Source organism: Cnephaeus nilssonii (genome assembly GCF_951640355.1).
Source record: "Cnephaeus nilssonii genome assembly, chromosome: 8".
In the NCBI taxonomy this organism is placed as follows: domain Eukaryota; kingdom Metazoa; phylum Chordata; class Mammalia; order Chiroptera; family Vespertilionidae; genus Cnephaeus; species Cnephaeus nilssonii.
The window spans coordinates 102,120,658-102,398,155 of NC_137079.1; the positions used below are offsets into that span (position 1 = coordinate 102,120,658).

The 277,498-nt window shown below is 41.3% G+C and overlaps 5 protein-coding genes across 25 annotated transcripts in view; 4 read left to right on the top strand and 1 right to left on the bottom strand.

Annotated features, from left to right (window-relative positions):
* The first annotated feature begins 26,252 nt into the window (after nt 1-26,252).
* SUPT20H (SPT20 homolog, SAGA complex component) lies at nt 26,253-79,535 on the top strand. Of its 7 annotated transcripts, none has more exons than XM_079778752.1 (26): nt 26,253-26,546; nt 28,500-28,591; nt 31,488-31,520; nt 32,917-32,975; nt 33,246-33,312; nt 39,264-39,393; nt 41,148-41,251; nt 43,705-43,821; nt 43,938-43,991; nt 47,720-47,859; nt 49,557-49,713; nt 49,810-49,866; nt 58,954-59,025; nt 63,158-63,309; nt 64,114-64,140; nt 64,712-64,744; nt 65,549-65,666; nt 66,424-66,523; nt 66,654-66,812; nt 68,500-68,806; nt 69,316-69,470; nt 73,296-73,351; nt 75,446-75,571; nt 76,891-76,996; nt 78,219-78,322; nt 79,046-79,535. In XM_079778752.1, exons 2-26 carry the CDS (start codon nt 28,589-28,591, stop codon nt 79,181-79,183), a joined length of 2,574 nt encoding a protein of 857 aa, XP_079634878.1. In that variant the 5' UTR covers nt 26,253-26,546; nt 28,500-28,588; the 3' UTR covers nt 79,184-79,535. The 7 variants fall into 7 exon arrangements, with proteins under 7 accessions (XP_079634878.1, XP_079634879.1, XP_079634876.1 ...); XM_079778750.1 differs by having other exon boundaries at nt 26,254-26,546; nt 31,485-31,520; XM_079778755.1 differs by having other exon boundaries at nt 26,254-26,546; nt 31,485-31,520; nt 39,267-39,393; nt 68,737-68,806.
* Nucleotides 79,526-86,799, bottom strand: EXOSC8 (exosome component 8). The gene is made up of 11 exons (XM_079778767.1): nt 86,703-86,799; nt 85,368-85,404; nt 85,072-85,135; nt 84,396-84,469; nt 82,650-82,695; nt 81,691-81,796; nt 81,566-81,611; nt 80,595-80,691; nt 80,193-80,313; nt 79,994-80,100; nt 79,526-79,663 (listed from the first exon to the last, which is right to left on the bottom strand). The coding sequence occupies exons 1-11, from the start codon at nt 86,717-86,719 to the stop codon at nt 79,548-79,550; spliced, it is 831 nt and encodes a 276-aa protein (XP_079634893.1). The 5' UTR covers nt 86,720-86,799; the 3' UTR covers nt 79,526-79,547.
* Nucleotides 85,465-175,126, top strand: ALG5 (ALG5 dolichyl-phosphate beta-glucosyltransferase). Of its 3 annotated transcripts, none has more exons than XM_079778765.1 (10): nt 85,465-86,600; nt 93,052-93,223; nt 94,805-94,851; nt 96,015-96,083; nt 101,251-101,343; nt 106,660-106,773; nt 140,764-140,823; nt 157,670-157,821; nt 173,034-173,119; nt 174,924-175,126. In XM_079778765.1, the coding sequence occupies exons 2-10, from the start codon at nt 93,085-93,087 to the stop codon at nt 175,037-175,039; spliced, it is 876 nt and encodes a 291-aa protein (XP_079634891.1). In that variant the 5' UTR covers nt 85,465-86,600; nt 93,052-93,084; the 3' UTR covers nt 175,040-175,126. The 3 variants fall into 3 exon arrangements, with proteins under 3 accessions (XP_079634891.1, XP_079634889.1, XP_079634890.1); XM_079778763.1 differs by lacking the exon at nt 85,465-86,600 and adding an exon at nt 87,913-88,042; XM_079778764.1 differs by lacking the exons at nt 85,465-86,600; nt 101,251-101,343 and adding an exon at nt 87,913-88,042.
* On the top strand, nt 101,360-103,871 carry LOC307104119 (cytochrome c-like). Its single transcript, XM_079778789.1, has one exon. It carries the CDS (start codon nt 101,679-101,681, stop codon nt 101,991-101,993), a length of 315 nt encoding a protein of 104 aa, XP_079634915.1. The 5' UTR covers nt 101,360-101,678; the 3' UTR covers nt 101,994-103,871.
* Nucleotides 175,127-222,474: 47,348 nt separating the features above from the next.
* Nucleotides 222,475-277,498, top strand: part of FAM168B (family with sequence similarity 168 member B) — a 153,280-nt gene continuing 98,256 nt past the window's right edge. For 2 of the 13 annotated variants that reach the window (XM_079778771.1, XM_079778776.1), the window contains exons 1-2: nt 222,475-222,674; nt 258,188-258,268. In XM_079778771.1, the coding sequence (XP_079634897.1) occupies nt 258,199-258,268 (70 nt within the window). In that variant the 5' untranslated portion in view covers nt 222,475-222,674; nt 258,188-258,198. Of the gene's footprint in view, nt 222,675-222,755; nt 222,853-222,932; nt 222,953-222,984; nt 223,201-258,187; nt 258,269-268,623; nt 268,757-277,498 lie in introns of those variants that run through there. The other 11 variants (XR_013813859.1, XM_079778775.1, XM_079778779.1 and 8 more) reach the window with 9 other exon arrangements.

Below are 277,498 nucleotides of genomic sequence, written 5' to 3' on the forward strand. Positions count from 1 at the left end.
TTAGAACATTTCACCCCAAAACTAAAGAATATACATTCTTCTCCAGTGCTCACAGAACATTTTCAAAGATAGACCACATATTAGGACACAGGCAAAGTCTCTTCAAATTCAAGAAGATACAAATCATTACAAGTATCTTTTCAGACCATAATGGCATAAAACTAGGAATCAACTACAATAAAAACAATGAAAAAAATCAAACACTTAGAGGCTAAATAGCATGCTATTAAACAATGATTGGGTTACCAAACAGATCAAAGAAGAAATTAAAAGTATCCTGGAAACAAATGACAATGAAAACACAACAATTAAAAATCTATGGGACACAATAAAAGCAGTCCTGAGAGGGAAGTTCATAGCTCTACAGGCCTACCTCATAAAACAAGAAAAACTGGTAATAAATTATCTAACCTTGCAACTTAAAGAATTAGAAAGAGAGCAACAAGAAAAGCTCACAATAACCAGAAGGAAGGAGATAATAAAGATCAGAGCAGAAATAAATGACATAGAGACCAAAAAATACAATACATAAATCAATGAAACCAAGAGCTCATTCTTTGAAAGGATAAACAAGATTGATGAACCTCTAGCCAAGCTCACCAAGAAACAAAGCGCGAGGGCCCAAATAAACAAAATCAGAAATGAAAGAGGTGATGTAACAACTGAACCCACAGATATACAAAGGATTGTAAAAAATGCTATGAACAACTCTATTCCAACAAACTGGACAACCTCCATGAAATGTACACATTCCTAGAAAAATACAAGCTTCCAAAACTCAACCAGGAAGATTCAAAAAACCTAAATAGGCCGATAACTACTGATGAAATTGAAACAGTAATCAAAAAGCTTCCAGCTATAAAAAGACCTGGACCAGATGGCTTCACAGGGGAGTTTTACCGAACATTCAAAGAAGAACTAAAACCAATCCTTCTCAGACTATTATAAAATATTCAAGATGAAGGCACACTTCCAAACTCTTTCTTTGAAGCAAGCATTACCCCAATCCCAAAACCAGATAAAGACACCACAAAGAAAGAGAATTACAGGCCAATATCCCTGATGAACATAGATGCTAAAATCCTCAACAAAATTCTAGCAAACCTGATCCAGCATTGCATTAGAAAGATCATACACCATGACCAAGTGGGATTTATTCCCGGAATGCAAGGCTGGTACAATATCCACAAATCAATAAATGTGATACATCACATTAACAAAGTGAGAGACAAAAATCACATAATCATATCAAATTGCAGAAAAGGCATTTTGACAATATCCAAAAACCTTTTCTGATAAAAATGCTCAGCAAAGTGGAAATAGAGGAATCATACCTCAACATGATAAAAGCCTTATATGACAAACCTACAGCCAACATCATACTCAATGGGCAAAAACTAAAACCATTTCCACTAAGAACAGGAACAAGACAGGGATGCCCGCTTTCACCACTCCTGTTCAACATAGTACTGGAAGTGCTAGCCACAGCAATCAGACAAGAAGAAGAAATAAAGGGCATCCAAATTGGAATACAAGAAGTAAAAATGCCATTATTCTCAGATGACATGATACTGGTAATATAAAACCATAAAGACGACATCAAAAAATTATTAGACTTAATAAATGAATTTGGCAATGTAGCAGGATACAAAATTAACACCATGAAATCTATGGCATTTCATAAACCAACAGTGAACTTACAGAAAGAGAGATTAAGAAGACAATCCCATTTACCATGGCACCCCCAAAAAATAAGATACCTAGGAATAACCTTAACTAAGGAGGTAAAAGACCTCTACTCAAAAAACTACAGGATATTGAAAAAAGAGATAGAGGAAGACATAAATAGATGGAAGAGCACCATGTTCATGGATTGGTAGAATCAAAATCATTAAAAATGTCCATAATACCCAAAGCAATCTATAGATTCAATGCACTCCCCATATAAAGAACATTATAACCTGAGGAACCAACGGCATATTTCACAAACCTAGAAAGAACTCTCCAAAAATTCATCTGGGGAAAAAAAAAAAGACCTCGAATAGCTGCAGCAATCCTGAGAAAGAAGAGCAATATAAGAGGGATATCAATACCAGATATCAAGCTGTATTACAAAGCCACTGTTCTCAAAACAGCCTGGTGCTGGCACAAGAACAGACATATAGATCAATGGAATAGAGAACCCAGATATCGACCCAAAACACTATGCTCAATTAATATTTGACAAAGGAGGCAAAAACATACAATGGAGTCAAGACAGTCTCTTCAATAAATGGTGTTGGGAGAATTGGACAGATACATGCAAAAAAATTAAACTAGACCACCAACTTACACCAAACACAAAAATACACTCTAATGGATAAAGAATTTAAATGTAAGATGGGAAACCATAAAAATACTAGAGGAATCCACAGGCAGCAAAATCTCAGACATTTGACGAAGCAATATATTCACCGATACAGCTCCTAGGGCAATAGAAACTAAAGAGAAAATAAACAAATAGGACTACATCAAAATAAAAAGCTTCTGCACAGCAAAAGAAACCAACAAAACAATAAGAAAGCCCACTGCATGGGAGAACATATTTGCCAATGTTATCTCCTATAAGGGTTTAATCTCCAACATTTACAGGGAATTCATACAACTTAAGAAAAGGAAGATAAACAACCCAATCAAAAAATGGGCAATGGACCTAAATAGATACTTTTTGAAAGAAGACATAAGGAAGGCCAAGAGGCATATGAAAACATGCTCAAAGTCACTAATCATCCGAGAGATGCAAATCAAAATGACAATGCGGTACCATCTCACACCTGTCAGAATGGCTATCATCAACAAATCAACAAACGACAAGTGCTGGAGAGGATGTGGAGAAAAAGGAACCTTCGTGCACTACTTGTGGGAATGCAGACAGGTGCAGCCACTGTGGAGAACAGCATGGAGTTTCCTCAAAAAACTGAAAATGGAACTCCCATTTGACCCAGTGATCCCACTTCTAAGAATATATCCCAAGAAACTGGAAACATCAATGGGAAAGGATATATGCACCCCTATGTTCATAGCAGCACAATTCACCATAGCTAAGATTTGCAAACAGCCTAAGTGCCCATCAGCAGATGAGTGGATTAGAAAACTATGGCACATCTACACAATGGAATACTACGCTGCTTTAAAAAAGAAGGAATTTTTAGCATTTGCAGCAGCCTGGATGGAACTGGAGAGCCTTATGCTAAGTGAAATAAGCCAGTCAGTGAAAGAAAAATACTACATTATCTCACTCATTTATGCATAATAAAGAACATTATAACCTGAGGAACAAAAAGATAGATACAGAGGCAGAGAAGCATCGAACAGACTCAAATTACAGCAGGAAGCCTGGGGAGGAGGCGGAAGTAAGAGGTCAACTGAAGGACTTGTATGCATGCATATAAGCATAACCAATGGTCACAAGACACAGGGGGTGAGGGCATGTATGGGAGTGGGGTTGCGGGGGGCAATAGGGAGATATGGACACATGTAATACCTTAATCAATAAAAAAAAAATTGGGGGAAAAAAGAATACACTGGAAGGAATTTGGAAGACAAGGTAGAAAAAAACACCCAATTAGAGCAGGAAAAAAAGAATTAAAAAGCAGGACAATAGTTTAAGGGAACTTTGGGAAAACGTGAAACATAACAACACTAGCATCATAAGGGAACAAGAAGCAGAAGAAAGTTTTCAGGGACTAGAAAACCTGGTTAAAGAAATAATGATGGAAAAATTCCCCAACCTGGTGAAGGAAAAAGTCACACAAGTTCAGAAAGCACAGCAAGTTCCAATTGAGAAAAACCCAAGGAGATCCACTCCAAGACACATCATAATCAAAATGACTAACATTAGTGAGAAAGAAAGAATCTTAAAAGAAGAGAGAGCCAGAAAATTGCCTGCAAGGGAGTACCCATTAGAATTTCAGCTGATTTCTCAACAGAAACTCTTTAGACCAGAAGGAATTATTCATGAAGTATTCAAAGTAATGAATAATAAGGACCTGAACCCAATACTACTCTATCCAGCAAAGCTATTTTTCAAAATTGAAGGGGAAATAAAGTTTCCCAAACCAAAAATGAAGGCTAAAGGAGTGCATACAACTAACCCAGTGTTGTAGGAAATGTTAACTGCTTTAAGAAGAAGAAATTGAGAGAGAGAGAGAGAGAGAGAGAGAGAGAGAGAGAGAGAGAGAGAGAGAAACATAGTTATTTAAAAATGGCCATAAATAAGTACTTATCGCCGAAACCGGTTTGGCTCAGTGGATAGAGCGTCGGCCTGCGGACTCAAGGGTCCCGGGTTCGATTCCGGTCAAGGGCATGTACCTTGGTTGCGGGCACATCCCCAGTAGGGGGTGTGCAGGAGGCAGCTGATCGATGTTTCTCTCTCATCGATGTTTCTAGCTCTCTATCCCTCTCTCTTCCTCTCTGTAAAAAATCAATAAAATATATTTTTTTTTAAAATAAGTACTTATCAATAATTACCTTAAATGTAAGTGGGTTAAATGCTCCAAACAAAAGACATAGAGTAGCTGAATGGATAAGAAAACATGACCCAAATATATGCTATCTACAAGACACACACCTCAGAACAAAAGATTCACAGACTGAAAGTGAAGGGATAGAAAACAATTTTCCATGCAAATGAAAGTGAAAATAAAGCAGGGGTAGCAATACATATATATGGCAAAATAGACTTCAAAGCAAAGGTCCTAACAAGATTCAAAGAAGGCCACTATATAATATTAAAGGTATCAATAAAACAAGAGGATGTAATCCTGGTAAAAATATATGGACAAAAATAAGAGTATCCAAATATATAAAAAAGCTCTTGGAGCACTTTAAGAGAGAGATCAACAGCAATACAATTATAGTAGAGGATCTTTTTTTTTTTTTTTTACATTTTATTTTTATTTTTTTATTTATTTATTTTTATTTTATTTTTTTCCAATTTTTTTAATAAGGTATTATATGAGTACATATCTTACCATTGCCCCCCCACACCCCACTCCCATATATGCCCCCACCCCCCAGAGTTTTGCATCCATTGGTTATGCTTATATGCATGTATACAAGTCCTTTGATTGATCTCTTATCTCCCCCACCTCTCCCTAACCTTCCCCTTGTAATTTGACAGTCTGTTTGATGGTTTACTGTCTCTGTATCTATCTTTTTGTTCAAGTTTATAATGTTCTTTATTATCCATAAATGACTGAGATCATGTGGTATTTTTCTTTCATTGACTGACTTATTTCACTTAACATAATGTTCTCCAATTCCTCCCAGGTTGCTGCAAATGATGAGAATTCCTTCTTTTTATGGCAGCATAGTATTCCATTGTGTAGATGTACCACAGTTTTCTGATCCAGTCATCTGCTGACGGGCACCTAGGCTGTTTCCAAATCTTAGCTATGGTGAATTGTGCTGCTATGAACATAGGGATGCATATATCCTTTCTAATTGGTGTTTCTAGTTTCTTTGGATATATTCCCAGGAGTGGGATTACTGGGTCAAATGGGAGTTCCATTTTCAGTTTTTTGAGGAAACTCCATACTGTTCTCCACAGTGGCTGCACCAGTCTGCATTCCCACCAGCAGTGCACGAGGGTTCCTTTTTCTCCGCATCCTCGCCAACACTTGTCGTTTGTTGATGATAGCCATTCTGACAGGTGTGAGATGGTACCGCATTGTTGTTTTGATTTGCATCTCTCGGATAATTAGTGACGTTGAGCATGTTTTCATGTGTCTTTTGGCCTTCCTTCTGTCTTCTTTTGAAAAGATTCTATTTAGGTCTGTTGCCCATTTTTTTATTGGATCATTTATCTTCCTTTTATTAAGTTGTATAAGCTGCCTGTAGATGTTGGAGATTAAACCTTTATCAGTGATGCCATTTGCAAATATGTTCTCCCATGCAGTGGGCCTTCTTGTTGTTTTGTTGATGGTTTCTTTTGCTGTGAAAAAGCTTTTTATTTTGATGTAGTCCCATTTGTTAATTTTCTCTTTAGCTTCCATTGCACTAGGGGCAGTGTCAGTGAAGAATTTCTTTTGGCATATGTCTGAGATTTTGCTGCCTGTGGATTGCTCTAGTATTTTTATGGTTTCCCATCTTATGTTTAAGTCCTGTATCCATTTTGAGTTTATTTTTGTGTATGGCGTAAGTTGGTGATCAAGCTTCATTTTTTTGCATGTATCTGCCCAATTTTCCCAACACCATTTATTGAAGAGACTGTCTTTATTCCATTGTATGTTCATGCCTCCTTTGGCAAATATTAATTGAGCATAGTGGTTTGGGTCAATATCTGGATTCTCTATTCTGTTCCATTGATCTATATGTCTGTTCTTGTGCCAGTACCAGGCTGTTTTGAGAACAGTGGCTTTGTAATACACCTTGAAATCTGGTATTGAGATCCCTCCTACTTTATTCTTCTTTCTCAGGATTGCTGTGGCTATTCGGGGTCTTTTTTTATTCCAGATGAATTTTTGGAGAGTTCTTTCAAGGTCTGTGAAATATGCCGTTGGTATTTTAATGGGGAGTGCATTGAATCTATAGATTGCTTTGGGTAGTATGGACATTTTAATGATGTTGATTCTACCAATCCATGAACATGGTATGTTCTTCCATCTGTTTATGTCTTCCTCTATCTCTTTTTTCAGTGTCCTGTAGTTTTCCGTGTATAGGTCTTTTACCTCCTTAGTTAAGTTTATTCCTAGGTATCTTAATTTTTTTGGTGCGATGGTAAATTGTGGGGAACGGGCTGTAAGCTGACACGGTCCTTGCACCTGTAGGGGCTAGCAAGGCTGGCACCTACCCGCACAGATTTCCCAGGCCTGTTTGGATGGCAACTAATCAGTATAACGAGAGCAGCCCCTGCCTACAGAGCTTTCCCAGGGTTTGTTTATATGACTGCTATCAGTAGGATAAGAGCTACTTTCATGGCTTACCAAGAAATATGTATCCAACTAGTGAGATTTATTGTAACAAGAAACCTGTCCTTCAACTTATCCCTCCAGTAGTGATTTTAGAGAAACAAAGAATGTTTTCCTTGTGAGTGATTCTCTGCTTAGTGTCTTATGTATAAAAAGCACTGTATTACTAATAAAAGTTGCCAGAGCTTCTCGAGAGTTCTGGACTTCCTGACCCCGCTGTTGTTTCTCTTGCTTTTATTTCTCTTATTCTTTTTATTTCTCAATTCCCACCTCCCTACCTCAGCCTGGTTCAATCGTCAGGCTGGAGCTGACAGTAAATGGGATTGCCTTTTTAGTCTCTCTGTCTGTAAGTTCACTATTGGTGTATAGAAAGGCCATAGATTTCTTGGCGTTAATTTTGTATCCTGCTACATTGCCGAATTCATTTATTAAGTCTATTAGTTTTTTGACGGAGTCTTTCGGATTTTTTATGTACAATATCATGTCGTCTGCAAATAAAGACAGCTTTACTTGTTCTTTTCCAATTTGGATGCCTTTTATTTCTTCTTCTTGTCTAATTGCAATGGCTAATACTTCCAGTACTATGTCAAACAGGAGTGGTGAGAGTGGGCATCCCTGTCTTGTTCCTGTTCTTAGGGGAAATGTTTATAGTTTTTGTCCATTGAGTATGATGTTTGCTGTGGGTTTATCATATATAGCTTTTATTATGTTGAGGTATGAGCCATCTATTCCCACCTTGTTGAGAGTTTTTATCAAGAAAGGGTGTTGGATTTTGTCAAATGCTTTTTCTGCATCAATTGATATGACTATGTGATTTTTATCTTTCAATTTGTTTATGTGATGTATCACGTTTATTGATTTGCGGATATTGTACCATCCTTGCATTCCTGGGATAAATCCTACTTGGTCATGGTGTATGATCTTTCTGATGTACTGCTGGAGCCGATTTGCTAGAATTTTGTTGAGGATTTTGGCATCTATGTTCATGAGGGATATTTGTCTGTAATTCTCTTTCATTGTGTTGTCTTTATCTGGTTTTGGTATTAGGGTGATGCTGGCTTCATAGAAGGAGCTTGGAAGTGTTCCTTCCACTTGAATTTTTTGGAATAGTCTGAGGAGGATAGGTTTTAGTTCTTCCTTGAATGTTTGGTAAAACTCTCCTGTGAAGCCATCAGGCCCAGGGCTTTTGTTTGCCGGAAGCTTTTTGATGACTGCTTCAATTTCGTCCATAGTTATTGGCCTATTGAGCTGTTTAGATTCTTCTTGATTGATTTTTGGAAGGTTATATTTTTCTAGGAATATGTCCATTTCCTCCAGGTTGTCCAGTTTGTTGGAATAGAGTTGTTCGTAGTATTTTGTAACAATCCTTTGTATCTCAGCGGGGTCTGTTGTTATTTCACCTCTTTCATTTCTGATTTTGTTTATTTGGGTCCTCTCTCTTTGCTTCTTGGTGAGCCTGGCTAGAGGTTCATCAATCTTGTTTATCCTTTCAAAGAACCAGCTCTTGGTTTTGTTGATCTTTTGTATTGTTTCTTTGGTCTCTATGTCATTTATCTCCGCTCTGATCTTTGTTATTTCCTTCCTTCTGGTTACACTGGGCTTTTCTTGCTGCTCTTTTTCTAGCTCTTTGAGTTGTAGGGTTAAGTAATTTATTACCATTGTTTCTTGTTTTTTGCAATAGGCTTGTAGAGCTATGAACTTCCCTCTCAAGACTGCTTTTGCTGTGTCCCATAGATTTTGGATTGTTGTGTTTTCATTGTCATTTGTTGCCATGATGTTTTTTATTTCTTCCTTGATCTCTCTGGTGACCCAGTCCTTGTTTAATAGCATGCTGTTTAGTCTCCATGTGTTTGATTTCTTTGGATTGTATTTATTGTAGTTGATTTCCAGTTTTATGCCACTGTGATCTGAGAAGATGCTTGATATAATTTCTATCTTCTTGAATTTGAAGAGACTTTGCCTGTGACCCAGCATATGGTCTATCTTTGAAAATGACCCATGTGCACTTGAGAAGAATGTATATTCTGTGGCTTTGGGGTGAAATGTTCTGAAGATGTTAATTAATTCCATCTGGTCTAGTGAGTCATTTAGGATTGATGTTTCTTTGCTGATTTTTTGTTTAGAGGATTTGTCCAGTGGTGATAGTGGGGTATTAAAGTCTCCTACTATGATTGTATTGCTATTAATCTCTCCCTTGATATCCTCCAGGAGTTTTTTTATGTATTTGGGTGCTCCTATATTGGGAGCGTATATGTTTACCAGAATTATTTCTTCTTGTTGGATTTCTCCCTTTAGTATTATGAAGTGGCCTTCCTTATCTCTTGTTATGGCATTTACTTTGAGGTCTATTTTGTCAGATATAAGTATTGCTACCCCAGCTTTTTTTTCATTTCCATTTGCCTGAAAGATATTTTTCCATCCCTTCACTTTCAATCTGTGTGAGTCTTGTTCTGAGGTGGGTCTCTTGTAGACAGCATATATATGGGTCGTGTTTTTTTATCCATTCAGCTACTCGATGTCTTTTGATTGGAGCATTTAGTCCGTTTACATTTAAAGTTATTACTGAAAGGTATTTCTTTGTAGTCATATCTATTTTTGTGTCTGTATTCCTTCTTACCTGTTTATTTCTTCTTTTTACATTATTCCCTTTAGCAATTCTTGCATTGCTGGTTTGGTGGTGATAAACTCCCTGAGGCTTTTTTTGTCTGCAAAGCTCCTGATTTCCCCTTCAATCTTGATTGATAGTCTTGCTGGATATAGTATTCTTGGCTTCAGTCCTTTGCTTTGCAACACTTTGTATACCTCCTTCCATTCACTTCTAGCTTGTTGTGTTTCTGTTGAGTAATCATTTGACAATCTGATGGGTGTTCCTTTGTAGGTAACTCTCTGTCTCTCTCTTGCCGCCTTTAGGATTCTCTCTTTATCATTTATATTTGCCATTGAAATTATGACATGTCTTGGTGTGGGTCTTTTGGGGTTGATCCTGCTTGGGACTCTCTGTACTTGCGTAACTTTTATCTTTCCCATATCCGGGAAGTTTTCTGTCATTATTTCTTCGAATAGATTTTCTAATCCCTGCTGCTCTTCTTGTCCTTCTGGCAGCCCTATTATACGCATGTTACTTCGTTTCATGTTGTCCCAAAGCTCCCTTAGGCTTTCCTCCTGCTTTTTAATTTTTTTCTCCAATTGCTGTTCAGCTTGAGCTTGTTTCTGTACCTGATCTTCTAACTCACTAATTCGGTCCTCTGCTTCTTGTAGTCTACTGTTGAAACTTTCCATGGTGTTTTTGATTGTAGCTATATCACTTTTCATTTCTTCCTGATTCTTGCATAAGTTGTTGATTTTCTCATCCATCCGATGTATAAATTCCATGACCATTACTCTGAACTCCTTTTCGGTCATGTTGCAAGCTTCATTTTCACTAATTTCCTTTCTTGGCGACTCCACATTTTCTTTCCTCTGTGAGTTATTTCGTTTCCCCATTCTGGCTATTACCAGAAAGCTCAAGCTTCTGTTTGCGTGGACCTGGGCCGTGTGCTGTGGGGACTTCGCTCCACCTGAGTTTCACTGAAGTGCTCTGACACTAGGACGTGTGGCTGCCTTTGGTTGGTGGGAACCAGACTTGCCCAGGATCAGTGTCCCCAGTGTTCCGTGTGGTCTCGTGTGCACATTTAGAATCAGGGGCCCTGTCTGCACCACACTGTTGGTATGTGCCGAGAATGAGATCCATAGCATGTGCCAGGAGTCAGAGTTTCCCTGTGTCTGCACCAAGACTCGAGTGTCAAAGTCTCTGTTGCCTTGTGCGGTTTCTCGTTGAGAATCAGGGTCCCTGTGTGTGCACGCACCAACAATTGGGGTCGCTGGCTCTTAGTGTGAATGCACTGTGAGTCAGGGATCCTAGGCAGCTGTTTCCGGCGTGCCAAATTCCCTGAAGTGGAGCTGCGTACTGTGTGTGCTCTCTCTACAGAGCCAAACCAGCTAGAGCACACATTCTTAGAATCCTGAAGATGAGCTGGCTCAGTGCACTCTCCGAGTCCCGGAGGGGGGGCGGAGTCCGTCCTGCGTGCCAAATTCCCCAAAGGGAAGCCCCTCTGTGCACGCTCTAAGAATCCCCGAAGGGGGAGCTGTGACCCGCGAGCCAAATTCCCCCAAATTCCCCGAAGGGGAGCCCTCTGTGTGCACTGACAGATTTCCCCGACGGGGAGCTGCTTCTGTCCCGCACGCACGCGCGCAAGCGCCAAATTCCCTACGGGGGAGTGCGTCCCTGCGCAAAGCTCGGCAGCTTCTATAGTAGAGGATCTTAACACCCGACTATCATCACTGGAAAAAATTAACAAAGAAATGAAGATCTTAAATGACACACTAGATCAGATGGATTTAATTGACATTTATAGATCATTCAACCCCAAAGCTGCAGAGTATATATACTTCTCAAATGCACATGGGACATTCTCAAAGCTAGACCTCATATTAGGACACAAAATAAGTCTCTACAAGTTCCAGAGAATTAAAATCATATCAAGCATCTTCTTGGGTCACAATGGCATGAAACTAGAAATCAATTACAATGAAACATTCAAACACATAGAAGCTAAATCGCATGTTATTAAACAATGAATGGGTTACTAATGAAATCACGGAAAAAATAAAAAACTTCCTGGATACAAAAGAATGAGCACACAAGACCCCCAAATCTATGGGACAGAGCCAAAGAAGTCCTGAAAGGGATCATAGCATTACAGGCCTAACTCAAGAAGCAAGAAAGGGCTCTAATAAACTATTCAACATTACAACTAAAGGAATTAGAAAAAAAAAACAACCAAAAATATAGAAAACAATAAGAAAAGTCCAGAGTAAGTAGAAGGAAGGAAATAATAAAGATCAGAGCAGAAATAAATGATATAGGAAAGTTGAATCTCGCAGGAGCAGCAGAAAGCCTCTCCTTGACAAAGAGAGACTACCACCACTGCGGGCACTCCCGGGACGGCGGGACCCTAGCACAGAGGGAGCCCACGCCATCTTGAGCAGAGAACAGCCTTACGTAGAAACTCATCAACACCAACAACAAGACAGGCCTTGGAAATGCCCCGCAACCCAGCACCCACTCCAGCCAATATCCTGCTACCCCAGCTGCAGACTCGCGGAACCTGGGACCTCCACCTCCAAAGACACAGCTTTCCGCAGCTGTAAGTGCTACTCCCCCTTCCCAACAGCAGAACCCCTGGTTCCCGCCCATGCGCGCGCACGAACACACACTCATGTGGTCTCATCCCCAGGACACTTCACTCCGGGTTTGAACCTGAGGGTGAGATTCTGTGCAACGGGGGGCCTTGCAGCCCTGCAGTGGAAATTCCTTCTTCCTTCTTCCTGGAGGGTTGCCGACATTAACCCCAGCTGCACACGCACTTGCGCGTTCTCAACCCCCGTCACTTTACTTCGGGTTTGCACCCGAGGTTGTGATTCTGCGCAGACGGGGGCCTGCTCAGTGGAAATTCCAAACTCCCCCAACCCGGAGGGCTGCCCACATTAACCCCAGCTGCCCCCAGCTGTGTGCGTACGCACTCGCGCGCTCTCATCCTCAGGACACTTCACTCCAGGTTTGCACCCGAGGGTGAGATTCTGTGCAGACGGTGGCCCGCGGCCCTGCAGTAGAAATTTCTTCTTCCTTCTTCCTGGAGGGTTGCCAACATTAACCCCAGCTGTGTACGCACTCGCGCGCTCTCATCCCCAGGACACTTCACTCCGGGTTTGCACCTGAGGGTGAGATTCTGTGCAGACGGGGGGCCCGCAACCCCTCTGTGGAAATTCCTTCTTCGTTCTTCCTGGAGGGTTGCCGATATTAACCCCAGCTGCACACGCACTTGCGCGTTCTCAGCCCCAGGTCACTTTGCTCAGGGTTTGCACCCAAGGGTGTGATTCTGCGCAGACGAGGCACGTGGCCCCGCAGTGGAAATTCTGAATTCCCTCTTCCTGGAGGGTTGCCCACATTAACCCCAGCTACTCAACCATAGTGCCAGGACCCCTCGGAGAGTATCAGAGCTCTGCGACCAGAGAGAGCACCTCCACAGATACTAACACACTGAGCCCAACCAACCACAGGGCGCTAGTGGGAGCCACTGTGAGCTCTCCTTGGGAGTGGTCTTGCAGAAGCAGGGGTCGCACGCCCCGCCAGCAGTAGAAGCTTTGAATTCACTTACCGTGGATACCGGCCCACAGGCACCCCAATTACCCGGCTACACTGCCAGGGCCCTTCAGAGCCCTTCAGTGTGCCTCACTGGCAAAAGTACCAAGGGTGCTCCTGTAAAACACTGCTGGGAGTAAACACCTATCCACCACAGGTGCAACAGAAAAAGCTGGGTCTGCTCACCCCACGACTACAGATCTCAAGGCACCACAGCCACGCCTTTCAAAGACGAGATCCCCTGAGCCCCAACACCCCAACAGACGATACCTGGGGGCCACTGTGAGTCCCTGCTGGACATGTGTGATTACAATTAAGAGTGCAAGACAGCAAAAACTGGGACACTCCACTCCATAGCTGCTGACTTCTAGACACCACAGTTGTGCTTCTCAAGCTTGCAGGCCTACATCAACAGAACCCAAGTAGCTCAAGTAGGGAGCTACACTAGATTACCAAGCCCAGGAGAACTGAGAGATTACACTAGTAGCACCATCCCCAAAAGAACCTGGGTAGCAAAGCAAGTGGATCTACAATTAAAACATTACAGGAAAACATGGGGAGAAAAAAAGGAATTTCCCAAAGGGAGGAAATAGAGGAATCACCAGAAAGGGAGTTAAATGAACTTGAGGCTAGCAGCTTAACAGAGAAAGAGTTCAGAGTATTCGTTATAAGGATGTTTAAACGGATGGATGACAAATACACACAACTCAATGAGAACTATAAGGAGCTAAATGAAAATGTCACCAACATGAAAAGAAACCAAGAGGAGATGAAGAACGACATAGCTGCAACAAAGAACACAATGGAAGGCTTAAAGAGTAGAGTAGAAGAGGCTGAGGACCAAATCAGCGAATTAAAAGACAAGGTAGGAAAAAAACACACAAACACAGCAGCAACTGGAAAGAAGACTTAAAAAGCAAGAGGAGAGCCTAAGGGAGCTTCAGGACAACACAAAACGAAACAACCTTCGAATAATAGGGATAAAAGAAGGAGAGGAAGAGAAGCAAGGAATAGAAAACCTGTTAGAAGAAATAATGACAGAAAACTTCCCTGACGTTGGCAAGAAAAAACTATCCAAGTCCAAGAAGTACACAGAGTCCCAAACAAGTTGAACCCCAAAAGACCCACACCAAGACACATCATAATTAAATTGACGAACACCAACGACAAAGCAAGAATCTTAAAGGCTGCCAGAGAGAAACAGAAAGTTACCTACAAAGGATCTCCTATCAGAATATCAACTGATTTCTCAACAGAAACACTCCAGGCCAGAAGGGAATGGAAAGAAATATACAAAGTGATGCAAAGCAAGGGACTGAACCCAAGAATACTATACCCAGCAAGGCTATCATTCAAAATTGAAGGTGGAATCAGAAGCTTCACAGATAAAAAAGGGCTAAGAGAGTTTATCACTACCGAGCCAGCAATGCAAGAAATGCTAAAGGGACTGCTGTAAAAAGAAGAAAGAGAAAGGCAAGAAGAAAAACAAACACTGAGAAAAATATGACAACAAACAGGTACTTATCAATAATAACATTAAATGTAAATGGATTAAATGCACCAATCAAAAGACATAGGGTAGCTGAATGGATAAGAAAACATGACCCATATATTTGCTGTCTACAAGAGACCCAACTTAGAGCAAAGGATTCACACAGACTGAGAGTGAAGGGATGGAAAAACATTTTTCAGGCAAATGGAAATGAGAAAAAAGCTGGGGTTGCGATACTTATATCAGATAAAATAGACCTCAAAGTAAAGACCAAAATAAGAGATAAGGAAGGCCACTACATAATACTAAAGGGAGCAATCCAGCAAGAAGATATAACTCTGGTAAACATATATGCACCCAACGCAGGAGCGCCCAAATACATAAAAAATCTCCTGGAAGATATCAAGGGAGAGATCGACATCAATACAATCATAGTAGGGGACTTTAATACACCACTGACATCAATGGAAAAATCCTCTGGACAAAAAATCAGCAAAGAAACAGCAATTCTAAATGTCACACTAGATTAGATGGACCTAATTAACATTTTCAGAGTATTTCACCCCAAAGCCATGGAATATACGTTCTTCTCAAGTGCACATGGGACATTCTCAAAAATATACCACATATTGTGTAACAAGCAAAGTCTCTCCAAATTCAAAAAGATTGAAATCATATCAAGCATTTTCTCAGACCACAATGGCATAATATTAGAAATAAACTACAATAAAAACATTCCAAAAAATTCAAACACTTGGAAACTGAATAGCATGCTACTAAACAATGATTGGGTTATCAATGAGATCAAAGAAGAAATTAAAAACATCCTGGAGACTAATGACAATAAAAACACAACATTGCAAATCCTATGGGACACAATGAAAGCAGTCCTGAGAGGGAAATGTATAGCTCTACAGGCCTACCTCAAAAAACAAGAAAAAATGGTAATAGATCATCTAACTCAACAACTCAAAGAATTAGAAAGGGAGCAACAAGAAAAGCCCACAGTGAGCAGAAGAAAGGAAATAATAAAGATCACAGCAGAAATGAATGACATAGAGACCAAAAAAAAAAAAAAACAATACACAAGATCAACAAAACCAAGAGCTGGTTCTTTGAAAGGATAAACAAGATTGATGAACCTCTAGCCAGGCTCACCAAGAAGCAAAGAGAGAGGACCCAAATAAACAAAATCAGAAATGAAAGAGGTGAAATAACAACAGACCCCACAGAAATACAAAGGATTGTCAAAAAATACTATGAACAACTCTATTCCAACAAACTAGACAACCTGGAGGAAATGGACACATTCCTAGAAAATCACAACCTTCCAAAACTTACTCAGGAAGAGACTAAAAATCTCAATAGGCTGATAACTATGGAAGAAATTGAAGCAGTCATCAAAAAGATTCCAGCAAACAAAAGCCCGGGGCCAGACGGCTTCACGGGGGAGTTTTACAAAACATTCAAGGGAGAACTAAAACCTATCCTCCTCAGACTATTCCAGAAAATTCAAGAAGAAGGAACACTTCCAAGCTCCTTCTATGAAGCCAGCATCACCCTAATACCAAAACCAGATAAAGATAACACAATGAAAGAGAATTACAGGCCAATATCCCTCATGAACAGAGATGCCAAAATCCTCAACAAAATTCTAGCAAATCGGCTCCAGCAGTACATCAGAAAGATCATACACCACGACCAAGTAGGATTTATCCCTGGGATGCAAGGATGGTACAATATTCGCAAATCAATAAACGTGATACATGACATAAACAAATTAAGACATAAAAACCATATAGTCATATCAATTGATGCAGAAAAAGCATTTGACAAAATCCAACACCCTTTCTTGATAAAACTCTCAGCAAGCTGGGAATAGAAGGATCATACCTCAACATAATAAAAGCCATATATGACAAACCCACAGCCAAAATCATACTCAATGGACAAAAACTAAAACCATTTCCCCTAAGAACAGGAACAAGACAGGGATGCCCACTCTCACCACTCCTGTTCAACATAGTGTTGGAAATACTAGCCATTGCAATCAGACAAGAAGAAGAAGTAAAAGGCATCCAAATTGGAAAAGAAGAAGTAAAACTGTCCTTATTTGCAGATGACATGATACTGTACATAGAAAACCCTAAAGACTCCATCAAAAAATTATTAGACTTAATAAATGAATTCGGAAGAGTAGCTGGATACAAAATAAATGCTAAGAAATCTATGACGTTTCTATACACCAATAATGAACTTACAGAAAGACTAAAAAAGCAATTTCATTTACCATCACACCAAAAAAATTAAGATACATAGGAATAAACTTAACTAAGGAGGTAAAAGACCTATATGCAGAAAACTACACAATAATGAAAAAAGAGATAGAGGAAGACATAAACAGATGGAAGAACATACCATGTTCATGGATTGGTAGAATCAACATCATCAAAATGTCCATACTACCCAAAGCAATCTATAATTTCAATGCACTTCCCATTAAAATACCAAAGTCATACTTCACAGACCTAGAAAGAACTTTTCAAAAATTCATCTGGAATAAAAAAAGACCCCGAATAGCTACAGCAATCCTGAGAAAGAAAAACAAAGTAGGAGGGAACTCAATACCAGATTTCAAGCTATATTACAAAGCCACTGTTCTCAAAACTGCCTGATATTGGCACAAGAACAGACATATAGATCAATGGGATAGAATAGAGAACCCAGAAATCAATCCAAATCACTATGCTAAATTAATATTTGACAAAGGAGGCATGAACATACAATGGAGTCAAGACAGTCTCTTCAATAAATGGTGTTGGGAAAATTGGACAGATACATGCAAAAAAATGAAACTAGACCACCAACTTACACCATACACAAAAATAAACTCAAAATGGATCAAGGACTTAAACATAAGACAGGAAACCATAAAAATACTAGAGGAATCTACAGGCAGAAAAATCTCTGACATATGCCAAAAGAACTTCTTCGCTGATACTGCTCCTAGGGCAATGGAAGCTAAAGAGAAAATAAACAAGTGGGACTACATCAAAATAAAAAGCTTTTGCACAGCAACGGAAACCATCAATAAAACAACAAGAAAGCCCACTGCATGGGAGAACATGTTTGCCAATGATGTCAACGATAGGGGTTTAATCTCCAACATTTACAGGGAATTCATGCAGCTTAACAAAAAGAAGATAAACAACCCAATCAAAAAATGGGCAACTGATCTAAATAGACATTTTTCGAACGAAGACAGAAGGAAGGCCAAGAGACATATGAAAACCTGCTCTAAATCACTAATCATTAGAGAGATGCAAATCAAAACAACAATGCGGTACCATCTCACACCTGTCAGAATGGCCATTATCAACAAGTCAACAAATGACAAGTGCTGGAGAGGATGTGGAGAAAAAGGAACCCTTGTGCACTGCTGGTGGGAATGCAGAGTGGTGCAGCCACTGTGGAGAACAGTATGGAGTTTCCTTAAAAAACTAAAAATAGAACTCCCATTTGACCCAGTGATCCCACTTCTAGGAATATATCCCAAGAAACTGGAAACATCAATGGGAAAGATATATGCACCCCTATGTTCAGATCAGCACAATTCACCATAGCTAAGATTTGGAAACAGCCTAAGTGCCCATCAGCAGATGACTGGATTAAAAAACTGTGGTACATCTACACAATGGAATACTACGCTGCGGTAAAAAGGAAGGAGCTCTTACCATTTGCAACAATATGAATGGAGATGGAGAACATTATGCTTAGTGAAATAAGCCAGGAAGAGAAAGATAAATATCACATGATCTCACTCATTTGTGGAATATAATGAACAACATAAACTGATGGGGGAAAAATAGATCCAGAAACAGAGAAACATCAATCAGCACGTCAAACCTCAGGGAAAAAATTGTGAGGGAACCAGAAACCCAAGAATGCCTGAGAACGCCTTTCTAGCCACGCTAGCAATCATCAGATGTATGGTAATTTTACCTGGGATAAGAGGGTAAGTATTTTGGTCTTATGCTCCTGACCCTTCATGGGTAAGACCCCTTACGTGGGCTGATCCCCTGACTAATGTAGTTACCAATAATACCAAACACCTTGGTCATCCATGAGGTCCATGGGTGGGGCAAGAAAGTATAAATACACAGGGATCTCCACCCAGCTTTCCTTTTGTATGACACAAAATCAAAACAATGCCCCTTTGTGTGTAAAATTAAAGAGAGGTTTCTGGCTTGTGTGGACACCAAAGAAAGGGTGTCACTACTATCACTACTTGCCCCCGGTAGAGGTGCAGAAAATGTAACTAAGACCTTGTCTATATAAAAAGAAATGAACAGCCAGTTTGAAAGGGAATTGCCATGGACTAGAACAAAGAATATCCTTACATGATATTATTCTACACTGTCATTAAAATTTTTTCCCAGATTTGGATCACCCCCAGTACTTATAAAAGTTCCTCGCACACTTGGGGATAAAAAAAAATCATCTGTTTGGTGCTTGGAAACAAACTTAACACATCTCTTGATACTTTAGAATTATAACAGCATAATATACAATTACCCCAAGCAAACTTACAAACTAATTCTTTGAATGTCTGGCAGCAATTTAAAAAGGACATGTAAGGATTTAATCCTTTTCATTGTGTAGAGGGCCTCCTGGTGTGGGGAAGTGGGTTTACGATATCTAAATCCAGCCTACCACCTGGGAAGGCACCTGAGCATTCTATATTGGTCCCTCTTACCCTTTAGGCCAAGAGAGACCCTCTTCTCACAATTCAGTTGCTCACAGCTGTTGCATGAGCTCTCTGTTCATGTCGAAGTTGAAGTCTCGTGATGACTGGTAACATGGATCTGTCTCTCACCCAGCGGGGCGAACTGAGCCCTCCTGGAGAAGAAACCCGGGTTCCACAAGATATGTGATCAGTGCTGGGGCCCTGCCAGCAGGCGAGGGGATCCCAAGGCAGGTGCTGGGCATGGAGGCCATGGGGGCATAGGCTACCAAGGAGACTAAACTGAACCTCACGTCACACTGCTTGGCCCCGCAGGATGGCTGGTTAGCCAGAGACGGGTAAGATTCCTCAAAGAAGGAACAACCTAAGACAGTCACAATCGCAGAGGGGCCATCAGGAGAGAATTTGGGGATCAACAGAAGTTGGGCACAGACCCTCACCCCCCCAACATTGCAGGGGCCTGAACCCTAGCCCCTTCTGAGGGAGGTCTCCTGCCCCTATGGCTGTTCGTGCTTCCCATGCCCAGCTCAGATCAGGACACAGGTAACTGACAGAGACTTGGCCGACAGCAGCTGCCCTCGCACTCCAACAAGAATTGTTTGAGTTGTCTTGTGCCCATGGTGTGGGGAAAGTGGGCTTACGATATCTAAATCCAGCCTACCACCAGGAATGCTCAGGACCTACTCAAGAAGGCAAATAATCCCTTCCACTAATATTTACAGGGTAAAATAAGATTGTTGTTAGAGTAATAAATTTGACAGTAAAATAGTAGTCAAGTTTTCAGGCAAATTTAAATTGGCTAGTTGAAACAAGCAAATATTCTAGAAAAATTAATTGTACTGGACAAAAAGGTGTTCCTAAAGTGTTAACTAAAATTTTTATTGGTACTTCATCTCATGATAAAATTGTGCACCATGTAATGAAGCTAAAACAGTAATATTATAGTGCAAAAAATTAAAATTTAAAAGCCATCAAGACTACATTATAAAATTTTCAAAAGCCTCCTAACATTTAAATCAAAAAAGGAGGGGATAGTAGAAGAATATCATGTAAGGAAAAATACCCTGTAAGTAAATTACATCTAGAAAATTAATACTTTAGAAAATTAATTGTAAGGCTAAAAGCAAGACACCCATGAAAAACACACAAGTTGTCAAAACAAGCTAGAGGAAAATTATTTGGGCAAAAAATGCAATAGGATCCCAAGTCAAATTTATAGAAAATATTCCTTTATTAACTTTTGGTCGAGAATATGTTTATATAATAATAATCTACACCAATAAAAGAGAAAGATGCAAATTGACCATACCTTCGCAACGCCCACCAGCCAATCAGGAGTGAGTATGCAAATTAACACAACAATGATGATGGGTTAATTTGCATATGCAGGCCCCAAGGGGCTGGGAGTGGGGTGGGATGCTTGCATTGTCACGATGGTGATGACGCAGGCGTTCCACACTGCCCCAACAGCTTCGGGCCTCTGGGCAGTGTGGGAAGATGAAATGGCGGCTCTGGGCAGGAGCGAAGGTAGAAAGGTGGCTCCAGGCCCTAAGCAAAGGCAGTTCTGGCAGCCAGGGGAAAGAAGGCCCATTTTTGCACAAATCTTCGTGCATTCAGCATCTAGTAATAATAATAATAGTGATAAATTTCCCCTTTCTTTAATCTACCTATCTATACATTCATCTATTTTTGGAAAAGGAGAATAGAGTAGGGAGCAGATAGGCCTGAGTTTGGTGAGTGGAATTAATTAATGTATTAGTAGAAGAAGAGAACAACCTAGGACAGTGATGGCGAACCTATGACATGTGTGTCAGCACTGACACGTGTAGCCATTTCTGATGACACGCGGGCGCTGAGTCGGCCGCATGCCGAGGATGAAACATTTGTTGCTCCTGAGGATGAAACATTTGCGAAATAAAGTTTTTTCTTCAAAGTGACACACTACTCGAGTTATGCTCAGTTTTTTGGCGAAGTTTGACACACCAAGCTCAAAAGGTTGCCCATCACTGACCTAGGAGATGAAACACAAAACCATAAAATAAAAAACAAAAACAAATGAATAATGAACAATCAAACAAACAACAATAAGAAAAAAATTGGCTAGCGAAAAAAAGAGAAAGAGAAGGGTGCATGAACTTGGAGCAGGGGAGAGGAAATTAGATATATGAGTAAGCCAACAGAGACTACTATAAAGCAATGCATCAATAGAACAGATAGACAATATCAATTTTTAACAAGGAGTAAAAAGAAAGGAGAGAGAAAACTAAAGCAGGAACATGAGAAGAGAAACAGGATGAAAAAGTGGGTGGTGAGGAAGAAAGGGTTGGCATAAAGGAAAAAATGAGAGTAAAATAATGATAAAAAATAAAAATAATAAAATAAAAATAGAGTGTAGAACACTAATCTAAAAATAATCATATATATATATATAAAAGCCTAAGTGACTGGCTGACCAGCCAACAATCTAGTAGCTATGATGCACACCGACCACCAGGGGGCAGATGCTCAATGCAGGAGCTGCCAAGCGACAACTTTGCAGAGTGCCCTCTCACACTCTGGGATCCCTCTTGAGATGTTGGACTGCTGGCCTCAGGCCAATCCCCATAGGCCAGGCCAAAGGACCACACCAGTGCACAAATCTGTGCACTGGGTCTCTAGTAATAATAATACTAAAAAATAAAAATAATAATAAAATGAAGAAAAAAATTTAGTTTCTTAAGTAAAATATTTTTAAAAAGTGAAGTAGTATAGTTTGCTTGTTTCAGCTGAGTATTTAATGTCCCATGGGGGCTGGTTTAAGACCCCTCTCCACTCTTCTGTCTGCCACATCTCAGCTTCCTGTTATTTAGTCAGCACCGTGTTGAAGCTCCCAGAGATCTACTGCTCCTCTGTGTCAGATGCCACTGCCTTGGTTTCAGCCAGCCGGGACCAATCTGAACATTTTGTTTTTTGCCTGCTTTCAGTCATATTTACACAAGCGTCTATTTTGACATGCCTCTAGGTGGCAGTGATTCTGTATTAGTTTCCTGGACAAAATGGCCCCTCAACCCAGTCCTGGAGGGCTCCCTGGGGGTATTTCAAACCTTTGTTTCCCTACTGAGCTCAAGGCTGGGTGTAGCTGTGCTGCTAGGAGGGGCTTATCTTCAGGAGAAAAATGTCTGTTCAGGATGGGAGGGATCAGACTGTCCCAGACCTGGCTTCCTGATCGCCTCTCCCTATTTTGTTCCCCAGCTTCCACAAAACCACATTCCCCTGCACTGCAGCCTAGGCGAGTGTTTGTAATTGAAAGATTTTGGGTTTAGCAGGTAAAAGCAAGGAAAATATAAAGACAGAGCAACCGCACCACTGTGCATCTCCTCCCCCCGCACCCCCCCCAACCCCCCAGCACTGCACGGCTGGTGAAGAACACCAGGCTGCCTTTCTGTGCATAGCCTCCCATGGCTGTCGGCTTAGATCTAGAGTCCCCGACTGCCAGCAGCCCTTTTGACACCCTTCCACGGTCGTGCGCTACTGGTGTCCACATGGATGTGGACTTGGTGCAGTGCAGTCTCCCTCTGACACTATATTCCCAGCTGTGCATGTTTCTCCCTCCAGCCCGGATCCCCGATCCCACCTCTCTCCAGGCGACCTCTGGTCTTTCTATCCACGGATTGTCTCTCCAACTGGGTTTAATTTGCCAATTCCGGGTGGATATTATTCGATTCAGGTGTTTCTCCTATTTGTTCTGAGAAGGCACTGGACCTTTCCGCCTATTAGGCTGCCATTTTGTCTCCCTCTAGACAAACTTTTTAGGAGCCCACAGCCCAGAAGGCTGGAGTCTCGGTGTCCGTGGGTTCGCAGCCAGCAGGTGGTCCCTGGGCGATGCGGCTGTAGGGTCCCAGGAGGTATCCGAGGTCTCCCCGGGAGGGAGGTGAGGGTTGGCTCCCAGTCACAGCCACCCTCCCCTTTAAGATGGCACGTTCTCTGCAGCAGAGCCAGCTGCCCTGGGAGAGATTGCAGTGGTAGTAGAGGTTGCCTGGCTAGGGTAGCCTGGTCCGCCAGTCCTCAACAGTCCTGTGGAATATAACTGTCCCTCACTCACATGTACACACACACCCTACACATCCATGCACTCCCCTTTCGCTCTCTCACTCACTCACACTCTCTCACTGCTGTCCTATTGGGCACCATCTCCCATCTCCCTCTAGTTTTCTTTAATAGAATATACACAAAAGAATTGACACACTCACACACAAATGTTCATAGCAGCACTATTCACAACAGCTCAAAAGTGTAAACAATCCATATGTCCATGAATGGATAGATGAATAAAATTGTGGTATATACATATAGTGGAAATACATATTAGCCATAAAAATGAATGAAATACTGATACGTGCTACATGGTTGATGAATCTGTAAAACATTATGCTGAAACACAAAAAGGTCACATATTTCATTTATGTGAACTATCCAGATTAGGTAAATCCATAGAGTCTGAAAGGAATTGGTATTTGCTGGGGCCTGGAAGAGGAAAGAAAAGAAAATTACTGTTTAATGGGGATGATAAAAATAATTTAGAACTAGATAGAGTTGATAGTTGTGCAACATTGTGAATGTACTAAATGCTACTGAATTGTAAAGTTCAAAATGTTTCATTTTACGTTCTGTGGATTTCACTTCAATAACATCTTTAAAAATTTTATAACCCAACAACCAAAGTTATTTAAAGGTGCAGAATTACAGATATTGCAATGTGTGCTTGTTATTACGTTTCTGAATTTTAAAAACTGTTCGGTGAGGGTTCCCCCCCCCCCCCCACATTAAATTCATTGCCTCTTGATATACTATCAAAGGCTACACGGCTTGGACTAGGAAATGTAAGAATCATATCATTCCCTTTCCATTGGATGGACTGGGCAAGCTAGTCCCAAGTTTTTTCACCTTGGAAATTCTACAGGGCACCCTACACCTCAATAACAGCCACATCCTACTGTTATAGGACAATGAAAAGCTAGCAAAGTTCCAGGACTGTGGATATTTCTCTCTTTTCTGCATCCAGCATGGCTAGAGAGTGATCCGGTTCCTGAGTAGGGGCTGCAGGGAATTGAGAAAATGAATGAAAGAGACAGACACAGAGATAGAAGGAAAAAGCTGAGGCCAGGTGGGACCACTGTCCTCTGACAGGGACAGGGACCCTGAGCCAATACAGCATGTTTATTTTATACAGCAAAAAACAGGAAGTTTTACTAAAAGTCAGGACAAAGGAGATTATGTGCATTCTTGGGTGGGCCCGAGTCATATTCATTCTTGGTGCTTGGCTGGATTTAAATAACAAAACCCACCCCCTGGCACCTGGGCTGAAGGTCAAGCCGACAACACTCCTGCCTCTGGCAAAGCGTGTTTCCAGGACGTGGCTTTGCCAATGATGCTGGATTCAGCTGACAATAATTAAAGAAATGCCCATGTGCCTTCCCAGGAGCTCTCTACACAGGACAATTGGTATAGGGAAACTGAGGCAGGAAAATTAAACAAAGCCAAAAAGTTTTGCAGGCTGCTTGTTGCAGGACTTTATCTTAAGGACAAAGTGTTAAAACCTCTCTTCACAGAAGAATGCAGAAGAGAAGGGAAAGGGGAAGGAGAGGAGGAGGAATCTTAATGCAACTAGAGAATACGTAATTTTTTTTTTTAATCCTCACTGGAGGATATTTTTTCCATTGATTTTTAGAGAGAGTGGAAGGGACGGAGGGAAGGGGGGGGGAGAGAGAGAGAGAGAGAGAGAGAGAGAGAGAGAGAGAGAGAGAGAGAGAAACATCAATGTGAGAGAGCCACATTGATTGGTTGCCTCCTGAATGCGTCCTGACCTGGGCCTGGTATCAAACCTGCAACTCAGGCGCATGCTTTGATCAGGATTGAGCATGGGACGCTTCTGTGCACCCGGCCAACACTGTAATCATTAAGCAACATCAGTCAGGGTGAAACATGGTAATTTAAATCACCCTAAAACCAACAAAGACAGAGAGAGGAGGGCGAAGGGGGAGGAGTGCAGTCTTTTCTCATGCCGCGGTTTAAACAGAGAAGCCAACACTCTGGAGATTTAATTGCCAGGTGCTTTAATTGGTAAAGCCATAACAAAGAAAAGGGGAGACCTTCAGAGTTCATCTGTATCATGATATCTAACAGGGGAATTTAAAAAAAACAAACAAACAGGGAATATAGTAAATAATATTATAATTAGGTGTGGTGCTGGATGGGTGCAGGATTTATTGGGATGATCACATAGTAAATTGTGTAATATCTGGTCATTGGGGTGTACAAAAAATAACAAAGTTTAAATTATTTTTAAAAGCCTTATAGACACAGGGTATATAAGGCAGAAACCCCACCCCACTCGCTCTTCAGAGGGGCTTATAGCCCATCTGCACTGCATAAGCCAGATTTGCTTGCCTCATTTCTTTAATAAATGTGCATGCTTTAATTTTTAAAAGTAAATTCACTTTAAAACAACACAATCAGGACCTCTCCTTTAAATTCATTCATAGGCGCAGGACAAGAACTGAGGTGACTCGTGGGACTGCCAGATAACCTCTCCGAAGTCTGTGAAAGGTGCCTGTACCACTACCGCACCTTACGGACCGGGAGGCCAGGGCTGCAGGGCTTGGAATCGGGAGGAGCCAGGTCGGGGGGGTTCGGGGGGTGGAAGGTGGGGCTGTTAACCAACCCCTGGCACCCACGCCCCCCGGCACCCACGCCCCCCGGCACCCACGCCCCCCGGCACCCACGCCCCCCGGCAACCGCGCCGGTCCTCCAGCTCCACCTCCTCCTTTCGCTGTCGCCAGCGCCCGCCCCTCAGCGGCCGGACGGAAACGGAGGCGCCGGAACAGGCCGGGACCGCGCCCACAGAGGGCGTGCGCCGGGGCGGCCGAGAGCGAATCCCCTCGCGAGTCCCAGCCGGGCGGCGGTCCGCACTAGCGGAGGGCCGAGGCCTGCGGGGAAATCGCGCGAGAGCCGGCGGCCGAGGTCAGAGGTGCGCGAGCCGCTTCCGGCGTTACGTCCTTTGCGGAGGCCGGAGAGGAAGACGGTGGGCCCGGAGACTCGGGCCCGGCTGAGCCCGCGCCGTCGCGGCGGCCGCCTCCGTTGGCCTGCACGGTCCACGAAGCACGCTCTTCATTTCAGTTTGACTCTGGGTTCCAGTCACAGGTATGAAGCGCAGTCACGCCGCGGCGCTGCTCGGGGGCGGGCTTCTTGGTGTCCATGTTGAATCCAGGCCGCTCCTTCTCCTCCGAGTTGCGGCGTATTGCGGGAAAGCCTAAGTTGTTACCAAAGCTGGAGCCGTTGGAGGAAGCTCGGGTCCGTCACAGAAGGCCATGGACTCGATTGCGATGTGACAACTGTGTTAATGGCTGGTTCTCGCCATGGCTACCGGAGTTCAGAAACGATCTCGGGGAATAACTGCCCCCGGCAGCCATCCCCCGGAGCCACCATATTTCTCTGAATACAATACATCAAATATAAAATGTTTAGCAAGATTTTCCAAGTTAAATTAAGTACAGTACGGTGGTTTAATAACCATGATGTAAACTTGCAGCAAAATTAAGAAAAAATTATGTTAACCTGAGCAGAATCGGGTCTTTATTTTAAATGCTTGGCTTTTAAAAATCTAAAAACAGGTGCTGGGTTGACTGGTCTGAAGGTTGTAAGGTTTAGTAGAAAGAATCTAAAATTAAAGTTGATAGTGATCTGAATTCCACTAGTGTGACCGTGGGAAAGTCGCTGGTTCTGAGTGCCTTACTCTGTGAAGACGACGGTGACAGTGGTTTTCTCAGACTTCTAGTATGTGTATCCAGCATAAAGTAAGAATGTTTGGTGTGTAAGTGATAGTAATTGGTTTTTGTCTGTAATACTTAAATAATTTAAAGTCACTAAGCCTTCTTCACCCCTTTCCCCCAGTTTATGGACAAGAGATCTAATTTTACACTTGATGTTAGCCAAAAGGCTGAGAAGCTATTAGAGATCTAATTTTAAAGCCATTACGTTTGCCTGTATGTATAGTATTTAATCTTTAGATTCACTGGTCAAATTTTTCATCTTGACTTGAATTCGTATTAAATCTCCTATGAACTCTTGAAGAGGAGGATTAATGTCTTAATCATTTTTAATGATTATTCCTAATTTGGGTCGTTTTTTCCCTCCATCTCCTTGCGTCCCTCCACCCCCCCCCCCCCCCCCCCCCCCCACACACACACACACACACCTTTTAATAAACCTAAACTGGCAAAACCTAAGCTTTGGGTTCACCAAAACAAGCCAAACGAATTTTACATGGAAAATACTATTTTCTGTTATTTGCAGATATGCTTTTAGTTCGCCTGTATAGACAGACAGACACGGGTTACAAGGAATTAGGTAAAGAATTCGATTAAAAATAAGCCTTATTCATTTGGCATCACTTACAGAGTAGACATACACCATCTCTGCTTGAGGCAGAGAGGCTGCAGTGGGCTGGCTTTAACTGACAGCACCTTTGAATCACTTGGGGAGTTCCAAAAATGTTGATCCCGGGGCCCTACTCCAGACCAGTTAATGAAACTCACTGGAGGGTGATACATGGGTATTCCATTTTTTAAAGCTCCCGAGATTACTGTGTTTGGCAGTCAGTATGAGAACCCTTGTGTTCGAGAAATGAGATTCTTCAGAAGTGTATCCAGTGTGCTTGAGGGACTGCAGCTGCATCTGGAAAATGTAGCCTAGGGTATTTGGGGGAATTGTCAGCAGATATGATGAAGTGTATGATTTGTAAAGTGAACTGTAGAGCAATCAAGGCCAGTGGGAAGGTGGTTACTAGTAATCCAGAGGAACCAATGAGACCAGTAACAATGAACTTTTGTTCTTTTCTCTCCTGGATGTTAAATATTTTTGAAGAAAGTGAGTAATCATTTTAACTTGCAAACTGTATTTTGCCCTACCTAGTTAAAAGTGTACTTTTCAACAGTGAATGGATAGATTGTGGCACATGAATTTCATTATTGCTGATTATTAAAAAGTATGTTAGAAAAACATACATCTCAAATAATTTTTCTTATTACTTACTAAATTATATCATTTCTCTTATTAGCTTTATGTTAATATGGGGGTTTGTTTTTGCTTTTACAGTGCTATAAGATTTATCTTAAAGGCATGGTTTTCACCCTACTTCATCAACGCAGTTAAATTTACATTTTGGACCCCTATTTTATACCACAATGGTAAGCTACAGCTCAGTATGTTATTTATGTTTTAGATTATTCTATTTCTTTATCTCCATAAAAATATCTGTATTATAGATACAGAAATCCTCTTGCAATCTGTTCAAGTTCTCTAACTGGGAAATTACTTAGTAATTACATGCAAAATTTTCTCCACAAAATAGGGGGCTCATCTCTCAATTCTCTGTTAAAATTATTATATCCAGGTTATACAGATAATCCACCTGTCTTTATCTTTATAAAACATTAAATAATATGTACTTCTATTTATCATAGTCCAAATCATTGGCAAGGAGGATGGGTATAAGTATGATAGTTTTGGGGGCGTCTCATATTTTAAAGTTTCTCTTAATTTAGATTTAAATTTTTTTTTAAACAAATGTAATGTGCTTACTTTAAATAACATTTAAAACATCAGTTTTAGTCTTCTAATGGCACATTTCTGTTCACTGACTTACAGTCACTAAACATACGTAGGGCTGGGCATTTAACTTTTGTAACTAAAAATTAAAGACAAAGGGGGAAAAATACTTTCTAATGTTTTAAAGAAGTAGCAACATTTGACAGTACGAGAATAAATGAACACTGACCACCATGTTGAATTAGCCTCAGAAAACATTTGTCTCCCTTCTCCTTTGGGATCTTGCCTCTCTACCCCTGCTCTATTAGAGACAAGTAGAGCAGTTGCAGCGAGGTTCACCCCTTGCTTTATATTTTGTATTAGCTAATCATTTCTTAAGTATTTGAAGAAGGTAATATATAAATGATGCTTGTATTTACATATGTAGGTATATCTCACTAAATTTTTTGAGGTTTTGATTTCAGAAGTGAAATATTTACTTGAGAAGATTTACTATTTTAAATTGTCTTAGAGGGTATATTTGACTATGTTTATTATAATTCTTATATATAAACTTTAAGGTTTTATAGCCAAATAATTGAAAGAACCTTATGTATCTGTCAAGTGTATATATCCAGAATGATGTTTTTGTGCTTAAAAATGCATTATACTCAAGAATGTCATCTTGCCCAGTTTTGTTGGGAATTTGACCCTCATAAGATTTTTTAAATAAATTGTGAAACATTTATTTCAGCTGAATCTTTTAAAAGTATATATTTCACTTATTACACTTTAGGTGTTTGATAATGTGGATTGTTTTTTATTGCAGTCTAAATTAAAAGGCCAGCTATTTTTGTAATCATCTGATTTCTTCATCCTTAGGACTAGGGCGGCAGGATCACTTAAACCTTTCCATGATTTCCAAAGTCTGGCAATATTTATTCTTCCCTTTACCTTTTTGGGTTTTGGTGGATGCTGAGAGGTTTTACCCCATGCAACTTGGTAGATTGAATTGTTGGAGTCTACAAAATAAAAGAGAAATTTTTAGATCCTTGTAAATAAAAAAAATGAAAGTTCTGTGCCCCTTAGTCATTAAAAATGACTGTCATTGTGAATGAAAAATACAATAACCCTGTGCGGTACCCAAACCACAAAACTAGGAATAGAAAACACTGGCGGTATATTTGCTTAATTTTGTTTAAAACCTAGTACTTTTTATTTTTTTGTGTCCTTACAAAAGAAACTTTACAGATAGGAAAAATAGAAATTATTTTCTCATTTCTCCCTCTTACCTTAAAATAAGGGTCTCCAAATAACAGATGAAGGATGGGAACCTACTAGTAGATCTTAAATTGTACATGTACTAATAATACTATATTTTATCAACTCTAAGATGCATTCATTCTCTTTTACATTTTAATATTACTGAATTGAAGATGAATCTACAATCAGTGACATCTTAAAACTGATAGCACATTTTTCTTAATGCTACCTACATTAATGATGTGTGCTTATAGTTGATGTTATCTTAAAGTCGTTGAAACATGATAATTAGCCATTATTTAATTGCATTCTACTAGGCACTAACCTAAAAACATGTTAAAGAATCTCTGCCTTAATATATTGGGACTTTCTAAGTTGATGATAGGTATCAATATAATAAGCACCCCCAATTTTCAGGATTCTTAGAAGATTAGGAGAGTTTAGTCTTTGCTTTACTTGAATTGTATACTTGATGTCCAATATATTTTACTGAATGGTGCTCTTAGAATGTTGAAGAAGCTAAAGTTTATAAAATGGTAGTAGTTACTATCTCCAGCCCATTACCCTGTATCAGTCTCATGCCCTGGCCAAAGAAAGCTATTTTAGCATTTCTTATCTAATTTGTTGTCATAATCAGGTGCCTAAGACTGCCATATTTTTTTCTTTATAATATACTAGAGGCCCGGAGCACAACTTCTTGCACGGCAGGGGTCACTCGGCCTGGCTGGCAATCGGGGCTGATCAGGGCCGCGAGAGTTGGCTGGCAATCGGGGAAGTTGGCAGGGGTCACTCGGCCTGGCTGGCAATCGGGGCTGATCAGGGCCGCGAGAGTTGGCTGGCTGGGGGAAGGGACTGCGGGAGGTTGGCCGGCCAGCCCAGTTGGGGCCATTGGGGCCCTGGGAGGTTGGCCTGCTGGGAGGAAAGGCTGCAGGAGGTTAACCAGCTGGCTTGATCAGGGCCAGCCAGCTGGCCAGGGGGAGGGACCACGAGAGTTTGGCTGTGGGAGTGCACTGACCACCAGGGGGCAGCTTCTGTGTTGAGCTTCTGCCCCCTGGTGGTCAGTGCACGTCATAGTGACTGGTCAACTGGTTTGGTTGTTTGGTCGCTTAGGCTTTTACATATATAGATATTGAGCATACAATGGGGGGTGTGGAGGAGAGAAAAGGAAATATATTAGACTTATTTTAGAAAATTAAACTTAAGCATTTAATTACAAATGTTACATGTATATTAAATTGCTTTTTGTGAAAATAGCTAATATTACCAAATACACTATTTACTTTTTTACAGCAGCAAGCTTTAGAACTAGCTTTGGATCGTTCAGAGGTAAGGCGTCACTAAGTTATATATTGAAATAGTATTGACATTAATTGACAAAACTCAGTTTTAAGAGATTTTGTTCTGATTGTCAGAGGAATACATTAATATTTTAGGGCAAGTATGCAAATAATTTTGCTGTAAATATATATAAATACTGGGCAATGTTTGAATCAACTGTTACTTTAAGTTCTCAGTTAATAATGCTGTAGAATAAAAATTAAATAGTACTTCAGTTTAACTATTATTTAAATGGACAGAATTTCTAAAATCATGTTTTCCTATTTTGACAAGTTTTCTTATTGCTCAGTTGAAGGGGGAAATAGCCAAAAAATTAAGTCCTTGTAATTGGATATGCTCTGCATATTCTAAACAACCATAAAATATACTGAGAATATTTCTGAGTTGTGAAGTCACATTTGCTTATAGCAATGAAATACTGTGCTAAATTTTAGTGCAGTTTAAATTTCACTTATCTATAACACTAGAGACCCAGTGTATGAAATTCATGCATGGGAGGGGCAGTCCCTCAGCCTGGCCTGCACCCTCTCCAATCCGGGATCCCTCGGGAGATGTCCAACTGCCTTTCGCAATCCAGGACCACTGGCTCCTAACCGATTGCCTGCCTGCCTGATCGCCCCTAACCATCTCTGCTTGTCTGACTACTCCTAACATCCTCTGCCTCGTCCCGCACCTGGGACCCAGGATTCCCTCCTCTGGCCGGTCACAGGCACCCAGAACCCGGGCTTCCCTCCCTCTGGCTGGCCGCAGGCACCCAGGACCCGGGCCAGCTTCGCCCGGGCCGGCCTCAGCCGCAGGGGACTGTGGGGTGGGTGGCTTGTCCCTCTCCCAGGGCACAGGCGCTGGCGCCTGGGACCAAGGGGTGGGTGGCTTGTCCCTCTCCCGGGCCACAAGCCCAGCCACTGGCGACTAGGACCGTGGGGCGTGCGGCTTGTCCCTTTCCTGGGCCACAGCCTGGCTGGTCCCCATTCCTCTCTTGCGAACTCATTTGTGCCTGGCTGGTCCCCATTCCTCTCTCATGAGCTCATTTATGCCTGGCTGGTCCCCATTCCTCTCTTGTGAGCTCATTTGTGCCTGGCTGGTCCCCATTCCTCTCTTGTGAACTCATTTGTGCCTGGCTAGTCCCCATTCCTCTCTCCCCAGTGTTGAGTGTCTGAGCCATTACTAACAGCATGAGGGTGTGATGACCATTTGCATATTAGCTCTTTGTTATATAGGATATTTAGAAGTTAAATTGTTTTTCTTATAACATATAATTTAATAGGACTCAGAGACTTGAGTGACTGAATAGCCTTTTTAGGCTTACATGTGTTTTAAACATACTTAAAACAGAGTTCATTCACTAAGTAAAAGGCAAGCTATTTCATAAACTTTTCTTTTTCAGTATGTCATTGAAAGTGCCCGACAGAGACCTCCTAAAAGGAAATACTTATCTACTGGACGGTATGAATACTTCATTAATTAATGACTTTAGATTCATTGAAATATGATGAGAGCCACCATTTACTGCATTCTAAATAGGCACTACTAGAGATGTTATATTATAGGTACTTGGCATATATTAAAACTTTCTTAGTTTATATTAGCCATGTCCACTTCACCTCCAATCTTAATGAATTTGGGGTGGGGGGGAATGAGAAAATTTGTTAACATTTATTTTACAGTGATTATTATATTCACATTATTTTTTATATTATCTTTATTAAATTTTAGAAAATCTGTATTTCAAAAACTTTATGACTTATATATTGAAGAATGTGAAAAAGAGCCTGAGGTTAAGGTAAGTACACATTTTATATATTGGTACGGCTTTTGAAATGTAGAGGGTAAAAAAATGTACAGGAAGAGGGTAATTTGAAAGAGTTACATTTGAAGCAGATATTTATATTTTTGTGAATGACCTAACATCTTTTTCCGCCAAATTCTAGCCAGTTTTACAGCTGACCCAGGGCTCCGGCTACAAAGTAGAGATCACATGCTTAGGTAGGAGATGGGAACAGTGTTTACTGAGTAACAGAATATCCCATTAGTAAATCAGAAGAAGTATACTAATATTAGAGACCCGGACTGCTGGATCCCAACCTTTCACCTGCCTGCCTGATTGCCCCAGCCTGATCACCCCATAAGCACTCCCTGGCCAGGCTGATCGATGCCTAACTGCTCCCTTGCCAGCCTGATTGCCCCTAACTGCCCTCCCCTGCCGGCCTTGTTGCCCCCAACTGCCCTCCCCTGCAGGCCGAGTCCCCCCCAACTGCCCTTCTTGCAGTCCTGGTCACCCCCAACTACCCTCCCCTGCAGGCCTGGTCGCCCCCAACTGCCCTCCCCTGCTGGCCCGGTCACCCCTAACTGCCCTCGCCTGCCAGCCTGGTCACCCCTAACTGCTATCCCCTGCTGGACTGGTTCCCCCCAACTGCTTTCCCCTGCAGGCCTGGTCCCTCCCATCTGCCCTCCCCTGCAGGCCTGGTCCCCCCCTAACTGCCCTCCCCTACAGGCCCGGTTGCCCTTAACTATTCTCCCCTGCTGGCCTGGTTCCCCCAACTGTCCTCCCCTGCAGGCCTGGTTTCTCCCAACTGCCCTCCCTTGCAGGCCTGGTCCCTTCCAACTGCCTTTCCCTGCCGGCCATCTTGTGTCCACATTGGGGCGGCCATCTTTGACCACATGGGGGAGGCCATCTTGTGTGTTGGAGTGACGTTCAATTCGCATATTACTCTTTTATTAGATAGAATATTGTGTAGGGTAAAAGTAGGTTTACAGTTTTAAGTAAGTGAAACAGTTTATTCTTTTTTATAAATTTCTTTAATATATTTTTTTTATTGATTTCAGAGAGGAAGGGAGAGGGAGAGAGAGAGATAGAAACATCAATGATGACAGGGAATCATTGATTGGCTGCCTCTTGCACATCCCCCACTGGGGATCGAGCCCTTGACCAGAATCGAACCCGGGACCCTTCAGTCTGCAGGCCGACACTCTATCCACTGAGCCAAACCAGCTAGGGCCAGAGTTCAATCTTATACATTACTAGTAGCCCATTTGCAGGAAGAATCCTGCAAGCAGCCGCTGTGGCCGTGTGCGCTGCTGCTGCAGCCGCCATTGTGGCCCCCACGCCTGCACCCGTGCGCCGCTGCCACCCGCCCTGCTCCACCCGGGCTTTCCCTCTGGCAGCCACCTTGCTTTCCGCTTTTCCTCCCTCTTCCTTCTAAGTTGTCTTCAGTCTTCACTCCTCCCTCAGCATATGCAAATTAACCGCCATCTTTGTTGGGTAATTTGCATACTTGCCCTGATTGGCTGGTGGGCGTGGCTTTGGCTGGCGGGCGTGGCTTGGTCGTAGCGAAGGTGCGGTCAATTTGCATATTACTATTTTATTAGGTAGGATTACTTACTAACTGTATTATTTTCCATATGAACAACTGTAAATCTATTGCCCTACCCTGTGTATTCTTTTTATATGTATATGTATATGTATATATATATGTATATGTATATATTTTTTATTGATATCATAGAGGAAGGGAGAGAGAGAGAAACATCAATGATGAGAGCGAATCATTGATCAGCTGCCTCCTGCACCCCCCTTACTGGGGATCATGCCCTACTGCAGATGTGCCCTTGACTGGAATCAAACCTGGGACCCTTCAGTCCGTAGGTCGACATTCTATCCACTGAGCCAAACGGGTTAGGGCCCACCCTGTGTATTCTTTGTTTCTTTTCCCTTCTGAGAAAGTATTTGTAGACTGAAGATAGGAGGAAAGTAACCTGTTTTCTTCATGGTGATTTGTACTGGAAAGTTAAAGCTAATATAGGGCATGTAGGAAAATCAGTTGTGGTAAAAAAGGTGAATTTGGTCACAAAATTAGTTCATGGCCAGGTTAAATTAAATTTTTTTTTATTTAACATAAAAATATGGGCAGTTGAAATGTAATAAAAATTGATTTCCTGATATTTATTGTGCTATTAAGTTATAAGGACCTTAAAGGGCTCTTTGAGCTTCTGTTATCTGTCCTTAATTTAAAAATGAATATCATTTTACCATTTAGGTTAAAAAAAAATCAGTGGAGCCCTAACCGGTTTGGCTCAGTGGATAGAGTGTCAGCCTGCAGACTGAAGGGTCCTAGGTTCAGTTCCAGTCAAGGTCATGTGCCTTGGTTGTGGGCACATCCCCAGTGGAAGGTGTGCAGGAGGCAGCTGATCAATATTTCTCTCTCATTGATGTTTTTAACTCTCTGTCCCTCTCCCTTCCTCTCTGGAAAAAAATCAATAAAAATAAATTTTTTTAAAAATCAGTGGAATTCCTGTAGTGCCTAATCTTTGAAATCTTAACATGAGGAGAAAAATGATGGTTAAACTAAAAATAAATCTTACAGTAAGTTTTGCGTAAGTTTTATTGCGGTATAATTGATGTATAATAAATTTCACATCCTATCTAATAAAGAGGGAATATGCTAATTACTGCCATGCCCTCAAAGATGGCGGCGCCCACAGCCAATAAGGAGGGAATATGCTAATTGACTGCCATGCCCTCAAAGATGGCAGTGCCCACAGCCAATAAGGGGGAATATGCTCATTGACTGCCACGCCCTCAAAGATGGCGGTGCCCAGTCCCCTCATACCCCCTGGGGCGGCAGGCATGCGGCAAGTCCGGGCCGGCCTTCAGGCGGGCCCAGCCTTGCCCCGCGCCTGCCTCCGGAGTCCCCCATTCCCCTTAGCCCCCCAGCTGCCCAGGGCTGGCCTGAGGCGCAGGCAAACCTCGGATGGTGGCTGCCCAGCCGCCCAGGGCCATCTGAGGCTCAGGTAATTAGGGCAGACCGAGGCTTGCGCTGCCGGCAGTGGCAGCAGCAGAGGTGTGATGGGGTGTCGCCTTCCCCTGATCGCTGGTCACCTCCTGCCCCTGAGGGCTCCCAGACTGTGAGAGGGGGCAGGCTGGGCTGAGGGACGCCCCCTCCAGTGCATGAATTGTCATGCACCGGGCCTCTAGTTAATAATAAAATAATAAAAAGATATATTTTGTAATTTTGACATGTATACACCCATAAAACTCTCACAATAATCAATTTAATGAACTTTATCTTCATCTCAGAGACAGAACTAAGATAGGACAGATATATTAAGATTCTATATTAGATACGTGGGGAGGGGTTTGGGATGGGAATGGGGGGATGAGAACAATTATGTGATACCATAATCAATAAAGAAATTTTAAATAATAAATAAATAAAAATAAAAATCCTATCTAATAAAGGAGTAATGTGCAAATTAACTGTCACTCTGCAACAAAAATGGCGGCTCCCATAGCCACAAGATGGCGGCGCCCAGTCCTCTCAGCCCCGCCGGAGTCCCCCAGTCTCAGGGAGGGTTGCCGCTGAGAGGATGCAGAGTAAGTGGCCTGGTGAAATGCTGCCCAGAGGCCCTCCTGACCCTTTATAAAAAACAAAAACAAATTCACTCCCCACGGCCTGCTCCCCTGCCAGCAGCGGCAGCCTGGGCTGGGGTCTCAGCCTGGGAGGGGCACACACCCCCAGGGCGCAATCCCCTGCCAGCTGCAGCAGCCTGGGTTCTCCACCATTGCGTCACACCACCCAGGCAGATATGGAAGAATCTTAAATGTTTCTTTTTAAAAAAATACATTTTATTGATTTTTTACAGAGAGGAAGGGAAAGGGATAGAGAGCTAGAAACATCTATGAGAGAGAAACATATATCAGCAGCCTCCTGCACACTCCCCACTGGGTATGTGCCCCCAACCAAGGTACATGCCCTTGACTGGAATCGAACCTGGGACCCTTGAGTCTGCAGGCCAATGCTCCATCCACCTAGCCAAACTAGTTAGGGCTGTCCAATATGTTAAAGAAAAAACCCTATCTAATAAAGAGGGAATTATGTAAGGGAGAGCATTTGGGGGTGACTGGGTTGTCAGGGGAGGGCAGTTGGGGACGATTGGGCTGGCAGGGGAGCAGTTAGGCATCGATCAGGATGGCAGGGGAGTGGTTAGGGGGTGATCAGGCTGGCAGGCAGAAGCAGTTAGGGGTAATCAGGCAGGCAGGTGAGCAGTTGGGAGCCAGCAGTCCTGGATTGTGAAAGGGATCCCAGATTGGGATGAGGGACACCCCCCCCTAAACCCCCAGTGCACGAATTTCATGCACCGGGCCTCTAGTAAAAATTATAAAAGAAACAAAAAAAGATTATGTATTAGGAATGGCAACCATTGTCCACCAGGCAAATCTGGCTTACTGTGTATTTCGTAAATAAAGTTGTATTGGAATCCAGCCACACCTATTGGCTTATAATATCTTTTCTATGGCTGATTTTACAATGCAACGACAGACCTGAGCAACACAGACCATATGGCCCACAAGCCTGAAGATACTAGCTTGTCCTTTAAGAAATTTTCTGTCCTCTGATCTGTATGTTCACTCCAGAACTACATGGGAACCAACTTGTTTTTAAATTTGGGGGGGGGGGGGGGAAGGAGGGGGAGAGAGAGAGAGAGAGAGAGAGAAGGATCAATTGCTTTCCACACACATCCTGACTGGTGATTGAATCTGCAATGTGACCTGCCTGGAAATCAAACCCAGCATGGGATGCCGCTCCAACCAACTTGTTATCTTGAAGAATATGCATATTGTCAAAATGTATCTAACTATTCTGTCTAATGTCAGATTGTGAGGTTTTTTCATCATTTGAAAAGACTTTAAAATTTTAGTATCTTTAGTAGTATTTTATTTTATATCAAAGTGGTTAAAAGTTATTTTGCCACTTTTTCAAATTTGAAAATGCAGTATTTTGAGACTATGGTAACAACAGATCAAGAATTGTAATTACTTTCTGCATATGACTCTATACATTTTTAATATGTGATACTCAAAACATGTTTTTTGAGATCATGTAAAAATGAATATTCTATTGACTGATATCTTTCACAAATAAGATTTCATGACAGGAATTGTTTATCTGTAATTGGGCTTTATTTTAAGTCATGTACATTTCTAAAATAATGGATTTTGAAATATGTGTATTATATTTTCTAATGGATTTTTCCTTTGCTTTTAAAAATTTTTAATTTTAATTTTTTTTAGAGAGAGAAGTTTCGGGGGAGAGAGAGAGAAACATTGATTTGTTGTTCCACTTATTTATGCATTCATCGGTTGATTATTGTATGCACTTAAACCAGGATCAAACCCGCAACCTTAGTGTATTGGGACAATTCTCTAACCAACTGAGCTATCTGGCCAGGTCTCTGATGGATTTCTCTCTAACAAAATGGTTTCTAAGGAGTAGTCAAAGCAATTTACAGAAAATTGCTTTAATTGCCCACTTCCTCTTAACAATTAGATATTTTTGAGTTTAACATTCAATGTATTTGAGCTGTTGAACTTGTATAAATTTAATTTAGGCCATAAAATATTTAAGAAATGTGCTCCTATAACAGTACGACCAAAGAGAATGCCCCAAATTCTTCATTTGTTTATAATTATTTCACTTTTTTTTTGTTTTTATAGATCACTGTTTTTTCTTTGTGGTACAAATTAATTTACATAAAACAGCAATAGATAATTAAGTTTACATAGATGTTATGTACTTGGCAACTATAATGTTTGTGAATCTTCCCTATGTATTCAGCATCATAATGTGGAATGAGCTCTAAAAGGTTAATTCATGTCTGCTTTTGTTAAATCATAGTAATTTTTTTGGTAAGATTATGCTGGATTGTTTTCATGATCTCTGCCTCTTTTTAAAGCAGAAGTTAAGAAGAAATGTGAACTTGTTAGAGAAGCTTGTCATGCAAGAGACATTGTCGTGCTTAGTGGTCAATCTATACCCAGGAAATGAGGGATATTCTTTGATGCTCAGGGGAAAAAATGGATCAGGTAAGAACCTCCAGAGGGCAGCAGCCACAAAAGTCTCTCTGCCTGGCAGAATATGCTGTCTTTTTTGTTTGTTTTTTTTAATATATTTTTGTTTATTTCAGAGAGGAAGGAAGAGGGAGAGAGAGAGAGATAGAAAAATCAATGAAAGAGAATCATCGATGGGCTGCTTCCTGCATGCCCCTTACTGGGGATTGATCCCACAACCCGGGCATGTACCCTGACCTGGAATTGAACTGTGACCTCCTGGTTCATAGGTCCAATGCTCAACCGCTGAGCCATGCCAGCTGGGCAGATGTGCTGTCCTTTAGAAGGATTTTCTTAACCTGGTAAATGGTCTGTCCTTCAGATAGTGATGACATGATAAAAGAAGACTTTGATCCCAACTTTTCCTCTATATTTCGTTAGAATATTAGAAGTTATCTCTAATGTGATTAATCTTCCTGAAATATGCATTTGAGGAGTGTTTTTTTTGTGGGGGGGGGCGTAGAACTTCAGATTTTATTCTTGGTGCAGTGGAAGCCACTGGAAAGGGTTTATTTTTTCCTATTTTTTTAATTTAATTTAATTTTTTAAAGTATTACATATGTCTCCTTTTTCCCCTGATCGACCCCTCCCTGGCCACTCCCACCCCCCAGGGCAAACCCCCACTACCCCAGTGTCCTTGTCCATTGGGTATGCTAATATGCATGCATGCAACTCCTTTAGTTGATCTCTTACCCCTTCCCTCCCCCTGCCTTCCCTCTGAGGTTGGAAGGTCTGTTCTGTGTTTGAGGATTGTTTTGATTGAGACAGGTCATTGTAGTTTAATTGTAAAAGATGTAATTTAAAAATGTCAAAATTCTTTCATTCAATTGCCGTTAATATTTTAAGATAGTATGAGGTGTTTTAAGTTATGTTTTTCTTCTACATTTTGAATATACTGTGTCTGAAACTTTAAAAATTAAGCAGACTTACTGCCTTTTGAGTAATTTACATATGTTAACATTTTGTTTTTATTTTCATGTGAATTTGAAAATAGAGTTTTAAAATATATATAATCTTAGATTTCACTAAAGAGCCATCACAAATTTTGATATGGTGATAGTATGAGTTATACAAGGAACTCACCTGGTTAAGTGTTGATAATTGTAAAATGTTATACCAAGAGAATTTTGTTCTGTAATGACCATTTTTCAGATTAGGTACCAAATTATCACTGATTTCCAGATTTGATTAAGCAATCTTCAATGACTTTTCAGTTATCAGCCATTGGAATTTTGTCATATTCTAATTATTGTACTGCTGGTCATAATTTGTATTTTGATTATTATGCTAGATGTTTTTCCATGAGATGTTAGGTGTTTTTTTCCTTTCTGATCTAAAATTCTTTTTTCTTTTAAACTATGTTTTTACTGATTTTAGAGAGAGAGGAAGGGAGAAAGATAGAGAGCTAGAAACATCAATCGGTTGCTTCCTGCTCACCCCCACTGGGGATGGAGCCAGCAACCCAACAGGGAATCCAACTGGTGACCTCTTAGTTTTGGTTCAATGCTTAACCACTGAACCATACTGGCCAGGCACCCTGATCTAAAACTCACCCAAGTCTTTTAGCAGTATATAAAGTGATTCTTTTATAAGACATACAAAAAGAAGGCCTTTAGGAGAGCCTTTTGGCTTTATTCTCTTTGGGTTTTTGGGGGGTTTTTTTGAAAACTCATTTAAATTATGCACCCAGCCTCATACTTTTCAGAAACTTTATTTTTTTTTTAATTAAGATTCTGAGACCATTCGACTGCCTTATGAAGAAGGGGAATTGCTTGAATACTTGGATGCGGAAGAATTGCCTCCTATCTTGGTTGATCTCCTAGAAAAATCTCAGGTACAATTTTTTTCTTTTAAACATGTCCTTAGATTTGTCAACTATATTGTTTTATAATAAAGGATATTTATCTGTATCCTCAACAGTGCTTAGAACATGAAATGAAACATTATTGGAAACAATACGAAAATTGGTTTATTGTGGGATATGTATCCTTTAGGCTACACTGAAATGTGTACATTTAGTTGATTCTTTTATAATTGCTATGAAAATTATCTCATCCACAGGAAATCTCCCTTTAACTTCAAGCAATAAATTATGGAAGAAATCACTTATTCCTTTGGCTTCACCCCAGCCATACTCTGTTCTGTACTGAGGAAAAGGAAGCCTTAAGATGAGTGCTAGGAGATGTTTTCTTCCTAGCACTAGTTTACCAGTATCCCCACATCTCTGTCCACACTTTCTGTCTGCCTTCCTGTTAAAATGGATGAAGTAAACTATTCCTAAGGCATCTTCTCCATTTTTTTTCTGGATCCTCCTCCTTTTCAGTGACTTGCTACTATGACCTTTCTTCCTCTCTTCTATCATCTATTTTCCTCTCTCTTTTAGTTAAAAAATACAAGCATATTAGTACTATCTCTTAACTTAAAAAATTCTTTTCTGTTTGCGTCTGAATTGGTCTCTTTGCAAAACTCAGTGCAGATGACTACTTTCTTCTTGAGATAGCTTTCTTTTGGCTTCTGAGACATCACATTTGTGGTTTTCCGCTTTTCTCTGTAATGCTTCAGTCATCTTTGCTGTTAACTCTTCCACCCATAAATATGTTTGATTTTGGGTTCAGTCCTAGGCACTGTATTCTTTAGTAACACTTTCTCCCTGGTTGATCTCAACCAGCTTTATGAGTTTTAAAATGACTTTTAATTTCTTGCTTATCTCTCTCACAGTTACCATTCCAAACACATATTTACTAAGATATGTAATAACTCTTTAACTTAACATGAAAAAACACAACTTTTTATTTTACCTCCCAAACCAGTTCTATTGCCAGTATTTTTAATCTTTAAAGGGTTACCCTACTCTTACCTTTTACACCCAGTTCATGTGCAAATGTCAACTGTATCTTGAAAGTATATGGTCATGACCTGCTATATTTACTTTGCTAAACTTCTGCTTTCATTTTAGAACCTGAGAAATAAATTTTCCAGAGATTAAGCTTATAAAACAAAAACAAAAAGAGGTCTCTGCTTGAAGTTCTGTAGTGTCCTCTCAGTGCACAAAACCCCTGATCTCATTTCCACTCAGTACACTCGAGCCATGTATGCCTTCTTTCCAAACTAAAACCTTAAGCTATTGATCTGCTATTCTTTCTGTTTGGAGTGATGTATTCCACATATCTGGCATTGTTGCGATTCAGATCTCAGCTGAAACATCACTTCTTCAGCGAGGTGTTTATCTCAGCAAACAATCTAAATTAGCCCCTTCCTATTTTATTTCCTTTGTAGCATTCACCACTGTGTAAAATAATTTTTTTAATTTTTTACATGTTTATTACCTGTCTTCCCACACTGAGAACAAGTGTTGTCTTACCACTGTATCCGTGAAGCTTTGTGGATAGTGCCTGGCACATAGTTCATATTGTAGTAACTCAAATACTTGTTAAAAAGCATAATGACGGATAGCATAGAAGTCACAGTACGCACTTAAAATTTTGAATGGGAGAAAAAACAATATTGTGAGTGATTGACAAGTGATAATTATGATGATTTAAGCCATAAAGACTCTTTGGACTTAGAAAAAGGACTAGGAAACTATTTTTAACAGAAGATTATTTTAATTTATAGTTCGCTTTCTTCCTTTTATTAATAAAGACTGTCTGCTGGAAATTTTAGCAAATAATAGCAATTTTATTTATAAGCTGAAACTCATAACAGGGCTGATGGACAATTAATAACTGACAAAATTAGCAAAGTATAATTGAGCCAATTAACAGCAATTTCCATGATCTGTAATCTATATATATAAAATAGAAATATGCTAATTAACCAGGACGCTGTAACAAGTCAACTGGACAGGAGGAGGTTGCGCGCTCAGTGTTGGGGCCGGGGCGGCAGGGCCTCTGTGCACCTGCACTGGGGGAGGGCCTGATCAGCACCGGCCACGGCTGCTTCAAGGACTGGAGAGGGAGGCAGGGCCAGACCGGCAACTTGAGGGTGCGCGGCGCCGTGCGATTTCGAATCGTAGGCTAGGCTCTTACTATAAAATGTAAATACCAAAAGTCAGTCTATAACTAGAAACTATTTAAATTGCTTCTTGGGTCAGAGTAATGAACAGGAAATAGTTCCTTTTAAAGGGTTTATATATGTAGTGGTAAACCCTCTAAGAAAAGCTGTTTAAGGGTATGTGAAGGACCAAAAACATTGCATGAGAGTAAAGAATCCAAAACATTCAATATAAACTCACTTATTTAGGCTTTTGAAAAAAGACATTTACTCAAGTATTTTCACTTAAAACAGGTTAATATTTTTCATTGTGGATGTGTCATAGCAGAAATACGTGACTACAGGCAGTCCAGTAATATGAAATCTCCAGGTTACCAAAGTAAGCACATTCTATTACGTCCAACAATGCAGGTAAGGCATGTTTAAGAAGTATTATTTAGAATTTATTTGAAATTTATTTATTAAATGTCTTCATATGTTTGTATGCCTATACATTAATGTGGTTTTAAATTTTTTGTTTGTTCTAGACTTTAATCTGTGATGTACATTCAATAACAAGTGATAACCATAAATGGACCCAGGTTAGTTGCCTCTATTTAATCCCATACAGGCAAAATAGAGGATAAAACAGCAGTTATCATTAAGTTAAGCAAAGAATACTTTCTGCTCAATTTTATTCATGTGTTAAGTTTGGGATTTCTTTATAAGCTTTAGAAATTAAGGGTCTCTGTGTAGTAATTCCTCAAGGAACTAAAACAGTTTAGTCCCATTTGCTTTAGGACATAGTGAAATAGGGTCAGGTTGACTTCATCTGCCTAATGTAAAAGTTAGTTTTTTAAATCCCTCTCAAAGAAAAGAAAGATGTTTTGTTTGTACAATGGTTACAAATAGATACTGATTTTCTATCATCTAGGATTCTGAAACAGGCTTAGTCTGTTTTTACCATTCATAGTGGGATACTCTTGCTCCTGAGAATAGCCAGTACCCCTCCAGTGCTGGCTCAATATATCCGAAAGGCCCACTCACAGGAATGCTCACTTATTTCTCTGCTGCTGTAGAGAGAAATAGTTACTAAACCAAAGAAAATAGCAATAATTAGAATTATTTAATCTATGAAAATCCTAATATATAATAACCCTGGGTCCAGCACATCTACAACGACCGGGAAGATCGACCAATTGGAAGTCAGTCCTGCAGTCAGCGCTAGGTTGCCATGGCGACCCAGCACTGACTGCTACTGCTGTAGGCATGGTGACCCAGCACTGACTGCTGAGGGGGCTGCGAATCAGGCCCAGAGAGAAGCCTGAAGAGAGGAGCAGGGTCTGATCCGTAGCCTCTGTGGCAGCTGTTGATCAGCACTTGACTCTCTCTTTCTCTCGGGGCATGGTCAGCAGCCTCGCCTCCATTTCTTTCCAGGCCTCCACTGGGGCTGCTGATCAGCCCTGCCTTTCTGATCAGGCCCCGTTGATAGGCCCAGAGAGGCTGACTGGCATAGAAACCGACCAATCAGAACCAAATCTGGGTGAAGTGTGAGGAGACAATGGCTGCCTAGGAGGTGGAGCTTTTGACGCTGACTGGCATAGAAACTGACCAATCAGAACCAAATTGGCCGGCAGAGGAGGGCATTTGGTGGTGAGATCAGGCCTGCAGGGGAAGGCAGTTGGGGGCGAGATCAGGCCAGCAGGGGAGGACAATTGGGGGTAAGATCAGGCCGGGGGGGGAAGGGCCGTTGGGGGCGAGATCAGGTCGGCAGGGGAGGGCATTTGGAGGCGAGATCAGGTCGGCAAGGGAGTGCATTTGGGGGCGAGATCAGGCTGGCAGGGGAGGGCAGTTGGGGGCGAGATCAGGCCCGGGGGGAAGGGCCGTTGGGGGCGAGATTAGGTCGGCAGGGGAGGACAATTGGGGGTGAGATCAGGCCGGCAGGGGAGGGCATTTGGGGCAAGATCAGGCTGGCAGAGGAGGGCAGTTGGGGGCCAGATCAGGCTGGCAGGGGAGGGCAGTTGGGGGCCAGATCAGGCCGGCAGGGGAGGACAATTGGTGAGATCAGGCTGGCAGGGGAGGGCAATTGGAGGCGAGATCAGGCTGGCAGGGGAGGGCAGTTGGGGGCCATCAGGCCGGCAGGGGAGGACAGTTGGGGGTGACCAGGCCAGCAGGGGAGGGCAGCTGGGGGTGAGGTCAGGCTGGCAAGGGAGGGTAATTGGGGATGAGATCAGGCTGGCAGGGAAGGGCAGTTTGGGGCAAGATCAGGTCGGCAGGGGAGGGCAGTTAGGGGCGAGATCAGGCCGGCAGGGGAGGGCAGTTGGGGGTGACCAGGCCAGCAGGGGAGGGCAGTTGGGTGCGATCGGGCCAACAGGAGAGCAGTTAGGTGTTAATCAGGCCGGTAGAGGAGCGGTTAGGGGTGATCAGGCTGGCAGGCAGAAGTGGTTAGGGGCATTCAGGTAGGCAGGCAGGCGAGCGGTTAGGAGCCAGCAGTCCCAGATTGTGAGAGGGATCTCAGATTGGAGAGGGACACCCTCCCCTACCCCCCATGCATGAATTTCATGCACTGGGCCTCTAGTATTATTATAAAGTAAGATTCAGTTTATCAGTAACTATCAAGTGTTATATTTTACTTTGGGGCTATAATCTTTTTGTTTAAAACAAAACATTAAAAACTATTAAAAGAATATTCAAAAACAAACTCATTGGTCACCATTGGAGGTTGTAAGGGCATTAGTTTCTTACTCTGAAAATTGATAAATAAATTGATAAATAAATACTATAGTATATATTCTGCTTTTCTGTATGAATTGTACATTAGATAGCCCAATAGTAACTAAAGGTAATTCTTCTTTAGGACAATTTCAGCTAATAGCTACAAAAGAAATGATAGACTTGAAAATATCATCACTTGGCTATCTTAATGAAGTAGGGAATTTAGACAGCTGAAATTTTCAGATTTGAAAAACCATTAGATTATAGGTTCATAGGAATTTTTATAATGGAGAGATCTGACTAAACCCACTGGTCTAAAAGTGGGATATCATTGTGTACGTCCTGGTGTGATGCCTGAAAAGGTACACAATAATACCAATGAACTCTTGTCTAAAAATATAGAACCTGAATTAAGTCTCTCCTCTATATCTAACACTTATAGAGAATTCAGGAAATAAACAAATGGCAAGATGAAGCAACCAGCCAGATTCAGTTAAAAATGATATTATGAGGAAGGAAGTGGTCAAATCCAACAAATCAGTTGTGTTAGAAAAGAAAAAATGTTATCATTACAGAATAAAAGAAAAATGTTTAAGAGAGAAAAACTAAAATACAATGTGCAGGTCTTATTTGAGTTCAAATTCCAACAAACCAATTAAAAATACATTTTTGAGATAATGGGAAATTTGTAGACTGGATATTAGAAGTTCTTATCAATTACAGTGCACGCTGAAGTGTTATCAAGTGAAATAATAGTGTCAGAAATGTATTTTAAGTTATTCAGCAAAACAAACAAAAACAAAAAAATTTAGAGGGGCAAGTAGTTAAATGAAATTGGGTGTTGGTACATCCTATATACTCTTTGGAATTATGTACGAAGGGTTTACATAGTATTAGTGTAGTCATCTATACATATAAAAGCTAAGCGACTGGACTGGTGGAATGACCAGAACAACTGATCATTATGACATGCACTGTGGCAGCCATCGTCCCCCCCAACCTCCTGTGGCCCCTTCCCTCAGCCAGCCCCGCCCCCAGTCGGCTGCCCCCACCCCAATTGGTGGCAGGGCTGGCTGGCCAACCACCCACGGCCCCTCACCCCAGCCAGCCTGGCCTCAATCCGCCCCCATTGGGGCAGGCTGGCCAGATCCCACCCATGCACGAATTTGTGCACCAGGCTTCTAGTTTTTATTATAATGAAATGAAGTTGAGTATATAATTGGGACTATTATTTCCTAGTTATTAAAAATGCTCTGATCCATCTTGATCACCCTATATGCTTTGTAGAAGAGGATTTTAACTGTTTTGTTCACTACTTTATCCCCCCCTCCTAGAAGAATGCCTAACACATAGTAGGTGTTCAGTAAATATTTGCTAGATTAAGGAAAAGCATCCTTACAATTTGACCACTGTGTACACTGTACTGATTACTGAATTTCCATTAGTAGTTTCATTATGCTGACAAGTTTCTGAAGTTTACCCACTCAATTAGAACTTGAAATAATATATTTTCTGTAATCCTTAGCAGAGTTCAGAGGAATATTTCTAGGTTAAGTGATATGTTTGATTTGAAAATCTTACGTTTGGTACTGACATGTGCTCTTACACATTTCAGGAAGACAAACTTTTGCTTGAGAGCCAACTGATCCTAGCTACAACTGAACCACTGTGTCTAGATCCTTCTATAGCTGTAACATGTACTGCAAATAGATTGCTCTATAACAAGCAAAAGATGAACACACACCCAATGAAACGGTAATTACCTTTGTGGGAAGGTAAACCAAAAGGTGCTCCTAAACAAGTAGCTCTAAATTTTGCTATTTCTGGTACCTTATCTTTCTCAAAGTATGGAAATGCTGTGTATTTGTTTTTTAAGTAGGATTGCTTTGTATTACTTTCTTTGTGTATTATAAGTTTTTTAATACTTTTGGTTTTGTATCGAACTGATGCATTCTTTGTATTTTTTTCAAATATATTTTTATTGATTATATTTATTTCAGAGAGAAAGGGAGAGGGTGAGAGAGATAGAAACATCAATGATGAGAGAGAATTATTGATCAGCTGCCTCCTGCACCCCTCCCACTGGGGATTGAGCCTGCAACCCAGGCAATGTGCCCTGACTGGGAATCGAACCACAACCTCATGGTTCATATGTCAACATTCAGCCACTGAACCATGCTGGTGAGGCTGTAAGTTTAGAGTCTATTCACCAAAAAGATAAAGACATTTATGAGCAGAAAGAATTACTTTTTTATTACTTCGTAATATCCAGTAACCAGTTTAAATTTTGTTAATATTACTTTTAAAGAAACGATAAAAAATTTATTTTGAGATATAGAAAAATATCAGTTTTACAAGTCAGTTTATAACTAACGCCTTTTATAACATAATTTATCTTTAAATGTTTTATTTCTTCTTAATAAAACGAATGCATGTAAATTTGGACTGCAGTTATAGTTGGCTCATCATTAAGTTCTCTTTACATAATTGTTTGAGTTGCCCATTTTGGATCTTCACCAAGTTTGAAGGAGCTTAAAACACCTATACATTTTCTAAATCGTTGACTTACTATTAAAATAAGATGCTGAGGAAATGGTAAGTCTTTGGAAATAATAAGTCTTTGGAAATAATGAAATAAAGCTATATTGGATCTGTCAGAAGCCCTAAAGAGTTTCCTTATATTCTTGTCTACATCTCTTCATGCCCAATGCCATTACCTTGGTCCAGGCCACCATAATCATCATAGCTTCTGTAATAAACTACTTCCTGATTGATTTTCCTGCTTTCACCTCTGATCCCTTCTGATCTATTTGTTATGTAAGCAAGCCAGAGTAATCTTAAAACATCAAATCAGATCATACCACCATTGCCTAAATTTTCCTAAAAGCATTCCATCACTCATACTAAATCTAAACACCTTATCATTGACCTGTAAGGCCTTGTTCTCTGACCTCACTCCTCTGTGGACCCTGATGCACCTATCTTTTCTGTATTTAAAACAAAATAAGTTTGTTTCTATCCAGCACCTTTTAAAATTTTTCTTTCTACTTCAAATACTAATTTCCTAATTTTGTATAGCTGGTTCCTTCTTGTCATTCATGTTTCCTGTCACATTTCATTTCTTCAGTTTTTTTCCTTCTCTAATACTGCCTTTCCTGTCACTTACTGCAGTATCTTCTGATTTTCCGCTACTGTTTATTTCTGTCTGAAATGATTTTACCTGTTTATATCTGAATGTCTATCTTCCACCCTGGACTATCAGCTCCATGGTTGCAGGAATTTGTCTTGTTCATTATTATTTCACTGGTGCCTAGGGACCATGCTTGGCAAGTGGTGGTATTCTACAGATGCTTGTGATTTAATTACATATTTAATGCTTACTTATTTAAACCCATATTTATTTTGAATTTCTTTTATTAGCTTACTTTATTTCAAATCTCTTAATATTTCAGGTGTTTCAAGCGGTATTCCAGGTCCTCTCTGAATCGACAGCAGGATCTGTCTCATTGTCTACCTCCTCCTCAGCTAAAATTACTTGATTTCTTACAAAAAAGAAAGGAAAGGAAAGTAGGTCAGCATTATGACCTCAAAATTTCTAAAGCAGGAAATGTAAGTAATATATTTTTAAATGAATCTTATTGTTATGCCAAAAGCCTTGCCTTATTTTGAATTTTCAGAATATTTATACTGTTTTTAACTTTTCAGTGTGTGGATATGTGGAAACGGAGTCCCTGTAATTTGACTGTACCTTCTGAAGTGGATGTAAGTTCATGAATTTCACTTATATTCATATAAGGTTCCTAAGTTTAACTAATAGTAGCTTATACTTTGGGCAAACGAAGAATCTTACTTTTTTTATTGTTTAAAGTATTACATATAGTAGTACATATACTCCTTTTTCCCCCCATTGACCTTCCACCAGCCTCCCCTACCCCCTGTTGCATGCCCTCATCCCACCCCCCCTCAGTGTCTTGTGTCCATTGGTTGTGCTTATATGCATGCATACAAATCCTTTGGTTGATCTCTTTCCCCCCATCCCCAACACTCCCCAGCCTTCCCACTGTAATTTGACAGTCTCTTTGGTGCTTTACTGCCTCTGTATCTATCTTTTTATACATCAGGTTATAACGTTCTTTATTTTCCATAAATGAGTGAGATCATGTGGTATTTTTCTTTCATTGACTGGCATATTTCACTTAACACAATGCTCTCCAGGTCCATCCATGCTGATGCAAATGGTAAGAATTCCTTCTTTCTTATAGCAGCGTAGTATTCCATTGTGTAGATGTACCATAGTTTTCTAATCCACGAATCTGCTGATGGGCATTTAGGCTGTTTCCAAATCTTAGCTATGGTGAATTGTGCTGCTATGAACATGGGGGTGCATACATTCTTTCTGATTGGTGTTTCTAGTTTCTTGGGATATATTCCTAGAAGGGGGATTACTAGGTCAAATGGGAGTTCCACTTTTAGTTTTTTGAGGAAACTCCATACTGTTCTCCACAGTGGCTGCACCAGTCCGCATTCCCACCAGAAGGGCCCGAGGGTTCCTTTTTCTACGCATCCTTCCAGCACTTGTCGTTTGTTGATGTGTTGATGATTGCCATTCTGACATTTGACAGATGGTACCGAATTGTCATTTTGATTTGCATATCTTGGATAATTAGTGACTTTGAGCATGTTTTCATGTGTCTCTTGGCCTTCCTTCTGTCTTCTTTCGAAAAGATTCTATTTAGGTCCGTTGCCCATTTTTTTATTGGATCATTTATCTTCCTTTTATTAAGTTGTATAAGTTCCCTGTAGATGTTGGAGATTAAACCTCTATCAGTGATAACATTTGCAAATATGTTCTCCCATACAGTGGGCTTTCTTGTTGTTTTGTTGATGGTTTCTTTTGCTGTGAAAAAGCTTTTTATTTTGATGTAGTCCCATTTGTTTATTTTCTCTTTGGCTTCCATTGCCCTAGGAGTGGTATCGGTGAAGAAATTGCTTCGGCATATGTCTGAGAATTCTCTGCCTGTAGATTCCTCTAGCATTTTTATGGTTTCCCATCTTATGTTTAAGTCTTTTATCCATTTTGAGTTTATTTTTGTGTATGGTATAAGTTGGTGATCTAGTTTCATTTTTTCACATGTATCAGTCCAATTTTCCCAACACCATTTATTGAAGAAACTGTCTTGACTCTATTGTATGTTCATGCCTCCTTTGTCAAATATTAATTGACCATAGTGGTTTGGATCGATATCTGGGTTCTCTATTCTATTCCATTGGTCTATATGTCAGTTCTTGTGCCAGTACGAGGATGCTTTGAGAACAGTAGCCTTGTAATACAACTTGAAATCTGGTATTGAGATTCCACCTACTTTGTTCTTCATCTCAGGATTGCTGTGGCTATTCCGGGTCTTTTTTTATTCCAGATGAATTTTTGGAGAGTTCTTTCTAGGTCTGTGAAATAAGCCATTGGTATTTTAATGGGGAGTGCATTGAATCTATACATTGCTTTGGGTAGTATGGACATTTTAATGATGTTGATTCTACCAATCCATGAACATGGTATGTTCTTCCATCTGTTTACATCTTCCTCTATCTCTTTTTTCAGTGTCCTGTACTTTTCCGCGTATAGGTCTTTTACCTCCTTAATTAAGTTTATTCCTAGGTATCTTAATTGTTTTTGTGTGATGGTAAATGGGATTGCTTTTTAAGTCTCTCTTTCTGTACATTTACTATTGGTGTATAGAAATGCCATAGATTTCTTGGCGTTAATTTTGTATCCTGCTACATTCCCAAATTCATTTATTAAGTCTAATAGTTTTTTGATGGCGTCTTTTGGGTTTTTTATGTACAGTATCATGTCATCTGCAAATAAGGACAGCTTTACTTCTTCTTTTCCAATTTGGATGCCTTTTATTTCTTCTTCTTGTCTAATCGCAATGGCTAATACTTCCAGTACTATGTTGAACAGGAGTGATGAGAGTGGGCATCCCTGTCTTGTTCCTGTTCTTAGGGAAAGTGGTTTTAGTTTTTTCCCATTGAGTATGATGTTGGCTGTGGTTTATCATATATCGCTTTTATTATGTTGAGGTATGACCCTTCTATTCCCACTTTGCTATGAGTTTTTATCAAAAAAGGTTGTTGGATTTTGACAAATGCTTTTTCTGCATCAATTGATATGTGATTTTATCTCTCAATTTGTTTATGTAATGTATCATGTTTATTGATTTTCCGATATTGTGCCATCCTTGCATCCCTGGGATAAATCCTACTTGGTCATGGTGTATGATCTTTCTGATGTACTGCTGGAGCCGATTTGCTAGAATTTTGTTGAGGATTTTGGCATCTATGTTCATGAGGGATATTGGCCTGTAATTCTCTTGCATTGTGTTGTCTTTATCTGGTTTTGGTATTAGGGTGATGCTGGCTTCATAGAATGAGCTTGGAAGTGTTGCTTCCTTTTTAATTTTTTGGAACAGTCTGAGGAGGATAGGTTTTAGTTCTTCCTTGAGTGTTTGGTAAAACTCCCCTATGAAGCCATCTGGCCCCGGGCTTTGTTTGCTGGAAGCGTTTTGATGACTGCTTCAATTTCTTCCATAGTTAATGGCCTATTGAGATGTTTAGATTCTTCCAGATTGAGTTTTGGAAGCTTGTATTTTTCTAGTAATATGTCCATTTCCTCCAGGTTGTCCAGTTTGTTGGAATAGAGTTGTTCATAGTATTTTTTAACAATCCTTTGTATTTCTGTGGGGTCTGATGTTATTTCTCCTCTTTCATTTCTGATTTTGTTTATTTGGGTCTTCTCTCTTTGCTTCTTGGTGAGCCTGGCTGGAGGTCCATCAATCTTGTTTATCCTTTCAAAGAACCAGCTTTGATTTTGTTGATCTTTTGTATTGTTTTTTTGGTCTCTATGTCATTTATCTCCACTGTGATCTTTATTATTTCCTTCCTTCTGGTTACACTGGGCTTTTCTTGATGCTCTCTTTCTAACTCTTTGTGTTGTAGGGTTAGGTAATTTATTACCATTGTTTCTTGTTTTTTGCAGTAGGCTTGTAGAGCTATGAACTTCCCTCTCAAGACTGCTTTCGCTGTGTCCCATAGATTTTGGATTGTTGTGTTTTCATTGTCGTTTGTTGCCATGATGTTTTTTTATTTCTTCTTTGATCTCTCCGGTTTTATAGCATGCTAGTTAGTCTCCATGTGTTTGATTTTTTTGGATTGTTTTTATTGTAGTTGATTTCCAGTTTTGTGCCACTGTGATCTCAGAAGATGCTTGATATGATTTCTATCCTCTTGAATTTGAGGAGACTTTGCCTGTGACCCAGTATATGGTCTATCTTTGAAAATGACCCATGTGCACTTGAGAAGAATGTATATTCTGTGGCTTTGTGGTGGAATATTCTGAAGATGTAAATTCTATCTGATTTAGTGAGTCATTTAGGATTGATGTTTCTTTGCTGATTTTTTGTTTAGAGGATTTATGTCCTTCACTTTGAGATCTAAGTTGTCAGATATATGTATTGCTACCCCAGCTTTTTTTTTTCATTTCCATTCGCCTGGAAAACCTTTTTCCATACCTTCACCATCATCAGTCTGTGTGAGTCCTTTGTTCTGAGGTGGGTCTCCTATAGACAGCAGATATATGGGTCACATTTTCTTAGCCACTCAGCTACCCTATGTCTTTCGATTGGGGCATTTAATCCTTTTACATTTAAACTTATTATTGATAGATACTTGTTTGTTGCCATTTTTATTCTTTAACCCTGTGGTCCTTCTTCACTTCCTATTTCTTTTTTTTTTACTGGAGACCCTTTAGTATTTCTTGCATTGCTGATTTGGTGGTAATAAACTCCCTTAGTTCCTTTTTGTCTGTGAAGCTCCTGATTTCACCTTCAATTTTGATTGATAGCCTTGCTGGGTACAGTATTCTTGGATTAAGACCTTTCATTTGCATGACTTTGTATATTTAATTCCATTCTCTCTGGCCTGATGTGTTTCTGTTGAGAAATCAGTTGCTAGTCTGGTGGGGTTTCCTTTGTATGTAACTTTCTGTCTCTCTCTGGCCGCTTTTAAGATTCTTACTATGTTGTTGGTGTTTGCCAATTTAATTATAACGTGCCTTGGCGTCGGTCTTTTGGGTTTCATTTTGCTTGGGACTCTGTGAGCTTCTTGTATTTGTGTGGGTCTTTTCTTCCCTATATTAGGGAAGTTTTCAGTCATTATTTCTTCAAACATGTTTTCTATTCCTTGCAGTTTCCTTTCCATTTGGCACCCCTATTATGTGGATGTTGTTTTGTTTTGTGTTGTCCCAAATTTCCCTTAGGCTCTCCTCCTGCATTTTAATTTTTTTTCCTAGAAGCTGCTCTACTTGGGTATTTTTTTCTACCTTGTCTTCTAGCTCACTGATGCGGTCCTGTGCTTCTTCTAGTCTACTCTTGATGCTTTCTATTGAGTTCTTTACAACAGCGATGTCATTTTTCATTTCTTCTTGGTTCTTCTTCATTTTCTCTTGGTTCTTACACATATTGTCGAATTTGTCTTCCATTCTTTTCATCTACCTTATGATCATTTCTCTGAATTCTTTCTCTGACAGGTTGCTTGCCTCCATTTCATTTACTTCCTTTTCTGGTGATGCCTGCTTTTCTTTCATATGTGGGCTGTTTCTTTGTCTCCTCATGATCTCTCTTCTCCAGGTGTCTGGTTATATAATTCTCTCTTTCCTTTTTGTGAGGGAGTATAGAGCTCCTCTGAATCCGCGTGCTTGCGGCAGTTGGATAGCGGTGTTCTCGGGTTCACAGCTGTTTGGTGGGTGCTGTAGTTGTAGATTCCCCAGACTTTTCAGGCATCCAATAACATCCACTTTCCCCTTCAAGATGGCACGGTCTCCACGTCCAAGCGGGTCGCTCTGGGAGGGAACCCAGCAGCAGTGGGGGCTTTCCGGTCGGGGGAGCCCCGTCCAGCAGTCCTCACAGTCTCCTGGAGTATAGCTGTCCCTCAACTCACCAACAAACACTCCCCGTGTGACCACTCACTCTCCCTTTGTTTTCTCACTCACATAGTCTCTTGCAGTCTGCCTTCCCGTTGGCAGCCATCTTCCTATCCCACCTTACTTTTTAAAAAACAAAATAATGAATTGTTTTTTAAGTAAACTGATCAGTTTTAGAATCTATATTCTTCTTTTACATTTACTTGTGTAATAAGACTGTAATTCCTTAACATAGATCTGTGTTTAAAGCAGGAATAATAACCAAAGAATTTTGAAACGAGGAAAAAGATGATACGTCTATACTAATAAAAGCCTATGTGGTCGTCACGCCCTCATGCCGTGATGCCCTCACGCCGTAACAATCCATCACCAGGAGGCTGTGTGCGCAGTGGGCACGTGCGGGTGGTTGGGCCTGCATGCACAGCAAGGTGTACGCAGGTGGGCGGGGACTTGACGCTGCACCCGCGATGCGGAGGCAGATCCCAGCAGCTCCACGCGGCGATGCCGGGGGTCTGGTAGCTCCACACGATGTAGAGGTGGGGCCCCCGGCTCTGGCCTACCTTTTTGGGGCAATCCATCGAGGAGCTCCGGATGGGTGGGTGGGCCTACCTCTTTGGGGAGATCAATCGCGGGGCTCCCGCACTGTGAGAGAGCACAGGCCAGGCTGGGAACCCCCCTCCACCCCTATTGCAGTGGTCGGCAAACCACGGCTCGCAAGCCACATGCGGCTCTTTGGCCCCTTGAGTGTGGCTCGTCGTTAGAACCACTTCTTCAAAATAGACTCGCCCAGGCTGAAAACCAACTTCTGCGCGTGGGCCACGAAGTTTCAATCGCACTGTACGTGCGCGCCCGCAGGTGGTATTTTGTGGAAGAGCCACACTCAAGGGGCCAAAGAGCCACATGTGGCTCATCAGCCGCAGTTTGCTGACCACTGCCTTAGTGCATGAATTTTGTGTACTGGACCTCTAGTATTATATAACACTAGAGGCCCTTTGCACGAAGAATCGTGCAATAGACCTTCCTTCACCTGGCTACTGGCACCAGTTTTCCTTCCGCCTTCTTTCAGGAGGGGGCTTGGACCCCAGCGGCAGGGGCGGCAGCGTGAGGCGGGAGCTGCCGGACCCCACACCGCCATCCGTGATTGGGGCGCCGCCGCCGGCCCCATCAGTCCCCCATCGGTCCCCCCTCACCGGTGGCCGATCCGCGCCTCTCAATGGCCGGATCGGCCACCCCGAGTCCCGCCCCCCAGCCTTCCGCCGGCCCAATTGTGGGCGTAGCAGAGTGATGGTTATTTGCATATTACCCTTTTATTAGGTAGGATGCATAAAATGCTTCTTTTTGTTTTTAATATTTTATCATAATTTCCTGGTAATGCTTCTTTACTCAAACTGGGTAAATTTAAAAGTTAACGCCGAAACCGGTTTGGCTTAGTGGATAGAGCGTCGGCCTGCGGACTGAAAGGTCCCAGGTTCGATTCCGGTCAAGGGCATGTACCTTGGTTGCGGGCACATCCCCAGTAGGGGGTGTGCAAGAGGCAGCTGATCGATGTTTCTCTCTCATCGATGTTTCTAACTCTCTATGCCTCTCTCTTCCTCTCTGTAAAAAATCAATAAAATTAAAAAAAAAAATTTAACTGTATTAGAGCAGTGGCCAAGATGAGGAACCTTGGGTGGTATTCTTTGCTGATCTATAATATGTACGATCAAAGACAGGAAAGGGATCTGATGTCTCTAGTTATTTTATTTTCCTATTTCTTTCTCCTGCATTTTTTATTTACTCAACTTTTTATAATTGGTTAGTTATTTTAACAGATGTTTCCTCTTCTGCATTATTTCCATGGTAACACATGTACTATTCTTATTATCTACTAGAGGCCTGGTGAATGAAATTTGTGTACTCAGGGGGTGTCCCTCAGCCCGGCCTGTGCCCTCTTGCAGTCTGGGAGCCTTTGGGGGATGTCTGACTGACGGCTGGGGAGCGGGCCTAAACTGGCAGTCAGGCATCCTTAGCACTGCCACGGAGGCGGGAGAAGCTCCTGCCACTGCCGTTGCGCTTGCCAGCCATGAGCCCAGCTTCTGGCTGAGCAGTGCTCTTCCTGTGGGAGAGCACTGACCACCAGGTGGCAGCTCCTCCGTTGAGCATCTGCTCCCTGGTGGTCAGTGTGCAACATAGCAACCAGTCGATTTGCATATTAGCCTTTTATTATATAGGATGATTTTTTTTTAAATAGTGAAAAGCACAAAGCCAAAATCATTAAAAGTAGACTGAATATGTAACTCAATAGAGTTAGCCACATTACCTTTTGGTAATTTATGTACTCCTTTAGGAATGCAGCCTGCGAAAGAGATATTTAGTGTAAATACCAAAGGGTGAAATACAGATTTAGAGGGCAGGCTGAATATCTAAAGCAATGCTTACCAAACTTTAATGTATATATGAATTACCTGGATTGCTGGCAGATTCCAATTTAGCAAGCTTGGGCTCGGGCCTGAAATGCTGCAGTGCTGACAGGCTCTTAGGTTGTGTTGTACTGAGGTCCACAAACCACACCTTGAGTATCAAAGCCCTAATACAAAGTTTCTCAATCTGGCTTAATTAAATGAAGTCGTCCAGGATACCAGTTAAACATATAGATTTCAAGCTTCACTTCATACTTAGTGAACTAAATTAGATCTCCAGTGTAGGGACATGGAAATCCCAATTTTTACCAGTTACCCAGCTGAGTCTAAGTCACTCTTAAGTTCATAGTTAGCCCTAGACAGTTTGACTCAGTGGATAGACAGTTGGACTAAACAGTCCTGGGTTCGATTCTGGTCAGGGGCGTGTACCTCAGTTGCAGGCTCCTCCCTGGCCTGGGCCCTGTATAGGGAGTGTGCAGGAGGCAACCAATGTGTTTCTCTCACATTGATATTTCTGTTTTTCCCTCTCTTTTCCACTCTCTCTAAAAATCAATGGAAAAATATCCTTAGGTGAGGATTAAAAAAACACACAAACAAAATCATGGTTATCAGAAATATGAGAGCATTTGACTTGCACAGACTAGTAGGAAATATGCAATATATATGGCCCCAGTCTGACTAAAAACTGGACAAGGTTCATACAGATTTGATCAACTTTAATGTAACTTCCCTAGTTTCCTTCCAGTTTTGTCCCCACTGTTACATGCTAACTTCTGTTTCATTAAAAATCCAGCCAAAGGAAAAGGTCCTGATCCTAATCACCTCTCAAACATTCTGATTTTCCTAAAGGACAAATGTGATAACAGTTTATGGAATAAAAAGAAGAGGCATTGTCCAAGAAAGCACTGTGTTTATTGTGTTTGTTTAATGGCAAATAATTTGATTCTAATTTTGTTTTATTTTAAAAATCAGTTAGTGTAATATAATATATCAGGAGAGTTTTAAACTAAAGATGAGTAGTCAGTGATATTAGTGACTCAAGAATTCTTGTGCTAAAAAGTATATTGTACTAGAGGCCCAGTGCACAAAATTCGTGCACTCGAGGGGGTGGTGTCCCCTAAGCCCAGCCTGCACCCTCTCATAGTCCGGGATGTCCACTTGCCAATTCAGTCCCGCTCCCCGCGTCATCCTTAGCACTGTCCTCCACCGCTGCTGCGCTCACCAGCTGTGAGCACGGCTTCTGGCTGAGTGGCGCTCTCCCTGTGGGAGCGCACTGACCACCAGGGGGCAGCTCCTGCATTGAGCATCTGCTTCCTGGTGGTCACTGCACATCATAGCAACCGGTTGTTCCACCGTTTGGTTGATTTGCATGTTAGCCTTTTATTATATAGGATTGTTAAGTTACTTAGATTCTTCTCTTTGGTCTTAATACTGATTCCATTATATCTCATGTCTCTTGATTTGATTGCTTAGGTGGAGAAATATGCTAAAGTGGAAAAGTCTATCAAATCTGATGACTCACAACCAACAGTCTGGCCAGCCCATGTAAGTAACCATTATAGTCTTCATTTCTAATGTTCCTAATCTGGGATCTGAATTTATTAAACAAAGTGTGGCTTCCAGTTTAAAAGGCAATTTTAATGCATAACTGCATGTTTACTTTTGCTGCGGTTGCATATTGATAGTTCTGATTTGTTTTGCTTCAAATTAGTAAGTAGTAAATTATTTTAAGTATATTTGTTAAGGAAGTATTCTATGTACATTTCCCTATTTGTAATAATAGTGGGAGAAATGGGTATAATTTATTAAATAAAGTGAATCTGGAAATGCCTTCCTATTGCCAGATCTGTTAGTATGTCATTTATGTCTGATTTTTGTTAATTATGATTGTGCCCACTAGAGAAGGTGTTTGGAGTCTAGGAAAGAAAGGTTTAAAGAGTTTATCTGAGCCAAAGCTGAAGGCCAGATCTAGAAGCAAAATCTCAAAAGATTGAGAAAATACCTTAAGGAATAAGTTTTATAGCTTACTTTAATTATTTTAATCAAAGGGGAAGACAAGAAGGAAGGTTACATGAAAGCCATTGGTGGTAAATTACGGAGGCAGGAGAAAGTAAAGCAGGGAAATCTCTTGAATTGGATAAAAAGTAAAATAGTGGTAAAAAAAATTTTTTTCACTGGTGGCTGCAGGATAGTTAACATTGAACATAACTTGGTTTACAGAGTTATGCAGGTCAAAGATAGGAATGATGTGGTTGTCTTACCCCGGGCCTGCGGTGTTTATCTCTGGAGGTTTGAGGAGATCATTCTGACATTTTAAGTATGTTATCCTAGATGCACAAATGGCTAAGATTTGCTTAAGGCTGTGGTCGGCAAACTGCGGCTCGCGAGCCACATGCGGCTCTTTGGCCCCTTGAGTGTGGCTCTTCCACGAAATACCACAGCCTGGACGAATCTATTTTGAAGAAGTGGCATTAGAAGAAGTTTAAGTTTAAAAAATTTGGCTCTCAAAAGAAATTTCAATCGTTGTACTATTGATATTTGGCTCTGTTGACTAGTGAGTTTGCCGACCACTGGCTTAAGGTAAAGATTATCATAGATAGGTGCTAGGACCCGACTTGCATTATAACGTAATCAGGAGTTTTTATGATCAGAACATCCCATGTGGTTACCTTCACTTATTGAATTTGTCAGGTCTGCCAGGTAGTCCCCCCCCTTTTTAAAAAATTTTATTGATTGATTTGTTGTTGTTAGTGAGAGAGGAATGGGTAGGGAGAGAGAGAGAGAGAAATATTGATGAGAAAGTTACCCTCTATTTCTATTTTTCTAGTGGTTTTTAGAAATCATGAACAGATGTTGAATTTTCTTGTGTGCTTTTCCTGATATCAGCTGATATCTTGAGATTTTTCTTTTAAAAAACACCAAAAATCTTTATTTTTGAGAGCATTATAAATGTCTCCCTTTTCTTCTCCCCATTGCCCGCCTCCACTCGGTTTCCATCCAACCCCAAGCCTTCATCACCTTATTGTATGTCCATAGGTAAAGCATATATGCATATAAATTCTTTAGTCAGTCTCTTCCTGGCTCTACTACCCACTTCCCTCTGAGATTCGTTAGTCCGTTCCATGTTTCCATGCATCTGGTTCTATTTTATTCATTAGTTTATTTTGTTCATTAGATTCCTTGTTCATTTATTTTGATTTTTACATTCAATTGTTGATAGATATGCATTTATTGCTGTTTTACTGATCATATTTTTTATCTCTCCTTCTACTTCTCCTCCTCCTCCTCCTCCTCCTCCTCCTCCTCCTTCTCCCTCCGCCCCCCTCATTCTCCCCCCTTTAACATTTCATATAATACTGATTTAATGCTGATGAACTCCTTTAGCTTTTCCTTATCTGGGAAGCTCTTTATCTGATTTTCAATTCTAAATGATAGTTTTGCTGGGTGGAGTAATCTTGGTCCTTGCTTTTCATCACTTTGAATATTTCTTGCCACACCCTTCTGGCCTGCAAAATTTCTGTTGAGAAACCAGCTGACAGTCTTACAGGTGCTCCCTTGTAGGTAACTAACTGCTTTTCTCTTGCTGCTTTTAAGAGTCTCTCTTTGTCTTTCAACTTTTGCATTTTAATTGTGATGTGTCTTGATGTAGGCTTCTTTGGGTTCATCTGTTTGGGACTCTCTGTGCTTCCTGGACTTGTATATCTATTTCTGTCACCACGTAGGGAAATTTTTCTGTCATTATTTTTTCAAATAGGTTTTCTTGTTCCCTCTCTTCTCCTTCTGGTGCCCTCATGATCCGAGTGTTGGTACCCTTGAAGTTGTCCCAGAGCCTCCTTACACTATGTTCATATTTTTGGATTTTTCTTTTTACTGTTCTAATTGGGTGTGGGTTTTTTTGCTTCCTTATATTCTAAGTTATTGATTTGACTCAGCACCCTCTACTCTACTGTTGAATCCCTGTAAATTATTCTTTATTTCAGTTAATGTATGCTGCATTTCTTGCTGGTCCTTTTTTATGTTGTTGATCTCATTAAGTTCCTTGAATTTCTCATTAAGTTCCTTGAGCATCACTGTAACCATTGTTTTGAAGTCTGTATCTATTAAGTTTTCTTGCTTCCATTTCCTTTAGTTCTTTTTCTGGAGATTTCTTTGATTTGTGACATATTTATTTGTCTCTGCATTTTGGCTGCTTCCCTGTGTTTGTTTCTATGTACTAGGTAGATATGCTATGTCTCCTAGATGTGGTAAGTGTCCTATAGGGCCCAGTGGCTCGGCCTCACCAGTTACCTGAGCTGGGCACCCAAGCAGCACCTCTGTGTGAGCTATGTGCACTGTCATAAGATAGGTGAGCCTTGATTTGTATTGGCATCATTGGGAGGGATTGACCCCCATGCCAATTGGTTGTGCTAATCAGCTGGGACTATAGTTGAAGAGCTGCTCTGCAGGAGCCAAAGAACTTCCCAGATAAGGAAAAGCTAAAGGAGTTCATCATCATCAACCCTATGGAACTGGACTTGGTTCAGTGGGGCTTTGGTGCTCACTGTGTCCACCCTTTCACTGTCAACTCATGAAAGTGGTAGGGTTGTGATCTTGTGTGCTTGAAGTTGACCACCAGTTGCACTGCCTCTGGGGCTTCCCAGGAGGTACAAAGTCAGCCTCTGCCTGTGCCCTGCCTGGGGCCACCCAGTATGAGCTACAAAGTGGTCTGTAGATGGTGCTATTTATGTTGAGTTTGGAGTTGCCCAGGAGAGGCCAAGCTGTGAACTAGGGTGGGCTGTGGCTAATTCAGGGCCTGGGGCCACTTACTAAGAAGTACCTGGGATGCTGATGTCAGCTGCTACTTGTTTGAAAGATTTTAGGAAAATCCAAAGTATGAGGCAGGAGAGGCCAGTTATATGGAAAAGCCACTGGAAATAGCTTGGATGAGCTTGCAAGTAGGGAGGGTGTCTCAGGGAATCACCAGGGTGGGTGAGAAGTGTGAGCCATGTTAAAGGAGATTCAGATATGGCCCAGCATGTCAGCTCTATGGTAGGGAGAGCTCAGCACAGAAACACTGGCCTCTGGCAGCACTTCTGTCTGGGAGAAAGCTGCCCCTCCAGCTTTTGCCCTGATTCCAGACAAGTTAGTTCCTCCCCAGATGTTCCAGGTTCCTTTCAAACTGCTGCTCCAACACTGGAACTCACAGGGAGTAAGTCCAAGTAAGTTTGGAAGTGGGCCCTTTAAGAGGAACTGCCTGGAACTCCCCCCACCTTCATGTCACTCAGTCACAACCCCGGCTCATTTTTACAGCCAGAAGTCATGGGGACTTTTCTTTCCAGTTCTGGAACCCTAGGCTGGGGCCTGATGTGATCCAGTGACCCTGTGTTCCTCAGGAAAACCTCCATGGCCAACATATCCCTCCTGATTTTAAACTGCCACACATGGGTGTGGGACCAGCCAGGTCCACAATTCCGCCCCTCCTACCAGTCTTGATGTGCTTCTTCATTAATTCCCAGCTGTAGGACTTCCGTTCAGCTAGATTTCAGGTGGTTCTGAACGATGATTGTTGTATGTTTTAGTTGTAAATCTCGATGTGGTTGTAGGTGGTGGGGAGTACAGAGTTTACCTATGCCACAATCTTTACTGGATGTCTCTGTAGCCCCCTTTTGTTCATAATGGGATGCTCTATCTTTTTCAGGATGTCAAAGATGATTATGTATTTGAATGTGAAGCTGGTAATCAGAAAACAAAGCTGACCATTTTTCAGTCACTTGGTGATCCACTTTACTATGGTAAAATTCAGCCATGTAAAGAAGATGAAGAGATTGACAGCCAGATGTCTCAATCCCAGTGAGTTCTGTTAAATACTTGTAATTGACAAAAACAATCATCAGAATTTATTTAGCAACTACTGGTAAACTATTAATGAATAAAATTTTCCCCTTGGGGATTCATTTGTTACTTAAATACACTTATTAGATTTGGCTTCCTAAATTTATGAACTACATATATTTAGTACAAGGTACCAGTATTTAGTTTTGTTTTTATTAGTTTTCTATTTTAATCAAGTTGATGATGTTTTGAAAATAAGAAATAACAAAGAGGAGAAAAAAGCAGGGACCAGATCTGTGTTAAATAGTTTATAAAGTCTTTATGTACACAAAATACTAATTGAAACTGCAGCAGAAAGATGGATTTTAAAGAATAACCTCACCAATACCTAAGTAAAAGTCGATGGGAGGAAACAGTAGCAGTCATGAATCCTCCGCTAATTTTTTTTACATTAGCAAAAAAAATTGTTGTATACTAAGTAGAAGGATCTGATATTTTTATTACCTTTATTTTTATTAACCTTCCCCTTAAAGATATATATTGGTCATTTTAAATCAATTTATGAACTTTTCTTAAACACAAGGGAGTAACATATATTCTTATTTTTAAAAATTAGTTAAGAAAGCTACCCAAATAGATTTGACAAGAAGAAAATAATTTTTTTTGCCTTTATATTAGGGAGTTGCTGCAAAAATGCTGCGTGGTTTATTATCTTATTTCTCCATATTCATAAATTATTTGACTAAATAACTATGAAGTTAAAGTTTGAGCTGCATTAACCAGGTTTTTGTTTGTTTGTTTTTTCTACATTTTATATTTCAGCTCCTCCACAGAAGATCATTCAAATTGGTAATTAAAAAAAATAAACTCACTATTAAAATCTGTTAAGAAAACACGTAAATGTCAAACTCTTTAAAGACTTAGTGAATACATTTTTTTCTGAGTTGCCAATCAGCTATCTTTCTTATCTAAAATATATTGTGTTCCTGCTATGTAGACTAGTGACTTCTAAAACCATTGGTTTCGATAATCAGTTGGGACTATAGCTGAAGAGCTGATATAGGTTAAAATGAAAAGAAGGCCTTGCACACAGTTCAGAGAATTTTGTTGTAGAACAGACACTTGCAAAGTTGTATAGCACTTGGTAACTTTCAGCCCAGATTATGTTTTGATACTTAATTTTTGTGGCAAAATAAATCTCCCTTAAATTAAAACAGCCAAATTATTCACAATATTATTTTATTGCATGCCAAACTTTATTGTTCACAATTTTAAATGTATTTTAAATTTTGTTCATATTTTGGTAGATTTTAATTTATCAATTTACTGTCAGTAAAATATGGAAGCCTTCAAAAGTAATTCCAGAACTCCCTAAGAGAACTCTTATCTAATACTTTTCTTTCTTTTTTAAATATTTTAGGTTCATTATAGGATCAAAGACTGATGCTGAAAGGTAAAAATACTAGCATCTTTATTTTTGATCTGGATAGATATGAAAATCTTCCCTCTCAGAAGATAAAGAGTACTTCATTAGGAATCAAAAGTTTGATTTTAGTTATGCCATAGGTTTTACTAGGATTTAAAAAATAGAATTAGGAAAGTAACAATTAAAAGAATAATGTTTAAAATACAGCTTTAGTTTAAATTTAAAAATGTAGACATATCTATGGTAGGTAAGGAAGATACTTTCTATGTAACACTTTAATCAGAATGTTAAGTGAAAGTGGCAATTTTTTTGACTGCTTATTGATTAAAAAATAACCCATGTAATTTCTGTATTTGAAATGAGATACTGAAAGTATATTTTAAGATTGCTAACTTACGTGCAAAAGATTTGGAGCATTAGCTTGTCATTGAAAAGAGTAAAAGAGTACTTTTAACAGAAAGGTAAACTGTCAAATTTTAAAATATATTTTATTGATTTTTTTACAGAGAGGAAGGGAGAGGGATAGAGAGTTAGAAACATCGATGAGAGAGAAACATCGATCAGCTGCCTCCTGCACACCCCCCACTGGGGATGTGCCCGCAACCAAGGTACATGCCCTTGACCGAATCGAACCCAGGACCTTTCAGTCCGCAGGCCGACGCTCTATCCACTGAGCCAAACCGGTCTCGGCTAAACTGTCAAATTTTAATTTTTGTGTTAAGTTGATAGAACTTTTTAATTAATAGTTTTTATTTTCTACATAATAAATTGATGTTTAAAAGAGTTAAGTAATTCTTACCTGTTGTTTTTTTTCTTTTTCTAATATTTTAGGGTAGTTAATCAGTACCAGGAATTGGTCCAGAATGAAGCCAAGTGTCCAGTCAAGATGTTGCACAGCTCCAGTGGCTCAGCCAGCTTGAGTCAGCTTTCTCCAGGGAAAGAAACAGAAGTGTGTGTTTGTTTTCTTTTTCATGCCAAATATTGTGTGTGTTGTTTGTTATTTGTGCCTAATTGTTTCTCAAGTAATCTGAAATATGTTATTTTTTGAGGGATATAGCAATTGTTTCGTTTTAATTGTACTTTTAATTTTTTTTTTTAACTTTTTATAATGAAAATTTTCAAATATACACAAAGGTAGAGCAAAAGGTGTAATGAATCACCTGGCTTCCATATTTATTACTTTTCTGGAAAAGGTAATTTAAGTATTAAGCTTTGTCTCCATCTTACTCCTCTGCCCCTTTCTCACAAACTCTTTCTCCCCACCTGCTTACTCAGAAATTTTTTCTTCATTGTTTATGTATAAGATGACCTTATTTGAAATTTATTCTTCTGTAACATCTGTAATATTCAGTCTATAACCATTGAAAGTACTTTGCAGTTTTAAAATGTTTTTTTTCTGCCCAGCTCAGTGGATAGAGCGTTGGCCTGCAGACTGAAGGGTCCCTGGCTCGATTCCAGTCAAGGGCACATGCCTGGGTTGCAGGCTTGATCCCCAGAAGGGGTGTGCAGGAGGCAGCCAATCCATGATTCTTTCTCATCATTCTTGTTTCTATCTCTCTCTCCCTCTTTCTTCCTCTCTGAAATAAATAAAAATACTTTTAAAAAATAAAATGTTTTTCTTCTGGGAATTATAGTGGCATTAATTTATGAGATATTGATTTGACCTTAATTGTAACAAGTATACTTAATGTCATTGTTTTTTACAGCCTGAGACCGTGTCAGTTCAGTCTTCAGTACTAGGGAAAGGAATAAAACATCGACCTCCACCCATCAAACTTCCCTCAAGCTCAGGAAATAGTTCCACAGGTATTACATTCCTTACTTTTCTGTAATCTAGTGTAAGAAACATCATATGGTCATAACTTGTTTTTAAAATTTTACTCATATTTTGATTTTCACAAAATTTTGAATTACAGGAACCAATTTTATATTCTAGGTAACTATTTTACACCACAACAGGCCAGCAGCTTTCTTAAATCTCCAACTCCTCCTCCTGCTTCTAAGCCACCAAGTCTTTCTCGAAAGTCATCTGTGGATCTCAGTCAAGTTAGCATGCTTTCTCCAGCTGCCCTGTCACCTGCCAGTTCATCACAAAGTGAGTCCTGATTTAAATTCTTACATTAACTCTTCATAAGCTTTAGCATTAGTGTTTCTTAGATAGCTTTTTTTGACCAGTGAAATCTGGATGAACTGTGTACCCAAAATGTATAAGTTTTGATAATCTTGAGGCAAATCTCTTGTTGATTATATATATTATGTGTTTAATATAATTGTATTTGTTTTTCTGTATTTATGTATGCACCTTGTATATACCTTTCTTATAGACTTACAGCCTATACATATCCTTTTAAAAAACTGGTAGTTAGATATGGCAGTAAAATTCCAAAATATTTTTTATTTCATTTTATCCTAGGGTCACTTTACATTTTACATAAACTTTGCAGCTAATATGAAAAAGATGTCATAAGAGTTCTTGTTGCAGTCCTGTCTTTGTATATGTAAGAAGCTAACTATTTCCAAGGTGGTGATACAATAAACTGAAAGCCAATTTTTCTGAAACACTCTACACTCTTATAAATTGTCAGTTAGTAAAACGTGATGATTATAAAGCATTATTCTGAAGATACTAAAATGTAATTTTTAGTACTGAATACTTTTTTTATCATTAAGAGTTATATAAGAATTCTTTGGGGAGAATTTCTTCAAATTAATAAATATCTGAGATATTTCAATCCCAATTTGCAAGAAAGCATTCCAGTTTTTTAGATTTTTTTTATAGGTAATTAAAGTATGCTGAAAGTTTTAGTACATTGCACAGTGATAGGGTGGTCTTCTTCTCATTAGATATAAACATCTTCATCTTGATAGCTCAAAAGGTGTAATTTTTCTGCCTTCTTGTTTTGCACAAAGAAAAATATATCAATTTCCTGAAAGTCTTATTCACACTTCTTATGTTGTGGGTATGAATTATGCTAATCTGCACACAGTTGTTACTTTAAGTAAGGGTTGAGTGACAGCTTCTGGACATTCACATTTCTTTCCTTTCTTTCTGCAGGACATGAAAGCTAAAAAAGAAAACACCTCAAGAGCTTTTGGTTTTACTTTTTTGGTTTTTGTTTTTTTGTTTTGTTTTTTCTTAAAAAGTTGATAAACTGTGCATACTTCATTCACAACAGATTTTCTATACATTCTACAATTAAATAGAAGTACACAGTTACTGTTAATGATGCAGTATTACCTATCAAATATTTGCTTTATTACTCTGTTTTGTAAATTTGCTTGTCAGGATAAACTTGATGTGTTAGGACTTAAACATCTTTATTTAGGTGCCATATATGACTATTAACCATATGTAATTTATTAAGTATGTTCAGAGTTTATCTCAGACTGTTATAGAAAATAAGCAATATTTTTAAATGAAGTCCTAAATTAGTGAAATTGTAAATAACAAAAAATTAATTTGAATTCCTTTTAAACTTTTTAGGCCAAAGGTAGCATATAGGAAAATAACTTAAATGAGTACTGTGGTAGAATACAAATGTGTATTTTTACTGTTACTATAATAACATCTGATGGGATTTTTAGGTGATATACTGCATCCTTAATTGTAATTGAGTGTAGCAACACTCATGTATCATGTGTAGAAATTAACACTTGCAGTTAACTGCTTTAAAAAAAACTGGAACAAATTGTCAGTGCTAAGTAAAATTCCATTAACCTTATTTTTAAAAAGACTGGCCATTTATAACAAACTAGCAATTTTTATTTTTCTCAATGAGCAGGATCTGGAACTCCTAAGCCATCTACTCCTACACCAACCCTTTCATCGACCCCACACCCTCCTGATGCTCAGAGCTCAACTCCTATTGTCCCTTCAACTACCCCTACTCCCCAAGATTCAGGCTTCACCCCTCAGCCCACTTTGTTAACTCAGTTTGCTCAGCAGCAAAGGTCTCTGAGCCAGGCAATGCCTGTAACGACCATTCCTCTTTCCACCATGGTAACATCTATAACTCCAGGAACCACAGCTACCCAGGTCATGGCAAACTCTGCTGGACTTAACTTCATCAATGTAGTGGGCTCTGTTTGGTAAGTCTTCATTGATGCCCTAATTTCTTCAAAAGATAGTCTCACCAATCTGAATGAATTCTCATTTGTGAAATTAAGAATAAATGTCATCTTACTGAAACTGAAAGAGAATACTTTAAATATGGATAGAAGCTATCTCAACAAAGTATGTTTTAATTTTAGATAATACATCTATTTATATGCACTGAGACAATACTATTACATATTGACAGTAGCTTAGATTTTTCTGTTCGTCTTCTGTTACTATCTTTTAATCCCTCGATCAGTGCTTTACTCTTTGAAATTATATTATAACCTTGATAAATATGCAGTATGTGTATTTAATTTTAGCCAACCTTGCTGTAACTTTCTAGTATAAAAAGGAAACAGCCTTGAAATTGATATTTAATATAGAATTATCTAACTGGTTTAATAGTGATGTTGATTTTTTCTTTTTTTAATCTAAGGAATTAAGGCTCTGATTTTTTCTTTTATATTGTACGTTTAATGCTTTGTCTATTCTCCTGTAGTGGAGCTCAGGCTTTGATGAATGGTTCAAACCCTGTGCTGGGCTGTAACACTGGTGCCATCACTACTGCAGGAATAAACCTGAGCGGCCTTCTCCCCTCAGGAGGTCTGCTACCAAATGCATTACCTGGCACAATGCAGGCAGCTTCTCAAGCAGGTCAGAATATATGGGATATAATAATCTCTTTGAAAAATTAAAATACATGCTAATGTAAAAATGTCATTTTAATGCTGTTATTAAAAATATTTAACATAGTCTCATGTTAAAAAGGCTCTTTTTAAAGGAAAGGCTTATGTTGAAAGCCTTTAAAGTTCTGATATTTAAATTAAAAGTCATCTAGCAATCATCTTCTGGAAAGAAACTTGATAGGCCCCATAAATCTTTGCAAATTATATCTTTGTCTTCTACACATTATAATAAATTAACATTGATAGTCTTATTATTATCAGTGTAGTCTTAGACCAAGTAAAAGGAATGTATCTTGAAAATATACATTGTGCAAGAAAGGCGACATAGCGTGGCAGTTAAAAGCCCCCGTTCTGGAGGCAGACTGCCTGAGTTTGAATCCCAGTTGTCTAACTTAACTTTTTGTGTAATCATGGGAAAGTTACCTTTGTGCCTCACTTTTTCATAAATAAAATGTGGATAATAGTAATACCTTATTACCTCTTAATTGTGAGCATTAAGTGAGTATATACAGATGAACTGCTTAAATTATACCTTAGACCTAAGCATTAAAAAATATGCGCTGTCATCAATAGTAGTAATTTTATTATAGTAGTAACTGTTACTACATATACTGGAAAATAGCTATAACAGCTTGTACTATTTTTTAATGCTCCTTAAGAGAATGTAATGTAATATCTTGGTACAATCCAGTTTTCTACTGCTGAGAAAAAATTGAGTAGGAAAAACTTGACATAGTAAGAAAATTAATCAAAAACTTTATATGACTTAAGATGATGATTTTAAACCTTTTTCACCTCATGGCACACATAAACTAATTACTAAAATTTTGCGGCAGGCACACCAAAAAATATATTTTTGCCGATCTGACAAAAAATAGGTATAATTTTGATTTATTTACAAAAAGAAATAATAATAGTAATTACCTACCCTTTTTGCTACAAAGTAACTTTTAAAAAAATCAGATATCTAGCCCTGGGTGGGTTTCTCAGCTGCGTCGTCCCATACATCAAAAAGTTGGGGGTTTGATTCCTGGTCAGGGCACACCCCAGTTGAGGAGCATACAGGAGGCAACCAATTGATGTTTTGCTCTATCTCTAAAAAGTCAATAAAAACATATTCTTCGGTGAGGATTAAAAACAAAATCAGGTGCCTATACTTGTATATAAGGATTTCTGGTACCAAGAATTGACCAATCAGATGCAACCTTATGATGCAACTCTATAATAATGACCTATAGTTATGGTTCAAGACAGAGCATTCACACCAGACGGCTATCGTTGTGTAGGCTGTTGTCATTTATTTAACAATCTAAGCGAAAAGAGGTCCATACCCCTTGCATGTCTTAACCCTTTGCATTTGCTTGCTTTTTTCTCGATTCCTTTATTCTAATGCTAACCGTGTCGAGTCACACTCGACATCCGAGTGCAAAAGGTTAAATATTCTTGCAGCACACCGATTGAAAAATCACTGTCTTAAGAGAGCCCAAAGAATCCTATCTAATAAAAGAGTAATATGCAAATTGACAGTCACTCCAACACACAAGATGGCTGCCCCCATGTGGACACAAGATAGCCGCCACAAGATGTCCAGCAGGGAGGGCAGTTGGGAGGAACCAGGCCTACAAGGGAGGGCAGTTGGCGATCAAGCCTGCAGGGGAGGGCAGTTAGGGTTGACCAGGCCGGCAGAGGAGGGAAGTTGAGGGCGACTGGGCCTGCAGGGAAGGGCAGTTAGGGGGGACCCAGGCCTACAGGGGAGAGCAGTTGGGGGGGAGATCAGGCCTGCAAGGGAGGGCAGTTAGGGGTGACCAGGCCTGCAGGGGAGGGCAGTTGTGGGGGACCAGACCAGCAGGGTAGAACAGGGGCAATGAGGCTGGCAGGGGAGGGCAGTTAGGGGTTACTGGGTCAGCAGGGCAGGGTAGTTGGGGGGGACCAGGCCTGCAGGGGACAGCTGTTAGGGGTTACAGGGTCAGCAGGGGAGGGTAGTTGGGGGGGACCAGGCCTGCAGGGGATGGCAGTTAGGGGTTACCAGGTCAGCAGGGGAGGGTAGTTGGGGGGACCAGGCCAGAAGGGGAGGGCAATTAGGGGTGACCAGGCTGGCAGGGGAGGGCAGTTAGAGGTGACCAGGCCAGCAGGGGAGGGATGTTAGGGGCAATCGGGCTGGCAGGGGAGCAATTAGGCATCAATCAAGCTGGCAGGGGAGTGGTTAGGGGGTGATCAGACTGGCAGGTAGAAGAGGTTAGGGGCAATCAGGAAGGCAGGCAGGCGAGCAATTGAGAGCCAGCAGTCCTGGATTGTAATAGAGGGTGCAGGCTGGGCTAAGGGACACCCCCCCCCCCCCCGCATGCATGAATTTCGTGCACTGGGCCTCTAGTATCATATAAGCATGTTAACATATTTCTGTAATTTCTTAATTTTGACTGATGTTCTTATTTTAATGTGCATAAATGTGCTATAGTAGTGGAAGCATTGGAAATGGAATCAGACGTTGAATTTAGAATGTTCATATTTACATGTAACTTTACCAGTTACACATGGCTTCAGATGCTAACTGTGGGTCCTGAAAGAAGTCAGTTTTTCTTCCTTAGATTCCGTTTCATTTGATGTAAAGTATGAGTAAATTTATCTAACTCTAATAGGTATTTCAGATTAATAAATGAAGTGCCTTTGATAAGCAATAAGCATTATATAGATGTCATTTACCTTTAAAGGGAGTTTTAACAATTCTTTTCATGAGAACTCCTGAAAGTAAAATCAGTGTTATATTTTCATCTGATTATGCTTTTTTTAAGTTTCTTTATACAAAAATTTCCTGCCTCTTACCTTTTTATTATTTACTTATTTATCTGTTTATTTATTTACTTATTTAATCTGAGGCTATTTTTTATTGATTTTAGAGAGAGAGGAATGGAAAGAGAGAGAAACATTGATTAGTTTCCTCCCTTACGTACCCAGACCAGGAATCAAACCTGCAATGCTCCAGCCAACTGAGCTGCCTTGCCAGGGCCTGTCTCTTACCTTTTAAACTAAAATTTGCTTAGCAGACTAGATACATTTTTAATTAGTGTTCAAATTGGCATATATTGTTAGTGAGAAAAGTATACATGTACTTTGAGACTAGGGTCAGAAAATAAAAATCTTACAGTCTAAACTAGATTTTACATTTTTAAAGATGTGTTTAAAATGTAAAGAAAAATGAAGAGGAAGAATATCCAACAGAACTTTTTCAGTTAGTCTACTGAAAAAGTTTGTCAACCCCTGATTAATGATGTGCTCTATGTTGTCACAAAATTAACAGTATTATTTCCTATTAGTTTGACCCTACAAACAAAATTCATTGTACTTTAGTCTTATTCATATTAGCATTCGGACTTTAAAATAATTGCATGGAGCACACTGGTTCTCAGAGATGTAGTTGTTGTGATTATTGTGTACTACGTAGTATATAGCACCTAGGAATGTCAATAGAAGCCAACACCTAAAAATGTGTTTGCATAACTGTGATAGTTTAATTATATTTATGGCCTCTGCATATGTCTAGATTACTTTTTCCAGCTAACAGTCAAAATAGTGATAAGTCTCAGTTTCTCAAATATGGAATAAAATGTACATGTAGTGCTCACATCTTTGATCTCAGTATTGATGGGTATTGTTTTTAAGATCATTTTGAAAGTATAGAAAATCAAATCTAGGCAGAAAGTACTTAAAATGTTATATTTATATATACTAAAGTATAAAGTGTTTTCATGTTTAATAGATTTAATTCCCTGTTATAACCAGGAACTGTATTTAATAGGTGTTCCATTTGGTTTAAAAACTACTTCAAGTCTCAGGCCCTTGAATCTACTTCAGGTAAACCTGAATCACTGCTCTTGATTAAAGTTTTCATACTTTGATATTTTTGTTACAATGTATACCTATATATGTCAGCATTTGAAAATTTGAGATGGTTCAGAATCTTGTGAGGGTATGGTTATAATTGCTACCTTTGCATCGTTGAGAGGATAGGAAGAAAGAATGGGTGTCCTACATATTGCACTTTCATTGACCTCTGTCAAATCAAGAACTGGATTTTTTGATACGGAGAATTGACAACTACAAAGTGAACAGTTGCCTACAATAGCAGTAGTACCTACACTTAAAAAATAATTCCTCTCTCAATAACCATTTGTGTCTACATATATGTAGTACTTTTTGCTTACAAAAGATTTTGTACTTGAATAGAAGATTTAAAAATAGCTTTGTTCTTTTCCTGAGGAGAATTTCTTAGCACAGTGTCAGGCACCTAAGAGTCATTTATTTGGTAAATATTTGTTTGATTACAATTTGTGTCTAATGATGAGGCTTTTCTTATAAATGATATCAATGCCAACATAGACAGCATATAAAGAGAGATCAAAAGTGGAGATTTCGTACACGTTGAGTGTGAACTTAAAATATTTACGGTGTTAGGCTCTAGGTCCTTTGTAAGGTTTGGACTCCAGGATTAAGCTAGGTTGGTAGTTGATAGGATTATCTACAGAGAATTTAGAAAAGGTAGACAAGAATATAAAGATTTAGAGACACAAAATTGGGAAATAACAGTAAAAGACAGATCAAACTAATCTGGTATCCTATATAATAAAAGCCTACTAAGCAAATTGACTGAACAGCAGAACGACTGGTCACTATGACGCGCACTGACCACCAGGGGGCAGATGCTTAACGCAGGAACTGCCCCCCAGCCTGCAGGCCCCAGGCCAGCCAAGGCGGATGCCAGTGGGGGGCCCTCCCGATCACCTCACTGGTCGCCCCACAGATAGGCCCTGATCGCTGGCCAGGCCTAGGGACCCTACCTGTGCACAAATTTCGTGCATCGGGCATCTAGTTCAGAAGTAAATCAGGAAATGTGTTTAGAGCCAAAACATAAAACTTCTTATCCAAGATGCAAACACAGTATTACTATATACAGACTGTAATTACAGAACAAATCATAAATCACATTGGTTTATTCAACTTTCCTACATATTGCTGTTGGAATTTCTGTCAGGGATTAGTCTCAGTGAAAAGAGGAATGGAATTCCTTAATAGAACTGGTAATAAAGAATAACGACAAAGCCACCATAAAAATTAATTTTGCTAAATTTATTATTGAACTGATTGAGGAAGGAACATTTGACCTGTGCTATGCCCAAATTTACTTAACAATAAGCTCTGCTGGGTGTAGAGATTTTTAACTCCATAGATCTCAGAATTCTGTATTTGGTATTTATTTGGACTTTCTCTTAAGGACTTCAAAGTGCTTATAATTTAAACTCCTATAGAATAAAAAAGAAAAATCCTTTGTTTCCTGATTCATTTGGAATTACTAGTTTTAATTTTTAACATGAATTTTTCTGAATACTTCTTTTTAAAACCTTTTTTTAATTTAACTTAATTTAGATTCTGAATGACAAAGCTGGTAATGTCTCCAAACTAAATATGGATATCTAATGCACTTTCTTTTCAGCTTTGGAATTTCTTACTGTATTATATAAGCATCCATGAAGTCATGGGATTTGACAAAGCTAGACAAATTTTGAGAGATGAATTTTCATAAGTATATCTCTGATTTTCAATAGCTTCTTGTTTACTTTCTAATGTACTTAATGCTGTTTTGTATTGAGGTATAAAAAAGTTAAAAGCCATGTGTATATTTGTGTATGTCACTAACTTGAAGCAGAATGATTTATGTTTGGTAGTATTAACATATTTGAGATCCCTTAGTAATAACACTTAAAATTGTTTTCAAATATTTCTTTTTAAGGGCAGAGATCTTGTTTTGCTTTTATTTTTGTTTACCTGTTTCCTCAATCCCTAGTAGAGTACTTGACACATAGTGAATGTTCCAAAAATACTTGCGGAATAAAGAAATTTAAACAATGTGAAATTAATTAATTAATGAGTTCATGTTTAAATTCTTAATAGCTTCCAGGTGGTTCACTAATTTTCAACACTCTGCAGCAGCAGCAGCAGCAGCAGCAGCTCTCTCAATTTACACCCCAACAACCTCAGCAACCCACAACTTCCAGTCCTCAACAGCCAGGGGAGCAGGTATGTGCTTTTCTAGCTTTTCATGTTTTGTATTATAGAATTGTAACTTTATTTTGTACTAGAGGCCCAGTGCACAAATTTGTGCACGGGTGGGGTCCCTTAGCCTGGCCAGTGATTGGGCCAACTGGGGGGGCCGGCCAGGGGGAGGGGCCGTGGGAGGTGGCTGGCCGGTTCCCCCCCCAATCAGGGCTGATGGGGGGTGGCTGGCTGACCAGGGGGAGGGGCCATGGGAGGTTGGCTGTGGGAGCACAATGACCACCAGAGGGCAGCTCCTCTGTTGAGCATCTGCCCCCTGGTGGTCAGTGCACATCATAGCAAGCGGTTGAGCGGCCTTAGCATATCGTTAGCATATTATGTTTTGATTGGTTGAACGGACGACTGAACGACCAGACACCACATTAGGCTTTTATTATATAGGACTAGAGGCCCCGTGCACGAAATTCGTGCACGGGGTTATGTGTGTTCCTCAGCCCAGCCTGCACTGTCTCCAATCTGGGACCCCTCGAGGGATGCCTGACTGCCTGTGTAGGATCGGTGGGATCGGACCTACAGGGCAGTCGGGCATCCCTCTCACAATATAGGACTGCTGGCTCCCAACCGCTCTCCTGCCTGCCTGCCTGATTGCCCCTAACTGGTTCTGCCTGCCAGCCTGATCACCCCCTAACCACTCCCCTGCCAGCCTGATCGATGCCTAACTGCTCCTTTGCTGGCCCGATTGCCCCTAATTGCCCTCCCCTGCTGGCCTGGTCACCCCTAACTGCCCTCCCCTGCAGGCCTGGTCCCCCCCCAACTGCCCTCCCCTGCAGGCCTGGTCCCCCCCAACTGCCCTCCCCTGCAGGCCTGGTCCCCCCCAACTGCCCTCCCCTGCAGGCCTGGTCCTCCAAACTGCCCTCCCTGGCAGGCCTGGTCCCCCCAACTGCTCTCCCCTGCAGGCCTTGTCCCCCCCAACTGTCCCTCTTGCTGGCCTGGTCCCCCCCCCCAACAACAGCCCTCCCCTGCAGGCCTGGATCCCCCCTAAGTTTCTTCCCCTGCAGACCTGATCGCCCCCAACTGCCCTCCCTTGCAGGCCTGGTCCCTCCCAACTGCCCTCCCCTGCTGGCCATTTTGTGGCAGCGATCTTGTGTTGGACAGTTAATTTGCATATTACTATTTTATTAGATAGGATTTGTTCTTGCTAATTCTTCTGAAGTCTTTTCCTTGTTACTGTTTTTATAATTGCTAGTCTAAAATTATTTTTTTGTCCTATAAGGAAAATACTAATTTCTTACCAACACAAATTGTTTTTCTTTTTATACAACTCATGTATGATTTTTATTTAGGGTTCTGAACAAGGCTCAACCAGTCAAGAAAAGGCCTTATCTGCTCAGCATGCTGCTGTTATTAATCTTGCTGGCATAGGAAGTTTTATGCAGTCACAGGCAGCTGGTTGGTATCTTCATGACTTCATATGTTGAGTTTACTGTTTAATCTAGTTGGGATCTCACCTTTTTAAATTATTTTTCCTTCTCTTGCAAGCATTAAGTAGGAAAAAGTATAGATATATTTACTTGTGAACTATTACATCAATTTATTGATAGCCCCCAGAGTTTTTTCCCACTGACAGTTAAAATTTTTTCTCATTCTGGTATCTTGTACTTGCATGAATTAAGATGTAATATCAGTAACATAACTTCTATAAGCTTTTTTTCATTTGTAAAAAAAATGAGATTATACTAAATGACTGCTTACCACTTCCAACAGTAAATGGTGAACCAGTTATGGTGAACCATAATCTTTAATGAAGATTATCTTGTAAATTGAAAATAATAATTACAGAGTTTGAGGATTGAATGAGTGAGGTCATGTCAACATTTTGAATTATCATTGGTGCCTTTATAATCATATACAAGTAACTCCCAGTGTCTGAATTTAGAATAAGCAAAGTCTTACATGTAGAGATTTAGAGCTAGAGAATTTTCTAGTGGAAATTTAATTTTTATAATCCTTTACCCCACAAGATATATATTTTCTAAAGTACTAGTATAATTTAGTGGAAAGAACTCTAGACTGAAAAATCGTAAAAATGGTCCATGCTCCAGACCTGCCACTAATTGCCTTTGAGTCATTTAAACCATCTACACCTGAAATTTCTTCCTTTGAACAGTGAGACTGTTAAACGATTATTGTGGTCCCTCTCAGCTCAAAAAGGAATAATGCACAGGCTCAGTTCACCATCTCTGTTGCTACTAGTACAGTCTGATACTCATTGCAGTCTTTTATTTAAAAGCACTTGTTTACCAGTTATGTCATTATGGTAGCTTGGATTTCTCCCACCCTCTTTCCTACTTTATTAGTTATATTTTAAAGTAACATCCTGTATTTTACATTTTGCAAGAAAGCTTTCTAAATAAAATAGCACTGTTATCAAATTTCAGTGAGATGCATGAAGGTATACAATGCTTAGCACATGTGCACTTCCTTCCCCTTCTGTATCTAGGAGGTGCCCTCAACTAACAGGAGACTAAATTTACTCTGAAATGTCTGTGATTTGATACTGAAGATTAATCATACTGATAACTTTTCTATTTCATTTTCTGTGTTGTCCTTTTCTAACCCTGGTAGCCTTCAAACTTTTGACTGGCCTGCTTTCCCCTTCTCCTCTCTGTAGTGTTGTCTCAGCTTGGCTCTGCCGAGAACAGACCTGAGCAAAGCCTTCCTCAGCAGAGATTCCAGCTCTCCGCTGCCTTTCAACAGCAGCAGCAACAGATACAAGTAATCCAGCAACTTCACTCTGATTACATTTTAGATACTCTGCTCCAAAAGTACCTCAAAAAACCTTAGTTTTATTTTATTGTCTTTTAAGACTATATAGTAATAGACATTTTAGCAAATTTTATTAAGCCTGACATTTTAGCCAGCTTGGAGCACTGAATATATTTTGTACATTTAAGCCATACTTTTCTTGATTTAAAATCTTTCATGAAGTGCTGGTGGCACATTAACATCCATTTTTGTAGTTTGCATTATATTTTGAAATAGACAGTTGTCAATGCCAATGGTTAACTTGTATTGCAGAAAAAGACAAGAATGCCAATGTTCCTATTAGTAAATGTCATACCTGTTTTATAAAAATGCCATTCCATTATCTCAGGAAGTCAGCATATTATAGTTGACTATCTTTATACAGGGTGGTTTACATAGGTATAAACTATCATACAACAAAATGGTAACTGAAGTTGCTGAGTTACTACAATATAGACTGGCAGGGCAAAGTAACATGTATTTTTGAAGTGTACCAAGAACCATTTTAAAAGCCCTCTGCAGGCTTCTGTGCCACTGGTGCTGTTTGATTGTGCATTGTCTGAATGTGGTATAGTCCCCTTTTGTTATCTTAGTGCTCTCTCCCTTTCATTTTTGTTTTCATCACTCTCAGGAAAAGCACCTTTTTATACCTGCTTACATTTAATTGATTTCCCTCCTCTCCCCCTTTTACAGCAGTTGCGATTCTTACAGCATCAAATGGCCATGGCAGCAGCAACAGCACAAACAGCTCAGCTACATCGTCAACGGCATACAGGCAGCCAGTCAAAAAGTAAAATGAAGAGAGGCACACCAACCACTCCAAAATTCTGAGTCTTGCATTATTTTTTTTCTTTTTTAAAAACATAATGAATCAAAAGGATTGAGTTTCTACTTCATTTTTGTTTTTTAAAACATAATCAGTATTTTACATTGTTTGATGTACCAACTTTATACAGAAGCACAACCCTATGATTTTTAAATAAAAACAGGGAAATGCTTTAATAAACCATTAGGGTTCATTTGCTTAAGTCACTGCTTTTTCAAAACTGTTCCACTGTACATAAAACATGTAGAAGTGGCCTAAGAAATACTAGAAATGTCCTTCAGAAAAATGTAGTTTGATATTTATTTAGTATGAAAGATTTGTGCACAGTGTAATAAATACAGTTTTTACAAATATGTTTAGAAAATGTAGTTATTTTGCTTTCATACTCTTAATTACTTCATCCAACAGTTTTTTTACTTCTTTGTGTCTTGTAACTGCTCGGCTTAGACAGTCCTGAAGTTTAGCTCCAGTCAGCCCACTTCCACCTGAAAAATTATTGTACCAAAACTTTTAATATATGCTATTGTACTTTTAATGATCAACATCATGTGAAGTTATAGACCAAAGCTTTCAGTAATGTAAACCAGGGGGTATGGTTAAGATTGCCAAGTTATGTTTTAAGACCTCCAAGTGATTCCAATGCATGGTAAACAACATAAAAAACGTAAGGAATTTGAGGTAACAAACTGTCATTCTAAATTTGCTGCATTAGGTAAACGGTAAATATCCCATATTCCATTTGCCCTACTCCTATGTAAAGAATTTCACATAGAGTTTTCATCCAAATATTTAGGACTGAAGTAGAAGGAACATGCCTGGTTTGTGAAGACAACATAGCTTGCCTTCCTCGTCCATTACTACTGTTAGGGTTCCAGTTGCCAGATGTTCCTCCTCTCCAGTAGGATCCACTATGAGCAGAGTGCTATTTAAAAATTTTTTGAAGTGTAAATTATCAATCCATGAAACATTTTATTTTAGAATATTTAAAACACAATTTTTATACATTTAACTTACTCATCAAAGACCGCAAAGGAGGTAGCAACTGGATGAGTTCTAATGTTCAAATAACTTTTCTTCTTTAAATTAACTTCTGCTAAAGCAGTTTCTTCATTTATAGTAACTTCAGGCAACTGTACTAGAAAGGCAAGTATGTTAGTAAGTATCTCTAGTATAAGTAACAAATATGGCTTTTTCTAAATTCACTTTTGCCTGTTTAACTTTTCCAGAAATAATATTTTAGAAAAAAAAATTAGAACATTAAGATAAATACAGTGTATATAAACATTTTTATTAATTTAAAGACTAAAATGAATGATGGCTCAACCATAACAAAAGCCTAAAAAGATGAGAAAGTTTAACACAACAGAATATTCTGACACAAAAGGAGGAATATTGCCTTTTATTAAGATTGCTTACCATTTTTTAAAGCTGCCAACAAAGCAAATGTACAGGCATCCAAAATATTTCCATCATAGTCAAGGCAAATGAGATCACAGTATAGAACCCAAGCAAGCTAAAATAGAGTTTACACAAAGCAAATTAAAGCCTTCTGATGGGTAGAACATGGGATTTCTTTCAACTTATACACCACAGAACCCTTAAACAAACAAGATAACCTTCAAGGCTCAAAAACTTACAAAAAAAGAAAAACCTTTAATAAACCAAAAAAAAGTGGATATGTTTGGTAAAAGCTGGCTTTTGACTACCAAGCTGACAAGTGACAAACATTTCCATTCCTATTGCTAAGTCAGATGAGGGAAATACTTTTGAAAGTCCCAAATGAAAATCAAAATATACTTTCCCAAAGAAACCTTAATACATCAGATGCTTGGTAGGGCCTGGCTGGTGTTCCTCAGTGGTTAAGCCACAAACCAGGAGGTCACAGTTAGATCCTGGTCATGGCACATGCTGGGATTGCAGTCTCAAAGCCCAGTAGGGGGAATGCAGGAGGCAGCTGATCAATGATTCTCATCATTGATATTTCTATCTCTCCTCCCTTTCTCTCATAAAAAAAAATAAAATACATTTCCCTTAAAAAAAATGCTTAGTAGGTTTTACAAGTAAATATGTAATCAAACAGAAAAATCCTATAGGTTCTAGTCAACTTAGTTCTAAGTTTTCAAATAGTTAGAATTTACAGTGTGGATTCACCTTAAACACATTAGCTAATCAGATACCAGTAATCTGCTATAAAGAAAAAAAAAAATGAATGTTCACGGTAAAAGGGGAAAAGAATTACCTCAGCTTAAGAATAAGACATGTTTTTACTGAACTTCATCTAAAAATAAGACATCTCTATTGAAGGCTACTCTGGTTTTGTTAATTTCCCCGTCTACTCTCCACAAAACACAATTAATAAAAGCTTATAACTTCTCTATTGTTCTTACCTTTCCTGGAGAAATGCATAAGTCCTCTTTTGGAATTATCTGTGAACTGAATGACAAAACAGTAAAAGGAAGGTCAAAACTATCTGAAAATGAATGATAGTAATACTTTATCCCGATTATCTTACTTTTCAATGACATCTGCAATGAACTGGCTAGCTACTTGGGCCTCTTCTCCAGGAGGTCCAGACCGAAATCTCGACGAACACAGAGGTGGTAGATCCACATTAGGAACTGAAAGAAATACTCTGCAACTATGAAATAAACTTCACTTCTGGTTTATGGAAGTATTATATGTAAATCCATTGCAAGGGGACTGTTTCCTTGGATAGCTTTTTCCAAGTGGAAAGGATTATAAGACATCAATTATATTCTTCTTAGTCTTTTTAAGACTGTTAAGCTTGGATAAAATAATACCTGTATTTCTGACTTTTTACCACACAAATACTTATTTTTTTAAAAAGCATTTAAGGTTTAAATCCTTCACAAGTTTTCTTCCTTTCGAAATACCTCAATCTGTCACAGAAGGTAGCCCCTCTACTAATACCTAACTGTTCTGCATTTTAAAAATATTGGTTCCTACCATAAAGAACAAATGGCCCAAGTCAAGAAAAACGATGGCAGAGCGGGCCCTGGCCAGGTGGCTAAGTTGGTTAGAGCATCATCCCATGCACCGAAAGGTTGCGGGTTTGATTCCCCAGTCAGGGCACATACCTAGCTTTCAAATTTGATACCCGGGTGGAGCATGCTGGAGGCAACCAATTGATGTTTCTCACATTTATGTTTCTCAATAAAAACATATCCTTGGGTGAGGATTAAAAAATAAATCACAAAGTCTCCAATTACAGCCTTTTCCTAGGAGATTCTATTTTGGTTAATGACATCTGAATGTATAAACAAATTGAATGAGTTTGAAAAATTACAAAATTCTCTTATGCTATCTTCCAATAGAAAACTTCAGGAATGTCTGCTTCATTCCTCTATATTTCTGATTATGAATAACTTTCTCAACTACTAGGACTTAACTACAATATTTGTATTAAATCTGTTAAAGCATTTCTATTAAAATTACAAAATTATAACTTACCAACATATCCTTTATCAGGGGTATCTGGTGGTGGTGCTGCAAATTCCTATAGAAGCAAACCAATGTTCCCAATTAAAGAAGCTACTTAATAATTGTGAAGAAAGCCTTAGTTATGGAAGGCTCTACCAAAGACCACCAAAATTAAAAAAATATTAATTGGAATTCTCCTCCACCCTCACTTGCACTAATTCAGTAGCTACGAATCTTTAACTTAAACCCCAATGTGATACTGGCACAGCCAGATTTCGGAAATGATGGTAACAAAGGAACTAAGCAAAAGCTCTGGAATCACCTTTCATATGTCAGACCCACACTTTTTGGCTGAGAGACTTTGGGTAAGTTACTTAACCTCTTACCATTCAATTTCCTCATCTGCAAAATGGGAAGTTAATGAGACCTACTTTTAGGGACTGTTAATGAGGGTCAAATGAGATAATGCCATTAAGTCCATAATATAAAACTTGGCAGTTAGTGTTCAAATCTTATTGTTAGATATCACCCCAGCTTTTCCGAGGAAGAATCTGAGCTTATGTGAAGGAAGAGTGCAGTGTAGTCAGTTCTATTTATGAGCCTTATGTTCCTGACAAGTTACTGAACCTCATGTAAAACAGGAAACAGAAATTATACCTCAAAAACTGTTCGGAGGTTTAACTTGATTAATTTTGTAAAGTACCTAATATAAGGTGTCTGAAACATAACAGGTACACAGCACATGGCAGCTATTATTCCCTCAAGATTTTCTTTTGAACAATCTCAATTTTCTACACATTTGCATGGATTAAATACCACCAATGGATAAAAGGATGTCACCAAAAATCTCTTAATCTCTCAAATTATAACCAAATTCTTAAAAATTTAAAGGTGGTCAAATTTTGAAAATTATTTGATTTCAAAACATTTGAACAATACCCATAAATTATAACTCAGTCATTAAACTTGGGTTGTGTTATCTAGATGAAAGCTCTTTGGAAATGAAAAATACTAAAAGCTGACTGCCTAGTCAACAGAATTACTAGAGTATATTACAATTTAATCAGTATCCTATATAATAAAACCCTAATATGCAAATCGACCAAACGACAGAACGACCAGTCGCTATGACGTACACTGACCGAACGGGGACAGCTCCTGCATTGAGAGTCATCCCCCTGAGAGAAGAAGACCAGCGTCGGCGATTGGGGGGGGGGGGGGGGGGGGGAGGGGACAGAGCCAGCCAGCGGGTGGCACCAGGCCGCCAGCCAAGGCGGGTGCCAGTGAGGGCCCCCCAATCACCCTGTCCCCCAGTCACCCCACAAATTGGTCCTGATCGCTGGCCAGGCCTAGGGACACTTCCCTATATATTGGGAACAGTCTCTTAGATTTAAAATTTAAAACTGGCAAGGCTACTCTAACACTGAAAAAGCAGGATGATGCAGCGATGACATGCATGGACGCTGGCTTGCACATTTTGTGGTCAGCTCTGATTCTGACACTTAAAACTGTGTGACAAAGCCAATTAACTTTTCTCTGCTTCAGTTTTTCCACCCATAAGATGGGGAAAATGTTACTACTGCCTCAGAAGGATCATGTTATGTACTACTTTTTATAATCAGGGCAAAAAATGTAGCTGCCCATACAATAGCAAGATGCCTTTCACCTGTATGAAAAGTATGGTCACTGGTGCATGCAGCGTTCCAGATTGCGAGAGGGCCTCTAGTTTGAAGATAATCTGGTAACTCATCTTAGTAAGACATATATTAAACCTACCGCTTTAATTCCACAAATGACTGCAGTATTTCCCAGCTTCACTAGAGCAGAACCATCTGCAGTACTAACTGAACCTGAAAAGATAAGTATTTAAACAAAATGAAAGGGTCCATAAAAAGTGTTTTTGTTTTCTACATGATTTTATATTGTTATATAAGCCAGGTGCTTATGAAATTTATTACTAGCTCAAATTTTTTAAAAGTGGTATAACTACTTAAAACTACTGTTTTAAGAATTATTCACCTGTCCTTGAATTTTGAGTCAATCATTTTTTCATTCAGGCACAGCAGTGAACAGATAAAAAAATCTCTTTACACAAAAATCACTGAAATCCCTTAAACATGGTAGAATTTGGCCAAAATACTGGATCAGAGGCTAAAATTTGGGAATGCCATAAAGGTAAAATTGGAAAATTCCATATTTGCAACAGCAGGTTTAACTAGTTTAAAACATAATGGATCCATGTCTTGGAGGTATGGAAGGAATGGGGAAAAACTCTTTATAGTTACTTTAAAATTGTAAATAAAGAGCATATAAATTGAGAGCATATAAAGTGAGTTTTAAAAAACTTTACAAATAAAAATTCTTTACTAGTATTAAAAAAAACAGGAAAAATTATATTTTCAAAACTGAAGCAACTTCAACATTCTTATTTTAGAACTCAAAATATTCTCACCTATGTTAACAGTTGTGGTTCTGAATTCACCAAGTTCTCTTCCATCAGGACGGCAGTTCTCTTTCTAAATAAATTTATATGAAAGTAAAGCACATCTATGTGTATATTTTACACAGAACCAAGGAAAACACATTAAACCTTGTTAGTTGAAATTACTTTTGAATTTTTTTATACAACTGACATAATTGTTTCAGTTGTACAATGTAACAATGTTCAATATTTGTATATATGACTTTGTCTTTAAAGCATATGATACTATCAAAAGGCATAACATCTACATAACCCCTTTTACTCACCAAAAATCTCCTATAATACTCCAGAGGTTCCACAGTTCTGAAACATATTAAAAATATATGTGAAGTAATGAATCTTAACATAAACCCAGAAACTGGCAACTATCTTAAAAGTGTAGCGAGGCAGAATAAGTCTCCACAACATGTAAGTTTCTTTCATAAATTCTGATGTGTATGTTGCCACATATAACTGTTTATACAGTAGATACTCTTGCTGTAGCAATCACATTATTAATTGCTGTCCTTAACCCTGCCTTAAACAATTACAGTATTGGAGCCCAAAGCCCTTGGGCATCTTTAAGGGGAGTTACTATCACTCTCTCTTGAAGAAGGGATTCTTAGCGAGAATGAAAAAAAGTTACATCTTTATTTTTACTATCCAGTAACTGAATTTAGTATATTCTTCAATTATGACTGTGGGCAATAAACTATTATATTAGCTGTACCTGTGACTTTAACACAACCACAGACACTGAAAGTTTTCATTTTTTTAATAGTTTGTCGAAGGTATGTGTACTAATCGTTATTTTTGAATTACAGGAGTTATAGACTCTCCACTAGATCTTGCTTAAGAAAGTTAACTTTAAAAGCAGGTTTATGTCCAACACTATATCATACACTTGAGATTTTATACAAATAAGTAACTGTTTCGATAAAATCGGTTTCCTTTGGAATCCTATTTATACGCTTGAAAACTTGACTCTAAGAATGAAAATGTATTGGTTTCACCAGAGTGGAACACACACACAAAAAGGCCTATTAAAAAAACTGCCAAACGAGGCACAGTCCTTTTAGGAATAAATGCCTGAAGGAGAATGGAGTGGCATGAGGTTCTGATGGAACTCCTGTCCACAAACCGGGCTGTGCCCTAACCAGGACTCGAACCCTGACCTCCGGGTTCAAAGGTCGATGCTCAATCACTGAGCCAGCCAGCTGGGCCGGATGCAACACTAAAAACACCCACTGTGTCTCCGGGGGCTGCACGCCCCCTGCCGGCCACAGTGCTCCTGGCGCCCTGGGAACTCACCTCGTTGTCAATGACCGGGAGGAGCAAAGGGAGAGCACGCCCCCCGCCCCACGCACCCCGAGGAAGCGGCTACCCCACGCCCACGAGGGCGCTCCCGGCGGGCACTGAACCACGCACACCCGTCCACCTTCCGTCTCACTGGCGGGAGGCGCCCTCTTTCCCTTCCCTACGACCGCCTCCGGTCCCCGCCCGTGGCCTGCTCCCGCGGGGTAAGTGGGGTGGCCTCCAGGTGAGAACACCCCAGCTAACGGTTAAGGGAAGCCACCATCTGCCAGGGAACAAACGTGCGCACGCCAGCCGCCAGCACTCACTTGAACCCGGCCGCCATCTTCTCGCGAGCCTGCGCCTGCGCCTGCGCCTGCGCCTGCGGCCTCCAGGCCGCGCGTCCGCTCCGCCTCCACACTTCCGCCTGGAGCCGAGGGCCCTTCTCCCGGTCGGGAGAGCGGAAGGTGCAGGGAGGGTGGTTACTGACCCGCCTTCCTTTCCGCCGCCGCTTGCCGGAAGCCTTTCGGTTTCTTTGCCTTCTACAGAGTGTGACGAGTCTGCTATTAGATCAGCGGTGAGCGGCTCTCTTTAGAACAGTCGGTAGTTCAAGAGTTTGAGAGGAAACAGTTGATAGCAGATAATACTGTCCTGAGTGTGCAGCATCACTGCAACATTTCTGCGCCTTCCCGCCTTTTCATTCTGCTAGGCCAGTGATGGCGAACCTGTGACACGCGTGTCAGCGCTGACGCGCGGAGCCATTTCTGGTGACACGCGGCCGCATGCCGAGGATGAAACATTTGCTGCTCCTGAGGATAAAACATTTGGGAAATAATGTTTTTTCCTCAAAGTGACACACTACCCGAGTTATGCTCAGTTTTTTGGCGAAGTTTGACACACCAAGCTCAAAAGGTTGCCCATCACTGTGAGCTCCCAGCTCCCGCACCGGAGGTTACGGAAATTTCCCGAAATTTCCTGCGGTTGCACTTGGCAAGTTCCCGCTGGTTTTGTAGGCTGTGCCGGCTCCCGGCCTCCACCTTCCTTCTGGGTAGGGGTGCTGGAATAGAAAGTACAGCCTATTAAATTTGAATGTCAGATAAACCGAGTAATTTCCTGCTCTGAGTGCGCTTCCAGTGGTGTATGTCCGTGGCTGTTACCAAGGGCTGGGGAGCCGGGAAGGTTTTAGAAATGATGGTGATGGTTGCAGAAGATGGTTGTACATTTAAAATGGTTAAAATATTTTTAAAAGTCACCGTTTTAAAAAATTATGACATACCAAAACGTTTAAATGGGTGGGTTATATGGTTTTGCAATTATATTTTAATAAGGCTGTTAAAAAATAACATGTGGTTTATCTGAAATTCAAATTAAGTGGGCAGCCTGTGTTTTCACGTGCGCATTCTGGCCACCCGGCTTTGAAACCCGGCGCCCGGCCAACAACTACTGCGTTGTCCTCGCCTGGCCGCGCGGGGGCGCTGTGGGCGGCGGGGGCCCGGCGCGGCGGCCGCTCTGCGGCGGGAGGCGGGGCTGCGCCGCCGGCTTCCGCGTGCGTGTGCGCTGCCGGCCGGGGCGGCTGCCCGGTGCTCGCAGGATGGCTTCGCTCCCGCTGCAGCTGGCGGGGCTCGGCGCGGTGCTCGGCGCGGCGCTGGCGGCCGCGGCCCTCCTACTGGTGAGAGGCGGGTGGGGACTGACGCGGCCCGGTCCCCGGCGCTTCCGGAGACGAGGCCCAGGCGTCCTCCGCGCTGCGGCTCTGCCGCGCCCTCTTTCCTCATGCTCACCGCAGCCTTTGTCCCAGAATTCCTCTCCTCGGCTCCACGCCCGCTTTCTTCCTGGTTATTTTTACTGTGGCGCTCTGTGCCCTGCGCACTCAGAGCCTTCCACATGGGTTCACCCGGGGACGCGCCCGCCCACTCCTCACGAGCCCCGGTCCCGCACGCTGTGTGCAGCCCGACCTCCCCAGACCCGGGCCGTGTCCTCGGCGGCTCGCCCCGCCCCGCCGGAGGCCTTGGGCCCCTGGGAGGTGAGTGCTCCCTGGGCCCCCCTCTCCGCAGGTGGTTGAGCAAACAGCGGTGACAGCACCAGCGGGAGCCATCGACCACAGACTGAAACCAGTGGGTCCAAAAGACCCACTAGGAACCAGGAACCAAGATAGGCAGGCCTGATGTTAACATCTGTTTGGGGGTCGTTATGTCCCAGAATTAAACACCCTAAATTTGCTGCCTCGAAATGATGCACTACAGTAAGATTCAAACTCACACATATATATTTTTTGCCATTATTTTGGAAACATTGTAAATACTTGCTGATCCACAAGTAGTAGAAAGTGTGCCAAGTGAACTTCTCCCGTGTGATTTGGAATGAGCCTGCTCTCTAGTTAGTTAATGGAGAGGTTTCAGCTTCCTCGACATTCAGATTAGCAGCCAGGAAGGTCTCTGTCATCTGGCCAGAAAGTCTATAAACTCACAGCTTAGAAACAGTTTAGCCAGAGAAAAAGCACTGTATCTTGATTTCTTTGGGGTGATTTGTGTCCAAGTGAGAGAGGAGTCCTCTCCTTTTCTTAGTGGTATATGGAGATTTCGGATTTTTTTCAGGGTTTTGAGCAAGTCAGGTTGTGGGCAGGTTAGGGTTTGACGAAAATCCTAAATTGATCTGCCTCATATTGAATCTGTTACAGATTTACATGTGTACATTACGAGTTTGTACTAGAACTAGTTGACCCACAGCTTGAAGTGATTGTAAGAGCTACCATTTATTGAATACTTACAAAATATTGTAAGTATTCAATAAATTTGATCTTAGAACAACACTGACAAATACTAGCTTTATTTGACTGGTGAGGAAACTGAGGTTAAAGAGCTCATATGCACAAATGTCAAACTGCTCCTGGAACTTTGTTTTTTTAAAATGCCAGACAGAGCGTGTAATTATTACCAAAAAACCCCACAAATCTTGTTTTATCTATCTATATATATAAAAAGCTAAGTGACCAACCATACGTTTGTCCGACCGCCCAACCGACAGCTGGTACATATGACGCCCACTGGCAATTGAAAAATAAATGTTGACTTGCGCATGCACAATACCTATAAAGCTCTTTCTTGTAATTAATTTCCTTTCAATGTGCATGAATCCATGCACTGGGCCACTAATATTTTATATTTATCTCCATCCCCCATACATACTTTCTCCCCACCCACTTCCTTCTGGATTATTTTGAAGCAAATCCAAGACATAATATTTTACCTATAAAGCCTTAGCATTTATCTAAAAAGGTAGGACCCCTTTGAAAATATAATGGCAATAGGATTCTCACAAATTATTTTTTATATTAACCATTGTTTAGTGGTTTTAAATACCCTATCAGTTCCAATGCCTGATGTATGTCTTAGAATAGTCAGTCTTTTCCAGTCACATTCACACACTTAGCACTTCATTGATATGTCTCAAGTCTGTTGATCTATAACAATTTCTCTTCCCTTTTTCCCCCCTTATCCTATCTAATAAAGAGGGAATATGCTAATTTTTAAAAAATATATTTTATTGATTTTTTACAGAGAGGAAGGGAGAGGGATAGAGAGTTAGAAACATCGATGAGAGAGAAACATCGACTAGCTGCCTCCTGCACACTCCCCACTGGGTATGTGCCTGCAACCAAGGTACATTCCCTTGACCGGAATCGAACATGGGACCCTTGAGTCTGCAGGCCGACACTCTATCCACTGAGCCAAACCGGTCAGGGCAGGAATATGCTAATTGACCATCACTCCATCATAAAGATGGCTGCACCCACAGCTGAGGCCAAGTTCCCATAAGAAGCCTTAATGAGCAATCAGCAGGGACCTGAGGCTACGCCCTCCCCCACCCCCGTGGGGCTTGACAGGGGACCTCAGGCCGTGTCCCCCACCCGGCAGGGCTTGACAAGGAACCTCAAGGTGCACCCCCAGTGCTGGGCCGGGGGACCTGAGGCTGCACTCCCCAACCTGGCGGGGCTTGACGGGGGACCTCAGGCCATGCCCCCCACCCAAGGGCTTGACAGGGGATCTCAGGCCATGTCCCCCACCTGGTGGGGCTTGAGGGAGGACCTCAAGGCACGCCCCCCGCCCTGGTCTGGGCTAGGGGACCTCAGGCCACACACCCCCATCCTGGCGCCAGGCCAAGGGACCTGAGGCTATGCCCCCTGCCTGGCAGGGCTTGGCAAGGGTGGGACTGGCTGGGTCTGGATCTAGCCCAGTGGTCGGCAAACTCATTAGTCAAAAGAGCCAAATATCAACAGTACAATGATTGAAATTTCTTTTGAGAGCCAAATTTTTTAAACTTAAAGTATATAGGTATGTACATTGTTATTAACTTAATTAGGGTACGTGGTATTTTGTGGAAGAGCCACACTCAAGGGGCCAAAGAGCCGCATGTGGCTCACAAGTCTCAGTTTGCCGACCACTGATCTAGCCTACTGCGGGGGGGCCAGCCTGGTCTGGGTCTCACGCGATTTTGAGGTGCATGTGGGTGGGCAGGGACTTGACTCTGGGTCCCGTGGAGAGCCCCAGACTCTGACAGGAGGGAGATTTTCAATACATTTTACTAATTTTCTTTCATCTCTGATACTTCTATTATAGAGAAAGGGAAAATAGCAATATTAAATTATTTCCTCTAATTAATCCCCTTTTAATGTGCATAAATTTCCTGCACCGGGTCACTAGTCTTTAATAAGTGGTCATTTTTTCTATAGAATTTCTCACAGTCTGCATTTTACTGACTGACATCATTTTGGTGCCTTTTAATATCTCGCTCTGTCTCCTGAATTTCTTGTAAACTAGTAGCTACATCTAGAGACTTATGAAATGTTTGACTTTTTTAATCAAGAAAAGTGTGTGAGTGATGCTGAATACTTCCTCTTTTATAACATCAAGAGATTTATAATGCGTGATTTCTTTGGTGTTAAGATGTTAGTCTGACCCACCAGTTATAAAATTTGTCATTTACATAAAGGTTTTAGCATTGATGATTACTACCTGAATATATTATTTCGCTGGGAATATACCTAAATTCATTATTTCACTGGCAAAAGTAGAATATTCTAATTTACCATTCCTTCTTCGTATATTACCTAGAAACCAATAATGAAAAATAATTTAATCCTCAGCTACCAGTTAACCTGAAATACTGTTCATATATACAAGGTAAAATAAAAAGCAAGTTTTCAAAATAATGACCTAGTTCCCTGGCATCTTAACAAAGGTGACCAATTAATTTTTTATTTTTAGTGTTCTGAATCCATGATTTAAAATATTTTTCATCTGTTTCAATGGATTTACAACAATTTGAAGCTCAAATCCTCCCATCATAAGGCAATGAGAGCCCCTCAAGTTGGCTACTTTGTCCTTTTTTGCATCGTCCTTATTATCATTGATGTGCTATGCCACCATTGCCCATTTCCTGCCCCAACTTGAACCATACATTCCTCTTAGGACACTGGTTGCTTCTAGTGGGAGATGGAATTTACAAAATACAATCTGGATACCAGAGGTGCAGAGCTATTGCTTGCACTTGGACCCACTAGTCTGGATACTGTCCATGCTTACACCAATCACAAGCATATGCAATTTCAGTGTGTACCCAATGGAACATTATAAATGATTGTCCAATTACAAATGAGTAATATGTAGATTGATTGTTTAGAAATAGAAGGTGTGCCAATAGAAGTAGTATTCCAAAGAATAGCTATTTCAAAGCTAGCTCCTAATCATATGTGTAAGGGAGCTATCTACACTAATAAAAGATAAAGATGCAAATTGACCGTACCTTTGCGACGCCCACCAGCCAATCAGGAGTGAGTGTGCAGATTAACTCAACAAAGATGGGTTAATTTGCATACATAGGCACTGAGCGGCCGGGGCGGGACGCTTGCGTCGTCACCATGGCAATGATGCAGGCGTTCCACACCGCCCCAGCTGCTCCCGGCCTCTGGGCAGCATGGGAAGGCGGAAACGCGGCTCCGGCCGGAGCGAAGCGGTGCCAGCAGCCGGGGAAGAAAGGCCCATTCTTGCACGAGTCTTCGTGCATTGGGCTATAATATTAATAGTGCGTGGCACCTACCAACATTTGATACATATTCTACAAGTTTGATACTTTACTCCAGAAAATACTGTATTTTGAGTTGAAATATGGGGGTAAGTGCCAAGATTCTTAAGCATTATTAGTCCCCACTATGGGGATTGGGAGAATCTTCCCTTCATACCCTGGGTCAGTCTGGTCCTGGATGGGAGGTCTGCCTTCATCCCACATGTCCCAATTGTTATATGAACTTGTCCTCTGTCACATATAGGCTCCAAGTAGGGATGGAACCTCACTATATGTATGTCCAGGATTGGGGGTTTGGCACATCTAAGAGCAGATTGTACTTCTGTAATTTGTTCCCTAATAGATCTGGGATGACAGAACCCTAGGGAATGACAAGTGGGAAGAGACAGTCTCTCTTAAGACATTAATACATTACGCCGTTCTTAAGACTGGTTTGAATTTTGGAGGGAGTCACCTCCAGACCATTGTTAATGGACTAAAAGCTGAGAATAAATATTCCAACCAAGGGGGGGGAAATTACATAAACGATACAGCGTTCGAACATAACAAATGTAAAAAAGGTGAACCTAACAATTTCTTTTTTAACATATCTGCTTTTAGATTTCCTTTGTTGCATTTGTAACTGCTACAGAAATGCCACCTCTTCATCGACATGAAGAAGAGAAGTTCTTCTTAAATGCTAGAGGACAGAAGGAAACTCTACCCAGCATAAGGGACTCACCTACTAAACAGCTTTCTATTGTTGTGCCTTCATACAATGAAGAAAAGCGGTGTAAGCCCTTTTTGATTTTCTGGTAAGGGATGATGATTTGGGAAGAAAGGGAAATTTATAGTATTGCATTTTACTGCCTTTCCCAGAACGTTAGTAGATATGGGCTGTGGTGAGTATCTAATTAGTTGGTAGTTGCAGCTCAGAAGAGGAAAAGAGTATTAGCTGTGAGGCTATGAGCAGCAACATAAAATAGTGAGACTGAAGTGGACTTGAGGAGTAATGAGCAAGATGTGAACAGCGGACAGGTGTTCCAAATGAAAATGGTTAGTGCAGGAAGGTCCCAGAGTAGCTTCTTAGATTATATGGATTTTTTCCAAAAGTAAACTGAGTGTGTTAGAACTTGATAAATCATTTTGCTAGAGTTACTTCTCACCAACACCAGTGAGGTGTTCGAAGACCACCCCCTGAGTCAGTGGAGAAGGACTACTCCCAACCTCGATCCTTGTCTTCTCATATACACTGAGTGGCCAGATTATTATGATCTCTGAATGCATAATAATCTGGCCACTCAGTGTATGTCCTATATAATCCTATATAATAAAAGGCTAATATGCAAATTGTCCCCTCGACTAGGAGCTCGACCAGCAGGCAGGCTGGCCAACCGCCCATGTCCCCTCCCCCTGGCCAGGCTGGCTGCACCCCACCCATGCACGAATTCATGCACCGGGCCTCTAATATATATGTTTACACTGAGTGGCCAGATTATTATGCATTCAGAGATCATTATAATCTGGCCACTCAGTGTAAATGAATTTGTAAGAGAGACCATGATTGCAGTGTGAAAAGCCAATTTATTAAAGCATGCACCTTTATTGAAAAAGCAAAGCAAGCAAACCTATACATCTGGCTCATGAAGCACAGACAGGCTCTCAGCTAATCTGAAGAGCAGTTTGGATGGGGGTCCAAGGTATTATATACCCTCCTTTCTATAGGTTTCAAAATTCCTTTACTGAATATTTTGATACAGATTAATTCGCAAGATTCCCCCCCCCCCTTTTTTTTTAATTGATTTCAGAGAGGAAGGGAGAGGGATAGAGAGATAGAAACATTAATGATGAGAGAGAATCATTGATCCGCTGCCTCCTGCACGCCCCCTACTGGGGATCAAGCCCACAGCCTAGGCATGTGCCCTTGACTGAAAATGAACCTGGGACCCTTCAGTCCGAAGGCCAACCACTCTATCCACTGAGCCAAACCAGCTAGGGTTCAAGGTCCCTTTTTTTTTTTTTTTTTTACTTTGTTGTGGCCTTCCCAGAAATCATGAAAAACACCTGGCAACTTTACCTTGCCAAGCCTTGAGACTGCTGGCTTCTCTGCTTAGGGAGTAAAAGTGCCCTTTTTTCCTATCCCCTTTTCCCCTCCTTTTCTGAATTCTCTCATTGAGGTTTTTAACCGTTTGCTCTCAACTGTCCTTGACTGGGGAAGATAATGACTTGTTAGTTACAAGCTGGCTGCAGATTGCCCACACTGTTTGGCCTTGATTTAACTTTCCTATCTCAGTTTCCCTATTCCTTCTGCCCTGGAATCCTGTAACAATTTCAAAAGCAATTTTTAATGTACCTTTTTTTTTTTTTTTTTAAGTGCCTATAATGATGGATGAAGCTCTGGGCTATCTAGAAGAGAGACAGGTATCATGTTTTCTCTTTTAATATAATGTGTCCAATTAAAATTAGACCAGGTTACCAACTTGTGAATCCCAGGTGAGATCCACTGTGAAAGGCAATGTTGGTTCTGCTGGGGCCATCATTATCACTGGCCCCTGTTCTCAGCTTGTTGCTAGGCAACCCCAGCACGTAGCTCACTACTTCCAGAGGCAGGTAGGTGACCTGAAAGCAAGCTGCAAAGCTGACATTTCCTTTATGTATCCACCTACCTATGTTTTATCTTCTCTTGCCTGATTTTATACATAAAATTGAGTGATAGAGTATCTGCAGACTTTGTATGATAGCACAATGCTGCTTTCACTTCTGTGATTTTTTAATAAATTTATTTGAAAGACACAATTAAGGTGAAATTATTTTGTATTTCTTTATTATTCTTAAGAGTCCCCCCTCATTTATTTTCCTCTTTTTTCCTGCTAAAGAAAAGAAAGATAATATGTGCCACTGTTTTATAGCATCAGCTGTTGTTGGAATCTCCTTGAAGAGTTTAAGAAAACAAGTAAGCTTTGTGGCTGAATTTTTTTTAAAGAAAATTCCTTGTTTTGATTTACTTTAGGTTTGTGTGTGTGTGTGTGGAAAGGGAAGATAGAAGAGTCATCAAAAGAGGAGCTCGTATTATCTACTCAAAAATTAAATTTAAAAGAGAAAGAGAATTGAGGTCTTATTGTAGGTGAGGCTACTATCTCTTCCATTACATGTAATCTTTACACCAGTCACATAGACTAGTTTTTTGTTGTTTTTTTTAATGAGAAAATGGGCCAAAAATGTCAACTTGCCTAAGGTCGTAAGGCTAAGAGGTGCATCCAGATTGGAATCTACACTCTCTGACTTCAAACCTCTTGGGCTTTTTTCTCATACACCTGGTAGCATCTCACAGATGTACTCAGCACCACAAGAACCTCGCTCCTTCACTGACATGTGACAGGAAGAGCAGGATGCTCACAGAGACTTAGTATCCACCCTCTACTCCTACCGAGGGTCTCTCCTGTTTGTTCTGGCCTTTTTATTTTATGTGGTTTATTCACTACTTTATATACACGTTAACACTACAACAATTATTTTTAAATTTTTTTTAGAGTTCTTTATGGCAGTTATGCCAAATTGTGGTATGTTATTGTTGCTTCTTACAGAAACAAGATCCTACTTTTACTTATGAGGTGATAGTAGTTGACGATGGCAGCAAAGACCAGACTTCAAAGGTAAGTAAACTTGCTTTTAGAATTGCCAGTAGCTAGAAAATATGGAATAATTTAGCAGGTGTAAAATCTTAGTTTTGCTCATCAGAGAACCCTCAAGTTTTTTGTTGTTTTTTTAAAAATATATTTTATTGATTTTTTTACAGAGAGGAAGGGAGAAGGAGAGAGAGTTAGAAACATCGATGAGAGAAACATCAATCAGCTGCCTCCTGCACACCCCCCCACTGGGGATGTGCCCACAACCAAGGTACATGCCCTTGACTGGAATCGAACCTGGGACCCTTGCTCTATCCACTGAGCCAAACCGGCTAGGGCAAGAACCCTCAAGTTTTGCTAAATACTTTCCATTGCTATAGTATGGGTAGTAGAAGAAGCAGAGATTTTATTTATGGAAAGCTGGAAACTATATCTACTATTCCACTATTTCATAAAACCAGGGAAGCATTGAAGATCACCAAATGGGAGAGAACATGCACAACAACGGTTCACCTTGGCCTCTGCAGAACCCTCTTTGCCTGTCAATTTATGGTGCCTCTTTTCTTAAGCATGATTCTGTTCTTTATGCTGCACCTTCCCTGACAGAGTCTAATGCAGTCATTTAAATGGGAAGATGCCTTCATATCCCCACTGAGTATCAGATATGTCCTTTGTCATACCCCCATCTAGATTTATCCATAGGAGGTAACAGTGTCTTTGAGTATTATCCCCTCTCATTCCTCCATTCTTAGACCTGTAGCTGCCAGGCCCAGGTCCACCTAGTTTTGCAGTAGTACATTTATTAAATCTTGCCAGTGATCCTGATAAATTACTCTCCAAACATCTATGTGTTTTTATTATTAACTAGAGGCCTGGTGCACGAAAATTCGTGCACTCGGGGGGCGGGATGGTCCCTCAGCCCGGCCTGCAGCCTCTCACAATCCGGGACCCCTCGGTCCCTAGACCTGGCCTGAGATTAGGGCCTATCGGGTCTTTCCTTCCCCGGGCTGCAGGCAGCTGGCCCCACCCCCGCGGCTGCCACTGCTTGCCATCTGTGCAGTGCTGCTCCCCCTCCCCTGCCACCAGTGGCCTCCCTCTGCAGGCAGCAGGCTGGGGTGCAATGGCTTGGCTGGCCTGGGCCTCCCTCCTTCTTTGCTGGGGGGCAGAGCCAGCCCTGCAAGGGGCCGTCTGCCTACCTGATGGTCCCTAACTGCTCGCCTATCTGCCTGATCACCCCTAACCGCTGGTCTGCCTACCTGATCACCCCTAACCACTCTGCCTGCCTGATTGCCCATAACTGCTTGCTTGGGGGCGGGGCCAGCGGGCGAGGGGTTGTCTGCCTACCTGATCTACCCCTAACCACTTGACTGCCTACTTGATCACTCCTAACCGCTGGTCTGCCTACCTGATCACCCCTAACCACTCTGCCTGCCTGCCTGCCTGATTGCCCCTAACCGCTTGCTTGGGGGCGGGGGCAGCACTGCTAGGGGTTGTCTGCCTACCTGATCTCCCCTAACCGCTTGCCTGCCTACCTGATCTCCCCTAATCACTCTGCCTGCCTGCCTGATTGCCCCTAACTGCTTCCTTGGGTGCAGGGCCAGCCCGGCGAGGGGCCATCTGCCTACCTGATCTCCCCTAACCACTCTGCCTGCCTGATCGCCCCTAACCACTTGCTTGGGGCAGGCCAGCCTGGTGAGGGGCCGTCTGCCTACCTGATCTCCCCTAACCCCTCTGCCTGCCTGCCTGATTGCCCCTAACCGTTTGCTTGGGGGCGGGGGCAGCCCTGCTAGGGGTTGTCTGCCTACTTGATCACACCTAACCACTGGCCTGCCAACCTGATCACTCCTAACCACTTGTCTGCCTATCTGATCACCCCTAACCACTGGTCTGCCTACCTGATCACCACTAACTGCTGGTCTGCCTACCTGATCACCCCTAACCCCTCTGCCAGCACTGACTTCCGGTTGGTCAGCCTCCGGTCGTTACTGGTCGTTTCGACCCAGGTTTTTTATATATTAGGATGCTTCACATTTTTTCTTTGATATTTCTTTTTTTCTTTTTTTTTTTTTTTACATGTAGGCAGGATATTTCTATTTTTATAATAAAAGATTCATTTATGGTGCTATTAATATTCTTGTTACATAGCAACATAATGTACCTTATAATAAGTAGACAGGGAAACACCTGTTTACTTGATTTTTCATCAGTAATGATTTTTTGTTAAATACCAAGTATACATGAAGTTCTAGACGCTGGAGGAACCATACAAATATATGAATCCAATCCTTTGTGCAAGAAGCCTTTAGGACAGTTGTGCAACATGCCCATAAATTCTGTAATGCAGGTAAAAAGTGCTGAAAATAAAAAATATTGTAAAGAATTTGAGAGAAAGAGAAGTGACTTTTTTTATTTATTTATTTATTTATTTATTTATTTATTTATTTTTTTTTTTTACAGAGAGGAAGGGAGAGGGATAGAGAGTTAGAAACATCGATGAGAGAAACATCGATCAGCTGCCTCTTGCACACCCCCTACTGGGGATGTGCCCGCAACCAAGGTACATGCCCTTGACCGGAATCGAACCTGGGACTCTTCAGTCTGCAGGCTGACGTTCTATCCACTGAGCCAAACCGGCCAGGGCGAGAAGTGACTTTTGATCTGAACTTTTAAGGATGGTTATGACTAAGAACATGGAGGATAGTATTTTCAGATTGAAAATGTAGTGTAAACAAAGGCATAGAGGCCGGACAGTATTATGGGATCTGCTTTGAATAACGGATGTGAAATGAAAAACATAAACACAGACTATTCCAGAAATTTGTTAATTATATGAAAGGAAGGGCTTAGAAAATAAACATCGATTACTTGCTGAGATGACAGAAGCAGCAGCAGCCCAGCTGAGGAAAAGCAGCTTTTCAATTCTCATATCCTTCATCACAAAATTACCACAGCTCCAAATATCGCATATTCTAAGCAGTAAGAGATAGCCAGGACATTAAGATTTATCTTTGAGTGCCCCTGTCCTTTTTAATTGGAAATAGAAAGCTTTACCAGAAGCCTTATCCTCCAGCAGACCTCCAGTAGACTTCATTAGCCAGAAGTTGGTGACATGACCACCCATACCTGCAAGGAGGACTGGGAAAGTACTTGGCAAAGCAGATTTAGACCAATCATGATTCATTGTCTAGTCCTGTACACACTGTCACTATGTAAGACTGGAGCCATAGTAAGGAAAAAGGCATTGTTTGTTGGGTAGGTAGCTAACAGTGTCTACCACAATGCTGTAATAGGAGTATGTACAAACGACTGTAGCTGCATTTGTTCATTGAGATTAATCAATTCTAGACTATGTGTCAGGCACTAGAAATAGTAAGGTTAGCCTTTAAGTAGCCCACCACCTGTTGGGCAAGGTCTGCAGTTACATTATGTGATGAGTAAAGTAACAGTTAAATGAGAAAATGCCTTTTGAACCTATTATTAGAATTACTTACCTTTTTCCTGGAGGGCAAGGTGAGGATGATCATAGAAGTTAGGAAAAAGACATGGTGTTTGAGCTGCATCTTAAGCTGGCCCAATAGGAGGGCAAAAGCCAGATTAGAATAACTTCACAACTGCCTATGGAAATGAGTGCCAAAAGGAGAGGGTACCGTTGATTAGGCGGTTAAATGGAAAGATGAGAACATTAAGAGATTTAATGTGGAAAAGCAAAGGATATGAGCTGTGCTGCAATGGTTTGAAGACTAAACATGAGGAAGAGATGTAGATAGCAATATATAGATTTATATATATTATAGATTAGGTCACTATTTCAAGACTTCGATTACAAATAAAAGAATACTGACAGTTTCTTGAGATAATAGTGTAATCAAAGGAAAATATTTAGTATGCTGGAGCCTTAAGCATGTTTAAGACTGTGGAGCCAACAGAGAGGAAGAGATTGAAGATCCAGAAGAGGATAAGTTATGGTATGGATATCTGCTGAGAAAGAGAAATTCAAATGAGATTTGAGGGAAATGGTCCAGAATACAAACAACCTCTCTAGGGACTGAGATTGCTTGCTGACAAATAAACAAGTCATTGAACAGTATTGCAGGCTTAGGTCACAAGTGTGTATGTTAGCAAATAGATTTTTTTTTTTTTTCTGGAAGCTCAGTAGCTTAGGTAGAGAAGGTGATATAATAAGGGGACAGCAGCTGCCTGTGCTACTGGTTCCTCTGCAGGGAAGTGAAGTCTAACTTCAGCCTAGTAGGTCAATTCCTGGTGTCGTATTTTGACACCAGGAATTCAACAACTCCCCTGGGCCACCAAAATGCATGGTGGGTATAATCAAGTCACAGGAAGAGGGCAACTGAAATAGCAGTGTTTAGCCACTTGCCTGCCATAAGCATCTATAGACCAACTTTAAAATCATTTTTCGTGAGAATTTTCAACTGAAAATATTCAAGAATACCCGAATTGTAATATATTTATTTTTATAATATTCATTGCAAATTGATTTTTTTAATTAAATTCAAAATATTGTGGCGTGTGGGGATAGTTTCCGTTTTGGACACATGGCAGTTAACTGGTTAAGCCAAAATAAGAAACCCACTTTGTATTACTACTAGAGGCCCTGTGCACAAAATTCGTACACTGATGGGGGGTGTCCCTCAGCCCAGCCTGCACCCTCTCCAATCTGGGACCCCTCGGGGGACATCCCTCTCACAGTCCGGGACTGCTGGCTCACAACCACTCGTCTGCCTGCCTGATTGTCCTTAACCACTTTTGCCTGCCAGCCTGATCAACTCCTAACCACTCCCCTGCCAGCCTGATCGACACCTAACTGCTCCCCTGCCGGCCTGATTGCCCCCAACTGCCCACCCCTGCTGGCCCAGTTGCCCCCAACTGCCCTCCCCTGGCAGCCCGGTCGCCCCTAACTACCCTCCCATGCCAGCCTGGTCACCCCTAACTACCCTCCCCTGCAGGCCTGGTCACCCCCAACTGCCCTCCCCTGCCGGCCCAATAACCCCCAACTGCCCTGCTGGCCTGGTCACCCCTAACTGCCCTCCCCTGCTGGCCATCTTGTGGCGGCCATCTTGTAACCACATTGGTGTGGCCATCTTGTTCAAGGACATGATGGTCAATGTGCATATTACCTCTTTATAGGATTTTGTAATCCAAGTTAATTTTTTCTCACTTTTATGTAATTTGACAGGTAGCTTTTAAATATTGCCAGAAATATGGAAGTGACAAAATACGGGTGATAACTCTGGTGAAGAATCGTGGGAAAGGTGGAGCTATTAAAATGGTAATACATAGTTTCAACATTTTTATCTAAAATATAAAGATATTTTTGCCTTGGCCAGTGTTGTTCAGTGATTAGAGCGTCAGCCCAATTCCCATTCAAGAGCACAAGTTGCAGGTTCGATCCCCAGCCCTGGTTGGGGCACGTGCTGGAGGCAACCAATTGATGTGTCTCTCTCACGTTGATGTGTGTATGTGTCTCTCTCTCTCTTTGTACCTCTCCCCCTTTCTCCTTCCCTCCCTTCCATTCTCTCTAAAAATCAGTGGAGTTAGAGAGTGTGACATCTGGCTTGCAAGTGGGAACCTCTGTGTCGCACACGACTAACAAGTGAGTTAAAAATGGGTGATGTTGAAAAGGGCAAGAAGATTTTTGTTCAGAAGTGTGCCCAGTGCCATACTGTGGAAAAGGGAGGCAAACACAAGCTTGGACCAAATCTCCATGGTCTATTTGGGCGAAAGACAGGTCAGGCCCCTGGATTTTCTTACACAGAAAGAAAGAACAAAGGTCTCACCTGGGGAGAGGCTACACTGATAGAGTATTTGGAGAATCCCAAGAAGTACATCCCTGGAATAAAAATGATTTTTGCTGACATTAAGAAGTGTGCAGAAAGGGCAGACTTGCTAGCTTATCTCAAAGAAGCTACTAATGAGTAATAGTTGGCCACTGCCTTATTTATTACAAATGTCTCATGATTTTTTTTATGTGTACCATATTTAAATTGGTCTCATACACCAAATTCTGATCATGAATGGGTAATAGAGTATTTCTTTGGGGCAGTCGTGATTTATATAAGATTGGCTTGTGGTTAAATGAATATGGTCAACTTTTTGAGCTTTGATGGTAATTTTGGTTCAGCAAGCACTATCACTGCCCTCTTCTAAAAATAGGATTGGACTTGATTCATAATGTTTTTTTCACAGAGGTGGTGAGTGCCATCTCAAAACCTATAGGAGATTGGCTTATATTTAGATTTACATAATTGGTTGTGTTAATATGTTTAAATTCTGAGGAAATCCCTTCACTGTCTCTTAGACCTGCAAGACTTGCCTGTGTTTCAAGCTGTGTTCATTAGTCTGTTAAAAGGCAAGGGCTGCAGATAAACTGCTAGTGACTATTTTATCTTTTTGATCCCAACTATGCCAATTTAATAAAATTCCCTGTATCTAAACTATTGCCTTTTACTGAAGGAAAGACATTTTAGTGTGGTTTATGTAGAATATCAAATAAAGAGTATTTAACACTTCTAAAAAAAAGATCAGTGGAAAAAATATCCTTGCCTGAAGATTTAAAAAATAAATAAAATATAAAGATATTTTGAATAACCTCTTTTGCAGACTGTAGTACATGTGAATTCTACAGCTAGCTAGTCGAATACCAGGGTTTCAAATTAGTGGGAAATTATTTTTAGTAATAACTTTATATGTATAGGTGTATTTGATCAAATCTGAAAATATTTGGTATCTATAACATACTGGGTGATTCAGAAAAATATGTTTATCTTAATCAGAGTTTAAAATGTTACCATTTTTCTATCTCTTGTCTTTGCTAGAGTCATTGGATAATAAGATTACATGGTTTATTTTTTTGTTTGTTTATTTTGCAGTTTACAAAGTGCTCTTGTGTATTAAATTTTACCTATATGAAGGCACTGTGTTAAGCAGGGTGCCATGAACTAAGACCAATCTGATATAGTCTATCCTGATGAAATTGAGTAGTGTAATAGAAAGGGTGATTGTACTTATGAGAGCAAAACAAATGAAGTGCTATAGAAATTCCAAGATAGAAGAGATTACTTTCACCTGAAGCATATCAGGTAGGAATCAAGATATAATAACAAAAAAGCCAAAAGTCAGTTATTTGAAAAAAGTTTCAAATAATAATGCCCTAAATGACTTTTATTTATTTATTTAGCACCTCCCCTAACCCTTCATAAAAGCAGTCTATATAAGTTCAAGGCTTGTTCAACAACTCCACGGTATCATCAGAAATCCAGCTCCTATCTTTTCACTCCCTTTTCTTCATACACACGAGATGATTCCTGGAGCACTATTAATTACATCCACATTCCAGATAGGAGGAAGGACAAAGGGCAGAAGATGCTTGCCAACTGGTTTTCTCCCTTTTAAGGAGCATTCCCAGATGCTCCACCCAATGACTTACTTAAATTTCACTAGCCAGAACATTATCACAGGGCCACCTCTATTTCCAAGGAAGACTAAAAAATGTTTTTACAAACATATTCATTCTTCACTAAATCAAGGTTCCATTAGTAATGAAGAAGGAAAGAAAAGATATTGGGATAAATCAATAACAATTTCAGGCACATGAAGAAAATAGCAGACTTCACAAAGAAGATGTTGGCTGATACCAGACCTCTAATGTGGTGAATTCTGTGAGGAGCCAATGGCTGCCTAGGAGGCGGAGCTTTTGATGCTGACAGGCATAGAAACTGACCAGTCAGAACCAAATCTGGGTGAACTGTGAGGAGCCAATGGCTGCCTAGGAGGCGGAGCTTTTGACACTGACTGGCATAGGAAACCGACCAATCAGAACCAAATTGGCCGGCAGGGGAGGGCAGTTGGGGGTGATCGGGCTGGCAGGGGAGCAGTTAGGTGTTAAGTCAAGCTGGTAGTGGAGTGGTTAGGGGGTGGTCAGGCTGGCAAGCAGAAGCTGTTAGAGGCAATCAGGCAGGTGAGCGGTTAGGAGCCAGCAGTCCCAGATTGTGAGAGGGGTGTCTGACTGCCTGTTTACGGGCCTAAACCGGCAGTCAGACATCCCCGAGGGGTCCCAGATTGGAGAGGGTGCAGGTTGAACTGAGGGACACACCCCCACCCCCCAGTGCATGAATTTCGTGCACCGGTGCATGAAATTCATACACTGTATGTTGATTGAAGCTGGAACCATATTAAATTTGAGATACCAAGTAGTGGTATTCAGAATAACCAGGGAGAGAGGATATGAATGAATTATCCACAAATATCAGATGATAGTCGAAGCCATTAAATTGGCAAGGAAGAGGGAATAAAGAAGGGTCAGGAACTAAGCCTTGGGAAATGAGCCACATAAGGAGGAAGAAAAATCAGTATTCCAAAAGGATTGGAAGTGACTGAATGGCAATGAAGGCCATCAATAGCAGGAGGAAGAGTAGCAAGCATTAAAGAACCCCTCATTACAAAAATGATGAGGCAGCGTTAACATGTTAGAGAGCCAAGGACAGTTTTCCATTAATGACCTCCAGTTCACCTTTATCATGTATCATTGAAATAATCCTTTATTATTTGATTTCCACATTAAACTTATAGTTACAGATTTTGTACCTTGTAATGTTTTTTTCTAAAACTTCATATATGTTGTTCAGGTGTTAAATATAACATTTTTGTTTCTTTTTTTACCCATATACTAATGAATATGATAAACATTACAGACACTAATTAGTGGACCTAGTCCATAGAATAAATGATCAAATTTCTATCTACATTTATGTAAATTTTATCTGCAGTCACACTTTTAAGTGATATCAAAGCTGTATTTTACTATATCAAGTCAAATATATTTGTACTTAAGAAAAAATTAATTCACTAAAGTGCACCATGAAATTAGGAGTTGATGTATATATATATGTGTGTGTATGTATATACACATACATACACACATATATATACATCAACTACTATATATATATATATATATACATACATATATGTAGTTTATTTCTGTGCCATATTTTGCACAAATGACCAATTCAAAATTGAGTGCGTAATTTTGCTAAGTGTTAGCTGCCTAATATAACAATATACACTGAGTGGCCAGATTATTCTGACCACCTGATGTTTGTAGGCAATTAACCGTACACTGCATTGTATGGGACATGGAAGCCAAAGGCCTGTTCGAACACCTTTGCTGTCTGCAATTACCAAGATAAAATGTCTCCAATTCGCACAGGAGCACAAGGATTGGACAGTCGAGCATTGGAAAAAAGTCGTGGTCTGATGAATCACGTTTCCAGTTGCATCATGCAGATGGAAGAGTGAGAATTTCGTGGAAACAGCATGAAAGCATGCATCCCACATGCATGAGTACAACCCTTTAAGGTGGTGGGGGCAGTGTTATGGTTTGGGGTATGTTTTCCTGGCATGATTTGGGCCCTTTAATTCGTGTGGAACAACATCTGAATAGCACAACATACCTAAGTATCGTTGCTGATCAAGTTCATCCTATCATGTTGATGGTGTATCCCAATGGAGATGGCTTCTTCCAACAAGACAATGCACCATGCCACAGTGCTTGTATTGTGCAGGAGTGGTTTCAAGAACATGAGGGAGACTTTACCTTGCTTAGGTGGCCCCCACAATCACCAGATCTCAATCCAATTGAGCATTTGTGGGATGAAGTTAAAAGAGCCATCAGGCAGCTGGTTCCACAACCATCAAATCTCATAGAACTGGACAGTGCTATTCATCAGGCATGGTGTCAGATTCCTCACATCACCTTTCAACATCTCATGGAGTCAGTGCCAAGAAGAACCGTCGCAGTATTGAAGGCAAAAGGTGGCCCAACGAAGTACTGATGGGGTGGTCATAATAATCTGGCCACTCAGTGTATATGGATATAATCACATTTCCTAAATTTTAGTGAAATTCCGTATTTCTTTATTCAATAATTTATTTAAAATACTTTAGATTCAAAATAAAGAATAAAAAATTGTTATGATGCATTGCACAGCAAATTTGTATATATTTGTTTATTCTTCATAAATACTTTTTTTTCAGAGAGGGAGAGAGAGAGAGAAACATCAGTGATGAGAAAGAATCATTGATTGCCTGCCTTCTGCATGCCCTGCTGGGGATCGAGCTGCAACTTGGGCATGTGCCCAGATGGGGAATTGAACTGTGACCTCCTGGTTCATAGGTAGATGCTCAACCACTGAGCCACGCCAGCCGGGCCATAAATATGTTCTTGATATGCTGTGCTAAGTTCCATGATATATAAACAATGCATACATATTATATATGATGACATTTCACATTTTTAATCTATTAATTCAGAATATCTTTGGTTTATCTAAAAGTATTTTCTTAGCTTCTAAAGTATTAGTTGTATGACCTCACAAAGTTTTTAAAACTATGAAATAGGCATTACATACATGTAGGAAGTTCCAATCAATCTAATTAGTTTTAAGTGAACTTTGGCCTCCTCCTATCATTTCATACCTGGTATTTCACCCTTAGGTATTTTAAGTAAAGCTGAACAGACAGGTATTTCATTGAATTTATCCTTAATTTTAAGCAACTTTGTTTTAATTGAAATTTTTAAATACAGGGTGTATTCAGTTCTCGAGGAGAAAAGATCCTTATGGCAGATGCTGATGGAGCAACAAAGTTTCCAGATGTTGAGAAATTAGAAAAGGGACTTAATGATCTACAGCCTTGGCCTGTGAGTATAAGAATCTATATAAAACCCTAATATGCAAATAGACCAAACGGCTGAACAACTGGTTGCTATGACGTGCGCTGACCACAAGGGGGGCATGCGCAGAACATGGTGGGCACCCACAGCAGGCAGTGGAGCACGGAACATGGCGGGTATCGGCTGCAGCAGGATGGTGGAGCAGGTGAGTGGGGGCACCAGACCAAGGCGGGGTGCCGGTCGCTGTCATTGGGGCAAGCCACTGGTGGTTACTGAAAATTGTTTGCTTTCATGCACTGTGGTCCCGCTGGGCGCTCGCACCTGCTGCCAGTGCCGGCCCTGCTCACACTCGCTGTTGGCGCCCAGCACCAGCCCCAATCGCTCGGCACCATCAGCGGGTACGAGTGGTGGCTGCCAGCCCTGATCGCCCCTCAGGGTTTCTCCACCTCCCCCTGTACCTGAGGTGCAATCGGGGCCTGCATCCGCTGCTTGCACCCACTGCCAGTGCTGGCCCCACTTGCACCTGCAGTCTCTGCCAGAGCCTTTGCTTGCACCCACTGCTGTTGCCAGCCCCAATCACTCCACACTATCAGCATTTGCGAGCAGGGCCAGTGCTGTCAGTGCATGGGAGTGGCAGTGGTGGGAGCAGGGCTGCCAGCAGATGGGTCTAGGGGTCGCAGCATGAGGGGCCAGACAGGGGCATGGAAGATGGGCCGAGACCCGCCTCTGTGCCCACCACAGCCTTGCAGCCCACAAATAGACCAAACAGCGAATGACCGGTTGCTGTGACGCATAGTGACCACCAGGGGGCAGACGTTAAATGTAGGAGCTGCCCCTGGTGGTCAGTGCGCTCCCACATAGGGAGCGCGGGTCAGTCAGAAGCCAAGCTCAGAGGCTAATGAGCGCAGCGACGGTGGTGGGAACCTCTCCTGCCTCCGCAGCAGCGCTAAGGATGTCCGACTGACGGCTAAGGCTTGATTCCCATGGGGAACTGTAGTCAGACATCCCCCGAGGGCTCCTGGACTGCGGGAGAGACACCCTCCTCCCCCAAGTACACAAATTGCGTGCACCAAGCCTCTAGTATCGTTTAAAATTTAAACTTTAAATTATATTCAATCAAGGATAAATGGGATCTAAAGTAAAATGAATATGAAGGTTACCTGTAGGTTAAAAAACTCGGAGGTATTTTGGGTGTAAAATTCTTCTGTACAGTCCCACAGAAGAGCTAATTGTTTTGTTATAAACATTCACTGATGTTCTGAGTTTCACTTGACAATTACTTATTTAATATTTTGGCCATCTCTCTATTTTTAATTGCTTAACTCATAAATTGCTTAATTTTAATTGCTTAACTCATTTAATATGTACATATTAAATTAAAAGCATAGACTGAGACTTCCAGCTAAAGATGTGAAATGAATCTTGTTTGTGATAAAGCAAACAAACATGAATAGCAATTAATCATGTGCAAATAAAAGGATCCTAGATGGCTACAGAGTAGGTGGAAGCTACACCTACCTCTCAGGACCAAACGGGAATTACAATTAAATTATAGAACAATCATCTTGGGTGACTGACAAGTAGCTGAAGAAAGCCATATAGCCAAGGTTTTACAGAGGAAACCACATTGAGACTGTTCCAAACAGGTTACCCAGGGTGAGTCACAAGCAGTGTCTGACATTGGCTTGCACCAGAGTTCATTCTAAGATGCCCAAAATCAGTATGCCCAGTGGTCACCTATAGATAAAAACAGAGCAGGATCCAATAAGCTTTACAAGAAGCATATCCAAAGGGCGATATCGGCAGGCACAAAACCCTGGTTAGGTGAATTCCAGTTCTTGTGGTCAACACGTGCACAGCAGCTCACACACTGTGGTTGGGGTTGAGACTCACAGTCAGCCAGGCAGAGGGACAATCTCACGCATGAATGGACAAATAGCAATCAAGACTCAGTTACAAGGAGGGCCTACATAACCCACACATGGGACATTCATGAAGAGCCCGGCTCACGTGATCAAGAAAACTGTACCGATGAGAAACCAAGATGGCGGCATAGGTAAACACCTAACCTGCAGCCTCGCACAACAATTTCAAAAATACAACTAATAGTCAAAACGGACATCATCCAGAACCACAGGAAAGCTGGCTGACTGAAAAGCCCACAACTAGGAGGAAAGAGAAAACCACAAGGAAAATCAGAGGAGCCGTAAAAGCCTGGGGTACGGAGACACGGGCGGAGACACGGGCACGCACGCATGTGGGGAGGACGGAGCCGGAGAGGACGGGGCTGCTGAGTGCCTGGCCGGCGTTCTCTAGCGGGAAGGAGATAAAAGCTCCAGATTGCGCTGAACCCCAGCTCCGACTGCACTGAACCCCAGTTCCGGGCGAGACCCTGGGAAGCCAGGCTCATACTAGGGGAATCTGGGCTGTAAGGCGGAAACTCAGGGGAGCAGCGAAAGGCAGAGCTCCGGAGGCGCGCACGTGAATGCGCGCAGAGGACGGACTGTTGACTGTGCCGCTGAATTGCCCTAGCGGGAATGAGACAAAAGCTCCGGACTGCGCTGAACCCCAGCTCCGACTTCACTGAACCCCAGTTCCGGGCAAGACCCTGAGGACCCAGGCTCATACTGGGGGATTCTGGGCTGTAAGGCGGAAACTCAGGAGCGGCGAAAGGCAGAGCTCCGGAGGCGCGCACGGGAATGCGCGCAGAGGATGGACTGTTGACTGTGCCAATGAATTGCCCTAGCAGGAAGGAGACAAAAGCTCCGGACTGCGCTGAGCCCCAGTTCCGACTGCACTGAAACCCAGTTCTGGGCGAGAATCTGGGAATCCAGATTCATTGGGGGAGAGACTAGACTGTTTGGCAGCGGGTGAAACTCCAGGGCACCTTTCTCTCAGAGGTGCTTGCAGGGAGTACAGAGGGACACTGAGACCCAGGAACCTCATAGGGCAGGGCTGACGGGAAGCCAAGGCTGTAGGCTCCACCCTGTAACTCCGCACCATCCAAGCTGAGCACAGAGGCTTTTACAATTTTGCAAGTCTAGTTGAATAAGGCTGTCTCCCGGCGTAGACACAGCTGATCCTCATAGCCAATTGGCCTGGAGGTCAAATCCTCCCAGTGTACCAACAGCAATCAAGGCTTAACAACACCAAGACTTTGCACTCAGCCCACAAAGGGGGGTATCAAGAGCGACCACCTAGGGAGATTGGGGAAGCTGAGCTACCAGCCCCTATAGGTCACTGACCACACAAAGCCACTCCATCAACACAGGGAGGCAGTCAAAATGTGGAGACACTGAAGCAGGTCACGAATAGAAGAAATGGAGGAAAGTAAACTAATGGACGACACAGTGTTCAGAGCCACATTTATAAGGTTATTCAAGAGTCTTCTAAAAACTGCTGATAAACTTGAAGAGACCTTCAAGGACCTTAATGAGAATACCAAAAAAAATGGAAAAGGACCAGTCAGAAATTATGCATACACTGTCTGAAATAAAGAATATACAGAAACTCAACTGTAGATCACCATACCCCAAGAGTCAAACCAAAGATCTGGAACATGAGGAAGCAAAAACACCCAACCAGAGAGGCGGAAAGTAAGAAGAATCCAAAAGTGTGAGGATAGCGTAAGGAGCCTCTGGGACGACTTTAAGCGTACCAACTTCCGAATTTTTGGGGTGCCAGAAGAAGAGAGAGAGCAAGATACTGAAAACCTATTTGAAGAAATAATGACTGAAAACTTCCCCCACCTGGTGAAAGAAATAGACTTACAGTCCAGGAAGCGCACAGAACCCCAAACAAGAGGAATCCAAAGAGGACCACACCAAGACACATCATAATTAAAATGCAAAGGGCAAAAGACAAAGAGAGAATCTTACAAGCAGCAAGAGAAAAACAGTTAGTTACCTACAAGGGAGCACCCATACGACTGTCAGCTGATTTCTCAACAGAAAGTATGCAGGCCAGACGGGAGAGGCAAGAAATATTCAAAGTGATGAACAGCAAGAACCTACAACCAAGATTACTCTACCCAGCAAAGCTATCATTCAGAATTGAAGGTCAGACAAAGAGCTTCACAGACAAGAAAAAGCTAAAGGAGTTCATCACCACCAAACCAGGATTACATGAAATGCTAAAGGGTATTCTTTAAGAAGAGGAAGAAGAAGAAAAAAAGTAAAGGTAAAAATTATGAACAACAAAAAGACATCAAATACATACCTACCAACAAGTGAATCTAAAAATCAAGTGAATAAAAAAATCTGAAGAACAGAATGGACTGGTGAATATAATAGAATCAGGGACATAGAAAGGGAGGTGACAGACAATTCTCAGGGGGAAGGGGATCTGAGGGGTGCAGGAAGAGATTGGACAAAAATCTTACACCTATGGATGAAGACAGTGGTGGGGGGTAAGGCTATGGGGTGGGGTGGAGAATCAGGTGGAGGGGAGCTAAGGGGGGGAGAGGAACACCTGTAATAATCATCTGAACAATAAAGATTTATAAAAGAAAAGAAAACTGGACCACTGGACCCCACAGAACACCTACTACATAAGGCCACCCCATAAACTCTGGGAAATATAGCAGATCTAATACTAGAAACAAGTACCCAAAATGGCAAGACAAAGAAACATATCTCAAATGAAAGAACAGGAGAAATCTCCAGAAAAAGAGCTAAGTGAAATGGAGGCAAACAATTTATCAGATATAGAATTCAAAGTAATTGTTATAAGGATGCTCAACAGCATGAGAAAGAATATAGAAATCATAAAAAGGACCAGTCAGAAATGAAGAATAAACTGGAAGGAATAAACAGTTGGTTGGATGAAGCAATGGAGCGCAATTTGATGACAGTAGAAAAGAATACCCAATCATAGCAGCAAAAAGAATTTCAAATAATGAGGATACCTTAAGAGACCTTTGGGACAACATGAAGTGTGACAACATCCACATCATAGGGGTACAAGAAGAAAGAGAGAAAGAGAGAGAGAGAGAGAGAAAACAAGTAATTGAGACCTATTTGAAGAAATAATAACTGAAAATTTCCATAACCAGGTGAACTAAAAAGACATAACAAGTCCAGGAGGCAGAGAGTGTCCCAAACAAGATGGGCAAAAGAAACCAGCACCAAGACACATCATAATAAAGATTAAAGACAGAGAATCTTAAAAGCTGTATGAGAAAGAGTGTTAGTTATGTACAAAGGAGCTCCTATTTGAATTGTCAGCTGATTTCTCAACAGAAACATTTCATTACCCAAGGGATTGGCATGAAATATTCAAGTGATGAAAAGCAAGGACCTATAACCAAGACAACTATCAGGCAAGGCTATCATTGAAATTGAAGGACATATAAAGAAGTTCCTTGACAACAAAAAGCTAAAGGAGTCTCTTACCACCAAACCAGTATTACTTGAAATGGTAAAGGGCCTGCTTTAGGAAGTAGGGGGGGAAAAAGGAGGAAATAGTTAAAAGAATAAAATGGCAATAAATACATACCTATTCATAATCAATTTAAATGTAAATGGTTTAAATGCTCCAATTAAAAGATATAAGGTAGCAGAATGGATAAGAAAACAAGACCCATATATATGCTTTCTACAGGAGACACACCTTAGAACAAAAGATACAGACTAAAGCTAAGGGATGGAAAAAGATACTTTGTTCAAATGGAAATTTTAAGTAATTGGGGTAGCAATAAATTTATCTGACAGTAGACTTCAAAACAATATAGTAAAAGACAAAGAAGGGCCGAGACCGGTTTGGCTCAGTGGATAGAGCGTCGGCCTGCAGACTCAAGGGTCCCGGGTTCGATTCCGGTTAGGGGCATGTACCTTGGCTGCGGGCACATCCCCAGTGGGGGGTGTGCAGGAGGCAGCTGATCAATGTTTCTCTCTCATCGATGTTTCTAGCTCTCTCTCCCTCTCTCTTCCTCTCTGTAAAAAAATCAATAAAATATATTTTTTTAAAAGACAAAGAAGGATAGTACAAAATGATAAAAGGAGCAATGCAACAAGAGGATATAACCCTTGTAACATTTATGCGCCCAATGTAAGAGCATCTAAGAATGTAAAGCAAATCTTGATTGAAAGGGAGATAGAAAGTAATACAGTCATAGTAGGGGATTTTAACTCCCCATTGACATCAGTGGATAGATCTTCCAGATAGAAAATTGATAAGGAAACTGCAGCCTTAAATGACATAATAGACCAAATGAATTTAATTGATATCTTCAAAGCATTTCACCCCAAAGCTGCTGTAAGTGCACATGGAATATTTTTTAGGGTAGACTATGTTGTAATACAAAACAAATCTCAATAAATTAAAGAAAATTTAAATCATATCAAGCATCGTTTCTGACCATTGTGGTCTGAAACTAGAAATCTATCACAAGAAAAAAATTGAAAAAGACACAGAGGCTAAATGACATGTTATTAAACAATGAAAGAAATCAAAAGATATCTTGAAACAAATGAAAATGAGAACACAAGTCAAAATCTATGGAAAACAGTTAAGGCACTTCTAAGAAGGAAATTCATAGCATTGCAGTCCTATCTAAAGAAATAATCTAATTTTACACTTAAAAGAACTTGAAAAAGAAAAAGAACAAAGACCAGAGTAAGTAAAAGGGGGTAAAAATAAAAATCAGAGCAGAAATAAACAAAATGGAGTCTAAAAAAATTTTTTTCAAAGATAAATGAAACCAAGAGCTGGTTCTTTGAAAAGATAAACAAGATTGGCAAACCCTCAACCAGACTTATCAAGAAAGAAAGAGAAGGGACCCAAGTAAATAAAATCGAGATGAAAGTGGAGAATTAACAACTGACAACAAAGAAATAAAAAAAAACTATAAGAAAATATTACAAACAACTATATGTCTACAAATTGGACACTGGACACAGACAAATTCCTATAAACATACAATCTTCCAAAACTGAATTAGGAAGAATAGACATATTACAACTAATAAAATTAAAACAGTAATCAAAAAACTTCCACTAAACAAAATTCCTGGATTAGATGACTTCGCAGGTGAATTTTACCAACAATTCAAAGACGAACTAACACCGATCCTCTTAAAACTATTCCAAAAACTTCAAGAGGAGGGAAAACTCCCACGCACATGTTGCAAGACCAGCATTATCCTAATTTCAAAACCAAATAAACACACTACAAAGAAAATATCCCTCATGGACATAGATGCTAAAATCCTCAACAAAATGTTATCAAACTGTATCCAGCAATACTTTAAAAAGATCATATACCATGATCAAGTGGGATTTACCCCAGGAATACAAAGTTACTAAGTATTCATAAATCAATAAATGTAATATACCACATAAACCAAATGAAGGATAAAACTACATGATCCTATCAATAGATACAGAAAAAGCAGTTGATAAAATCCAACACACATTTATGATAAAAACTCTCAGCAAAGTGGGAATAGAGGGACCATACATCTAGCTAAGTAAGGCCATATATCACAAATACACAGCCAACATCATAATTAATGCACAAAAACTACAAGTGCTTCCCTTGAAATGAGCAATAAGACAGGGATGTTTGTTTTCACCACTCTTATTCAACATAGTACTAGAAGTCATAGCTATAGCAATCAAACAAGAAATCAAGCATGGAAATTTGAAAGGAGGAAGTAAAACTTATTATTTGAAGATGACATGGTACTGTACATAAAGAACCCTAAAGATTCCACTAGGTAACTACTTGAACTGATAAATGAATTCATTAAAGTAACAGGATAAGAAATATCCAGAAATCTTTACATTTTTATACACAAATAATGGACTATCAGAAAGGGAAAGTAAGAAAACAATTCCTTTCACAATTGCTGTAAAAAGAATAAAATATCTAGGAATAAATTTAACCAAGCATGTAAAAGACCTGTACTCGGAAAATTATAAGTCACTAAAGAAATTGAAGAAGTCACAAGTAAGTGGACGCATATACTGTATTCATAGATATGAATAATTAACAATTAAAATGTCACTAATACACAAAGCAATTTTTAGATTCAGCACAATTCCTATCAATATACCAATGGTGTATTTCACAGATCTAGAACAAATATTCTAAAAATTTATATGGATGTACTAAGTACCCCAAGTAGCCTCAGGAATTTTGAGAAAGAACAATGTTGGAGGAATTGCTCTACCTAATATCAAACTCTACTACAAGGCCATAGTAAACAAATGAGCATGGTTCTGGAATAAAACCAGATGTATAGAGCAATGGAACAGAACAGGAGCCCAGAGATAAACCTATGACTTTATAGTTAATTAATATTTGACAAAAAAGGCAAAAACATACAATGGTGTAAACATAGTAACTCAATAGATAGTGTTGAGAATATTAGACAGATACATGTAAAAAATGAAACTGACCACCTTCTTACAACATATACAAGAATAAACTTAAAATGGATTAAAAACTTAAATGTTGGACTCAAAACCATAAAAATCCTAGACGAAAACCTAGGCAGTAAAATCTTGGGCATTTCTCATAGCAGTATTTTTTCTGATGTATCACTTCAGTCAAGGGAAACAAAATTCTATATAATAAAAAGCTAATATTCAAATGGTCCCCACGGGTGGGAGTTCGACCTGCATTGACCACCAGAGGGCAGTACGGCGCTGGCAGTGGGCAGCAGTGGAGGCGCTGCTGGCCCCAATAGGCCCTGATGAGTGGGAATGTGGTGGGATGGTGGAGCAGGTGAGCGGGCGGCGCCAGGCCAAGGGGGATGTGAGCAGGGGCCCCAATCGCCCTACCAGTTGCCCCACAGACAGCGACCGGCAGTGGGAGGTGGGGCTGGAGCAGGCAGTGCCAGGCCAAGGCAGGTGTGAGCAGGGGCCCCGATCACCCCGCCAGTCTCCCCACAGATCAGTCCTGATCACCGACCAGGCATAGGGACCCTACCCGTGCACAAATTTCATGCACCAGGCCTCTAGTAAAAATAAACAAATTGGAGTACAACAAACTAAAAATTTTCTGCACAGCAAAGGAAACCATCAACAAAATGAAAATACTCCCCATTGAATGGGAAAACATGTTGGTATGCAAAATTTATAAAGAACTTATAAAACTCAGCACAAAAAACCAAACAATTCAATTTAAAAATGGGCAAAGAACCTGAATAGACACTTAATGTAAATAAAAACCACAATTTGATATCACTTCACATCTGTCAGAATGCCTATCATCAATAAGTCAACAAACAAGTGTTGGTTAGGATGTGGAGAAAAGGGAACCTTCATGTACTTTTGCTAGGTCTGTGGATTGGTACAGACACTGGAAAGCAGTATGGAGTTACCTCAAAAAATTAAAAATGGAACTGCCTTATGACTGAAGTTGCTATTCCACTTCTGGGAATTTATCTGAAGAAGCCTGAAGTACGAATTCTAAAAAATATATGCACCCCTATGTTCATAACAGCTTTATTTACAATAGCCAAGAATTAGAGGCAGCTAAGTGCCTATCAGTAGATGAGCAGATAAGGAAGGTGTGATACATTTACACAATGGAGTACTACTTGGCTGTAAAAAAAATGAAATTTTACCCTTTGCAACAGCATAGATGGACCTAGATAGCATTCTGCTAAGTGAAAACAGTCAGTCAGAGAAAGACAAATACTATATGATTTCACTCATATATGGAATCTAATGAACAAAATGAACTAACAAGCAAAATAAAGACAGACTCATAAATGAAAAGCAGGCTGATAGGTTTCAGGAAGGAGGGGTCGGCACTGGTTATGGGCTCTGGTGTGATTGAGTTAAAAAAAAGAAAAAAGAACTCATCCTCAGGGACAAATGCGGTAATTGCCAGGGAGAGCATGTATGGGGGGATGCTTGGAGGGCATCAGGGGGATGAATGGGAATGTTTGAAGACTTGGGGTGTTGAACACAGGATACATTGTACATATGATGTGTTGTAGAATTGTGCACCTGAAACCTATTTAATTTTGTTAGCAGCATCACCCCAATGAATTTTTTTAAGTTTCTGTGCAACTTCATGCCATACCTTCAAAAAGTTAAGGCCTGGCTCCCTCTCTTCCTCCTCACTTCTCTCTCTCTCTCTCTCTCTCTCTCTCTCTCTCTGTGTAGCTGCCTGTGCTTTCTTCATTTGGGTGTGTCTTTGCCTTTCCTCCTAAGCTCCAAGGGCCCTTCTTTGGCCTCTGTAACTTGTTTCCTGAGCCCACACAGCCCAGTTGGCTCCCTTCCTTCACAGCTCACTTCTTCTATATCTGTGACTTTCTAAATATACTTTGCTTGTATTTTAGTCGTGGCTCTGAATTCTTTCTTAGCCAGAGCTCAAGTACCAGGTTGCTGAACCGAGTTCCAATCGCCAGTATCATTCTGGTGCCTTTTGTCACTCACACTTACAAGAAGAGACATGAGAGATATCTCTCTCCTCCATATGAGGAGTTAGCAAAATGGCGACTGTCTATAGGCAGGAAGAGAGCTTTCACCAGGAACCAAGTTAGCCAGCACCTTGATCCTATACTTTCAGATTCCAGAACTTTGAGAAATAAATATCTGTTGTTGTTTGAAAAACTAAAACTAAAGGTTGACTTTCACTCAGCATAATGCATTTGAGATTTATCGATACTGCTGTACGTATCAATAATTTGGTCCTTTTAATTGCTAAGTAGTATGCCATTGTATGGGAGCATCTGAGCTTGTTTATTCATTCAACTGTTGAAGGACATTTGGGCTGTTTTCAACATTTGACAGTTACAAACAAATTCAGTATCAACATTCATGTTTAAAAAAAAAAAAGGTTCAGGATAGGAAAGGAAGAAAATTTTTGTGCCACTCCTAAATTTAAAAACCCATATAGAGCCCTGGCCCCATTACTCATTGATTGGAGCATTGTCCCATACACCAAAAAGGTTGCAGATTCAATTCCCAGTAAGGCACATTCCTAGGTTTTGGGCTCAATCCCCAGTCAGGGCAGAAAAGGCAGCCAATCAATGTTTCTCACATCAATGTTTCTCTTTCTTAAACCCTGTCGATTCCCCTCTCTAAAATCAATAAACATAATTTTGGGTGAGGATTTTTTTTTTTAAGCCATTTTGAGTAAGAAGATTAATTGATGAGTTTACCAAATCCTGAGCTTTTTAAAAAATACATATGTTTTTATTGATTTTTTTTAATATAAAGAGAGGGGGAGAGAGAGATAGAAACATCAATTGTAGTGAACCCTTTTCACATCCCGCGTGGTTCAGGGTTCAGATTCAGGGTTTGGGCTCTGGAGGAGGCCGCACGCAAATGAAAGAGACTAGACAAGAAAGTATAAATTTGGGAATATTGGGGGCCAGGCAGGAGCCCAACTCAAGGGGAAGGACTCCGACCCGCTCTGGCCTTGCTATCCCTTTTATTAAGACTATGGAATACACCCATAGCCTTTAGGCAGGCAATTCCAGTAATAGCCAATCAGCAAGGATTTACATAAGATTAAAAGGTGGAGGTTGCTTTAACTATCATTGTCTCAACTAGACAGTGGGTGGTTGTCTCTGACCTTTCAGAGCTTCAAGGTTGACCAGCCTTCCAGGTTCCTTGTCCACACCTCTCTTCTAGTGAAGGCAATGGGCGGCTTCCAACATCTCCCCTGTTTTTTTTTTTTTCCTTAAAAATCTTGCATCTGCAGACTAGAAATAAACATATGAGAACAAAAAAAAGACAAGCAATAGTAGTTATGCTGAGAGGCAAATGAATCAGTCTGTAGTAAGTTTCTTTCTGGGCCAACAGTTTTTCTGAGTCCCAATTTCAATGTCCAATAGTTTTGAGTCCCAATTTCAATGTCCAACAGTTCTTATGTGTACATGTCAGCAATGATATTTCAGTTCTGAATGGTGGGCAAATGGTGGCAATGCAGGTCTGACCCTCTCTGGTTTGGTCCTGGGCAACCTGCAGCGATGCACAGCTGCTGACTGCTAGTATGGCAAGGCGTCTTCACTATCTTCATTACTGGACTGTTTCTCCTCTTGTCTTCTTTCTTTTTTTTTTTTTTAATAAATATATTTTATTGATTTTTTACAGAGAGGAAGGGAGAGGGATAGAAAGCTAGAAACATCGACCAGCTGCCTCCTGCACATCCCCCACTGGGAACGTGCCCGCAACCAATGTACATGCCCTTGACCGGAATCGAACCTGGGACCTTTCAGTCCGCTGACCGACGCTCTTTCCAGTGAGCCAAACCGGTTTCGGCTCTCCTCTTGTCTTCATGGCTGGAGCAGACTGGTCAGTTTCTCTATGGAATCCGTTGTTGCAGGAATCCACATGGGCTTTTCTGGAAATATACAAACATATTCTTGACCAAAGGTTAATAAAGGAATCTTTTCTATAAATTAGATTTGGAATCCTTTTTATTTTTGCCCAAATGATTTTCCTTTGGCTTATTTTGACACCATGTGATTTTTCATGGGTGTCTTGCTATCAGTATTACAAATGAAAATTAATTTTCAAGGTAAAAATTTCTTGATGTAATTTATTTACAGGATATTTTTCTACTATCCCCCCTTTTTTGATTTAAATATTAGGAGGCTTATGGAAATTTTTTTAATGCAGTCTTGATAACTTTTAATTTTAATTTTTGCACAGAAATATTACTGCTTTGGATTCATAGCATGTTAAGCGATTTTACTATGAGATGAACTACCAATAAAAATTTTAGTTAATACTTCAGTAACAGACTTTTTTCCAGTACAATTAAGTTTTTATGAATATTTACTTATTTCAGTTAGCCAATTTAAATTAATCTGAAATAAGGTTTATTTTTTTAACTTCACTTATCCTAGGTTATGGACAATAAATGATATTAATTAGACTTCTGCAATTAATCTTTAAGTAACTTAACATAAACTTTGTCAGGGAAACAAAGACAGAAATTATTTACTTCAGTTTATGAGGCCAAATTTATTGACTTTTAATTACAGTTCTTCAGATGTTTGAAGAAAACCTCTCTTTATTTCCTTCCAAAATAATTTTTCAGGCTACAGGGAGTTTCATTTAAAACCTTTTGTCTTTCTTTAAGACTACTATTTTACTGTGAGATTTAATACTTTAACAACAATCTTAGTTTACCCTGTAAATATTAGTGGAAGATTTCAAAATTTAAAAATTTCTCCTTTTTATTAAGCTAGAATTTTATTTTTAAAGATTATCCCCTTAGGCTTATTTGCATATATAGAGGGATCATGGGAGGTCTCAGTAAATTTCTTTAAAGAGAGGGGTTGGCCTTTACTGTTTTAAAATGGCGGCTCCCAGGGGAGCGGCAAGCCATGAGGCCAACATGGCTTCTGCCAAGTCAAGCAGTCCTCATGGTGACTGTATAAACTGTTAAAGACAAAATTACATTGCAGACAAACAAATCTCACTAGCTGTTTCTGGTCTTTAGATAAAATTTAATTTATATAAGACCTTGATTATATTTTAAAAAGCTAATTTATAAAGCAATTAAAGTAGGTATCTTTAATTTTATTTATTCATTTTTTTTTTAATTTCTTTATTGATTAAGGTGTCACATATTTGTCCTCATCCCCCCATTCCCATCCCACACCCCTCCCCATGGATGCCCCAACCCTCTGTTGAACTTAAGCATTGGTTAGGCTCATATGCATGCACACAAGACCTTTGGTTGATATCTCCCCCCTCCCCCCACCCTCCCCTATCCTCCCTCTGAGGCCCGATAGTCCGATCGATGCCTCCTTGTTTCTGGTTCTGTTCTTGTTCATCAGTCTATGTTGTTCATCATTTCCCCTAGATGAGCGAAATCATGTGTCACTAGAGATATACTTATAAGAATTGAATGTGCGACGAGCAATAATAGTTATGCTGACAGGCAAATGAATCAGTCTGTAGTGAGTTTCTTTCTGGACCAACAGTTCTTTTGAGACCCAATATCAATGTCCACCAGTTCCTTATGAGTACATGTCGGCACTGATCCCTCAGCTCTGATTATATTTTAAAAAGCTAATTTATAAAGTAATTAAAGTAGGTATCTTTAATTTTAAAAAGCAAAGCAAACTTAGTAAATGTTTACATCTGATTCACAAGGCGCAAAAGCAGCCCCACGTTCAGCCTAATTAAAAATGCGGGCAGCTATGGGCTTTTTGTCATTTTAAATTGTTTTAAAATTCTGCAGTTAAAAATTTGGCTTTATTTAAAATTTTGTTTTGTCCTCCTTAGAGACCAAAACTTTCATAACATTTATAAGTTAAATATAATTATTAATTTTTATTTGATAAAGTTTTCCATGCAATTTCAAGTATATTAGATCAGTTAAATTCAAAATATTTCCTTTAAGAAGAGAGCACAAATTTTTTTAATTACTCCGGGCCCTTGGAGCTCTCCAAGAATCATCTCTCAGTTAAAACCTTGAAATTTTAACATGGAAAAAACCCATCAAACAAATATCTATATATGATTTAAAGATTATAATGCTTTTTATAATTAAGGTATCAATTAAATTTTAAACTTGTTTTTGCATTAAAAATTTTGGTTCACACCACAGAATTAATCCTTCTTATTTAATTAGACCAATAAGCAACATATTTTGAATTCCTAATTATTAGAGAAAACATTTTAAATTTCTTTAATTACCACAACTATATAATTTCTTTCAATTTAATTTGAACTTTAAACTTTTAGAGCTGGCACGTCAAATATTTAGCATTTCTTTAGATTACCAACATTTTTATATTTTTAAGAATAAATTTCAAAAATACAATAATTAACTTTAAACTGACCATAATTTTTCTGCTTGGGGAAAGGGCGGCTAGCAAACTTGTAGCCATTTGAATGCAAATTAACACATTCTTTAAAGATGGCTGCTGGCTGGAAACTGGATTACCTGTTCTTCTTGGGGAAGGGTATCTACCCCTTCCTCCATTAACAAAGGGCATAGCCAGTCTTCACCTGGGCTATTTAGATTTTTATAATATATTTTTCACCAATTTCTGAGATTCAAATACAATTCTAGTTATTTTAAAGCATTTTCATTGGCAATTTTTGTAACAAAAACAATTCATCGATTTTCATGAAGGCCTTAAAGTTAAATTTTTTTAAACCCTTCATTAACATTTTAAAAACACTCTTTATTATGAAAATATGAATCCTGTTGCTGGAACTAGCTTGAATTTCTTTCCTTGGGTCAGATTTGCCATTTTTCTTAGGAAAATCAACCAGTCTTGGGTTTTTCATTTCTGTAGCCCTTGTAAAGAGTCAAGTCCAGTTTAAGACCTATCTAATATCCGAAATCGGACCATGCACACATTTTGTCCCAAACTAGCTTTCTCTCTTTACACGTGCACAGATATCCCAGATTTATTTCTAAATTTCTTAAAATTTTTTCATGGCAAGAAAGGAAACTTTAAATCAGCATACTGGGAGAGTGGGCTTCCATATTGGATTGCCACATGTCTCCCTTCCCCCACATCCTGCTTGCTTTGGGGGAAGCATTAGTAAAAGATCTGGCTGCATATCTTTTCATGCTTAATAGGTAAAGACAGATCTTAAATTTTTTCTTTATTTTTCGCTTTCCTAAGTTATTACTAGCACCCAATTTGGCCAAGTTTTACATTTCCCTGCGATGTCTTCTATAATTTTTAAACAAAACTTTAAGTAATCTCATTGCAGGAGGGCAGATAGCCCAGACCTCTCCTGCCACCTTTGAATTTCTCCGCACCAGAGGTGGTTTCGGCAGCAGAGTTTCCTGTGTTATTACAGATTTTAGATTCCAAATACAAACTAAGATTTTAATTTGAACAAGAAACCACATTCCTTAAGCATGCTAACCAAAAGTCTATAATGAAGTTTACTTTATAACCTAATTCTTCCCCATTAGCCTGGCTGAAAAAGACGTTCCCACCCTACTTACAGATCGAGACTTCTGCAGCTGATCATGGGCTTTGCATGTGGTGAATTTCCCTCACCTATATGGTGATTTCTTCCCCACCTTTTCGGTGAATTTTTCCCCCCACCTTTTCGGTGTATTCTTCCTTTCTTCACTCTAGGCGAAATATCATCCCCTCTAGAGGTCCCACGTTTGGGCGCCAGTTTATAGTGAACCCCTTTCACGTCCCTCGTGGTTCAGGGGTTCAGGTTCAGGGTTCGGGCTCTGGAGGAGGCTGCATGCAAATGAAAAGACTAGACGAGAAAGTATAAATTTGGGAATATTGGGGGCCAGGTGGGAGCCCAACTCAAGGGGAAGGACTCTGCCCCCCTCTGGCCTTGCTATCCCTTTTATTAAGACTATGGGATACACCCATAGCCTTTAGGCAGGCATTCTAGTAATAGCCAATCAGCAAGGATTTACATAAGACTAAAAGGTGGAGGTTGCTTTAGCTACCATTGTCTCAACTAGACAGTGGGTGGTTGGTTCTGACCTTTCAGAGCTTCAAGGTTGACCAGCCTTCCAGGTTCCTTGTCCACACCTCTCTGCTATTGAAGGCAATGGGCAGCTCCCAACATCCAATGAGAGAGAAACATCTTCGATTGGCTGCCTCCTACATGCCTGCAACCAGGGCATGTACCCTGACCAGAAATCGAACTGGTGACTTCTTGGTTCCTGGGTTAATGCTCAACCACTGAGCCCCACCAGATGGGCCAAATTCTGAGCTCTTTACCAAATACTCCCAGTCTGGAAATAATCAGAGAATGAATAAGCACCCTTAGACAATATCAAACAGTACACCTGCCTACTATCACATAGCATGTCAATATTCTAGCAGAAGCAAGAAAAATTGCTTGGCCTTTCCATTTTCATGGTTTCAAGCTACTTTTAGGGCACAGATCCATGTGATTTGGCCCATTTCTCGATGGTGTATACCCTTCTACAGGACACAATGAAATATCACAACAGCAAGTAACCCACAGGAAGTACATAGATCTCATCTCCCCCAACCCCAATTCTTCCCCCGGTGCAATACACAGGCCTTGAAACTCTAGTTCTGATGGGAAAAAAGGCACAAGTATATCAATGTGAATTCACCTATACTATATGAGAAGTACCCATGTTAATCATGGTACCAACATGAACATATTACTACAAAAAAAGAATTAAAGTTTCATGCAAAGAAAGATCAATCTTGAAATGTAATCCACAGAGAAGAATAAAATACATCCGAGTAAAATAAAATCAGTAAGTAGAATAATCCAGGAATGAAATACAGAATTCTAATTTAGAACTGATTATTATATATTTGTTAAAAGAACCCCTATTTATTACTAATAACAAAACATTATAAAATGTAAAACACATATAAAACCCATTAAAGAAAAAAACCCCAAATAAAATTTAATAATTACAAAAACTCACCTCAAATCCTATTTCCTAGCCATACATATATATTTATTTAATTTCATGGTTTGTAATGCATTCTGTTTCTACCTCCACCATCATACACTCTCCCTTTCTTTCCAGCAGATTTTATTTAAAGATACTAAATGAATTAATTAATATAATTTGTTCTGAAAACTTCACTTTTATTAGTGCTATTCAGAACAGTAACTACTAGCCACATGTGACTATTTAAATTTAAATTAAATAATTTTTTTGTTCCTCCATTTCACTAGCCACATTTCAAATATGTGTGTGTAGTAGCTTAACTTATTGCCTTGCACAATTATGGAGCATTTCCATCATCACAGAAATTCTGTTGGACAGTGCCTCCTTATATCATATAAAATTAATGGATACATTTCAGTGTTCACTCTTCCTAAAAAAATTATTCTTCTACCTCTTAGTAAATCATGAAAAGCTAAAAGAAAAATTCAGCTGGTAAAGATGTTGGGTGTAAGGGAAAAAAGGTCAGGACCTCAGACTCAATAGTTAGGTATTTAATGTTTTAAAATTTCTTGTAACATAACCGGTTGAAAATTGCTGTTTTACAGTATTGTCTTTACAGATTCTCCATTATGTTATTCAATGTATTCTAATGTTTCCTTCTCAGCTGATTTTATTTTTAATTGCAACAAAAAGAAATTTGCTATTCTTACATATTCTGGTCTGGTTATTCTTACAAGATGATCTTAGAAAAGTTGCCTGCAATTCATTCTGTAAAGATAATTGTTCTTTTATAATTTAAGTATAGCTTTGTATGACAAATAAATAAAATCGGCCTTTACATTTAGTTCCAGATATTTTATTTGTATTTTTTAAGTGAAAAGCTTTTCTCTAAGCTCTTCAGTTTCCTAAACAATAATTATCCTACTTCTTTTAACAAAAATGTGCTTGATTTTATAGTAATTTTTCTAAAGAAAGCATTTAATGATCACTTGTTTAGTGGCTTAACTATTCGAAATAGAATCAGAAATCCCTAAACAGGCAAAATAGATAACAAGACGTCTCCTCACAGGCTATGACTTGCATCTTAAATTCTCAATTAGATATAGTTTCAACAAGCTTAGATTTTAGGTTTTAAGGCCACAAATGATTAAAGGTAACTTATATTAAACAGATATGTAATAAAATTACACACTCACACACAACTCAGTTTGGAATGATTGCTAACTAATGACCCTGAATGTTCCTTTGCCTTCAGTATAGTAATCCTAGGCCAAGTGCAGTTTTGTTACACCATAGTTTCATATGTATATGCATAGTTTGATTGTCCCTTAAACAAAAGAACATGATAACTACTTCCCTTTTTGTGCACCATGTGGGCAGGTCTAACAGCCTAGTATATTTGTTTAATCTCCTCAATATGTAGGTAGATGACCAGGCTTCCAAAAGTGATTCCCTTAAACATAGTTTTTGCTAACCACAGAAATTTTCATAAATTTGATATCCTCATGTTTTTAAAGAGAGAATAGGCAGAAAAACAAGGCACTTCATCAAATAAAAGGAAAAAAAAAGTCATCTTTTTTCTTTAATATAATTTAATTTACTGTTTTGTTATTATAAATGTTGAATTTTAAGTAAACTAGAACATTTGGTGTGGTGGGTGTTGCACAGTGGTTGAGCATTGACCCCTCAACCAGGAGGTCAAGGTTTGATTGCAGCTCTATCCCCAGTGGGGGGCGTGCAGGAGGCATCCAATCAATGATTCTCTTTCATCATTGATGTTTCTATCTCTCCCTCCCTCTTCTTCTCTGAAGTCAATAAGAAATATATTTTAAAAAAAGAACTAAAACATCTGATTATGATTAAGCATATCTGAATTGTTAATTCACAGCCTTGGTTGAGTTTGGGCAGATTGATACAATACTTTTTTAGAACAAATTGGAAATATGAATCAAAAGCTTTAGTTAACTCAAATCCATTGACGCCATAATACATATCCATTGACACAGCTTTGAGAAATTTAATACGTTAAGCACCATGTCATTCACCGGTGACTGACACTGTGCTTTCCGTTTGTACCTCGTCAGTCTCCATCCGCCAGCATATCGGTGAAATTGGATATTGTGGGCTACACGGAAAGGAAGACAAAACAGACTTGGTGCTTAACGTGTTAAGGAAATTATTGCAAATGTGTGTAATAATTTTTTAAGTAGTTTTGCTTATTTTTTTATATAGTACTGTGTTTTTTTTTAATAAAAAGAAACAACTAGAAACAATTTAAAATGTCCAATATTAAGTTACTCTGATTCAATTTATTATATAGGATGACTATAATACATAATTAAGTGGGAAAAAAAGCAAATTTTAAGCATCTGAAGATATATGGGTATATCTATATGTAAAATGATGAGTTAACATCAGTTATCTCAGGATAGTGGGATAGTGGGTATCTTTTCAAGTTGTTTTTTGGGGTTTTTTTTAGATTAATTGTATTGTTTGTTTTGAACAGTGAACCTATATTGTATCTAAGGGGAAAAGAAGGGGAAAGGATTTTTTTATTTTTTAATATATTTGTATTGATTTCAGAGAATGAGAGAAAAATAGAAACATCAGTGATGAGAGAATAATTGATCGGCTGCCTCCTGCACTCCCCCACTGGGGGCTGAGTCCACAACCTAGCCATGTGCCCTGATAGGGAATTGAACCATGACCTCTTGGTTCATAGGTCGACACTCAACCACTGAGCCACACCTCCCGGACTAAAGAAAAGTATGTATTTAATAAATAAAACTTTTTCTTAACTCAGTACTTTGCTTCATATACCATGTTTTATTATTTCTGCCCATATTGGATGACTATGGTTAATCTTACTATTTGACTTTTTAAAAATTAATTTCTAAATTATTTTAATTTCGTTTCTAGATCATGATCACATTTAGAGTCAGTTTTGTCTTTTCAAGTTCCTTTGCAAATTTCCATTTCCATTTAACTATGTTTCTTAACTTTGGATGTAGAGTCAAATAAACCTATGTTTAAATTCCATGGGAGTTTGGGCAATTTAATCTGTCTACCTCACTTTCCTCATCTATGATACATAGACAGTGAGTTCAACTTCATAATCCTGAAGTAATGATTAAAAATTTTTAAATGATTTTCTAGTGTTTAATATGTGTTCAGTAGTCACTAACCATTACCTCTAAATCAGTGATGGGCAACCTTTTGAGCTTGGTGTGTCAAACTTCGCCAAAAAACTGAGCATAACTCGGGTTGTGTGTCACTTTGAGGAAAAAACATTACTTCGCAAATGTTTCATTCTCAGGAGCAGCAAATGTTTCATCCTCGGCATGCGGCCGCCTCAGCGGCCGCGTGTCATCAAAAATGGCTACGCGTGTCAGTGCTGACACGCGTGTCATAGGTTCGCCATCACTGCTCTAAATTATTAACATTAATCTTTGTGCTTCATTTTCAGAATGGTTATGTTACTATTTATAATCCTTAACACAAATTGTCTTTACCTAATCTAGTCAATTTCTCTCTCTGTGAATGGTGAGAAAAGACTTAACTAAAGAATTACTTGAAAAGAGAGATTTTGAGTAAGCATTTCTTCAAGAATACAATACAATACCACTCTTTACCACTTCAAAAACCCAGCTGACATAGTAACTAAAATATTTTGTTTGTTTAATATTTGTTTTTTTAAGCCAAAAATTCAGTGATACTCTGCAAGAGGCTTAAAAGAAAGAAACTCCATGTTCATATATATTTTCTAATATGGGCAGTTTTTAAAACAATAATATCCTTCATTTCTGAGGAACAGCTAACTGTTCTAAAAGCTATTTAGAGAAGAAAAGATGGTGACTGGCAAGAAGGTAGGGAGGGAGAGTCTGTGAGATAGTGAGGGAGCGATAGCGGAGTGTGTGGACGTGTGAGGTGTGTGTGTGTGTGTGTGTGTGTGTGTGTGTGTGTGTGAGCTGGGGACAGTTAGATCCTGCAGGTCTTCCAGGGGGGTTGCCAAACCAGGCAGTCTTAGACGGCGAAACCCCGCTGCCACCACAAGCACTCAGGCGGACATCGCCGGCACAGAAACCATGCTATTTTGAAGAATAGAACGGCTTGGGACTAGGATCCTAGCCTCACCACCACCCAATCTGGTCTAAGATGCAAACCCGGAGCCTACGGCCTCTCAGGACAAAGACCTGCGACCACAGCTGCAGACCCACGGACACCAAGACTCCTGGCACCTTGGCCGCGGATTTCTGTGAGTCACAGAGTCCATCCCCCTACCCACCGGCCTGCTGCAGCGGCATAGGACTGCTAGATCCTCTCTGTGCAAGCAGGCCTCCTGGGTGCACAGAGGGAGACTGTTTCCCGCAGCACGCCGTTGCGCAACCAGTCTCTACGCCCACATACGGTGGGTGCTCTACCTGTATTTGAGCCTGAGTGCATGGACACAGGGACACTGTTTCTCGCTGTGTGTGCTTATGTACCCAGACACCATGCCCACACAAGATGGCTGCGTTACCTGACTTTGAACCTGGGCACGGGGACATGGATGTATGTTTCCCGGAGCATGCACTCGTGCAACCAGTCCCCATGCCCACACAAGATGGCTGCGCTACCTGAATTTGAGTCTGGGAATGTGGACACGAGGAGTCTGTAGCCCGCAGAGCGCACTTGTGCGACCAGACCCCAGGCCCACACAGGGCAGCTATGCCACCTGACTTTGATTCTGGTCGAGAGCACACAGAAGTCAGTTTTCCACAGCACAGGAGTGGACTTCCAGCCGACACAGGACAGCTGTGCAACTAGGTCCCCCAAGCAGACGGGGACCATTATTCTCTACACGAGAGGCAGCACTGAGCACCAGTTACTTAACTCTGTTTCTCATCACGCGCACAGGATCCCTGATTCCCAGTGCACACACATTAAGAGCCAGCGACTCCAATTCGCAGTGCATGCACACACAGGGACCCTGAATCTCGGTGTGAGCCCACACCAAGCGAAAGACTCCAGTGCTCAATTCTCGGCACAGGCACAGGGGGACACTGACCCTGGCTTGCACTAGGGGACTATGATTTTCGACACATGCCAGCGTGGTCACTTTCAGCATGGCGCAGGTGGGGTCCCTGATTCTAGGTGCATGCACTAGGCCACACTGAGTGCTGGTGACTTATCCTGGGCGAGCATGCCTTCTACATCAGCAACTTGAAGAATTGGAAAGAGAGCAACAATTAAAGCCCAGTTTGAGCAGATGGAAGCAAATAATAAAGATCAAAGTGGAAATAAATGACATAGAGACCAAAAAAAAAAAACATAGTATAAAAGATCAATGAAACCAAGAGCTGATTCATTAAAAGGGTAAACAAAATTGTTGAACCTCTAGCAAGGCTCACCAAGGAGCAAAGAGAGAGGACCCAAATAAACAAAATCAGAAACGAACGAAGTGAAGTAACAACAGACCCCACCAAAATACAAAGAATCATAAAAAAAACAAAAAACTATTAGCAACTGTACTCCAACAAACTGGTCAACCTAGAAGAAATGGAAATATTTCTAGAAAAATACGACCTTGTAAAACTCAATGAGGAGGAATCAAAAAATCTCAATAGGCCTATAACTATTGAGGAAATTGAAGCGGTAATAAAAAAAATCTTTTAACAAAAGCATTGGACCAGATGGTTTCACAGGGGAGTTTTATTAAACATTCAAAGAAGAAATGAAACCTATCTTCCTCAGACTACTACAAAAAATTCAAGACAAAGGAGCAATTCCAAGCTTTACAAAGCCAGCATTACCCTAATCCCAAAACCATATAAAAAGAATACAAAGAAGGAATTACCCACCAATATCCCTCATGAACATAGATGCCAACATTCTCAACAAAATTCTAGCAAATAGAATCCATTATTACATTAGAAAGATCATACACCATGACTAAGTGGGAATTATTCTGGGGATGCAAGGGTAGTACAATATTTGCAAATCAATAAATGTGATACAACACATAAACCAATAGAGATAAAACCATATTATCATATCCATTGATGTAGAAAAAGCATTTGACAAAATCATACACCTTTTTCTTGATAAAAAAAAATCTCTCATCAAGGTGGGAATAGAAGCTTCATATCTCAACATAATAAAAGCCATATATGACAAACCCACAGCCAACATTACTCAATGGATAAAAACTAAATCCATTCCCCTAAGAATAGAACAAGATAGGGATACCCACTTTCACCACTCCTATTCGACATAGTACTGGAAGTACTAGCCATAGTGATCAGAGAAGAAGAAGAAATAAAAGGCATACAAATTGAAAAAGAAGAAGTAAAACTGTTTATTCGCAGGTGACATAATATTGTACATAGAAAACCCCAAAGACTTCAACAAAAAACTACTAGACTTAATAAATTGAGCAATCTACCAAGATATAAAGTTCACACCCAGAAGTCAATGGCTTTTCTGTACACCAATAATGAACTCACAGAACGAGAAATTCCAGAAGCAATTCCATTTACCATTGCAACAAAAAAATTAAGATACCTAGAAATAAACTTAACCAAGGAGATAAAGGACCTGTACTAAGAAAATTTCAGAATACTGAAAAAAGAAATGGAGGAAGACATGAACAAATGGAAGAATATACCATGTTCATGGATTGGTAGAACCAACATCAATAAAATGTCCATAAAACCCCAAGCAATCTATAAATTCACTGCAATCCCTATTAAAATACCAACAGCGTACTTCAAAGACCTAGAACAAATTCTCCAAAAATTCATCTCTGAATAAAAGAAGACCCCCGAATAGCTGCAGCAATCTTTAGAAAGAAGAACAATGTTGGAGGGATCACAATACCAGATACCAAGCTATACTAAAAAACCACTTTTCTCAAAACTGCCTGGTACTGGCACATGAACAGACATAGAGACCAGTGGAACAGAACAGAGAACCTAGAAATTGACACAAGCCATTATGCTCAATTAATATTTGACAAAGGAGGCAAGAGCATACATTGGAGTCAAAACAGTCTCTTTAATAAATGGTGCTGGCTATTTGGACAGATACATGGGAAAAAAATGAAACTAGACCACCAACTTACACCATACAGAAAAACAAACTCAAACGGCTAAAGGACTTGAATGTAATAGGGGAAACCATAAAAATCCTACAAGACTCCATAGGCATCAAAATAGCAGACATATGTTGTAGCAATATCTTTACAGACACAGCCCCTAGGGCAATGGAAACTAAGGAGAAAATAAACAAATGGGACTACATCAAAATAAAAAGCTTCTGCAGAGCAAAAGAAACCATCAACAAAACAACAAGAAAGCCCACTGCATAGGAGAACATATTTTCCAATGATATTTCCGATGAGGTTTTAATCTCCAAATTTACAGGGAAGTCATACAACTTAACAAAAGGAAGATAAACGATCCAAACAAAAAAGTGGTCAAAGGATCTAAATAGACACTTTTCGAAAGAGGACATAGAGAAGGCCAAGAGACATATGAAAACATGCTCAAAGTCACTAATCATCCAAGAGATGCAAATCAAAACAACATTGAGATACCGTCGCACACCTGTCAGAATGGCTATCATCAACAAATCAACAAATGACAAGTGCTGGCGAGGATGTGGAGAAAAAGAACCCCTGTGCACTGCTGGTAGGAATGCAGACTGGTGCAGCCACTGTGAAGAACAGTATGGAATTTCCTCAAAAAGTTAAAAACGGAACTGCCATTTGACCCATTAATGCCACTTTTAGGAATATATCCCAAGAAAACAGAAACACCATTCAGAAAGGATATATGCACCCCTATGTTTATAGCAGCACAATTCACCATAGCTAAGATTTGGAAATAGCCTAAGTGTCCATCAGCAGATGAGTGGATTAGAAAATTATGGTACATCTACACAATGGAATAGTATGCTACTATAAAAAAGAAGGAATTCTTACCATTTGCAACAGCATGGATGGAACTGGAGAGCATTATGCTAAGTGAAATAAGCCAGTCAGTGAAAGAGAAATGCTACATGATCTCATTTATGTTTTATAAAGAACGTTATAAACTGATGAACAAAAATAGATACAGAGGCAGAGAAACATCGAACAGACTGTCAAACTACAGCGGGAAGGATGGGGAATAGAAGGGGGGAGAAGCAAGAGGGACTTGTATGCATGCATATAAGCATAGCCAATGGATGCAAGACACTGGGATGGGAGGGAATGTGCTAAGTGGTAGGCAAGGTCAGGGGAAGGTCAATGGGGGAAAAAGGAGACATGTATTACTACTGAAATACTTTAAACAATAAAATTAATAATAATATATGCTATTTAGATGAATTCCACCTGATGTTAAATGAGTAACAGGCATTCAGTTCTTACGTCAGAACTTCAAATATACAAAACTCTTAAAAGATTTTATAGACTTATGGTGAAAGGAAAGGATATTTTAAATGAAAGAATTTCATTTTGATTTCTTTTTACCTTAGTTAGATGATATTTTAACTCTACCTATTCTCTGAAAGCTGGAAGGATGTCCTTTTCTATTGTCAATAATTTTACTGCTCTTTTTGGATTAAAATTATTTCAAAAGTAAAAAAAGAAAATGAGATCATGTGTTGTTAGTGCCGGTGGTCTTGATCCAGCATCTAGAACCATTCAGGAATCTGGAGAAGGGCTGTGTGTAAGTTAAATAAGAGTCCAGAGATGAAACATAATTTTGGAAGGCATTATGGGGAGTCAGAGAAGACTTAGTTAAAGAAACTAAGTTCTCCTTGTCTCAGGACCCCTTGCTATTTATTAACACAAATTGTCCTAAGGCAAGGTAGATATACACATCAAAGGCCAGGGCTACTATACAGAATCCATTGTCAGATTATCAGGTTTGGGAGAAACTGCCTTCGGCTGTTCTGGTGTTTGGCCAGTAGGAGGCAATAACATGTAGATTGAAATGCCCTGAGCTGTCTGGCAGCAAGCAGATATTTTATGTATCATTTTCAGGTTTGGGAAAATGCCCTCAGCCATCTCCAGATGATTCAGCCCTGCTGACATGCTGGAATTGCTTTCCGGTACGTTAGCAAATTTAAAATGAGAATAATTATCCTTGGCCAGAAGGTTGTTGTGTCAGTCACTGGTCAGGGTACATAGAATCGACCAATGAATTCATATATAAGTGGACCAGCAATTCTATCTCTCCCCCCTTTCTCTCTCTCTCTCTCAAATAAATAAATAAATATAAATTTTTTTAAAAAATACACACACAAATAAAATGAAAATAATTAAGAGGTAAGGGGAACTCATGCGTAAAAGATACGCCAACTAATTTGAATGAATTTTATTTGACTCTTGATTCAAACACACTAAAAATATTTATAATTGGACAAATTTGAAAATTATATCTGATGGTGGTTAAGGAATTATTATTAATCTTTTCAGTACGGTCTTCAGTATTGGCAAGTATTTGATGAAATAGTCAATCATGCCCTGGTCAGTGTGGCTCAGTTTGGTTGGGCATTGTCCATGCACCAAACTGTTCAATTCCCTGTCAGGGCATATGCCTGGTTGTGGGCTCAATCCCTGATAGGGGGACCTGCAGGAGGCAGCAGATCAATGTTTCACTCTCACATCACTGTTTTTCTCCCACTCTCCCTCTCTGAAAATCAATTTTTAAAAAATAATCATATCTAGTTAGGGAGAATATAAGGAGCCTTTAAAAAATAATTTAGTCCGTATACATTAGAAAGCATTCATACTTTTAACTTGGTAGTATTCTACCTCTATGACTCTCTCCAAAAAAAGAAAACCAAAATGCAATTAGTTTTATATTAAAAAATGTTCTTTTAGGCATCATTGTTATAATACCAAATTCAAAATGGTCAGCACATAGGAAAATAGTGAAAGCATGGTAATCTAAACAGTGAAATATTATGTTGCATTTATTGACACAAAAAAGAGAGAAACATAATACTACTATGACAAATTCTTATAAACTAAACCTAAATCTTATCAAGACTCTCTTAAGAACCAGTTTACAGGCAATACAGAGGACAAAGAAAGATGTTATATCTAATCAAAAAAATCTAAAATGTAGGAAACTCTACAGAAAAATTACATGGTTCCTTCAACAAATAAATTACAAACCTCAGTTCACGAACATCCCCCATCTGTACCAATTCTGTTCTTGACCTCTCAACTCTTTCCTGTTGATGCCAGGATGCTCAATCACAAGTCTCTCAGTGGTAATTAAACCAAAGAATGCGCTATTATAAGTTAATTTACCCCTAAACCTCACATTGTTTACATCTCAGGAAATAGTGCTATGAGTGTTTTCATGTGTTTTGGTGGTTTTCCTTTGCTTGAATTGATGCTTACTATTATTAAATACATACAGTAAGTCACCATGAGTTATAAGAAGGTTAATGATAGCAAAGTGAAAAGAAAAGCTGTGAGAACAATAAAGCTTAAAAAAGAAATAATTGCAAAGTATGGTAGAGTTTTTCATGTAATCTGTACATTTCATTTCCTTCTTGTTAAATGTTCATTTACATATCATGTTCTTTTGGTTTTTAAAGTATATAGATTAAACTGTATATGAGATATATACTATATATATTTAAGAAAAGTTAAAACAGGAAAACGTGGGGGTCTGGAATGGATTAATTCAATCTTCATTATTTCTAATGAGAAAAAATGATTCGGTTTTCAAAAAAAATCTCAAATAGCCCACCTGAATGAATTCAAGAACTGAAAAAAAAACAACAAAAAACTTAAGAGGTAAGGGGACCTCGTGGGTAAAAGAGATGCCAACTAATTTGAATAAATTTTATTTGACTCTTGATTCAAACACACTAAAAATATTTATAATTGGACAAATTTGAAAACTATATCTGATGGTGGTTAAGGAATTATTAATCTTTTCAGTATGATCTTCAGATTGTGATTGAAATACATATCCTATATAATCCTATCTAATAAAAGAGTAATATGCAAATTGACCATCACTCCAACACACAAGATGGCCGCCCCCATGTGGACACAAGATGGCCTGCAGGGGAGGGCAGTTGTGGCGGGGGGAGGGGGGGGACTCAGGCCTGCAGGGGAGGGTAGTTGGGGGCGACCAGGCCTCTAGGGGAGGTCAGTTGGGGTAGACCAGGCCAGCAAGGGAGGGCAGTTGGGGGGAATCCAGACCTGCAGGGGAAGGCAGTTGGGGGGTGACCAGTCCTGCAGGGGGGGGACAGTTGGGGGGACCCAGCCTGCAGGGGAGGGCAGTTGGGGGGACCAGGCCTGCAGTGGAGGGCAGTTGGAGACCAGTCCTGCAGGGGAGGACATTTGGAAGGTACCCAGGCCTGCAGGGTAGGGCAGTTGAGGGGACCAGGCTGACAGGAGAGGGCAGTTAGGGGCGATCGGGCCATCATGGGAGCAGTTAGGCATTGATCAAGCTGGCATAGGAGTGGTTAGAGGGTGATCGGGTTGGCAGGTAGAAGTGGTTAGGGGCAATCAGGCAGGCAGGCAGGCAAGCTGTTGGGAGCTAGCAGTTCTGCATTGTGAGTGGGATGTCCGACTGCCCATTTAGGTCCACGGTATCGAGCCTAAACGGGCAGTTGGACATCCCTCAAGGGGTCCCAGATTGGAGAGGGTACAGGCAGGGCTGAGGGACGCACCTTCCCCCGTGCACGAATTTCATACACTGGGTCTATAGTCCTATATAATAAAAGGCTAATATGCAAATTGACCAAACAGCAGAACAACCTGTCACTATAATGTGCACTCTCCACCAGGGGGCAGACAGTCAATGCAGGAACTGCTACCTGGTGGTCAGTGCGCTCCCACAGGGGGAGCACTGCTCAATCAGAAGCCAGGCTCACGGCTGGCGAGTGCAGCGGCGGTGGCAGGAGCCTCTCCAGCCTCTGCGGCAGTGCTGAGGATGTCCGACTGATAGCTTAGGCCCACTCTTTGTGGGGAGTGGGCCTACACCATTAGTCGGACATCCACGAAGGGCTCCCAGACTTCAAGAGGGCACAGGTCTGTCTGAGGGAACCCCCCAACCCCTCTAGTGCATGAATATCATGCACCAGGCCTCTAGTCAATTTATAATATGCCTAGAATTTTTTTCAATATGATCCTAGTTTGGGTAGGGTGGTAGTGAGGGGCTTTAGAGGGAGCAAGATTGGTGATTGGCCATGTGGAGAAGCCAGATAGTGGGTACATGGGGCTTCATTTTCTTTTCTCACTACTTTTGTGTATGTTTGAAAATACCTACAATAAAATGTCCAAAAACAATTAACTTGAATATAGGAAAATTTAAGGTTATTTAAAATGAAAAAGAGCATGATATACATGCATAAATTTCAGCTATGGTTGTTTTTTAAATACAGAGGGAAAAATATACAAAATGTTAGCAGTGGCTGCTTTTAAGTAGTGAGATTATGCATGACTTTTCATAATAAAGTTTTATTGTATGCATATAAATGTACAAATTAGCCATATTTTTTACAATAAGCACTTTTAAATTTTATTTTAGTGAATAGTTCCAAATTCAGTGGTATATGCAGCAAAACTACTCATTTTTCAATCACCCAGTTACTCCCAGAAGTTACCAGTTTTCCATTTTTTGTATACTCATTTTAAAGATGTACATATGTATTCTTTTTTTTAAAGTATATTTTTATTGATTTCAGAAAGGAAAGGAGAGGGGAGAGAGAGAGAAACATCAATGATGAGAGAATCACTGATCGGCTACCTCCTGCATGCCTCCTACTGGGAATCAAGCTCGCAACTCAGGCATGTGCCCTTGCGTGGAATCAAACCCCAGGACCCTTCAGTCCGCAGGCCAACACTCTATCTACTAAGCCAAACCAGTTAGCACTGTATACTTTTTAAACATGCAAATTGTAATGCACTATACACTGTTTTGTTGTTTCTATTTAGCAATACTAGAGGCCCGGTCATGAAAATTCATGCACTTGAGGGGAGGTCCCTCAGCCCAGCCTGCCCCCTCTCACAGTCCGGGAGCCCTCAGGGGCAGGAGGGGATTTGGAGATCAGGGGAAGGCAACACCCCCATCACACCTCTGGTGCCTCCACTGCCAGCAACGAAAGCCTCGGCTGGCCCTGGTTACCTGAGCCTCGGGCGGCCCTAGGCGGTTGGGCAGCCGACATCTGAACCTTGCCTGCGCCTTAGGCGTCAGCTGGGCAGCTGACATCTGAGGCTAGCGTGTGCCTCAGGCCAGCCCTAGGTGGCTGGGCAGCTGACATCCGAGGTTTGCCTGTGCTTCTGGCGTCAACTGGGAAGCGGCCATCCGAGGCTTGCCTGCGCCTCGGGCATTGGCTGGGCAGGCGCAATCCGAGTCTTGCCTGTGCCTCAGGCTGGCCCTGGGCAGCTGGGGGGCTGAGGGCGGGTCCGGCCCACTGTGCGCCTGCATCCCCCCGGCGGAGCTGAAAGGACTGGGGGCTCTGGTGCTGCTGAGGCAACTGGGTGCCGCCATCTTGTGGCTATGGCATGATGGTCAGATTGCATATTCACTCTTTATTAGATAGGACTAGAGGCCTGGTGCACGAAATTCATGCACAGAGGGGGGGGGGCGTGTCCCTCAGCCCAGCCTGCACCCTCTCCAATCTGGGAACCCTCTCACAATCCAGGACTTCTGGCTCCCAACTGATCACCTGCCTGCCTTCCTGATTGCCCCTAACTGCTTTTGCCTGCCAGCCTGATCACCCCCTAACCACTCCGCTGCCAGCCTGATTGATGCCTAACTGCTCCCCAGCCAGCCTGTTTGCCCCCAACTTCCCTCCTCTGCCGGCCTGGTCACCCCTAACTCCCCTCCCCTGCAGGGTTGATCGCCTCCAACTGCCCTCCCTTGCAGGCCTGGTGCCTCCCAACTACCCTCCCCTGCTGGCCATCTTGTAGTGGCCATCTTGTGTCCACATGGGGGCAGGATCTTTGACCACATGGGGCAGCTATATTGTGTGTTGCAGTGATGGTCAATCTGCATATTACTCTTTTATTAGATAGGATAGAGGCCTGGTGCATGGGTGGGGGCCAAATGGTTTGCCCTGAAGGGTGGAGGTTCCCTTGGGGCGTGGGGCGGCCTGAGTGAGGGTCATGTGGTGGTTTGCATGCCGGCCATGCCCCCTGGTGACCCAAGAGGAGGCCCTGGTATCTGGAATTTATTTACCTTCTACAATTGAAACTTTGTAGCCTGGAGCAAAGCCAAGCCTCCTGCTCGCTCCGCGGCCAGCAGCGATTTCTGTTGGAGTTAATTCACCTTCTATAATTGAAACTTTGTAGCCTTGAGTGGAGGCTTAGGCCAGCAACAGGAGGCGAAAAGCTTGGCTTCTTTTGTTACCAGGGAAACCCAAGCCTCCCTCCCACTCTCTGTGGCTGTAGCCATCTTGGTTGGGTTTATTTGCATATTTGCTCCTGATTGGCTGGTGGGAGTGGCTTGGCTGGTGGGCGTGGCTTGTGTAGCGGAGTGAGGGTTAATTTGCATATTGCTCTATTATTAGGTTAGCTATTTTGTAGATTGAACCTCAAGGTGCTGCTTATTTTTTCACAGCTTCTTAGTCCCTTTGGATTGACATACAGGTTTGCTGCTTCAAACAATACTGAAATGATTAATCTTGCATGAATATCAATTTACACATATGCAAGTTTATTTAATAGGAAGAATTAGTTGTGGAATTACTGGATCCATTTATATGTATATAATTTTGATAACAGTTTTCAGATTGCTGTCCATATAGAGTAAAAATTGAAAGATTTTATTTGCATTGCTCTCAGTATAAATGTGATTGAAGATCTTTTCAGTTTTTTAAGAGCTATTTTCACTTCCTCTTGTGAATTCTGTTACTACCCCATGCCTCTATTCCAACTCAGTTATTGAGTAATATTCTTAATAATTTGTAGGTGCTCATTATGCATTTTAGAAATTAGCATTTTTTCTGTAATATAAATTACAAATATTTTCCTCCAGTTTATTTGTCTTTTAATGTTTAATGTGGTTGAATTTTGGTGTCATGTCACACAACAATTTTTTTTAAATTTTATTATCACATTGATCGATTGTTCTAGGTTTTATGTGCTTTTGCCTTAGTTATATTTTACACTTGAATATTTGATGTATCTAGAATATATCCTAGTCAGTATGAGGCTCAGGTCCACTTTAATTTGGTTTCCAAATTGCTACTAAGATGCCTCACAATATTTTTCCCCCTGATTTAAAGTGTCATCATATTCTAAGTTTAAGTACCCATGTGTTTTATGTATGTGTATTACTGGCCTCTCCATTCTGGTCTATGGATATTTACATTCTAGTACCTTAGTTTTAATTATTGTATCTTTTTAATATCTTTTTTAATACTCTGGAAGTAGTCCTTCCCCACTCTTAGAATTTTTTTGGCTCTTCTTGGTTGTTTATTTTTCAGCATCAACTTTCAGATCAGGTTGTCTAACTTAAAGAAAAATTATTTTGGTATTTCTATTTTTATGGCCTTCAATTTAAAGATTAACTTAGAGAACATTGACTTTTTAATGCTGTCCTCACATCCTCTTATCCAGGATCATCGTATGCCAGGGGTCTTCAAACTTTTTAAACAGGAGGCCAGTTCACTGTCCCTCAGACCGTTGGAGGGCCGGTCTATAGTTTAAAAAAAACTATGAACAAATTCCTATGCACACTGCACATATCTTATTTTGAAGTAAAAAAACAAAACGGCAAAAACACCTGCATGTGGCCCATGGGCCGTAGTTTGAGGACGCCTGTCGTATGCCCTTCTATGTGTTGGATTCATTTATTTCCTTAGGAAATATGTAAATGATTCTTTAGATCTTGTTACATTTGTTGTAAAATTTATTTCTAGATTATTCTTTATTGATGTTATAAATACCAATTTTTTCTTCCATTGTAACTTTATTATTATTGTCTATATGTAAGTAGACTAAAATATCATGTATAGGTATATATTCATTTTATACCTACTCATTCTTTTAAATTAATTGCTTCTAATAGTCTTTAAGTTGATATTCTTGGATTTTTAAGAATGTAATGATTTTATATAAAACTAGCTGCCCGGTGCATGGGATTTGTGCACTGGTGGGGGGTGTGGCCTGCGGGGATTGGCCTGCTGTGGGAGTGCTGCTCATCCCAGTCAGCCAAGCGGCTGTGGACCCGCCCTCTGCGCGGCTGCGCCTGCTGTAGAGAGCAGACGCTCATCCCGGTCAGCCACGCGGCACTCCCACTGTGGGAGTGCACTCACCACCAGGACACAGCTCCTGAGTTGAGTGTCTGCCCCCTGGTGGTCAGTACGTATCATAGCGACTGCTTGTTCTGGTTGTTCCGTCGTTCGGTCACTGGGCTTTTATTATATAGGATGATACCATCTGTAAAAAAGTCTTTTCTTTCTAATACTACTGATTTTTCTTTATAGTTATATTAGCATGGTATTTTTAATTAGAAAAAATATTAAATTTATGAATTTTGAAGTAATGCATGCCCCTAAGTAATCTTTAGCCTGAATAGTACCCTCTTAATAAGTTCAATTAGACTTCTTGAAACTGTACATATTCTGAACTCCTCAGTAAACCTCTTTAATGATATTTAATGTTACTTTCTCAAAAAGTTAAAAAAATGAAATATTCACTTTGAAAATAAATATATTTATTAATGATATTTAAATATTAAAACATAATTGCTTTTTCTTCAGGATCAAATGGCTATTGCATGTGGATCTCGAGCTCATTTGCAAACAGAATCAATTGCTCAGGTAAGGCTTTGATTAACTGAATAGATCAGTAGTTCTTTCCCCTTTTATATATACAGTAGCACAAAATAAACTTTTATATTTAATATCATAAAAATTAAGTCCCTCCAAAAAAAGAAAATTTTTATTTTGGAAAGTTTATGAAGGACTTGCACTTTTAGGAATGATTTTTTTTTTTAATGAGTACAAGAAGAATTCACTTTAACTTGGACTGCAAGCAGCTTTCTTTGATTTTGATTTTTAAGACACAAAGAAGGAGTCCCCATTCAATTATAATATAAGACAAATTTTCCTAAATGGTGCCTTTTGAACGTATCAGCTTGCTTTTTGTTTTTCCATATTGGCACACTTAAATACTATATTTTTAGTTTCATTCAAAGTTTAAATTTTGTTTAACTTTATTCCTCTTAGAGAAGCACTATAGGAATGACTTGAAAGAATAAATAAGGAATCGTCGCATGTAATGTTTTGGTGATTTTTACTTTTTTAAAAATTTTTCACTTACTGTTAATATACAATATTATTAGTTTCAGGTGTACAATGTAGTGATTAGGCAATTTTTAAAATTATTTCATTTAAAAAATGCAGGCCTATTATATCAAGTTCAATAATTGTCTATTATATTCTTAATGGCTGATCTGTTACAATAGTCAATGGATTAAAAATCAAGTTGTATTTTTTAGTGCAAGGTCAAAATTATCTGGGGAATGTCTTTTTTAAATGCAACATTTCTAGGCCAATCCCAGACACTCTAAATAAGCCTCTAGCAATGGGGCTAGGAGTTTGCATTTTAAAAAATTTTCCAGGTTACTCTTATGCATACCAAAGTTTGAGAACCACCAGAATAAAAGTTTGAATCTTTCCCTCAATGATTCTGAAATAAGAAATTCTAGACACAGACACCAGGTGTGTTAGGGCATAAACGGGAGTGGGGTGGGAGGACAATGAGGGGATAAGGAAACATATGTAATACCTTAGTCAATAAAGAAAAAAAATTCTTATTTTATTTTTCAAGATAAACTGATGGCAAAGTTATAGAGCCTCTTAAGGATTATGTTTAAACTAGTAGCCCATTGCAGGAAGATTCCTGCAATAGGGCTTCCTTCTGCGCTCTCCCCCGCCCCCCCTGCTTGCCTCCCTTCTCTGCCAGCCCCACCTGCTTGCCTCCCTTCTCCCCACTCCACCTGCTTGCCTCTCCGCAGCTTCACTCCCTTCTGCAGCGCTTGGCTTCTTTCTATGCTGTCTTGATATGCAAATTAACCGCTATCTTGGTTGGGTTGATTTGCATACTCGCCCTGATTGGCTGGTGGGCGTGGCTTTGGCATAGCGAAGTTGCGGTCAATTTGCATATTGCTCTTTTATTAGGTAGGATGTGGAAACCTAGACTCCTTTTTTAAGAAGTAAATTATTCTAACATCTTCCCCATGTAGTTCAGTGCTTTATATTCATACTAGTAGCCCATTTGCAGGATTCAATCCTGCAAGCAGCTGCTTCGGCCGCGTGCACTGCCGCTGCCGCCCTCCGCGCTCCGCCCCGCCCCGCCGCGCTCCGCCCCGCCCCGCCGCGCTCTGCCCCGCCACACTCCACCCCGCCCCGCCGCGCTCCACCGCACCCAGCCGCGCCCCGCCCGCCACGCTCTGCCCGGGCTTTCCCTCTGGCAGCCACCTTGCTTTCTGCTTTTCCTCCCTCTTCCTTCTAAGTTGTCTTCAGTCTTCACTCCTCCCTCCCTCAGCGTATGCAAATTAACCGCCATCTTTGTTGGGTAATTTGAATACTCACCCTGATTGGCTGGTGGGCGTGGCTTTGTCTGGTGGGCGTGGCTTGGGCGTGGCGAAGGTGCGGTCAATTTGCATATTACTCTTTTATTAGGTAAGATGGACTTTCAATGGTATTTTAACCCTTTGAACTCGCTTGCTTTTTTCTCGATTTTTTTATTCTAATGCTAACCGTGTCAAGTCACACTCAACATCTGAGTGCAAAAGGTTAAAAAGGTTAATCTATTAATTATAGAAAACATTATACTTTTAGAAATTTAAAACTAAAAGAGTTTAGCGATTAGCTAGTTCAACTTGATCACTTTACAGATATGTGTGGGATAAAGAAAGAAAAATATATGTCCAAGATATTCAGCACATTAGTTTTAATTATAAAATAGTAGAAGCTGTAAAATACTAAATTCCAACACTAGAAAATATAGGTGTTTCCCCTGGGTGAAATATCATCCAAACAATAAAATAGATGAAAATGGAGACTATAAAACATGGGAAAATACCTAAAATATGAAGTTGTATAAAAAAAATTACCTATACTAATAAAAGGGTAATGTGTTGATTAGATTGGAACACCTTCCGGGAGACCTTCCGGATGTCCTTCCAGACAAAGCCATGGTGGCGGGGCTGAGGCAGAGGCGGTTAGGGGAGATCAGGCCAAGAGGGTAGGGCAGTTTGGGGTGATCAGGCTGGTGGAGGGGCAGTTGGGGGAGAGCAGGCTGGCAGGGGGACAGTTGGGGGCGAACAGGCTGGCATTGGGGTAGTTGGGGGTGATCAGGCTGGCAGGGGGGCTATTTGGGGGTGAGCAGGCCAGCAGGGTGGGGGTAGTTGGGGAAGAACAGACCAGCAGGCAGAGTGGTTAGGGGTGATCAGGCAGGCAGGCATGTGAGCAATTAGGAGCCAGCAGTCCTGGATTGCGAGAGGGATGTCCGACTGTCAGTTTAGGCCCGATCCCACACGGCAGTCAGATATCCCCTGAGGGGTCCCAGATTGGAGAGGATGCAGGCCGTGCTGAGGGACATCCCCCCCATGCACAAATTTCATGCACCGGGCCACCAGTATATATATATGAAAGCCTAAGCGACTGTTATGACCAGAACGACGGGTCGATAAGTCACTATGACACGCACTGACTACCAGGGGGCAGACACTCAATGCAAGAGCTGATCCCTGGTGGTCATTGTGCTCCCACAACCAACCTCCCATGGCTGGCCAACCTCCCTCAGTCCCTCCTTCCAGGCCGGAAAACCTCCAATGGTCCCTTCCCCCAGCCAGCCACCCTCCCACAGTTCCTACCCCCACTGGCTGGCCACAATCAGCCCCTCCCCTCACCAGCGGGCCCTGACCATTCCTCCCACTCTCCCTTCCCTCTAACCTCCCACGGTTCCTACCCCTCACTGGTGTGCCCGATCAGCCCCTCCCTCTGGCTGACCAACCTCCCATGGCCCCTTTTCCACAGGTGCCCAACCTCCTGTTCCCCCGCTCTCCCTGGCCAGCTGGCCAGCCTCCCATGGCCCCGCCCCCCAGTGAGCCAACCTTTCACGACCCCTCCCCGGCCATCTAGCCAACCACCCGTGGCTCCTCCCTGCAGGCAACCAACCTCCTGTGGTCCATTGCCCCCCACCCCCGGCCGGCAAGCCAGCTGGAGGAAGGGACACAGGAGGTTGGCTGCTGGTCCCAATTAGAACTGGGTGAGTAACCCCACCCATGCACGAATTCGTACACTGGGCCTCTAGTACAGTATAATTTTTTATATAAAAATATCAATGCAAACCAAAACACTTAATGAAAATAGACTAGGACTAATTTAACTAGAGGACCGGTGCACAAATTCATGCACAGGAACGCCGTCTGCTGCTCCTGCCTGCCATCCTGCCTACCACTTCTGCTCATCCTGCCCCCACTGTGTCTGCCACAGGCTCATGCACAGTTATTCGCAATTAGGAGAGGCTTGCACCACCACAGTGGCGTTCGCCAGCCGTGAGCCCTGTGTCTGCTGCCCGCCCCGTGGGTGGTTGAGGGGAGGGACCAGGACACAATTGGTCCTCCGGATGGGCGGTGGGATGCCTTGCAATCCCCAGATCCAGATCCATACCGCTAATGTTTGCGACACGTTTGAGGAAGCGGCCGCAGTGCCCAAGGCCGACTTCCAGGAGGCTGGCAGCTCTTTCGGGATCCTGCCAGTGGCACATGTCCATTGGTGCCTGGCCCGTCCTCTGGAGATTGGACCTGCAGGACTACTGAGGGGGTGCGTGGCTGCTGCCCTGCTGGTGGGCCGCCAGGACAGGTCGGTCAGCTGAGCGGCACTCCCACTGTGGGAGCACACTGATCTCCAAGGGGCAGCTCCTGCATTGAGCGTCTGCCCCCTGGTGATCAGTGTGCATCATAGCAACCGGTTGACTGTTTGTTTCATCGCTTAGGCTTTTATTTATATAGACTAGTGACCTGGTATACAAATTCATGCATATTGAAAGGAAATTAATTAGAAGCAATCCTACCTAATAAAGACAGAATATGTTAATTTACTCTAACGCCATCACAAAGATGGCGGCGCCCACAGACAATAAGGAGGAAATATGCTAATTGACTACCCTGCCCTCAAAGATGGTAGCACCCACAGCCAATAAGGAGGGAATATGCTAATTGAGTGCCCCGCCCTCAAAGATGGTGGCACCCACAGCCACAAGAGGGCGGCGCCCAATCCCCTCCGCCCCCAGCCACCCAGGGCTGGCCCCAGGCAAGCCTCGGATGGTGGCTGTCCAGCCGACGCCCAAGGCGCAGGCAAGCCTCGAATGGCAGCTGCCCAGCCTTCTAGGGCTGCCCAAGGCTCAGGTAACCATGGCCAGCCGAGGCTTGTGCCGCCGGCAGTGGCAGCAGCAGAGGTGTGATGGGGCATCGACTCCCCCTAATTGCCTGGTCACCTCCCACCCCTGAGGTCTCCCAGACTGTGAGAGGGGGCAGGCCAGGCTGAGGGACTCCCCCTCCAGTGTATGAATTTTCATGCACCGGGCCTCTAGTATCACTATTCGCCCTTTCTCTATAATAGAAGTGTCAACCAAATTCACGATCGACAATGAAAGATGAAAACATACACATGGAATTGGTGCCAGTGAGAGCTTTATATGTATTGTGCATGTGCATTCAACTTAGCCTTTTATTTTCCAGCTCATTAATTTTTTTATTTTTTTGTTTTGTTTTTTTATAAAATCTTTATTTTTCAGATTATTACAGATGTTCCTCTTTTGTTCCCTGATAGCTCCCCTCCAACAGTTCCTACCCACTCCAGTCCTTCTGTCCCCCCCACCCATCCGACTTCATCCTTAGGTGTAAGCTCTTTGTCCAATCTCTTCCCGCACCCCACACATCCCCTTCCCCCGAGAATTCTCTGTCTGTTCTCTTTCTATGACCCTAATTCTATTACATTCACCAGTTTGTTCTGTTCATCAGGTTTTTTTTATTCATTTGACTTTTAGATTCACTTGTTGATAGATATGTATTTGTTGTCACTTTGTTGTTCATAATTTTTTTTATCTTTACCTTTTTTTTTCTTCCTCTTCTTAAAGAATACCTTTCAGAATTTCATATAATACTGGTTTGGTGGTGATGAAGTCCTTTAGTTTTTTTCTTGTCTGTGAAGATCTTTATCTGACCTTCAATTCTAAATGATACCTTTGCTGGGTAGAGTAATCTTGGTTGTAGGTTCTTGCTGTTCATCACTTTGAATATTTCTTGACACTCCCGTCTGGCCTGCATATTTTCTGTTGAGAAGTCAGCTGACAATCGTATGGGTACTCCCTTGTAGGTAACTGACTGTTTTTCTCTTGCTGCTTTTAAGATTCTCTCTTTGTCTTTTGCCCTTTGCATTTTAATTATGATGTGTCTTGGTGTGGTCTTCTTTGGATTCCTCTTGTTTGGGGTTCTGTGCGCTTCCTGAACTTGTAATTCTATTTCGCTCACCAGTTGGGGGAAGTTTTCAGTCATTATTTCTTCAAATAGGTTTTCAATATCTTGCTCTCTCTCTTCTTCCGGCACACCCATAATTGGGATGTTGGTACGCTTGAAGTTGTCCCAGAGGCTCCTTACACTATCTTCACATTTTTGGATTCTTTTTGCTTCATGCTTTTCTGGTTGGGTGTTTTTTACTTCTTCATATTTCAAATCTTTGACTTGATTCTTGAGATCCTCTAGCCTGTTGTTGGATCTCTGTATATTATTCTTTATTTCAGCCATTGTATGCTTAATTTCTGATTGATCTTTTTTCATATCCTTGAGGGTCTCACTAAATTTCTCAGAAGTTTCTAGAAGATTCTTGAGTAACTTTATAACTGTGGTTTTGAACTCTATGTCCAATATTTTGCTTTCATCCATTTCTTTCATTTGTGATTTGTTTCTTTGTCTCTGCATTTTGGCTGCTTCCCTGTATTTGTTTCTATGTACTGGGTAGCTGCTAAGTCTCCTTGAGTTGATAGAGTAGCTCTGTGTGGTAGGTGTCCTATAGGGCCCAGTGGCTCATCCTCCCCAGTCACCTGAGGTGGACACTCCTGGTGCACCCCTTTGTGGACTGTTGGCACAGTCTTGTTGTAGTTAACATTTGATTGCTGTTGGTATCACTGGGAGGAATTGACCTCCAGGCCAATTGGCTGTGAGGACCAGCTGTGTCTACACTGGAAGATCTGTTGTGCAGGAGACACCCTTATGGGGCAGGACTTGCTTCAGTGGGTCTTTGGTGCTCACTGAGTCTGCCCCTTGAGTATGTCTCTTATGGATGTGAAGAGTTGTAATCCAGTATGGTCTCACACTGATCACTGGGTACACTGGCTCTTGGATCTCCAAGGAGGTGCAAGGTCAGCCACTGGCTGAGGCCACCCAGCAGGAGCTACAGAGACATCTGCAGATTCCTCCTCTTTGTATGGGATTTGGAAGTGCCCAGATGAGGCCCAGCTGTAAAGCAAGACAGGCTGCTGCTGCCGGGCCTTGAGCCTTCTTTTGGAAGCTCTGGGGCTCTCTGACCCAGCTGCAGTTTGACAGGTTTTAGGTGGAGAAAGGGCAGGCCATTCATATGCACAAGCAGATGCGCACAGCTTGGGTGGGGTTGTAAATTTGGTGGGGTGGGGTCTCTGGGAATCACTAGGGCAGAGCAAACAGCAATGGCTGCCAGTCAGCCCTGCACAGGATAGGTCCCCAGTTCTCCGCATCCTGCACCCTGGTCCAGGAACAATGATCACTGTGAGCACCTCTGAGATAAAGCCGCCCTCACGTTCCTGTCCCGATGCCAGACAGTCCAGGTTCTCCTGTATGTCTGGGTCCCCCCTAGTCTCTCCTGGAATTAGCATTCAGAGCAAGCAGGAGCTTGTATCTCCCTCCCGATTAAAAGAGCAACACATCCAGGTGCCAGCACTTTCCGCGCCTCCGCACCTCTTACCAGTCTCACTGCACTTTCTTCACCTCTCTAGTTGTGGAACTTCCACTCAGGCAGCTTTACCCCGGTTCTGGGTGGTCGTTGTTCTGCCTTTTAATTGTAATTTTGATGTGGTTGTGAGAGGCTGCAAGTATAGATGTTTACTTATGCCGCCATCTTGGTTCTCCTCCTCAACTTAGCCTTTTGTAGATATAGAACACACTTGCTTTCTGATTTAGCTAAACTTTTTCCAGCCCAGTGAAGTACCTCAACTTCTCTTTCAGGTAATTGTCAGCAACACAGCAGTGAACATCAACACAAAGCACATTATTATTATAGATCACGCAGGGAGAAAAAAGGGTAAAATATTTAACTGTATCAACTTTTTATTATATTCTGCACAGTGAGAAAACCAGAAGTTATTTTCAAGGTCCACCATTTCTTCTTTTCAGTCGGGTCAAATTTCTTTTTATTTTTATTTTTAATGTATTTTGATTTTTTACAGAGAGGAAGGGAGAAGGATAGAGAGTTAGAAACATTGATGAGAGAGAAACATTGATCAGCTGCCTCCTGCACACCTCCCACTGGGTATGTGCCCGCAACCAAGGTACATGCCCTTGACCGGAATTGAACCTGGGACCTTTCAGTCTGCAGGCTGACACTCTATCCACTGAGCCAAACCAGTTAGGGCTCGGGTCAACTTTCTAAGCTTTCTAAATCTCTGTTTTCTGGCTAATGAATAAAAAGTAGTATTCCACTGAGTCTCCTATCTACCTACTCCAGGAATTCTGTGAGGAACAAATGAGATGAGGCACAGGAAAACGCTTCACAGATATTTGGTTACAGTGGAAAGTGTTTCCACCTGGCTATAAAGCAAGTCGTGTTCCTGGCCTGAAGAAACTCCTAGGAGGCTATTCGTCACTAGGGAGAGAAAGCCAGGTGCTGCTACTTGACAACATTACCCGGACAGAGGGAAGGACACTTATCATATTAGCCTTTTATACAGATAGACTAGAGGCCTGGTGCACGAAAATTCGTGCACTCGGGTGGGGGTCCCTCAGCCCGGCCTGTGCTCTCTTGTAGTCCGGGACCCCTTGGGGGGTGTTCGACTGACGGCTTAGGCCCACTCCCCAGGGGAACGGGCCTGAGTTGGCAGTCAGACATCCCTCTGAGCCCGGGAGCCCTCGGGGGATGTCGGACTAGCGGCTTAGGCCCGCTCCCTGCCGGACAACCTTAGTGCTGCCATGGGGGCAGGAGAGGCTCCCGCCACCGCCACTGCACTAGCCAGCCATGAGCCAGCTTCTTGCTGAGCAGCGCTCCCCCTGTGGAAGCGCACTGACCACCAGGTGGCAGCTCCTGCGTTGTTCGTCTGCCCCCTATTGGTCAGTGTACGTCATAGCGACCCGTCATTCTGCCATTAAGGTCAATTTGCATATTACCCTTTTGTTATATAGGATGGTTTTGTGAATACATTTTTTCCTTTAAAAAACTATATCAATGTAGGTAGAAAGGATAATCTACTTGGTAAAAGATATAGATAGATTAGAGAAATAGGAAACAATGATTAGGAAGCTATTGAAGTAATCAAAGCAAGAGATAGTTGCAACCTATATTTATTGTTGTTGACAATATAAAGGAACTGTGTTTTGGTTTTGGTTTTAATGCTCTAAATTCTCTTCACTTAGAACTCCCATTAGTTGAAAATTCTTTTAGTTTTTATTAGAATAGTATTTAAATGAGACTGTGTAAGGTCTAAATCTTATTTTACCCAATTCTGGTTTTAGGCAGACATCAAGAGCTCTGTCTCATGATCTGTATGCTTATAATTTATCTTGTGTTCCATCCATCCCTCCAACTCTAAAACTAACTGATTTGCCCCAGTCAGGTAGATCAGTTGATTAGAGCATCATCCGTATATACCAAGGTTGTGGGTTCAATTTCCTGTTAGGTCATATACAAAAAGCAACCAATGAATGCATGAGTGGAACAACAAATAGATGTCTAAATAAACAAACAAAAAAACAATTTTAAAACTTAAGTGATTGATTAGTGCTTTTGGACCCCACAGAATTGGCTGCTACTCTATAAAATGAAAGGATAAATTTATCCACTGACTAAGGACCTGCTATTGTCTACAGCAAATGCTATGCATAACTGCTATTCAGAAGGCTTGTAGTTCAATTCCAGATGATCTCATAGAACTATACCTGTCTTTTTTCCATTTTTAAATCATTTTTTTTTTTTGCTTTTTAAAAATGTTTTAAAGTATTATGTCTCCTTTTTCCCCGATTGATCCCCCAACCCCCTCTCCCCCTGCCACTTACAGCCTCCAGGACAAGCCCCTATAGCCCCAGTGTGTGCGTCCATTGGTTATGCTAATATGCATGCATACAAGTCCTTTGGTTGCTCTCTACCCCTCTCCCCTCCCTCCCCTGCCTTCTCTCTTAGGTTGGACCGTCTGTTCAGTGTTACCTTGTCTTTGGATCTATTTTTGTTCATCAGTTTATGCTGATCATTGTATCCCACATATGAGTGACATTATGTGATACTTATCTTTCTCTGACGGTTTATTTCGCTTAGCATAATGCTCTCCAGTTCCATCTATGCTGTTGCAAATGGTAAAAGTTCCTTCTTTTTTTTTTTTTTAGCACCATAGTATTCCATTGTGTAGATGTACCAGAGTTTTTTAATCCACTCATCTTCATTTTTGTTTTTTAAATTACAGTTGACATACATTATTATATTAGTTTTAGGTGTACACTGTAGTTGTACATAAGTTGCTTAACTTATCAATCAATCATCCCAATAAATTTTGCATCCATCTGACAACATGCATAGTTATTAGAATATTAGTAACTTCATTCCCTATGCTGTACTTTACATCCTCATGACTGTTCTGTACTTCTTAATCCCTTCAGCTTTTCACCCATCTTGCTAGTCTCCTGCCTAGCTAGCCACCCTCAAAATGTTCTCTATATTTATGAGTCTGTTTCTGTTCTGCTTGTTTGATTATATTGGTTTTTAGATTCAATTATTGATAGGTATGTATTTATTGCCATTTTATCGTTCATATTTTTTATCTTCTTTTTTTTTTCCTTCCTAAGAAGACCCTTTAACATTTCATATAATATTTGTTTGGTAGTGATGAATTCCTTTAGCTTTTTCTTGCTGGGAAGCTCTATATCCCTCGATTCTAAATGATAACTTTGCTGAGTAGAGAAATCTTGGTTGTAGGTCTTTGCTTTTCATCATTTTGAATATTTCTTGCTACTCCCTTCTGGCCTGCAAAGTTTCTTTTGAGAATCAGTTGACAGTCTTATGGGAGGACTCCCTTGAAGTAACTAACTACATTTATCTTGCTGCTTTTAAGATTCTCTCTTTGGCTTTAACCTTTTGCATTTTAATTGGTGTAGGCCTCTTTGGTTTCATCTTGTTTGGGACTCTGTTCTTCCTGGACTTTTATGTCTATTTCCTTCACCAAGTTAGGGAAGCTTTCTATCATTTTTTCAAACAGGTTTTCAATTTCTTGCTCCCTCTCTTCTCCTTCCAGCACCCTCATGATGTGAATGTTAGTACACTTGAAGTTGTTCCTGAGGCTCCTTAAACTATCCTCATTTTTTGGGGGGATTCTTTTTTCTTTTTTCTGTTCTGATTGGGTGTTTTTTTCCTCCTTATATTCCAAATAGCTAATTTGATTCTTGGTTTCATCTACTCTAGTGTTGATTCTCTGTAAATTATTCTTTACTTCTGTTAGTTTATCCTTTATTTCTGACTAGTCCTTTTTTATGCTGCTGAGGTTCTCAGTACATTAAGCATCCTTATAACCAGTGTTTTGAACTCTGAATCTAGTAGATTGCTTCTCTCCATTTTGTTTAGTTTTTATTTTTCTGGAGTTTTGTTCTGTTCTTTCATTTGGGACATTTCTTTGTCTCTTCATTTTGGCAGCCTCCTTGTGTTTGTTTCTATGTATTAGGTAGAGCTGCTACATCTCCCAACTTGGTAGAGTGGCCTAATGTAGTCAGTGTTCTGGTGGCACAACCTCCCTGATCCCCCAAGCAGGGCCCTCAAGGGGCATCTCCCATGGGGGCTGTGTATTCCCTCCTCTTGTAGTTTAACTTTGATTGCTGTTGGCTTGTCAATAGGAGGGATTTACCCCCAGCTCAATCAGCTGCAAGGACTGGCTATGACCACCAACCACTGACCTTTGAGGGGTGGGGTGCTGGTGTGGATAATCAACTGTGTAAGAGCCCATCTCACAGAGCAGGACTTACTTCAGTGGGGCTATGGTGCTCGCTTAGTCCGCTCATTGAGTGTGTTGCCTATAGAGGTGGTTGAGCCATTGATGCTTTGATATAGTCTAAAGCTGTCCACTGAGTTACTGTCTGTGAGGCTTCCCAGAGTTGCAGGCCAAGGTCAGCCACTGCTTTTGTTCTGCTGGGGGCCACCCAGTGTGAGCTACAAAGCAGTCCGCAGATGGCTGCTACTTGTGCTGGGTTTGGAGTGCCCAGGGGAGGCCCAAGGACTGCTGCTGTGAGTACCACCCTGAGGCCATTAGCCAGAGGTACGGGGCATGCTGAGGCCCGCTGCTGCTTGTTTGAGAGATTTTTAAGAGAATCTGAAGCATGAGCAAGACAGGCCATTTGTATGGAAAAGCTGCTGGAAACAGCTTAGATGAGTCCGAAAGTTATGAAGTTGTATGTCATGGGGCTGGGGGTGGCGGGGGGTGGGGGCAGTGGGAGGGGCCAAGGACAAACAGTGTGAGCCATGTTGATGGAGACTCAGATATAACTCCCACCTGCCAGCTCTGTGGGGGTAGGCTCATCCAAGGATCAATGGACTCTGCCAGCACTTCTGTCTGGGAGAGCTTGTTTGCCCAGTTCTTGCCCTGATGCCAGATAATTTTGTTCCTCCCCATATGTCTCTGTTGCTTTTCAAGCTGCAGTCCCAGCACTGAAGCTCAGAGGGAGTGAGTCTGACTAACTCCCTGAATGGGCCCTTTAAGAGGAATTGCCTGGGATCAGCAGCCTTTGTCTTCCTCAGCCTCAGTCCCTGCTGGTTTTTACAGCCAGAAATCATGAGGACTTCTCTTCCTAGCACTGGAACCCAGAGTTGGGGGTGGGGTGCTGGTGTGGGGCTGGGACCCCTTGCTCCTCAAGGTGGGGCTCCACAGCTGAGATATCCCTTCCAGTTTTTATCTGCCACATTTTTGTGTAGTATCAGCCTGTTCCACATCTTCACCTCCCCTCATAGTCTGGATATGGCTTCTTTAATTCCCTAGTTGTAGGACTTCCATTCAGCCAGATTTCAATTGGTTCTGAATGATGGTTACTCTGTAATTTAGTTGTAATTTTGATGTGGTTGTGGGAGGAGGTGAGTACCACTCTTACTTATGCCACAGCGTTGTTCAGAAGTGAGAGCTTCCACAACTAAATCTTATTGAAGATCCTTTCCAAGAAACAACACATCCTTTTGCCACATGTCCAAGAAACTGCAGCATGGCCTCCCATTTCTGAGCACTCAGTTTTTTTCTGAATGTGCTGTAGCTAACATAAACCCCTGTATAGTGGATAGTGAAAAAGTTACAAAAGAATTAATAATCAAAATAATAAACTGTGACTTCAATAGCTTAATTGCATAGATATCAGACTTTCTTTTCTAAATACATTTATACATATTCTCAGTTAATGCTACCATGTGTTCTGCTCCCTTGGAAGTAAAACAGGTTACAGCACTGATGGAGTCTTTTAGCACCCTTAAATGTATTCATATTCCCATTTGTTCTGTGTAACAGTTATAATAATAATGTTTATGTTGTGTGGGTATTCTTGAATTTATCATTTAAAAGATTCAAAATAGAATCTATTACTATGTGATGTCTTTAGATTTTCTTTGAAGACATCTTGGGACTTCTTTGAACTTCTTATTTTAAGATAATGAAATTCCTTTAAATTTTACCTGAATTCCTTGTTTATATTTCACAACATTAGAAAGATTATTTTTAATATTGAAGTAGTGAATGTCTTTTTCCTTGATGTTTTTTAGAAGTCTACCAGAAGTTCATATAATGCTATTCTATGACTTTGTTAGCTTTATTTTATTAAATTTATCTTATAATATATTTTCATTTGTCTTTTAAATTTAAGATATTTTGCCAGGTTTTTAAAATTAAAGAAAGATCTTCTTTGTAGTTAATTGTTATATTTTAAATATGCTACACATCAAATTTAAAGTATTCATATGAACTTCACGTTTCTAGATTTTAAAAATAGCCATTATCCTAAAACAAACAAAAATCTTCTATTCACATAGAAGCAAAAACAGTCATGAGTATTTTTATTTATAACTAGTAAGGTCACCTAAATCACATTCAAGAAAAATAGTTTATAGCTATTGTTTTTCTACCTTTTAGTTTTTCTTTTTCTGTCTTTGAATTTCTACTTGTTCCTTTCCTAAGCGTAAATGCTCTTTTGGAGGATTGATCAGTCAACCAGTATTTATTGGAAATATTTTATATGGAAGGCAAGGTGTTGTGAAATTCCCAGAGCATTTTAAAATTAGGTTTCTGCCCTATCTACTTAGAGAAGTAGGACATAATTATATCACAACATAACTAGAGATTCTAGGTGATAAATGAGAAGTGTTAGATCCTTTCAAAAAGTTTATTTTATATACTTTATAAATATTTTATTCTTCCTCCCCTTTTTGGCCTATTGACTTGAGTGAAATTGTGGTCAAAAGATTAAAATGAGCTTTCAAGCTTTCCTTATTAAAAATATTTATTGAGTTTCTATTACTTTCTGTGCCAAATACTTGGCTAAAGGCTTTAATATTATCTCATTGAATTCTTGTGATAACATCTGAAAGTAGGCATTTTCATTCCCATTTTCAAATGAGGAAAGTGAGACAGAGTGTGTAAGTAACTTGCTCATGGTTACCCTAATTATTAATGAATTTGAATATAGGTGTCTTAGTTCAGTGGGCTTTTTTCTACTTATGTTATCAATTAGTCGTGGTTCTTTCAATGATGATAGAAAAAGCTATGTGAATGAAGAATGATACTAAAGATTACAATTACAAAAAAACAAAAGGGTGAACAAACCTTTCTCTACTGGTATACGATATTAAATATTTTATATAGACTCATAATAGGTTGTTTATATAAATATCTAATTATTATTCCATGGGTCTATTAACCCATGTTAAGAGATCCTGTCTTTTATAATTCCAAATATGAAAGTCTTGAATACAGTGATAACTAAGGATCTATTATTCTTATGTTTTAACTAGTGGCCCGGTGCACGAAATTCGTGCATGGGGGAGGGGGGTGTCCCTCAGCCCGGCCTGCACCCTCTTCAATCTGGGACCCCTCAAAGGATGTCCTATTGCCGGTTTACAGGGAATGGGCCTAAACTGGCAGTTGGACAACCCTCTCGCAATCCAGGACTGCTGCCTCCTAAGCGCTCACCTGCCTGCCTGCCTGATTGCCCCTAACCACCCTGCTCACCCTCAACTGCCCCCTGCCGCCGGCCTGCTCACCCCCAAATGCCCACCCTCCAGACTGATCACCCCCAACTGCCCCCTGTGCCAGTGGGCTCGCCCCCAACTGCCTCCCCTGCCAGTCTGCTCACCCCCAACTGCCCCCCCTGCTGGCCTGCTCGCCCCCACCTCCCCTCCCCACTGGCCTGCTCGCCCCCAACTGGCCCCCCTGCTGGCCTGCTCACCCCCAACGGCCCCCCCCACCAGCCTGATCACCCACAACTGCCATTCCATCCTGGCCTGATAACCCACAACTGCCTTTCCCTCTTGGCCTCTAACCGCCTCTACCTTGGCCCTGCCACCATGGCTTTGTCCAGAAGAACATCCAGAAGATCTCCTGGAAAGTCTCCCAGTCTAATTAGCATATTATTACACTTTTATTAGTATAGATAGAGGCCTGGTGCACGGGTGGGGGCAAGCTGGTTTGCCCTGAAGGGTGTCCTGGATCAGGGTGGGGTTCCCTTGGAGTGTGGGGTGGCCTGGGTGAGGGGCCTGTGGTGGTTTGCAGGCTGGCCATGCCCTCCCATGGGCTGAGGGTCCCCATGGGGGGTGTGGCCAGCCTGGGTGAGGGGCTGAGGGCTATTTTCAGGTTGGCCACACTCCCTTCAGGTTGGGGGTCCCCACTGGGCTTCCTGGCCAACCTGGGTAAGGGGCTGAGGATCGTTTTCAGGCTGACCACGCCCCCCGGCGATCCAGGCTCCAAGCCCCTCCTTTTTTTTTTCTCTAGCTCCTCCTTGAGTGGAGGCTAGGGCCGGCTGGTGACCCAGGCCCCCAGCCACTCCTTGAGTGGCAGCCAGGGAGGGCGGGAAGCTTGGCTTCTTCCATCGCCGGGGGCAACCCAAGCCTCCTGCTTGATCCAGCTCCATGGCCTCTGCCATCTTTGTTGGGTTGATTTGCATACTCACCCCTGATTGGCTGGTGGGCGTAGCGGAGGGACTGTCAATTAGCATGTTTCTCTTTTATTAGTGTAGACGTTTTCAGTGTTTAATGAATAATAGAATATTATGTTCTGTTGTTACTAATAATGAAATTAATTACTAATAACAATAATTAATAAACAGGAATAAAGATTACTTTCCTTTTGCACTCGGATGTCGAGTGTGACTCGACACAGCATCGGTAGCAGCTCTTTTTATACTCTTTGAATGTATCAATAATTTGAAATATAAAAAAATCAAAATAAGTTTGTATGAAAAGAAACTCCAGTTTTTTATTCTACTGCCGCACCTTGTAAAATCTCAGGTATTTAAAAAATTAAATCCCTAGTAGAATAAAGGAATCAAGAAAAAAGCAAGCGAGTGCAAAGGGTTAAGTTTAGTATCTAAAATATTAAAGAACTTAATTGTTAAAGTATATTTAATTGGGTATGTCATACCTAATTAGGCATACTGGGTTTTTATTTCAAATTCTTTTCTAGTCTGAAACTTTTGTGATATTATGTGGTAACACTTTTATCATTTTTATTAGCTAGGTATTGAACTTCGGGTTCAAATTTTACTGTTTTGCTTTTTCTAGATATTCTGGTAACTGTCACCTCTTTTGAAACTGAAGTGTATTTGGGGAAAAGGGGCACAAAATAGGTGAATGACATGTTCTCTTTGCATATAGCAGCTCAAACTGCTATGCTATGCTTCTGGTAAATTCAAGCTCTGATCTCTCACAGGTACTGTGATTCTTCTTGTCTGACTCAATCTCCATAGTGCCTCTGCCCTGCTCTAAGCAGACAGTATCTTCACAGTTTCTTTTTCTTTTCTTTTTTTTTTTTAATATATATTTTATTGATTTTTCACAGAGAGGAAGGGAGAGGGATAGAGAGCTAGAAACATCGATGAGAGAGAGACATCGACCAGCTGCCTCCTGCACACCCCCCACCGGGGGATGTGCCCGCAACCAATGTACATGCCCCTGACCGGAATCGAACCTGCGACCTTCCAGTCCGCAGACCGACGCTCTATCCACTGAGCCAAACCAGTTTCGGCCACAGTTTCTATGATACACTTTTCCATTAAAGCTAATGGAACAATGGTGTTCACATGTAAGATCTACCCAGCCAATTACATATTAATTGCAGTTGTCTACAGCCAGGTGTTTTCACTGTCTCCTTTATAGGTAAATGGAAAAGTCATTTTCATTGTCTTTGTTTCAGCGTTCTTACTTCCGTACTCTGCTCATGTATGGATTCCACTTCCTGGTGTGGTTCCTTTGTGTCAAAGGAATCAGGGACACACAGTGTGGGTTCAAATTATTAACGCGAGAAGCAGCTTCACGGACGTTTTCATCTCTACACATTGAACGATGGTAGGTTCCTAACTGGAATGTATCTGGTATATCTTATTATACAGCATTATTTCAGATAATGAGAAGCAGGCCTCTATTCTCATAATGAACATCCAGGTTTAAACAGAATTGACACTTTTTCTATGTAATCTGTGCCTTTATACTTTACTGGTTGGATTTAAAGTTATGAATTCATTTTAATTATAGATAGTATAAATTGAGAGGACTGGAAAATCCTATGTCCTTAAGCTTTCTTTTTTTTTCTTTCCTTTACAGGAGTTAAGTTCTCTCTCCTGCCTAAGACCAATCTTCTGCATCTCCTTCCACCTTCTAAGAACCTAATCTTGTTTGCTTTTCTCTGTTATACATTTAGCCTTTTCCCCTCAATCACATCTTTCCCATCAGTTTTTTTTTAAATATATTTTATTGATTTTTACAGAGAGGAAGGGAGAGGGATAGATAGCTAGAAACATGGATGAGAGAGAAACATCCATCAGCTGCCTCCTGCACATGCCCTACTGGGGATGTGCCCGCAACCAAGGTACATGCCCTTGACCAGAATCGAACCTGGGACCCTTTAGTCCGCAGACCGACGCTTTCTCCACTGAGCCAAACCGGCCAGGGCTTTCCCATCAGTTTTGAAAACAATTTTAAATTTCTCTTGCCATTAAAATAAATTAACTCTATTGACACCGCCCCCCTCACCCCCTGTCAGCATCCCTTCAGCTCTAGCCCCGTATGCTTGCATAGCTGACCTTTTCTTGAAAGAGTGGTCTGTATTTACTCTCACCGTTTTCTCATTTCTCACTTCACGCTTCACCCCACCTTAATATGAATTTTTCCTCATCCTTACATCTAAACATATGGTTACCTTCATGTTGTTAAATTCAGTGGTCATGTTTTATATGACAATTTATTGTCTTACTAGTAATTAACCCATCAGCAGCTCTCAATGCTTCTGAACTCTCTATCTTGAAATATGCTGTTCCCTCAGCATATCTTTATCCCCATCGTGGCTACTGTATTGGACAACATAGTTCCAGGATATTGGGAGAGTTTTAGTTAAAGAACATTTAAAAATATTGTTTTTCTTCTTTAAATGTTATGCTCATGTGCATGCCTTTTTTAAAAAAATATATTTTTATTGATTTTTTACATAGAAGAAGGGTGAGGGATAGATAGTTAGAAACATCGATGAGAGAGAAACATTGATCAGCTGCCTCCTGCACACCTCACACTGGGGATGTGCCCGAAACCAAGGTAAATGCCCTTGACGGGAATCGAACCTGGGACATTTCAGTCCACAGGCCGACACTCTATCCACCAAGCCAAACCGGTTTTGGCATGTGCATGCCTTTTAAATTATTTTTTTGGACTTGGTTGGCATAGTACTGACCTGACTTAAAGTTTTAGCCTCTCACATTTCTTTATGGTCCAATTATGTTTAATTTGGACCTGTAAAGGAGAACTACCAAATATGCATGTATCAACTTAATTAGCAGTATTTTCTTTACCACTTTTCATCAATAGTTGTCATTTAAACATTTCTTTAAATCAAAATCATGTACACTTTTTAGTCAAGAAAGACTTAAAGAAAAGATCTTTTTAATGTAGTATAAATTATAGAAATCAAGTTGTGCATCTGTTTATTTCCATATGTCACCTGAGACTTCTTTCTTAAAGAATTTATCCTAAACATTCATTCAAATTTTTCAACTAAATTTCATTAAAACCCAAGTTGAGTTTCTAGGTATTAGAAAACATATAGCTGAAGTTAAAAGACTAGATATTTCTTTTATTCAGAATTACAGACTTGAGTATAGGTAATGTTAAATATCCTATATATTAAAAGCCCAGCGACTGAAATGGCGGAACCACCAGAATGACCAGAGACCAGAATGACTGCGGCCGCATGCCCCAGTTGACCCCACCCCCCCAGCAGTGACACCCATCCCCATCAGGGGCATGGCCAGCCTGCAAACCACCCGCGGCCCATCGTCCCGGCTGGCCCCAACCCCCAGGGGGGATACCCAACCCGATCTGGGTCCCCCATCAGGGCAGGCCAGCCACCACCCCCATGCACCAGGCCTCTCTACTATATAATAAAAGGGTGATATGCAAATTGACCCTAACAGCAGAATGACCAGAACGACCACTCGACCAGTCACTATGAGGTGCACTGACCACCTCTTGGTCCCTTTCCCCGCCCAGCAGGCTCCAATCTCCCAATGGGGAATGGGGAACTGGGGGTGGGTGGCAGGGGACATGGGTAGTGTCAATCCAAGGTCGCCGCCCTGCCAGTAGCCCCACACACAGTGGGCGACCTGCAGCAGGGGCAGGAACAGCCAACCTCTCGGTCCCTTCCCCCCGGCCAGCAGGCTCTGATCTCCCGATGGGGAACAGGGAACCAGGGGTGGGTTGTGGGGGACAGGGGCGGCGCCAGGCCAACGCCCCCACCCTGCCGGTTGCCCCACACACAGAGGGTGACCTGTGGCAGGGGGCGGGGCTGACAAGTGGTCGGAACAGCCAACCTCTCAGTTCCTCCCCCCAGCCAGCAGGCTTTGATCACCTGATGGTGAACAAGGAACTAGGGTGGGTGGTGGCGGATGGCGGAGCCAGCTGCAGGCAGCCGGGGAAGATGGCACTGATTGCAGGCCAGGCCTAGGGACCATACCAGCACACGAATTTCGTGCACTGGGCCTCTAGTAAATATATATGTATAGAATCTCCATCCTCACATGTACCTCAGCTAAATTCTTTCTATTTAATCTTAAGGTATAATTTAACCCAATTTATGAGTAAATTTAAAAATGAATTATTTTGAAATGTATTTTCTTCTGATAAATACTTTCTATTTTTAATCAATGTTATACATGTTTCTAAGTCAGCCCCATAAGAATTCTAACAAAAAAACAACAGTTATCCCTAATGCCATTTCCCACCACCCCCAATTCATACTCTCTAACTATAGCCACTTTCAACACTATACTGTTTTTTGTAGTATTTGTTTTCCTATTCAGAATGGTTCTGCATAGCTACGTGTCCATTTTTCAGTTTTATATATTACTTTTCAGAATAGAAAATTAATGGATACCTAATTAGTTCTCTTAAATTTCTGTGCACCCTCCACACTTATTCTCCTAGTTTAGTTTAAAAATAATTTTTGGTTACATCAGTATTGATGTAATTGTTACAGCTATGTAAAGATAATTTACATTTACCTCGGCAGGGGGCAGGTAAGGGTTGGGAGGAGGTTGGTAAAGGAGGGTGGGTAAATGGGAGATATCTGTAATACTATCAACAATAAAATATATATTTTAAAAAACTACAGGGTGCAATATGAATATTACCTTTCTTGTTTTTCTACAAATAATAACTATTGCCCCAGCCAGGTGACTTGGTTGGAACATCATCTCATGCAACAAAAAGGATGCGGATTCGATTCCCAGTCAGTGACATATCTAGGTTTTGGGGCATGTATGGGAGGCAACTGAGTGATGTGTCTCAAATCAATAAGCATATCCTCAGGTGAGGATTAAAAAATTAAGAAGATAACAGCTATCTCATGTTTTTGATATATTATATTATATTATATTATAATCCATCAGGAGTACAATTCTCCTCCTTGGGTGTTCCTTTCTAGTTCTCTGGCCTCCGGTCAGTTCCTGTTCTCCCTCTCCTTCTCCTTGGTTTATACTCCCGTTGTAGTGGAGCACATCCTCTGTTCAATTCCCTAAATTTGGAGAAGGCAGCTTTGAGATTTTGCATGGAAATAGGTATCTTTATTCTCAAATTTATTTAATAGTTAGCTGGAGAAAAAATTAAGTTGGAAATCAGTGTTTTTATGTAGTCCAGTTCTGTAGATGATGTGAATCTTAATATGGTACTATGGTATGTTTCTCCACATAACCCCATCCCCGCCCACCACCTTTGGAAGTATTCAGGAACTTAGTATGTCCATTTTTTTAAAGATTTTTTTATTGGTTTTTAGAGAGGGAAAGAAAGAGAAACACCTTTGTGAGAGGGAAATGCCAATAGGCTGCCACCTGCATATCCGCTACTGGGATCCAGCCTGAAACATAGGTATGGGACCTGACCAGGAATCATACCAGTAGCCTTCCAGTGCATGGGACAACACCCAGTAAACTGAACCACACCTCCAGGGCTTAACATGGTTATTTTTAAAAAATTAACTTTATTGGTGAAAGTATAACACATGTCAGCTTTTTATTGTTATTTTCCCCATTGAACCCCTCCTCTCAGGCAGGCAGGCAGAGGCGTTTAGGGGCAATCAGGCAGGCAGGCTAGCAGTTAGGGGCAATCAGACAGGCAGGTAGAGTGGTTAGGGGCGATCAGGCAGGCAGGCAGAGGCAGTTAGGGGCAATCAGGCAGGCAGTTAGAGCGATTAGGGGCAATCAGGCAGTCAGGCGAGCAGTTAGGGGCGATCAGACAGGCAAGTAGAATGGTTAGGGGCAATCTGGCAGGCAGAGGCAGTTAGGGGCAATCAGGCAAGTAGGCGAGCAGTTAGGGGCGATCAGGCAGGCAGGCGAGTGATTAGGATCCAGCGGTCCCAGATTGTGAGAGGGTGCAGGCCGGGCTGAGGGACACCCCTGCCCCACACACACACCCTCCATGCACGAATTTTGTGCACCGGGCCTCTAAGTTAGTGTATAAAAGTGCCATCAATTTCTGGGTGTTAATTTTGTATCCTGCTACATTGCCAAAATATTTTACTAAATCTAGTAGTGTTTTGTGGAATCTTTAGGGTTTTCTATATACAATATCATGTCATCTACAGATAATGACAGTTTTACTCTTCTCCAATTTGTATGCCTTTTATTTCTTCTCTAATAACTGAGGCTAGTACTTCCAGCACTATATTGAATAATAGTGGTGAAAGCGGACATTTCTGTCTTGTTCCTATTCTTAGGGGAAATGGTTTTAGATTTTGCCCATTGAGTATCATGTTGGCTGAAGGTTTGTTATATATGGCCTTTATTAGGTTAAGGTATGATCCCTATATTCCCATTTGCTAAGAGTTTTTATCTAAAAAGATTGTTGGATTTTGTCAAATGCTTTTCTGCATCAATTGTTATGATCATGTGGTTTTTGTTTTCCAAGTTTTTTATGTGATGTATCACATTTATTGATTTGAGAATATTGTACCAGCCTTGCATCCCCAGAATAAATCCCACTTGGTCATGGTGTATGATCTTTTCAATGTATTCCTGGATTTGATTTGCTAATATTTTGTTGAGAATTTTAGCCTCTATGTTCATGGGGGATATTGGCCTGTAATTCTTTTTCTTTGTGCTGTTTTTACCTGGTTTTGGAATTAAGCTAATGATCCTCTCTAATAAAATGGTAATATGCAAATTAACCATCACTCCGCTACATAAGCCACGCCCACCAGCCAATCAGGGTGGGTATGCAAATTAACCCCAATCCAAGATGGCTACAGCCACAGAGAGCAAGGTTTCCCAGGTAACAGAGCAAGCCAAGCTTTCCATAGCCGTTGCAGGCCTAAGCCTCCACTCAAGCTACAAAGTTTCAATTATAGAAGGTAAACAAATTCAAACAAATGGCGGCAGAATGGAGCTTGAGAGAGCAGGCCAGAGTTACTGGCGGCAACAGGGGAAGCAAAGCTTTCCGCACACCCTGGCTGTGCCCACCCGCTTAAGGCTACAAAGTTTCAATTGTAGAAGGTGAATTAACTGCCACAGAAATGGCTGCCGGAGCCCCAGGCTTGGCTCCACTCCAGGCTACAAAGTTTCAATTGTAGAAGGAAAATAAATTCCAGATACCAGGGCCTCCCCTTGGGTTGCCAGGGGGCGTGGCCGGCCTGCAAACCACCACAGGCCCCTCGCTCAGACCGCCCCACACCCCAAGGGAACCCCCACCCTTATCTGTGACACCCTTCAGGGCAAACCAGCTGGCCCCCACCCGTGCACCAGGCCTCTATCCTATCTAATAAAAGAATAATATACAGATTGATCATCACTGCAACACACAATATAGCTGCCCCCATGTGGTCAAAGATCCTGCCCCATGTGGACACAAGATGGCCACCACAAGATGGCCAGAAGGAGAGGGCAGTTGGGAGGCACCCGGCCTGCAAGGGAGGGCAGTTGCGAGGGACCAGGCTTGCAAGGGAGGGCAGTTGAGAGGGACCAGGCTTGCAAGGGAGGGCAGTTGGAGGTGATCAACCCTGCAGGAGAGGGCAGTTAGGGGTGACCAGGCTGGCAGAGGAGGAAAGTTGGGGGCAAACAGGCTGGCAGGGGAGCAGTTAAGCATCAACCAGGCTGGCAGCAGAGTGGTTAGGGGGTGATCAGGCTGGCAGGCAGAAGCAGTTAGGGGCAATCAGGAAGGCAGGCAGGCAAGCAGTTGGGAGCCAGCAGTCTTGGATTGTGAGAGGGATGTCCGACTGCCCGTTTAGGCCCGATCCCACCAGGATCGGGCCTAACCGGGCAGTCGGACATCCCTCCAGGAGTCCCAGATTGGAGAGGGTACAGGCTGGGCTGAGGGACAACCCCCTGCCGTGCACGAATTTCGTGCACTGGGCTTCTAGTATTCTCATAAAAAGACCTTGGAAGTGTTTCTTCCTCTTGGATTTTTTTGGGAATAATTTGAGGAGGCTAGATGTTAGTTCTTCTTTCAATATTCGGTAAAATTCCCCTTGAAGCCATCTGGACTGGGGCTTTTGTTTACTGGGAGTTTTTTTTTTTATTATTATTACTGCTTCAATTTCATTAGGAGTTATGGGCCTATTCAAGTTTTGTGCTTGTTCCTGGTTGAGTTTTGGAAGATTGTATTTTTCTTGGAATATGTTGTTCATTTTGTCCAGGTTGACCAACTTGTTATATAGTTGTTCATAGTTGTTTGTTTTTTTTACAGTCCTTTGTATTTCTATGGGGTCAGTTGTTACTTCACCTCTTTCGTTCTGATTTTGTTTATTTGGGTCCTCCCTCTTTGTTTCTTGAGTCTGGCTAACAGTTCATCAATCTTATCTTTTCAGAGAACCAGCTCTTGGTTTCATTGATTTTTAAAACATTTTTTAAAATTTAATCTTTATTATTTCCTTCCTTCAACTTACTCTTTCTAAGTCTTTAAGTTGTAGGGTTAAATCATTTATTATTAATTTTACTTGTTCTTGGAGGAAGGCCTGTAGGGCTATGAACTTCCCTTTCAGTACTGCTTTTGCTGTGTCCCAGAGATTTGGGGTTGTTTTGTGATCATTTTCCTTTGTTTCCAGGAAGTTTTTGATTTCTTTCTTGATCTCTTTAGTGAACCCTTCATTGTTTAATAACATGCAATTTTGCCACCATGTGTTTGAATATTTCTGAGTGTTTTTATTGTAGTTGATTTCTAATTTCTTGCCATTGTGATCTGTGAAGTTGCTTGATATGATTTCAGTCTTCTTAAACTTAAAAAGACTCACTTGTTTCCTAACATGTGGTCTCTCTTTGGAAATGTCCATGTGCACTTGAGTAGAATGTATATTCTGTAGCTTTGGAATGAAATATTCTGAAAATGTAATTACTTCTGGTCTAGTGTGTTGTTTAGGATTACTGTTTCCTTGATTTTTTTTCTAGAACATCTATCCAGCTAAGTATATGCAGTGTTAAAGTCCTCCACTGTGATTGTATTGCTGTCCATCTCTCCTTTAAAATCCTCCAGAAGTTTTTTTTATATATTTGTATTGGGTGCATATATGTTTACCAGAGTTATATCCTCTTGTTGTATTGATTTCTTTAGTATTGTAAAGTGGCCTTCATTGTCTCTTGTTATGGCCATCACTTTGAAGTCTATTATGTCAGATATTAGTGTTACTACCCCAGCTTTTTTTTCCCAATTTCATTTGCCTAGAAAATTTTTTCCATCCCTTCACTTTCATTCTCTGTGAGTCTTTTGATCTGAAGTTAGATGGCCTAGGGTCATGTTTTCTTATCCATTCAACTACTCTATACCTTTTGAATGGAGCATTTATGCCATTTACATTTAAGGTTATTGATAGGTACTTATTTGTTGCCATTCCTACTCTTTTTTTTTAATATATTTTATTGATTTTTTACAGAGAGGAAGGGAGAGAGATAGAGAGTTAGAAACATCGATGAGAGAGAAACATCGATCAGCTGCCTCCTGCACACCCCCTACTGGGGATGTGCCCGCAACCAAGGTACGTGCCCTTGACCGGAATCGAACCTGGGACCTTTCAGTCCGCAGGCCGACACTCTATCCACTGAGCCAAACCGGTTTCAGCGATTCTTACTCTTTATGCCTATGTTTTTCTCTTTCTATTTCTTCTTACACCATTTCCTTTAGTATGTACTTCAGTGCTGGTTTGGTGAGAATAAACCCTTTTAACCTTGTTTTGTCTGCGAAGCTCTTTATTTCACCTTCAATTTTGAATGATAGCCTTCCTGGTTAGATTAGTCTGGGTTCATTCCCTTGGTTTTCATTACTTTCTATAATTCATGCCACTCCCTTCTGGCCTGAAGTGTTTCTATTGAAAAATCAGCTGACAGTCTAATGGGAGCTCCCTAGTAGGTAACTTTCTGTCTCTCTCTCACAGCCTTTAAGATTCTTTGTCTTTAATGTTTGCCATTTTAATTCTTGTGTGTCTAGGTATTGGTCTTTTGAGGTACATCTTGGCTGGGACTCTGTGTTTTCTGAACTTGGGTGACTTTTTCCTTTATCAGGTTAAGGAAATTTTCTGTCATTGTTTCTCCAAACAGTTTCTGTATTAGTTGCTTGGATTCTTCTCTTTCTGGTACTCCTATCATGCAAATGTTGTTTCATTTCATTTTATCCCATAGCTTCCTTAAACGCTCCTGCTTTTTAATTTTTTTTCCCACTTGCTGCTCTGAATGTGTTTTTTTATCCCTACCTCCTAATTCATGGGTTTAGTTCTCAACTTCTTCTAGTCTACTGTTGAATCCTTCCAGGGAGCTCTTTATTTCAGCTGTCATTCCTCATTTCCAATTGATTCTTATTTATTCTTCCAACCTCTGTTTTCATGTTGGTGTAGCTCTCAATAAGTCCTGTAATATACTCCTTAATTTCCTTATAATTCTCATTACCTTGCTGGTATTTCTCACTGAATTATTTGAGCACCCTTATTGCCATTACTCTGAATTCTTTAACAAATTGCTTGCCTCCATTTCATTTAATTCCTTTTCTGGCTATTCCTCCTTTTCTTTCATTTGGGGTTGTTTCTTTGTCTCCCCATTTTTGCTGTCCTTTTGTTTCTTTTTCTATGTAGTAGGTCAAACTGCTATGCCTCCCAGACTTTTTGGGGTGGTCTTATGTAGTAAGTGTTTTGTGGGACCCAGTGGTGCAATTTCTTAGATCTTCTGAGCTGGTTGCTTTAAGAAAGTCTCTTGCTTGAGTTATTTGAGTTCTCCTGTTGTGGTTATGTCTTGAATGTTATTGTTCTGTTCATGGATGGAATCTCCTCTCAGGCTGGCTGACTGTGTGGTTCACCCCTGACCATGTCAAGGAAGCAGTTGTGGAGGTGTGGTCTCCCAAGTGTTTTCTCTCCTCCCTTGATATAAGTCTCCTCCTCAGCTGGAATTCAGTTGGTAATTCCAGGTGAATGTTCTCCAATTTAGTTATATTTCCAGTTTGGCTCTGGGACAAGGTACATGACAGGTCTGCCTATTCAACCGCCATTTTTCTGACTCTTAACATGGTTATTTTTCATATGTTTTATTGAGTACTCAATAGACTATCTAAATCTGGAAACTCCCTTGTCCTTTACTTCTGAGAACTGTCCTTTAATAGTTTATTTGACAATCTCCTCTGTTTTCTCTTATAAAACTGAACCTCCTTACTGTTTATATAATTTTATCTTTTCTCCTTTCTCTTTTTCTTTTGGGATTTCAATTTTATCATTTAACCTGCCTTTTGAATTTTTATTTCTGCTCTCAAATTTTTTTTCATTGTTAATAAATCTTTATTGTTCAGATTATTACAATTGTTTCTCCTTCCCCCCCCCATATCTCCCCTCCTCCCAGTTCCCAACTTTCCCTCTGTCCTTACCTCCCCCCCCTCGCTATCCTTATCCATAGGTGTATGATATTGTCCAGTCTCTTCCCGTACCCCCCACACAGACACCCCCTTCCCCTGAGAATTATCAATCCACTCCCATTCTATGCCCCTGATTCTATTATGTTCATCAGTCTATTCTGTTCTTCAGATTTTTAATTCACTTGACTTTTAGATTCACTTGTTGATAGGTATGTATTTGTTGTTCATAATTTTTATCTTTACTTTTTTTCTTCTTTTTCCTCCTTTTAAATAATACCTTTCAGCATTTCACGTAATACTGGTTTGGTGGTGATGAATTCCTTTAGCTTTTAAGATCTGTGAAGCTCTTTAGCTGCCCTTCAATTCTGAATGATAACTTTGCTGGGTAGAGTAGTCTTGGTTGTAGGTTCTTGCTATTCATCACTTTGAATATTTCTTGCCATTCCCGTCTGGCCTGCATAGTTTCTGTTGAGAAATCAGCTGATAATCGTATGGGTGTTCCCTTGTAAGTAACTAACTGTTTTTCTCTTGCTGCTTGTAAGATTCTCTCTTTGTCTTTTGCCCTTGGCATTTTAATTATGATGTGTCTTGGTGTGGTCCTCTTTGGATTCCTTTTGTTTGGGGTTCTGTGCGCTTCCTGGACTTGTAAGTCTATCTTTTTCACCAGGTAGGGGAAGTTTTCGGTCATTATTTCTTCAAATAGGTTTTCAGTGTCTTGCTCTCTCTCTTCTTCTGGCACCCCAAAAATTCGGGTGCTGGTACACTTGAAGTTGTCCCAGAGGCTTCTTACACTATCTTCTACTTTCTGAATTCTCTTCTCTTCTTGCTTTTCTGGAGGCGTGTCCTTTGCCTCTTTGTATTCCAAATCTTTGACTTGATTGTTGCGTTCCTCTAGTCTGCTGCTGGGTCTCTGTATAATATTTTTTATTTCAGTCAGTGTATGTTTCATTTCTAGTTGGACCTTTTTCATATCCTCGAGGGTCTCATTAAATTTATCGGCTTTTTCCATAAAATTCTTGAAAAACCTTATAACCGTGGTTTTGAACTCTATCTCCAGTCGTTTGTTTTCCTCCCTTTCTTTTGTTTGGGATCTGTTTCCTTGCCTCCTCATTTTCATTTTTGCTGCTTCCCTGAGTTGGTAGGGTAGCTTTGTGTCCTATTGTGTCCTATTGGTTCAACGGGTCAGCCTCCCAGTTACCTGAGGTGGACGCTCTTGGTGCACCCCTTTTTAGACTTGTGTACAGCCTTGTTGTAGTTCAGTCTTGATTGTTGTTGGTCCCGGGGAGGAATTGACCTCCAGGCCAATTGGCTTGAGGACCTGCTGTGTCTATAAAGAAAGAATTGCTGTGCTGGAGACACGTTTATGGGCTGGGACTTGTTGCAGTAGGGCTTTGGCGCTCACTGAGTCTGCCTCTTGAATGTGTCCCTTATGCGAGTGGTTGAAATCTCACACCGACCACTAGATGCCCTCGTTTCTGGATCTCCAAAGGGGTGCAGGTCAGCTACTATCTGAGGCAACTCAGCAGGAGTTACAGCAAAAACAGCATTTTTCTCCTCTTTGCTTGAGTGGTTTTGGAGCAGTCTGACTGGAGCTGCAGTTTATTTGGTTAAGCTGCCACAGGGCAGACCATTTATATGCAAAAGCTGCTGTTTGGAGCCTGGGCGGGTTTGTAGAATGTGCGGGGCAGGTCTCAGGTCAGGGCGGGGTCTCAGGGCGTCACTAGGCTAGGGCGTGGCAAACAGCAATGGCTGCTAGTCTGCCTTTTATGCCTTTCCTGTTTCCAAGTCCCTGCGTCCCGTGCGTCCCAGTAAACACTGATTGCTTGGCGCACCTCTGCAAGAAAGTCACTCTCACTTTCCGACATGATGGCCGAGAGTCCAGCTTCTCCCCGTAGGTGTCTGGGTCCCCCACGCGTCCCCAGAAACTGGATTTCAGAGTGATCGGGAGCTTATCTCCCTTCGGGTTGGAAAAAAAGCCGCGCGTCCTGTCGCCCACCACCAGCCCGATTCACGCACCTCCGTACCTCAGCTCTTCCTCGTTTGTTCTTTCTTTTTCCTTCTTAGTTGTAAATCTACCATTCAGCCATCTTTCCTGTGGTTCTGGGTGGTAGACGCTTTGTCTTTTAGTTGTATTTTTGAAATGGTTGTGCGCAGTGGCAGTTTAGTTGTTTAACTTTGCCGCCATCTTGGTTCCTCCCCGAGATGGTTTTTCCTGCTCTCAAATTTTTAATTTCCTGTAACTTTTCTCTTCCAGTGTTCATTTTTTTATTCTATTGTTTTATGATTATAATATCTTCCACTACTTAATGTGTCATTTAAAACTTTAACATTTATTACTTTCCCTGCATTGTTTCTGTCCTCCAGTTAGTTCTTTGTTTGTTTTTGTCATTAAAGTTTATTCTCAGATGTCTTTATTATGGTTCTAAAAAAGCTCATCAGAAACTGTGTGAAGGGTCAAAGCCTCTGGTAGCCTAGTAGATTTCACTACAGATTAAATGATGGGGCCATTTTGTGTGGGAAACTTCCAACTATCATTATCTTTTAGGTTAGTCATTTTCACTGAATTGGGATCCTTTGATCTACGGCCTAGGAGACATGAACTAACTGGAAGAAAGGAAAATCCACATTCCCTGATTTTCAGGGAATCCACTGTTTGTACCCCCACTTGTTGACATCATTTGAGGCCTCTGGTGCCTGAAACTGGGGGGCTCTGCACCTATTAGCCTGCTTCTAGGCTTCTCCCACTGCCATTGTCTACTTTCCCTAATTACCACTTGTCCCACTTTCCAACTTTCAAAAAATATATTATTGTTATTTCCTCCTCTGTTCTGGTGTTTTTATTCCTTCATTGTTATTTTAATTTTAGTGGACTTTCAGATGAGATCAATAGAGTATGTGAATGTCTGTTATGTTTAAAGGAATCTTAACATACTCTTTGTTCTCCTGGAATGTATCAGTTGGTTAGGTAACAGGTATACCATGAAGTGAGGAGGAAAAGAAAACATGGTAGCTCCCCAACATTTGCAAAAGCCATGAAGGAATAACCCTTATACGGATTTTCTGAATTTTAATTATAACATTTTCTTTGGTAACAGATTGCTTTTACCTATAACATGGTTATGTGAGGTGTAATTTAAAAAAAAAATCTTCCTGTTTTCTAATATTTTTAGGGGGATATAAGAAAACATAATTGTCCTTTCACTTTTTTTAATGTAATTTCACTTAATCAGTGCTTTCCCATCACACTTCTTTTCATCATTCTTATGTTTTATGTCTTTGATAAGTCACTACCTATGCCTGATACCCTTAGAAAAATACTTAATAATCTTGTTCATATTCTTAAATATTATTAAAGCTAACTCAGACCACTAGGTAATTTTTTGCTTTTGTGTTAAAGGAGAGAGTTAAGGATTAAGCACCAGGCATAATATTCAGAGTATTTCCTTCTTTCATGAGTGTCACAATTTTATTTAAAACGAGTTTTACATAGTTCTTTTACAAACACACAAAAAAACCACATTTTTATAGATTATTTTATCCTCTCAAGTAGATATTTTACTATGATAAGAAAAAGATTAAATGTTTTTAAAAATTATTTTCACCATAGCTGGTTTGGCTCAATAGATAGAACATCGGCCTATGGACTGAAGGGTCTCGAGTTCGATTCCAGTCAAGGGCACATGCCCAGATTGCAAGCCCGATCCCCTATGTGGGGGGACGTGTGAGAAGCAGCTGATCAATAATTCTCTCTCATCATTGATGTTTCTCTCTCTCCCTCTCCCTTCTTCTCTGAAATCAATAAAAACATATTTTTAAAAAAATTGTTTTCACATTGAATTATCCAAGTATTTGGGAATTAAACTAGTTGCATATTGGATGGTGGTGTCAGTATTGCCAAGAAAACAAAACTCCAAATTCTGGTTGTCTGGGATCAGGGAAAACAGATAGAAGTGGGTTTTGAGCACTGGAAGTTTGAAGTGTGTTCCATGCAGTCTGGAAAGTAGGGTCTTAATGACTCAAGGATGAACATCTATGCTTTAGAGACAGTTAAAAGAATGTGGAGAAGTATAGCACAGGTAGGCATGCTTCTCTTTTTTATCTTAGTGCCAGTGAAAGGAAGCATTTGGTTGAGAGAAATTCTTTTTTATTTTTTTTTTTTATTTTTATTGATTTCAGAGAGGAAGGGAGAGGGAGAGAGAGAGAGAGAGAGAGAGAGAGAGAAACATCAATGATGAGAGAGAAGCATTGATCGGCTGCCTCCTGCAGGCCCCCCACTGGGGATCGAACCTGAAACCCGGGCATGTGCCCTTGACCGGAATCGAACCTGGGACCTTTCAGTCCGCAGGCCGATGCTCTAGCCACTGAGCCAAACCGGCTAGGGCGAGAGAGAAATTCTTAAGTAGATTTCAGGAAAAGTGAGTCAGGATTCAAAATCTGTAAGGACAACAGATTTTACTATACCAAGGGGCTGATTGAAGAGGAGCTTTGAGAAAGAACCTGTCTCATGGATAGAAGGAAGGATAAACTGGGAATTCAGATAAGAGATGATTTTAACTTTGTATGTAAAAGCAAGACTATATTTAATTACTATGCATGTATTTAATAATATTCAAAGGGCATTCAGACTAGTTTATACTGGCTTTTCACTTTTAGTAATTATTGATACTGTTATTGTCCAGGATGGCCTGGGGAAGGGAAAAGGAAAAGACACACCCTAAGGACCCTGTATTTAGTAAAGAAATCCTGATCTTTTGGTAGGAGAATTGTGTGATCAAGCAACTCTAAAGTCATTGAGAACATTCTGTCCGAAAGCTTCTCAGAGTTCTGTTTTATCAGCTCTCTAAATCAGTTGAAAATGCTCTCGATTCTGTACCTTGAGTTAGTTAAAACTGAGACTGAAAACCATCAGTCATGAAACTCCAAAATTAAATGTTTTTTAGGGCCACAGGCTGTTTTTATCCCTGGGAGTTTTGGAGTTGTGGTAGAGATATTTTTCATTTAAGTGTTATACAGTGACACCACATTATTTTATTTGCCTTAAAGCTCATGAACTTCTTAGCTTTTATTTGATCTTATGTCAATCTGACCATCAGTTTGATGATAGAAGCTTTATATCTGCCATGCAAGTTTTTTTAAAACATGCCAAGGTAGAGATTTAGTTACACTCCTTTTAAAAATAAATACCAATATATTTTGTATTTCAGGGCATTTGATGTAGAACTGCTTTACATAGCACAGTTCTTTAAAATTCCAATAGCAGAAATTGCTGTCAATTGGACTGAAATTGAAGGTGAGTACTATATATTTAACTTATCTTAAGAGAGGGTAGGGGAGACATGAGAAAATACAGTTGCCCAGTAAAGTCAGCTGGCTCTAATGTTCCTCCTTCCTCCATCAGGGCCTCCTCAGCTGTCTTAACTCTGAGTAGCAGTTCCATAGAGCATACTGCCTACTGCCTTATTGCTTTCTATATTTTTTCAGTCTTGGGGTCTTCAGTAGGCCTACCATCCTGCCCAAGAAATTCAGTAAAACTAGCTACAAAATACAAGATCTAAGTTTAGAAGTGAAATTTTTTCTCTCTCTTTTTTTTTTTTTTTAATTACAGAAATTTATTTTTCACAGTTCTGGAGGCTAGGAAGTTTTAAACAAAGGTCCGGCAAGGAAGGTTTCACTCGGGGGCCTCTCTGCTTGACCTGTATGCAGCTGCCATCTTGCTGTGCTCACATGATTTCTTTCTTGTGCACACACAGGGAGCTTGATTGTCTTTTGAGATAAACTGTATTATTTTCATCACCATATTTTTAGTATTGTGTTATGTCATCACTCAGTGATGGCCATATTGCAGGGCCATCTGAAATTTTCACTTTAGTTCCTCTCAAATTTCACTTCACTTCAGGATGTTTAGTTTTCCTAGTTTTCCACAGAAAATACTTTAACATTGAAGATGTTTAATTCTTATGTCCATCACTTATAAATAAGGTGGATGTGATAATTAACTTGATTTTGGTAATCATTTCACAATACAGGCAGTCCTTGGGTTACATTGGACTTGACGTACGTCGTTTCGTGGTTACGTAGCCCTCTCCCATTTATTTATAAAAAAAAAAAAGTTCCATCATTTCGACATATGTACATATGTGCTTTATGTTTTTTATTATTTACCACAAGTAAAGGTCAAGAATTGCTATCTTTCTTTTAAATTATTTTTACTATTTTTCACTTCATGACTGCTGTGTATGTGCTCCATGTGAGTGACGAAGGTGCTTATGTAGGTGGGTTCCGACTTAACGGCAAAAATCGCGTTATGTCGCACCGTAGGAACGGATCTCCGACGTAACCCAAGTACCTACTGTATATATGTGTACGAAGTGATTACATTGTACACTTTAAATATATTTCTATTTTATTTGTCAGTTACACCTCTGTAAAGCTAGGAAAAAATAAAGAGAAAGAAGCCAGAGCACTGGCCTTAAATCTGAAAATTGTCAGTTTTATTAGTATTGTGATTTTGGCCATATCACTTTACCACCCAGCATCCATGACCTAATCTGTAAAATTGCAGGGGTGACAGGGAGGCTCTATTCCTGATATACTGAAAAGACAATTCCAAGGAGTGAAATCAAGAAATATAAAATATTAAAACATGCTCAGAGGTTTATTTTATATAGTTAGCTGGGCTTGGCACATTGCCATTTGGAAATTACAAGACAAGAAGATGGCCTAGCTAGGGTGGCGTTTATTTTAGCTGATTAAGAGTCTTTGGTAGAATTAGAACAAAAATTAGGTTTTTCTCTTAGATTTCTTATCACAGATTATTAATCTGTACTTCTATTATTTGTGGCGGTATACTTGATTCTCTCTGTAGTATATATGAGCCTGAAAAATGGTGTTTAAAACAAAAGTTTCTCCCCCCAAAATCACTTTTAAATGAACAGACGGACATAAGGGTTTAACATACATACATAATATAAATAAAATTACAGTGCCTAGAAGCTCCCAAAAGTCATGTACACTGACTACTAAAATAAATTGCAAATGGATATATTTTCTCCTGAGTTTAAATCAATTTATTTTTAATTATTATTTAATCGCAGGTTCTAAATTAGTTCCATTTTGGAGCTGGCTACAGATGGGCAAGGACCTACTTTTTATACGACTCCGATATTTGACTGGTGCCTGGAGGCTTGAACGAACCAGGAAAATGAATTAGGTTATTTGCTATTTTTGATTGTAATATGTATTATTGTGATATTATTTCATTTGAATTAAAATATTAAATAAAGCTGAGATAAGTCTATGCCATTGTCTACCTTTTGGTAATTTTCAAGAATTCACTGTCGTCAGTAAAAATTTTTATATATCTTTGGACAAAACAAATTTTAAGGTATTTGTTTAAAAAGTCTGATTTTCTTTTCCTTTAGCAATTCTGTTTGTTTAGATTATCACTGTAGCCTGAGAAATATAATTTTTAAGAAAGAAAGAAGCAATTATTTCTGCTCTAAGGTACTTTGCATAATTCTCATGAACTTAAATATAAACCACAACCATGTAACAGTGTTTAGAGATTTAAAAATAAAGTTAACAGCTCTGGCCAGGTGGCTCAGTTGATTGAAGCATGGTCCCATGCACCAAAAAAGGTTGCAGATTTGATTCCCAGTCACGGCAAATATCTAGGTTGCAGGTTCGATGCATGGTTGGGGGTGCATACAGGAGTCAACCAATTGATGTTTCTCACATTGATTTTTATCTCTTTTTCTCCATTCCTCTCTAAAATTAATAAAAACATATTCTCAGGTGAGGATTTAAAACAATAACAAAATAGGAGGAAAAACATGGCAGCGGAATACACAGATGTGTCCCGAGCCTTGACCCGAAACAGATAGAACAGCTGAGGGTCGCATGGGGAGTGTTTGTTGGTGAGTTAAGGGACAACTATACTCCAGGAGAAGGTGTGGGACTGCTGGACGGGGCTACCTGGACCAGGCAGCCCCCACTGCTGCTGAGTTCCCTCCCGGAGCCACCGGCTCGGACACAGAGACCGCGCCATCTTGAGGGGAAAGTGGATGTTATTGGAATCCTGAAAATCTACAACTGCGGCACCCACCAAAGAGCTTCAAACCCCAGAACACTGGTCCCCAATTGGCGCAAACACGCGGATTCAGAGGAGCTCTACACTCCACCACGGAAAGGTCAGATTTCGCCTGGGATAAGGAGAGAGAGAACTACATAACCAGACACCCGGAGAAGAGAGACCATGGGGAGACAAAGAAATAGCCCGCCTATGAAAGAAAATCAGGCATTGCCAGAAAAGGAAGTAAACAAAATGGAGGCAAGCAACCTGTCAGAGAAAGAATTCAGAGAAATGGTATTAAGGTGGCTGAAAAGAATGAAAGACAAATTTTACAGTATGAGTAAGAACAAAGAAGGAATGAAGAAGAACCAATAAGAAATGAAAAATGACATCGCTGCTATAAAAAACTCAATAGAAAGCATCAAGAGTAGAATAGAAGAAGCAGAGAACCCCATTAGTGAACTAGAAGACAAGGGGGGGGGGAAATACCCAATTAGAGCAGCTTCTAGAAAAAAAATAAAAAGCAGGAGGAGAGCCTAAGAGAACTTTGGGACAACACGAAACAAAACAACATCCACATAATAGGGGTTCCAGAAGGAGAGGAAACTGAGCAAGGAATGGAAAACCTGTTTGAAGAAATAATGACAGAAAACTTCCCCAATATAGGGAAGAAAAAACCCACACAAATCCAAGAAGCTCACAGAGTTCCAACCAAAATGAACCCCAAAAGACCGATGCCAAGGCACATTATAATTAAATTGGCAAACACCAACGACAAAGTAAGAATCTTAAAAGCGTCCAGAGAGATATAGAAAGTTACCTACAAATGAACCCCCATCAAACTAGCAATTGATTTCTCAACAAAAACTCATCTGGCCAGAAGGGAATGGAATGAAATATACAAAGTCATGCAAAGAAAGGGTCTGAAACCAAGAATACTGTACCCAGCAAGGCTATCAATCAAAATTGAAGGTGAAATCAGGAGTTTCACAGACAAAAAAGGACTAAGGGAATTTATTACCACCAAACCAGCAATGCAAGAAATGCTAAAGGGTATGCTGTAAAAAAAAGAAATAGGAAGCTAAGAAGGAACACAAGGGTAAAGGATAAAAATGGCGACAAATAAATACCTATCAATAATAAATATAAATGTAAATGGATTAAATGCCCCAATCAAGGAAGAAATAATCACATAGTTATATCAATTGAAGACATAGGGTAACGGATTGGATAAGAAAACATGACCCATATAACAGCTGTCTACAAGAAACCCACCTCATAAAAAAAAGACTCACACCGACTGAGAATGTAAGGATAGAAAAAGGATTTTCAAGCGAATGGAAATGAAAAAAATGTTGGGGTGGCAATACTTATATCTGACAAATGAGATCTCAAAGTGATGGACAAAAGAAGAGATAAGGAAGGCCACTTCATAATACTAAAGGGAGCAATCCAACAAGAAGAAATAACTCTGGTAAACATATACACACCCAATACAGGAACACCCAAATACATACACAAACTCCTGGAGGATATCAAGGGAGAGATTGACAGCAATACAATCAAAGTAGGAGACTTTAATACCCCACTATCACCATTGGACAAGTCCTCTAAACAAAGAAACAGCAATCCTAAATGACTCACTAGACCAGATGGAATTAATTGACATCTTCAGAACATTTCACCCCAATGCCACAAAATATACATTCTTCTCAAGTGCACATGGGTTATTTTCAAAGATAGACCATGTGTTGGGTCATAGGCAAAGTCTATTCAAATTCAAGGTAGAAATCAAACATCTTCTCAGATCACAGTGGCATAAAACTGGAAATCAACTACAATAAAAACAACCCAAACAAATCAAACACATGGAGACTAAACAGCATGCTATTAAACAATGACTGGGATAACAGAGAGATCAAGGAAGAAATAAAAAACATCATGGCAACAAATGAAAATGACAAAATGACAAAAAACAACAATCCAAAATCTAAGGGAAGTTAATAGCTCTACAAGCCTACTGCAAAAAAAAAAGAAAAAAATGGTAATAAATTACCTAACCCTACAACTCAAAGAGTTAGAAAGAGAGCAACAAGAAAAGTCCAGTGTAAGCAGAAGGAAGGAAATAATAAAGATCAGAGCGGAGATAAACAGCAGAGAGACCAAAGAAACAATACAAAAGATCAACAAAACCAAGAGCTCGTTCTTTGAAAGGATAAACAAGATTGATGGACCTCTAGCCAGGCTCACCAAGAAACAAAGAGAGAGGACCAAAATAAACAAAATCAGAAATGAAAGAGGAGAAATAACACAGACCCCACCAAAATACAAAGGATTGTTTAAAAATACTATGAACAACTCTATTCCAACAAGCCAGACAACCTGGAGGAAATGGACATATTCCTCTAAAAATATAACCTTCCAAAAGTCAATCAGGAAGAATCTAAACAGCTCAATAGGCCAGTAACTATGGAAGAAATTGAAGCAGTCATCAGAAAGTTTCAAGCAAACAAAACCCGAGGCCAACGGCTTCACAGGGGAGTTTTACCAAACATTCAAGGAAGAACTAAAACCTATCGTCCTCAGATTATTCCAAAAAATTCAAGAGGAAGGAACACTTCCAAGCTCCTTCTATGAAGCCAGCATCACCCTAATACCAAAACCAGATAAAGACAACACAATGAATGCAAGGATAGTACAATATCCGCAAATCAAGAAACATGATACATCACATAAACAAATTGAGAGATAAAAATCACGTAGTTATATCAATTGATACAGAAAAAGCATTTGACAAAATCCAACACCCTTTCTTGATAAAAATTCTCAACAAGGTGTGAATAAAAGGATCATACCTCAACATAATAAAAGTTATATGTGATAAACCCATACCTAGCATCATACTCAGTGGGCAAAAACAAACCATTTCCCCTAAGAACAGGAAAAAGACAGGGATGCCCACTCTCACCACTCCTGTTTGACATAGTACTGAAATTATTAGCCATTGCAATTAGACAAGAAGAAGAAATAAAAGGCATCCAAATTGGAAAAGAAGTAAAGCTGTCCTTATTTGCAGATGACATGATATTGTACATAAAAACCCAAAAGACTCCATCAAAAAACTAATAGACTTAATAAATGAATTTGGCAATGTAGCAGGATACAAAATCAACGCCAAGAAATCTATGGCCTTTCTATACACCAATAGTGAACTTACAGGAAGAGAGACTAAAAAAGCAATCCCATTTACCATGGAACCAGAAAAATTAAGATACCTAGGAATAAACTTAATTAAGGAGGTAAAAGACCTATGCGCGGAAAACTAGAGGACACTGAAAAAAGATAGAGGAAGACGTAAACAGATGGAAGAACATACCATGTTCATGGATTGGTAGAATCAACATCATTAAAATGTCCATACTACCCAAAGCAATCTATAGATTCAATGCACTCCCCATTAAAATACCAACAGCATATTTCACTGACCTAGAAAGAACTCTCCAAAAATTCATCTGGAATCAAAACGTCCCCGAATAGCCACAGCAATGCTGAGAAAGAAGAATAAAGTAGGTGGGATCTCAATACCAGATTTCAAGCAGTATTACAAAGCCTCTGTTCTCAAAACAGCCTGGTACTGGCATAAGAACAGTCATATAGACCAATGGAATAGAATAGAGAATCCAGATATCAACCGAAACCACTATGCTCAATTAATATTCGACAAAGGAAGCATGAACATACAATGGAGTCAAGACAGTCTCTTCAATAAATGGTGTTGGGAAACTTGGACAGATACATGCAAAAAAAATGAAACTAGACCTTCAACTTACACCATACACAAAAATGAACTCAAAATGGATATAGGACTTAAACATAAGACGGGAAACCATAAAAATACTAGAGGAATCCACAGGCAGCAAAATCTCAAACATATGCCGAAAAACTTCTTCACTGATACTGCTCCTAGGGCAATGGAAGCTAAAGAGAAAATAAACAAATGGGACTACATCAAAATAAAAAGCTTTTTCACAGCAAAAGAAACCATCAACAAAACAACAAGAAAGCCCACTGTATGGGAGAACATATTTGCAAATGTTATCACTGATAAAGGTTTAATCTCCAACATCTATAGGCAACTTATTCAACTTAAAAGGAAGATAAATGACCCAATAAAAATTGGGCAACGGAACTAAATAGAATCTTTTCGAAAGAAGACAGAAGGCCAAGAGACACATGAAAACATGCTCAAAATCACTAATTATACGAGAGATGCAAATCAAAACGACAATGCGGTACCATCTCACACCTGTCAGAATGGCTATCATCAACAAATCAACAAACGACAAGTGCTGAAGAGAATATAGAGAAAAAGGAACCCTTGTGCACTGCTGGTGGGAATGCAGACTTGTGCAACCACTGTGGAGAACAGTATGGAGTTTCCTCAAAAAAATAAAAATGGAACTCCCATTTGATCCAGTAATCCCTCTCCTAGGAATATATCCTAAGAAACTAGAAACACCAATCAGAAAGGATATATGCCACATAGTAGCACAATTTACAATAGCTAAGATTTGGAAACAGCCTACGTGCCCGTCAGTAGATGACTGGATCAGAAAACTGTGGTATATCTACACAATGGAATACTATGCTGTCATAAAAAAGAAGGAATTCTTACTGTTTACAGCAACCTGGATGGAACTTGAGAGCATTATGCTAAGTGAAATAAGCCAGTCAATGAAAGAAAAATACCACATAATCTCACTCATTTGTGGATAATAAAGAATATTATAAACTGATGAACAAAATGATAGATGCAGAGGCAGTAAAGCATCAGACTGTCTAATTACAGCGGGAAGGTTAGGGACAGGTGGGGGAGAAAAGAGATAATCCGAAAATCTTGTATGCATGCATATAAACATAACCAATGGACACAAGACACTGGGGTGGGGGTGAGGGCATATATGGGAGTGGGCTGGGGGTGCAATGGGAAGATATGTACACATGTAATACCTTAATAAAAAAAATGGGGATAAATAAAACAATAAAAATAAAGTTAATATATGTTTATTTTATTTTTAAAGGCATGGAAATATGTGATTTATTTTTTAAAATCATTATTTTTCAATTACAGTTGACATAAAAATTATATTGGTTTCAGGTACACACATTAGACAACTTACTAAGTGAACATCCAATAAATCTTTTCCCCATCTAACACCATACATAGTTATTAGAATATTATTGATCATATTCCGTATGCTGTACTTTACATCCCCATGACTATTCTGTAACAACTAATTTGTACCTTTTAATCCCTTCACTTTTTTCATCCATCCTCCCAAACCCCTACCATCTGGCAACCTTCAAATGTTCTCTGTATCTATATGTCTCTTTATATTCTGCTTTATTTATTTTGTTTTGATTTTTAGATTAAAGTTTTGATAGATATGTACTATCATTTTACTGTTCATATTTTTGTCTATATTTTCTTTTATTATTGTCATATTTTTTATCCTTTTTTCTTCTTTCATAATACCCTTTAACATTTCATGTAATACTGGTTTGGTGGTGATGACCTCCTTTAATTTTTTTATTGTCTGGAAAGCTTTTTTATTGTTCAATTCTAAATGATAACTTTGATGGGTAGAGAAATCTTGCTTGTAGGTTCTTACTTTCATAACTGAATATTTCTTGCCACTCCCTTCTGGGTTGCAAAGTTTCTATTGAGATATCAGCTGACAGTCTTACGGGAGGACTCCCTTGTAGGTAAGTAACTGCTTTTCTCTTGCTGCTTTTAAGATTCTCTGTGTCTTTAATGTTTTGTATTTTAATTATGATGTGTTTTGGTGTAGGACTCTGGGCTCACCTTATTTGGGGCTTTCTGTACTTCCTGGACTTGTATGTCTGTTTTCTTTACCAGATTAGGGGCGTTTTCTGTCATTTTTTCAAAAGCGTTTTCAATTTCTTGCTCTCTTCTCCTTTCAGCACTCCCATAATGGAAATATTGGTACATTTGAAGTTGTTCTAGAGGCTTATACACTACTAGAGGCCCGGTACACAAAATTTGTGCACGGGGATTGTGTCCCTCAGCCCAGCCTGCACCTTCTCCAATCTGGGACCCCTTGAGGGATGTCCGACTGCCCGTTTAGGCCCGATCCCACCTAAACGGGCAGTCGGACATCCCTCTCACAACCCAGGACTGCTGGCTTCCAACTGCTCACCTGCCTGCCTTCCTGATTACCCCTAACTGCTTCTGCCTACCAGCCTGATCACCCCCTAAACACTCCCTTGCCAGCCTGATTGATGCCTAACTGCTACCCTGCAGGCCTGTTCACCACCAACTGCCCTCCCCTGCATGCCTGGTCACCCCTAACTGCCCTTCCCTGCAGGCCCAGTCGCCCCCAACTTCCCTCCTCTGCCGGCCTGGTCACCCCTAACTGCCCGCCCCTGCAGGCTTGATCCCACCCAACTGCCCTCCCTTGCAGACATGGTCCCTCCCCTGCTGGCCATCTTGTGTCCACATGGGGGCAGCCATCTTGTGTGTTGGAGTGATGGTCAATTTGCATATTACTCTTTTATTAGATAGGACAGAGGCCTGGTGCCCGGGTGGGGGCCAGCTGGTTTGCCCTGAAGTGTGTCCCGGATCAGCGTAGGGGTTCCCTTGGGGCATGGGGTGACCTGGGCGAGGGGCCTGTTGTGGTTTGCGGGCTGACCACGCCCCCCAGTGACCCAAGCAGAGGCCCTGGTATCTGGGATTTATTTATCTTCTATAATTGAAACTTTGTAGCCTTGAGCGGAGGCCAAGGCAGGCCAGGGCGGGCGGAAAGCTTGGCTTCCTCCATTGCCGGGGAAACCCAAGCCTCCTAGTTGCTCCGTGGCCACAGCCATTTTTGTTGGTATTTATTTGTCTTCTATAATTGAAACTTCATAGTTTTGAGCAGAGGCCTGGGCCGGCCAGGGTGTGCAGGAAGCTTGCCTTCCTCCATTGCCGGGTAACCCAAGCCTCCTGCTCGCTCCGTGGCTGCAGCTATCTTGATTGGGTTAATTTGTGTACTCGCCCCTGATGGGATGGTGGGTGTGGCTTGTGAGTGTAGCGGAGATGCGGTCAAGTTGCATATTACTCTTTTATTAGAAAGGATCCTCATTATATGGGGGATGGGTATTCTATTTTGTTTTGTTTTTGTTTTTTGCTGTTCTTATTGGGTTTTTTTATTCCTTATATTCCAAAAGGCTGATTTGATTCTCCACTTTATCTACTGTTGATTTCCTATAAGTTATCTTCATTTCATTTAGCGTATCCATCATTTCTGACTGCTTCTTTTTTATGATTTCCATGTCCCTTTTTATTTTTTTGATGCTCTCACTGATTTCATTGAGCATCCTTATAACCAGTGTCTTGAATTCTGCATCTAGTAGATTACTTGTCTCCATTTTGTTTAATTCTTTTTCTGGAGTTCTGTTCTTTCATTTGGGACAGAATAGAACTTTCATTTTCTTTATGTTCTTATTTTAGTAGACTCCCTTTGATTGTTTCTATGTATTAGGTAAATCTACTACATCTTCCAGGCTTGGTAGAGTGGCCTTATTTAGTAAGTTCTCTGTAGAGTCCAGTGGCACAGACCCCAATCACTCAAGCTGGACATTTCAGGTGCACCCCCCAACCCCATTATGTGGGATATAGTTTAGCCTTGATTGCTGTTGGCACATCAATGGGAGAGATTAATCCCCAGATGAATCTGTTGCAAGGACATGCTGTTACACCCACCACTGTGGAGGATTTGCTGTGCAGGGGCCCACCCCACAGAGCAGTACTTACTTAGCAGGGATCTGGTTCCTTCTGAGTATTCCCCTTGAGTGTGTTACTTGTCAAGGTCGTTGGGTAGTGTGGCTTTGATATGGTCTGAAGCTCTCCACTGAGTGTACTGGCTGGGGGGCCTCTTAGAAGGTGCAGACCAAGGTCAGCCACTGCCTCTGTTCTGCCTGGGGCCACCACCATAAGCTCCAAAGCAATCTGCAGATGGAAGCTACTTGTGCATGGCTTGGAGGTGCCCAGGTGAGGCCAAGCTGCAAACCAAGGCCAGTTGCTGCTAGTGCTGAGCCTGGGTCCACTTAGTGATAGGTATGAAGCATGCTGAGACCAGATTCTGCTTGTTTGAGAGATTCTAGGAAAGTCTGAAGCATGAGCTAAGACAGACCATTTGTATGGGAATACCACTGTAAACAGCTTGGGTGAGCGCAATCGTTGGGTTGGGCAGGGTCTCAGGGAATTACCAGGGCAGGGCAAAGAATGTGAGCCATGTTGATGGAGATGCAGATATGGCGCCTGCCTGCTGGGTCTGTGTGGTTGGGCTTCTCAGAAAAGGAATAATGGGTGATATAGGAAAAAAGATGGCGACCGGCAGGAAGGTAGGGAGAGAGAGAGTGTGAGTGAGGAACCCATAGAGGAGAGTGTAGATGTGTGTGGTGTGTGTGTGTGTGTATGAGATAGGGTCAGTTAGATTCTGCAGGTCTTCCAAGGGGCTCCCTAACAGGGCAGCCCTAGACGGCGGAGCCCCGCGCACAAAGCGGACACTTCTCGGCGGCTGGTGCAGACGCGGAGACCACGCCATCTTGGGAAACAGAGCTGTCTGAGACCCAGATCCTGGCTTCTGACACAAACCAGGACCCTGCAGCCACTGGGGACAGAGAACTGCTATCACAGCTTCAGACCAACAAACAAGAATCCAGACTTCCCCGCAGATTTCCGTGAGTCAAAGAGCCTATCCCCCTCCCTGCAGGCGCGTGGAAAGCGCCATAGTAACTGATAGACCCGCCCCTCCCCCAAGCTGCTGAGCGCCCAGAGGCGCGCGGAAAGCACCATAGTAACTGATAGACCCGCCCCTCGCCCAAGCTGCCAAGCTTTGCGCAGGGACGCGCTCCCCCGTAGGGAATTTGGCATGCGCAGGACATAAGCAGCTCCCAGTCGGGGAAATCTGTCAGTGCGCACAGAGGGCTCCCCTTCGGGGAATTTGGGGGAATTTGGCTCGCGGGTCACAGCTCCCCCTTCGGGGATTCTTAGAGCGTGCACAGAGGGGCTTCCCTTTGGGGAATTTGGCGCGCAGGACGGACTCCGCCCCCCTTCCGGGACCCTGGGAGAGTGCACTGAGCCAGCTCACCTTCAAGATTTTAAGAATGTGCGCTCTAGCCGGTTTGGCTCAGTAGAGAGAGCACACACAGGACGCAGCTCCACTTCAGGGAATTTGGCACGCCGGACACAGCTGCCTGGGATCCCTGACTCACAGCGCATTCACACTAAGAGCCAGCGACCCCAATTGTTGGTGCGTGCACACACAGGGACCCTGATTCTCAACGAGAAACCGCACAAGGCAACAGAGACTTTGACACTCGAGTCTTGGTGCAGACACAGGGAAACTCTGACTCCTGGCACATGCTAAGGATCTCATTCTCGGCACATACCAACAGTGTGGTGCAGACAGGACCCCTGATTCTAAATGTGCACACAAGACCACACGGAACACTGGGGACACTGATCCTGGGCAAGTCTGGTTCCCACCAACCAAAGGCAGCCACACGTCCTAGTGTCAGAGCACTTAAGTGAAACTAGGGTGGAGCGAAGTCCCCACAGCACACGGCCCAGGTCCACGCAAACGGAAGCTTGAGCTTTCTGGTAATAGCCAGAATGGGGAAACGAAATAACTCACAGAGGAAAGAAAATGTGGAGTCGCCAAGAAAGGAAATTAGTGAAACTGAAGCTTGCAACATGACCGAAAAGGAGTTCAGAGTAATGGTCATGGAATTTATACATCGGATGGATGAGAAAATCAACAACTTATGCAAGAATCAGGAAGAAATGAAAAGTGATATAGCTACAATCAAAAACACCATGGAAAGTTTCAACAGTAGACTACAAGAAGCAGAGGACCGAATTAGTGAGTTAGAAGATCAGGTACAGAAACAAGCTCAATCTGAACAGCAATTGGAGAAAAAAATTAAAAAGCAGGAGGAAAGCCTAAGGGAGCTTCGGGACAACATGAAACCAAGTAACATGCGTATAATAGGGCTGCCAGAAGGACAAGAAGATCAGCAGGGATTAGAAAATCTATTCAAAGAAATAATGACAGAAAACTTCCCGGATACGGGAAAGATAAAAGTTACGCAAGTACAGAGAGTCCCAAGCAGGATCAACCCCAAAAGACCCACACCAAGACATGTCATAATTTCAATGGCAAATATAAATGATAAAGAGAGAATCCTAAAGGCGGCAAGAGAGAGACAGAGAATTATCTACAAAGGAACACCCATCAGATTGTCAAATGATTACTCAACAGAAACACAACAAGCTAGAAGTGAATGGAAGGAGGTATACAAAGTGTTGCAAAGCAAAGGACTGAATCCAAGAATACTATATCCAGCAAGACTATCAATCAAAATTGAAGGGGAAATCAGGAGCTTTGCAGACAAAAAAAGCCTCAGGGAGTTTATCACCACCAAACCAGCAATGCAAGAATTGCTAAAGGGAATACTGTAAAAAGAAGAAATAAACAGGTAAGAAGGAATACAGACACAAAAATAGACATGACTGCAAACAAATACCTTTCAGTAATAACTTTAAATGTAAACGGACTAAATGCTCCAATCAAAAGACATCAAGTAGCTGAATGGATAAAAAACACGACCCATATATATGCTGTCTACAAGAGACCCACCTCAGAACAAGAGACTCACACAGATTGAAAGTGAAGGGATGGAAAAATATCTTTCAGGCAAATGGAAATGAAAAAAAAAGCTGGGGTAGCAATACTTATATCTGACAAAATAGACCTCAAAGTAAATGCCATAACAAGAGATAAGGAAGGCCACTTCATAATACTAAAGGGAGAAATCCAACAAGAAGAAATAATTCTGGTAAACATATACGCTCCCAATATAGGAGCACCCAAATACATAAAAAAACTCCTGGAGGATATCAAGGGAGAGATTAATAGCAACACAATCATAGTAGGAGACTTTAATACCCCACTATCACCACTGGACAAATCCTCTAAACAAAAAATCAGCAAAGAAACAGCAATCCTAAATGACTCACTAGACCAGATGGAATTAATTGACATCTTCAGAACATTTCACCCCAAAGCCACAGAATATACATTCTTCTCAAGTGCACATGGGTCATTTTCAAAGATAGACCATATGCTGGGTCACAGGCAAAGTCTCTTCAAATTCAAGAAGATAGAAATTATATCAAGCATCTTCTCAGATCACAGTGGCATAAAACTGGAAATCAACTACAATAAAAACAATCCAAAGAAATCAAACACATGGAGACTAAACAGCACGCTATTAAACAAGGACTGGGTCACCAGAGAGATCAAGGAAGAAATAAAAAACATCATGGCAACAAATGACAATGAAAACACAACAATCCAAAATCTATGGGACACAGCGAAAGCAGTCTTGAGAGGGAAGTTCATAGCTCTACAGGCCTATTGCAAAACACAAGAAACAATGGTAATAAATTACTTAACCCTACAACTCAAAGAGCTAGAAAAAGAGCAGCAAGAAAAGCCCAGTGTAACCAGAAGGAAGGAAATAACAAAGATCAGAGCGGAGATAAATGACATAGAGACCAAAGAAACAATACATAAGATCAACAAAACCAAGAGCTGGTTCTTTGAAAGGATAAACAAGATTGATGGACCTCTAGCAAGGCTCACCAAGAAGCAAAGGGAGAGGACCCAAATAAACAAAATCAGAAATGAAAGAGGTGAAATAACAACAGACCCCGCTGAGATACAAAGGATTGTTACAAAATACTACGAACAACTCTATTCCAACAAACTGGACAATCTGGAGGAAATGGACATATTCCTAGAAAAATATAACCTTCCAAAAATCAATCAAGAAGAATCTAAACAGCTCAATAGGCCAATAACTATGGACGAAATTGAAGCAGTCATCAAAAAGCTTCCGGCAAACAAAAGCCCGGGGCCTGATGGCTTCACAGGAGAGTTTTACCAAACATTCAAGGAAGAACTAAAACCTATCCTCCTCAGACTATTCCAAAAAATTCAAGTGGAAGGAACACTTCCAAGCTCCTTCTATGAAGCCAGCATCACCCTAATACCAAAACCAGATAAAGACAACACAATGAAAGAGAATTACAGACCAATATCCCTCATGAACATAGATGCCAAAATCCTCAACAAAATTCTAGCAAATCGGCTCCAGCAGTACATCAGAAAGATCATACACCATGACCAAGTAGGATTTATCCCAGGAATGCAAGGATGGTACAATATCTGCAAATCAATAAACGTGATACATCACATAAACAAATTGAAAGATAAAAATCACATAGTCATATCAATTGATGCAGAAAAAGCATTTGACAAAATCCAACACCCTTTCTTGATAAAAGCTCTCAACAAGGTGGGAATAGATGGCTCATACCTCAACATAATAAAAGCTATATATGATAAACCCACAGCAAACATCATACTCAATGGACAAAAACTAAAGACATTTCCCCTAAGAACAGGAACAAGACAGGGATGCCCACTCTCACCACTCCTGTTTGACATAGTACTGGAAGTATTAGCCATTGCAATTAGACAAGAAGAAGAAATAAAAGGCATCCAGATTGGAAAAGAACAAGTAAAGCTGTCTTTATTTGCAGACGACATGATATTGTACATAAAAAATCCGAAAGACTCCGTCAAAAAACTCATAGACTTAATAAATGAATTCGGCAATGTAGCAGGATACAAAATTAACGCCAAGAAATCTATGGCCTTTCTATACACCAATAGTGAACTTACAGACAGAGAGACTAAAAAGGCAATCCCATTTACCGTCGCACCAAAAAAATTAAGATACCTAGGAATAAACTTAACTAAGGAGGTAAAAGACCTATACACGGAAAACTACAGGACACTGAAAAAAGAGATAGAGGAAGACGTAAACAGATGGAAGAACATACCATGTTCATGGATTGGTAGAATCAACATCATTAAAATGTCCATACTACCCAAAGCAATCTATAGATTCAATGCACTCCCCATTAAAATACCAACGGCATATTTCACAGACCTTGAAAGAACTCTCCAAAAATTCATCTGGAATAAAAAAAGACCCCGAATAGCCACAGCAATCCTGAGAAAGAAGAATAAAGTAGGAGGGTTCTCAATACCAGATTTCAAGCTGTATTACAAAGCCACTGTTCTCAAAACAGCCTGGTACTGGCACAAGAACAGACATATAGATCAATGGAACAGAATAGAGAATCCAGATATCGACCCAAACCACTATGCTCAATTAATATTTGACAAAGGAGGCATGAACATACAATGGAATAAAGACAGTCTCTTCAATAAATGGTGTTGGGAAAATTGGACAGATACATACAAAAAAATGAAGCTTGATCACCAACTTACGCCATACACAAAAATAAACTCAAAATGGATACAGGACTTAAACATAAGACGGGAAACCATAAAAATACTAGAGCAATCCACAGGCAGCAAAATGTCAGACATATGCCAAAAGAAATTCTTCACTGACACTGCCCCTAGGGCAATGGAAGCTAAAGAGAAAATTAACAAATGGGACTACATCAAAATAAAAAGCTTTTTCACAGCAAAAGAAACCATCAACAAAACAACAAGAAGGCCCACTGCATGGGAGAACATATTTGCAAATGGCATCACTGATAAAGGTTTAATCTCCAACATCTACAGGCAGCTTATACAACTTAATAAAAGGAAGATAAATGATCCAATAAAAAAATGGGCAACAGACCTAAATAGAATCTTTTCAAAAGAAGACAGAAGGAAGGCCAAGAGACACATGAAAACATGCTCAACGTCACTAATTATCCGAGAGATGCAAATCAAAACAACAATGCGGTACCATCTCATACCTGTCAGAATGGCTATCATCAACAAATCAACAAACGACAAGTGTTGGCGAGGATGCGGAGAAAAAGGAACCCTCATGCACTGCTGGTGGGATTGCAGACTGGTGCAGCCACTGTGGAGAACAGTATGGAGTTTCCTCAAAAAACTGAAAATGGAACTCCCATTTGACCCAGTAATCCCACTCCTGGGAATATATCCGAAGAAACTAGAAACACCAATTAGAAAGGATATATGCACCCCTATGTTCATAGCAGCACAATTCACCATAGCTAAGATTTGGAAACAGCCTAGGTGCCTGTCAGCAGATGACTGGATCAGAAAACTGTGGTACATCTACACAATGGAATACTATACTGCCATAAAAAAGAAGGAATTCTCATCATTTGCAGCAACCTGGGAGGAATTGGAGAACATTATGTTAAGTGAAATAAGTCAGTCAATGAAAGAAAAATACCACATGATCTCACTCATTTATGGATAATAAAGAACATTATAAACTTGAACAAAAAGATAGATACAGAGACAGTAAAGCATCAAACAGACTGTCAAATTACAAGGGGAAGGTTAGGGAGAGGTGGGGGAGATAAGAGATCAATCAAAGGACTTGTATGCATGCATATAAGCATAACCAATGGATGCAAAACTCTGGGGGGTGGGGGCATATATGGGAGTGTGGTGTGGGGGGGGCAATGGTAAGATATGTACACATATAATACCTTAATAAAAAAAAAAGAAAAAAAAAGAAAAGGAATAATGGCCTCTGCCAGCACTTTTAGCTGACCCTCCATATCTTACTCTAATGCCAGATAATTCAGTTCCTCCATGTATATCCCTGGTGCTTTTGGAGGACCTGCCCCAGCGCTGGAGCTAAGAACAAATGAGTCCTAGTAAGACCATGCACAGGCCCTTTAAGAGGAACTGCCTGAGACTCCAGCAGCCTCCATCTCACTCCGCCAAAATCCCCACTGGTTTTTACAGCTAGAAGTTATGGGGACTTCTTTTTCTGGCACTGGAACTCTATGTTGCAGAGGTCTGGTGTGGGGATGAGACCTCCTCACTCCTCAGTGGTAGCTCCACAGCTGAGATATCCCTCCCAATTGTTATCATCAGACGTGGGTGTGGAACTAGCTCTTCTGCCTTTCTACCCCTTCTACCAGTCTCCAAATAGCCTCTTTATATCCTTGGTTGTAGTAGGACTTCATTCAGCTAGATTTCAGGGCATTCTGAAGGATAGTTGTTCTGTAGTTTAGTTGTAATTTTCATGTGGTTGTGGGAGGATGTGAGTACCACATTTACCTACACTGCCATTTTAACTGGAATTCAGTGTTGACATATCCTCTCTAATAAAATGGTAATATGCAAATTAACCATCACTCTGCTACATAAGCCACGCCCACCAGCCAATCAGGGCGAGTCTGCAAATTAACCCCAATCCAAGATGGCTACAGCCACAGAGAGCAAGGTTTCCCAGGTAACAGAGGAAGCCAAGCTTTCCATAGCCGTTGCAGGCCTAAGCCTCCACTCAAGCTACAAAGTTTCAATTATAGAAGGTAAACAAATTCAAACAAATGGCGGCAGAATGGAGCTTGAGGGAGCAGGCCAGGGTTGCCGGCGGCAACAGGGGAAGCAAAGCTTTCCGCACACCCTGGCCGGGCTCACCCGCTTAAGGCTACAAATTTCAATTGTAGAAGGTGAATTAACTGCCACAGAAATGGCTGCCGCCCCGCCCCGGAGGGAGCAGCAGGTTTGGTTCCGCCCCAGGCTACAAAGTTTCAATTGTAGAAGGAAAATAAATTCCAGATACCAGGGCCTCCCCTTGGGTTGCCAGGGGGCGTGGCCGGCCTGCAAACCACCACAGGCCCCTCACTCAGGCCGCCCCACTCTCCAAGGGAACCCCCAACCTTATCTGTGACACCCTTCAGGGCAAACCAGCTGGCCCCCACCCGTGCACCAGGCCTCTATCCTATCTAATAAAAGAGTAATATACAGATTGATCATCACTGCAACACACAATATAGCTGCCCCCATGTGGTCAAAGATCCTGCCCCCATGTGGACACAAGATGGCCACTACAAGATGGCCAGCAGGAGAGGGCAGTTGGGAGGCACCCGGCCTGCAAGGAAGGGCAGTTGAGAGGGACCAGGTTTGCAAGGGAGGGCAGTTGTAGGTAATCAACCCTGCAGGAGAGGGCAGTTAGGGGTGACCAGGCTGGCCGAGGAGGGAAGTTGGGGGCAAACAGGCTGGCAGGGGAGCAGTTAAGCATCAACCAGGCTGGCAGGGGAGTGGTTAGGGGGTGATCAGGCTGGCAGGCAGAAGCGGTTAGGGGCAATCAGGAAGGCAGGCAGGCAAGCAGTTGGGAGCCGGCAGTCCTGGATTGTGAGAGGGATGTCCGACTGCCCACCAGGATCGGGCCTAAACGGGCAGTCGGACATCCCTCCAGGAGTCCCAGATTGGAGAGGGTACAGGCTGGGCTGAGGGACAACCCCCTGCCGTGCACGAATTTCGTGCACCGGGCTTCTAGTGTTTAAATATATACAAGTTATACATTAAAGATGAGGATATAGGCTCAATCATAAAGGTATCCACTGTCTTATTTTTCTCCTTCTTAATTTATATATGTGTACTAGAGCCCAGTGCATGAAATCATGCATGGTATGAGGGGTGGGTCCCTCAGCCCAGCCTGCACCCTCTCCAATCTGGGAAATCCCTCTCACAATTTTGGACCACTGGTTCCTAACCACTCACCTGGCTGCCTGCCTGATCACCCCTAACTGCCTCTGCCTGCCAGCCTGATTGCCCCCTAACTGCTCCCCTGCTGGCCTGATCATCCCTAACTGCCTCGGCCCCCACCACCATGCTTTGTCTGGAAGGACGTCCAGAAGATGTCGGCCTAATTAGCATAGTACCCTTTTATTAGTATAGATTGTACTTACTCCCATCCCTCCTTCCCTCTTGAGTTTTTGTCATTAGAAATTGGAAATTTTTATTAAAAAGTGAAAGTATTTTAATATTAATAAGTACTTTAACATCAGAAGCCTGTGTTTTTTAGATACTCTAAAGACTAATATATAGCAATTAAAAAATAAAGGAGCCCCTAGAAACATCACTCTGATGTTTTGGAGAAACTAATAATACCTAACACTGAGTGCTTAGTGTATGGCAGTCACTGTTCTAAGTTTTTAGTGTAAAATGACTCACCTAATTTTTGTAACAAGAGGAAAAAGTGAGGCAACAAAGGGTTTACTTGCTCAAGGTCACATAACTAGGCAATAGTGGAATCATTATTCTAGTCCATGTAGTCTGGATCCAGAGCCTACTCTCCTTATGCTACCAGTTCCTGAAAGTACAAAAATTACAGATATGTAAGTAGAACGTTACCAAAGTACATTAAATATAACACTTTAAAGATAAAATTTTCCTAGTAGTTTCAACAACAATACCATTACAGGAGCGGAAAAAAATGGCGACTGAATAGAGTCGTGTTTGGAGTCTGGTCCTGGGGCGGAGAGTAGGAGCAGCAGAGGTTCGCAGTGGGAGTGTATGTTTCCAAGCCAAGAGACAGCTAAACTCCAGGAGAAGGCGGGGGAGTGCTAGGCAGGGTTCCCCTGACTGTGCAGCACCCACAGGGGCTGGGTCCCCTCCCGGAGCTGTGGGCTCACCGGGCGCCTCGCCATCTTGCAAGGAAAGGAGGATTTTATTGGAAACCTGACTTTCCGCGACAACTGCAAACACTGAACAGCTGCGAGCACCAGAACACCAGTCCCCTATCAGCGCAAACATTCGGATTCAAAGGAACTCTTCACTGCACCACGGAAAGGTCAGATTTCGCCTGAAATAAGGTGTGGTTTCTAATCCCCGCAGTGGGAGAGGGAAGCACGCGAGCCGCAGGACCGGCAGGAACCGGGAGATCTGTGCCTAGAAAAATCGGCGGCAGTTGGAGCTGCCGTGATCCGTGAATGTGGAAGGGGGTCCTCTGAGCTGCTAACAGAAGTGACCTCTTAAAAGCAACTCATTTTAATCTGACGAGGAGGGTCAGACTAAGAATTTTCAAAGGAGTGCAGGCTCCTTAGTCTGGCGCACAGTCCCACTGTCCGCACACTTGGGCTCTTTCCGACTCTGATTACTAAGCCCAATACATAGGAAAACCCAGGTGGAAAAACCCTGAAAGACTGCAGGGGGAAGTTGTTTTTTTTCGGAACCTGGGGAGGAGGCCCGGAAGTCAATTCAGAAACACTGCCACCCAGGGGCTGAAACGCTAATTGTCTCTGGTGTAATCAAAAATAAATACGAGAAATTAAGACACAGCCGGCTTAAAAAGCAGGACTGGCTTACAACACTGAGGAGCAGTGGAATGAAGCTGAACTGAAATACCACCCAGACTGGGAAACAGGCATACCAAACAGAATAATAGAGGAAGTGAATGACAGCCGCTACTGCACATTTTAGTCTTCCTATTTTTTAATTTTAAATTCTTTTTTCAATTTTTTTTTAAATTTTTTTATTCTAATTTTTTATTTTCATTTTTTGCATCTTTTACTTAAGAAATTAATTTTTTTTCTTTTTCCTCACTCGATTTTCACCTTTTTAATTATTACATTTTTATTTTCAATCAGCATTATTATTACTATTATTTTACTTTTTTTTTAATGTCATTTGATTTTTTCTTTCTTTTATTTTGGGATTAGTGTCCTACATTCTATTTGCATCTTTCCCTTACAATCGTTTTACCCTATCTCAACGCTAACATTATGCCATCACTCTCCTCCTAATCTTTCCCCTTTTGGTCTCCTGTTTATCTTAACCCTTTCTGGCTTTAGATTTTCCCTACTTTTTCAGTTTACCCTCTGCTAAAATTTCACCCTACTTATATATCTAATTGCCAACCCCCTGCTCCAAATCCATACACACCTCTCTCTACGCTACCTTAAAAAAATTATTTTTCTCTCTGGCCTTTTGTTGTTGTTTGCTTGAATGTTGATTAGATTGAATTTTTACGCTTTTTTATGAGATTGTTTTGATTATTCTTTTTGTTTGGTGGGTTGGTTCTTTTGTTTGCTTTGTTTTTGTTTGTTTTTTACTTTTGTTTTCCCTTGCCTCACTTGATATTAGTTGGTGTTGCAGTTTGTATTAATCTCCAGGCTTGTGTTGCTGGAATTTGCAGGGATTAGTGGTTGTTCTAGTGGAGTTTACTCCCCATATATATATATATATATAGTTTGTTCCCCTTTTCTCTCTTAGTATCGTTCTTGTCTCTCTTACATTTTTTCTTTTCTTTTTTTTCCTGCTCTTTTCCCAAGTTCAGATTCACACTCTTTTGTTGTTGTTGTTCTTTCTTTTTACTCTCCCTCTTCCACTCCTATTCCCTAATTTGTCTTTCTCTGGTGGTTACCTTTATTGGAGGTTATTAATCTCGTGAATATAATTCTGTTCAGTGCCTTGTGTGTTGTGCCTCGTGTTGTATTTTGTACCTTTAAATCAACGCCGGAGAGAGAGAACTATATAACCAGACATCCGGAGAAGAGAGACCATGGAGAGACAAAGAAATAGCCCCCATAGGAAAGAAAAGCAGGCATCACCAGAAAAGCAAGTAAACAAATTAGAGGCAAACAACCTATCAGAGAAAGAATTCAGAGAAATGGTCATAATGTGGCTGAAAAGGATGGAAGACAAATTCGACAATATGAGTAAGAACCAAGAGGAAATGAAGAAGAACCAAGAAGAAATGAAAAATGACATCGCTGCTGTAAAGAACTCAATAGAAAGCATTAAGAGTAGACTAGAAGAAGCAGAGGACCGCATAAGTGAGCTAGAAGACAAGATGGAAAAAAATACCCAATTACAACAGCTTCTAGAAACAAAAATTAGAAAGCATGAGGAGAGCCTAAGGGAACTTCGGGACAACACAAAACAAAACAACATCAGGATAATAGGGGTACCAGAAGGAAAGGAAACTGAGCAAGGAATAGAAAACCTGTTTGAAGAAATAATAACAGAAAACTTCCCTGATATAGGGAAGAAAAAACCCACACAAATCCAAGAAGCTCACAGAGTTCCAAGCAAAATGAACCCCAAAAGACCAACACCAAGGCACATTATAATTAAGTTGTCAAACACCAACAACAAAGTAAGAATCTTAAAAGCGGCTAGAGAGAGACAGACAGTTACATACAAAGGAACCCCCATCAGACTAGCAACTGATTTCTCAACAGAAACTCATCAGGCCAGAAGGGAATAGAATGAAATATACAAAGTCATACAAAGGAAGGGTCTCAATCCAAGAATACTGTACCCAGCAAGGCTATCAATCAAAATTGAAGGTGAAATCAGGAGCTTCACAGACAAAAAAGGACTAAGGGAGTTTATCACCACCAAACCAGCAATGAAAGAAATGCTAAAGGGTCTGCTGTAAAAAAAAAAAATAAGAAAGAAAGAAATAGGAAGCAAAGAAGGAACACAGGGGTATAGAATAAAAATGGCGACAAATAAGTACCTATCAATAATAACTTTAAATGTAAATGGATTGAATGCCCCAATCAAAAGACACAGGGTAACAGATTGGATAAGAAGACAAAAACCATATATCTGCTGTCTACAGGAAACCCACCTCAAAAAAAAGGACGCATACAGAAGGAGAGTAAAGGGATGGAAAAAGTTTTTCCAGGCGAATGGAAATGAAAAAAAAGCTGGGGTAGCAATACTTATATCTGACAAATTAGATCTCACAGTGAAGGACATAACAAGAGATAATGAAGGCCACTTCATAATACTAAAGGGAGAAATCCAACAAGAAGAAATAACTCTGGTAAACATATATGCACCCAATATAGGAGCACCAAGATACATTAAAAAACTCCTGGAAGATATCAAAGGAGAGATTGACAGCAATACAATCATAGTAGGAGACTTCAATACACCACTATCACCATTGGACAAATCCTCTAAACAAAAAATCAGCAAAGAAACATCAATCCTAAATGACTCACTAGACCAGATGGAATTAATCGATATCTTCAGAACATTTCACCACAAAGCCACAGAATATACATTCTTCTCAAGTGCACATGGGTCATTTTCAAAGATAGACCATATGTTAGGACACAGGCAAAGTCTCTCCAAATTCAAGAAGACAGAAATCATATCAAGTATCTTCTCAGATCACAGTGGCATAAAACTGAAAATCAACTACAATAAAAACAACCCAAAGAAATCAAACACATGGAGACTAAACAGCATGCTATTAAACAATGACTGGGTTACCAAAGACATCAAGGCAGAAATAAAAAACATCATGGTAACAAATGACAATGAAAACACAACAATCCAAAATCTATGGGACACAGCGAAAGCAGTCCTGAGAGGGAAGTTCATAGCTCTACAAGCCTACTGCAAAAAAAAAAAAAAAAAGAAAAAGAAAAAGAAAAAGAAACAATGGTAATAAATTACCTAACCCAACAACTCAAAGAGTTAGAGAGAGAGCAACAAGATACGCCCAGTGTAAGCAGAAGGAAAGAAATAATAAAGATCAGAGTGGAGATAAACGACATAGAGACCAAAGAAACAATACAAAATATCAACAAAACCAAGAGCTGGTTCTTTGAAAGGATAAACAAGATTGATGAACCTCTAGCCAGGCTCACCAAGAAGCAAAGAGAGAGGACCCAAATAAACAAAATCAGAAATGAAAGAGGTGAAATAACAACAGACCCCGCTGAGATACAAAGGATTTTTACAAAATACTACGAACAACTCTATTCCAACAAACTGGACAACCTGGAGGAAATGGACATATTCCTAGACAAATACAACCTTCCAAAACTCAATCAGGAAGAATCTAAACAGCTCAACAGGCCAGTAACTATGGAAGAAATTGAAGCAGTCATCAAAAAGCTTCCAGCAAACAAAATCCCGGGGCCAGACGGCTTCACAGGAGAGTTTTACCAAACTTTCAAGGAAGAACTAAAACCTATCCTCCTCAGACTATTCCAAAAAATTCAAGAGGAAGGAACACTTCCAGGTTCCTTCCATGTAGCCAGCATCACCCTAATACCAAAACCAGATAAAGCCAACACAATGAAAGAGAATTACAGACCAATATCCCTCATGAACATAGATGCCAAAATCCTCAACAAAAGCCTAGCAAATCGGCTCCAGCAATACATCAGAAAGATCATACATCATGACCAAGTAGGATTTATCCCAGGAATGCAAGGATGGTACAATATCCGCAAATCAATAAACGTGATACATCACATAAACAAATTGAGAGTTAAAAATCACATAGTCATATCAATAGATGCAGAAAAAGCATTTGACAAAATCCAACACCCTTTCTTGATAAAAACTCTCAACAAGGTGGTTATAGAAGGATCATACCTCAACATAATAAGAGCTATATATGATAAACCCACAGCAAACATCATACTCAATGGGCAAAAACGAAAACCATTTCCCCTAAGAACAGGAACAAGACAGGGATGCCCACTCTCACCACTCCTGTTTGACATAGTACTGAAATTATTAGCTATCGCAATTAGGCAAGAAGAAGAAAGAAAAGGCATCCAAATTGGAAAAGAAGAAGTGAAGTTATCCTTATTTGCAGATGACATGATATTGTACATAAAAAACCCAAAGGATTCCATCAAAAAACTAATAGACTTAATAAATGAATTCGGCAATTTAGCGGGATACAAAATTAACGCCAAGAAATCTATGGCATTTCTATACACCAATAGTGAACTTACAGAAAGAGAGACTAAAAAAGCAATCCCATTTACCATCGCACCAAAAAAATTAAGATACCTAGGAATAAACTTAACTAAGGAGGTAAAAGACCTATACACGGAAAACTACAGGACACTGAAAAAAGAGATAGAGGAAGACGTAAACAGATGGAAGAACATACCATGTTCATGGATTGGTAGAATCAACATCATTAAAATGTCCATACTACCCAAAGCAATCTACAGATTCAATGCACTCCCCATCAAAATACCAACAGCATATTTCACAGACCTAGAAGGAACTCTCCAAGAATTCATCTGGAATAAAAAAAGACCCCGAATAGCCACAGCAATCCTGAGAAAGAAGAATAAAGTAGGAGGGATCTCAATACCAGATTTCAAGCTGTATTACAAAGCCACTGTTCTCAAAACAGCCTGGTACTGGCACAAGAACAGACATATAAATCAATGGAATAGAATAGAGAATCCAGATATCGACCCAAACCACTATGCTCAATTAATATTTGACAAAGGAGGCATGAACATACAATGGAGTCAAGACAGCCTCTTCAATAAATGGTGTTGGGAAACTTGGACAGATACATGCAAAAAAAATGAAACTAGATCACCAACTTACACCATACACGAAAATAAACTCAAAATGGATACAGGACTTAAACATAAGACGGGAAACCATAAAAATACTAGAGGAATCCACAGGCAACAAAATGTCAGACATATGCCAAAAGAACTTCTTCACTGACACTGCCCCTAGGGCAATGGAAGCTAAAGAGAAAGTTAACAAATGGGACTACATCAAAATATAAAGCTTTTTTACAGCAAAAGAAACCATCAACAAAACAACAAGAAAGCCCACTGTATAGGAGAACATATTTGCAAATGCTATCACTGATAAAGGTTTAATCTCCAACATCTACAGGCAGCTTATGCAACTTAATAAAAGGAAGATAAATGATCCAATAAAAAAATGGGCAACAGATCTAAACAGAATATTTTCAAAAGAAGACAGGAGGAAGGCCAAGAGACACATGAAAACATGCTCAAAGTCACTTATTATCCAAGAGATGCAAATCAAAACAACAATGAGGTACCATCTCACACCTGTCAGAATGGCTATCATCAACAAATCAACAAACGACAAGTGTTGGCGAGGATGCGTAGAAAAAGGAACCCTCGTGCACTGCTGGTGGGAATGCAGACTGGTGCAGCCACTGTGGAGAACAGTATGGAGTTTCCTCAAAAAACTGAAAATGGAACTCCCATTTGACCCAGTAATCCCACTCCTGGGAATATATCCGAAGAAACTAGAAACACCAATCAGAAAGGATATATGCACCACTATGTTCATAGCAGCACAATTTACAATAGCTAAGATTTGGAAACAGCCTAGGTGCCCGTCAGCAGATGACTGGATCAGAAAACTGTGGTACATCTACACAATGGAATACTATGCTGCCATAATAAAGAAGGAATTCTCATCATTTGCAGCAACCTGGATGGAATTGGAGAACATTATGCTAAGTGAAATAAGCCAGTCAATGAAAGAAAAATACCACATGATCTCACTCATTTATGGATAATAAAGAACATTATAAACTGATGAACAAAAAGATAGATACAGAGACAGTAAAGCATGAAACAGACTTTCAAATTACAGGGGGAAAGTTAGGTAGAGGTGGGGTGATAAGAAATCAAACGAAGGACTTGTATGCATGCATATAAGCATAAACAATGGACGCAAAACTCTGGGGGGTGAGGGCATGTATGGGTGTGGTGTGGGTGGGGCAATGGTAAGATATGTACACATATAATACCTCAAAAAATGTCAAAAAAACACAAAACAATACCATTACATCTGCATTAGGCAATAGGCTCTTAGAAAATAGAAAGCATTACTTACCCAAATTAGTATTCCCAGTACAGTGCTTAGCATATATATAGTAAACAATTAATACTTATGAAGTGATTAAACTCATTTACTATCAGATTTTGAGAGCACTTAAGTCACCTAAGTGAACAGAACAAAGCAAAGCTTATGCAAATAGAAATGATAGGAAGCAAATAAAAGAATGAGCATTTACAAAAATTAAAGTATGAGCCTTGAACCAAAAATAAAGTCCTTAATGGGACTATCCTACATAATAAAGAGCTAATATGCTAATGGTCATGACACTCTCACGCTGTAATGACCGATCAGCAGGAGGTTGCGTGTGCAGCAGGTGCACGTGGGTGGGCAGGGCTGCGTGTGCGATGAGGTGCGCACAAGTGGGCAGGGACTTGATGCTGCATTCCCACCCAGCGCTGGCCGGGCATGTGACACTGTGTCCCCACCCGGTGCCGGCTGGGGACATGACGCTGTGTCCCCCGCCGGAGGGTCTTGACGGGGTTGGGCTGGCCGGGTCTGGGTCTCGCCCAATGGCAATCAGATATCTCCCGAGGGGTCCCGGATTGCGAGAATGTGCAGGCCTGGCTGAGGGACCCTCCTCCCCCTCTGTGCACAAATTTTGTGTACCGGGCCCCTAGTAAGACAATAAAACAATTTGCTATTCTTTGTATGCTAGTGATAAGAATGCATATTTGAAATGTAATAAGAATTTTGAGGGAAAGTGTCAATATTTTTTATTCAGGAACACTATTAAGAAAGGTTTCTGATATCCTTGATACCAATGTACCTTTCTAATCACAATTTTACTGAAGCTAACAGCATAGTATAGAATCTGAGGCAGTCTGTGAGAGAAAAGGTAGTTTAACTTGTTGACATTACAGAGTTTGCTAAGAAAAATAACAAGCAGCCATAGCAAAAGGGAAAATATCATTTTATTTTGTGCAAGAAACTGTGATAAGAGTTTTGTATGTATTGTTTAATTTGATCAAATGAAGAAATAGGTTTAGACAAGTAATTTTCTCAAGATCATACGAGTAGCCAGTAGTCATGCTTCACTTGGAACAAAAAATAGGAAACATAAAAGATCATGGGGCATTATCAAAATTGAGAGTATAATCTGATTAATACCAGACAACTTGACCATTTGTTTTCTATCTTTGACTTGTTTGGTTGTTTTTTTTTTTTTACTTGTTCTTATATAATATTCATTTTGGAGTTTATTTGACTTGAGATCATATCTGGATGATACTGTGCTTCTGGACATCTCTAATTCTATATAGTTGTATACTTCCACTATTCATAGTTCATTCTCCAGTTCTAGTTTCCATTTTCTTTATCCAGAGTAGAAATATTGCCTTTTCTTAAGAGTAGAAATCATGCCTTTTATTTTATTTGTGTGTCTCCATAGCATCTTAAATTGTGATTGTCCAATAAAGGTTTTCAAAATGATTAGATAATGCTACCACTTCATTTATCAAAAAAATTATACTTACAAGGTTATCCGTTTTATTGACAGCTAAATACCCTGAAGAAGCAGTTTAGTATGTTGCTTTGTGCTTGTACAAAGGCATGAAATCCACAAATTATTTCATTATTTTAATCCAATAAAGGACTCTATAAAGTAATACATTTGTCACTGATTTGAAGTAATATTCCAGTTAGTGTTTTGAAGGTCACAAAAAATAAATTCCCAGATTTTATTCTGCCTAGGTTTACTTTCTGTATGCTCTATTTTCTTTATTTAAAACTCATCCCATGATCACTTGACATAGTGATAGAGTGCTCTCCATGTAGAAGCAAAACAGATCCTCTCCCTGCTCTCTGAGGACTTGACATTTTCTTCAAATATAATCAGTACAACCACATAGCTATATATACCAAAAGCATGCAGCCCATCTTCAACTGACAAGTAAGTTTCATCCAAGCTGGTTTATAAATCAGTTGTTTGGAACCAAGGAGGCATTTTACCACGAAAATAAGGTTTTAAAGGATGGTTCAGCCCTAGCTGGTTTGGCTCAGTGGATAGAGCATTGACCTGCAGACTGAAGGGTCCCAGGTTCGATTCCAGTCAAGGGCACATGCCCAGGTTGTGGGCTCAGTCCCCAGTAAGGGGTGTGCAGGAGGCAGACAATTAATGATTTTTTATCATCATTGATATTTCTATCTCTCCCTATCCCTCTCTGAAGTCAATAAAAATATATTTATTTTTATAAAGGATGGTTCAAAAACTGCTTCAAGGGAATGGAAGATGGCAGCCAACGGGACGGCAGTGAGGGAGAGAGTGAGTGAGAGAGGGAGTGAAAGGGGAGTGTGGGGCATGTGTGTGAGAGTGAGGGACAGTTAATATTCCACAGAACTGTTGGGGGCTGGGGGCGCATGCTCCCCTAGCCGGGCAGACTCTACTACCTCTGCAATCTCCCAGGGTGGCCTGCTCTGCCACAGAGACGGTGCCATCTTGAAGGGGAGAGCAGCCTCCCCTCCACCTGGGGAGACCTCAGACGCCACCCGGGACCCACAGCCACACCAGCCAGGGACCTGATGCCTCAGCTACGAACCCAGGAAAGCCAAGACTCCAGCCTCCCCAACCACAGGCTCCTAAGGAGTTTGTCCTGAGGGAGACAAAATGGCGGCTGAATAGGCAGACATGCCCTGCGCCTTCTCACAGAGCAGATAGAAGAAACAGCTGAATTGAATAACATCCACCTGGAATTGGTGAACTAAACACTGGAGGGATAATCCATGACTGGAAAGGACGGGGAACACCTAGAGAACAGTAGGATCGGAGAACTGGGCTGGAGAGAGAGAAGTGAGCAACAGGGTCTAGAGCAGTGGTTCTCAAACTTTCTAATGCCGCAACCCTTTAATACAGTTCCTCATGTGGTGACCCCCAACCATAAAATTATTTTTGTTGCTACTTCATAACTGTAATTTTGCTACTGTTAATGAATCGTAATGTAAATATCTGTGTTTTCCAATGGTCTTAGGCTCTACAGCAGTGGTTCTCAACCTGTGGGTCGTGACATAGCTGCAATAAATAACATAATAGAAAGCATCGAGAGTAGACTAGAAGAAGCTGAGGACCGTATCAGCCAGCTAGAAGCCAAGGTAGGAAAAAACACTAAAGCAGAGCAGCAACTGCAAAAAAACACTTGAAAAGAAGGGGAGCCTAAGGCAGCTTTGGGACAACATGAAACAAAACAACATCTGCATAATAGGGGTGGCAGAAGGAGAGGTAACTGAGCAAGGAATAGAAAACCTGTTTGAAGAAATAATGACAGAAAAATTCCTGATATTGGAAGAAAAAACTCACACAGGTCCAAGAAGCTCACAGACTCCCAAACAAGATGAGCCCAAAAAGACTGACACCAAAACATTATAATTAAATGGGCAAACACCAACAACCAAGTAAGAATCTTAAAAGCTGCCAGAGAGACATAAAGTTACCTATAAGGAATCACCCATTAGACTATTAACTGATTTCTCAACAGAAACAAATCAGAAGGTAATGGGATGAAATATACAAAGTGATGCAAAGCAAGGGACTGAATCCAAGAATACTATACCCAGCAAGGCTATCATTCAAAATTGCAGGTGAAATCAGGAGCTTCACAGACAAAAAAAGGGGCTAAGGGAGTTTATTACCACCAAGCCAGCAATGGAATAAATGCTAAAGGGGCTGCTGTAAAAATAAATAGGAAGGAAAGAAGGAACACAGGCATAAAGAATAAAAATGGTGACAACACCTATCAATAATAACCTTAAATGTAAATGGATTAAATGCTCCAATCTAAAGACATAAGGTGGCTAAATGGATAAGAAAACATGACCCATTTATTTGCTGTCTACAAGAAACCCACCTCAGAACAAAGGAGTCACACAGACTGATAGTGAAATGATGGGGGAAAAAGTTTTTTTTCAGGCGAATGGTAATGAGAAAAAAAGCAGGGGTAGCAATACTTTTATCTGACAAATTAGACCTCAAAGTAAAGGCCATAACAAGAGATAAGGAAAGCCACTTCATAATACTAACGGTAGGAACTCAAAAAGAGGATATAACTCTGGTAAACATATATGCACCCAATACAGGAGAACCCAAATTCATTTAAAAAAAAAACCACACACACACACAAAACCCTTCTGGAAGATACCAAGGGAGAGATCGACAGCAATATAGTCATAGTAGGGGACTTTAATACCCCATTGACACCACTGTTAAGTCCTCTAAACAAAAAATCAGCAAAGAAACAACAATCTTAAATGACTCACAAGATCAGAAGGACTTAACATCGTCAGAATATTTCATCCCTAAGCTACAGAATATACATTGTTCTCCAGTGCACACCGGAAATTTTCAAAGGTAGACCACATAATAGGACACAGGCAAAGTCTCTTCAAATTCAAGAAGATAGAAATCATAACAAGCATCTTCTCAGATCAAATGGCATAAAACTAGAAATCCACTACAATAAAAACAATGAAAAAAATCAAACACTTGGAGGCTAAATAGCCTGCTATTAAACAATGATTGAATTACCAAGGAGATGAAAAAATAAATAAAAAGCATCTTGGTAACAAACAACAATGAAAACACAAAAATATAAAATCTATGGAACACAGTGAAAGCAGACTTGAGAGGGAAATTCATAGGTCTTCAGGCCTACCTCAAAAAATAAGAAAAAATGGTAATAAATTATCTAAACCTACAACTCAAAGAATTAGAAAGAGAGCAAGAAGAAAAGCCCAGCGTGAGTAGAAGCAAGGAAATAAAGATCACAGCGGAAATAAACAACAAAGAAACCAAAAAATAATAATAATAGAAAAGATAAATAAAAACAAGAGATGGATCTTTGAAAGGATGAACAAGATTGATGAACCTCTTTCCAGGCTCACCAAGAAGTAAAGAGAGAGGAACAAAAATAAATAAATCAGAAATGAAATAGTTGAAGTAACAACCGACCATATAGAAATACAAAGGATTAAAAAAAAATAATAATATGAACAACTCTACTCCAAAAAACTAGGCAACCTAGATAAAATGGACATATTCTAGAAAATTACAAGCCTCCAAAACTCAATCAGGAAGAATTAATAAAATTGAATACGCCAATAACTAGAAAAAAAATTGAAGCAGTAATCAAAAATCTTCCAGCAAACAAAAGCTCTGATCTGGAAAGGTTTATGGGTGAGTTCTACCAAAACTTCAAAGAAGAACTAAAACCTATCCTCCTCAGACTATTCCAAAAAATTCAAGAGAAAGATACACTGTCAAGCTATTTCTATGAAGCTAGCATTACCCTAACTGCAAAACCAGATAAAGACACCACAAAGAAAAAAAAACTACAGCGCAATATCCTTGATGAACAGAGATGCTAAAATCCTCAACAAAATTCTACCAAACTGGATCCAGCATTATATTAGAAAGATCATACACCATAACCAAGTGGGATTTATTCCAGGGATGCAAGGATAGTACAATATCTTCAAATCAATACATCACATAACCAAATTGAGAGACAAAAATCACATAATTATATCAATCGATGCAGAAAAAGCATTTGACAAAATCCACACCATTTACTGATAAAAAATCTCAGCAAAATTGGAAGAGAGGGATCATACCTCAACACAATAAAAGCCTTATATGACAAACCTACAGCCAACATCATACTTAATGGGGAAAAACTAAATCCATTTCTCCTAAGAACAGGAAAAGGCAGGGATGTCCATGTTCATCACTCCTGTTTGATATAGTACTGGAAGTGCTAGCCATAGCAATCAGACAAGAAGAAGAAATAAAATGCATCCAAATTGGAGAAGAAGTAAAACTGTCCTTATTCACATATGACATGATACTGTACATAAAAAACCCCAAAGACTCAATCAAAAAAATTCTGGACTTAATAAATGAATTCAGCAATGTAACAGAATACAAAATTAACACCCAAAAATCTATGGCATTTTTACACACCAATAATAACTCACAGAAAGAGAAACTAAAAAAAAAAATCCCATTTTTCATTGCAACAAAAAAATTAAGATACCTAGGAATAAATTTAACCAAGGAGGTAAAAGACCTGTACTCAGAAAACTACAGGACATTGCAAAAACAGATAGAGGAAGATGTAAACAAATGGAAGAACATACCATGTTCATGGATTGGTAGAATCAACATCATTAAAATGTCCATTCTACCGAAAGCAATGTAAAGATTCAGTGCAATTCCCATTAAAATGCCAATGGCACATTTCACAGACATACAAACAAACTCTACAAAAATTAATCAAGAATAAATAAATTTAAAAAAAGACCCGGAATAGCCACAGCAATCCTGAGAAAGAATAACATAGTTGGAGGGATCACAATAGCAGATATAAAGCTATATTACAAAGCCACTATTTTCAAAACTGCCTGGTACTGGCACAAGAAGAGACATATAGATCAATGGAACAGAACAGAGAACACAGAAATTGACCCAACTGCCTGGGTTCTTGTCCCAGCATTACAAAGGGTTCAGCAATCTGGAGAAAGGCTGTGCGTAGATTCAAGTAGGAGTCCAAAGACGAAAGATAGTTTTGAAAGGCATTGTGGGCCAGAGGAGCTTCAGCTAAAGCAGCTAAAGACTCTCCTTGACTCAGGACCTATACTTTTTATTAACACAATTTGTCCTAAGGCAAGGTGGAGATAATACACTTCAAAGGGCAGGGTGTACAGAAGCATTGTCAGATTGGGGAATAGCCTACAGCTGTTCAGGTGTTTGGCCAACAGGAAGCAATATCCTGTAGATTACGATGCCCTGAGCTGTCTGGCAGCAAACTATTATCCTATTCAGGTTTGGGGGAGATGCTTTTTAGCCATTCCAACAGATGATTACATATGTGGCTCAGCCCTTGTTGAGCCCCCAAGCTTCATCAACCTTTTGATGAAACTCTTGTAATTATGACATGCTGGAACTGGCTTCCAGCATCTCACCCTTTTTGATTTTTTAAATTTAACAAGAATGTATGTTTTAAGATTTTTAAATTCAATGGAAAGGACAGAGTTCTATCAAGTCCTTTTAAATTGCTTTCAGGCATTAAAGGAATCAGCCTGCAGTCAGTTTCTTTCTGGGCTAACAGTTCTTTGAGTCCCAATTTCAATGTCAACAGTTCCTTATGTGTACATGCCAGCAATGATATTTCAGTTCTGGATGGTGGACAAATGGTGGCAATGCAGGTCTGACCCTCTCTGGTTTGGTCCTGGGCAACCTGCAGCAATGCACAGCTGCTGACTACTAGCATGGCAAGGCGTCTTGACCATCTTCATTTCTGGACTGTTTCTCCTCTGTTCTTGGGGGCCACTGTTATTTCTGTGGCTGGAACAGTCCTGTCAGTTCCTCTCTGGGATCCGATGTTGCAGGAATCCACAGGGGCTTGGAGTTTTCTGGAAATATACAAACATTTTCTCGAGAAAAAAAGCGGTGCACCAAGAGTGTCCACCTCAGGTAACTGGGGAGGCCGAGCCACTGGCCCATCTATCTAATAATAGAGTAATATGCAAATCATCACTCCGCTACACTCACAAGCCACGCCCACCAGCCACGCCCCAGCCACGCCCGCCATCCAATCTGAGTGAGTATGCAATTAAACTGAAAACATGGCGGCAGCCCCGCCCCCCAGCCTCTCCAGGTCTCTGGGAGTTGGAGAAGTCAGGCACCAGCACCTGAGGCTGGCTGAAGCCACAGAGACCAAGAAGCCGCCTGCCCCATGATCCCAGGCTGCAGCCAGCCTCAGAAGCCTCAGGTCCGCCTGCCCAACGTCCTGGGAAGACGGAGAAACCGGGCCCTGCGTCTGAGGCTGGCTGCAGCCATGGAGACCAAGAAGCCACCTGCCCCATGATCCCAGGCCTCAGCCAGCCTCAGAAGCCTTAGGTCCGCCTGCCTCACATCCACCTGCCCCACGTCCTAGGAAGACGGAGAAACCAGGCCTTGCGCCTGAGGCTGGGTGCGGCCGGGAGACGAAGAAGCTGCCCGTCCCATGATCCCAAGCTGCAGCCAGCCTCAGAAGCCTCAGGTCCGCCTGCCCAACGTCCTGGGGAGATGGAGAAACTGGGCCCCAGCGCCTGAGGCTGGCTTCAGCCACGGAGACCAAGAAGCTGCCTGCCCTGTGATCTCAGGCCTCAGCCAGCTGGAGAAGTGGTTCACCCCACATCCTGGGGGAGACAAGAAACCAGGTGCCAGTGCCTGAGGCTGGCTGCAGCCCGGGAGATGAAGAAGCCGCCTGCCCTGTGATCCCAGGCTGCAGCCAGCAGCAGAAACCTCAGGTCTGCCTGCCCCACCTCCTGGGGGAGACTGAGAAACGGGGCCTCAGCGCCTGAGGCTGGCTGCGACCTGGGAGATGAAGAAGCCGCCTGCCCCGTCATCCCAAGCCACAGCCAGCTGGAGAAGCCACCCTCCCCATGTCCTGGGGAGACAAGAAACCGGGTGCCAGTACCTGAGGGTGGATGCGATCTGGGAGATGAAGAAGCCGCTTGCCCTATGATCCCAGGCTACAGCCAGCTGGAGAAGCTGCCCACCCCATGTCCACCTGCCCCACGTCCTGGGGGAGATGGAGAAACCGGGCCCCAGTACATGTGGCTGGCTGTGGCCTGGGAGACAGAGAAGCCGCTCACCCTGCGGTCCTGGGCACCAGCACCTGCCGCTGGCTGTGGCCTGGGAGACAGAGAAGCCACCCACCCTGCGGACCTGGGCACCAGTAACTGTGGCTGGCTGCGGACCTGGGCACCAGTAACTGTGGCTGGCTGTGGCCTGGGAGACAGAAGTCGCTCACCCTGTGGTCCAGAAGTCGCTCACCCTGTAGCTCACCTGCAGCTGGCTACAGCATGGTAGATGGAGAATCCGCCCACCCTGCAGTCCCAGGCACCAGCACCTGTGGCTGCCTGTGGCCTGGGAGACAAGGAAGCTGCCCACCCTGCAGTCCTGGGCGCTAGCACTTGCAGCTGCAGCACAGGCGAAGCCCCCTGTCCACCATCCCCTAAGGCTGCAGCCAGCCTGGGCGCCTATGGCTGACCAGAGGGAGGGAAGCCTGGATCCTGTGGTCAGCTGGAGGAGGGAATCCTGGGTACCAGGTGTGGGCCGAGGCAGAGGTAGTTAGGGGCAATCAAGCCAACAGGGGAGCAGTTAAGGACAATCAGGCTGGTAGGCAGAAGCAGTTAGGGACAATCAGGCAGGCAGGTGAGCGGTTAGGAGCCAGCAGTTCTGAATTGTGAGAGGGATGTCCAACTGCTGGTTATCCCATGAGGGGTCCCAGATTGGAGAGGGTGCAGGCCAGGCTGAGGGACACTCTCCCCGCTGGCCCCCGTGCACGAATTTCGTGCACCGGGCCTCTAGTATAGGATAACTAGCACACAAAGCTACCCTACCAACTCAGGGAAGCAGCAAAAATGTGGAGTCAAAGAAACTGATCAAAAACCAAAGAAATGGAGAAAAACAAACGACTGGAGATAGAGTTCAAAACCACGGTTATAAGGTTTTTTCAAGAATTTCCTAGAAAAGGCCGATAAATTTAGCGAGACCCTCGAGGATATGATAGAGACCCTCGAGGATATGGAAAAGGACCAACTAGAAATTAAACATACACTGACTGAAATGAAAAATATTATACAGACACCCAACAGCAAACTAGAGGAACGCAAGAATCAAGACAAAGATTTGAAATACAAAGAAGCAAAAATCACTCAACTGGAAAAGCTAAAAGAAAAAAGAATCCAAAAATTTGAAGATAGTGTAAGAAGCCTCTGGGACAACTTCAAGCGTACCAACATCAGAATTATGGGGGTGCCAGAAGAAGAGAGAGAGCAAGATACTGAAAACCTATTTGAAGAAATAATTACTGAAAACTTCCCCCACCTGGTGAAAGAAATAGACTTACAAGTCCAGGAAGCGCACAGAACCCCAAGCAAAAGGAATCTGAAGAGGACCACACCAAGACACATCATAATTAAAATGCCAAGAGCAAAAGACAAAGAGAGAATATTAAAAGCAGCAAGAGAAAAACAGTTAATTACCTACAAGGGAGCACCCATACGATTGTCAGCTGATTTCTCAACAGAAACTATGCAGGCCAGACGGGAGTGGCAAGAAATAGTCAAAGTGATGAATAGCAAGAACCTACAACCAAGGGTACTCTACCCAGCCAAGCTGACATTCAGAATTGAAGGGCAGCTAAAGAGCTTCACAGATAAGAAAAAGCTAAAGGAGTTCATCAACACCAAATCAGTATTATATGAAATGCTGAAAGGTATTCTCTAAGAAGAGGAAGAAGAAGAAAAAGGTAAAGATAAAAATTATGAACAACAAATACATATCTATCAACAAGTGAAACTAAAAATCAAGTGAATAAAAAATCTGATGAACAGAATAAAGTGATGAGTATAATAGAATCAGGGGCATAGAAAGGGAGTGGACTGACAACTCTCAGGGGTAAAAGGGTGTGGGGGGTTTGGGAAGAGACTGGACAAAAAATCGTACACCTATGGATGAGGACAGTGCGGGGGAGGTAAGGGAAGAGGGTGGAATGGGAACCAGGTGGACGGGAGCTATGGGGGGGAAAATGAGGAACAACTGTAATAATCTGAATAATAAAGATTTATTAAATTAAAAAAAACACATATTCTCGACCAAAGGTTAATAAAAGAATCTTTTCTATAAATTTGACTTGGGATCCTTTTTCATTTTTGCCCAAATGATTTTCCTTTGGCTTATTTTGACACCATGTGATTTTTCATGGGTGTCTTGCTATCGGCATTACAAATGAAAATTAATTTTCAAAGTAAAAAACTTAAAGCAATCAAGGCTTGATGTAATTTTCTTACAGCATATTTTTCCACTATCCCCCCTTTTTTATTTAAATATTAGGAGGCTTTTGGACATCTTATAAGGCAGTCTTGATAATTTTTAGTTTTAATTTTCTGTATAGAAATATGACTGCTTTGGATTCATTGCATGTTAAGCAATTTTACTATGAGATGAACCATCAATAAAAATTTTAGTTAATACTTCAGGAACAGTTTCCTGCCCAGTACAATTAAGTTTTCTTGAATATTCACTTATTTCAATTAGCCAATTTGAATTAATCTGAAATAAGGTTTATTTTTTTTTAACTCTACTGGTCCTAGGTTATGGAGAGTAAATGACATTAATTAGATTTCTGCAATTAATCTTTAAGTAACTTTACATAAACTTTGTTAGGGAGGAAAAAAATACAAATTATTTACTTTTCTTTATGAGACCAAATATATTGACTTTTAATTACAATCCTCCAGATGTTTGAAGGAAACCTCTCTTTATTTCCTTCCAAAATAACCTTCAGGTATACAGAGTTTTATTTAAAAATCTTTGTCTTTCTTTTTTACAAGCAACCAACAGGGATGCTGCTTGATGCTGGCTGATGCATCCAAATAGCCATATCACAAGTAACTTTACAATAAGGTTGACTGCTATATACCATCAGATTTAATACTTTAACAACAATCTCCAGTTAACACTGTAAATATTAGTGGAAGAGATTTCAAAAATTTTAAAATTTCTCCTTTTTATTAAATTTAGAATTTTATTTTTAAAGAGTATCCCCTTAGGCTTATTTGCATATACAGAGGGCTCATGGGAGGTCTCAGTAACTTTCTATGATTTTACTTGGATACAATTACTCATAAAAACATTGGCTTCTTATATAACTCAATTTATATGAGACCTTGATTATATTTTTAAAAAGCTAACTTATTATGTAATTTAAGTAGGTGTCTTTATTAAAAAGCAAAGGAAGTAAATTTAGTAAACTTTTACGTCTGATTCACAAGGCACAAACACTGCCCCACCTCTAGCCTATTTAAAAATGCAGGCCGCTAGGGGCTTTTTGTCTTTCAAATTGTTTTAAAATTCTGCTGTTAAAAATTTGGCATTAATTAATTAATTAATTAACTAACTAACTAATTAATTAATTATTTTAACTGTTAAGAAAATGTTTGTGCTTTTATTGTATCACTAGAGGCCTGGTGCACAAATTCGTGCACAGGGGAGGGGTGTGTCCTTCAGCCCAGCCTGCACCCTCTCCAATCTGGGACCTCTTGAGGGATGTCCGACTGCCCGTTTAGGCCCGATCCCACCACAGTCGGACTTCCCTCTCACAATCCAGGACTGCTGGCTCCCAACTGCTCACCTGCCTGCCTTCCTGATTGCCCCTAACCGCTTCTGCCTGCCGGCCTGATCACCCCCTAACCACTCCCCTGCCAGCCTGATTGATGCCTAACTGCTCCTCTGCTAGCCTGTTTGCCCCTAACTGCCCTCCACTGCGGGCCTGGTCACCCCTAACTGCCCTCCCCTGCAGGCCTGGTCCCCCCCAACTGCTCTCCCCTGTAGGCCTGAGTCTCTCCGAACTGTCCTTCCCTGCAGGCCAGGTCACCCCCAACTTCCCTCCTCTGCCAGCCTGGTCAACCCTAACTGCCCTCCCCTGCAGGCCTGGGTGCCCCCCCCCCCAACTGCCCTTCCCTGCAGGCCCAGTCGCCCCCAACTTCCCTCCTCTGCCAGCCTGGTCACCCCTAACTGCCCGCCCCTGCAGGCTTGATCGCACCCAACTGCCCTCCCTTGCAGGCCTAGTCCCTTCCAACTGCCCTCCCCTGCTGGCCATCTTGTGGTGGCTATCTTGTGTCCACATGGGAGCAGCCATCTTGTGTTCACATGGAGGCAGACATCTTGTGTGTTGGAGTGATGGTCAATCTGCATATTACTCTTTTATTAGATAGGACAAATCAATATCTGGACGGTGAGGCAGCTGCTTTCTCCTTCACTTCTTTGGGTTACTAGAGCAACTTATCAGTAGATTTAAAAAAAAAAAAAGACAACCTTTTGCATTATTTAATCCTCTTTTTTAATTAGACCAATAATAAGCAACTTATTTTGAATTCCTAATTATTAGAAAAAACACATTTTACTTTCTCAAAAATAAATTCTTATACTTTAGACATTTACCACAACTATATAATTTCTCCAAATTTAATTTGCACTTTGAACTTTTAAAGCTGGAAGGACAAATATATTTAGCATTTCCTAGATGAATAACACTTTATATTTTTAAGAAAAATACAAGACATAGATTCAATTCTGTCCTCTAGGTTTTCTATGAGGCAAATTTAAACTTTAATTTTATTTGCCAGTGGCTCTGGAAAACCAGGTTTGGAGACTCAAATCCAATTCCAATTATTTAAGGCATTTACTTTGGATAAATTCTATAACGGAGAATTTACTGGTTTTCTTGAAGGCCTTAAAAGTTAACTTTTTAACAAGGTTCATTAGCATTTTGAAAATTACTCTTTATTATGGAAATGCGAATACTGTTGCTGGAATTAGCTTGAATTTCTTTGGAGAAGACTTTTTCACTGTTTTTCTTAGGAAAGAAAAAAAAACAAACAGTTCTGGGTTTTTCATTTTTTATAGCTTTTGCAGAGAGATTCCAGCTGAAGACAATCTAAATGTCCAAAATCGGACTATGTGTGCATTCTGTCTTACAGCTAGGTTCTCTCCCCAGGAGCATAGAAATTCCAGACACATTTCTAAATTTTTATGACTTTTTCATTGCAAAAAAGAAAACTTTAAATTAGCATACTGAGAGAGTGGGCTTCCATATTGGATCGCCACGTGTTTCCCTTTCCCCACATCCTGCTGACTTTGGGGGAAGTTTCAGATCTTAAATTTTTTTTCTTTTTTTCTTTCCAAAGTAATAACTAATCACCCAATTTGGCCAAGATTTGCATTTCCCTGCCACTTTCCTCCACTCCCCTTCTGGAGTGGGCTCTAGGCAATCCCGAATCAGGGACCACAGACGGAAAGCAGAGGCAGGCATTTCCTCGGGACCTTCAGCTATATAACGATTGCGAAGTTGTTTTCCTACCTTCTCCCATGACTCTATATTTAAAACCATGGGCAGGTTTTCCAAAAAAATCAAAAAGCTGTTCATACCTCACAGAACAGCCCCTTGCTTGGAGCATAGCCTTAAGCATGGATACGCATACATTCTTTCCCTGCGATCCTGAATTTCCCATGTTTTACACCTAGCTAGAACTATTGCACTCCTTACCTTCCTTTCTGCATGTGCTTCACTGGAGCGTCCTTTCACCTGACAATTTGCAGTTCCCTCACACTCAGGTTTGCATTGAGTGCCACTTGGGCCGAACTCAGCACCGTGTTGGGCGCCACTTGTGCCGCGCCAACACAGCCAAGGGTTCGGCGAGCCTGAGCAGGGGCGACGAAGGATGGAGAAATGATAGACAAAGAGAAAAAGCTGGGTCTAGGTGGATCTTCTGTGCCTTGCTGAGGCCACAGAACAGATCCAGACTGCAAAGCTGAGGCTTTATTTATAATTAGGGACAAACAAGGTAATCTACAATGTTGTTGTAAGTTTCACTTGTTTTGGCAGCACTTGCTGTCCCTCCCACAGCCCACTAGCTACCCAGGAAAGATCTAGGGAGCAGTTACAAGATCAAGCTTAATTATGCTTAGAGGGCTGTGCCCTCCAAGCTGGAACTTGTTTGCGACTTTGCCAGCAGGTCAGTCCGAGGCTTAACCCTATAACCGCTTCCTACAGCAAACCATAACCTTGGATGGTATTTAAGGTTGAATTATTATTATTCAAAAAGGGCAGGTAAATGAGAGGCAGTCAGATCCTATATGTCCTTGTTATAAAGTATTCTGGATTATTTCTAATTTTTGAGCCACCATGATCCAAGTCTTTTTGCTGTTTGTCAAGTTGTTTTTCTGCATCTAGTATAACATTTACATACCAGGAATAAAAGTAACAATAATAAACCAGTAACACAGATTAGAAACAGAAAATGTCTATTATTAGATAAGAAGGATCTGAGGGAAAACAAGTATCTGCTATTATCCAGAAGTTCCAATTTTTCTTCTGAGCAGTTAATTTTATCCATTCCTATATTTAGACAATATTCATCTAAAATACTCATCTAGATTAGATCTATATATTATTCTACCAGAGGAATTATTAGGGAAGTGTTCTTGGAGAGGTTTGTCTAAGGTAGGTCCTTTATAATAAATATAGCCTAAAAAAAATGTGCCAAAGCTTATATATTGACAGGAGACCACCAGTGTGTGGCCAAAAAACAAAACAAAAACATTAACTTCATTATCATAGGCAATAATCAGAATATCACTGTCTAGTAGGTGGGAAAATTTTCATGTCTAATAGGGAAAGGGGTCTAGAGCGACAGGTATTGTTTCCACTAGGAAACCATAAGGAGGATAATGGCAGTATAAAAATTATTTTTATATGCATGCAGTCAATAACAATTAGGCGATATAAGAACAAGGTTTGAGCAGCATTAATTTGTGAATAGACAAGCCTTGTTGATGTCTTGGGATAGCTGTCTACCTCCTCCATAGTCAGCGGCTTCTCATCCTTGAGATGAAGGCCAGTGTCAGAGACAGGGGCAAATGTCCATTTGTGGTTAGGTACCTGATAAGGTAAGGTCCCTTTAACACTGTTGGAGAGAGTATTTCATTAATGTATTTCCCAAAAGACAAAAATATCCAGGTGGTAGTAGTCTTTGAATATTTGTCTCCTGGGAGTACTGTGAAATGAATTTTATTAATTTGTTATTTCCTACAGTGCAGAATGTCTGCTTTTTACTTTTCCTTATATTTGGGAAACAAAAGATTTAAAAATCAACAGTATTTTAAACAGAGTCATAAGAATAATTATTCTCAATTCATTTAGCCCCATAGTTATTTTTGTTTATCCTGATTATTTTCCAGTAGTATTTTTTAAAACTCATTCCTTCTATAAATTTTTATCCAGTTCAAAGATATGATGTGCTTAGAAGCCTGAAATTTAGAGTAAGTAAGAGTCTTTTTCATAGATTTTTCTAAAGATATAATATACCTAAAAATGCTCAGAGTAAAGCAACGGCCATCCATGAATGACAAAATTTAAAAGTGGCATGGTAATAGATTTGATAAAAAAAACTTTGCTTTTCTATAAAATATAACATTCCAAGACAACAATTTCTTGGTAAATAATAATTCCTGTAAAATGACATAGAGAATAATTTAAAATCTGTATACTTTTATATTCAATTATAATTTCAGCACATAAAGGATAAATAATAGGTAAGGTTTTAAAATGAGGCATAGGGCTTATTGCAAGCAGTGTATTGAGCATTGAAAATAATTTATAAACTTCCAATATGTGAAACGCAAATACCCAGAGTATCACTGGCAGGACCCCCCCACCCCACACATACACACACATAGAATCATCACTCTTGGCTTGCCTGGTGTCCCTGACTGGACACATGCTATCCCATTGAAAGTTTCCTGTTTGAACTTGGCTCTGAATCTTTCAAGTCCCTTTCTGAAGCAGACTGAAATTCCTATAACATTCATTTTAACAATATATGTGTATATAAGTAGGACATACTTATTAATTTTTATTTGACAAAGCTTCCCATGTAATCTCAAGTATATTAAATCGGCCTTATTTAGTTCAAAAATATTTCTTTTAAGAAGAGAGAATAAATACTTGAGTCATTTCAGGGCCCTTGGAATGTCCCAAAGCTATCTTTCGATTAAAGTCATGAAATTGAACTTGGAAAGACTGTCAAATTAATACAACCCAAAGATTATATCACACACTCTTTGAATTATTCTAAAGACATCAATTAAGCTTAAACCAGTTTTAATATTAAAAATTTGGTTTGGACTATAGAATTAATCCTCCCCCCTTTTTTTTCCTCAGGCCAATAAAATATTATATCCTAGGCTGATATTTTACCATACATAGTACAAAGACACACATAAACATAAAGATTATAATATATTTTGAACTACTAATTTTCCCAGAGAAAATGCAAGAATTATTTTCCTCAAAAATGAATTTCCATACTTCATGCATTCTATTATCACAACCATATAATTTATCCCAACTTTGTTTGAACTTTTAACTCTTAGAAGCCTCAAATTTTTAGGTGGCAAGTTAAATACTTAGCATTTCTCAGATTAGTAATACTTTCACATTTTTAAGGATATATTTTAAATAAAATACAAGACTTATTTAATTAATAGATTCAAATCTATCCTCTAGATTTTTCATATGAGGCAAACATATTATTTCCGTATTCTGTTATTTCAAATTACCTAGATATTTAATAATTTTTATTATTTAATTCGGCAAACTTTGACGTTTTAAGTTACCAAAGACTTTGGAAAACTATGTTTAGGTATATATAATTTAGACTGAAAAAAAATATTTTTACAATATACTCTTCATTTTAGTTATATATATTTTCCCTTAACAACGTTGAGATTTTAAAGCCAATTATTACCTAAAGCATTTTCTTGACCAATTTTGTATCAGTGATAACTCAGCAGCCTTCAGTGGCTTTAATGTGATAGTACTATTTTTATTTTCCTTTATAAAATAGGAGTTCTGCCCGCCCACACTCACACTTTCACTGCAATAGGGTACTTCTATAGATCTGTTCCTTCCAGTGTTATGGGGGAAAAAGAGAACATTGGGGACTACTTATGGTAATGGAAAATATTAATTATGCTGTTAACCATGATTGCCCTTTTTGTTCAAAGAAAGGACTTACTAACCTGGCTGGGAGTCATATGCCCCCGGGACCTGGGAGTCACCCTTGGAATGCGGGCCATTCTTATTCAAGAACTGCATTATCATGGGAGCATTAACCTTGTTGCCCAACCCACCTGTATAGCTCACTTCTCCAGGCCTGTAATCCCCACTTCCCCCTGTATTCTTTGTCCCCATATTCATAAACAAGGGAAGAGCAAACCAAAATCCCTAAAACCTTGGTCAGCAAACTGCGGCTCGAGAGCCACATGCAGCTCTTTGGCCCCTTGAGTGTGACTCTTCCACAAAATACTATGGCCTGGGCGAGTCTGTTTTGAAGAAGTGGCGTTAGAAGAAGTTTAAGTTTAAAAAATTTGGCTCTCAAAAGAAATTTCAATCGTTGTACTGTTGATATTTGGCTCAGTTGACTAATGAGTTTGCCGACCACTGCCCTAAAAGATAGAAAGCCAAAATTATATTGCATACAAACAAATAGAAATCTCACTAGCTGTTTCTGGTAGCTGAACCCTGAGAGGGAGAGCAAGAAGAGGCCCCAAGATTACGAATTCTTGGCAGCTGCTGGGACATTACTGCAATCTCTCTCATGCTTTCAACCTCACCACACATAACTGGGCTTCCCCAAGCAGGACTTGCCTCTGCTTTAAGCAAATTAAACAACAACAAAGAGACACAAAACATCAACACTTTTTTTATATAAGCACGCAGAACACATTAAAAGTTTACACCAGAGAATGTCCAGCATTAAAAACCACCAAAGCAATGTCTCTTGTCCCTGGTTCGGGAACTGCCCCTCTCTAGAATATCAGTATACTCCCAATGGACTATGCAAAAAAAATGGGCTGGGGTCTTTTCTAGTTGCCTCTACCTCCCTTTGTCTGGGGGAATCTTCCTAGGACATGTGCCATGGGCCACGTGTCTCCCCACCCCCACATTCTGTTTGCTCTGGGGAAATTCAGTAATGGCCTAGCCACCTACTGTTTCTTTTCTATGGAGATAAATCAGAGGTATGCTTCCTATGGGGGAAAAACAACTTCAGGATAGTTCTGAGACAGTCTCTAAAATTTTTTATTAATTTCCATCTTGGAAGAATTTTTTTCCTATGCTTTTCCTTAGAAGCCTCTAATTTCCAAATCAAGATATGCTTCCCATATACTCATTCAGTTTAATTTCAGAGCCAGCATTTTCTAATTTCTGCATGCAAAATGTTAATGTAGGTACCCAAAACAGACTGCATTTTGGCCATTTCTCAGTTTATATTTTCTAGTGAAATCTTCCCATTTCTGTAAAGTACTTGCAAGTAAAGGCTTTGTAACAGGAGTATTAAATGCGGGCTGGGGTTTGGGGAGCTTCTGGCCTTAGAGGCGCAATTTCCCATGTTAATTTTTTTATTTTTTATTTTTGGATATCTGTAGTCTGAGCAAACTTTCTAAATATGTTATATAGTGGGTCAAGTGTGACCTCAGTTTCTCTCCTGGCTATCTAAAACCACAGGAAATGTTTGGGGCCAGGTAGACCAAGCCTTATGGTGGCCCCTTTGATGAGCCATTTAATTACAGTTGCATTGGGACTTCCCTATGGGGCTCGTGCATTTCTGACACCTCCACAAAGATTCTTAGTCACCTAAGAACACCCCAGAATCGGACTGGAGGGAGGATGTGCCCCTTTATCTTCGAAGCTGAATGAGTTCAGCTCATTTATATAGCAAAAGTTATTTTTGCTCAGACTCTCAGCCATTCCAATTGAAAAGCCAAAATCAAAACCAGCCACCCATTTTTTCCTCTAGTCCTGCCTTAGACTGGGTTCTGTCAACCCTTAACTTGTGTTTTGTCAACCCTGGTTCCACCTCAAGGATTTTAAAACACAGCTCAAATAAAGTCAGACCCTCTACCAAAGCAAGGGAAAGTCCTGGACCTAAGAGACAGCTCACCCAAGTTCACCCAATGGGCGGAGAACCAGCAGGCTCAATGGGCCCTTTGCTGGATCCTAGCATTGAGTCCAAGTCCAAGGGATGGTCCTGGGTGAGCTTCTTTGGAATCCTGCCGTGACTACGCCAAGTAATGTTAATGTAAAAACCATAGAAGCCTGTAAAGAATTTTTGTGAGTTTATTTGAGCCAAACTGTCAACATATGCCGGGAAGCAGAACCTCAACGAATTGAGATAATGTTCTGGAGAATGACAGCCTACATTTGTATTTATACATTGCAATAAAAGGAAAGGGATGTAGGTGGGTTACATGAAATCCATTGGTGATAGACTAGACCAGTGATGGGCAACCTTTTGAGCTTGGTGTGTCAAACTTCACCAAAAAACTGAGCATAACTCGGGTAGTGTGTCACTTTGAGGAAAAAAACATTGTTTCCCAAGTGTTTCATCCTCAGGAGCAGCAAATGTTTCATCCTCGGCATGCGGCCGCCTCAGCGGCCGCGTGTCATCAGAAATGGCTACGTGTGTCAGTGCTGACACGCGTGTCATAGGTTCGCCATCACTGGACTAGACTCTAGTCTCAGTGGTCGGCAAACTCATTAGTCAACAGAGCCAAATATCAACAGTACAACGATTGAAATTTCTTTTGAGAGCCATATTTTTTAAACTTAAACTTCTTCTAACGCCATTTCTTCAAAATAGACTTGCCTAGGCCATGGTATTTTGTGGAAGAGCCACACTCAAGGGACCAAAGAGCTGCATGTGGCTCGCGAGCCACAGTTTGCTGACCATGGGACCAGAGAGGCAGGAGAAAGCAAATTGGGGGTTGGGCGGGGGGCGGGGAGAAGAAACTCCTGGGATTGGATAAAAAGTAAAATGATGGACACATACTTAGGTGGGTGCAGGAACAATTAACATAATGAAGGAATTTGTGGTATCTGTCCTGGTGCTAGCACATTACGTTGTTCCCCAAGGGGTCCAGAAAAAGGGAAGTTACAAGTTACCCAGACATTTCGTTATCGTAGATGCAAAAAGACAGGCTTGGTTAACGTAAAGGTTGACCTTGTCAGTGAAGATACCGGCCTAGGCGGTGACTACCCACCACAACTGTTCCCAGTCAAAGTTTAATTTCAGACCATCCTTTGTGGTTACCTTAGGTCTCCGAGTCTTCAAGACTGCCATGCAGGCCTTCCCTGAGCCTGTCAGGCTAGCATGTGGCCTGCTTCGTCCACAATACCTTGCATTCGCCCACATGGTTCACAGGCCATGTGGAAGCCACACAATGGACTAATAGACCTGCAACTAGCCTGATGCTGCACTAGACCCAACTACACCATGGAAAGAAAACTTTGGATGCTGACTTTGCTTCTAGCTCTACTGAATCCCCAGCTCCACATCTTCCAGGACTGATTTAAGGGAAATGGGACTTTGGAAATCCAGAGATCTAATACCATGCAAATAAAAGTCACTCACCCTCCTATGCGAGTCTCAGAAAATTATTTCCCCCCAAATATCTTAAGGACCCCACATCCAGCATAGAGTGGGGAATGCGATACTCCACTTCTGTTGTGGAGTGAACACAAGTAAAGACCACTGGAGCCTAGACCAAAGTAAAACTTAGGGAGCCTTTATTAGTCAGCCGGCAGGCCAGCCGACCGGCAACTGCTTTGCCTTTCTCCACGCAGGGAGACCAGAGAGCAGCAGCGACCCTTTGTGTAGGACCGCTTTTAAGCCCATTAACCACATCCTGTTTTTGCAGAACAAGTAACCCAAGACAAAACAGTTTTTCCCAAGCAACGTCAGTCATGCCATTGATGACCATGTTACTCACAGGGTCATCCTGTTCTCCAGAAGCTGACAGTGTTCTGTGAGAGAAGGCCTACGTGCTGGGAAGGGGCCATGAGACCCTATCTCAAGGCCTGGCCTGGTGTCAGCATCGACAACTCTATCTGGGGCATAGTTTCTTCTCTCTCCCCGCCCCCCCGCCCCCAAACCCCCAATTTGCTTTCTCCTGCCTCTCTGGTCCCGTGGTCAGCAAACTGTGGCTCGCGAGCCACATGCAGCTCTTTGGTCCCTCTCTGGAAGCATGCTCAAAAATTCCCACACTCTAACAACTTCCACCAATAAGATATTAAGAAAACACTACAATTACGTTCCAGTATGTTCTTTCCATAATGCATCAGTAGCAACAGCAAAAATAGGTTGAGGAAAAACATTCCATGTAAACGTTTATTTGAAAGATCAACAGAGAGGACAGACGAGCCCGCTGGCGCCGCGGGCCTCTCTGGCTATCCGCCTCTAAACCCTCCGCACCCTGAAGGGCCGCCACACCACTGGTTTCTTTCCATCGCTCCACAGGCACAGGGGGCCGCTCGGACACAGCGCGAGCCGGCCCTTCACCTCCAGAGCCCGGAAGGTGCAGGCAACGGCCGCGCAGGCGCGCCCCCCGCGACGGCGCGCTCCGGGCGGAAGTGAAGTCGGAAGCCCCGGCGGCGCGGCGTGGGCGGGAGCGCGGGCTGTGGAGAAGCCGGCCAGGCGGCGGCGGCGCGGTCGGCGGAGACGGAGCTTCCAAGTTCAACCCACGCAACGAAGCGAAGCCTCCGCGCCGTTCGCCCCTTGAGGAGCCCCTGCGCCCAGCCGGTCCTCCGGAGCCAGGCCGCCACCGCCGCGCGGTGAGTGGGGGTGGGCTGTCGGGCCGGAAGTGCGGCTCTTTGTGCAGCCGCCCTGGGGCGGCACCAAGGTCGCGTCCGTCTCTCAGGCCCTTCCGGGCCCTGGAAGGGGCCCGCCGCCCTTCGTTCCGCAGGCCGGGCTGGGCGGTGTTAGGAGCGGGGTCCTGGGACCCAGAGCCTGGTAGGCGGAGGGGTGCGGGCGGGTGCGGCGTGGGCCTCGAGGGCTGCTGCCGAGGTGAAGGCTTGCACAGAAACGTTCTCTGGGTTCTTCACGGCCTGAGGTAGATCAGATCAGGACATTGGAAGAAAAATGGAGAAGCAGCGGGTTTTTGTTTCTCTAAGTTAGGTTCGGGTTCTTGTGATTTTGATAATCTCATATGTGTAATCTGTGCACTTTGTCTGTCCACGAAGTAAAAATTACTCTACTTGCCTGGCAGAAGCTCAGTGTTCGCCCTCCAGCTGGAAAGGCTTTTAATGTTTTGGCCAGAAAGGACATTTTGTGGCCCAGTCTGGCTTAACTTTGAAAAAGGTGCAGTTTTACAAATTGTCTACAAACAGGCTCTTTCTCCTTCATAGTGTATATAAGTGTGTACGAAATGGATTTTTTAATGTTTTATAATGTTTATAAAAATATTTTGGAGTGTTTTGGCATGCAAGAAAATTTTTTAGATGGAAAGGTTTGTCTGGTTCCCACTCCTTAAATTTTCAAGTCATCCTTGTGTTTGTAATTTCAGGTTACTTTCCCAAATATTTTATGAAACATTAGGTTAATAACTTTTGTTTTCGGCAATAATAGGAGCACATTTTTAAACGTTGGTAAGTATAAATGTAGTGGATTATTTTTGCATTTTAAGCCAAGAATTGAACAAGGCAAAGCTATTTTTTTTCTAATGTTGAAGCTACTGTGGTTCACATTGTGAAGATTGTAAGTTACGCGGCTTACAACGAGTGTTTGCATACCTTGCTTATGTTTAGCCCTTTCGTGAAACTAAGGCCTGGTAGAGGTCCCTGAGGGATTTAAGAGTTGGAGACAGCCTGCTTCCTTGGGTTCGGCTGGGTGCTTTTGGTGCAGTAGTTACTAGAAGTGCCCAGCACAGAGCGCCCCCTCTTCCTGCCCTCTGCTCTTCACAATAGTGGAAGGATGGGCTATGTGTGTAGGGCGAGTGCCTGACACTCATGAGACAGGAGGAAGCACCATCTGCTGCAATCAGGCCCTGCCCTCCTATCAGGCTCTCCTGTTATTTGTTAGGATTTTCAGTTATTCTGCTCTATAACTGCTTTTCACCTCATTTCTGTTTTAAAGTTAGACAGAATTGTAATGCCAGAATTATTTGAATTTTCAAACATTGGGACAATGAGTAGTGTAATGCCACAGAACTAGAGGATTAGAATTGAAAAAAAAAACACACGTAAGTCCCCTTAAAAATATGATTTTAACTTTTTATTGGTTGTGTAGCTTAAAGGGAAATTTTTGTGTTCCAAACTTGTCTTATATGAACAGCTTCTTTTCCTGGATCAGTTGGGAACAATTTAAAAAGGCAGTACATTTGTTCCACTCTATATCATTGAAATCTCTCCAGTTCTATGTGGAAATACATAAATTTCTCCCAATAGATTGCAAACCTTGATAGGGAAGGTAAAATTTGTGGAACTTTCTCCTATTATACACTCTTGATGATATACATCACTGAGAATTTCCGATGTTGATTGTATCTTGTATATTGGTGTCTCAGAAAGAATTTAAGCCCCTCAATATTAGTTTTGCTGATATGAAATACTAAGGTATAAGGCCTTTAACATTTTATAATTACTATTTTGTGGGGGAACTTTATTTAGGTCATACCATGTTTTGAAACTAGAGAAAGTCCAGTTATGGGGTTTAAATATACTTTTCCTCTGGTTATTATTGGATTTTCAAATCAAAGAGTTTGATGCCAGCTCTTTTAAAGATAAATTTGAGATTTTTCTTCTGATGCAGGTGTCAAATCACTCAGGAATTCTGACAGTTGAGTTATTCCAAATTGGGGGAAAAAACACACACATATATATATATGAGACCCTCTAGATCTAGCCTAGGAATTGGGATTTTTGGTCAATACCAATCAAATCGGACTGGGAAATTGTGAGTTTCTGAGTGGCCAGTGACACTAGAATCCCAGGCAGAGTAGTGATGGTGTTTTTTTTTCTTTATATTTTCATTATGAAAATTTAAAAAGTATAACAACAATACCAATATACATCCATGTATTCAACATCTTGATGGGACAATTATTAGCATTTTGTTATAGTTTCCCTTTTACTGAGAATATTTTTAATTACTATAGACATCATGTCATTTTTAGTCTTATGTGTGTTAGTATATATTTCTTTACAAAAAGGCCTTTATTAACCAAAATACTATTATCACACTTAACAAAATTAATAATTGTTTAATGTCATTTGATACCAGTTCATATTCAGTTGTGTCCCAAAATCTTTAAAATACCATTTTACAATATTTTCAATGTAAATCAGAATACAAACAAAATCCACCAATGGTCTTTATGTCTAAATTCATTTTAATCTAGAACTGCCCTTCCCACCCCTCCATCTTTTTCAGACCATTGACTTACTGAAGAAACTAGGTCATTTCTCCTCTAGAAAGCTCCACCTTTTGGGTTTTTCTGATTGCTTCATGGTATTGTTAGGCATATTCCTCCACTCCTGTCTTTTCCTATAAACCAGAAGTTATGTAATGGCTCCATTAGATTCAGATTTTAGTGTTTTTGTAGCAGTATACCTTAGATAATGCAGAGTAATGTCATAACATGAGGATGCACGTAACGTTAACTACTTTGACTTTTAGTCATGTTAAGATTGGTCAGTGGATTCAGCTTTCATATTCACTAAGCAGTAAATAGATGTATTTCATCAATTCTTAATTAGATTTTAAAATGTCTTAACATCGTATTTATTGCTATGAAAAGTCCTGTATTTACTATTGGATAGTTCTTTTGTTCAAGCACATTCCGAAGATATTTATGAGGCACCTCTGTATCAAGCATTGTGTAGGGAGACAGTGCTGAAGAAGGTATTTTCCCTGCTCTTGAGGCATAAAATATTGAGAGGAAATCTCTCTTTTTTATTTTTTTTTAATTGAGAGAGAGAGAGAAAGATCAAGGTCGGTTTACTGCTGAACATGGCCTGTCCTGGGTTTCGAACCTGCAAACTAGGTATGTTCCCTGAATGAGAATTGAACCTGAAATCAGATAACACTCCAACCAATTGAGCCACACTGGACAGGGAGGGAAACTCTCATTTGAACAAGTAACTTAAGGAGCTGTTTGATATTTGCTCATTGACCTTGTCTTTGTATTACCCTGTGTAAGCCATTTGTTGAATTGGAGAGTGAACTGCAACATTTCTTTCCTCAATTCTGTTACCATGTTTTCTTACCTATAATTTTTAATTCATTACAACTCTTTTTTTTTTTTAAATTGTTTAAAGTATTACAAATAGTAGTACCTATGTCTCCTTTTTTTCTGCATTGACCTTCCCTCGGCCTCCCCTACCCCCTGGCACATGCCCTCACCTCACCCCCCAAGTGACTTGCGTCCAATGGTTATGCTTATATGCATGCATACAAGTCCTTCGATTGATCTCTTACCTCCCCCACAACCCTCTGAAGCCTTTCCGCTGTAATTTGACAGTCTATTCCATGCTTCTCTGCCTCTGTATCTATCTTTTTGTTCATCCTAATATATAAAAACCCTGGGTCCATCATGACCGGAGGCTCCACCAACCAGAAGTCAGTCCTGCAGTCAGCGCTGGGTTGCCGTGGTGACCCAGCACTGACTGCTACAGCTGCAGGCACGGAGACCCAGCACTGACTGCTGAGGGGGCTGCGGATCAGGCCCAGAGAGAGGCCTGAGGAGAGAAGCAGGGTCTGATCCATAGCCTCTGTGGCAGCTGTTGATCAGCACTTGTCTCTCTCTTTCTCTCCGGAACTGGTCAGCAGCCATGCCTCCATTTCTCTCCAGGCCTCCACCGGGGATGCTGATCAGCCCTGCCTTTCCGATCAGGCCTCGTTGATAGGCCCAGAGACGCTGACTGGCATAGAAACCAACCCATCAACTGGGTCAACTGTGAGGAGCCAATGGCTGCGAGGAGGTGGAGCTTTTGACGCTGACTGGCATAGAAACTGACCAATCAGAACCAAATCTGGGTCAATTGTGAGGAGCCAAAGGCTGCCTAGGAGGTGGAACTTTTGACGCTAACTGGCATAGAAACTGACCAGTCAGAAACAAATTGGCTGGCAGAGGAGGGCTGATGGGGGCAAAATCAGGCCTGCATGGGAGGGCAGTTGGGTGCAAGATCAGGCCGGCAGGGGAGGGCAGTTGAGGGAAACCAGGCTAGCAGGGGACCAGGTCTGCAGGGGAGGGAAATTGGGGGTGGGGGTGGGGACAGGGCTCGCAGGGGAGGGCAGTTGGGGGAACCCAGACCAGCAGGGGCGGGCAGTTGGGGGCGACCAGGCCAGCATGGGAGGGCAGTTGGGGATGACTAGGCCAGCAGGGGAGGGCAGTTGGGGGCAATTGGGCCAGCAGGGGAGCAGTTAGGTGTTAATCAGGCCGGCAGGGGAGCAAATAGGGGGTAATCAGGCTGGCAGGAAGAAGCGATTAGGGGCAATCAGGCAGGCAGGCAGGCGAACGGTTGGGAGCCAGCAGTCCCAGATTGTGAGAGGGATGTCCAGCTGCTGGTTTATGCCTGATCCCCATGGCAGTCAGATATCTCCCGAGGGGTTCCAGATTGGAGAGGGTGCAGGATGGAATGAGGGACACCCTCTCCTTCCCCGCAGTGCACGAATTTCGTGCACTGGGCATCTTGTCAGGTTATAATGTTCTTTATTATCCATAAATGAGTGAGATCATGTGGTATTTTTCTTTCACAAACTGGCTTATTTCACTTAGCATAATGCTTTCCAGGTCCATCCATGCTGCTGCAAATGGTAAGAATTCCTTCTTTTTTATAGCAGCGTAGTATTCCATTGTGTAGATGTACCATAGTTTTCTGATCCACTCATCTGCTGATGGGCACTTAGGCTGTTTTCAAATCTTTGCTATTGTAAATTGTGCTGCTGTGAACATAGGGGTGCATATATCCTTTCTGATTGGTGTTTCTGGTTTCTTAGGATATATTCCTAGAAGAGGGAATACTAGTCAAATGGGAGTTCCATTTTTAGTTTTTTGAGGAAACTCCATACTGTCTTCCACAGTAGCTGCACCAGTCTGCATTCCCACCAGCAGTGCACGAGGGTTCCTTTTTCTCCACATCCTCGCCAGCAGTTGTCTTTGTTGATTTGTTGATGACAGCCATTCAGACAGGTGTGCGATAGTACCTCATTGTTGTTGTGATTTGCATCTCTCGTATCATTAGGGACTTTGAGCATGTTTTCATATGTCTCTTGGCTTTCTGAATGTCCTCTTTTGAAAAATGTCTATTTAGGTCCTTTGCCCATTTTTTAAAAATAAATCTTTATTGTTCAGATTATTACAGATGTTCCTGTTTATTTCCCCCATAGCTCCCCTCCACCTGATTACCCACCCCACTCCATGCCCTTACTGTCTTCATCCATAGGTGTAAGATTTTTGTCCAGTCTCTTCCCGCACTCCCCAAACCCCCTTCCCCCCGAGAACTGTCAGTTCACTCCCTTTCTATGCCCCTGATTCTATTATACTCATCACTTTATTCTGTTCATCAGATTTTTATTCACTTGATTTTTAGATTCACTTGTTGATAGGCATGTATTTGTTGTCCATAATTTTTATCTTTACCTTTTTCTTCTTCTTCCTCTTCTTAAAGAATACCCTTTCAGCATTTCATATAATACTGGTTTGGCGGTGATGAACTCCTTTAGCTTTTTCTTGTCTGTGAAGCTCTTTATCTGACCTTCATTTCTAAATGATAGCTTTGCTGGGTAGAGTAATCTTGGTTGTAGGTCCTGGCTGTTCATCACTTTGAATATTTCTTGCCACTCCCTTCTGACCTGCATAGTTTCTGTTGCGAAATCAGCTGACAGACGTATGGGTACTCCCTTGTTGGTAACTGTTTTTCTCCTGCTGCTTTCAAGATTCTCTCTTTGTCTTTTGCCCTTGGCATTTTAATTATGATGTGTCTTGGTGTGGTCCTCTTTGGATTCCTCTTGTTTGGGGTTCTGTGTGCTTCCTGGACTTGTAAGTCTATTTCTTTCACCAGGAAGGGAAACTTTTCTGTCATTATTTCTTCTAATAGGTTTTCTATATTTTGCTCTCTCTCTTATTCTGGCACCCCAATAATTCTAACGTTGGTACGCTTGAAGTTGTCCCAGAGGCTCCTTACACTATCTTCATATTTTTGGATTCTTTTTTCTTTTTGTTTTTCTGGTGGGTGTTTTTGTTTCCTCATATTTCAAATGTTTGGTTTGATTTTTGGGGTCCTTTGGCCTACTGTTGAATTTCTGTATATTCTTTATTTCAGACAGTGTATGCTTAATTTCTAACTGGTCCTTTTCCATTTTTAGGCATTCTCATTAAGATCCTTGAAGGTCTCACTAAGTTCCTCAGAGGTTTTTAGAATTTTCTTGAGTAACCTTATAAATGTGGTTTTGAACTCTATGTCTAGTAGTTTACTTTCCTCCATTTCTTTCATTCATGACATGTTTCTATGTCTCCACATTTTGGCTACTTCCCTGTGTTGATGGGATGGTTTTCTTTGGTAGGTGACCTATAGGGCCCAGTGGTTCAGCCTCACCTATCACCTGAGGTGGACACTCTTGGTGCACCCATTTGTGGGCTGAGTGCAAAGTCTTGGTGTAGTTAAGCCTTGATTGCTATGGTACACTGGGAGGAATTGACCTCCAGGCCAATTGGCTGCGAGGACCCGCTGTGTCTATAATGGAAGAACTTCTGTGGTGCAGACACCCTTATGGAGCAGGACTTGTTTCAGTGGGGCTTTGGTGTTCACTGAGTGTGCCTCTTGAATGTGTCACTTACGGATGTGAGGAGTTGAAATCTGGTGTCGTCTCACACTGACCACTAGGTACACTGTCTCTGGATCTCCAAGGAGGTGCAGGTCAGCTACTGTCTGAGGCCACCCAGCAGGAGCTACAGTGAGATCTGCAGATTTCTCCTCTTTGCTTGAGGTTTCGAGGTTTTGGAACTGTATGACCAGAGCTACAGTTTGTTAGGTTAAGCTGCGATAGGTCAGGCCATTTATATGCAAAAGCTGCTGCGCAGAGCTTGGGTGGGTTTGTAAATTGTGCGGGGTGGGGTCTCAGGGAATCACTAAGCTAGGGCTTGGCAAACAGCGATGGCTGCCAGTCATCTGTCTCTGTGTCTCAGAGTTTCTGCTTCCCCGCGCCCCGCGCCCCAGCGCAGTAAACAATGATTCCTGCGTGTACCTCTATAAGAAAGCCACCCTCACTTTCCGACCCGATGGCAGACAGTCCACCTTCTCCCCGTAGGCGTCTGGGTCCCCAGAGTCTTGCTGGAAACTGGAGTTCAGAGTAATCGGGAGCTTGTGTCTCCCTTCGGGTTGAAAAAAACAGTGCACCCAGTTGCCAGCCTCCAACCCGATTCATGCGCCTCCGTACCTCAGCTCTTCCGCGCTTGTGCACGTCTCAATGCTCTTTTCTCTTTTCTTCTAGTTGTAGAACTTCTGCTCATCCGGTTTTCCCGTGGTTCTGGCTGATAGACTTTTTTTCTTTTAGTTGTAGTTTTGGTGTGGTTGTGAGAGGCAGCACGTACAGGTGTTGACCTTATGCCGCCATCTTGGTTTCCTCCTTTTGCCTATTTTTTGATTGGGTTGTTTATCTTCCTTTTGTTAAGTTGTATGAATTCTCTGTAAATGTTGGATATTAAACCCTTATCAGAGATAACATTGCCAAATATGTTCTCCCATGTAGTGGGCTTTCTTGCTGTTTTTTTTTTTGATGGTTTCTTTTGCTGTGCAGAAGCTTTTTATTTTGATGTAGTCCCACTTGTTTATTTCCTCCTTAGTCTCTCTTGCCCTAGGATCTGTGTCTGTAAAGATATTGCTACAACATATGTCTGCAATTTTGCTGCCTATGGAGTCTTGTAGGATTTGTACGGTTTTTCGTCTTACATTCAAGTCCTTTAGCCATTTTGAGTTTGATTTTGTGTATGGTGTAAGTTGGTGAACTAGTTTCATTTTATTGCCTGTATCTGACCAAATTTCCCAGCACCATTTATTAAAACGACTGTGCTGACTCCATTTTATGCTCTTGACTCCTTTGTAAAATATTAATTGAGTATAATGGCTTTGTTCAATTTCTTGTTTCTCTATTCTCTTCCATTAGTCTATATGTCTGTTCTTGTGTGAGTACGAGGCAGTTTTGAGAACCCTGGCTTGGTAATATAGCTTGATGTCTGGTATTGTGATCTCTCCAACTTTGTTTTTCTTTCTCAGGATAGCTGTAGCTATCCGGGGTCTTTTTTTATTCCAGATGAATTTTTGGAGAGTTTGTTCTAGATCTTTGAAATATGCCATTGGTATTTTAATATGTATTGCATTGAATCTATAGATTGCTTTAGGTAGTATGTATAGTTTAATGATGTTGATTCTACCAATCTATGAACATGGTATGTTTTTCCATTTGTTTATGTCTTCCTCTATTTCTTTTTTCAATGTCCTATAGTTTTCCGAGTACAGGTCTTTTATGTCCTTAGTTAAGTTTATTCCTAGGTATCATAAATTTTTTTGGTGTAATGGTAAATGGGATTGTTTTTTCCATTTCTCTTTCTGTGAGTTTATGATTGTTGTATAAAAAGGCCATAGATTTCTGGGTGTTAATTTTGTATCCTGCTACATTGTCAAATTCATTTATTAGGTCTAGTAGTTTTTTGATGGAGTCTTTAGGGTTTTCTATGTATAGTGTCATGTCATCTGCGAATAAGGAGAGTTTTACTTCTTCTTTTCCAATTTGGATGCCTTTTATTTCTTCTTCTTGTCTGATTGCTATGGCTAGTACTTCTAGTACTGTGTCAAACAGGAGTGGTGAAAGTGGACATCCTTGTGTTGTTTCTGTTGTTAGGCAAAATGGGTTTATTTTTTGCCCATTAAGTATGATGTTGGCTGTAGGTTTGTCATATAGTACTTTTATTATGTTGAGGTATGACCCCTCTATTCCAACTTTGCTAAGAGTTTTTATCAAGAAAGGGTGTTGGATTTTGTCATATGCTTTTTCTGCATGAATTGATATGATTATGTGATTTTTGTCTCTCAATTTATGTGATGTGTCACATTTATTGATTTGTGGATATTGTACCATCCTTGCATCCTGGAATAAATCCCATTTGGTCATGGTGTATGATCTTTCTAATGTACTGCTGGATCTGATTTGCTAGAATTTTGTTGAGGATTTTAGCATCTATGTTTATCAAGCATATTGGCCTGTAGTTCTCTTTCTTCGTGGTGTCTTTATCTGGTTTTGGGATTATGGTAATGCTGGCTTCATAGAAAGAGCTTGGAAGTGTGCCTTCCTCTTGAATTTTTTTGAAAAGTCTGTGGAGGATAGACTGTCTCTGTGTCTCAGAGTTTCTGCTTCCCCGCGCCCCGCACCCCAGCGCAGTAAACAGTCTGTGCACAGCAAAAGAAACCATAAAAAAAAAAACAGCAAGAAATTCATCTGGAATAAAAAAAGACCCCGGATAGGTTTCAGTTCTTCTTTGAATGCTTGGTAGAACTTCCCTGTAAAGCCCTCTGGACCAGGGCTTTTGTTTGCTATAAGATTTTTGATCGCCGTTTCAATTTCTTCGGTAGTTATAGGCCTATTCAGGTTTTTTTTATTCTTCTTGGTTTAGTTTTGGGAGCTTGTAGTTTTCTAAGAATATGTCCATTTCATCTAGTTTGTCCATGTTGTTGGAGTAGTGTTGTTCATAGTATTTTTTCATAATCGTTTGTGTTTCTGTGGGATCGGTTGTTACTTCACCTCTTTCATTTCTGATTTTGTTTATTTGGGTCCTCTCTCTTAGCTTCTTGGTGAGCCTGGCTAGAGGTTCATCAATCTTGTTTATCCTTTCAAGATAAACTCTTTGCTTTGTTGATCTTTTGTATTGTTTTTCTGTGTCTATGTTGTTTATCTCTGCTCTGATCTTTATTATTTCCTTCCTTCTGCTTATGCTGGGCTTTTCTTTTTGCTCTCCTTCTAACTCTTTGAGTTGTATGGTTAGATAATTTATTACCATTTTTTGTTTTTTTGAGTTAGGCCTGTACAGCTATGAACTTCCCTCTCAGGACTGCTTTTACTGTGTCCCATAGATTGTGGATTGCTGTGTTTTCATTGTCGTTTGTTGCCATGATGCTTTTTATTTCTTCTTTGATATCATTGGTAACCTATTCATTGTTTAATAACATGCCATTTTGCCTCCAGGTGTTTGATTTTTTAAGTTGTTTTTATTGTATTTGATTTCTAGTTTTATGCCATTGTGATCTGAGAAGATGCTTGATATGATTTCAATCTTCTTGAATTTGTAATGACTTTTCCAGTGTCCCACTATATGGTCTATCTTTGAAAATGACCCGTGTGCACTTGAGAAGAATGTATATTCTGTGGCTTTGGGTGAAATATTCTGAAGATGGCAATTAATTCCATTTGAACTAGTGAGTCATTTAGGATTGATGTTTCTTTGCTGATTTTTTGTTTAGAGGATTTTCCAGTGGTATTAGTGGGATATTATAGTCCACTACTATGATTGTATTGCTGTCAGTCTCTCCCTTGATATCCTCCAGACGTTTTTTTATGCATTTGGGTGCTCTTGTATTGGGTGCGTATATGTTTATCAGAGTTATATCTTCTTGTTGAATTGCTTTCTTTAGTATTATGAAGTGGCCTTCCTTATCTCTTGTTATGTCCTTCACTTTAAGATCTAATTTGTCAGATATAAGTATTGCTACCCCAGCTTTTTTTTCATTTCCATTTGCCTGAAAAACCTTTTTCCATCCCTTCACCCTCAGTCTGTGTGCGTCTTTTTTTCTGAGGTGGACTTCCTGTAGACAGCAGATATATGGGTCATGCTTTCTTATCCACTCAGCTACCCTGTGTCTTTTGATTGGGGCACTCAATCCATTTACATTTAAAGTTATTATTGACTAGAAGCCCGGTGCACGAAATTCGTGCACGGGGACGGGGGGTTGTCCCTCAGCCCAGCCTGTACTCTCTCCAATATGGGACCCCTCAAGGGATGTCCGACTGCCCGTTGGACAGTCGGACATCCCTCTCACAATCCAGGACTGCTGGCTCCCAACTGCTTGCCTGCCTGCCTTCCTGATTGCCCCTAACCGCTTCTGCCTGCCAGCCTGATCACCCCCTAACCACTCCGCTGCCAGCCTGGTTGATGCTTAACTGCTCCCCTGCCAGCCTGTTTGCCCCCAACTTCCCTCCTCTGCTGGTCTGGTCACCCCTAACTGCCCTCTACTGCAGGGTTGATCACCTCCAACTGCCCTCCCTTGCAAGCCTGGTCCCTCTCAACTGCCCTCCCTTGCAGGCCGGGTGCCTCCCAACTGCCCGCTCCTGCTGGCCATCTTGTGGTGGCCATCTTGTGTCCACATGGGGGCAGGATCTTTGACCACATGGGGGCAGCTATATTGTGTGTTGAGGTGATGACCAATCTGTATATTACTCTTTTATTAGATAGGATAGAGGCCTGGTGCACGGGTGGGGGCCAGCTGGTTTGCCCTGAAGGGTGTCACAGATAAGGGTGGGGGTTCCCTTGGGGTGTGGAGCGGCCTGAGCGAGGGGCCTGTGGTGGTGTGCAGCCGGCCACGCCTCCTGGCAACCCAAGGGGAGGCCCTGGTATCTGGAATTTATTTTCCTTCTACAGTTGAAACTTTGTAGCCTGGAGCAGAGCCAAGCCTGCTGCTCCCTCTGGGGCGGCAGCCATCTCTGTGGCAGTTAATTCACCTTCTACAATTGAAACTTTGTTGCCTTAAGCGGGTGAGCCCGGCCAGGGTGTGCGGAAAGCTTTGCTTCCCCTGTTGCCGCCGGCAACCCTGGCCTGTTCTCTCAAGCTCCATTCTGCTGCCATTTGTTTGAATTTGTTTACCTTCTATAATTGAAACTTTGTAGCTTGAGTGGAGGCTTAGGCCTGCAACGGCTATGGAAAGCTTGGCTTGCTCTGTTACCTGGGAAACCTTGCTCACTCTGGCTGTAGCCATCTTGGATTGGGGTTAATTTGCATACTCGCCCTGATTGGCTGGTGGGCGTGGCTTGGCTGGTGGGTGTGGCTTATGTGGCGGAGTGATGGTTAATTTGCATATTACCATTTTATTAGAGAGGATGGGTACTTGTTAGTTGCCATTTTTTTTAAATATATATTTTATTGATTTTTTTACAGAGAGGAAGGGAGAGGGACAGAGAGTTAGAAACATCGATGAGAGATAAACATCCATCAGCTGCCTCCTGCACGTCCCCACCTGGGGATGTGACTGCAAGCAAGGTACATGCCCTTGACCGGAATCGAACCCGGGACCCCCCAGTCCGCAGGCCGACGCTCTATCCACTGAGCCACACCGGCCAGGGCTTAGTTGCCATTTTTATTCTTTATGCCTGTGTTCCTTCTTCGCTGCGTATTTCTTCTTTTTACAGTAGACCCTTTAGCATTTCTTGCATTGCTGGTTTGGTGGTGATAAACTCCCTTAGTCCTTTTTTTTTGTCTGTGGAGCTCCTGATTTCACCCTCAATTTTGATTGATAGCCTTGCTGGGTACAGTATTCTTGGATTCAGACCCTTCCTTTGCATGACTTTGTATATTACATTTCATTCCCTTCTGGCCTGATGTGTTTCTGTTGAGAAATCAGTCGCTGGTCTGATGGGGGATCCTTTGTAGGTAACTTTCTGTCTTTCTCTGGCTGTTTTTAAGATTCATACTTTGTCGTTGGTGTTATCCAATTTAATTATAATGTACCTGGGCGTCAGTGTTTTGGGATTCATTTTGATTTGGACTCTGTGAACTTCTTGGACTTGTGTGAGTTTTGTCTTTCTTATATCATGGAAGTTTTCTGTCATTATTTCTTCAAACAGGTTTTCTATTCCTTTAGTTTTTTCTCCTTGCACCCCTATTATGCGAATGATGTTTCGTTTCTTGTTGTCCCAAAGTTTCCTTAGCCTCTCCTCTTGTTCTTTAACTTTTTTTTCCACATGCTGCTCTGCTTGGGTATTTTTTCCTACTTTGTCTTCTAGCTCACTGATGTGGTCCTCCGCTTCTTCTAGTCTACTTTTTATGCTTTCTATTGAATACTTTATTGTAGTGATGTCATTTTTCATTTCTTCTTCGTTTTTCTTCATTTCCTCTTGGTTCTTACACATATTGTTGAGTTTGTCTTCCATTCTTTTCAGCGACCTTATGACCATTTCTCTGAATTCTTTCTCTGACATATTGCTTGCTTCAATTTCATTTACTTTCTTTTCTGGTGATGCCTCCTTTTCTTTTGTATTTGTGCTGTTTCTTTGTCCCCCATGATCTCTCCTTCCCGGGTGTCTGGTCATGGAGCTCTCTCTCTTCTGTGTTGACTTAAAGGCACAAAATACAACACAACAGGGCACAATGCCCAAGGTCCTTAACACAAATGTGCTCATGATACTAATAATCCTAAATAAAGGTGACCACCCGAGAAAAGTGAATTAGGGGATTAAAAAAAGACAGAGAGAGTGGAAAATTGATATTGAGGAAAGGAAAAAAAGCAAGAGAGAAAAGAAAGAGAATAAAAAAGAAGGGGGGGCTATTTATATGGAGAGAAAACTTAATAGAACAACAAGTAATAAAAAAAATGCAAACAACTAACACAGAGAGATGAATGCAAACGACAAACAACTAATTACAAGTGAGGAGAGGAAAAACAGGAGAAAAAAAAACAATCACAGAAACAAACGAAAAAAGGCAATCTAATCAACAATCTAACAAACAAAAACAATAGGATAGGGAGAAAAAAGGGCAAGACCAAACAAAACAAAACAACAACAACAATCAAAAAAAAGGGAAGAGAGGAAAAAAATTGGATAGTGAAGAAAGAGAAGAGAGAAGTGTGTATGGACTTGGAGCAAGGGATTGGAAATTAGATATATAAGTTGGATGAATTTTTAATGGGCTAAAAAGAAGGAACAGGGTAAATATAAAGTAGGAATAGGGTAGGAGAAACAGGACAACAAAAGCGGAAAAGTGTGGAAGAAAGTGTTGGCATAACGTTAAAGTTGAGATAGAGTAAAATGATGCTAAGGGAAAAATGGAAATAGAATGTCGAACATTAATCCTAAAATAACATAAAATAAAATAAAGAGAAAATAAAATGAAACTTTAAAAAAGGTAAAATAATTGTAGTAATAATACTGATTAAAAATAAAAACATAATTAAAAAGGTAAAATCAAGTGAGAAAAAAATTTAGTTTCTTAAGCAAAAGATAAAAAATAAAAATGTGCAGTAGTGAAGGTCATTTACTTCCTCCAGTGTTCTGTTTTGCACACCTGTTTCTTGTCAGGTAGTCAGGACAGTATTGAAGTTTTCTGCATTCCACAGCTCCTCTGTGTTGTAAACCACAATCCTGTTTTCAAGCCGGCAGTATTTCTTTGTTTCTCATCCTGTCTTTAGTTGTACTTACATAAGAGTAAATTTGTTATTCAACCCCTGGGTGGCAGTGTTTCTGTATTGACATCTGGGGCTATAAGTCCTCTCTACCCAAAATATAAATTTGTTTTCCCTGTCACACTTAATACTGGTTTGGGAGTATGGACTGCCCCGGAGCTGGTTTTCTGATCATTTCTCCCTGCTCTGATCCCCAGGTTCCACAAAAACAACTTTCCCCTGCAGTCTCTGAGAGTGTTTTTAATTGGGTGATCCTATGTACTGGGCATAGTAATCAAAAGCAAGGATTTAAAGAGAAAAAAGAACCAGAGTAAGTTCGTGAACTTGCGACTTTTTCGCCCAGGTACTGTACGTGATTCTGCTCACATCTCTAAGCATGGCTTGGCACAGCACAGCTGGTATACTGGTATAACTTCAGGCTGCCTTTTTGTGGGGCGCAGACTTCCTCTGTACTTCTAGATCCTGCTGCGTGCATTTCTCCCTCCAGCCTGGATCGCAGACCTCACCTTTCTCTGAGCGAAATCTGACCTTTCAGTGAGAAGGTGCAAAGCTCGTCTGAGTCCGCGTATTCGCACTGCTTGAGACCTGGTGTTCCTGGGTTTGCAGCTGGTCCTTGGGTGTTGTGGTTGTAGGGTCCTGGCAGGTATCCGATTCCTCTTGGTTGAAAGTAAGGCTAAGCTTCTGATCACAGCCATTCTCCCCTTCAAGCTGGCTTGGTCTCTGCAGCAGAACCGGTTGCTCCGGGAGAGATTTCAGCAGCAGTGGAGGCAGCATGGTCAGGGGAGCCCAGTCCGGCAATCCCCAACTATCCCTCGGAATATAGCTGTCCCTCACTCACAAATAGACACTTCCTGTACGTCCACACACTCTCCTTTCATTCTCACACACTATCTTGCAACCTGCCTTCCCGTCGGCAGCCATCTTCGATTTCCCCTCATTACAACTCTTTAATTACGTTAAGAGATATTTATTATTAGCTTCTGGAACATAAAAGTGTTTTTAGAAAAGGTAACTTCTGAGTAGTTTGGAATTAATGGTATTTAGAATTCAAAAGCAATTCTGTAAATTTTTTAATGGCAGATGTAGAGTACATTTTTATTATTGGTTTAGACTATAAGTCAGATCATTTTGGAAGGAGAGCCTTGTCGTATTCAGTGTTTTGAGTTGTTTGCAATTGTAGGCCATCATGAATAATGCTTTTTATAAACACTTGTGTACAATTTTTGTGTGAGTGTATACTTTCACTTTACTTGGGCAATTTTCATCTAGGAATGGAATTGCCAGGTCATCTGGTAACTATTGTTTTTAACTGCTGTGCAGTTCATGAGCTTCATTGCCTACCAGGTGACATCTCCTGCTCTGCCCCACATTTAAGAGTGTCTACATGATGGTTCCAACCTAACCTATGTCTCCATAATCTGCTGATTCCCTACATTATGGCCTAAGTTCCAAACAACCCCATTGCCCAATATTCCTAAAGTGCATCTTGCATTCTCATTCTATAGCTTTTTCCTTACCTGCTGTTTAGAGTTTATTGGCAATACTTACTCTGTAATCAAGTTTTCCCTGACCATTTCCCGCTCGCCCTCTCAACACTCACAATACTTTATTCTTTTATGGCTCTTAACACTCTTTGCCCTATATAACCATTATTTGTGTCTTGTCTTATAAACCTGTGTTGTCCAATAAAATAGCCATCACCTTGTGTGAGTTCTGTCTTCCCTATATCAGGGTGAGATCATGTAATATTTATCTTTCTCCCGCTGGCTTATTTTGCTTAGAATATTGCTCTCCAATTCCATCCATGCTGTTACAGCAGTAAGTTAAGCCAAGATGTAGGTTTTTAGTTGTGCTGGACACATTTGAAGTGTTCAATAACCATTAGTGGCTACTACATGTGGACAGAGCAGACACATTTCCATCTTCACAAAGTTCTATTGGACAGCACGTTTGAAGATTGTAAACTCAGAACAGGTACTATGACTTGCTTTTTTGTTTTCTCTATAGCTTTTGCATAGTGCTTTGCTTCTCTTGAATTCAGTGAAGAAAATGTTAGATCCTGGAACAGAATAGAGAAATAGTTTTGGGAAATACCATCTTCTTGAGAGTTAATAGTTGAACCAGAAAATAGATTAAATATGTGAAGGACTCCACAATACTTATGTTGTAGATTTGCCAAGAATGGGATAAAAGTGCAGGATAAAGGGATTGGCAGTTGCCAGTTTGGTTATTCTTAAACTATGGGGTAAAAATTCACAATTGATTCTCCTGCTTACTTGTTATATACCTTCCTATTCTTGTTTTCTCTCTAGTCTGTTTCATAGATCTGCACTGTTCGATGTGGTAGCCCCTAGCCACAGTCGAGTAAATTTAAATTTAATAAAACTAAAAAGTCAGATCTTACCCTAGCCACATTTTTTTGGGTGCTCAATAGTCCCCTTTTAGGTAATGGCTGCCATATTGGACCACACTGGTAGAGAATATCTGCATCGTTGCAGAAAGTCTGCTGGACAGCATGGATCTAGACTTATTTATCTCTTAACTGTAGTTGTAGATGTCATGGCAAAATTGGCATCTGCCTTTGATTTAGAAGTTTAAAAAAATTAGACAATTATTCAGGTAGTAGTTGATGTCCCAGTCACCAATGCTGCCAGTTTATTCCTAATTTGCATTATAACTTGATACAAAGGTTAAGAATGTGACCAATTATTTATTTATTTTTTTATATATTGAACTGCTTGATTGTGAATAGTCTGAGTCAGGTGAGCTTACAATGTGAAGTGGTTCATTCTTGTATTTTGTCTTTGTAGTGGAATTAGATTAGAATTTTGAGGTACATGTGTTTTTTTTTAGAAAGTCAGCAGGTAGTTTCACCTATTTTGTGCAAAACATTACTGGTGCTGGAGACTACAGTAAATAGGTCCAAGTCTCTGTTTTTACCTGCATGAGGCTATTTGGGGATGTGGTGGGGAAGGCTAAACAATTAGATGCATGTGCATTTTATGTGTTTTTATTTTTTAAATGGATCTTATTTTTTAGAATCGTAGCAAAATTAAGCAGACGGTACCTAGTACTATCTGTTGCCCACTCCTTGTCTCTTCCCTCCCTGTGCTGTTTTTATTGTTAAGTGTAAGGTTACCTTAATCCTTACTGCCACATAATTCAGTGAATGACTTACTAGATGAGAATACTGAAGTCTTAGTTAAGTTTACACTTGAAAAATACACTAGGTGATAAAATTCTGAGGAGTTTGCTGGAGATATTAAGGATAATTGTTTCTATTGGGAAAGGGATAAAATCATAATTGTAGCTGTGCAAGTTCTTGAACTTTTTAGGAAAAAAAGATTATGAATGATAGAATATTGAATGGGTAATGGAGTTGCTGGACTGTAGCTAATTTATCTTTTTTTAAGGAAATATGTATATTTATCAGAAGGTATTTAAGAAACAGAGAAAAGTGCAAAGAAACCCACCCCATCTAGAGAAAGTTATTTTTTATATTTTTATTTCCTCGCAACATTTTTTCTGTTTGTGGTGGGAGTGCCATGCCTATATGTCTAAGGTACATAATGGAGTATTGTCCTCATTTTTTTTAACATTAAAAAAATATTTTTATTGTTTAAAGTATTACATGAGTCTCCTTTTTTCCCCCCATTGACCTCTCCACCGCCACCCCCTCCTTCAAGCACAAGCCCTCACTCCCCCTATTGTCTGTGTCCATTGGTTTTGCGCATATGCATGCATACAAATCCTTTGGTTGATCTCTTACCCCCTCACCCCCTGCCTTCTCTCATAGGTTGTACAGTCTGTTCGATGCTTCTCTGTCTCTGGTTCTATTTTTGTTCATCAGTTTATGTTGTTCATTATATTCCACAAATGAGTGAGATCATGTGATATATATCTTTCTCTGGCTGGCTTATTTCACTTAGAATATTGCTCTGCAATTCCATCCATGCTGTTACAATTGTAAGAATTCCTTCTTTTTACAGCAGCATAGTATTCCATTATGTATATGTACCACAATTTTCTAATCCACTCATCGGCTGATGGGCACTTAGGCTGTTTCCAAATCTTAGCTATTGTAAATTGTGCTGCTATGAACATAGGGGTGTATATATCCTTTCTAATTGGTATTTCTAGTTTCTTGGGATATATTCCCAGGAGTGGGATTACTGGGTCAAATGGCAGTTCCATATTTAATTTTTTTAAGGAAATGCCATACTGTTCTCCACAGTGGCTGCACCAATCTGCAGTCCCACCAGCAGTGCACGAGGGTTCCTTTTTCTCTGCATCCTCTCTAGCACTTGTCGTTTCTTGATTTATTAATGATAGCCATCCTGACAGGTGTGAGATGGTACCTCATTGTTGTTTTGATTTGCATCTCTCGGATGATTAGTGACTTTGAGCATGTTTTCATATGTCTCTTGACCTTCTGTATGTCCTCTTTCGAAAAGTTTCTATTTATGTCCTTTGCCCATTTTTTGATTGGGTTGTGTATCTTCCTTTTGATAAGTTGTATGACTTACCTGTAAATTTTGGAGATTAAACCCTTATTGGAGATAACATTGGCAAATATGTTCTCCCATGCAGTGAGCTTTCTTGTTGTTTAGTTGATGGTTTCTTTTGCTGTGCAGAAGCTTTTTATTTTGATGTAGTCCCATTTGCTTATTTTCTCCGTAGTTTCCATTGCTGTAGGAGCTGTATCGGTAAAGATATTGCTACGACATATGTCTGCTATTTTGCTGCCTATGGAGTCTTCTAAGATTTTTATATAGTTTCCCATCTTAAGTCCTTTATCCATTTTGAATTTATTTTTGTGTATGGTGTAAGTTTGGTGTTCTAGTTTCATTTTTTGCAAGTATCTGTCCAGTTTTCCCAACACCATTTATTGAAGAGACTGTCTTGTGTCCATTGAATGCTCTTGAATCCTTTGTCAAGTATTAATTGAGCATAATGGCTTTGGTCGATCTCTGGGTTCTCTGTTCTGTTCCATTGGTCTATATGTCTGTTCTTTTGCCAGGACCAGGCAGTTTTGAGAATAGTGGCTTTGTAATCTTTATATATAAAAGCCTAAGTGATGGTTACGACTGGTCGACTGGTCGCTCTGATGCACTGACCACCAGGGGGCAGACACTCAATGCTGGAGCTGCCCCCTGGTGGTCAGTGGGCTCCCACAGCCAACCTTCCATGGCCATTCAACCTTCCGCAGTCCCTCCCTCCAGCCGACTAACCTCCCACAGTCGCTCCCCCCCAACTGGGCGAGATGGTCCTGATCAGGTCTGACGGCTGGCCAGGCCGAGGGACCCCACCCGTGCACGAATTCGTGCACCAGTCTTCTAATATTCTATATAACAGGTAATATTCAAATTGACCCTCAAGTCGTAACACCATCACTAGATGGCTGCCCTGCCCAGCCCCTCCCCCAGTCCCACCCCTGGTCATCCTCCCACCCCAATTGAGAGTGGGGTGGCTAGCCAATCCTCCCACCCATCACGGCCCCTCACCCCGGCCAGCCATGCCCCTATGCTTTCCTGAAACTGGGAGTACCCCAGGCAGGCTGCAGGCATGGCGTTGTTCAGAGGCAAAGGTCCTGGCTGTCCCTGGCCTAGAAAGTCCAGAAAACCTCAGCAGTGACCAAAAACCAACGTTACAAGCAACACTTAGATAAATGGAGTTACACTTTATTATTATTACACCAGTGGACTCAGAGAAAAATGTCTTTCAAATTCTGGGCCAACACATGGAGGAAGCTCTTCCTATTTATATGCTTTTAGTTCTTTGTCTCCCAAACATTGGAGTTCCAGACCTTCTGCAGACTTTACAAAGATCTTTGTGTAAGTTATTTTTGCAGCTTATAATCTTGAGCATAGTACATAAGTCAGTAATGGCGAACCTATGACACACGTGTCAGCACTGACATGCGTAGCCATTTCTGATGACACGCGGCCACATGCCGAGGATGAAACATTTGCGAAATAATGTTTTTTCCTCAAAGTGACACACTACCCGAGTCATGCTCAGTTTTTTGGCGAAGTTTGACACACCAAGCTCAAAAGGTTGCCCATCACTGACATAAGTAATAGGGAGTAGCATCAGCCCCTTATGTCCGATGGCTAGCCTGCAAGGTCAGACAGCTAACTTTATTTTCTCTATTATTCATTCAAGCTAAAAAGTAATGCTAATTTACAGAATAAGGGACTGTCTAGAAAATAACAGAGTTGACTACATAGAACAAGGGACTATCTAAAAATAGCAGAGCATTTCAAACAGCAATTTTTATACAAGATGGAGGTTACTATTCTTCATTCCCCACTGGTTTTATGTGAATGAGTCAAATAATTTACTCTTGTGGGCCTTTGTTTGGAGAGGGGTTTGTATCAGCTTCTGAGGACTATGAGCTTGATTGAGTTAATTCTCTGTTGAATAAAGTTAGTGAGCCAGTTTATAAGATAACGGCCCAGAATGAGGGCCAGGAATAATCTTTAGAGGGTTCAAAGAGTCCTGGACTCTCTCTTTTGCCTGGGCTGTCTTAAGCCGGGTGTGATGAAGCCACGTCGGGATCCCGTCGACCTTGACTGCCATAGGGGTGGTTAAGATGACGGTGTGGGTCCTTTCCAGGTAGGAGTCAGTCCTTGTGTGGCAAATTTCTTTACCCAAACAGAGTCACCAGGTTGGAAGGGATGGACCGGATCAGAAGTTGGTATAGGCAGAGCATCTTGGATATGCTTCTTGACTGCTTTCTGGGTGGACTGTAAAGCCTGTAATAACTTGAGTAAAGATTGGTTATGGATTTCAGCTTTTCTAGATTGGGTATATAGTACTTATCTCTTAGAAGCTCTGCAAGTTTAGTATGGTTCCATATAAGCTGGCGAGTTGGGTAGATCAGGGTCTGGAAGAGTCACTAGAATCTGCAGCAGCCCCACTGGTTTTAGGGCAGCCTCCCGGGCTGCTTTGTCTGCTTCCTTGATAAGTATAGTAACGGCTGCTACTGCCCAGGGGCAGGTGGGCTACCTAGATGTAATGGGGTTAAGTCTTTTGGATAAGTAGGCTACCTGCCTTTTCTAGGGGCTGAGACTTTGGGGTGAGAACCCCGTTGGCTATGCCCCTTGTCTCACATACGTAGAGGTGGAAAAACTTAGGTACATCTGGTAGCGCCAGTTGGCCCATCATCCTTGCTCTGCTCATGTCTGTGTAACTGCCTAATATATTACCTCAAGGATCCTGGCTCTGAATTCTTTTAGGGAAAATGGATGTCGGTGGGGCTTCTCTGCCTACTTCCATGCTGAAGGGGGACAGAGTTTTCTTTCAGAGCCAAGAGATCCTTGCTGTCTGTCAGAGGGACAATGAGGCCTGGGCACAGAAGGAGGTGGGCTTGTGACCTGTCAGAGACAAACTGTAACAAACGGTCTGGTGCAGTGATGGGCAACCTTTTGAGCTTGGTGTGTCAAACTTCGCCAAAAAACTGAGCATAACTCGGGTAGTGTGTCACTTTGAGGAAAAAACATTATTTCGCAAATGTTTCATCCTCAGGAGCAGCAAATGTTTCATCCTCGGCATGCAGCCGCCTCAGCGGCCACGTGTCATCAGAAATGGCTACACGTGTCAGTGCTGACACGCGTGTCATAGGTTCGCCATCACTGGTCTGGTGGAAGGGAAAGAAAGCATTTCAATTTTAATAACCTCTGTTGAAATATAATTTTTCTCCTTAAAATTACCCTTATGTTTATTAAAAGAGCTAAATTCAGACCAATTTATCTATTGCATTCAATTTGGCCTGATTGTTTGCATAAACACAATAAGAATGGTAACTGACTACCTTTGCCGGAATTTCATGATTGAATCTTAGTGTGCCCCGTAGGGCCAGGAAGCCAAGCCATCCAACTGCCGTCAGGCCTGCCTGCAGTATCTGCTGAGTTAGGTGAAGTCCTCATCTGCAGCAACTCCAACTGGGCCCACACCCTAGGCTTTAAGGCCTATCTCAACAGCCCTCCTACTCATTGCGGCCCAGAGTGCATGGGGGTTCTGCAGGGACACAGAGGTGCCCTTATTGCTCCCCTTCTAGGGTATCTAATATATCGCCATAGCAGTGGTGCTTAGTGTGGGAAACTGGACCCTTGCCAGTTACTCCCAAAGACTACTAAAGTCTGTAGACCAACATAGGTCTATAGTAATTGGTGGCAGCAGCATACAAATCTGTAAGAGAAAGGTTATCTAATAAAGAGGGAATATGCTAATTGACCATCATGCCCTCACAAAGATGGCGGCACCCACAGCCAATAAGGAGGGAATATGCTAATTGACCCCCACACCCTCAAAGATGGTGGTGCCCACAGCCACAAGATGGCGGCGCCCAGTCCCCTCAGCCCCCCAGCCGCCCAGGGCCAGCTCGAGATACAGGCAAGCCTCAGATGGTGGCTGCCCAGCCACCCAGGGCTGGCCCAAGGGACAACCAAACGACTGAACAAGCAAGCTGCATTGGGCGACCAGGCCGGCAGGGGGGTTAATGAGGGACGACCAAACGACTGAACAGCAGGCTGCATGGGGCGACCAGGCCGGCAGGGGGGTTAATGAGGGACGACCAAACGGCTGAACAAGCAGGCTGCATGGGGCGACCAGACCGGTGGGAGGGCCGTGAGGGGTGACCAAGCTGGCACGGGGGCAGTTAGGGGCAACCAGGCTGGCAGAGGGGGGTAGTTTAGGGCGACCAGGCTGGCAGGGGGGACAGTTATGGGTGACTAGGCCGGCGTGGAGGGGGCAGTTAGGAGCGACCAGGCCGCCAAGTGGGGGGCTGTTGGGGATGACCTGGCTGGCAGCGGGGGCAGTTAGGGGCAACCAGGCAGGCAGGCAGGTGAGCGATTAGGAGCCGGCGGTCCAGGATTGTGAGAGGGATGTCCGACTTGCTAGAAGGCCTGAAAAAGGCAGCCCACAAAGCAGTTAAAAATGAAAAGTTAGCAGGAATCACCCAGGAAAATCATAAAAATCTGGCAGTCTTTCTCTCTTGCCTTACACAGGAGAAAACACACCAGTCTTAACCCAACAGGCCTTAGCAGGGGAGAAAAGGGTAGTGGTTTAGCCTTTTTTTAAACTTCTCTGGGTTACAACCTTTACAAATTTTATACCTTTAATTTAACCTTAGGATTTAAAATTTTTTAACCCAATATAACAAAATCGTAAATCAGGGAAGAGCAGATTAAAAGTTCTCTACTGTATGGCCAAAACCGGTTTGGCTCAGTGGATAGAGCGTAGGCCTGCGGACTGAAGGGTCCCGGGTTCGATTCCGGTCAAGGGCACGTACATTGGTTGCGGGCACATCCCCAGTTGGGGGTGTGCAGGAGGCAGCTGGTCGATGTTTCTCTCTCATCGATATTTCTAGCTCTCTGTCCCTCTCCCTTCCTCTCTGTAAAAAATCAATAAAATATATTTAAAAAAAAGTTCTCTACTGTACGAACATAGACAGAAATTTCATTAGCTAAGTGGGCTAATTCCCTCTGTGATAGAGAGCAAGAATGACCTAGAGAAAAGAATTCTTAGCAGCTGCTTGGGACAGCTGCAATCTGTTATAGTGTTCAGCCTCACCATACACAATCAGGCTTCCCCCTAAAGCGGGGTTTGCCCTATCTTTAAACAACAGGAAGAGATAACAAATACTCTCATGTGTACAGCCAGACGGCACAATGTAGCTTTTGTTTCACACGGGCTCTCACACTTACATTCATACACCAGACAGTGTGGGTTTTGACTTTCACCCACGGAAAGTCCCTGAGGCAAATATTTTGCCTAAGTAGTTTTCAGCTTTTTCTGCCCCTAAAGGCATGCCTGAACTTGGACTGCACGTTAGTAGACACTCACTCAGAGTTTAAGCAGTTCACCCGATTCCTGACTGATTTAACTAAGGAAGTCATAGGACTTCCTGGGAGGTGATCAAGCGCCCCTTCCACTCACTCGGAGTGGGCCTGACTGACTGGGGCCCCTACGTTACCGATTCTGTCGACAGGTCCAGAAGTGTCCGTCCACTCTCTCCAGATGCCGGCTGGGTCCTGGGCTGAGGTCCGGGAGCGCCTGGAGTCCCCCGTTCAATTCTGCTCTATCAGCAGAGCGGTGCCTCCCGGAGGCCTATCCAGCACCCCTGGGCCCCAAACCTGGTCCACTCACTGGAGGCCAAAAGACCAGTACGGTAACATTAATGAATGTTACAGAAGACCGAGGAAAACCAAGCAACACTTAGAGAAATGGAGTTACACTTTATTATTATTGCACTGGTGGGCTTAGAGAAAACTGTCTTTCAAATTCTGGGCAAACACATGGAGGAAGCTCTTCCTATTTATATGCTTCTAGTTCTTTGTCTCCCAAATATGGGGGTTCCGGACCTTCTGCAGACTTTACAAAGATCTTTGTGTAAGTTATTTTTGCAGTTTGTAACCTTGAGCATAGTACATAACTAATAGGGAGTAGCATCAGCCCCTTACGTTAGATGGCTAGCCTGCAAGGTCAGACAGCTAACTTTATCTTCCCTATTATTCACTCAAGCTAGAAAGTAATGCTAATTTACAGAATGAGGGACTGTCTAGAAAATAACAGAGTTGACTACATAGAACAAGGGACTATCTAAAAATAGCAGAGAATTTCAAACAGCAGTTTTTATGCAAGATGTAAGTTATTATGCTTCACCAAGGCAGAATGGAAAGGTCCCTGCTGGCGCTTTTGGCTCAAAGTGCCAGGAGGAGGTGGAGCGTCTTAAACCTGCAACCCCGGTGTCTGCACACCAAGCCTTGGGGCACACCACACCGGTAGCATCTCTGGATGAAAGGGGGAGAGCAGGGAGCTGGGGTGCAGAGCTGGGAGGGGCCTAGAGTCTTCGGGAGCAGCCCGCCTGCCAAGGTTGCTGTGACCTGTGCACTCGGGCTTGGTCAAAGCCCCTGGTCAGCTCTGCCGCTTGCCTTCCAGGTGCGGCTAGCCCTGAGCCGGCTGGCGTTGTGCTCAGAGAAGCAGCTGTCACTGGGCTCAGATAAATAAGAGAAATCAAAGAGCTGAGAGTAAATATCCTCCCAGCCCCTTCCTAAGCCTCAGGGCTAGGAGGGCTGGGGATGGGGGTAATGGAAAGTGGCTGGTGCTTTGCATTTCATAATGAAAAGACGCCTGCTATGTAGAGAGGAGAGTGGATTTGTTTCCCACAACACCTGGCGTGTTCCCTGCCCCAGCCCTGAAGCCTGACAGCACCTAGCAAAGGTGTGTCCGCACAGCCACGTTGGCCTGGCTCCTGGAATGTTGGGAGCAAGTTTGAGCTGCATTGATTAAAAAAAAAAAAGTGAAGATTGAAAAACACCTCTTTGTACTTAAATGACACTATAAAATGCAGGTTACAGCATCTGATTTTGTCTTCTGTGTTGATTTTGAGGCAGAGTGAAAATAGGTTCATGGGAAAAGCAGAAAAAAACCAAAGGGAAATGGAGAGGATTCTGCTGTCCACAGCACTAACGTTGTGTCTTTTTGTTTTGTTATTTTTCCTTCTGTTCTTCAAGTCAGTATATGCCATTTAAACCACTTTATGGCGTTAGGTAATGAGCTAATGCTTCCTCTATTAAGAGCAAGCAGCAGTGCCTTTCATATGAGTCACATACATGTAATCCACTCAAATGGAGCATACTGAGTGGAGAGAATGGTATGTGTCATCATAAAGGCATTATGATGCTATATGGCTGAAGATGTTATTTTGCAATTTAGAGAACGTAGACAAATCAGGCACTGAAAATGAATGTGCATGCTTAAGTGCATGACTTTATTTTCATCTGTAATGACTAAATGACCGGTCACCAGGAGGTGCATTGATGGATCCCGTGGTGCGACGGGTCTGGGGTCTCAGAGCGAAGCAGGTCTGGGTTAGGCAGCGTGGTGCGGGCCAGGGCCGGGGGACCTGAGGCTGTGCCCCGTGTGCTGGTGCTGGGGCCGGGGGACCTGAGGCTGCGCCCCCCCGCCCTGGTGATGGGACATTAGGCTGTGTCCCAAGCCCGGCGGGGCTTGACGGGGGAGGGGCCAGCTGGGTCTTGATGTTGCCCAATGGAGGTGGGGCCAGCCAGACACTTCTATTATAGAGAAAGGGCAAATAGCAATATTAAAATATTTCCTCTAATTAATTCCTTTTTAATGTGCATGAATTTTGTGCACTGGGCCACTAGTAGCTTGAAATCTGGTATTGTGATCCCTGGAACATTGTTCTTCTTTCTCAATATTGCTGCAGCTAATCAGGGTCATTTTTTATTCTAGATGAATATTTGGAGTGTTTGTTCTAGGTCTTTGAAATATGCTGTTGGTATTTTAATTGGGAATGCATTGGATCTATAGATTGCTTTGGGTAGTATGGACATTTTAATGATGTTGATGCTACCAATCCATGAACATGGTCATGGTATATTCTCCCATTTGTTTATGTCTTCCTCTATCTCTTTTTTTCAGGGTCCTGTAATTTTCTGAGTACAGGTCCTTTACCTCCTTGGTTAAATTTATTCCTAGGTATCTTAATTTTTTTGTTACAATGGTAAATATATATATATGAACTCACAGAAAGAGAAACTAAAATATACATATATATTTTAGTTTCTCTTTCTGTGAGTTCATTACTGGTGTATAAAAAAGCCATAGATTTCTAGGTCTTAATTTTGTATCATGCTACATTGCTGAATTCACTTATTAAGTCTAGTTGTTTTTTGATGGACTCTTTAGGGTTTTCAATGTACAATATCATGTCATCTGTGAATAAAGACAGTTTTACTTCTTCTTTTCCAATTTGGATGCCTTTATTTCTTCTTCTTGTCAGTTCACTATGGCTAGCACTTCCAGGACTATCTTGAACAGGTGTGGGGAAAGCGGGCATCGCTGTCTTGTTCCTGTTCTTAGGGGAAATAGTTTTAGTTTTTGCCCATTGAGTATGATGTTGGCTGTAGGTTTGTCATATATGGCTTTTATTATGTTGAGGTATGATCCCTCTATTCCCAGTTTGCTGAGCGTTTTTATCAGAAAAAGGTGTTGGCTTTTGTCAAATGCCTTTTCTGCATCAATTGATATGATTATGTGACTTTTGTCTCTCAATTTGTTTATGTGATGTATCACATTTATTGATTTGCAGATATTCTACCATCCTTGCATCCCTGGAATAAACCCCACTTGGTCATGCTGTATAATCTTTCTAATGTAATGATGGATTCGGTTTGCTAAATTTTGTTGAGGATTTTAGCATCTATGTTCATTGGGATATTGGCCTGTAATTCTGTTTCTTTGTGGTGTCTTTATCTGGTTTTGGGATTATGGTAATGCTGGCATCGTAGAAAGAACTTGGATGTGTGCCTTCCTCTTGAATGTTTTGGAATAGTCTGAGAAGGATTGGTTTTAGTTCTTTGAAATTTTAGTAAAACTCCCCTGTGAAGCTCTCTGGTCCAGGGCTTTTGTTTGGAAGTGTTTTGATTACTGTTTCAATTTCATCAGTATTTATCAGTTTATTCAGGTTTTTTTATTCTTCCTGATTGAGTTTTGGAAGTGTATTTTTCTAGGAATAGGTCCATTTCGTCAAGTTTATCCAGTTTGTTGGAGTAGAGTTGTTCGTGGTATTTTTTTTACAATCGTTAGTATGTCTGTGGGTCGGTTGTTACTTCACCTGTTTCATTTCTGATTTTGTTTATTTTGGTCCTCTCTTTTTGTTTCTTGATGAGCCTGGCTAGAGGTTCATCAGCCTTGTTTATCCTTTCAAAGAACCAGCTCTTGGTTTCATTGATCTTTTGTAATGTGTGTTTTGGTCTCTATGTCATTTATTTCTGCTCTGATCTTTATTATCTCCTTCCTTCTGGTAACTCTTTGCTTTTCTTGTTGCTCACTTTCTAATTCTTTAAGTTGCAAGGTTAGATAATTTATTACCACTCTTGTTCTTTGAGGTAGACCTGTAGAGTTACGAACTTCCCTCTCAGGACTGCTTTCATTGTACCCATATATTTTGGATTGTTGTGTTTTCATTTTCATTTGTTTCCAGATGCTTTTTATTCCTTCTTTGATCTCTTTGGTAACCCAATCATTGTTTAATAACATGCTATTTAGCCTCCAAGTGTTTGATTTTTTCATTTTTATTGTAGTTGATTTCTAATTTTATGCCATTGTGATTTGAGAAGATGCTTTCTATGATTTCTATCTTCTTGAATTTGACAAGACTTTGCCTGTGTCCTATTGTGTGATCTATATTTGAAAATGTCCGGTGTGCAGTGGAGAAGAATGTACCATATTTTCCGGCATATAAGACGACTGGGTGTATAGAAGATTTTCCTGGGTTCAAAAGTCGTCTTATATGCCGGAAAATATGGTATATTCTGTAGCTTTTTGGTGAAATGTTCTGAAGATGTTAATTAAATCCTTCTGATCTAGTGAGTCGTTTAGGATTGCTGTTTCTTTGCTGTTTTTTTTTGTTTTTTTTTTTTGTTTAGAGGATTGATCCAGTGATGTCAGTGGGGTATTAAAGTCCCCTACTATGATTATATTGCTGTTGATCTCTCCTTTGATATATTCCAGAAGTTGTTTTATATATTTCGTTGCTCCTGTAGTGGGTACCTATATGTTTACCAGAATTATATCCTCTTGTTGAATTGCTCCCTTTACTGTTATGAAGTGGCCCTCCTTATCTCTTGTTATGGTGTTTTCTTTGAGGTCTATTTTGCCAGATGTAAGTATTGCAACCACAGCTTTTTTCTCATTTCCATTTGCCTGAAAAATTTTCTTCCATCCCTTCACTCTCAGTCTGTGTGAATCCTTTGTTCTGAGGTGGGTCTCTTGCAGACAGCAAATATATGGGTCATGTTTTCTTATCCATTCAGTTACCCTATGTCTTTTGATTGGAGCATTTAGTCCATTTAAGTTTAATGTTATTATTGGTAAGCTCTTGTTTGTCGCCATTTTAATCTTTATGCTTGTATTCCTTCTTGCCTTTATATTTCTTCTTTTTACAGCAGTCCCTTTATCATTTCTTTCATTGCTGGCTTGGTGGTAATAAACTCTTAGCCCTTTTTTTGTCTGTGAAGCTCCTGATTCCACCTTCAATTTTTTTAAATTTAATAAATCTTTATTGTTCAGATTATTACAGTTGTTTCTCCTCCCCCCCCCCATAGCTTCCCTCCACCTGGTTCCCACCCCACCCTCTGCCCTTACATCCCCCCCACTGTCCACATCTATAGGTCTATGATTTTTGTCCAGTCTCTTCCCGTACCCCCTACACAGACACCCCTTTCCCCCTGAGAATTATCAATCCACTTCCATTCTATGCCCCTGATTCTATTATATTCACCAGTTTATTCTGTTCATCAGATTTTTAATTCACTTGATTTTTAGATTCACATGTTGATAGATATATAGTTGTTGTTCATAATTTTTATCTTTACTTTTTTCTTCTTTTTCCTCTTTTTAAAGAATACCTTTCAGCATTTCATATAATACTGGTTTGGTGGTGATGAACACCTTTAGCTTTTTCTTACCTGTGAAGCTCTTTATCTGACCTTCAATTCTGAATGATAACTTTGCTGGGTAGAGTAATCTTGGTTGTAGGTTCTTGCTATTCATCATTTTGAATATTTCTTGCCACTCCTGTCTGGCCTGCATAGTTTCTGTTGAGAAATCAGCTGATAATCGTATGGATGCTCCCTTGTAGGTAACTAACTGTTTTTCTATTGCTGTTTGTAAGATTCTCTCTTTGTCTTTTGCCCTTGGCATTTTAATTATGATGTGTCTTGGTGTGGTCCTCTTTGGATTCCTTTTGTTTGGGGTTCTGTGCACTTCCTGGACTTGTAAGTCTATCTTTTTCACCAGGTAGGGGAAGTTTTCGGTCATTATTTCTTCAAATAGGTTTTCAGTGTCTTGCTCTCTCTCTTCTTCTGGCACCCCCATAATTCTGATGTTGGTACGCTTGAAGTTGTCCCAGAGGCTCCTTACACTAACTTCAACTTTCTGAATTCTCTTCTCTCCTTGCTTCTCTGGAGGAGTGTCCTTTGCCTCTTTGTATTCCAAATCTTTGACTTGATTGTTGCGTTCCTCTAGTCTGCTGTTGGGACTCTGCGTAATATTTTTTATTTCAGTCAGTGTATGTTTAATTTCTGGTTGGTCCTTCTTCATATCCTCAAGGGTCTCGTTAAATTTATCAGCCTTTTCTAGGAAATTCTTGCAACACCTTATAACCATGGTTTTGAACTCTTATGTCTAGTCGTTTGTTCTCCTCCATTTCTTTCGTTTGTGATCTGTTTCCTTGTCTCCTCATTTTTGCTGCTTCCCTGAGTTGGTAGGGTAGCTTTGTGTGCTAGGTGTCCTATTGGTTCAACCGGTCAGCCTCCCAGTTACCTGAGGTGGACACTCTTGGTGCACCCCTTTGTGGACTGTGTGTACAGCCTTGTTGTAGTTAAGTCTTGATTATTGTTGGTGTCATTGGGAGGAATTGACCTCCAGGCCAATTGGCTGTGAGGATCCGCTGTGTCTATAACGGAGGAATTGCTGGGTTGGAGACCGTTTATGGGGCAGGACTTGTTCCAGTAGGGCTTTGGTGCTCACTGAGTCTGCCTCTTGAATGTGTTCCTTATGAGAGTAGTTGAAATCTGGAGTTGTCTCACACAGAGCACTAGATACACTAGCTTCTGGATCTCCAATGGGTTGCAGGTCAGCTACTGTCTGAGGCCACCCAGCAGGAGCTACAGCAAGAACTACAGTTTTCTCCTCTTTGCTTGGTATTTGGCAGTTTTGGAGCAGTTTGACTTGAGCTGCAGTTTATTGGTTAAGCTGCCACAGGGCAGGCCATTTATATGCAAAAGCCGCTGTGTAGAGCCTGGGCGGGTTTGTAGAATGTGCGGGGCGGGTCTCAGGGTGGGGCGGGGTCTCAGGGCGTCACTAGGCTAAGGTGTGGCAAACAGCAATGGCTGCCAGCGAGCCTTCTCTGCCTTTCCATGTTTCAAAGTCCCCGCGTCCCGCGCTCCAGCACAGTAAACAATGATTGCTGGGTGCACCTCTGCAAAAAAGTCACCCTCACTTTCCGACCCAATGGTCGACAGTCCAGCTTCTGCCCGTAGGCGTCTGTGTTCCCCAAATGTCCCCAGAAACTGGATTTCAGAGTGATTGGGAGCTTGTCTCCCTTCGGGTTGAAAAAAAGCTGCGTGCCCAGTCGCCCGCCACCAGCCCGATTCGTGTGCCTCCGTACCTCAGCTTTTCAGCGTTTGTGCTCCTTTCTCTTTTCTTCTAGTTGTAAAAGCTTTCCCGTGGTTCTGGGTGATAGACGTTTTGTCTTTTAGTTGTAGTTTTAAAATTGTTGTGCGAGGCGGCAGTTTAGTTGTTTACCTTTGCCGCCATGTTGGTTTCTCCTCCCACCTTCAATTTTGAATGATAGCCTTGCTGGATATAGCATTCTTGAATTCAGTCCCTTGCTTTTCATCACTTTGTATATTTCCATTCCCTTCTGGCCTGGTGTGTTTCTGTTGAGAAATCAGTTCATATTCTTATGGGAGATCCCTTGAAGGTAACTTTCTCTCTCTCTGGCAGCCTTTAAGATTCTTACTTTGTTGTTGGTGTTTGCCAATTTAATTATGATGTTTCTTGGTGTTCATGTTTTTGGGTTTATCTTGTTTGGGACTCTTTGTGCTTCTTGGACTTGTGTGGATTTTTTCTTGCCAACATCAGGTACGTTTTCTGTCATTATTTTTTCAAACGGTTTTTCTATTTCTTGCTCTGCTTCCTCTTCTTCTGGTACCCCTATTATGCGGATGGTGTTTCATTTTGTGTTGCTCCAAAGCTCCCCTAGGCTCTCCTTGCGTTTTAAGTTTTCTTTCCAGTCCTGCTGTGCATGTGTGTTTGTTCTGACATTGTCTTCTAATTTTCTGATGCGGTCCTCAGCCTCTTCTAGTCTACTGTTTAAGCCTTCCATTGTGTTCTTTATTGAAGCTAGGTCATTCTTCAGTTCCTCTTGGTTCCTTTTCATGTTGGTGACATTATCATTCTGCTCCTTATAATTCTCATTGAGTTGTGTGTATTTGTCATCCAGCCATTTGATGACATAATTACTCTGTATTATTTTTTTGACATGTTACTTGCCTCCATTTCATTTAATTCCCTTGCTGGTGTTTCTTCTTTTTCTTTCCTTTTGGGATTGTTATTTTGTCTCCCCATTTTTTGCTGTAACGTTTTAATTGTTTCTATGTCTTAGATTCAACTGCTTTGCTACCCAGGTTCTTTTGGGGGTGTTGCTATGTAGTTGGTGATTTTTCGGACCCAGTGGTGCGTTCTCTCAGTTATCCTCGGCTTGGTTATCTAGCAGAGCCCCCTATTTGAGTTATTTGGGTTCTCTTCATGTAGTTGGATCTTGAATGTTAGTTCCTTATTCTTGGATGAATTCTCATCACAGATTGGCAATATGACTCACCCCCTGCTTCGTTGTGCAAGCTTTTTTGGATGTGATCGTGGTTCCAGCTCTTATGGAAAAGGTTGCCTGATGTGTCACTGGTATGTGGTCACTGTGGGTTCCCAGAGTCCACGACCTGGGAGGAAGGAGTCTCTGGGCCTGAGACTCTGGTACTGTGACTTTGGCCGCTTTTGTGTGACTCTTTCTGGATTAGCGTCATTCTGCAACTCACTACGAGGGTCCTGGAGCTCGTGGCAGTGGTACTCTGGCCAAAGTGATTCCCTCTCTGAATCATGAGGGGGTTCAGGAGCCAGCAGCTGGGTATGTGGGAATCTCGGAGTCTGTGTGTGAAACAATATGACCTTGTCCAGGGAGGCAAGCTCTCTGTAACTCACCAAGGTGTCCAGTGATAGGCAGTCGGGAGGGGGATGTCATGGATCCTGCTGAGGGAGCTGTGCGCCCTTGGTTGGAGAGGCACACGCCCAGTGGAAGCTCACAAGGGGCCCCAGGATCCGTCTGCCAGGAGTGTGTGCTCATGGGGCCCACACTCTGGATTGGAGTGATTGTGGTCTGCCACCGGCCTTTTGGAGGAAGAAGTCTCAGTTTCTGCTTTGGGAGGTGTGTGCCCTTGGGTGGATACATGTGCCTAGCGGCTGCTTACAGAGGTGCCCAAGAGCTGTCTGCTAGGGCAGTGGGCTCAGGGGGCCCGTGTGCTGGAGTGGCGCTACTGCATGGACTGGATGCTGGCAGCCAGGGTTTGTGCCTTACGGTGGTTCACAGAGGCTTTGGGGGCTGCCTGCTGGGGCTGTGGGCTCAGGGTGCTTGTGCACTGGATTCGTGCAACTGCGATGACCGGAAGTCAGCAGCTGAGTAGGGGGAAGTCCAAGTTTCTGCTGATGGGGCCTTGCTCCCTTGGTTGGATTTGAGTGTGCCTAGTGGCAGCTCACAGAGGCACCCGGGAGTCCCCTGCCAGGGTGGCGGACTCGGGGCCCATGTGCTGAAACCACGTGACCGCAGTGTCTGTGGGCAGGCATCTGGGAAGGGGGAAGTCCGAATTTCTACTGCTGGGTCCTTGTGCCCTTGTTTGGATAGGAGTGCTCCCAGCAGGGGCTCAAGGAGGCACCCAGGAGCCACTGGTAGGGGCAGCGGGCTCAGTAGGCCTGCGTGCTGGAAAGATGGCAACTGTGGTGTTCTGAGGTCAGCAGACCAGGAAGGGGAAGTTGCAATTTTTGCTGCCTTGTGCCCTTGGTTGGATTCACGTGTGCCCAGCGGGGCCTCACAGGGGTGGCAGAGCTCAGGAGGCCTGTGCGCTGGAAAGGCACGACTGTGGTGTCTGGCGGTCGGCAGCTGTGGACAGGGAAGACTCATTTTTTGCTGCCGGGTCCTTGTGCCCTTGGTTGGATTTGCGTGCACCCATTTGGATTCGCGTGCACCCAGCAGCGGCTCACAGAGGCACCCGGGGTCCGTTTGCCAAGGTGGCGTACACAGAGGGGCCCTCGTGCTGAAGCCACGCAACCTTGGTGTTTGTGGGCAGGCAGCTGGGAAGGGGGAAGTCCGAATTTCTACTGCTGGGGCCTTGCACCCTTGTTTGGATATGAGCACGTCCAGTGGGGGCTCACAGAGGCACCTAGAACGCCCTGTTGGGGCAGGAGGCCTGCATGCTGGGAAGGAGCAACTGAGGTGTCAGGAGGTCGGCATCCAGGAAGACGGAAGTTGCACTGACTGCTGTGGGACCTGTGCACCCTTGGCGGTGGACTTCTAGGGCCTGCAGGTCTGCGGGCGGGGCAGCAGGATTTTGGCTGGTGTGGCTGCAGGGCCACGGGCAGTGTCCGAGGTCAGTCTGGGTGGTGGTGCTGATGAGTTCCTCGAAGTGGCCGTTTGCATGGTGTGGGTTCCGTGCCCAAGCCCTGCAGCCTGGGGAGTCCCCACAGCAGTTGTTGTGCTCCCTGTCCCGGAGAGCCTGGTCTGCCAGCCTCTGATACTCCTGCCGGATTTAACTGTCCCTCCCTCCCTCACACACACCACACACACCCACACACTCTCCTTTCACCCCCTCACTCTCTCCTTCACCTCTGTCCTGCCAGCTGCCATCTTCCCCTCCCCTACCAGGTATTTCTTCACTTAACATTTTTAAAAGCAACTGTACCGATATTTCATGTTGTGGTTAGATCTGTTTTACTTAACTATTCTTTTCTTTATGAGGACATTTAGGTTATTTACAGGTTTTTTTTCCCCTACTGTTTTAAGCAGGGAGTTAGAGAACACCACTTTTTTTTCTTAGTTTCTCATGCTCTGTAAGCAGTTGTAAAGGAAAGTTTACAGTGTCCTAGTGGGTCCCTTCGGACATTGCTGTTGCTTTTCTGTTTACTGTTGTTTGGCAGCAGAATGAAATGTCTTACTTATGTAAAGGAGAAGAAGGACTCTTATTACCTGCTTTTTTTTTAGATTGATGCTGGAGGAAAAACTGAGAACAATAGTGTTTGACTAAATCTTTCTTTTTCTTTTTTAGTTCTCAAAGTCATGAATCCTGTCTATAGTCCTAGTTCTTCTGGGGTTCCCTATACAAATGCCAAAGGAATTGGTTATCCAGGTAAGTAAGTACAATTTTGTTTTCATTATTGAACTTTGAATTTGAACACCGATGAATTTCATGTCACTAAGAATGCTTTCAGTTGACAAACCCAGCTCAAAGTGTCTTAGGTAAGGAAGAAAATGTATTGACTCATGGAACTGAAAAATCCTGGTTCTAGAAAATCAGAAGCTCTGGTGACTCCAGTGGTTTGGGACTAGGATGTAGCCCTCCTGGGCTCAGCATTACTTCCTCAGTATTAGCTCAGTGTTGGTCACAGGTCACACTTCTTCCCATTGTGGTTGGTCTGTTTAGCCCTTCCCATTAGTCCCTTGGCTAGCAGCATTTGTATATCTTTCCTGCTCTATAGGAAAGCCCCATGGGCCTTCTTGTTTTCTATTCAAAGCAGTCCTGTGCTTTGTTCTGACTGGACTCAGCTCCTATCCCTGGGCCAGGGACGGAAGTCTATTGGTTTATTTAAGTCTGAACTACATTCTTCACCCTTACTAGAGTCAACTAGTCAAACATGGGCCGCGAGGGAGGGATGAAGCAAAATTTGGGGGAATAGGAGCTGGTTGGTCAAACATAGCAAATTGGGCCCTGGCTAGGTAGTTCAGTTGGTTAGAATTTCATCCTGATATGTCAAGGTTGCAGGTTCAATCCCCAATCAGGGCACATACTAGAATCAACCAATGAATGCATAAATAGTGGAAAAACAAATCCATGTGTTCCCCCACTTTCCTCTCTCTCAAATTAATCAATTAAAAAAAAAAAGCAGCAAATGGTGGTCCTAATTGTTGACTTTGAACAAGGAATAATTATTTGTAATGTTACAGTTTCATTTTCAGTTTTGGTAATATGGTGGAACAGATAATCTTAAAATCATGTTGATATAAAAAAAAACACCCTAGAAAACTGAAAAAAATATGTAAAAATTTTATGTGATAAAAGATCCTAGTCCCAAACCACTGGAGTCATCAGAGCTCTTGATTCTCCAGTACCATGATTTTGTAAGAATGTAAGAGAAATATCTGCAGGTAAATATGAAAGTGATATAAAAACCAGTACATTTGGCCATTGAGTTGATGTTAAGCCTGTCCTGGGGGCATTTGCTCTTTGTGGGTTTAAATAACCCACATGGGTGCAGCAAGTGAGGCATTAGGCCCTTTGTGAGGCTGGGAGCTCTCATCAATCTGGTTCCTTCAGAGGGTGATACTCCCATTGAAGAGGTAGACTGAAGCAATCCATTCACTGGCTCAGAAGGAAATTAGTTTTTGCTTGGGCTTTGGAAATGGGGAAAATATTTCCTAAGAATATGTAACATAAAAAAAATAGTTTTTAGCCCTAGCCGGTTTTGCTTAGTGGTTAGAGCGTCGGCCTGGGGACTGAAGGGTCCCAGGTTTGATTCCCATCAAGGGCATGTACCTTGGTTGCAGGCACATCCCCAGTAGGGAGTGTGCAGGAGGCAGCTGATCGATGCTTCTCTCTCATCGATGTTTCTAACTCTCTATCCTTCTCCCTTCCTCTCTGTAAAAAAATTAATAAAATATATTTAAAAAAATAGTTTTTATCCTGCAATATTTACTGTAGCACCTGACAGCAGCAAATGCAGAACTCTGTAGAGGCATTCTCAACCCAGGTTTTGAGGGTTTCCCATAAACTTCTCTCTGTTAACAGTGCAAAATTATTGGTGTGCACTCAGTCCCCATTAGAAAGAGTTAGTGCATTTTCCCGCAGTGGCCCCCAATTTCCTCCCCTTTCTGAGCCTATCAGCAGACCTGTGCCATTGGCATGTGGGAAATGCTACCAGATGGTGAGTTAGGATTGCAGCTGTCTTGAAGGCCCTCCCCTTCTCCTAAACCCTGGCAACTGGAATAACACAGGAATAACACACCAAAGACTTTTGAGGTGTAACTATGTCAATGGCTGCAAGTGCCTGGATAGGTAGCTGAGGATTGATTGCCTTTGAGGTTATTTCTCAAGTTTTGTGTTATACAGCGCTTCATTCTTTCCCTCCATTGTGAAAACACCTCTCCACAATGATTACTTCAGAGTTACCAGTGTTACAGATTCAACAAATGAAACTACTGCTCATTCTGATGCTGGCAGTGAACTTGAAGAAACAGAAGTCAAAGGAAAAAGAAAAAGGTATTATCCCGGCCAGCTTCCATCTACAAATAAGAAACCTCGAAAATCTCCAGGAAAGAACAGGAGAATTGAAGCTGGAGTTAGAATTGAAGCCATGGAAAAATGGGCACCCACAACAGAATGATGAAGGGGAGTCTGTCACATTATTTGAAGTAGTGAAATGGGGAAAGTGCAGTGCAGTACTGGTGGATAACTGAATTAAATCATATAAACAAGACAGTGACATTGCACTTCTGAATTTAATCTTTTTTCTTCTAATCCTCATCCGAGGATATTTTTCCATTGAGAGTGGAAGAGAGGGAAACACAGAGAGAAATACCGAAGTGAGAGAAACACATCTATTGGTTGCCTCCTACACATGCCCTGACCAGGGTCTGCAGCTGATGTACGTTCCCTTGACTGGAATTGAACCCGGGACCCTTTGGTCCTCAGGCCAATGCTCTATCCACTGAGCAAAACCGGCTAGGTCATCAGCTTTTTCACCCAGTGTTTAGAATGTTGAAGTACTGTGAGAATAGACATGTTTTGAAATATGTAGAATGCAGAAATTATCAGAAAAACTACTGAAGAATTTGAAGAGGACGGGTGATTATCTCCTTACCATGCCTCAACCTCACTGGAAAAAAATTTGTGAATTTCCAGAGTCCTGATTTGACAGTATTAGTATAGCATAAGTTATGATGTATATATGATGGACCCAGTAATCTCCCTTTTGACTGGTTTGTCAGACTCCCAGATCAGAGGTTTTAGGCATACAAGCACCCTTGCTGCTGTGAAGCTCATGACTGCTTCGGTGAATGTTGCCTTATACCTCAGAATTCATCAGGATAATACTCAGAGACAGTATGAAGCTGAAAGAAATAAAATGATTGGGAAAAGAGCCAATGAAAGGTTAGAGTTACTACTTCAGAAATGCAAAGAGACCTATGATACTGTGATAGGTGTTATGGGGGAAACATACTTTTGATGTGTACAAGAAAATCAGGATGAAGTCGAAAATATTATGAACTCTATTTTTAAGGGTATATTTGTTCATAGATACTGTGAAGCTATTACTGAGATTAGAGCCATTTGTATTGAAGGAACTGTTGTATGGAAGAAAATGTATAGTGATGTCTTCCTAAATGACAGTTACCTAAAATATGTTGGTTGAACTCTTCATGACAGGCAAGGAGAAGTCAGGTTGAATTTTTGCTAGAGTCTTTATGCCAATAGAGAATTATTCCCCAAATTGGAGCTATTCATAAACCAATTCAAGGATTGCATTGTATCAATGACACTTGATAAGGAATATGATGTTGCTGTGGAAGCTATTTGATTGGTTACTCTCATATTTCATAGAAGTAAAGCTCTCTGTGATGAAGACTATGAAAATGTTTACCTCTTGATGGACTTAGCGCATTGCCTGTTGCTATGGAGCTGGAGAATCCTTCACAAAAAAAGTTTTCAGCAGTCATGACCCACAAGCAGAAGAAACATTAGCAAAGAGGAGAGGAAAGGACAGTTTAAATAGGAATCTTATTATGATGCTGTGTGTGTGTTTTTTTCTTTCTTGAAAGCTTTCATGTTACTATGTGATCTTTTGATGAATTTTAGCCACCGATTAATGGCAGGTGGCAGGGAGGACCTTCAGCCTTTGGGGTTTAATCCAGATCTGGACTGCAGTCTGAGCTCCTCAGTTTTGTAATGGGTCATGTTTTCATTGAACAGGATGAGGAGAACCAGAGCATAGAGGGGATGAAGAAGATGAAACAAATAAAATTGTGTCCTTACATAAAATAAAGAAATCTACTTGTTTCAACAAACATCATTTATGATATTGTTGACATGCATGCAGCTGCAGACATCTTTAAACACTACATGAAGTATTACAATGAATATGGTGATATTACTAAGGAAACACTAGTAAAACCAGGCAGACTGATAAAATTCAGTATGCCAAGACCCTCATTCTCAATTTACAGCAGTTGTTTAATGAACTTGTTCAAGAGCAAGGTCCCGAGCTACTTAGGACATCTCCCTATGTCAGTGGCATTAAAGAATTGTCATGTCACTTTGCTCTTGCATTTGGACTGGATCAAATCAAGACACAAGAATCAGTTGCCACACTTCATAGGAATGGCATAGAATTTGCCTTTAAATACCAAAATCAGAAAGGACAGAATGTCCACCTCCTAATCTGGCTTTGCTGGAAGTACTAAGAGAATTTTCTTCTAAATTTTTTTCGACAGGACAAAAGGACTGTTCATGGATACCTAGAAAAAAATCCTTACAGAGCAGATGATGGAAAGGAGGAAAGATGCATGGCTTCTACTAATCTCTTATAGTATTAGAAATGTGTTAGTCACCAGAGGTGAAGATGATAGAATGTCTGTGAACAGTGGAAGTAGCAGCAAAACCTCTTCAGTAAGACTTAAGAAAGGACAATCCTCACATCACAAGAAACAAGTAGAAGATGAAAGTCTGGATAATACGTGGCTAAATAGGACTGACACCATGATTCAGACTCCTGGACCCCTGCCAGCACACAGCTCACTTCCACTGTCCTGCAGGAGAATACTAGTAGCTGGCCCATGGGAGGGCAGTTCAGAAACCTGAATCTGAACATGGTTCTGAACCTGACTTTTTACACAATCCCAAATGCTGATCTCTTGGTTAAGCAAGCCAAATTTAGAAGACTTAAATCGGGAAGACAGAACAGGAATGAACTACATGAAAGAGAACTGGAGTGAGGCATGCTGTTTGGGCCTTAATGGAATAAGATGCTGAACCCATCTTTGAAGATGTGATGATGTCATTCTGGAGCCAGTTAGAATGAAAATTTGAAGACACCATGATTATTGATCTGCCCCCATCAAGAAGTCAGTGAGAGAGCTTAGGTGAGGCCAGATTTCCTTGATTCTGCAGCTGTCATAGAAGATGAATCAGGATTTGGAGTGCCTATGTTTTGAAGTCTGAAGAAAATTTACAAGTCTGGAACTCTATTATTTAGAGCTAGAGACCTATGTACTGTGCGAGGTGTTATGGGGAAACATACTTTTGATGTGGTGTGATTTGTTTTTTAATCAAGTGATTGAGGTCAGTCCCCTTTTGCAGTGACAGAAGAGGAGCATGTAAATTACTAAGGGGACTGTTGGTGAATGTCACCTCAAAAGACTAACTTAAAAGTCATTTGTGTTCTAATATTGGACTTACCCAATACAAATGTGTGTTTTTCTGGAGGGAGGAAAAAAAAAAAAATAGCTGTCAAGATAAACACTGTTAGACACTGTTTTATGAAAACTCAGCATTGAGTAAAAAAAATATTTTTAAACTTTATTTTCCTGTTGTATTACTTAAAAATCATTTCAACATTTTGCCGTTTTATATTTTAACCCTTTGCACTCGCTTACTTTTTTCTCGATTCCTTTATTCTAATGCTAACCGTGTCGAGTCACACTCGACATCCGAGTGCAAAAGGTTAAAAGCTAACCAGTTTTATTAAACCAATGAGTAAGTAGCTCATTTTAATTGCTGAAGAATGTTTTGCAGCTCAATGGATTTGGTTTACTGTGGGGGATACAGAATTATGGAGGAGCAAAATATTGACAAGCTAAGATGAAATTAAGACAGTGCAGTATCTGCCAAAATCCACAAGCCCTCTATGGATATGTATTCCTAGATTTTATATACTCTTGAATAAAAAGGTTTATTTTTATTTTTAACACAGGCATAAAATAAGAAATGTCCATGCAGCCATTTTTCTAACAGATGCTGTACACCATTTTATACAGAATAGAGAGATTCAAATACAGTACATTTTCTATTGGTATTTGTTCTATGCATTTTTAGCAGTTTCAACTAGCAAATAAAGTATTCTCAGTAAAAACAAACAAACAAAACCAGTGCAAAATTATTATAAAACACATGACATAATTTATCAAAAAGAAGTCATGACACACCAAATGCTTAGAATAACAGAAGATGTAAAACAGTGACTTAAAACATGAGAGGGGAATGAGACAGTGGGTGAACAAAATGAACCAACTGGACCTTAAAGGGGGGGAAAAAGGCATTTGAACAAAATTTAGGCTAAATTGCAGGTAAAACATTGCTAAAGAGAGAAAAGGCATAAGGAAAGGGGGAAATAGACTGGTTAAGATATAAACATGTTAGAATGAAAGATTTGAGAATTAAGAGCTCTAGAAGGATTGGGTAGAATCTAGAAGAAAAGGAACAACAGAATTTTCCATAATTGATGAAAGGTAATTTATTTATTTATTTTTTAAATTTAATAAATCTTTATTGTTCAGATTATTACAGTTGTTCCTCTTTTTCCCCCCATAGCTCCCCTCCACCTGGTTCCCATCCCACCCTCTTCCCTTACCCCCCCCACTGTCCTCATCCATAGGTGTACGATTTTTGTCCAGTCTCTTCCAGCACCCCTCACACCCTTTTACCCCTGAGAGTTGTCAGTCCACTCCCTTTCTATGCCCCTGATTCTATTATATTCACCAGTTTATTCTGTACATCATATTTTTAATTCACTTGGTTTTTAGATTCACTTGTTGATAGATATGTATTTGTTGTTCATAATTTTTATCTTTACCTTTTTCTTCTTCTTCCTCTTCTTAGAGAATACCTTTCAGCATTTCATATAATACTGGCTTGGTGGTGATGAACTCCTTTAGCTTTTTCTTATCTGTGAAGCTCTTTAGCTGCCCTTCAATTCTGAATGTCAGCTTGGCTGGGTAGAGTACTCTTGGTTGTAGGTTCTTGCTATTCATCACTTTGACTATTTCTTGCCACTCCCGTCTGGCCTGCATAGTTTCTGTTGAGAAATCAGCTGACAATCGTATGGTTGCTCCCTTGTAGGTAATTAACTGTTTTTCTCTTGCTGCTTTTAATATTCTCTCTTTGTCTTTTGCTCTTGGCATTTTAATTATGATGTGTCTTGGTGTGGTCCTCTTTGGATTCCTCTTGTTTGGGGTTCTGTGTGCTTCCTGGACTTGTAAGTCTATTTCTTTCACCAGGTGGGGGAAGTTTTCAGTCATTATTTCTTCAAATAGGTTTTCAGTATCTTGCTCTCTCTCTTCTTCTGGCGCCCCCATAATTCTGATGTTGGTATGCTTGAAGTTGTCCCAGAGGCTTCTTACACTATCTTCAAATTTTTTGATTCTTTTTTCTTTTAGCTTTTTCAGTTGAGTGATTTTTGCTTCTTTGTATTTCAAATCTTTGACTTGATTCTTGCATTCCTCTAGTCTGCTGTTGGGTCTCTGCATAATATTTTTTATTTCAGTCAGTGTATGTTTAATTTCTAGTTGGTCCTTTTCCATATCATCGAGGGTCTCTCGCATATCCTCGAGGGTCTCGCTAAATTTATCAGCCTTTTCTAGGAAATTCTTGAAAAACCTTATAACCATGGTTTTGAACTCTATCTCCAGTCGTTTGTTTTCCTCCATTTCTTTGGTTTGTGATCTGTTTCTTTGTCTCCCCATTTTCGGTGCTTCCCTGAGTTGGTTGGGTAGCTTTGTGTGCTAGGTGTCCTATAGGTCCCAGTGGCTCTGCCTCCCCAGTTACCTGAGGTAGACACTCTTGGTGCACCTCTTTGTGGACTGTGTGTACAGCCTTGTTGTAGTTAAGTCTTGATTGTTGTTGGTATCAGTGGGAGGAGTTGACCTCCAGGCCAATTGGCTGTGAGGATCAGCTGTGTCTATGCCGGGAGACAGTATTATTCGACTAGACTTGCGAAATTGTAAAAGCCTCTGTGCTCAGCTTGGATGGGGCGGAGTTTCAGGGTGGAGCCTACAGCCTTGGCTTCCCGTCGGCCCCGCCCTATGAGGTTCCTGGGTCTCAGTGTCCCTCGGTTCTCGCTGCAAGCACCTCTGAGAGAAAGGCACCCTCGAGTTTCGCCCGCTGCCAAACAGTCTAGTCTCTCCCCCAATGAATCTGGATTCCCAGATTCTCGCCCGGAACTGGGGTTCAGTGCAGTCGGAACTGAGGTTCAGCGCAGTCCGGAGCTTTTGTCTCCTTCCCGCTAGAGCAATTCAGCAGCACACTCAACAGTCTGTCCTCTGCGCGTATTCACGTGTGCGCCTCTGGAGCTCTGTCTTTTGCCGCTCCCCTGAGTTTCCGCCTTACAGCCCAGATTCCCCCAGTATGAGCCTGGGTCCCCAGGGTCTCGTCCGGTACTGGGGTTCAGTGCAGTCGGAGCTGGGGTTCAGTGCAGTCCAGAGCTTTTATCTCCTTCCCGCTAGAGAACGCCAGCCAGGCACTCAGCCGCCCATCCTCTCTGGCTGCGTCCTCTCCGCACGTGCACGTCTGTGTCTCTGTACCTCAGTTTTTTACAACTCCTCTGATTTTCCTTATGGTCTTCTCTTTCCTTCTAGTTGTAGGATTTTCAGTCAGCCAGCTTTCCTGTGGTTCTGGATGATGTCCGTTTTGTCTTTTAGTTGTATTTTTGAAATTGTTGTGCGAGGCTGCAGTTTAGGTGTTTACCTATGCCGCCATCTTGGTTTCTCCAAGTCTAAGGATTCTTGACCTCATTTTGGAAAACCGAATTAGTTTCTGATGAAAGGTAATTTAGTGATAAGACCTGTCCTTAAAATATTAACACTACTTTAAGCAAAATGCTAAATAGCTGAAGAGAATTCTGAGTGAAATAGGCATTACATGAGAGTCCATATAATAAAAACATTGATTGGTTGTCTGTGCCAGGCTGTGAGAATACTAAAGATATATGCATACATTTTGTTCTGCTCTTTGGTTGGTCAAAAGCAAACTTTATGTAAAGTTCCAGGTAGTATACAGGGTCTGTGAGTCAGACTGTCTCTGTGGTAATTACTCAATTCTGTAATTACAGAATTGTGTGAGTGTGTCTCTTTCAGAGCAATTGAAAACAGACAGTGGGCTACAGTGTCCTATGGCCTATAGTTTGATGATCTCTGGTCAGGAGCATTCAATAAAACACTTTTTAAGAGGTTTGTTTGTTTGGGGTCTTGAAATTATATTTAAAAGAAAATTTCTGTAGTATTAAAGCAGTTGTAAATTGCATATAGTTTTGTATGGTTTCTCTTATTTTATCTATTTCTTTACACTTACCAGTATATTGCCTATTTTTATCATTTTTGGCATTTTTTTAGTTTCCTTGACTTTCATAACACACTGTGTCGGGAAAGATACAATGCAAGAATTACTGGTCATTCTGGGTATTTTAAATGCGAAGATGGGGGTGTCAGTACAGGGAATTAATGTGCCTACAGAATTTTGAAGATGCCATGACTTCAATACCCCAAACTGATAAGACATTACAGGAAAGTGCTTTTATATAATTTTATAGTCTTACCAGCAAATGGACAGGCTGATGTATAACTTTTTAAAATAGATGTAATGGAAAGGAAGGAACACCTTCTACCTCCTTCATCTTTTAATTGTAGTAATGTAATTTCTCACATAACTGGATGTATATGTACTATTTTCAGATTGATACCACCTGCTTTTGTTCACTTTCTTTTGACTTTTGAAAAATCAAATACATATTTTTAATTTATTATTATTTTTTATTGTTGATAGTATTACATATTTCCCCCATTTTACCCCTCTTTGCCCAACTCAACCCACCCCAGACCTTCATCACACTATTGTCAGCAACCATGAGCTATGCATATACACATATATGTTCTTTTTTTTAAATTTCTTTATTGATTAAGGTATTACATATGTGTCCTTATCCCCCCATTACCCTCCCATCCCGCCCACTCATGCCCTCACCCCCCTTTTGTCAGTGTCCATTGGTTAGGCTTATATACATACATACAAGTCCTTTGGTTGATCTCTACCCCTTACCCCCACCCTCCCCTACCTTCCCTCTGAGGTTTGATGGTCTGATCAATGTTTCTCTGTCTCTGAATCTGTTTTTGTTCATCAGTTTATGTTGTTCATTATATTCCATAAATGAGTGAGATTATGTGATATATATCTTTCTCTGACTGGCTTATTTCACTTAGCATAATGCTCTCCAGCTCATCCATGCTATTGTAAATGGTAAGAACTCCTTTTTTACTGTAGCGTAGTATTCCAACAGAAAGCCCACTGCATGGGAGAACATATTTGCCAATGTTATCACCGATAAGGGTGTCATCTCCAACGTTTACAGGGAACTCATACAACTTAACAAAAGGAAGATAAACAACCCAATCAAAAAATGAGCAACGGACCTAAATAGATAATTTTTGAAAGAAGACAGAAGAAAGGCCAAGAGACATATGAAAACCTGCTCAAAGTCACTAATCATCCAAGAGATGCAAATCAAAATGACAATGCGGTACCATCTCGCACCTGTCAGAATGGCTATCATCAACAAATCAACAAACGACAATGCTGGTGAGAATGCGGAGAGAAAGGAACCCTCGTGCACTGCTGGTGGGAATGCAGACTGGTGCAGCCACTGTGGAGAACAGAACAGTATGCAGTTTCCTTAAAAAACTAAAAATGGAACTCCCATTTGACCCAGTGATCCCACTTCTAGGAATATATCCCAAGAAACTAGAAACACTAATTAGAAAGGACATATGCATCCCTATGTTCATAGCAGCACAATTCACCATAGCTAAGATTTGGAAACAGCCTAAGTGCCCATAGCATATGAGTGGATTAAAAAGCTGTGGTACATCTCCACACATATATGTTCTTTGTTTTGTCTCTTTCTGCCCTCCCCACCACCCTCCCCTCTGAGATCTGTCAGTCTGTTCTATGTATCCATGCCTCTGGACCTATTTTGTTCATCAGTTTATTTTGATCATTAAAATCTACTAGAGGCCCGGTGCACAAAATTCGTGCATGGGGTTGGGGGGGGTCCCCTCAGCCCAGCCTGCACCCTCTCACAATCCTAGACCACTGGCTCCTAAGCGCTCACCTGTCTGCCTGCCTGGTCAACCCTTACTGCCCCCCCTGCTGTCATGGTCACCCCCAACTGCCCCCTGTGCCAGTGTGCTTGCCATCAACTGCCTCCCCTGCCGGCCTGCTCACCCCCAACTACCCCCCCCCTGCTAGCCTGCTTGCCCCCACCTTTCCTCCCCACTGGCCTGCTCGCCCCCACTGTACCCCTGCTGACCTGGTCACTCCAAACTTCCCCCGCCCCCGCTATCCTGATCACCTTCAACTGACCCCCACTGACATCCTGCTTGCCCCCAACTGCTCCCCCTGCTGGTCTGCTTACCCCTAATGGCCCCCACCAGCCTGATCACCCACATTTGCCCTCCCCTCTTGGTCTCTTAACTGCCTCTACCTCAGCCCCTTCACCATAGCTTTGTCCAGAGGAACGTCCGGAAGGTCTCCTGGGAGGTCTCCCAGTCTAATTAGCATATTAACCTTTTATTAATATAGATAGAGGCCTGGTGCACGGGTGGGGGCCAGCTGGTTTGCCCTGAAGGGTGTCCCGGATCAGGGTAGGGGTTACCTTGGGGCGTGGGGTGGCCTGGGTGAGGGGATGAGGGCTGTTTTCAGGCTGGTCATGCCCCCCCGGTGATCCAGGCTTCCAGCCCCTCCTTTTTTTCTTTTCTTTTTTTTTTTCAGCGCCTCCTTGAGCGGAGGCCAAGGCCGGCTGGAAGCAGGTATCTGGGATTTATTTATCTTCTGTAATTGAAACTTTGTAGCCTTGAGCGGAGGCCAGGGCCGGCCAGGGTGGGTGGGAAGCTTGGCTTTCTCCATCGCCAGGGGCAACCCAAGCCTCCTGCTTGTTCCAGCTCCGTGGCCACCGCCATCTAGTTTGGGTTAATTTGCAAACTCGCTCCTGATGGGCTGGTGGGCGTGGCTTGTCGGTGTAGTGGAGGTACGGTCAATTTGCATGTTTTTCTTTTATTAGATAGGATAAGTGAGATCATGTGATATTTGTCTTTTTCTGAATGGCTTATTTTGCTTAGTGTAATAATCTCTAGTTCCTTCTATGCTATCAAAAAAGGGTAAGAGTTCCTTCTTTTCTATAGCCACATAGTATTCCATTGTGGAAATGTACTACAGCTTTTATATCTACTCCTCCATGGATGGGCACTTGGACTGTTTCTAGATCTTAACTATTGTAAATAACACTACTATAAACATAGGGGTGCAGATATTAGTTCTCATTGGTGTGTTGGGATTCTTAGGACATAGTCCCAGAAGAGGGATCACTAGGTCAAACGGCAGTTCCATTTTTAATTTTTTAGTGAAACTCCATACTGGTACCGTGGATGTACCAGTCTGCATTCCCAGCAACAGTACGCTGGGATTCCATTAGCTTCACAACTTTGCCAGAACTTGTTTGCCGATTTTATTGATGGTAGCCATTCTGGCAAGTGTGAGGTGGTACCTCATTGTAGTTTTAATTTGCATCTCCGATGATTAGTGACATTGAGCATTTTTTTCATTTGTCTATTGGCCATCTGTATGTCCTGTTTAGAGAAGTGTCTGTTCAGGTCCTTTGCCCATTTTTTAATTGGATTGTTTGTCCTCCTGCTGTTGAGTTGTATGAGTTTTTTATATATTTTAAAAATTAACTCATCAGCTGTACCTTTGTTGAATATGTTCTTTCATATGTGGGTTCCCTTTTCATGTTTTTGATCATTTCTGTTGCTGTGCAGAAGCAATTTATTTTGATATAATCCCATCCTATCTAATAATAGAGTAACATGTAAATTACCATCACTCCGCTACGCCCACGATTAGGCGGCGGGAGGCTGGGGGGCGGGACTCGGGGTGGCCTATCTGGCCATTGAGAGGCACGGATCCGCTGCCACTGAGGGGGGCTACCCTGCTGTTGAGAGGGGCAGGGGGCGGGACTCCCGCCCCCTGCGCCTCTCAATGGTCAGATCTGCGGCCGCTGAGGGGGCCTGCCGCGGACACCCAGCTGCGCCTCTCAACGGCAGGGTAGCCAGGTGTCCGCGGCAGCCCTCCTCAGTGGCCGTTGAGAGGCGCAGGGGGTGGGAGTCCCGCCCCCTGCCCCTCTCAACAGCAGGGTAGCCCCCCTCAGTGGCCGCGGACCATCAAAAGTGGGGGAGCTGGGTGCCTGTCTGCTCTGGCACCAGGCCTTTCAGAAGCCTCCGCTGAGCCGGAGGCTTCTGAAAGGCCTGGTGCACCAGGGGACAGGCACCCAGCTCCACCGCGAAAAGCAAAAGCGTGTAGGGGACCCTACTTGTGCATGATTCAATCATGCACTGGGCCTCTAGTCCTATATAATAAAGAGGTACTATGCAAATTGACCATCACTCCAACACATGTGGACATAAGATGGGCAGTTGGGGGCAACCAGGCCTGCAGGGGAGGGCAGTTGGGGTGGACAAGGCCTGCAGGGGAGGGCAGTTGGGGGAGACCAGTCCTACAGGGGAGGACAGTTAGGGGCAACCACGCCGGCAGGGGAGGGCAGTTAGGGGTGACCAGGCTGGCAAGGGAAGGAAGTTAGGGGTGATGGGGCCAGCAGGGGAGGGCAGTAGGGGGCAACCAGGCCTGCAGGGGAGGGCAGTTTTGGGGGACAAGGCCTGCAGGGGAGGGCAGTTGGGGGGGACCAGGCCTGCAGGGGAGGACAGTTAGGGGTGACCAGGCTGGCAGAGGAGGGCTGTTAGGGGCAGTCAGGCCGGCAGAGGAGCAGTTAGGCGTCGATCAGGCTGGCAGGCAGAAGCGGTTAGGGGCAATCAGGCAGAGGCAGGCAAGCAGTTGGGAGCCAGCAGTCCTGGGTTGTGAGAGGGATGTCTGACTGCCCTCAAAGGGTCACAGATTGGAGACGGTGCAGGCTGGACTGAGGGACACACACACACACACACACACACACACACACACACACGTGCATGAATTTCATGCACCGGGCTTCTAGTTTGTTTATATTTTCTTTTGTTCTCTTGCCCTAGGACCGTGGTCGGCAAACTGCAACTCGCGAGCCACATGCGGCTCTTTGGCCCCTTGAGTGTGGCTCTTCCACAACATACCACGGCCTGGGCGTGTATTTTGAAGAAGTGGTGTTAGAAGAAGTTTAAGTTTAAAAAATTTGGCTCTCAAAAGAAATTTCAATCGTTGTACTGTTGATATTTGGCTCTGTTGACTAATGAGTTTGCTGACCACTGCCCTAGGAGATGCATCAGTGAAAACACTGCTACATGAGATGTCTGATATTTTAATGCCTATGGTTTCTTCTAGAACTTTTATGGTTTAGTGACTTATAACTAAGTCTTTTATCCATTTTGAGCTTATTCTTGTGCATGGTATAAGTTGGTGGTCTAGTTTCATTTTTTTGAGTGGGCCTGTCCAATATTCCCATCACCATTTATTGAAGAGACTCTCTGTACTCCAATGTATGCTCTTGCTTCCTTTGTCAAGTATTAATGACCATAATCACGAGAGTCAATTTCTGGTGTCCCAGTTCTGTTCCATCGATCTATATTCCTGTTCTTGTGCCATTACCAGGCTGTTTTGATTACGGTGGCCTTGTTTATCTGGTGTTGTGATCCCTCCAACTTTGTTCTTCTTTCCCAAGATTACTATGGCAATTGTGGCCTTTTTTGGTTCCATATGAATATTTGGAATATTTGTCCTAGATCTGTGAACTACGCTGTTGATAATTTCAAAAATATATTTTTATTGATTTCAGAGAGGAAGGGAGAGGGAGAGAGAGATAGAAACATCAATGATAAGAGAGAATCATTGATTGGCTGCCTCCCACACTCCTCCCACTAGGGATTGAGTCCACAACTTGGACATGTGCTGAGACTGGGAATCGAATCGTGACCTCCTCGTTTATAGGTTGATGCTCAATCACTGAGCCATACCTGGCCAGGCTGTTGTTGCTATTAATAGGGATTGTGTTGAGTCTATAGATTGCTTTGGGTAATAGGGACATCTATATATATAAAACCCTAATATGCAAATAGACCAAACAGCGGAACAACTCAACAACCAGTAGCTATGACGTGCGCTGAACACCAGAGGGTGCGTGCGGAACATGGCAGGCATTAGCAGCAGGTGGCAGAGCGCAGAACATGGCAGGCATCGGCTACGGCGGGATGGTGGAGCAGGTGAGCAGGGGTGCCAGACCAAGATGGGGTGCCTGTCACTGTCATTGGGGCAAGCCTCTGGTGGTTACTGGAAATTCTTTGCTCCCATGCACCGCGTTCCCACCCAGTACTTGAACCTGCTGCTGGCACTAGCCCTGTTTGCACCCACTGCTAGCGCCTAGCGCCGGCCCTGATCGCTTGGCGCCATCAGCGGATGCGAGCGGTTGCTGGCAGCCCCGATTACCCTTCAGGGCTTCTCCACCTCCCCCTGCTCCTGAGGGGCGGTCGGGCCGGCAGCCACCTCTCACCTGCTGCCAGCAACAGCCCTGCTCACACCGCTACCAGCACTGGAGCCACCGCTCGCACCCACTGCTGGTGCTGGTGCCGGCCTCACTTGCACCCGCAGCTGGCGCCAGAGCTGCCACTTGTACCCACTGCCAGTGCCTGATGCCGGCCCTGATTGCTTGGCACTGTCAGCGGGTGCGAGCGGTGGCTGCTGGCCCTGATCACCCCTGAGGGCTTCTCCACCTCCCCCTGCTCCTGAGGGGCGGTTGGGGTAGCAGCCGCCACTTGCGCCTGCAGACAGTGCCGGCCCCAATCACTCCACGTCGTCAGCAGGTGCAAATGGGGCCCACGCCATCAGCGTGTGTGAGCTGTGGTGGTAGGAGCGGGGCTGCCAGCTGAGAGGTGACTGCAGCAGGAAGGGCTGGGCGAGGGTGCGGAGGATGGGCCGAGACCTGCCCCTGTGTCCACTGCAGCCTCACAGTCCACAGTTCCTTTCAAGGTGCACAAATTTGTGCACTGGGCCCCTAGTTTTAATGATGTTAATTCTTCCAATCCATGAACATGGTAAATGCTTCCACTTCTTTGTATCTTCTTCTGTTTCTTTTTTCAATGTCCTATAGTTTTCTGAATATAGGTCTTTTACTTCGTTAGTTAAGTTTATTCATAGTTATCTTGTATTATTTTTGTTGCAATGATAAGTGGAATTTTTTTTTTTTTTTTAGTTTCTCTTTCTTATAGTTCATAATGGCATCAATTTCTGGATGTTAATTTTGTACCCTGCTGCTTTGCCAAATTCATTTGTTAAATCTAGTAGTTTGTGGTGGAGTCTTTAGGGTTTTCTATATACAATATCATGCCTGTGAATAATGGCAGTTTTACTTCCTCTTTTTTAATTTGGATGCCTTTTCTGTTTTCTTTTTGTCTGATTGCTATGGCTAGGACTTCCAGTACTATGTTGAGTAAGAGTAGTAAAAGTGGACATTCCCTGTCTTGTTTATGATATCAAGGGAAACACTTTTAGTTTTTGCCCATTGAGTCTGAATTTGTCTGTAGGTTCGTCATATATGGCCTTTATCATATTTAGGTATGATCCCTCTATTTTCACTTTGGAGTTTTTATGATAAATGTGTGCTGGATTTTGTCAATGCTTTTTCTGTGTCTATTGATATGATCATGTGATTTTTATCTTTCATCTTGTCTATGTGATATATCATATTTAGTGATTAGCGAATATTCTACCAGCCTAGCGTCCCTGAAATAAATTCCACTTGGTCATGGTGTATGTGGATTTATTTGGTAGTATTTTTAAAGTTTTTACCATCTGTGTTCATCAGGGATATTGGCTTGTAGTTTTCTTCCTTTGTAGTGCCTTTTTCTGGTTTTGGAATTACGAGAATGCTAACTTTGTGAACAGAGCTTGGAAGTCTTCCCTCCTCTGGAATCTTTTGAAATTTTTGAGGAGGTTAGGTGTTAGTTCTTCTTTGAATGTTTGGAAAAATTTGCCTGTGAAGCGATCTGGTCTAGGCCTTTTTTTTTGTGTGTGTGTGTTTTTTTTTAATCACTGCTTCTTTATTGTTATTGGTCTATTCAAGTTTTTTAAAATTCTTTTTTATTTAGTTTTGGAATATTGTATATTTCTAGGAATTTGTCCATCTTGCACAGGGTTGTTCAATTTGTTCATAATATTTTCTTACAATACTTTGTATTTCTGTGATGTCAGTCATTACTTCATCTCTTTCATTTCTGCTTTTATTTATTTGGGTCCTCTCTGTTTCTTTATGAGTCTGGCTAGTAGTTCATCAATCTTACTTATCTTTGCAAAGAATCAGCTCTTGGTTTCATTGATCTTTTGTATTTTTTTTATTTTTTTTTATTTTAGTTTTTATGTCATTTACTTCTACTCTTATCTTTATTATTTCCTTCCTTCTACTTTGGTCTTTTCTTGTTCTCTTTCTAGTTCTTTTAGTTGTAGGGTTATATTATTTAAGTGAGATTTTTCTAGCTTATTGAGATAGGCCTGTAATGCTATGAACTTCCCTCTCAGGACTGTTTTTCACTGTGTCCCATAGACTTTGGTTTATTGTATGTTCATTTCCTTTTGTTTCCAGGTAGTTTTAAATTTTTTTTTCTGAATCTCATTGTTAAACCCCTACCCCCCCCACGGCTGGCCAGCCAACCTCCCACAATCCCTCCCACAGCTGTCTAGCCCCTTGATAGGCCGTGATTGTCAACCAGTTTGAGGGACCCCACCTATGCACGAATTTGTGCACTGGGCCTCTAGTCCTATATAATAAAGAGGGTAATATGCAAATTGACCATTACTCCAACACACAAGATGGACACACCCATGTGGTCAAAGATGGCCACCCCCATGTGGACACAATATGGCCACCACAAGATGACCAGTAGGGGAGGGCAGTTGTGGGTGATCAGGCCAGCAGGGGAGGGCAGTTGGGAGGGACCAGGCCTGCAAAGAAGGGCAGTTGGGGTGATCAGGCCAGCAGGGGAGGGCAGTTAGAGGCAACCAGGCTTGCAGGGGAGGGCAGTTAGGGGTGACCGGGCCTGCAGGGGAGGGCAGTTGGGAGCGACCAGGCCTGCAGCGGAGGGCAGTTGGGAGGGAAAAGGCCTGCAGGGGAGGGCAGTTGGGAGGGAAAAGGCCTGCAGGGGAGGGCAGTTGGAGGGGGACCAGGCCTGCAGGGGAGGGCAGTTGTGGGGGACAAGGCCTGCAGGGGAGGGCAGTTAGGGACAATCAGGCCGCAGGGGAGCAGTTAGGCATCGATCAGGCTGGCAGGAGAATGGTTAGGGGGTGATCAGGCTGGCAGGCAGAAGTGGTTAGGGGCAATCAGGCAGTCAGGCAGGCGAGCAGTTGGGAGCCAGCAGTCCTGGATTGTGAGAGTGATGTCCGATTGCCTATTTAGGCCCGATCCCACAACGGGCAGTCAGACATTCCTCGAGGGGTCCCAGATTGGAGAGGGTGCAGGCTGGGCTGAGAGACACCCCCACCCCATGTGTGAATTTCGTGCACCGGGCCTCTAGTTGTTTAATAACATGCTCTTTAATCTCCATGTGTTTGACTGTTTTTGAATGTTTTTATTGTAGTTGATTTCTAGTTTCATGCCTTGTGATCTGGGAAGATGCTTGATTGGTATGAGTTCAGTCTTCTTGAACTTAAGATTTATTTTGTTGTCTAATATGTGGTCTGTCTTGGAGAAAGTTCCATGTGCACTTGAGGAAAATGTATATTCTCTTGCTTTGGGATGAAATGTTCTGTAAATACCAATTAAATCCATCTTATCTAGTGTGTTGTTTAAGATTGCTGTTTCCTTGTTGAATTTTATCTGGAAGATGTATCCAGTGATGTCAGTGGGCTGATAAAGTCCCCTCCATGACTGTATTGCTGTCAATATTTCATTTTCCTCAAGAGATTTCTACATATTTAGGTGCTCCTATTTTGGGTGTATATATGTATTACTAGGGTTATATCTTCATGTTGGATCAATCCCTTTAGTATTATGCAGTGATCTTCTTTGTCTCTTATTATGGCCTTCTTTTTGAAATCTATTTTGTTAGATATAAATATTGTTATTGCTGGATTGCTGGTTTTGTTTTTATTTTTTCATTTCCATAAAATTTTCCATTCCTTCACCATCATCCTGTGTGAGTGTTTTGTTCTGAGGTGGCTCTCTTGTTGACAGCATATATATGGGTCATGTTTTCTTATCCATTTAGCTACTCTATGTATTTTGATTTAAGCATTTAATTCATTTACATTTAAGATTATTGTTGATAGGTACCTTCCTATTGCCATTTTTATGTCTATGTT

Excerpts from the sequence above, each read along its gene's own strand:
- SUPT20H (XM_079778750.1), top strand. Across the intron at positions 49,714-49,809 it reads AAATTTCTAAAGCAGGAAAT|TGTGTGGATATGTGGAAACG; the intron begins GTAAGTAATATA and ends TTAACTTTTCAG. Across the intron at positions 76,997-78,218 it reads TATGCAGTCACAGGCAGCTG|TGTTGTCTCAGCTTGGCTCT; the intron begins GTTGGTATCTTC and ends TCCTCTCTGTAG.
- EXOSC8 (XM_079778767.1), bottom strand. Across the intron at positions 84,470-85,071 it reads AACCACAACTGTTAACATAG|GTTCAGTTAGTACTGCAGAT; the intron begins GTGAGAATATTT and ends TTATCTTTTCAG. Across the intron at positions 80,101-80,192 it reads TCCTTTGCGGTCTTTGATGA|CACTCTGCTCATAGTGGATC; the intron begins GTAAGTTAAATG and ends ATTTTTAAATAG.
- ALG5 (XM_079778763.1), top strand. The coding sequence starts at position 87,965 with ATGGCTTCGCTCCCGCTGCAGCTGGCGGGGCTCGGCGCGGTGCTCGGC. Across the intron at positions 94,852-96,014 it reads GCTATCTAGAAGAGAGACAG|AAACAAGATCCTACTTTTAC; the intron begins GTATCATGTTTT and ends TGCTTCTTACAG. Across the intron at positions 157,822-173,033 it reads TCTCTACACATTGAACGATG|GGCATTTGATGTAGAACTGC; the intron begins GTAGGTTCCTAA and ends TTTGTATTTCAG.
- LOC307104119 (XM_079778789.1), top strand. The coding sequence starts at position 101,679 with ATGGGTGATGTTGAAAAGGGCAAGAAGATTTTTGTTCAGAAGTGTGCC.